The sequence below is a fragment of the Esox lucius genome, chromosome 16 (genome assembly GCF_011004845.1).
Source record: "Esox lucius isolate fEsoLuc1 chromosome 16, fEsoLuc1.pri, whole genome shotgun sequence".
Taxonomy (NCBI): Eukaryota; Metazoa; Chordata; class Actinopteri; order Esociformes; family Esocidae; genus Esox; species Esox lucius.
The window spans coordinates 22,361,437-22,649,794 of record NC_047584.1 but is presented as its reverse complement, the minus strand read 5'-3'; the positions used below and the strand labels follow the sequence as shown (position 1 = coordinate 22,649,794).

The 288,358-nt window shown below is 41.7% G+C and overlaps 4 protein-coding genes across 10 annotated transcripts; 3 read left to right on the top strand and 1 right to left on the bottom strand.

The window, feature by feature from the left end:
* Positions 1 to 61,762: 61,762 nt before the first annotated feature.
* On the bottom strand, positions 61,763 to 96,279 carry ube2e3 (ubiquitin-conjugating enzyme E2E 3 (UBC4/5 homolog, yeast)). Of its 2 annotated transcripts, none has more exons than XM_010880107.5 (6): positions 96,146 to 96,279; positions 94,753 to 94,972; positions 93,308 to 93,358; positions 67,323 to 67,455; positions 62,960 to 63,107; positions 61,763 to 62,628 (listed from the first exon to the last, which is right to left on the bottom strand). In XM_010880107.5, the coding sequence occupies exons 2-6, from the start codon at positions 94,959 to 94,961 to the stop codon at positions 62,531 to 62,533; spliced, it is 639 nt and encodes a 212-aa protein (XP_010878409.1). In that variant the 5' UTR covers positions 94,962 to 94,972; positions 96,146 to 96,279; the 3' UTR covers positions 61,763 to 62,530. The 2 variants fall into 2 exon arrangements, with proteins under 2 accessions (XP_010878409.1, XP_010878410.1); XM_010880108.5 differs by having other exon boundaries at positions 96,110 to 96,269.
* Positions 96,280 to 96,385: 106 nt separating this feature from the next.
* Positions 96,386 to 176,412, top strand: cwc22 (CWC22 spliceosome associated protein homolog). Of its 2 annotated transcripts, none has more exons than XM_020054932.3 (20): positions 96,386 to 96,527; positions 150,863 to 150,959; positions 152,869 to 153,173; positions 153,373 to 153,428; positions 153,957 to 154,043; positions 154,260 to 154,505; positions 157,037 to 157,165; positions 157,327 to 157,495; positions 157,633 to 157,822; positions 157,978 to 158,184; positions 159,077 to 159,139; positions 159,656 to 159,757; positions 160,909 to 160,993; positions 165,140 to 165,200; positions 172,099 to 172,176; positions 172,492 to 172,644; positions 173,144 to 173,271; positions 173,446 to 173,547; positions 173,838 to 174,022; positions 175,212 to 176,412. In XM_020054932.3, exons 2-20 carry the CDS (start codon positions 150,881 to 150,883, stop codon positions 175,898 to 175,900), a joined length of 3,114 nt encoding a protein of 1,037 aa, XP_019910491.3. In that variant the 5' UTR covers positions 96,386 to 96,527; positions 150,863 to 150,880; the 3' UTR covers positions 175,901 to 176,412. The 2 variants fall into 2 exon arrangements, with proteins under 2 accessions (XP_019910491.3, XP_010878412.4); XM_010880110.5 differs by lacking the exon at positions 96,386 to 96,527 and adding an exon at positions 146,124 to 146,258.
* Positions 176,413 to 180,251: 3,839 nt separating this feature from the next.
* znf385b (zinc finger protein 385B) lies at positions 180,252 to 288,065 on the top strand. Of its 5 annotated transcripts, none has more exons than XM_020054560.2 (9): positions 180,252 to 180,469; positions 199,041 to 199,394; positions 256,429 to 256,574; positions 264,673 to 264,783; positions 278,134 to 278,326; positions 281,797 to 282,159; positions 283,522 to 283,706; positions 285,625 to 285,726; positions 286,000 to 288,065. In XM_020054560.2, exons 1-9 carry the CDS (start codon positions 180,394 to 180,396, stop codon positions 286,231 to 286,233), a joined length of 1,764 nt encoding a protein of 587 aa, XP_019910119.1. In that variant the 5' UTR covers positions 180,252 to 180,393; the 3' UTR covers positions 286,234 to 288,065. The 5 variants fall into 5 exon arrangements, with proteins under 5 accessions (XP_019910119.1, XP_019910121.1, XP_019910120.1 ...); XM_020054562.2 differs by having other exon boundaries at positions 180,300 to 180,385; XM_020054561.2 differs by lacking the exon at positions 180,252 to 180,469 and adding an exon at positions 198,626 to 198,880.
* Positions 204,576 to 206,474, top strand: LOC117592837 (soluble scavenger receptor cysteine-rich domain-containing protein SSC5D-like). Its single transcript, XM_034286982.1, has 2 exons — positions 204,576 to 204,744; positions 204,802 to 206,474. The coding sequence occupies exons 1-2, from the start codon at positions 204,708 to 204,710 to the stop codon at positions 206,160 to 206,162; spliced, it is 1,398 nt and encodes a 465-aa protein (XP_034142873.1). The 5' UTR covers positions 204,576 to 204,707; the 3' UTR covers positions 206,163 to 206,474.
* Positions 288,066 to 288,358: the final 293 nt, after the last annotated feature.

Sequence of the window (288,358 nt, the reverse complement as noted above, 5' to 3'; positions counted from 1 at the left end):
TATGAATGACCAACATTGTCTGGCTTTATAATAAGCACAGCAGCATATGATAGAGTGGCAGTGGTTAGAGTAAGTAAAACCGACGTCATCGTAGTTGTTGCTAACAGTTCGCATTGCTCGTGACCGCCCTCCTTGACAACGGTCCAACCGTTTAAGCTATACAAAAGGCTCACATTTTAAGCTAGCTGTGACATGTGTTTACTGTATGCTCTTAACTCTGATACCTTCACCCCTTCTAAATTCATTACACAGCGAGCTACCCCTCCATCACCGGCTGGTTGGCGTCTTAGTCGGCCTGCTGCAGAGGGGAACTGCGTCACAACGTGCGGTCCGCTGAAAGGGTCATCGGTTGCCACCTGCCGTCCACTGAGGTCCCACATAGCTTCAGGGCGAGGAAGCGTGCCGGCAAGATCGTTGCTGACAGTTTAATGGGTGGCACTGAGTGGAGTTACTGCCCATTACACCAGTCTTGTTATACAAGCTGGGAACCATCACGGCATCATGTAATAATATAAGTGTTCCCTTTCAGAGAATGAAAACACACACGCACACAAACAAAACCTGATTACATGCCTTTTAAGACACTCCTAAAAGCACGGATAGGAAAGACATGAAAAGGAGAATGTTTTTCTGTTGTATTTGTGTGACCACCATGTGTAAACCAGTGAGTCATAGCGTCTTACTGATATCCCCGTGTAAACACAACCCTCCGTCAGAAACCTCAGTTTCCCCTTTTCAAAGGAAGCCGTGGCATCCCAGTGTGTGTGTGGATAAAGCCAAGAAAATAGAGACATTGTTCACCAACACGTTCCTCTCTTCTCTCCACATACCCCCCTGAGTGCCATTCACATGACAGGACCTTGTGTATCTCAGAATAGAGACATGTGAGCATACACGCACGCACACACACGCACGCAGCACACATGCACACACACACACACACACGCCCCCTTAGCTCTGTTCACTATGTTGTGAGAGGCCCAAGTATCTCAGGAGAGTAATGATGAGCTACTTGGGAATGGCACCCAGCAGTCAGGACAGACCCCAGCTGAAGCCAAGGCTTGTACTGGTCCCACAGGAACTACAACACATCTGACATGTACTTCAGTTGGCCCAGGGTTGATGTGTGTGTTTGGGGACAAGCAAATAAGAAGAAGAAAAACAATGCTTTTAAACAGACAGACAAACACACACACAATACATTTTCCATATGACTGTCCTTTTGGGGACCCTGAAAAATATCCCTAATCAAAATCATATTTTCCCTAACTGTAAAACACCTTTCCCTAACCCTGAAACCAACACTAAACCTAACACAAAGTCCTAATCTTACACCTAACCCTAAAAACCAACATCTAACCCTAAAACCAACTGTAACATGTAGCCTAAAACTAATATGTAGTGCAAAAATAGCCATTTTCTATTAAGGTCCACAAATGTTCCCACAAGTCCTTGTTTTAATATTGCTGCAGGCCTTTTTGGTGTTCACATGTACTTCATACTAAAATATGTACACAGACACACTGACATTTACGTCCCTCTTGTCAGATGGATCCTGAGATGATAACTGAGATTCCAGATTAGTGCATAGATGCTTCTCGTTGTCAAAACCTGGAAGTCCATAGTAAATGTTTAACCATTCACTGTGGATCACGAGATCAGTCAGACGCTGATGCAGGAGAGCTGTCAAAATAACAAATGAAAGAGAGAGCAGATGTGTACATCCCTGGTAACAGAGTCCCCTCAGGACAAACATAACCCCTAGCAACAGTCCTCACGGGCGTCTTACACCACAGCAGATGGGTGTGCACGTACATGTATGTGTGTATGTGTGCGCAGATGACAGCAACCACAGAGAATCAAAACCACTTCCATGGGAATAGGAAATGGCTATTTTAATCAGATGATGTTTGAGTGTTTGTGGAGGGACTCCGATTTCTCACTTGGGACCAGCATTTGTCATTATTATCCCACCAGAAATAACAGCCAACACAAATGGACCTTTAATGCACTTGCATTTATCTCCATGAGAACATTCTCAGCGCTATGGTGGTGTGTAATTTGCTGTCTCCACCTCTTATCATTAACCTCACACGAAAATAATGATGTCTTTCTCCACGCATTTCACCCTTCACTTCACCGTCTCTTTCTTTCAGCCCTCTGCCTCTCTATCGGTCTCTTGATCTTTTTCACGTTCTCTCCCTCTCCCAGCCCTGACCCTCTAAGATGTGCTCTGATGTGACCCTAACAGAGGTACCCAGCCAGCCAGGGCTAGCTCACAAAAAAAACATCTAGCTGAATATAATCATCAATTCTTTCCATTATCCGTCTGAAATGATCCACATCTCATTTCCACAACAACCAGGACATTTGGCACTGAGAGCAGGCTGGGCAAAGCCCTATCCTTGACATCTTCATGGGGACCCAGGCAGGCAGCATGCCCTTTCTGCAATTTAACACTGCTGGGTGTGTGTGTGTATACAGGTTTTACTATACTTGTGACTTCCAAAAATCCCTGCAAGGAAAGTAAAACAAGGAACATTTGACATTGTGGAGTTATTTCTCCATTCCCCATGAGCAAACATGCTATTTTTGGCTTAAGGGTTAGGTCTAGGGTAAAAGTAACATTTGGGATTAAGAATTTGAGTTTGGTTAAGGGAAAATAGGATGTTGAATGGGAATCCTCTTTGTTTTTCTAACTTGTGAAGACCATGAGCAAAAAAAATGTCACCACTAGTTACAATTAGGGTTAGGGGTTATTATAAAGGTTAGGTTATTGGGGTTATGGTTAAAATTAGGGTTTGCTTAATGGTTACCATAAATAGGATTTTGAATGCAAGGGTCATGATGAATAGGCTTTTTGAATACTATCCCACAAGCACAGTAAAATATGTTTGTTTCTCTACACTTCTGAGGACCACACATGTAGAGTGAACCACATATAATGTAGACAAGATAGGGATTAGTGTTACAATTAGGCTTAGGTTGAATGCTAGAAGTTATATTAGGGTTAAGTTTGCATGTGTGAGAGGTTTAGGGCTGAAGACTAGTTGGAAATATTTTGAGGAAGAATTCATTTTTTGCTGGTGAAAGGTCCTTGTGGGTGTGTCTATGTGTAAGTTAATGAGCGTGTATGCGTGCGTGATTGGTGGGGATTACCTTTCATTGCCCTTTCAAGGGGACCATACCGCCACCTCAGTCAGACAAAGCCTTCTACGAAAGTAAAAGACACTGAGGGTGTGGAGGGGAGCATATGCAAATGTAAAGCCCTGGCAGCCGGTCGACACCAAGCAGCAGACCAGGCACCACATACCTGCTCCATTCTGCCATTTTAATTGGCATTCAGTGGCTTGATAAATGGATTGGCATACTTGACATATGCAAGGCTCTCCTGAGACAGAGGGATTCATCTTTTTCACTTCACACGTCGTTCGCTCGACATGCTGCAGATACCAACACAGAGAGAGAAGCTCGTCTCGCCACGCTACCAGCTGTGCCCCTGTCACCAAAGTCCCCCCCCCCACCCGCTCTCAACCCCTCTCTACCCCCCCACTCACCACCTTCCCCTGCCCAATCCACACATCAACCAATCAGATCGCTGCCAAGTTCACATCCCAGTGCTTTTTCTCCGTGGGGGTTATAGATTAGACAGGGAGAGCCAAGATGCCACACCACAGAAGAGTAGAGTACTGACGCAGTTTCTCTCTCTCTCTCTTTCTCTCACCGCCCCACCCTGCTCGCACGCACACACACGTACGAACGCACACACACACACACTCAAACACACACACACACTGACATTCCACACTCGTATGTTTATTATTGTTTGGATCGGAGTTCCCAGTATGCTGTTTATCTGGATATATTCCATAATGTGTTTTCATACATCAACTCTAGATAAAATGGGTTGAATGAACAATGAACCACCAGCCTCTGGGGCAGTGAATAACAATAAGCATGGATCAACAAATTTGCATATCCAATATAACTGGTCACATCTGTGAGGGTGATGCATCACGGCACTCTCAGAGGTCGCCATGGTGACAGATGAACGAATTAATGAATGGTTGTCTCTCTTTTCCCACACACGATAAATTAGTCAGTTGATGTTGTATTTATTTTATTTTATGTTTCTCCAAAGCCCAATTAATTAAAACCTGCTCAGAGTCAGTAAATCATGAGTAAACAGGGACCCCAGCAGGTAACTGAAGACATCAGATATCCCCTCTCATGTTGAGGACCACCAGGGATATAATCCTGTTAAAGCTACCCGGGGATGAAGAGCACTGCTGGGGCAGAAAGTTAAGCAGTCACTGATGGAACCTGACCTGTGGGGATCCACAAGTTTACATTTCAAAGCAAGTAATCATGTAGTCAGGGCCAGGTAGGGCTGTGCCATTATACACCCCTCTATCAGCCTTGTAAATCTGCGTAAAGATGGAGACAGAATAAAAATGACAGAAATATATTTAGAGAGAAAGATCTGAAGGAGTCGTCAGAGGAGTTGTCCTGAATAATGTTTGTCTTATCAGGTTACGGCAGTCTTACCAGGTTTCGGCAGTCTTACCAGGTTTCGGCAGTCTTACCAGGTTACGGCAGCCAGTGACTTGCCTTTAGATGGTAAGGAAAAACAACCTGTAAAGAATCATCTATACATAAAAGCAAAATTGTTTGCCTGTGACTGTGAGAGATGGGAGACAGAGGTAAAGAAATGGAGACTGAGGGAACAGGGAGAGAGGATATAATGGGAAAGGGATAGAGAGAGATAGAGGCAACAAGGATGAGAGACTCTAAAGAGTTACAGATTTTAATTAGTGCGTAAAAATAACATATGGAATATTAATTGGGCCAACAAGATATTGCACCTGCTCAATGATCCTCAGTAGATACTGTGTAGAGGTAGTTGTAAAGAAAATGAGTCATATAAATGTATTGGCACTGCGCTCATCAGGTATCCCTCATCAAGCTCAGTTGCTCCATGTGCTTAAATGTATGGTGATCTTCTGACTGGACATTGAGTATTCAGTCGCCATGAACAGTATGACACAATTTTCTAAGATGAACATTCCAACACATTTCGATAAAGGTACTGAATGGCTGGAAATGAAATGTGGGACAACATACAGCTATAGTCAAATTATCCATTTGGATCTGTACTGTGGTAGCTTTCACTCGCTCATCACTAGCTTACTGGCTAGCTTGCAAAATAAAATAATGTACTGTAAATAGGCAGAATTTGGTCTGTATCAATCCTGTTAAAATAACCAAACAATATGGTTAATTAAATCTTTTATGAACATGATATAAATGCTGTAATGTACTGCATGGGTTTTATAGTCTGATGAGACCCAAAAATAGTTTTTGGCCAAAACGCTAAGCCTAACACTACACATCATCCAAAAAACAACCACTCCTTCCCAGAATCACAGTAGTGGCAGCTTCATGTTATGGGGATGATTCTCAGCGGCAGGGACTAGTAGACTGGTCAGGAAATGGGGAAGGATAAACAAACTAAATACGTAAAGGTCCTTGACAAAAAACAGATCCAGAGCGCACAGGATCTCAAACTAGGTTGATGATTCATCTTTCAGCATGACAATGACCTAAAGCACACAGCCAAGACAGTGGGACAAGTCTGTGAATGTTCTTGAGGGGCCCAGTCAAGGTCTGGACCTCAATCTAATTTAGAATATGTGGAAAGACGTGTATATTGCCGTTCACCAAAGGTCCCCATTCAACTTGTTGTGCCCAGTTGTGTTAAGCTAGTAGAGATTTATCCAAACAGACTCATGGCTGTAATTGCTGTCTCAGCCACATACTGATTAAAGGGGATAAATACCTGCAATCAATTATTGTCTGTTTTGTATTTGGAATTAATTTAGAACAATTTGTAGATTTTATTTTTCACTTTGACTTTTTGATTTCATGTTGTAAAACATAAAATGTGACATGCAGCACCTGAAAGCAGCGTTTAGAATTCTCCACCCACATGTTACAAACACTATGTGACAAAGCAGCATCAATCTGATTGGATGTTCCATGTCATGTGAGTTTCTTCATGTTTAAGAAAATAAATTATCCGACAAATCAGGCAAATGCATTGGATTCACAACTGCACACATTGTTACAATCTCACTGAGACTGGTGCACCACTCACATGCTAGTTGTTTTTGTGGTTTTCCTGGAGCGCGGGCCCTCACATCTCCCAGGTATAAAAGCCACGGACGACACACTGCTTACATAGTATTGTGTTTGTCTGTTTGTTTCTCCGTTTCTTTGTGTGAGATTGTGTGATTGAGAATATGCATTAGAAAAAGAAAAAAAGGGAAAAAAGGAGGGTGCAGAAATGATGCTAACAATGACAGTATTCACCCATGACTTGGTTGACATTAATCACAGATCTGCACAATTTTTTTTGCTAGAAATCATGTATTTTGTTGTGTAGTGCCAGCCTAACAACAAACCACTTTGAAAATGTTTCCCAACTTAGACACAAACAGGAAGAGAACATTAGTCAGTTTCTCATATTGCAAATAACAATGGACTCTTATTAGAAAAGGGAAAACCGTATTAATACCATCATCCATCTGTCCATCCACTGCTCAACACAAAATGTAATGTGAAAGAAGGACTGAAGCTACTGTGAAAGTTTAAGAAGTAAAGTGAAAAGGTTAAGTAATGATGTTTCACTTTGAGGATGCCTGGGTTTATTTATTTAGGCACAGGAAAGGGTAATGTGTTATTTTTTCTTGTTTACATTCACCATTTAACAGATTTTACGAAATACCATAATATTTAGTTAGTTTGATTAGTTTAAAATGTGGACATACTATTATTCCTTTACATTCTAAGCACAGCAATGTGCACACAGTCGTACAGCAGGCTACCCATAAATGAACCAAAATTCGACTGATGGGAAAACGGTTTTCTATGCACACTGCACATGCAAAGGGTTTCATGTTCAAACCACAATGTTGACATGCTTGAAGCAGCTGCTTTTTTTGCTGTGCAGCGCAGCAACATTTTGATAACCGGATTAATCCCTATCAATGTAGAATAATCAGACAGGCAAGAGATTCAGCTTGTTCACATTGGTCGGCAAACCGTCAACCATCTGGCTCGTAACCCACAGTTGCATCTACCATGCCTTATTAACATGCTGAAGTGATGAGGTCAATATCCACATCTATCACAGCGTTGCTAGAGACAAAACTGACAGCCTAAACTACATCTCAAGATGTTAAGCAATTAAACCCATTGAACACATAAGTCAGGCCTGGTCCAGATATAGAGACATAATTATATCAGTTCTGAGTCTTCTAGGAAGGAAGTGGTAATCCGCTGGGAACAATGCATACATGTGTTCCCGGGTACTTACATGGGTGTATGTGTGTGTGGGTGTGTTTGCATGCCTATACTCTTTGCGAAGCTCAACCAGGAGGTCCATATATGGGTCTGGTTATTACTTCCTTTGTCACCTTATTAAATCTGCTTGCAAAGGAACATTCCTCATTTTTGATCTTTGACATATTTCTGACCTTTCATCATTATTGTTTGGAATGCTACACTGCTGATAACACGGAATGCAAAGAGGCCACTCAAACTTTGAGAAGTGAAGCGCGGTCATAACCTCTGGGGGGGGGGTGCACAGGAGAGAGGTGTGCCCACCAGGCAGCGACAGCAAGGATGGTTTGTAAATCTAGTGCCTTTGCTGTTCACCTTCTCACCCCTTGGGACAGACCAGACTTATTCACAGGATCAACTGGGCAGATGAGTCTTCTGTTAAGACTTAAAGGTTGAGACTTGAGTTTGTGTCTCTCGTATGGATCAGAACATCATCTTCATGATAGAAAGACTTGCCTCTATAAATTACCATGACATACTGTACTTTAGAGTGATAAATAGGAGCAATTCCATATAATGCATTGCAGGTTAGCAGTAAAAAATTATTCAGCCCTAGCCTGAACAGGAAGTCAGGGTAGAGATGTGTTTATTTTAGTAAAGATTCAAGATCCTTTTTTAGCACAAGTTTAGCTGGAGTCTTATTTGGGTAGCTGGAGGGAATGAGGGAATATATGAGCATATATAGATGAGCATTTTCTGCATAGGTTTTTTTGTCTCCATTAGATTTTTGCAATATTACAGATCTGGAAAATTGTCAGTGCAGCACTTGGTACTGGCCCAGGTAACACCTAGGCCTGAGTCTGGTAACACAACCCCTGTGACGACGACGCTGAAGAAGAGTGCTGCTACTGCCAACGATATGTCTGACCACACCAATACCATCCTGGACTGCCACCTTGCCACTGTGTCCGTTCTCTAAGGAACAGTGAAAATAAAAGTGGTCCCAATTTGGATCCTTGAGGAACACCAAATGTCCCTTTTGTCAGAGGGCAGGTAATCTGCAGAGAAAGTGATATTGTTCTGATAAGATGAAAAGCATCACAAACTTGTCTGCATTGATATATATGGTTTTCCAACCTCTCCAAAGAATTGACACCAACAGCACCAGAAGCTACAGACCAAGGTACAGCAACCCTAAGCTTTAACATACAGTCATTGTCCATGCCTGAGCAGCAACCTATGGGAACGGAGGAGTCACAGTATGTTAGCATTGCAAAGAAAACCTCTCCTGTAATGCTTACCACTTAAAAGATGCAGAATGTCAGTTATATCACACAATAATTCCTCAAGGGTCTAAAAATAAGAGCCACCCACTCCACACTACTAAAAAGAAAGACCCAAGACTACCAAGTCAGTGAATCTGGACGCTCCTTCATCTGAGGAAGAACAGGAGGTCAAGAATGCAGCCTAAGGAGAAACCCACTATGCTACTAAAGTCTATAGGAACATTGGATAGTATCCCAGGTGGACACATGGGTTTTCTGTTCCGTTTTGGGAGTCTGGGAGAACAGACTTTTACTGACCTGAGAGCCATATTACCTAATTTGAGACTTAAGGCCTTCGGCTACAGACCTGAAAGGCTGCTGGTGAGGAAGATTTTGCTGAAGCATCAGCGGAGCATCCATAGATAGCTAACATAGTCCTACAGGTAACTAAACTGCACAGACAGGCTTGTCGGGCATGTAGACAGATGCCACAAATCTCCAGAAATATTCATACATTTTAAGGTAGTACACCTTGGCCCTAAGCCTGGCAGAGCTTGTTACTCCCCCCCCCCTATTTTTTAGCTCCATTAACGACGTTAGAAATACAGTTTAAGGGAAGTGGTATTTATGGCCTAGTTATACAGTAAGTTCGCTATGCAACTGTTCAATTTGGCGAAGCATAAAGAAAACTATTTGAATCTTGTCAAAAGACAATAAAAAATCTGAACATTTCTTTCAGTACCATAAAATTACTTCTACGGAATTAAAGCAAAGCCCATAACTTTAGTTCTGACTATGTAAGTTCCAATCGAATTTGTGTTCTGCATTACAACATCTCTGGCCTGAGGTAGTACACTAAACAGAGTGCCATTTAGAATGCAGATTGTGTCACAGGGGTCAAACTGGGCCTCCTGCTGTGGTTTATTTTCACATGCAGCATATGTCAACTTTTTTCTCCCTAGGTCAGACGAATGTTCTCATTACTGTGGAAGTCATCACGTTCTCTTCTATTCTGTGTCAGAGAGCGTCTCTTGCTGTGGGTATGTGACAGCAGAGCGTTTAATGTTTGATGTCACTTGGTCAGGACCGCATTATTTGGGAAACTATTACAGTTACAGCGGACTCCTCCAGCTTACCACAGTTTTCCCATGCATACTCATAACCCCCGGGCTTTTTAACCCTCGCAAACTAGCAACCACATTCATTACAACCCCTTTAGTGATCCTCTGCTCCTTCTCTCACATTGCATTCACTGTTTCTTTCCTCGACATGTCTCTGTTAGTTGTCTACACATCTGTCCCGGTGTTTTGCCACAGATCCAAGATAGGGTTGTAAAATTAGAGGTACATGTGACAGATGCAGAATGGGAGATGCAGAGATGGTGTCTCTTTCTTACACACTCTCTCTCTCTTGTTTTCTCTCTCTTTTACTGACCTGAGTAAATCCAACTGACTCACGTCTGTGCTTTAATCGAGTCTCTCTGTGACAGCATTCTCACATTGCTGTTCTCAAACACAGGTCAGAGAATAGAACTATCTTCCTCAACAGTGTGCAGCCAATTCTATTCAGAATGCACGTGTTGATATTAGGACTCCCTGCCTCCGACTCCCTGCCTCTCCTGTTTTATTCTTTGTTGTATCTCCTGTTCTTGTTCTTGTACATCAGTCTTATCTCATTCCGATTCTCTCTTTCCACCTCCATATAACGTTTCTCACCTTCACAACTCATGGACCATCACTAGAGGCCTATGTGCTGTAGTTGTAGCGTGTGTCGGTCTGAGACATCTGGCGACCAGCTCTGTTCTGACTCATTAGCTGATGTCTCTGCTGTGGCCAGAGGGCCGTCCAGTGGAGAGCAGAGCTGAATGGAGAGAGGCGGGTAGGTAGTGGGGTTGGTGGGGGGTCGGGATGAGTCAACGGCGGGGGCCAGAGATGTTGGGGGTGAGGGTAGAGGGGGGGGTAAGCACGCGGAGACATGGAGTAATGTGGGAGGTGGGTGTGGTGGAGAGTTCTGAGCCAGATGTTTGTCCTGTGAATACCTCATCCCTTACATATTCTACAGCCAGGATGAGATGAGGACCACAAAGCTTAGTGATCATAAGAACTTATAAGAGCTCTGAGAGAGCCTTTGGCTGGGGAAAATACAGTATCACACCCAAAAACATACCTTCCCACACCACCCACCAATACACACATCAACACACACACACATTTTATGTTTGACTATCCTTGTGGAAACCCCAAACATTATTCACATTCAAAATCCCATTTTACGTAACCCATAAACTTAACTTAAACCCAAAATCTTAACTCTAACACCAGGTTAACTTTAACCCTAAACCTAAATGCTAAGCCAAAATTGCCCTTTTCGTCATTTGGATCAAAATCTTCCTCGTATTACCCTAAGGAATTATGTCAATTCCCATGTTGCCCACATTTGTGTAGACAATACAGTATGGAGATACATTTACTTCCCACTTCACTGACAAATCTACAATGTTGTAATCAAACAATACATCACACGTCGGCATATTCATTTCTTTAAAATGCAGGACATATCCTAACCCACTGTGTCTTTTGTATGTATTTTTTTCTAACAGCACAAATCTGCAAAAGCATTATTCATTCCTGTATTCATTAATTATGCAAATGAGCTGCAATTAACGAATCTCTTCCTAAAACGCCATTTGCATGTTAATAAAGTACATAGCCGCTACACCATTTAATTAGGAAGATAGGTACATTAAATGCACAGTGTGTGTGTGTGTGTGTGTGGTAAACTCAGTGTGTGTGTGTGTGTGTGTGTGTGCGTGATACACTATAAGTTTGTACGCATGTGCACAGTGTGTGATAATAACTAATATAATGTCTGTCAGAAAAGTTGGCAGTCTAGGAGGGAAGGATTTGTGTAATATAATGAAAGGGTCTAGGTGATATCTCAGCAGTGTTGGGGAACGTTACATTTAAAAGTAATTAGTTACAGTTAGTATTTACAGTTCCCATAAAGTTAGTTATGTAAGTTATTTGCTGTAGAAAGTAACATTTTAAGTTTCTTAGTTAATTTAGGATAAGTCCTTTGATTCTATATTCAAGTCTTGGTCACTTATGCCAACAATAAATATCGATTTGAAATTAATGGGAGCTGGGTGCGTGGCTTTGGTGTATCATGATTCATGAACTTTAGTAGGAAGTGATGGTGCTGCCATCTTTGCATCCTTCTTGTTGACACTTGCTACTGGAGAAAATAAATGGTACATAAAGCTACGCTGATTGCACTGAGGGAAATTGAGCAATGTGTTGTGTTTGAAAAATTAACTAGTAATGGATTACTTAAACTAAATAACTAACACGTTACGGAACTCATTAGTGTTAAAATGTACTCTGACTACTGTAAAGCGTTACATTGTAATGCGTTACCCCCAACACTATCTCACTGATATCACCTGACTTCTGTTCTGCGTAAAGAAAACTTGGTTAGACTTTAGAGAGAAGGAAGAAAGCCAGGGACTCCATACATGAGCCTACTCAGCTCATGAGTGTTATCTGATTTGGATTTTATTGCAGTGGGTGAAATCATGATAGATATGGGAACTGAATTCAACATTTTAATCTGGTATTATATATTTGAGTTGCCGTAGAGCTACGTTCCTGAGGCTGAGGACTGAAATACGTTTTTAATTTATAACACAGTAGGAAAATAAATAAACTCTTAAATGACTGTTTGTTCCAAATGTTTGCCTTTCATTCCCATGTTCCACCCCTGTAACTAAGATCCTGTACTGGTTTAATCCTGAGGACAGAATTGCATGCGCGCAGAAGCACACACGCACGCATGCACCCACGCACACACACGCACACACACCGCCTGACCAGCATCTCAACCTGTGTCCACTCTGTGCTCTGTGTTGTATATTTCCCTCTCCACTCTGAGCTCTGGACAGAAAACCTTGGCCTGCTGTGATTTTCTCTGCAAACAGGAATAGGATCTGTTTCCCCCTGGAAGTGAGGGAGGGAACAGGACACAGCTGGGATCGTAGCCTTCAATCATTGGCTCTATTTGACTTCAGTAAGGGGTAGATGTGTCAACGATTCTGTGGTGGATGGTTTTAACCGAAGGTCCAGTGCCTCCCATTGCTTTGTGTGTCCCACTTCCCAAAAAGTAGGGAAATACAACCAGAATGCAATGATGTGCAAATCATTTAATCCCTATATTTAATTGAAAACCGCACGAAGACAACATATCAAACGCTGAACCAGAGAAATGTTATTGTTTATTGAAAAATACATGCCCATGTTGAATTTCATGCCAGCAACACATTTAAAAAAAGTTGGTACAGGGGCTTGTTTATAATTGAGTTGCATCACCTCTTCTTTTAACAGCACTCTGTAAGCATTTGGAAACTGAGGACACCAATTGCAGTAGTTTTGAAAGTGATGTGTTTTTCAATTCATGCTTGATATACAGTATCTCACAAAAATGAATACACCCCTCACATTCTTGTAAGTATTTGATTATATATTGTCATGTGACAACACTGAAGAAATGACACTTTGCTACAATGTAAAGTAGTGAGTGTACAGCTTGTATAACAGTGTACATTTGCTGTCCCCTCAAAATAACACAACACACAGCCATTAATGTCAAAACCACTGTCAACAAAGTACACTCCTAAGTAAAAAAGTGTCAATATTTTGTGTGGCCATCATTATTGTCCAGCACTGCCTTAACCCTCTTGGGCATGAAGTTCACCAGAGCTTCACAGGTTGCCACTGGAGTCCGTTTTCAAACCTCCATGACGACATCACAGAGCTGGTGGATGTTAGAGACCTTGCGCTCCTCCACCTTCCGTTTTTGCAGATGCCCCACAGATGCTCAATAGGGTTTGGGTCTGGAGACATGCTTGGCCAGTCCATCACCTTTACCCTCAGCTTCTTTAGCAAGGCAGTGGTCGTCTTGGAGGTGTGTTTGGGGTCGTCATCATGTTGGAATACTGCCCTGCGGCCTTCAGTATGTCACAGTACATGTTGGCATTCATGGTTCCCTCAATGAACTGTAGCGCCCCAGTACCGGCAGCACTCATGCAGCCCCAGACCATGACTCTCCCACCACCATGCTTGACTGTAGGCAAGACACACTTGTCTTTGTACTCCTCACCTGGTTGCCGCCACACATGCTTGACACCATCTGAACTAAATAAGTTTATCTTGGTCTCATCAGACCACAGGACATGTTTCCATTAATCCATGTCCTTAGTCTGCTTGTCTTCAGCAAACTGTTTGTGGGCTTTTCCTTCTGGGACGACAACCATGTAGACCATTTGATGCAGTGTGCGGCTTGCTAAAGAAGCTGAGGGTAAAGGTGATGGACTGGCCAAGCATGTCTCCAGACCCAAACCCTATTGAGCATCTGTGGGGCATCTGCAAAAACGGAAGGTCTCATCTTGGTCTCATCAGACCACAGGACATGTTTCCATTAATCCATGTCCTTAGTCTGCTTGTCTTCAGCAAACTGTTTGTGGGCTTTCTTGTGCATCATCTTTAGGAGAGGCTTCCTTCTGGGAAGACAACCATGTAGACCATTTGATGCAGTGTGCGGCGTATGGTCTGAGCACTGACAGGCTGACACCCCACCCATTCAACCTCTGCAGCAATGCTGGCAGCACTCATACGTCCCAAAGACAACATCTGGAAATGACGCTGAGCACATGCACTCAACTTCTTTGGTCGACCATGGCGAGGCCTGTTCTGAGTGGAACCTGTCCTGTTAAACTGTTGTATGGTCTTGGCAACCGTGCTGCAGCTCAGTTTCAGGGTCTTGGCAATATTCTAATAGCCATATTTATGTAGAGCAACAATTATTTTTTTCAGATCCTCAGAGAGTTCTTTGCCATGAGGTGCCATGTTTAACTTCCAGTGACCAGTATGAGGGAGTGTGAGCGATAACACCAAATTTAACACACCTGCTCCCCATTCACACCTAAGACCTTGTAACACTAATGAGTCAAATGACACTGGGGAGGGAAAATGGCTAATTGGGCCCAATTTGGACATTTTCACTAAGGGTGTACTCACTTTTGTTGCCAGCGGTTTAGACATTAATGGCTGTATGTTGAGTTATTTTGAGGGGACAATAATTATACTTTTTCACATGAAAAGATATAATCAAATATTTGCAAAAATGTGTGGGCATTTCAGCTGCTCAACAGTTCACCTTTGTTGTATTTTTTGTTTTATAATGCACCAAAATATTTTCAATGGGTGACAGGTCTGGACTGAAGGCAGGCCAGTTTAACAACCATAGTCTTTTACTACAGAGCCATGCTGTTGAAATACATGCAGAATGTGGTTCGACATTGTCTTGCTGAAATAAGCGAGGCCTTCCCTGACAAAGATGTTGTCTAGATGGCATCATATATTGTTCAGCAATATTGGTGCCTTCACAGATGTGCACTAATGCACCCCCATACCATCATGGATATTGGCTTTTGAACTGTGAGCTGATAATCCTGATGGTCCTTTTCCTTTTTAGCCCAGAGGACACAGCGTCTATGATTCCAATTTTTATTTTCAAATTTAGATTGGTCAGACCACAGGACAGTTTTCCACTTAGCCTCAGTCCATCTTAAATGAGCTCGGGCCAAGAGAAACCGGATGCATTTCTCGATCTTAATGTCTGGTTTCGTCTTTGCATGGTAGTCTTTTAATATGCATTTTTGGATGCAGCGATGTACTGTCTTCACAGACAATGGTTTTCAGAAGTGTTCCTGAGCCCACACAGTGATTTCCACCACAGAATTGTTATTCTGAAACTGTTGCACCATTTGCCTGAGCAGTCTTTAACAGAGTGGTGAACCCTTCCCGATCTTTACTTCGGAAAAACACATCCTCTCTGGGATGTTTATTTCATATCCAATCATTTTACTGACCTGTTGCCAATTAACCTAATTAGTTGTGAGAAAACCGTTTTTTTGTTTTTGTTTTACACAACTTTTTCAGTCTTTTATGCCCCTGTCCCAGCTTTTTTGAAACACATTTCTAGCATAAAATTAAAGTGGGCATATATGAATAAAAAAAAAATCTGTTTCAACATTTGGTATGTTGTCTTTGTACTATTTTCTATTGACTATAGGTTTTAGGTGATTTGCAAATCTTTGCATTCTGTTTTTATTTCCATTTTACACAGCGTCCAAACTTTTTGGGATAAAGGGATGTAAAATCAGCCATACAACAGCACAGAAACCCATCAGATTTGTGTTAGAAACATTGTGAATTAACTAATAAATCATTATTCAAAGGTATATAACTCCTTAGGTAGTCCATTGTGCATTGTTAAAAACAGGCTTGGCGAGAAACTGGTCTGTATATTCATATTTTATAGGACGTGATGGTGCATAATTAGCTAAGCCATATGAATTATTATGATTAAAACATTTGCTATGTGGATCATGAATGCTTTGGTTTCAGTGAGAGGAAATGGCTCTGTGACTTCCTGACCTACAAAACCTCCTCTTCTCTCCCCTCTCATCTCCACTCCTCCTGTCCTCTCAGAGGCACCAGAAGGAAGATGTGTAATTGTGTTTCAATTCTCTTCTCCACAAGACGGCCCTGGTATAATTAGCACGCTTCTCACCCCTGAAAGAATAGAGGGGTAATTTGGAAGCCGTCCAAATTGCAACGCGTTAATGAAAAGAAGCTGCCTGCAGTGGTTGAATGGTCGTCTGTCAAAAGACTATAAACTTCTCCAGGGCAAAAATGTATTGCTGTGACTTGGCCATCTTTAAGTAGGATCTGTAAATCCCCTGGGGAGGTAGAGAAAAGGAGAATTTGGGGAGTAGCTGGAGGTGTGGGTGCAGGCAAGGGAAGGGGGTGGGGAATGGGAGGAGAGGTGAGAGGTAGACGTCCTGGGAGAAAGGGAAAAGTTTGACAGAACAATTGAAACTATAAAATATAATTGTTCATGCTTTCTGCTGATGTCACAGCTGTGACCATGCTTTTCGAAGCTCTGAACTACCAGTACACAATTATATTCGTTTTTGAACCAGAATATTTAGCAATCAGTATAAATAACTGTTTACATATTCAGCTCTGAATGAGACGTACTTCATATCCCTAAAAAACTGTGAGCCAAATTTGTTATTGCAGGAAATGAAGTGAGAAGTGCCCGTGGGTGCAGGATCCAATGAGAGGGAATCAGTCAGTGGTAAAGAGAGATGCTAAAGAATTTACATAATTTATCTTTCATTTGAAAGTGGCCCGAGTCCTGCATGGCGATGATGAGTTTGAAGTGTAAAGTTTTCTTTGAACCAAAGACAGTTCAAGCAGAGGGGGACAGATTAAAGACACACACCCGTCTCTGCCCACCATCCCACACACCCACATACACGCACACACACACACACACACCCCTCTATGGTGTCTGAGTGGTGTAGTGCTAATGAAGACACTCTAAACATAGCTTACCCCAGCCTCCAGCTCTATAACACCTTCCAATTAACACTCCCCCAGTATGCAGCCTCCCATTACCTATAAACCGAGCAGGGAAAACACGCAGGCATCGCTCCTCACCTCTCCTGCACTCCTTCTCCATCTGTAATGGAAAATAATGGAGGAATTAAGAGGTTGTGATTACTCAGACAGCAAGGCAACTCGTTGGCGATGAGCAGCCACACATACCCCAGCCAGGCTAATACCTCAGTTCATCTTCACAAAATGCATTTGAACATAATTAAATTGGCTTCCAACTGATGATTATTCATTAACGCTTCATTCCTTTTGTGGAAGATCCTACCCCTCCTCTGTTTTTTCACTCCTTCCCCGGATTTGAACGGCGAACATATATTCGTTGAGAATGAGAGAGAAATTAAAATGCAATTATCATAATAATATTGTGGTTGACACCTCTTTGCGGTTAGCTGATCGACCCAGCGCCTGCAGGAGAGTTGACGCCTCACATCACATTGCTGTTCCAAGGCTTCAGGACGGTAGGAGCGGACGTTAATTTATCTAATGAGAATTTAGCTTAGAGTGGGCCATCACTGAAGTTCAGCATTAGAGTTGGGGTGGCAAAACCTTTTGTTAAATCCAGCGCTCTTCAAAGGTCTCCCGAGGATGCCCAGACATCTCACAAGTTTGTTGAACTGACTCACCTGAACTGACTCACCTGAATCAAGCAGTCAAGGGCTTCATAATTAGTTGATTCAGGTGGAATATAGTGAATGCACGGAATGGTTGTGGGTCCCCAGGAGAGGTTTGAAAACCGCTGGATTAATTAACACGCCTGTAGGCCAGAAACATGAGATGTGAACATTTGATAATTAGAATAGCCATTCATGACATAAGGTTAGCTTGGCCATTACTGAAGATTCATCTTAAAAGTGATATTTAAGTAATAGAATGAATGAATAGTATTTATCTATGATTGTTTATTCAGAGAAGCACCATACCTGACCACTGTTGGTTGCAGGAGAACATCCGGTCATGAAGGACATAGAATTACTACGACATAGAATGCATGTCAAATGATGGCTGGAGAAAATACAACTATTTTGCCAGTAGTGAAGGCTGTGTATTATGGAAACCTGAGAAGTTGATGCCCTAAAAAGGATACTTTAATTTAGCTAACATTTTTTAAAAAGGATCCTACCAAGCGCAGGAAAGGCGCCATGTGCAAAATATTCAATGACAAATAGTGACATGTAAGCAAGTAAGAATGACTGTAAATGATCAATCCCTTAGAGCTGTTGGTCTTCCAAGGTCAGGCCAATCCTAGCTGGGCTGAGTAGCTGACTATCAGATCTAATATTAAATTGGATATTCAGATTTAGATTCAGATTGTTCCTGCTTATTTCCAGAGTTTTGCTCTGGATATCGCTGTTTTTAATAATAAGATCATAATTGTATGTTAAAAATCCTGAAGCAATGCTAAAACCAGGAGACCACTTTTGAGTTCTGGGGAAATACGCTTTAATGCAAGTGGGCAGGCATTAGTGTTTCGATAGCTCATATGAGGTTTGCAAAATATCTGGCCACTGGATGGATGCACCTCTGGAGATGGGATAGGGAAGGCTATGTCACCGTGAAACCAGACCTTTTTTCTTCTCCTGAATAGTCTTTATATTCAGCCTTTAATGGTCAGTGATCAGCTTGTTGTCATCAGATCAAATACACCATTAGGCTAAATATCCCATAGCCTAGTAAGGCAAAGCACTGGGTTTTCTGGGTCCCACATGACCCTAAATGGATTACATTCATTGCATCTGTGCATTAGTCTTGCTTCTGTCTAAAATGAAATGGTGTGAACGTTAAATTATACACGTACTGGCTGAAAACCTTGCCCCCAAGCATGTCCTAAAGCTGTGGCCTTATGCTTGTTTTGTAAGGGGGAAGAGTCCCCATGGCTCAGCCGTAAGTGGGTCAGTGTTGGCCTTCTGTACTGTACTCTCTGTGCATCACTCAGTACACTACAGTCCTCTTATACCGGCAGATAACCTACATACAGTATTCACATTAACTTAACAGCATCATTAGACTTTAGTTTTCTCAAGGTGGACGATTTTTGTGTCCAGAATTTGCATCATAGAGTTTATTTGAATTTTTTTGGTGCAAACAAGTGAAAATAGTAATTGTCACACGCTACCTTCTAGAGATTACATGGTACACAAGTTGGAAAAGATAGTCCCTGCGGCTACTGAAGATGATCGCTCAGTGTGTACTGCAGTGGAATGTTTGGTAACGTTTGAAGTCTGGTCCTGCTCTACATATAAACAGTAAATTGTCATTGGGAAGCGACTAACAACTATGTAAGTTGTACTATCACCAGCAACAGTACTGGTTGGACGGAGAGCAGTATGTTAGATACCAGGTGAACCACAAGGTCAGTGAGTTTATTCGCCTTCCAGGTGAGTAGACTGGTAAATGCCCTGTGTGTGCATGTGTTTCGCATAACTGCGTGGCAACGGGTTCTCCTTGATTCAGCGTGAATTGAAAATCGTATTTATATTTTATGTGAACGTTCTTTCAATTCTATGAGTCCGATTTGCATCACTGCCCTCTGGTTACAATCAAGGGTGTACCCGTTCCCCATCGACAGCTGCATATTCAGTTTTTGCTTGTTATTCCTTCTCTACGTTATTCCCCATGCTCCTGGACACCACGTTCGCACTCATTCTGAGCGTGATCATGTTGTACTCCCGTAACGCATGGGGAACACGACACATCCTCTGCAACAACTGCCTTGACATAGCCTGCCCTGAAGGACATCGGAAGAACAGTGGGTGACCGGGGGTCTGTGATGATCTGTTCAGCATGCCTCCTGACATCAGAGGGCAGGTGGCCCCTGAAAACCTTACTAATAGTAACAATAAGGAAGAGGGGCCAAAACATAGACACAGAGCAGGTGTACTGGAGCCCGCCGAGAGCGAGCAGCCCTCCAACAATGTGTTGGGCAGAGAACATTTTTAACTTTCTCAGAAGAACTCACACTACCAATTGCAACGAATTCTGAAAATAATTATTTTGTTGCTTTATCTTTCTTTCTTCAGAAAGAAGGTACCCTCTGTTACTATCTATGAAATATGTTTCACAGCTATTTATAATCTGAAAAATAGGAAGTAAAAATATCACATGCATGATTCTGCTTCACCGTAACATGAAGGAATGAATGTCATCTGAATAATTATGCTAACACTGTTGGTGACATAAAAACAGGAATCGAGGGATCAAGTACACCTGATTGATTGAAGTTATGTTATGTTAGTGTTGACACAGCAAACTACTAATGCTTTTACTTCGTTTTTCTTATTATTTTGCCTGAGAATATTCCATTAGACGATTAGCATTGCATACAGCCCATAGATTGTGCTGATGTTGCAGTTAATGTTTTGTAAAAAGAAAGAAAACTAAATGAAAAGTCTCCCTTTTAGACAACAACCCAAACCAATTGATGATTTGATTAACCTCTGAAAGGCTAGTTTTGCATGGCTGAAGACAGCACTGCCTTTCTGAAGCCAATTCACACAACACCATGGAGCCGTTGTGGAGCCATGGAGCCAACGAGAGCACTTTCAAAGAAACAAGACTGAAGTGTGCCACACATAAAAGGCCTAGTATTCAGCTGACTTGCTCATTCTAAATAAGGATAACACTGGACTGCTCGTTTTAAGATGCAACAACTCTAACACATTAATTAACACTTTATTGGAGATTTAGGGTGATGGGATGTGTACTGACTGTAGAATAAAACAACGTTTTACTAGAAGGCAGCTTAATTTGTAATGCATGTGCACAATACTATTGTTTTTGCGTCAGTTTCATACATATTCAAAGCACCTAAAGGCCTAAAATAAAATTTCAATAAATGCCATGTTTGATTCAACATCAAAACTTAAATTGTTCCAGCAGAACATCATGCACACGCTAACACAGTTTGTTGAAATCATACTGTATGAATCAAACTAAAGCTTGATAATAGTCCCTTACGGGTTATCCAGGATTCTTATGATGTAGTCAAGGCAGCAGACCCCTGCAACACCCCCCCCCCCCCCACACACACACACACACACACTCCACTAATCACAGACAACTCAAACACTTCAATTACAGGCTACACATCAAAGAGATTCTCCTTTCCTTGAGACAAGCTGTCCACATCTCAAACAGAATCTAAAATCTTGATAGAAAACTACTCAGCAATTATACCCCAAAACATACACACACACACGGACAGTAATTACCCAAATTATCTCTGGTAGCAATCCAAACTGCCTTGACACTCCTTGTAAGGTTAGTTATCAGGGCAAACATTAACTGAGCAGGGCAATGTTTGATTTCTATTGTAAAACTTCAATAAAAAATGTTACACTGAAATACCAAGTACAGTGGGGAGAACAAGTATTTGATACACTGCCGATTTAGCTTGTTTTCCTACTTACAAAGCATGTAGAGGTCTGTCATTTTTATCATAGGTACTCTTCAACTGTGAGTGACGGAATCTAAAACAAAAATCCAGAAAATCACATTGTATGATTTTTAAGTAATTAATTTGCATTTTATTGCATGACATAAGTATTTGATACATCAGAAAAGCAGCACTTAATATTTGGTACAGATTTCTTTCGCTGCTTATAATCAGGGGACACCAGGTGAGTTTAAACAGTAACCAGCCACTAGTAGGAGAGCCCAGTAATAGAAGCATAAGTGAACAATTGGGGAAATTAAAAAAAAGAACTTTACATGTAGGCTAATTTCAGATTAACTTTAAATTTGGGGCTTGCCATGTTTGTCGGTGACATAGATGCTTGATTTGCACTCACGCACGAGAGCAATTAGCACCTTCTCCTGATTAGCTATTTTAACATTCACACTGGTTACCTCTCAGCAACGAGCGCTATGTTGATGATTAACAAATACTCTATTCTTCCTGCTCATCTTTTGCTAGTGATTTCTTCTCCCTTTTTCTGATTGGCTCAGGGCTGGTGTCTAGCGACTAGTGATTCAACACGACGTAACGCTAAGCCCTGGGCGCTAGCTGTGGGTGGTCATCAAAATTAGTGATGTGCAGTTTGCGAATGAATCATTCGTTTTGAACAAATCTTTGTAGTGAATCGGGACTTACAAGTACTTTTTCTAGAGACTCATTCATTTGAACGTTTGCCAGCGGATTACTACAACATGATCACTTACTTCATACCCTGTCCCCCAGCTCAGTTCTCCGATCAACTTCTATGTGCATTCACAGAGAAAAATAGATCAAGACAGGAACATCATAAAGACATGTTTTTAACTGATAATTGAACGCAGATTATAATAATTAATATAGTTAGTTGATTACTGATGTCATGAAATATGAAAACAAGCACGGAACCACTGCCTTTGCCTAAGTAAATAGACTTGTGAACGACTGACTCATCGGTTTTATCATTCAATTGAACGGTTGTTTCATTCAATTGAATGACTGGCAGCGGAGTTCTACCCAACCACAAAATATGCTGTTAGTTTTACGTTCTCAAAGAAAAATAGACCAAGACACAGGTGTGACTGGTCATTAGGGGCAGGTGGGGCACAGCCCCACCTGTTGTCAACAGAAATAACTGCAGCAAAATTGTTATTTTTATTTCTCGAAGATTAAGTCCTATAATTTATTATCTATGAATATAGCATCTTCCTAAATTGCATATCATTTGTGTTAGGATTTTATTTCATGTTCATTGGTCCCTGCCTTGCTGCTTCAGTCTGCGTTCTGCCGATCAATCAATCAATCAATCAAAATGTATTTATAAAGCGCTTTTTACAACAGCAGTTGTCACAAAGTGCTTTACAGAGACACCCGGCCTTAAACCCCAAGGAGCAAACAACAGTAGTGTTGAATTTCAGTGGCTAGGAAAAACTCCCTAAGAAGGTCGAATTTTAGGAAGAAACCTAGAGAGGACCCAGGCTCAGAGGGGTGACCAGTCCTCTTCTGGCTGTGCCGGGTGAGATATTAAGAGTCCAATTGGAATAATAAATAAATTTCTCTTGGCTAAATCCAGAGTATATTTGATTTTAGACTAGGTCAGAAGTATGACCAGGTGGACAAGGACAGGAACAGCAACGGTCCCCCCAAACCAGGTAATCCGCAGGTGTGGACCAGGACCTCATCTCCTTCTAAAATTTAAAATTGGAGGAAACTGAGAAAAGTTAGTAGTACATCCCTCATGTCCCCCAGCACAATAATATAGCAGCGTAACACCTTGGAAACTGAGACGGGGGGGTCCGGTGACACTGTGGCCCTACCCGGGGGAGGCCCCGGACAGGGCCCAACAGGCAGGAAATCAATCCAACCACATTGCCAGGCATCAACCAAAGGGACACCCACCAACCGCAACCCCCCTGAATGAGGGCCGAGTATTGCTAGTAGCGTACAGCCCAACTGCACAAGTGCGCAACAGAGAATCAACAACAAGCCAGTGACTCTTCCCCCGAAGGGCATTGGAGGGAGGGCATCCCAGTGGCGACGAGAGCCCACCTGGCAAGACAGCAAGGGTGGACAGTATCAAGCCTACTGGTCACCTTCACGCCCCCGGGCCAGGCTACACCTAATTATAAACCGTGCTGTAGAGATGAGTTTTTAGTAGACACTTGAAAGTTTGCACTGAGTTTGCATTTCTAACCTTAATTGGCAGATCATTCCACAGGAGTGGAGCTCTATGAGAAAAGGCCCTGCCGCCAATTGTTTGTTTAGAAATTCTAGGTACAATTAAAAGGCCTGCGTCTTGCGATCTAAGGTTACGTGTAGGTATATATGGCTGGATCATTTCAGCAAGGTAAGTAGGAGCAAGTCCATGTATTGATTTATAGGTTAAGAGTAAAACCTTAAAATCAGCCCTAACCCTAACAGGCAGCCAATGTAAGCATGCCAGGACAGGAGTAATGTGTTCAAATTTTTTTGTTCTAGTTAGGATTCTAGCAGCTGTGTGCAGCACTAATTGAAGTTTATTTATTAATTTGTCTGGATAACCAGAGATAAGAGCATTGCAGTAATCTAATCTAGAAGTAACGAAAGCATGGATAAATTTTTCTGCATCAGTTTCGAGTTCACAGTAGTAGGCCATAGGCTAAGCGTGAATGTGGGACTAGCCCCTCTCTCACAATGCAATGTACATTGTACGTGTGAAAATATTAATACCCATGCTCAGAATGTTGTGTGATCAATGTAGATCACACAAATTTGATGCCAAGTGGGGCTGACAGCCGTTAGCCCCACTAAAGCGTCATTTCGTATTTCAGACCTGATTGGCTGTCTATCTGTCTGGCGCCAACATTAGAGCGAGGAAGGTAGATTGTCTTAGCTAGCTTGTTAGCTTCACAAACGCCAGATAATTTGAGAAAATAAATAAAGTGGATTTCATACTCAAGCACCTTAATTTGGAGGAGAAACTTGAAGTAAAGCGACTTGGTGCACATCAGCCATGGGATATTGTCATCACTTGAACTGCTGGTAAAAGTAACCGCAGCGTGGAGTGGTTTTTGAAGAAAAGGTGTCTAATGGTTAGCATACAGAAGAAGGCACTCTTCTGTTTTCCATGTCTGCTATTTTGTGTTGATGGTACTTGGTCGAGGACCTGTTACAAAGATTTGAAACAGGATTGCAAAACATGAGAGCAGCGGGAGTCATCTGGACAATGCTGTGAAACGTCCGATGATGAGTTGAAACGTATGAGGGGTACAGACGCTAATGAAAGATACATACCCACATGCCCAGTTTGTTCACTGCTATGCTCACCAGCTGAACCTGACCTTGCAGCAAGTTTGTTTAGCAAGAATGAGCATCCTGAAAGTGTTTTTTGCAGATGTAACTGCTTTTGACACTTTTTTCTCTGGCACTCCAAAACGAGTTGCGGCGCTTGCTGAGGCAACACAGAGATGCATTCCAAGGCTACCCGCTGTACGATGGAACTTTAAAAGTAGATCTGTTAATGCAGTTTGGGAAAACCGTGCTGCGCTGCTCCTGTGAATGGAGGACATACGCACACAATCAGGATGGGATGAGGCCATCATAAGTGAGGCATATGGCCTGTCAAAAAAACTCAGGGACCGAGCCTGTCTTAGTCAGTAGAAAGAGTTCGAACTTCCCATCACTAATCAAAATACAGCATGAGGGGAGTTAAGGAGGTAAGATGAACATCAAGTGGTTGCAAGGTTGCTGCAGTTCGCAATTGACACAGCCCCCCGTTGCACTGATAAGGAACATCTGATGTACAAGAATCTTATGTTTCTGCTTATAAATTCCAGGTAATGAGATGATTTGCTTTTAGCTCTGATCAAAGAAAGTAAGCAACTGTTAATCCCAAATGTAACTTTATTATTCTGCATGTTGTTTAGTATTTTTGACCAGGGCCAACTCAATTATACTTAATCTGGCAGTGGGTCTCTATCTAATTCTTGAATTATGTTTTACATACAGTAGTTTCATATTGTGTTTGTCTTTGCATATCTGACACTTATATCTCAGTAGCATCACTAGCATCACATTCTGTTTATTTTTTTACACAGGAAACCTTTCAACCGTGGCATATCACAGTTGAAGTTTCCGAGCCCTTGTATCAGAACATAAAAACTCCCTAAACAACTGCTCCTCTGGGGAGATTAAAACTCAATAAAACTCATTTCAAATTCACATACATGTCAAAATAGATTCATGGTTGAGCAAGCAGTATGATAAGAACCAGAACATCATCGGATGTGCTATGGAAGACACACATCTCAATATTAGCCATCCCAAGTTCTATGGGAGTTGCTGCGATGACACAAGACCAAAGACTCTGTAACCCTGACACTGACTAGAAGTGTGTTCCTCAGCTGAGAAGCAACACAAATGCCCTGTCAGCCTTAGTTTTTAGTGTTCTGTGGAGCTGCTGATGGAAGATGGACCTGGAAGAGTAATGGATGCATTTGAGACAGCAGGGAGAAATCAGATGAGATAGTTACCTTGGTCCAGCCTGGAAAGTGTGAACCATGATTTTAAGATGTCAGTCAAAAAACATTCTATGAACTTGAGCGGCTAGGCCTACCCGTGCCTTGTAAACATAGGCTTTTAGTTCATGATGCTCAGCAGACGTTTTTTTTTGTAGACTGTGAAACAAGCTCTGTTGCAACCTAGATATTGATCAAAGTTTATGAAAGCTATAACTGAGTCCATTGTGCATTTCAGCTCACTACTGAGTGTAGTGAAAAGCAGTCTCAGGCATCTGTGGTGAAAGAGCTGATGCTTGATCAGACCGCAGCATCTGTTGCTTTCGGCAGCTGTGATTGGCTGGACATTGTGTAATATTGATTGACAGCACTTGATGGGTGGGATTACAAGAAAACCGATTCTACCATTGGAGAAGATTGAACAAGGGCTCATTTTGACGACAAACATGAATCTTTGCGGGGACTTTTTTGTAGATTATTCTGGATTAATCAAAGGCCAATTCTAAACAGGATTTGGCCTGTGGGCCATCAGTTGAATAGCGCTGGTTCATAACATTACAGGAAGCACCAGGAAAATCGTTGAAAATAATATTGCCTCTGTGCAGAGGGCAAACTGGAGAGAATAGTGTTAACATGAGATCATCATATTATTAGATCAGAGTCTAAGATATTCAATATCACCCAGTCTGCAAACAACTGAGGAGAAATGCTTTATTAACACACTGTGAGGAAACAGACTCAGTGAACCATTAGGAAATATCTATTCACAGAATATTCACAACGTCATTGGCTTCTCTAATGGACATATTGAATTGTTTTTCTCCATATCAGCAGTTCAATGAAGTTTCATAATAGAGAAAAGAGAGTGTGATGAGTGTGCAGTGGTAACTGAGCTCCTGAACCTTATTGTGGTGGCAGAGAAAAGGAAGTTTAGTTGTGTTGTAGCTCACATGCTGTCATGTTTCGCAACAATATGGAAGAAAATGCTCCATGCGCCGTCTCTTCCTCACTTCCTTCCTTATGTATCCTCTTTCCTTCACCCCCTCTCTCCCTGGCCAGAATTCCCCCTTCCCTTTATCCACTGACCTTTCTTTTCCTGCTCACCACTCCCAGTGTGCGTGGATGACTGCATTTGTGTGTGTGTGTGTGTGTGTGACCATGGGTCATATCCCAGCAAGGCACCCCCATACAAATCAATACATTAGTCAGCCATTAGGGAGCAGAGAGCTGCTTCATACACATACTGCTGTGTTGACTTTAACACATGTAAATTATTTAGATACTTTATTAACGGCTCAAAGTCAAGGTCTGTAGGACTGTGAGGGAAGAGAGATGTTTCCATATGTGTGATAAGATAGCTGAGGGTATTCCCCAGTTCACTGTTCCATTTACTGTTGGTGCTGGATGTATTATATATTGTGCACATTCCTCATACAAATAAATCTCATAGAAATGTGACTCGATGTGATTGCAATCTGGATTCTAATCAGACCATGCCCAGGAGTCCTACAAATGTGCACAACACCATTCAAATTAGGGGTGGGATTGAGTCAGAGTTAGGAGAGCACATTGTGGCGGGTTGGGCAAATTGTCTGAAAAGAAACTGAACGTGAAGGACACATGTCCTGATCTTTGAGTCTCCCAAATTATTTACAGCAACAGCTGTGTCTGATATGTGAAGAACTGGCAGTGAGGCCCCAGCTATGGACCTAAAAACAGCGGTGCCCATCAGTGCCCAGGCCCAGCTGTCCTGCCCTACAGGCAAGTGACTGATTGTGGATTGGAGGAGGAAGAAACAACTCTCACAACAAGGAAGAACCGGGTTGGTAGGAGAGAGACGTTTTCTGATATTCTCGTTCATGTGTGTAGAACAGAGAAATAAATGTCCTGCTGATGTCTCTTAAGTGGGTAGGACAGGTAAAGAAACATCTCAGACAGACCCTTGATGACAAGACTTTGGGAAATGTAAACTGAGCTGACAACGAGCTGACTGAGTTCAGAGGTTTCCTATCTGAAATAAATCCATTGTATTTGATGAATGTGCTATACTGTACTGCTCTCTGTGAAATTGAGGAGTAACCAGTGAGCTATCTCTTGACTCCACATCCTCCTCATGATTTGGCCCCACCAAAAGGAAGTTTTACTGACAAGGATCCCAGAACCTGTCTGGACCAGAACACAACAGGCACAATTCAAGTTTCACAGATGTAATGAATGCCTTTGGTTCCTGAACTTGCTTTGCTCCAGATCTTCCTAATTGTTTTAAATTATTAATTTAGTAATGTGATTGGCTCCCTCTGTTCCCCTCCCCTTTATGATTCTTGTTTCATTTGTTTGAGATGTTGCCACCAAGGGAAATGTGAGAGAGCCACCAGGGTTGTTGATATGGACACCCATGTTCTTAAGAGATGCCCATGTTGCTGATATGGACACCAATATTGTAGTGAGACACTCACATTGTTGTGAGACACTCATATTGTAGTGAGACACCGATATTGTAATGAGACACCCATAAAACCTTCCTTTTCAACTATTTTGGAAAGGAAAGAAAAAGGTGCAGTGGTCTCGTAATTTTTTTCCTGTATGTATTTAAGGTGATTAGCTTATAACTCAAGTGATAAATAATGTTAACTTTCACTGTGCTAAAACAAATTTTTCTGTGATTTAACTTTCTTTAGCTTATGTTCATTGTTTTTTCTTTTCATCCCATCTTTCTTACTAAAATGTAATATCACGGAAGCTGAAATGGGGAGAGAAGACAGTGACCCGCCACTGACTTTCATGTTTATTCACTCAACTCCAAATTCAAAGAGTGGGTGTTTTGTTAATGTTATTCCGAGCTCCTTCATGCTCTAGATTTAAGCTAGGATGGTTTATTTGGATCTAAGGTATGGAACAGAGTTTAGTAGCAGCCTCTCTAAGCCATGGTGTTACATATAGATGTCATATATGGTCCCGCATAACCTCTTCCTCCATGATTCTGCTGACCATGATTCCAGAGCCTGACTAACAAAGTTCAGTCTCACTTCCCCTGATCATACTAAAAAGCAAGTGATTGGTTATTGTCATAGTTTGTGAAACAATACATTTAACATATGACCCTGTTTCCAAAAAAGTTGGGATGTTGCGTAAAATGTAAAGAAAAATGATGTTCAAGTTATTTATACCCTATATTCAATATATACAGGTTTTGAAGCAACATTTGCTGCCATCCAGATGATGTGTTTGTCAAGGAATGTCTTGCTTATTTCAGCAAGACAATGCCGAACCCCATTCTGCACGTATTACAGCATGACTCCGGAGTAAAACAGCTAAACTGGCCTACTTGCAGTCCAGACCTGTCACCCATTGAAAACATTTGACGCATTATGAAATGAAAAATACAACAAAGGACTGCTGAGCAGTTGAAATCCTATATCAAGCAAGAATGGGAATACAATTCACTTTCAAAACTACAGCAATTGATCTCCTCACTTACAGTGAATTGGTAAAAGAAGAGGTGATGCAACACAGTGGTAAACATGCCCCTGTCCCAAAGATTTTATAAAACATGTTGCTGGCATCCAATTTAAAGTGGGAATGTATTTTTCCAAAAACAATAACATTTCTCATTTTCAACATTTGATATATTATCTTAGTAATATTTTCAATTAAATAGCTGAATAAATAATTTGCACATCATTGCATTCTGTTTTTATTTGCATTTTATGCAGCTTCACAACTTTTTTGGAAACAGGGATGTACAAATGTGCCTTGCCTCCCACTATCAGCCTTTTTCTAGTCTTCAGTTAGTGACAGCAATAACCTATGGTGGACTGTTTAGCTTTCAGCATTTATTCACTTCATACACTTTACTTGTTATCATTGCCAAGCTAAATAACTTATCTTGCCTTAATGTTGTCACAGCTGGGCCTAAACATTTACCCAGAGGATTGCTTAAAATGCTGTGAGGAAGTACACCTGGAAGGTTTTGTCTGTTTTGACATTTGGACTTCATTTTAACACTGACCAAGAAAGGTAACATAATTCAACAAATTATACAAAATGAAAATTAAACCTTTAGAATATTTAAAAACAGAAATGTAAAGAAATGAAACTAAGTACCCTTTCAAAATTACTATAATATTATAAATATATTATTATATATTATGCTGAATAACTTTATTAGACATTTCTTTCTCTTACGTCAATTGGGAGGGATTTTTAACAAGTCTTTCTTGCAGAATTCCTGCAACTGTGTTGTTGGGCCACAACTGTGTGCATTGCAGCCCAACAACTCTATAATGCCTGTGATTGTGTACATTTCAGCACAACAGACTGTTTGGAGGAAGCAGACAAAGCTTTGTTTATGTAAACTGTTGCTTTTGTTTCATGTTGACCTTTGTGAAGGAAGTTGTCTACTAAAAACACATTCAACGGAGACTGTATATGTGTCGTAAATAACACCCTATTGAAAAAAATCTATTGTTAACTATCTTTAACCAGGCTCCATAGAGCACTACAAAGGTTATGCACCAACAGAAATATCGCAGTTGAGGGTTAAACTAGACAAAATGTCATCACGGCACTGTACATAGCTGCATTTCACAAGTACACCACAACCAAAAGTAGAATATTTGCCAATTGAGGTTAGCTTGCGTCTTTGTAAAGATATATTTTCCGTGACAGTGTGAGAATTTTTTAAATGAGGTAGGTGCCACAAAATAAGCACAAAGAAATACAAATGCAAAAATAAACCCAGTAATCTTAAAAATAGATTTTTGGAAATTGTTCAAATTCACCCACCTTTAAACATGTTCAGTTTAAAGTTCTGCAAAGATACTCGGCTTACCTTTAGATGAACAGACAGGCTTGTGGGCATCGTAGAGCAAACCAAAACCATTCTTGTCATCCAGAGACTCTTAGACCCCTAACCTGTGTATTTTTGAGTCTATAGCTCCAGCCATTGTTGCATTCATTTTTGTGGCAATTTGTTTTTTGTTTCAAATCATTACAGGCTATGGAACCCCAGGTGAACACTTGAAGACCAGTTTGTTCACTGGGTGTTTTGCTTTCAAATTATTTATTGTAATCATTCCTCGCTTAAATGGTTGAAACATTAGAGAATTTGTCTTCGTCAGAACAACAATATCAAATTCAGTTTTACATTCTGTTTCTACTGTCACGAAAAGAGTTGAAACCAGTAAGGTAAGGTGACCAGATTTCCCTGCTTTTGGTGTCCTGTCCTCACCCATATCTGTTACTGGAAATGTTTTAAGAAAAAAGTTACTCTGAAGAAATGTCAGAGGATTTTTTTTAATAATCAGAAGCTATCCTCTTTTCAGGATTTACAATAGATTTTTTGTATTTTATTTTACCAAACTCACCTGAATCTGCTGACTTTCCATTAATTATGCATAGTAGAACCCCTGGATAAACATCCAGGCCTATTACCAGAGATGTTGCATGGCACAATGTTACCAATGCTGCAACTTCGGCTGCCAAACTCAGGTGGATCGGAAATGATTAAGCCTAGGAGAACATTTGCCATACAGTGGGGAGAACAAGTATTTGATACACTGCCGATTTTGCAAGTTTTCCTACTTACAAAGCATGTAGAGCTTTTTGGTGAGGATGGATGGGGCCATGTATCACGAGATCTTGGCCAACAACTTCCCTCAGTAAGAGCATTGAAGATGGGTCATGGCTGGGTCTTCCAGCATGACAACGACCCGAAACACACAGCCAGGGCAACTAAGTGGCTCCGTAAGAAGCATCTCAAGGTCCTGGAGTGGCGTAGCCAGTCTCCAGACCTGAACCCAATAGAAATCTTTGGAGGGAGCTGAAAGTCCGTATTGCCCAGCGACAGCCCCGAAACCTGAAGGATCTGGAGAAGGTCTGTATGGAGGAGTGGGCCAAAATCCCTGCTGCAGTGTGTGCAAACCTGGTCAAGAACTACAGGAAACGTATGATCTCTGTAATTGCAAACAAAGGTTTCTGTACCAAATATTAAGTTCTGCTTTTCTGATGTATCAAATACTTATGTCATACAATAAAATGCAAATTAATTACTTAAATATCATACAATGTGATTTTCTGGATTTTGTTTTAGATTCCGTCACTCACAGTTGAAGTGTACCTATGATAAAAATTACAGACTTCTACATGCTTTGTAAGTGGGAAAACCTGCAAAATCGGCAGTGTATCAAATACTTGTTCTCCCTACTGTATGTAGGCACCCAGAACTGCTGGTAGGCCTGCTGCTGAATTTTCAAGAGCATACTTTATGCTCCTCAAGCCAACTTTGCCAGTCATATCCTAAGTGCACATTTTTAAGGTTTGCCTTCATTTTAAAGATTTTGGTGACCTAACTGTGAGGTGTGAGGGTAAAAGAGAGGTCAAAACAAAAGTAACAAAACAACAGCGACACAAAGAATTACGTTTTCTTTACAGAAAAGCTCATGGCACCACACAGACATAGACACAATAACCTGTGAGGTGCGGGTGAAAATGAACAACCTAAATAGACATCATGTTAACTAACTGAAAACAGGTGTGAGGGTGTGTTGGGTGCGCTGCTGCCATCTGCTCCAGCCGGCGGTTAGTACACCGACGATGTGGAGCGCCGGAGAGGCAGAGAGCACGCAGCGTCACGCGGAGCAGCCGTCACAGTAACACTTAAAATAAGGCCAGGGGGGCTTATTGTACCAATTTTATGAAATGATCCATTCAATAATTTTGTGATGTACAGGGAGAAAATCCCTTCTATTTCTCAACAGATGCATAGAGCCATTAATCTGGTTCCTTTCAGTTCCCTGTAATCTCTGTTTATGGTGCTGTGGTAGTGCACTCACTGTATTTGTGTATTTTTGCTGTGAGGCTGAGCAGTTCAACTTGGAAGCCAACCAACTAACTAATGGAATGATGTAGACCGCTTAAGAGCACATTCTTTATGCACACATGTTTTGTCTTTCATTCGTTGCGTTCGTTGTATCTCCAGATTAAGTTGAGAAATCACACATAAGAAACGTTGAGCTCTTTAGTGCAAAAAAACAGCTTTCTATGGCCACTCTTTACTGTCAATATGAAGGTGTCAAAAATAAATTTTTCGGCTGAACATTTCTGAGCTCACTTCCGCACTGACTAACCACAGTTTTTTAAGAAATGACTTAATGACAGGTCAGTCCCCTTCAGAACACAGGATGTAACTGCATCGTTACAAGATGCTTAAACCACTTCTGGCTCCTGGCAACTTCCCCCGAAGACCCCTATGAACATGGAAAAAGTCCATGATACCCATTCACATTGTGCTTTTTTACACTTTATTTCCAATTTCTACTAAGCTAATACATTCACTTGATTTAAGATGGCCATGGATCTTTTTGCAATGTGCTTTTGAGTTTGAGGGCACAGTATATAGGTATAATTTTTTATGTATTTTTAGGGGTATTTATAAGTTGTGCCAACTATTAGGTCTAAGTGTTTTGTTTTTGTCACAAGATACCTTCAGAAAACAAATGACAGAGACATATCACATTTCTATGTGAAAGTCAGAGTTTTCCCTAGCCACTGAGCATCAACCCATTGTGGTTTTGCTCTTAGGGATTTCAGGCTGGGTATCTGCACTTTGTGACAACTGCTTTTGTAAAAAGGGCTATAAAATAAATGTGATTGACGGATGAGATGTGCAACAAAGATGCACATTGTCCCCAGACTCTCCTTTCAAAATATGTAACTTGTTTGTAGCTCAAACGGATGAGTACCATGTTCGTTTTCATAACTTCTCTTTACTGGAACTATTTACTCTGATCAAACACTGTACTCAAGAAGCCCTACGGAATCCAGGGAGTCAGATACAGTGAAATATAATGGACATGTTTTTTCACGAATACACATATAGCTATTTATAATGAAAGGTGATGACATCACACCGTCTTTAGGAGAGCACATGGCCCAGTACTCCTGCCAACAACCTGTCCTGGATAAACACTCCAAAAGGCCCAGCCTACACCACTGGCCTCTCCGACTTCACCTTGGCAACTGTTAACTCCATTACCGAGCTGAAAAACCTGCGATCTCGAACCCTCTAACTACCAGTCTTGTCAAAGCATGCCTGACCTTCACCACTCAAGCTTACTGACAGAATTAACTCCTCCCTCATTACTTGATCTGTAACCACCATTCTCAGATTGTTGCTGCTACTACCATTCTGAAAGAAGACAAATGCTCTACACCAATATCAACATCCACTCAACTCCAGTAACCTTCACAAACCATCCCAGTCCAGTTTCTGCTCCAGTCACAGCACTGAAACGGCCTTGAGAAACGTTTTCCACTACCTTGACTGTGCAACAGACTCGGGCTTGCAATTTGCCTTTACTCCTCAACAGCCAGCCTTTTCATAAAAATCCCCAATCCATTTCTCATTATTTTTATATGCATGGGATACACAGGAAAAACAATGCGATTGTGATAGGTAGATAAAATGCATAATTTCTTGTTGACACAATGCGCTGTAAGCAATGTTATTTCATTGTTGTTCCACTTTGTAAGAAAATAATGTAATAATATAATATTAATAATATTTGTATTTTATATATTGGATATTATATTATTCAGATGATTGTAAAGTCACATTTTAATAATGTGTGCATATCTCAAGATAATTTAATAGATTGGATATTGGATGTTTTCTACAATGTTTCTTGATAAAGTTACGGTTGAGGAAACACTACGCAGAGTATTTCATTTTATAGCATCTCCCCTTTCAGGGGTAATACACAATGACATGTTTACGTGTAGGTTCCTGCTCGACACGTGGTGAAAGCTAAGTAGACCTTATAGTCTGTCGGAGAGTGGAGGAAGCAGAACGTTTTGGTTTCAAGTATCACTGTAGACAGTTACCAATGTTTTACCGGTTTCCAATTGAAATTCATAGTCACCCAGCACAGTTCTCTCTAATTTCAATTAAAAAACTGTTCTTCATTCTTCCACCTCCGTAACTCTAGGCTTGAGACTATGCGTTTGTCAATTCCTGACTGTGGTACCAGAACTGTACTGGTATTCCCAACCAACTCCATAACAGACTTTAACGGGCCAGAACTACATTCAACAGTTTTTCACCGTCTAGGCATGGAATCACTGTCTTCATTCCACATAAAATTAGATTTTTTTCCTGTACAAAATGTAGCATGAAAGTAAGCACTGTATACAGTTCATTTGACGTAATCTTTCTCTAGCTGTATAAAGAAACAGAAGCAGCATTATCAAAGCCAATAGTAACCAACCGAATAAACACAGAGCTAAAATGATGACAATGGGCCTTGTGCCAGACTGTGAATCTGATTACAGACCACTGATATTTGGCTTGCTGTCATCTCCAAAAACAAACAGTGTCAGTGCCATACAAAGGCCATTCATTATACATTTGACTTGTGTTACTGTACAGTCAGACCTGGGTTCAAGTAGTATTTATAATAATTGAAAATACTACTGGACTCCTTTGAGTTTGCCTAGTACACTGGAGCCATTAGAATATCAGATGAGCCGACATCACCCAGCTGGCACTCCAGGGTGGCAAAAGCAATCAATAAAAGTTTTGGAAGATTTTAAAAAGTATTTGAACCCAGGCCTGGTTGTGGTAGAGTGTATCAGTGGTCTTGAAATAAATAGAAGCTTTAATTGTAGTCCAAATATGCCTTTCCTGTTAGCAAGGTTCCCATGCACAGCTGACAGTAACTATAAGAGATTTTCCCACCAATAGAAGAACGCCTTTGAAGAGCCTTTACTACATAAATAATGCGTGGTCATAAATCAGTGTTGCTATTATTCTGCTGTAATTACCAGAAAATGCATGTTTCTTTACAAAATTTTAATCAAACTAAGTTGAACTTAGGAGTTCTTAACAATGACCTCACATTCCCTAAGGTTGTGCCCTCTGTAAAAAAACATGTAGCTGTGCAGAGCTTTTTTATTTGGAGTGGTTTATAGGGTGTTCTGTTTGATGGTTTCACATTGGGAGGCCGGCCCCAAACTGAGACACAGGTGTTTATTCAAACATAACTATGAATCTGTCTAGAACAGGCTTTCCTCAAAAATAGAGGGCACTATCCAGAAAGCAGCCAAGAGGCCTATGGCAACTGTAAAGACGTTAGTAATACATGGCTGAGCTGGGAGACTGTGAATACTGTAACTATAGGCCGGGTGCTTCACAAAAGTAGCCTTGAAAAACAACTTGAAAAAAATCTTGACTAGATCCCGACGGGAGTCATATAGGAGACTGAGAGCAAGTGTGATAAGACCAAAGAAAATGTTTGGCCTGAATACGAAGTGTTGTTTGGAGAGAGCCTAACACCACACACAATCCTGAGAAACACCATCCCTACCCTGAAGCATGGTGGTTGCAGCATCATGTAATGGGGATGCTTCTCTGTGTCAAGGCTTGAGAAGCCTGAGAAGGGCAAAATAGATGCATCAATTTACAGAGAATTCCTGGAGGAAAGGGTAATGTATCAAGCATGTGGGGAATATCTTATGCATGGAAAATATATCTTACACATGGAAAAGGTGTAATTTATCAAAAAATCATTGTGTTTCTAAAGAAATATCAATATTTTGGGCTTCACATTTTCTCACCTGCAAATTAAGTTAATGGAAGGCAGTCCTATTCACATACTAGTTATGGCATAGTACATGTAATGGAACCAGTGCCTGATATTCATCTGATTACTTTTAGGAACCCATAAATGTTAAAGAAACAAATGAAAACCTCCTGACCAAGGTGTTAAGTGATAGTGTATGAAACATGCAGTATGAAACTATTAGTTTTACAGGCATTTATCGGCTTGCTCATTCTGGGTGAGATTAAGTCCTATTGAAAAGTCCCTGTAGAATTAACCCAAGGATGGATGGCACCTGGATCTAAAATACTTTTCTTTTTAATGCCTAAAACAATGTTTGCTGAGTTACTACAGGTCTCCTTTCTGTGAAAATGCAAAGAAGAAATGCAGCATTTGGCAAATATTCCATCAGAGGATAAACATCCCATTCAATTTCCCATTATCTCAGTCTGTTAAAAGAATACAATTTGGCTTTACTCGTGTCCTTGTGTGTACTTTGCATTATTATTACACTTATTACAAATGAACTGACTCAGTCAAATTTTATGAAGTAGACTTTTTGAGGAATGTTGCATGAATTCACAATAGAAAAACTATGAAATTGAAAAATATTATTTAAAAATTCTTCGAAATGTTTATGAATAAATATATTTTTCACATGAATTAACATACATTTCAGAAGCAGTTACCTTATGCCACCACTTGACATTGTGTTAATGCATGGTTATGGATTTGCCTAAATTTTTTAACATTCTCAAGCAAACATTGTTGGTGAATTCCTGACTTGAGCTAGAAATGATCACACCCCACAGATATATCAAGCTTGCAGAACACACGCTTGATTAATGATGCCCCTCAGACTTGAGGGAAAATGTATAATCTACTCCGACAGTAACCCCAAACATGAAGCCAAAACACAAAAACTCCAAACATTAAAAACAAAAAGGTCAATGTCCTGGAGTAGAAGGAGTTGAAAATTCACCAAAGGTCCCCATTCAACTTGAAAAAATTGCTGTGCCTTGATTTGCAAAGTTGATGGAGACTTATCCAAATACAATCATATCAGGAATTACTACCAAAAAGTGTCTCTACCAAATATTGACAAAAGAGGGGGAATACTTATGCAATTATTTATTGTAATTATTTTATTTTTCACTTTCATTTTGTGTTGATCATGGCAAAACCCTCCAATAAAATCAAATTTGATTTGTTGCTTCAACCTAATAAAATGTGGAATGTTCCAGGGGGCTGAATTCTTCTGAGATATGTTTTATAGCTCAGAAGCTAAAGCATAAGTAATGGCTAAAATTAGCCTCCAGGGCAGTTCATAGGAGTGGCATCATTGGTGTCTTCTGAGTCGGAGCTGCAGCTGTGTAGTTTGCTGCTGATGTTTTTGGCTAATGCGCTCTAGATCAACTTGGTCCTCTGGAGAAGGGAACCCGAGTGGAAAATGCAAAGTGATGCATGTTGCCTCTTTAAGCCACTTTGTCTTCAGCTAGCGGGGCTGTAGCGGGGCTGCCAGGTGGGAGCGTGTCTGTGGCTGGCTGTCTGGGGCTGTCCCTGGGTTTTGGGCTTTGTGTTAGCGAGGGCCACACGGAGAGAGATCCACACTCCATGTCAACCAGCTGGATTTGCCAGTCCTCTTTTGCTTCACTACTCATAAGACCTCACATCACCCCCAGAGACACTCATTAGCAATGTGATACAAGACACAGACAAACAAAACAACATGCCTAATAAGCGGCATTGTCAAACCATGATGCTCCCATTGCTCAAGTCAATAACAAATTAAAGTAACTCTCCACTGTTTACAGATGTTCTTTAGAAAACTGTTTCAAAGATACAATCCAGGATCTGAAGCACAACAAATTTGTATATGTTTGAATATCAAACACCACAACATATTTTGTACACAAAAAACAGGGGCCCTTTTCGACTTGTGAGTGCCTTTATCCCTACAGGCCGAAATGATTTGTAATTTGTATTTGATTCCAAACATATAATATGAATTTGGTCTGTTTAAGAATCCGTGATTCATCCTTAAGTATGTTAATAACTTATGTTTGCATTGGAATGGTCTGGGTGTACCCCAGTGAAATGTTTGGGTGATTACCCATAGTTTTGACTAGTTGCCTCACTTGATAGTCTCCCATTTTTTTTCTCCCAACTCTGGCCACAGATCATCCACAAAAAAAGTATATAAGTATATAAGCATGATCTAACGAAACATTACATTCAAATAGAGATTTTCATTAGGCAGTCACTTGCATAACTATGTAGACACATACTATTTGAATAAGGTCTAAAACCAAAGGGGCACTTTTGGTTTGTTCATGATTGCATTGTTTTCCACTGCCCAAAAAATAAAACAGTTGTATTGTAACTACCACAATGGCCTCCAGTAGGTGTGTCCCCAGTAGGAAAATCAAAAGTTCTATTGGAAGGCAAAAATGTCACTGGAATGTCAGAATCCCTCAGAAATGACTCAAAGGTTTCAGGTGTGGTTTCCTCTCTCCACTTCTTCTTCCTTCGTCATCCAATCCTCAACCCTTCCTTTTTTACTCAGCCCTCTCTCACCATGTTTCTGCCTTCCTCAGCCCTTCCTGTCTTTCCTCCCACTCCTCTCACCTCTCCTCACGGCTCCCTCGTGTGTCTTAACTGAATTCCTGATCAGTCTGGCACCAGGAGCCTCCCTGTTAGGGCCTAATAAGGCAAGTCTGGAAATGAACCCAGCCCACCCCAGACCAGAGTCAGAGGCGGAGAACCAGAGCAGCCCTGCTCTCTGTTCCCACTGCCCACACAGTCAAGTCAATTTTGCATATATTTTGTATATTCTTCCCATGTGTGTTGTCTGCCGCTGAGTATGTACATTTACTCAGAGATGAAAGTACATTACAAGTAAATGTGCACGTACTAAGAATTTTAAACAAGGGTGACAGTTACATACATTGGGTGGTGAGCAGATTAAATAATAGGATTTCTGAGGACAATACAATGAGCTACAGTTTGCCTCTGCAGTAGCCGAGCCCAAACCTGAAACCTGATGGAGACGGAGGAACGAGGATGGATTCTAGGATTGATGTGTTAACATGAGTGCCTGGGATATTCTTTCTCTGCTTGTTTTTTCTGGCTGCCGCAGGCGTTAAATGCACTTGGGTACCTTCTTGGTGATTGGTGGGATTGCCATCACCCATGCTGGGATTGTGGGAGATGATGGTCTCTAGGAATTTGAAGGATTCGGCCAAACGACTAGCAGAGCACTCAATCTCCAGGGTTGAGTTTCTGGATATTTTTATTGCACCAGGCCACAAACCGGTTGACCTCACCACAGCAGATCGGTGTCAGTAATAAAATATCCTGAAGAGGAACTGAGATTGGAAGAGTAGTGGATGACTGGGAGTTATGAGATGGAAGAAGCTTGGTGCTGGGTTAATGAAACATCTTGCTGATTGTGGGGTCATGGTAAGTCCAATATGCAGTTGAACTCCTTTGGATTCTATTTCATAATCAGTCTGCTGCTTTTCCAGACCGACGAGCGGTCACTATTTGAAAATCTACATCCTAATTGAAATTACTTGGTCCTTTCATCCACTCAGTGTTAGGTGTTTTAGCACCCCAACATCTTAAACATGAAGGACTTACCAACGATTGAGTTTAGGAAACCTTTAGACACGCTGTACAGTAGCTTTAGGCATCTTCTAAAGACTCAGAGGAGAAGGCCTTCTTGATGGACATGGCTGAGAAGCTAGCTCAGATAGATATATGGACCTGATTCAAACAACACCTCATCAGAAAACACAGCAACATTAGCTGCAGTCCAACAAACCACACAGTTAGGACAGGATAATGTGTGTAGGGCAGAGTTGACCTTTGTCTTGTACAAACAGCCATGTCCTCCCTCGACCGTACTTTAGTGTGAAAAAACAAATAAAGACCTCTCAAGAGACAGCACTCAATCTCTCAGTATGACAGTAAAAAGAGAAACTCTAAACCCAAACGAGTAAATAGTAGTAATATGCTGAGAACAGGCCAGGGTTCACTGGTAAGATGGATGTTTTGTTGTGACGATATGTACAGAATCTGGTCTTACTTTCATTTATGACTCCTAAAAAGCAGACAAAAAGTCCAGACGAATTACGCAGAACATTTTGAATCATACAACCGTAATTTGGGGAATTTGGGGGAAGCCAACATTTTCCTTCAGCATTCTGAGTACTCCTTTCCATTGCATTCTTTTCTTGGCAGTCGTTACCTGCTTGCTCCTCACCATGAACGTTTTCTTTAGCTATAGCCTGTATGTGAAGTGGGCATCAAATTCGAGCATCAGATATTTAAGCTGGTGTCTACGGTCTGAGCAGGCAGTTTTTTGGTTACGCAGAGGATGCTCTTATAATTCCACATCACGCCTTCTCTGGCACATTCTGACAATACACGGACATTCCGTTTATTGTTGGATGTCAGGGTATTGATGGGCTTGGAAAATCAGAATTTTTGTAAATAAAAAACTTTAACATTAAACAGCTATATACCCTCTTCTTGATTTTCAAAATGGATTATCTTTTAGAAAGAACTAATTAAGCCTTTTATGTATTTCATAAGGTATTACATCAATATTTATTTTAGCCTTTGTTACATGAGCATCACTTTTACAGCTACTAGCTAAAATAAAAACTCCACATTGCATCTTATAGCCTTATGACCTTATGACCTTATGACCTTAACACTTGGACGCAAATTCGCAGGGTGCCAGAATGTCAAATCGAGACAGTCCAGTGAGGCTGAATTCCATTTCCGTGTAGGCTACTATCAGTGTGTTTACTCTACAAAATGCTAATTCAATCCATACCGTCTCTGTGTGCCAGTGACATAGAGCAGGATGTTTCCATTTCTCCTTTGACTCCTCCTCGCCTCCCCCCTCTCGCTTGCTCTCCATCTAATAGGGAGATAACAAAAATAAATGAAGCCTTCGGGGCAATCCAGCACACAACACCACAGTCCCAACGGTCAGTAACAGCTGGGTTAACGAGAGGAGGGCCGGAGGAGGAACGTGTGTAAGTGAGACAGAGGAGAGGGGAGAACCATATGGATACAGCTCCCAACTGCTGTCGCCCATAGCAAGCCTGTGAGCGGAGCAGACACACACACACGCACACACTGTACAGCTGGAGGTTGTTAACCCTCCCACCCTGATATCTGAACAGAGCAGTAGGGTCATACTGTAGGGTCCATACAATGCTCACTCAGCTATCTAGTGTTAAACATATTTGAATTAGAAAAAGTATAATCGCACCGTATTCCCTACAAAAGTGTATTACCTTGAACCAGAGGTGGTCAGTAGTAATTCAATATAAGGGGAACAGAGTGCAGTTTGGGACAAAGCCCATTGATGAGTGTCAAGATGTGTCAATGTAGATGTTTTGCTACTGCTGCCTACCGTCATACATTCTTGGGTTGCTTACTGAATGTTTATTTCATGATTATTTTTTTTTAACATAGATTGAACCGGAGAAACGAAACCCTAAACCTCAGCATACTGCGGTGTTCCTTTGGTCCGCACTCCTAAGTGTGAAATTTACAGTTGTCCAAATGCAACTTGGGAGAACGGTCTCTTTCATTTGTTGCTGTTTCATCTACCAGGAGGACCTTTTGTGAAAGAGTGTTGTCTACACACAGAGATGGATGTGACTCAGAATAAGTGAGAACCTTTAGCTTTAACTAAATGAGGAAATGCAAACCAAGTGTCCCTCCCCAGGGCCTAGCCTTCTTCCCTGTTCTTTGAGCTCCCCACGCAGTGTTCCTGAGAGGTCAGCAGGCCAGACACATATGCTTGCATGCAAGCACACACAAACCCTCCGTGTTCAAGGGTCATCAGCCAGACCAGTGCCAGAGGACAGAGCCTCCAGCGGGGGCTAACATCTGAAGAGCAGAGCCTCCCACGTTCAGCGCTGAATAAACAACACCCACTGTCTGGGACTTCCTGGGTTCTGAGCCATTCAAGTAACAGGTCCACCGGCCCTGACGTCGATTGTCCTGCTCACAAGATGGTGTGACTTCATCATGTCCTGTTAAAAACAGCTCTGCGTTTGTTATGGAGTGACAATCCCAAATAGACCCCCAAATAGCCCAATGCACTTGTGGAGACCTAAGAGGATTTGATTGGTATAAGTTGAATGGTGATTGTTACACCTTTCCTTACTGAGGGCAAGGTAGAGCAATTGTCAAATTGGTTACTCATGTCAACATTCAGATCTTTACCAGTGTGTAGGGACAGAATACACAAAATGTACACAAAATACACAAAACGTTTACATAACATAGCATACAACTGGGTGGTGAGCATACAAGATAATGAGAGTGAATATACTGCATCAAAGCCGTATTTACACTATCATTATAGAATACATGGAAATGTATGGAGATGAGCAATGTTTGTTTAGCGTGGTATAGGTGCAAATATATCTTTGTACATTGTACTATTTTGTATACCTACACCACAACATAGATACTAAAACCAAATAGAGTTATTAAATTATCCAAAATATAGATCGTATTTTTAAAAGAAATTAGGTTAATTTCAGGCATATACATATAAACCGCTGAAAATACAGCTCAAACAGTGACAATGTGGACCATCTTCAGATCACTTTGAAAAGAAATGTCCTTTTTTTAATTTACTTAGAGCTATTTATACCACAGTCTCGTAACTACTTCTGTAGGTCTGGGTGGAGTCAATACTAAAGTGATAGTGCTAAGAGGGTGGCCAGTATAAAGGTGCTGGTCGTAAAATTAGAATATCATCAAAAAGTTGATTTATTTCAGTAATTCCATTCAAAAAGTGAAACTTGTATAATGTATACATTCATTCCACACAGACTGATATATTTCAAGTGTTTAATCCTTTTAATTTCGATGATTATAAATGACAACTAATGAAAACCCCAAATTCAGTATCTCAGAAAATGTGAATATTACTTAAGACCAATACAAAAAAAAAATGTTTTTGAAATGTTGGCCAACTGAAAAGTATGAACATGAAAAGTATGAGCATGACTGTGAAAAAACAGATTGTGGAAACTTTACACTGGACTTCAAGCAACCTGGATTCTGTGCCTCTCCTCTCTTCCTCCAGACTCTGGGACCTTGATTTCCAAAGGAAATGCAAAATGTACTTTCATCAGAGAACATGACTTTGGACCAGTCCAGTCCTTTTTTTCTTTAGCCCAGGCGAAACGCTTCTGACGCTGTGTCTTGTTCAAGAGTGGCTTGACACAAGGAATCTCACAGCTGAAACCCATGTCTTGCATATGTCTGTGCATGGTGGTTCTTGAAGCACTGACTCCAGCTGCAGTCCACTCTTTGTGAATCTCCCCCACATTTTTGAATGGGTTTTGTTTCACATTCCTCTCCAGGGTGTGGTTATCCCTATTGCTTGTACACTTTTTTTACCACATCTTTTCCTTCCCTTCGCCTCTCTATTAATGTGCTTGGACACAGAGCTCTGTGAACAGCCAGCCTCTTTAGCTATGCCCTTTTGTGTCTTGCCCTCCTTGTGCAAGGTGTCAATGGTCGTCTTTTTGACAGCTGTCAAGTCAGCAGTCTTCCCCATGATTGTGTTGCCTACAGAACTAGACTGAGAGACCATTTAAAGGCCTTTGCAGGTGTTTTGAGTTAATTAGCTGATTAGAGTGTGGCACCAGGTGTCTTCAGTATTGAACCTTTTCACAATATTCAAATTTTCTGAGATACTGAATTTGGGGTTTTCATTAGTTCCTATACCACCCAAGCCATAGATTGTCAAAAAAGTATTCTATGGCTTGGGTGGTATAGGAAGTAATCTATGGCTTGGGTGGTATAGGAAGTAATCTATGGCTTGGGTGGTATAGGAAGTAATCTATGGCTTGGGTGGTAAAGGAAGTAGTCTATGGCTTGGGTGGAATAGGAAGTAATCTATGGCTTGGGTGGTATAGGAAGTAATCTATGGCTTGGGTGGTATAGGAAGTAATCTATGGCTTGGGTGGTATAGGAAGTAATCTATGGCTTGGGTGGTATAGGAAGTAATCTATGGCTTGGGTGGTATAGGAAGTAATCTATGGCTTGGGTGGTAAAGGAAGTAATCTATGGCTTGGGTGGTATAGGAAGTAATCTATGGCTTGGGTGGTATAGGAAGTAATCTATGGCTTGGGTGGTAAAGGAAGTAATCTATGGCTTGGGTGGCTCACGTCATTAACTATTTTTAGGTCCTTCCTCTGACACCGCCTGAAGGACGTTGACCCGGGTGATGAACTCAGATTGATCTCTGTTGCACTTTCATGTCCTTTGTTGCAATAGCTTTACTTTGTATAACTTCTTTTTCAGAAGAAGGTCCATTACTTAAATGACCATAGATGGTTATGGTGAACACTAATAAATGTTGGGTATCAGAGTCCAAAATATGCCACTTTCCTACAGACATAAGTTTTAGTAAATTTGCCATTTCTTTACAATATATAATACATGGGACTACTTTAACTACTTTATCTTTAACACAAAATATACATACAGTGTTTGTGTGTTTGTACCATATATATTATTTAGACATGCAAATAACATATGGATGTGATATGTTGAAATAATATACAGTATATATGTTTCTATGACAATTTTACAAAAAAAACATCTGATTGTAATTAAATGTCTCTACCTTTCTATAGAAATGTACATAATGATAACTTAATTGGCACCCTCTCCATTTTTCCTTGTTTAAGACACAAACCGGTTAATGGGTGCAGCTCCTGTTTTTAGTGTCTTGGCTCAAGCACCACCCACTCTGTTGTGTCCCCCTACACTGAGCTGCAACAGCCCAGAATTGCAGAGCGTCTCAATCCCAAACACATCCCTCACACAGTCCACTCTACCAACGCCTTGGAGATCCTCTAACCAACCTTCACATGTAGGTTTGTCTTCTTTGTCCTGCTCCACACAAATAAAAAAGCAACAGGAGACACAGGGCCGTGTGAGGAAAAAGGGAGGAATCTTGAATTTCTAATGTAGGTTTCTCTCCATAAGAACATCTGCTGAACATCATTGAAGATATAGTTCGATCCTCTCTGTAGGCCCTGATACTTTTCAAGTACACACTATTGACCGAGCCTGAGAGGATTTTTTTCTCTGACAGGGCACAGGTATAACCATTTGAATGATTATTTGGATGCAGACCCTTTCATGTGGTTCCAGTTGTTTGGTCTGGCTGTTCTTCTTTAAAGTTAGAATGAATGTCTCTGTGCAGAAAAACTTGCATTTCTTCAAATCAATTCAAGGTGCATTCTGCTTGTGTGGTATAAATCAATCTAAACAAATGCATGTTTAGACATACCTGAATCCTGTTTATGTAATGAATGCACCCAGAGATAGATGGCTGGATCCAAGCACAGAATGCAGTAAGATAATTTAATAATCCAACAATATACAGTATGTAGGAACAGAGAGGGTACGTAGTGGAAGGACTGGCTGAAGGTCAGTAACACAGATATCAAATCAGACAGAAGGCAGAAGTGCCAAAGAGGACAATCCAAAGACATGGTCAAACAGGCAGGCACGGGTCAGGATACCAGAACAATACTTACTAAACTATCTACAGCACAGAATAACTCTAGTCAAACAGGCTTAGTAGGGTTGCAATATCACCAACAATTCCTCACAGGGACATGGTGTGAATGACCAGGCTATATAGTGGCTTCCAGAGGAAGAGGGAGAGCACAGATGAGTGGCATTTAGATAATTAGTATTCAGGGGATTGGGATCTGCTGTGAGGGGTGCTTTCAGGGGTTTGGGATCTGCTGTGAGGGGTGCTTTCAGGGGATTGGGATCTGCTGTGAGGGGTGCGTTCAGGGGATTGGGATCTGCTGTGAGGGGTGCGTTCAGGGGATTGGGATCTGCTGTGAGGGGTGCGTTCAGGGGATTGGGATCTGCTGTGAGGGGTGCTTTCAGGGGATTGGGATCTGCTGTGAGGGGTGCGTTCAGGGGATTGGGATCTGCTGTGAGGGCTGCGCTCAGGGGATTGGGATCTGCTGTGAGGGGTGCTTTCAGGGGTTTGGGATCTGCTGTGAGGGGTGCGTTCAGGGGATTGGGATCTGCTGTGAGGGCTGCGCTCAGGGGATTGGGATCTGCTGTGAGGGGTGCTTTCAGGGGTTTGGGATCTGCTGTGAGGGGTGCGTTCAGGGGATTGGGATCAAAAATCACTTGTTACAATTCACATGCTCACCATTACAAATTGACCTGTTCTGTTGCAGAGCTTCAGTGAGTGCTTGTTAATTCATCACATTGGAAATATCAATAGAAGAAGTTTAAAACATAGTAGTGAAAGGTGTGCACGTGTGGATAACATGATTGGTGAAAGAATAGCCACTGTTAGTTTAACTTCAACAGAGTCAATACAGCCGTTGAAATCATGTTGGTTTATTGCTATAAGATTGTGGCATAGTTACAAGAAAAAGCAGAACGCAGGTGTGTTTATTTCTAGCATAAAATAATAGTGCCAAAAAGCTCTCTGGAGGTTCATGAGGAGTGGATAACATGACCTTTGAGTTCGATTATTGTGTTAGATTCCAGTCTGCTTGGACCATAGAAAGAATGTTCTCTGCTTTGATCTGCTTTTCATCAAATCTAGATTATACGCCACATTTCAGCTACAAACAAGCAGTGCTGTCTTTGGGGTGAAGTGAGCCGTTACTCTTGTGTTCCCTTTGCCATTTGAAAGACCTCACCTCTGCCTCTCTGACTCCCAAATTCCTTCTATAAGAAGGCCAGACGATAAGGACCACAAGAAATCTCCCAGGCCTAAACGTATACAGAAACACACAAACACACCTCTCGTCCCAAATTCCTGCTCCAAGGCCCAGTGAATCCGGTAGGGGCAATAGAAAAGAGTCATGACCCGATGCTTCCCTCAGTAATTTAGTGCGACAGGGAGATTGGCCTGTGAAATACAAGCACGGCTCCTAAAACACAAGCATTAACATCTGATAACATCTGATGGCCAGTCAGCAGAGACATTCAACAGAACAGAAGCTGCTATTACAACGGGAAGAAGGGTGCAGGGTAGGAGAGGCGGGAGAGAGGGAGGGAGGGAGGGAGGTGATTGGGCTCTGTTCCCCAACACAAACAGACCCCACAGAGCCCCAGGAAAGCCACACAGTTAGGCCCAACCACATCATAAAAAAGAAAAAAAATGGACATAAGGGAAAGTCCCAACCAAAGAACTGAGTAAATTGGAATTCTACCTTTCCCTAATCAGAGTACACAGTGGCAGAAAACCTGACCACTGTGACTGACCCAATATCAAGAGAAAACCGTGACTATGTACAGTCAGGCCTTGCTATTGACAGAGGCCACCATTGGCAGACCAGGCCCTCAGGAGAAGACGTGCACACTGCCCACAACATCAAGTGGGAATGATGCTGCATTTCCTAACCTGACGATTTGTGACACATGGTTAGGTGAAATGCCACACTGTGCAACTGAGATGGAGTCTCAACCACTCGAGACTTGAGACTCGACAGCCTCGGTCTGAGTCTCCAGGGTTTGGGTCTTTATCTAGGTCTCCAGGGTTTGGGTCTTGAGCTGGGTCTCTACGATTTGAGTCTTGGTCTGGTTCTCCAGGGTTTGGGTCTGAGTCTCCAGGGTTTGGGTCTGAGTCTCCAAGGTTTGGGTCTGAGTCTCCAGGGTTGTGGTCTTGACTCCATCTCTGTTGTGCAATCACAGCAACAAAATCTATGCCATGTTTTAGAAAAGGGTAGCCAGTGGGGCACAAAATCTTCATCCTTTTATTTTGTGTTTTGTCATATACTATTTATTTTATAACAAACTAAAATATAAACACAACATGCATCAGTTTCAAAGATTTTACTGTGTTTACTGAGTTCCTTAATCCATGAAGAGCACACATCCAGCGTGGCCATCCAAGAAGAAGGTCAATACCATGTTGAGGAAGACCAGCATGCAGGGTAGCTTCCCTGAGACAGTTCTTGATAGTTTTCATTGAGAGAAATCTTTTGTGCTTATGGAACATTTCAGGAATCTTTTATTTGTGCTCATGAAACATGGGACCAACTATTTCCACTGAGTTAGTATTCTGTCCAGTATATCTTTATTATATACAGTAGATAAAGAGAAGGAGAGAGAAAAAATAGGGAAGGGATAAATCCTGTTCTTCTTTCGCTATTGTTACACTTTCCTGTTGTACGTGCACAACATATGACATATGAAAGGCCTTGTGCCAGCATTTGGCTGTGTTCCTCTGTCTCTGGCTGTGGTGACAGACTGACAGGCAGAGCATCAATATAAATAACTTCACTCGTACATTCATTACCACCTCCAACTGGATTTCACCCCTTTGTCTGATCGCAGTCAATTAGTACATCAAACACACAGCTAATGACAACCACAGCTAATGGGAAATCCATTTCAAAGCTTCACCAGGATTGACGGGCACTTCTGACACCTTCCTGTGAAGAGAAGGTGATGAGATCTGGAACCGTGAGTATCACTAGTCCACAAAACTGACGTGTCAAAATGCTCTGAAACGATACGTAGAGGTGACAGGAGGTGTTAGAGCTAGCACCTTTCTTCGATAGACTTGTTGGCATCCATCTGTCATCTTTCCTGACATGGTATAGAATTGGGGAAGAAGAAAATAAAACCACAGAATATTCCGGGATTTACACTCCTATCATCACCTGAGTGGCCATAACATCTCAATATGTATGTACAGCTACAGCTTACAAAGCGTGTACTTTAAGATGATAGAGCTAGCATCTGTCAGATGTTTTTGTAGATTATTAAGAGACATTAATAACGTGGCACATCAATAGAGATGTGTTACCGAGGATAACGTTTAGTAGGGGTTGTGCAGGGAATGTGACAGTCATATACTGAGGGTAGTTAGTGATTGAAGACAAGCAGGTAGAGGGATGAGAGCTGGGCCATAGGAACTGAAGAACCACTGCATATTGAACAACAGTCCAGGTAGAGAGCTTTTATGCCCCAGAATCTTACACTGTTTGTGGGGCTGTTAATAACTCCATTCCACTCTAGTTGTACATTTTTCAGTGCTTCCTGTGACTGTGTACACAACAAACCTGTCTCATCCAACCATGTCCTAACCCTTCTCTCCTCTCTCTCTCCCAGCCATTTCCCAACACTGACTCTCTCCTCCTCTCTCTCTCCCAGCCATGTCCGAACCTTGAATCTCTCTTCCTCTCTCTGTCAGTCATGTCCTGGCCTTGAATCTCTCTCCCAGCCTTGACTCACTCCTCACTCCCAGCCAATATGTCCCAACTGACTCTTTATCTCCAACATTCTTTTGGGCTGGGCCTGGGCCAAACAGGAAGCAACAGAAGTCAGAGTTCATGTCTGGTGACCAACAGTGTCTGACTGTCCGCATCCCACGACCCACCCCCAAGACCCAGCCCCTCCCACCACTAGTCCCCCAACCTCTCCCCTCACCGGCACCATCCGAATTATACCCCCTTCAGTGTGAAGCGCAGAAAAATTGCCCCCGCTAGCCCCCCGCTTCCCCACACCAGAGACACTTTGAAGAGTTAAAACCAACAGGGGTCCTAAGAACCACACCTCACTCACTACAGATTCTCTAGTCATACACCACGATGACGTCTAATAACCTCCCCAAACCAGGCATGAAATAGCCTGGCCTAGTCAAACATAGTGTGCTACACAGAAAGAAGTGTGCCATTTGGGATTCAGAAGTGTAAAAAATACAGAGCTGTTGTGGCCATCCAGACTGTCTTCTGCTTGAAAAGCTGTGCAGCCCCCAGGGATTCATTTGTCCTGGGTGGAGTTTGTAGCCATGGAAAGAGCTGAAAGAAGCACAATGTGTTTAGTGCACACAGTATGAAGCCGTGGAAGTAAAACAGGGCCAATCAGATGTTTATAAAAACTTTAGAACCATGCTGGACATTTATTGAATAGTCAGCTTTACTCCGATATGTGCCTTCAGAAACTCAAATGAACTCAGTTCAAGTTGAGTTACACATGAAGATGTTGTAGCAGTTGTGGAAGCCAAATCTCTGGAAATGTGATGAGTTTTCTGAGGACAACATATCTGTAAAATCAGTGAATCCATTTCTGAATGCATTGTACATCCGTGCACCTCTTTAAAACTGCAGAAACGGGTCACACACACTTACCATGACCTGAGCTAGGTGAGGAACACCTCTGCTGTTATCACAATCTGTACATTTGATGTGCTTTTAGTTAAGTATCCAGCAGGGCCTCTGATTTATTACATGGTTCAATGCTTTAGTGCAACTATGAATAACCTCCCTGAATACCTTGGATCCATGGGTCTTGGTTCCCCCTGCCAGAGGGGCAGAGCAGCTTACCCAGGGATTCCCAGGTTGCGTATTAATAGGCTGGGAGAAAACATTGCTCCAGTAATGGAGGACATCTGTTTTTAAGAACCAAGTGTAACTTCAACTAAATAAGCACCAGAGCAGAGTAAAGGCATGAACAACAGCATTCACTGAGTATTCATTCTCACTCACTGAAAAATAAGAAATGTATTAAGCATGTGAGCAGATTTTTCAATTTGTATTATTTCAATGGTCAAATATTCCAAAATGCATGTTAATAACTGTTTGTTCACCTGTTTTCTTTGACTGCAACGTATTTGATTGAGTTGTTAACCATTCAATTAAATTCAGTGTTCAGAGGTCTTGTGAAAACAAGGTCTGGTATGACACCAGGTGTGTGCTGGTTGTGGGGCTGTGTGCTGGTTGTGGGGTGGTTTGTTTAAATACTATTGGAAACCTTTAAAAAACTTTGAGGGTTTGAGCTAGCCTGCCTACAGATGCACTAATCATGCAGTTCTGTTGGCCTATCAACCCAGACAAAGCTCCAACAAGCACAGATAAAGTTTCTCACTGTCAGAGCTGCTGACGAGGTTTATCATGTTGGACGGATATTTAGCAATGTAACAGGAAGTCAAGAGATAGAATGGCTTACGAAGGGTTCCTTCCTTTTAAAAGGCATGACAATAATATCTCCACAACCTACATGTACTGCTTTCAACCAGGTCCAACACATCGGCTGCAGTGTAAGACACGCTGTCACATCCTGTCATGAATCTCTCTTCCACTTATTGTACTAATGTTTTTGATGCTATGTTGGGGAGATTTAAAAGAATGGGCTACTTATTACTTTGGCTTTGTGCTCATTTCAAGGGGCGGCCCCAGGCCTGTGAGTGTTCCTATAATTTAAACCTGTGGGCTGTGTTTCTCAAGGAGGGGAATATGAAGTACAGTGCTGATATATACACAATGATTTAGAATGGAAGTGGTCTGAGAACTGATGTCCTCTGATGTCGGCTGTGGCTCAAACAGATGACTGTTCAATGTAGATTTACACAAACCCATCTCTCCTTCTCTCTCTTTCCTTCCCTCTCCATCTGTTTTATGTAGGAATGAAAGCAATGCTATAATAGAATATAGATTTGAGAAAAGATGCATAAAAGCTTTATTTTCATGTATTTTTAATTAAGTATACAGCAGAAATGAAACTGTCTTTGAGGCACACACACATTTGAAGAAGTCTAAGAGGACTACTGAATAATTATTTCAATGAGCACATCACATCTCAATGCAAGGTAGGCAGAATGTGGCTGGGAACACAGAACCAGTATGGATTCCGTGCTGTGTTCCAACTAACACATTATTTTCATTTGGCCAGGGCCAATTCACACTATATAGGGAATAGAGCACCTTTTGTGAAGCACATAGTGTTTTGTGATGTACCGGTTTACGACGTACAAGTCCATTGTTTTCAGCCGAGGTACCCCAGCTGTGATTTGTACAGGACCAATTAGTGAAGGCTGATTCGCTCCCCAAGCACCACACAACCCCCTTTCTTCGCCATCCCACCTTCCTCCCTCACGCCACCCACTTATCCCATCCTAGTTGATGAATTACACGCTGTACAAGTCCTTTCCTCGTACCACTCTTTTGAATTAGCAGAGTTGGATGAAACTAACTTTACTGTTTTAGCTTACTCATCTATCTGGCACAGAGACGCTCATTAATAAAGAGGTAGAAGTGTGCCCTCGATGCATGCCCTTGTTCAACTAAATAAACACATCGTACCTGACATCACCCAGCTTGTTCCGTATCGTGGCAAACAGGAGACCAGTGCTGAGTATGACAGCATGAGGAACCTAACGTTTGGGGTCTGGTGTTTGAGCGGAATGATTTATGAGGTTTGGCTACAAACTCTCGCAAGGGTATTGCATATTATATTTGGATTATTGTTCCGTCGGTCAAGTCGACGACGCTCTGAGAGCACTGCAGTTACTATGTGCTCACATTGTTTTGTTCTGTCCCTGCGGTAAAGACCAGACAGTGTAATAAAGTGTTGTTGTCATTACTGCCGGGATCTGCATCTTTCCAGCTTATCGCTGAAACTAAGGGCAGAGGTTTTCAGACCTAATATCCCTCTATAGGGGAATCCTTTGTAACACTGGTTACTGCTGCTTTTCTACACCCTTTAAGTCCTATTTTATTTTTACTATCCGCAATATAAGGCAGTTTGGTCCCCCACCTCTTCTCCCTGGTTTAGTTAATGCAGCATAATCCACCACATTTCAGGTTGCCTTTCCATGTTTGTCATTCCTGGCTGTGCTCATTTGAATGATGTAAATGTTAAGTGAATCTGTCCTGCTGGGGTTGCCTGTGGCCTCATGTGTGGGGAAGGATTATACCCGGCCATGAACGTTCTCCCTGAGCTTGTTTGGATGCCCATTAGATGCAGCCAGTTTATGGACAGAAACATAAAATAGCCCAAGGTTTTCACCAGCTAAAATCCTTAGTTGAAACCATAACAAAGGTGTTAACCCCAACTCTTTAATGAAGCTTGTGATTGTGTACAGAGAATTGGAAGTATTCCAAAATTCATAGACAGAGCTATAGAAGCAATGACTCACCATCCATGGGGTCAACATTATTAATGTAAACATGTTTTAAGACTGGACAATGCTTGTGGATGTGTACATTGTTGAAAAATATTGCAGCAAAACCAGATTATATTTAATCCAATACTATCTGGGACAACTAGAATGGCATGTGCGGATGAGCTTCGGAAGGCACATATCTTGTCATTGTCTGTTCCAAGTCCCCTCTGCAAAACCCTTGCAGGGGTATTATCATATCAACTAGGTGAAGTTGGATAATCCAGCATTTTAGACAAATACCTTTCACGGCGCAATAATATTTGCATCGTCAGAGGTCTAGCTAACTCAGAAAGGGGATAGATATGTTTGTTGAGAAAATGTTGAGGGAAATCTAGGAAATTGAGCCAGATACGTCTCTTGTCAGAGAAGGCCCACACTGAACTGTTACAAAAGAGGAAGGACTACAGTGGGATCAAGAAGGTGTTAACATTGCATACTCACTGTTATTCCCTGCAAAACTGCATGTCAACCATGAGATCAAGATTCATGTTTTTAACTCTGTGCCGGAAGCCAAAACGTTTCTACGTTCCATTGGGATGATGTCGCCTTCCAGACCCGTAGACAGCGCCCAGGTAAATCTGATGGGTATGTGGCAAACTGTTTGGCCTAGAAAGAGTAAGAGAAAGAAGGACTCCAAACAGAAGTAGTTTAAATCTAACACGGGACAGTTTTAAGTACTTTCAGAGGTTCGAAAGTACTGTAAATTGCCTGGATTTCTATTAATAAGCTGGAACATTCTGTCCGGATTGAATTAGGCCTATTTAAACTCATGTGTTTTCTTTTAAGTGTAAGGCCTGTTGAAAACATGAGCCTTGAACTAGCGGTTCAAGGCTCATATTGAGCCTTGAATTATTAGTTAAGACAATGACTTGTTTACATGTATTCTTCAGTGTTTACATGGGGTTACATTTCCTTGGAAAGTATGCTTATAGGCTAACACAGCTTCGGCATGCATATGAATTTTTATGGACAAACATTTAATAGGACATTCTCTCAGGTATAAGCTGCGTGTATAAGGTTTAATACACTGCAGTACTTATTGCATCCCAGAGTCAACTGGGGTTTTGTAGGTACTATTTAAGGAAGCTGCCAGTTGAGGACCTGTGAGGCTATTGTTTCTCAAACTAGACACTCTAATGTATTTGTCCTATTGGTCAGTTGTGCAGCGGGGCCTCCCACATCTATTTCTATTCCAGTTAGAGCTATTTTGTGCTGTTCTGTGACAACACAGCATTGTATCATCAGTTTCTTGGCAATTTCTTGTAATAGCCTTCATTTCTCCGAACAACAATAGACTGATGAGTTTCAGAAGAATGTTCTTTGTTTCTGGTCATTTTGAGCCTGTAATCAAACCCACTGATGCTGAAGATACAGAACTAGTCTTAAGAAAGCCAGTTTTATTGCTTGTTAAATCAGCACAACAGTTTTCAGCAGTGCTAGCATAATCCCAAAAGGGTTTCAGAATGATCAAACACAACGTGCCATTGGAACACAGGACTGATGTTTGATGATAATGAGCCTCTGTACACATATGTAGATATTTCATAAAAAATCTGCTGTCATTTACAACATTAATATTGTGTACACTGTATTTCTGAACAATTTCTGAACAAAAAACTAGCTTTTTTATCGAAAACAAGGACATTTCTAAGTGACCCCAAACTTTTGAACTGTAGTGTATATTTACGTGGATGGTTTTAAACAATATGTTGACTGGCATGTACAATAACCAAGTCCACACTATAGCAGAAATGAAAATGGAGTTTAAGAGGGAATTCATATGGGCGGTTCTGGTGACTGGTTCCCTCATTTCCTTCACTATTGTTCTTGGTTCCGCTCCACTTAACATTCTAATCATTCTCGGTACATGCAAGGTTTTTTCATTGTATATATATATATTTTATGATATAGGAAAGCCCTGGATAAAAATTATGTTAAAATTTTATTTTGTGACACAAATCAACAATAAGTATAAGGCAGAAAGCTTTTGTAAATTGTTTTAAAATTATATTTATTAAGCACATAAGCAAAAATACATACAGGTAGGAACAGATCAGCCTAGGTTACAAAATGTCCAAATCAGGAGGCTATATTGCGAAAATTGTCTTCAGTGTCACCACCGCTGTCAAAACCTAAAGGATGCTTGAATGGAAAATAAATCAAGAGACTAATACATCAAAGTAAAATTTCCTGCATGACAGTTTAAACGTTCCTTTTGAGGAAAATATGCTCTCTTTGAATACTCATAGAATTATAGTCCTCGGTTAGAACAAATCAAATGTTGCTTGGTGAGTTAAAAGTAACATTTCCTTTCATAGTCTTAGAATCCTTTTTCAAACATTAATCTGATTTTCTGTTTTAAGTGATGTTTGTTAAGGGATTCACTCGGTGAGTCAAACGTTTCTCCGGAATAAAAAAAACAACAACTAAACAATACAGTCTATAATGAAATGATCAGTTAAATACTGATCATTTCAATGAACAGTGTCATCTGTAAAAGAAAACATGGTAATAAGACGATTTGTCATGGAAGTTTGTTTCTATTATCTAAGGCTGACTAACGGGAGATGATATCCCAGTTTTACCCAAGGCTGACTAACCGACTAAGCCATCCGTTTTATGTCGTTAAATCCCCTGAGTTTTTATTTATGTGAGAGGATAGCAGAGAATCCATTTGAAATCCCACCACTGTCCCTTTAGTGCACTACAAAGTGAATTGGGTGCCATTTGGGAGGCCAACAGAGAACATTGCCTGCTGCCCAAAGCACATTGTTCTCTTTAGTAGGAAACAGAATGGTCACACATTGTGACCTTATGTGGATGTGTGGGGGCGTTTAGACAAACCCTCTTCCTGTGCTTCCCTGTCTGTGTGAACGAATGAGAGGTCTCAGAGTTTCACACATATCAGGTCTGGTCAGACGCGCACCCAAATGGACACACACATGCAGACACGCCCATTCAGCTGTGGGCTCTACGGAGGCTGATCTGCGTGGTCACAGGGCTGATCTCACTGAGAGTGAATATGACAGACAACTCCCTGGTGACCTGTTCCTGGTAGGCAGCTCTACACGTGGGTTCGGCTTTCCCTCGTGTCGAGTACTCCTGATTAGGAAGAACAAGGGACAAGGGGTCTGTATTCAGTATTCAGCAGATGAGGAGTTGGAATGTAGACTCAGAATAGGAAGTATTCAGTGTGGTAGTAACCTGAGTATCTCTGTTTCAGTTCAAACCTGGTCATGCTAAATGCCTTTGCAACACAGCCTTCATAACACAGCCTTCTGTTCTACTTCAAATCTGAAATTCTTGACCCTGTGTTAGAAAAAAACTTTTTCTTCTGAACATTAATCTCACTGTTCTCTTTAAACTAGAAGACAGTTCCTGGGACAGAAGTTTACAAATAGGACATATTGTGAGAATTCTTGCATATTCTACATGTCTTCCTGCTTATGCCTTCCAGAAACATGCTCCCTGTTTTCTTACCTCATCTTTTAGAAGTGACAGAAAGAGACACTGGATTCAGTCAAGCATCAGACAGGGGGCCTACACTAGAACAGTGTAGGAAACATAATAAACCCTTTTAAAGGTGGAATCTCCAGACAAAAGCACTGACAGTAGTGACTGGCTTTACCCAGAAGAGGCAATGCTAGCAGTCCTAGAAGAGAAGAAAAATCCTACCGTCCTTTTTTAATTTCAACAGTACTATAAACTCTACCAATTACAATGCAAGCGGATTTGATCCAAATCAAACATCAAAATTCAACAATTTGCCATGACCATCTCTGTCTCTAAAACTTCAGTCAATTAATATTTTGGGAGAAATACTTTATTTATTTTTTTACTTTTGATTGATTACCTTGAATTATCAGTAACACATATTTTAAAGATGATTATGTATGAATGAAGGTTTGCCGAAATGCCAGAATTCTGTCCTTCCTTCAACCCTGTGTCTCTTTAATGAATTTAATCCAAATATTTCTACAAGTCTCACTATCATGTTAAAACCCTAGTTATCTTTCAGTTACCCAAACAGGTTGGGGAGACTGTTGAGACCTTTAGCTGTGCTGTATTGGAGCAGAGAGGTCAACTGTATAACATGTGAGTCAGTGCCAAAGCAATGTCACCCAGTGTAATAAACCCTATTCAGCTTTCTAGTCAGAAGTCTCTGGAGCTCTGTGTGTGACACAGAGCTGGTTTGTACAGTACTGAGTAATGCAGAAACACACACGTGTTCTATTTATTACTCCTGCCTTGTTTTGAATGTTATAAAACACACAGTTGGAATATTCAGTATTTTGCACAGTTTAGTGTTTATATTGTTGACGTTTCAGCCCTTCTTGTTCACATTACTTAGGATTGTCATCTTGATTTGGAGGCATGAAAAACAGTTTTCTTAATATGTGTCATGACTATAGCAGGACTTAGTATCACTATGCCAGGAATGAGTTTGACTATGACTAGAATTAGTGCGACTATGACAGGACTTCAAAGTACCTGTGAGCTGGGAGCTTTACTAGTATTTATTTTGTTTTTGTGGAAGAACGACAGGTGTGCTTGCTGGTGGTTTGTTTCTGTGTGTCTCCATCTCACTTGGTGTGTGTGTGTATGTGTATGTGTGTGGTTAATTTAAAGCGAGAAACATTTCCTCTTCTCACAGGGCTCCTCTGTGAATGTTTTTTGACAGTTGGGCTTACAGTACCCTACCATCTGGAGGAATGACCTTTCACCTAGTGGTCTCCAAATGTTTGACACTTCATATAAATATGTCAAATAAATATCCCAAACTGTATCGAATGTATGAAGAAAGATAAGACTGACCGCAGCTAGAAATCATAAATATCAAACCAAAGAATAGTTTTCATCCAGTCCACTATGATCTGCATTTACTCAATTTAACCCAAAATAAAACCTATATAAAAATTAGAAACATAAATTATTAGAGCCCTTGTCAATAAGCTGTGCGCTCACACTGCTTCTTGACTCTTGAGCTACAGCAAGAGGTAAAATCCAAACAGAACTAAGTCCACTATGTCCACTAGCTGTGTCTCCCAGTGACGGGACGCCAGGGGAATGATCCAATGATCCTGGCAGCAGCCGTTGTGCTTGGTGAAGGATGTTGAGGCTGACTGGCTGGCTGTCTGGCTGACTGCTAAGTTGCCATCACAACAGCATCCCAGCGGACGTACTTAGCCACTCATCCCAGCTCCATCATGAAGACAAAGCAAATCCGGTCCTATCTGGCTAAGCAGCTAGAAACTAAAAAGTGTGGCTACATTGCCATCTGTTGGTCAGATACACCCACACACACTCCAGGTTTATTTTCTCTTAAAATCGTTTGCAGAAAGGGACACTCTTGGATTAAAGCCAATCAGTCACCATATCATGGAAACCAAAGGGGGTTTAAGCCAACCAAGAGAGCAACAATCCTAGACACTGTCACTCCACTATCCATCATAGTACACATACTACAGCATGGGCTTAGAATTTGTGTCCTTCAGTGATCCTTTCTACACTAATAATCTTTAGAAAAAAGAATAAAGAACCTCACAGAAAGAGCACATTAGATATTTTCTTTTTATCAAAAAATGCACAGACACACACAAAGGGTAGAGTAACACACAAGCAAGGCCTATTAAACACTAATATCTGACTAATACATGAGGCGGGATCCTCTAACAGTAGACACACCTGCATGCACACACACACACACACACTTGTTTTTCTTTGTGAGGACCAAAAATGTAGTACCCTCAAACAAATCTATTAACATCTAATCCTAAACCTGACCTCTAATATCTAACCTTAACCCTGCTTCTAACAGAAAATGCACTGCAACTTGTAGGCTACTTATTGATAACAAAGAACATGACTCTGCCGATAATTTCAGTGGTTGGTGAAAAAGAGGAAGTAAATAGGATTCTAATTATGAATATGCAAATCTCCAGACCCGTCACCACAATTAACAAAGTAGTTGCAGATGACCTATTAATTTGATTCGGAGCTGGGTGTATTGGCGCACAGACCTTCTCCACGTGTGATTGAGACAGAGGAAGACCAAGATAACAGCAGGTACTTTATAGCTAAACATAATGATTTGACCTTACCAACAGACATCTGGTCACTGATAATGGTCTGGTCAAGTTGCTCTACACCCATAGCTCTCATTTCTAGCCACGACCTTCTTTCCACTGGTTTCCTGGGTACATGCAAATTTGAGTCGAAACGTTATGTAAATGATTCTGTAAAATAAGGCACATTTCTCTTTCGTTTCTCATTTACTCTCTCTGTCATCGTCTAAAAAGGCACTAAAATGAATGCCATGTATAAAACAACTAAGTGAGATTCAGCTCCCCATCATGATCTTATGGACAGTCAGTAATACAACTGTCTGGACTTTTCCACTAGATTGTAACCCATTGTCATCTATCACAGTGGCAGAGATACAGTATTTCCCCCATCTATATTCACTGGATGGAGACATTCTCTGGTAGGGTCCAGATATGGGAAAGGCCTCCCTCTCCACTGAATACAGACATGCATGCATGCACACACACACACACACACAGACACACAGACACACATATACACAGACAGAGGTGTAGGATACCTTAGGCTCCACTGAATTCCTCTCAGCAACAGCATGACGGCTGTCATTAGTCATGGGCCAAGTGGGAGTTGATTCTCTGGGGTGTCTCACTGCTGAACCTTCAGGCATGGCCTCTATGCCACTGTAAACCAGCCATAAGGATTCCCTTAGTCTTTGTCTATATCCCTTATCATCGTGAACCCTTTTATTTTTGCTAATATATGTAATTACTCTCTCCTCAGGCTTCACATTTCTTCTACTCTGTCTCCCTCATGTGGTCCTACCAGTCAAAATTGAAATACACAGCATGATTTACTGTTCCGCACAATGCGGTAATTTGTCCAGATTTGCAACCAGACTTTTTCCCCATAAGCATTACCGTCCCATAGAAAGTTTTAAGGAAACAGGTTTTGCTGAAAAGGCACGAAGACTAGGCGACAAATCAATTATCTACAAAATATAAAAAACATTTGTCATGACTCATGAATGATATAATAAAGAAACCCCGCTGCAAAAAATTATTGACTTTCTTCAAACATTCTATCATAACTATTGATTAAACCAGCAACATCAGTCAACCTATTATCATGAGGCAAAGCTGAATATCAGACAGGACCATAACGTGTGGAAAATGAGCGTCTTCCAGAGATGTGCAGTTCAAGGAGGCAATCACACAAGTATGGTCTAACTATCACACGGGCGAGAAAGGTCTCCATAAACTACCCACATCCTAGTTGGCTTACTCCTTCCTACAGCCCCACTAGGTATCAGGTATTCTTCCTTCCATCTCCAGGTTATCTGTCTGACACATTATGATACAGGCTAGAGGATATCTATTTCTCACTCCATGGTTCAGGCTAGATAGTAGAAAAGAAACGGCAGGAACATTTTGACAGCAGTTACTCTTCAGAGACCAACACCTAAACTGTTCATCAAACAAGTCAGAGATCGAGACAATGCAGAAATATTCCACTTCAATAAACACTGAAAAAAAGACAGCTGCCTAACAGAGATACAACAATACGACTGCAGCTTATATACAAAATCTAACACGGCTGCACCATTTTACTTCAAAAGCATATACCAGCTTCCTTGCATTCTATCTTACCAGCCCTCAATAGGTTTTTGTTCTCCATAGGATTTTGCATCAAAAGAAAGGGAGCTGTGCCAGTTTCCCCCCGATGTGAATCTTGCATTTTCACCTCAAGTCTTGGTCGATCTGACAAATCTTTTCCTCGAGACATCAGTCCTCATAAGGTTAAAAGAGTAAAATGTGTTTGATATTCTACTTCCCTAGAGATAACGGTATGGCACTTTGCATATCAGCAGTACTGAGTGACTATCTCTATGTAAAATAATGTCATTGTCTTGGTGGCTTCCTAGTCTATATGATGTGTCCCAAACAGCACCCTGTCCCCCATGCATTGCTCTTCTTTTGACCAGGGCACATAAGGTTTGGATCAAAAGTTACTCATCCGGTTATAGAATGCCAGCTGCTAATGTCAATCACCCATGAGTTTACACTGTACAACTCTACCCTTGGGGACAAGTTTATTGTGTTTTTGGGGGATGTTACATTGGTGGCTCATCGTTTGCTGAGCTACAAAAAGGTTTAAATGAAATCTCATTTTCATTACAAATCGACAATGGTAAAACAGTCACAACAGTATAATGTAACCACATAACTGGAAATGGGTGTCTGGCTTTCATATAAATGACATCTCTACTAATCTACATCATCTAGTTGTTTTTTCTTCTTTTCTTCTTTAACTTCATACAGATAATGGAGTAGGCTAAAATGCACCATAATATTTGGTTGAGACTTTAGGAATAGTTTCCTTTATTATTACATCACAAAATACATTTTATTTTTTAATATCCCAAAGAAGCAAGACTTGCAAGTAGAGGCATTTAAACATACTGTAACTAAAATCTACAGCTACAAAATTCTACTCCAATATACATTTACCTGTTGTTGGGCATTGTCTTCAGACAGATGACGTCATTCTAACGCTCTGTGTTGCCATGAACAATCATGGCAGACAGAGACGCCGTCACGCTACCTGACATAAGACATTACCTGTTGAGATCTGTCTCTCTCTGTCTCTCTTCAGACCCAGTCCTCGTGACAGGGTAAAAGGTGGAGGAGTAGAATCAGTAATCAGACATATACACAGAAGTCCGTATTGTAAAGGCTATAAAGATTTGTTGCACGATGTGACGTCGCCTCCGGGACCTTCACACTGCAGGCGGGGCTGGGGTGGGGTCAGACAGGATGGGGTCAGAAGTCATGACCTCTATGTGGCGTATCTCTTGGTCCACTGTCGGGCTATCCTGTCATGCTCGGCTCTGTTGGTCAGGTACTGAGTGGCTATGCTTCCAACCAGAGGGTCCGCTGAGGAAGGGGCAGACAACAACAGAGGGAGATGAGCTGCAGATTAACAAGGTTGATTCAGTCTAACACGAATGACGAGGGTCTTTCGCAAGAGTCTTTAGTCAATTGTTATACAGTCATTTGTGAGAGGGCTGCCTTAGATCACCAACTCAATGCAGGCACAGACAGTTGCTTACTACTTGGTTTTAAAATGTGGATAAATGACTTCAGTAAAGTAGAAATAAAAGCAATCATTAAGATGAAAAGTAGGGTTCCTGTTTGATAGCCGTCACAGTTGCTTCTGGGTGACACACAGTAGCATGTCTAAATGATTGACTGACACGTCACTGACCCGGGTTGCAGTCTGTGAGCAGGGAGCAGATGGACAGCAGGACCTTGGAGATGGTGAGGGCGGGGCTCCAGTTGTCCTTCAGGATGTCCAGACAAATCACCCCCTGACTGTTGATGTTACAGTGGTAGATCCTGGTACGGAACGTCACCTAGGAACAAACACAAAGTCGATCTAACATCACCTAGGAAACAACATGATGTAGATCTAGGTCACCTTGGAAACAACACAAAGTAGATCACAATTCAGTTTGGATGTTACAATAGCCTAAAAATCTACAGAAATTAGATATATGTCCCGACTAGAAGGAACACAGACAGAAAGATCAGTATGCCCTGGTTGTTGCTGTTGATATTTTAGATCCTGAATTGGAAAATGGACCTTAGAACAGGAGGGAATTATGACAATGTTTAGGTACAGGTACATGGACACCACTTGCCTGAAAAATAATGACATAAATCACATATCTGAGAGTCGAGTGAACCAAACCACACAGTCACAGACCAATTTTATTTGGCAAAGTAGACCAAACAAGTTTAAGTATATTTGTCATTAGACATTAACAACAGCATTATTGGCAATTTAATGCTTGGTTTCCAAAAACAGCCTCAACAGTGCAGTCATAAGTGATAAAGTAAAATACAATATATGCAGACTTGTGTACAAAGTGTACATTGACATTAGTGGTAAGTTCATGTGGTGAGGTTTAAGAATATTAACTAGACAAATCATATGGTTTCTAAGCAAACAATTTATTTTCTTGTATGATATGCAAATATGTACTCGCTAGCTAGGATTAGCAAGCCTAGTTCTAGCATTTCTAGCCTAGGAAAGGCTTTAACTATGCTAACTAATGCAGTTGTGTTTAGAAGTGCATCCCAGATTTGAAAGGGATGAAATTGAGATGAATATGAATTGCTTATCAATAGCTACTAAGCTACATAATATGCTTGATATTTTTTAGCCAGGACTTGCCCTGGCTGGGATTAAACATGTAAAGCTACAATCCACGTTCAGGGACTGGACTACTTTAAAATTACACGTTCTACATGCTCATTTAAACCTTCACCTCTGACAGAATTTCTCCAAGTTCCTGCAACGATACCGGGCTACTTTGCTTTGGGCATGGCTGCAGACTGCTCTGCCTCAAAATCAGTGGTGAATTGACTCTCAGATGTGCAACGCACGTTAGTGTTCTGCAGGCCTGGTGTGTACGCACAGTCTCTCTCTTTTCAGCCAGCCAGAGAGATAAGCTACAGTGTTAACAGTGGGGTCAATGATGAAGCATGCATGGATTACATTACTGTAATTCACCAGCTAAACATTTCAGCATGTACAGTCGGAGGGAGAAGCATTGCAAAGCTAGAACATTTCCAATTTACATCTAACAGCCTAAAGCACTGTAGTCACCTCAACCTGATATCCTTTCCCTTTCTTAATGTCCAAACATATAGAATAAAATAGCATAAAATAGCATAAAAACACAAAGGATTTTGGTATAGAAATTGTAGCTCAGTCTCATTTAACATCTGTGGTAGGTGGGCCTTGTTCTGTAGCTCAGTCTCATTTAACATCTGTGGTAGGTGGGCCTTGTTCTGTAGCTCAGTCTCATTTAACATCTGTGGTAGGTGGGCCTTGTTCTGTAGCTCAGTCTCATTTAACATCTGTGGTAGGTGGGCCTTGTTCTGTAGCTCAGTCTCATTTAACATCTGTGGTAGGTGGGCCTTGTTCTGTAGCTCAGTCTCATTTAACATCTCTGGTAGGTGGGTCGTGGTCTATAGCTCATTCTGTTCTAACATCTCTGGTAGGTGGGCCTTGTTCTGTAGCACAGTCTCATTTAACATCTGTTCTGTAGCTCAGTCTATTTTTACATCTCTGGTAGGTGGGCTATGTTCTGTAGTTCAGTTTCTTTTAAAATCTCTGGTAGGTGGGCCTTGTTCTGTAGCTCAGTATATTTTAACATCTCTGGTAGGTGTGCCTTGTTCTGTAGCTCAATCTATTTTAACATCTCAGGTAGGTGGGCCTTGTTCTGTAGCTCATTCTATTTCAACATCTCTGGTAGGTGGGCCATGTTCTGCAGCTCAGTCTATTTTAACATATCTGGTAGGTGGGCCATGTTCTGCAGCTCAGTCTATTTTAACATATCTGGCAGGTGGGCCTTGTTCTGTAGCTCAGTCTATTTTAACATCTCTGGTATGTGGGCCTTGTTCTGTAGCTCAGTCTATGTTAACATCTCTGGTAGGTGGGCCTTGTTCTGTAGCTCAGTCTCATTTAACATCTGTTCTGTAGCTCAGTCTATTTTTACATCTCTGGTAGGTGGGCTATGTTCTGTAGTTCAGTTTCTTTTAAAATCTCTGGTAGGTGGGCCTTGTTCTGTAGCTCAGTATATTTTAACATCTCTGGTAGGTGTGCCTTGTTCTGTAGCTCAATCTATTTTAACATCTCAGGTAGGTGGGCCTTGTTCTGTAGCTCATTCTATTTCAACATCTCTGGTAGGTGGGCCATGTTCTGCAGCTCAGTCTATTTTAACATATCTGGTAGGTGGGCCATGTTCTGCAGCTCAGTCTATTTTAACATATCTGGCAGGTGGGCCTTGTTCTGTAGCTCAGTCTATTTTAACATCTCTGGTATGTGGGCCTTGTTCTGTAGCTCAGTCTATGTTAACATCTCTGGTAGGTGGGCCTTTTTCTGTAGCTCAGTCTATTTTGAAATCTTTGGTAGGTGGGCCTTGTTCTGTAGCTCAGTCTATTTTAACATCTCTGGTAGGTGGGCCTTGTTCTGTAGCTCAGTCTATGTTAACATCTCTGGTAGGTGGGCCTTGTTCTGTAGCTCAGTCTATTTTGAAATCTCTGGTAGGTGGGCCTTGTTCTGTAGCTCAAACAATTTTAACATCTTTGGTAGGTGGGCCTTGTTCTGTAGCTCAGACTATTTTAACATCTCTGGTAGGTGGGCCTTGATCTGTGATATCAAGTATATTGCTCAGTCTCTTACCATCCATAGTGGTACTTATTGCAGGGAAAACCAATTAGGACCAGGCACACCCAATGGACTTAATGAAGCTACAGAATGTTTATGGCTTTGACATTAGAGGGATAGAGAGAGACAGAAAAAGAGAGCGAGAGAGATAGAGAGAGAGACAGGGAGACAGGGAGTCAAGCAAGAGACTCGCCACCCCTAAGTAATCAGGAACACAGAAGGGACTACCCTGCCCCTGGGTCTGCTCTTGTACTTTGTTTTCACATTTTTCTCTCACTCTCCCTCCTTAAACTGTTTGTGCCATCTATTTGACATAGTAATAGAAACCAGACGAGCTACATTCAGTCTTCATTACCTTTATTCATAACCAATGAAGGCAAATTTAACAGGACGTTTTCTTAATAACATAACGTCTGGACAGTGCAAACAATGTGACATCCACTCAAAGCCACAGTGGTAAAGCAGTTCTGTGACCGATATGCCCTATTCACATCTGTCTCTTTCTTCATATGCTTCTAACAACAACTATGGTGGCTCCACAGTGGAACCTCTCCACTCCTCTCCATACAGCAGAAAGCTGTATCCAGATGTTGATTTCATGACCTTAATATGACGTTTATTACTGAGAATACAGTAAAAGCTGCTACTTCAGTATGGCTCTGACAGCGCAGCCCCCTGCATTGCTTAACACACTGTACCCTAAACAGAAGCCTATTTCTTCAATAGTGCACTTCATTGAGCAGATTTGTTTGGGACCTGGCTTAAAGTGCACTACCCCTAGATGGTGCATCCTATCCCCTTCGCAGTGCTCTAACCTTTAGCTCGGCTTCTTGGGACACACATAGGGACGTTTCCCTTAACACCCAGAAACACACAGACACATCTGACTGAGACCGAGACCTCCACCGCTGCCTCCCCCCCTCTCTCTCCCCCCTCTCTCTCAATAATAACAGCATTGTGTTAAACGGCTCAGGGTCATTCTGGTTCCCTGGTCCCCTCAGTCATGTGATATCAGAGCCGGATGCTGTAGTCCAACTGCTGCTGAGTACAGTACTGCAGTGGAGCATCAAGGGGGCTGCCGGCCAGGTGGCGCCACTGTCAGTCAGCAACACAAGGGTTTACCAGCCCTGGGGTTTCCACCGATGACCCCGGGAAACTCCTCTCAGACCTGACCTCGTGGGAGCGATACACACACAGGCTGCTTCTGAAACAACACCATTATGACCCTGCTCACAGCGAATAACGTGCCCTTTGGGATGCAGACGGATACGTTCATGTTACTGAGCTGTTAACTGTTAACACCCCCCCCCCCCACAGGCTCTCACACACACACACACAGACACAGACAGACACACCACAAACCTATAAAAATGATTAAAGCGTACAGTACCTTTGGTGGCTTAAAAGGATAGTCAGAGGAGAAGGTGATATCCAGGAAGAAGACCCCCCCCTCATACACAGAACCCGGGGGCCCCAGGATGGTTGATCTCCATTCATAGATGTTGTCCCCCTTGGGGCCCGCACTGCAGACACACAAAAACAACAGCCTGGAGTTAGCCAAGCAATGCCTGCCTTACCTGTTAAGCCCAACAAAGAAGCATAGGTCACAACGTCGCCATGAATAAAACCACAAAAGCAGCTCCGGACACGTCCGTCGTGTAACATCTGATCTGAGTCTACGTAGAGATTGATGAAGGACACCCGTGTCCCCTGAAATTCCTGCCAAACTGCCTTACTTCCAATTCCTCACCTACATGCTCGGAGGAGTCCTCTGACTAGCAACGCGACCAGGAACACCCAGCCTTACTTTTCTTCTACCTGGACCGTGATAACCACACTTGCATTGCCCTATGTAGGACTTCACGGCTGAACCCGCAGAAACCCCGGGTCGCAGACGGGCGTAAAACTGAAAAGCTCTCACAGGGGAGAGACGGTGCCAAGGCTCCGCCTGACTGGGTTTCAGAAGCATATCTTAAGGAGAGCGGTAGATACTGTGTGTTAATGTAGCAGCCAGCAAGCCAGCCTGTCAGACAGCTGAATGAGGGGGTTGGAGGCTGCCTTGAACAGACACTTATCTACACAGTCCTTATTCTTCTCTCTCACCTCTATTACCATGTGAGGAAACACACACACACACACACACACAACCAGCATTACTGTCAGTGGCTTTGAGAAAGAGATAGAGAGAGAGAGAGAGAGAGAGAGAGAGAGAACACCATCTCCAGCCTCTCAATGAAGCACCAGACACAAAGTCAATAGATGTCTGCACCGCCAATACTTTCAAGATGAGCGCAGATCTATAAAACTGTGTACACATGTTCAGGCGAATCACAAGGGGGTCATGGAATTGGCACAGATCATTGCGCCAAATAAAATAAAGGACATCGTGTCAGATAAAAGAAAATAAGTACATTGTAACATTATATCTTTGTTATGAGCTCTCAACTCACCCTAAAACACAATCAAACACAGTTCCACCAAAAAGATCTATACAGTAGCAGCGGGTCGGAGCTGAAGGGGAGCAGGACGGTCATATAACTATATAGCTGTCTGTTATTCACTGAACATATTTGTGATGGTGGAGACAAACAGATCGTTTTAGCGCTTACCTCCACACATCAACCTGACAAGCCTAGAGCGGAGCCACGATAAGCTCTTCGTTAAGCTGCCAGCATGGCTGTCTGAGAGACAGTCCCTTACCCTGTCAAATCATCTCGCTGCTACTATACAGGAAACATTCAATTAGGAAGGCCTGTCCAGCTTCCACCTCCACACGCTGTTCACACATTTCCACAGATCCCCGTCTCAGACCTGAGAGTAGTGACTAATGTCCCTGGTAAGACGCCTCTGTTGAGAGCACTGATGCACTCTGAGCCATGTGACTGCCAGCCAGGCATAGTACCAGTCCTGTCATACCTTATTTAGTCAGACTGCTGGCTTACTACAAGGTGGCAACAGGGTTAACACGTTGGTGCAACATGGTAACCAATGCATTACTACAGGGTTAAAACAGGGATACTACAGACGTGCCACAGGGTAACTACAGGGTTACTGCAGGGTTAACACAGGACTACTACATGGTCACTAAAGGGGTTAAAACAGGGCTATTACAGGGTTACTACAGGATTAACACAAGGCTACTATGCAAAGCAAGGCAAGACAAGTTTAATTGTATAGCAAATTTCACACACAGGGCAATTCAAATTGCTTTACATCAGAAAAAAATATATAAATAATATAAATATATTTAGCATATAACACTAAGCATACAAATAAAAACAATTATTAAAATATTATTAAAAGAAGAAAGGCAGTGTTAACACAAAGTTACTAGAGAGTTAATGCAGGGCTACTACTGTGTTTACATAAGGTCACTACAGAGGGTTTGAATGTTGTCATTGGATAGAACGGGCGTTATCAGTGGTTATCAGCCTCATAGATATGGGTCAGAAGGGGCCTGCTACGCCTACTGGTAGGCTCAGAAGGCTGTTATCATCCATTCACATGGTTAATCACGGATAAATACACAAGAAGACTCCAGATCCAATCCCAGACGAATTCAGGTCGCTGCTACAGGTAAGACCATTAAAATGGGTTAAGGTTAGGGTAAGTCTACAGGTAAGACCATTAAAATGGGTTAGGGTTAGGGTAAGTCTACAGGTAAGACCATTAAAATGGGTTAAGGTTAGGGTAAGTCTACAGGTAAGACCATTAAAATGGGTTAGGGTTAGGGTAAGTCTACAGGTAAGACCATTAAAATGGGTTAAGGTTAGGATTAGGGTAAGTCTACAGGTAAGACCATTAAAATGGGTTAGGGTAAGTCTACAGGTAAGACCATTAAAATGGGTTAAGGTTAGGGTTAGGGTAAGTCTACAGGTAAGACCATTAAAAAGGGTTAAGGTTAGGGTGAGGGTAAGTCTACAGGTAAGACCATTAAAATGAGAGCCTTTAAACTGTGATAATTTTGTCAATACTAAATTATCTAAATACTAAATTAACCATGTGAATGGATGATAACAGCCTTCTGAGCCTACCAGTAGGCGTAGCAGGCCCCTTCTGACCCATATCTATGAGGCTGATAACCACTGATAACGCCCATTCAATCCAATGACAACATCCGAATCGCCTGGTTACTCCTGGGTGACCAGATGATTGCCACAGGGTATGACAGGGTTACCAAATGGTCACCACAGGATTACAACAATTACAAATCCCGTATATCTAAGGGCCATGAAAGACCTCCGGGTGTAGCAGACTGAAAGAAAAAGCATAACTATACTAACCTTCCCTTATCCCAGATCTGTTTGAGCTGTCTTGCCAATTCTGCTCATTATAATGAATGACCATAGGAGCTACATGGCATGTACAGCGTAAGCCCCAAACAGACTTGCCTCGGTAATTCAATGCTGCAAGGCAAACGCAACGTTCCATTTGATATACCCAAAAGCAAAGACGCAGTCACCCTGGCCCAGGTGCCAGCTAAGGATACTGTCCCAAATGGCATCCTAGTCCCTACATAGGGCACGTGGGGTGTAATTTGGGACGCAGAGCTGTGAGAGACAAGCACCAGCATCAGCACTACAGCTGCCTGCAGAGTAATCATGATGTAAGGCCTGTGATTAAGGTAAGCCCTGTACTACTCTCATGGTCCTGCTCAACACTGAGCATAACAGGGAAAGAACTAGCAACAGCAGGCACAATGAAACTGGTTCAATATGAGGTGAATTAAGGGAATACCAATCCATATCAAACCACAAGATTGGACAAACTTTAAAAGGTCAACTACTACAAATGCTTAGTATATCTGTAGTTCTGTCACTGTCCTGTGGGAGCCGGCTATAGAAGGCTGTCCCTTTCTTCTCCCGTCACCAGACTTAGCTCAAGCCTACAACTGTTATTGCTCCCGACTGCTAGTGAACTCACCTAATGTGTGTATTTATGGGTCCAAACTGGTGAACTTTTTCTTCCGGCACATTTTCATTTAATAATGGAAGAGTGGATTTCGTTCTTCAGTGTGACGGGAGCTGGAACAGTTTGATTTTCATGACAGTGCTTATAAAATGTAGGCTGCTCATCAGAAGTCCAGACTTCTAGCAAGGCCTCTGGTCTGACAGACTCCTGTTACATTGGGGCTTGAAGTCATTGAACTAGGCTCAGTACTGAAGGTCTTACATACACTATATATGTGCATCTCTCTGTCAGGCAAGATTCAATATGGATCTTGATATATGGGTTAGAAAAGCATACAGGAATGATAGAAACTTTTAGTTTCAAACCATGTATTTTTCAAGAAGTCATTTGGATGTAGAGAACAACTTAAGGCAGCTTTCCCAACAACATTTGTCAGTTATTGAATTCCCATGTTCATTTTTCATTCGAAAATGAAACAAAATGACTGATGGAATTCAGGAACTGAGACTGAGATGGAACTGTAAGTTTACTTCTCTGAGTCCCTAAATGTGTGTGAGTGTATATGAGTAATAAAAAGAGAGACAGATAGAATGACGTATATGGTGTGTGTGTCTGTGTGTGTCTGTGTGTGTCTGTGTGTGCGCGCATGTCTTTTGGCACCTGAGCATTTTCTGCTGCTATCAAAATAGGGGGACGATACGCTTTTTCTCCCAAACAATTTGTCAGAAATGTCCATTACCAAAAATGTATTTGTAGCTCGTAATAGCTCTGCTATTCATCTGTAGCTCATACAGTAGCTATGACATTAACCGTTTATAGCAAGGGTTTGGATTTCACATCATCATGGTGTTGCACTGACCATGGGTTTAAAGTGCTGGTTGCCAAAGTGATTGATACCCTTGATGTGACATTAGCACTTTACCCCGTGGATGTAAAGATTCCAAAATGCACTGACCAATTCAACCAAAACGCCAAAAGCCATTTCTTTCCTAAATGATGTGCAATATGTTGAATCCACTCATGTAGCCTACACGACTTTGCCGGTCAAATATCATTTTCCTCAGGGCAAATTACCTTGGTTGTCGCCGACCTAATAAAGCCTATGATTTGACAAGTCATTTTACAAGCATTTGCGGTGCAACACAGCTATTCAAACATACAAGATCAGTGGATAGGCTCTCAATATAAACATGTTTCCACGTTAGTCATTTGGCAGACACTTATCCAAAGAAACTCAAAAGAGATAAAGCATTAATCTTAAGATAGCGCATAATAGTAAGTACATTACACAATAATAATAAGTATATCAACTACTTTACATCAAAAACTACATTAGTACATTATTAACTACATTGCTATCAGCTGAGTCTGTACTAAAAATATATTTAAATTGGTAAAACACAAGCAAGTTCCGCTTGTTGAAAATGTCTCTTGTAGTTCCACAGACAAGCACCATGGTCTTTTAGTGGAGGCGAGTTTCAACTGGAGCAGAGCAGCGGCTGACACGGGAGAACTTGGGGAGGTTGAATAAAGGTGAGCTGCAGCATTTAGGATAAGACCCGTGGGTTTGATTGCACAAGTAGACAGCCTAACCAACAGTGAGTCCAGACAGGATATGAGAAATGACTGGATTACAAACTGCTCCGCTTCCTGTGTGAATTAACGTGGTGCAAGGTAATGTTGGAAACACTGACTTAACATGATGTAACGTGAGGGTAGTCATGTGAGGATAGTGCTGAGATAAAGCTGGGAATGAAAAGGTGCTGTTTGTACCAACTCTCTAGCACCAATATTACACTAAAGCTTGATCTTCACTGTATCTTCAGCCAAAGATGTGGCCCAAATGGAAATCTTGATTTATTACTTTGTACACATTCAGTGGGGAGAACAAGTATTTGATACACTGCCAATTTTGCAGGTTTTCCTACTTACAAAGCATGTAGAGGTCTGTCATTTTTATCATAGGTGCACTTCAACTGTGATAGAGGGAATCTAAAACAAAAATCCAGAAAATCACATTGTATGATTTTTTAATAATGAATTTGCATTTTATTGCATGACATAAGTATTTGATCTACCAACCAGTAAGAATTCCGGCTCTCACAGACTATTAGTTTTTCTTTAAGAAGCCCTCATGTTCTCCACTCATTACCTGTATTAACTGCACCTGTTTGAACTTGTTACCTGTACACACTCAATCAAACAGACACCAACCTCTCCACAATGGCCAAGACCAGAGAACTGTGTAAGGACATCAGGGATAAAATTGCAGACCTGCATAAGGCTGGGATGGGCTACAGGACAATAGGCAAGCAGCTTGGTGAGAAGGCAACAACTGTTGGCGCAATTATTAGAAAATGGAAGAAGTTCAAGATGACGGCCAATCTCCCTCGGTCTGGGCTCCATGCAAGATCTCACCTCGTGGGGCATCAATGATCATGAGGAAGGTGAGGGATCAGCCCAGAACTACATGGCAGGACCTGATCAATGACCTGAAGAGAGCTGGGACCACATTCTTAAAGAAAACACTTATGTCATGCAATAAAATGCAAATTAATTACTTAAAAATCTTACAATGTGATTTTCTGGATTACAGACTTGCTTACTACATGCTTTGTAAGTGGGAAAACCTGAAAAATCGGCAGTGTATCAAATTCTTGTTCTCCCCACTGTATTTCATTCTCATACCCACATTTTAACTCTTCGTCCGATTGGAGATTCCATTTGGCCAAGGGGAATTCTTCAAACATAGTAATTTTTGCAAAACATGCAGCAAATACCATGCCTTTGCTTTTGGCCTACCACAAACACCTTACAAAGCTGCCCTACACCCAGATCCTTCCATTCACTAACAAGTTAAATGAGCAGCCCTGTCTAGAGCTATTCTGAAACACACTACAGGAAGTGGTTTCTGAGGTGGCTGTCTTGTTCCTTGCACAGAATGAAAAAGAAGCATTATAGGATGAGTCTCTGTAGGCCTTCTAGTTGTGCTGAGAGCATTATGCCAGATCAGAACAAAAGATATGGCACAATCACAGCACAATGAACTGCATGCATTCCACCATGACCCCAACAGCTAAAGACCCTGAACTTCTGCGCATGTCAGGGTTTCTCTACGCTCCGTATCTGCATTTATCATGGAGAACAATCTTGATTCAGTTAACAAGATCACATCATTAGACTATTTTTCATAACTGAACACAATTTTATTGTATAGAGTTACTGCTAGATTAAAAAATGACTACACTGATTTTAGGAAAATTGCATGTATGATCACATTTTTACCAGTGTGCACCAGAAGGAAAACTGTGTCATTTGACTGAAACCACACTATTTATCTCCAGAGGATCTTAATGCATATCCCCATGACATTAACTGTCTTCTTACACTGTTCACTGTTATACGTTAATAATTATAATTCACAAGGAAGCAATTGTAAATCGTAATCCATGCAGGATTTAAGATCTGTCATACAACCACTATTTAAAGATAAATAAACACACACTCAAGAATCTCACCATAACACCAGAACTTATAACAAAGATGACGCTGAAGATTAGAAACTCAGAGTCTCTATAATTTATGTCCCAGGAGAGTAATGAGAAACGTGGATCTGAGGAGGACCAGACCGAATGAAACATGAAAATCACTGACAATGAACAGTATCAAGCGTGCGTGTGTGTGTGTTTGTGCATGCCTGCTTAAACACGTGTATACATGCTGGGCTACAAAACTGCTCTCTCTCTTTTTCTGTGCTCATACTTGTTGCTAAGGGATCTGCCAATAAATGTAATCGTGGATTATGACAAGGCAGACAGCCATGAAAGAGCAGCCCTATTCCCTTCATCCCTCTGTTACACAGAAAGAGACAGCACTTCAAAACACCATTCTGTTGGAGGCCTGGCATGGATGATCACACAAATGAAATGCTTCTTGTGGTGTCAAGTTTTTCAATTCCTAATTAAAATATGCTTCCAACAAAGAAAGTGGAGGACAGGCACACTCATTTGTATATTTCTCTCCTATCAACTTCTTCAAGGTCATGGACATTTGAGAAGACTAACATTTATTTCAGGAGGAAAATCTCACATGGACACATTCTGGCAAACGCTGTTATTTTTGGACTTGGGTCCCATTCTTCAAACAAAGCAGACAAACAGTTTTTCTTTTTTTCTTTTTTACAAACTAATGGTGTGGACCTGTACAATTGTTCTGTGGGCCCCAGGAACAGTCACGGATAGCATAAAGTGCCATCCATTCTTAACAGGCAAACAGCACAGAGAAAAAAAAAAAGACTATGAATACAAAGAGAGTGGGTGAGCATATCTGAACCAGTGTTGTCAAACAAACAGATAAACAGAGACTTAAGGTTGGGCACAGTGAGAATGTCATACAAGACAAACTACTAGTGATTAAAATGACACCACAACAGCCCCTCCACAACATCCCGGGTCTATTAGCAGGTACACAGCCATGAGACAGACACGGCCCACATGCCTGCTTCCCTGTTGGGGCTTGGTGATTAGATACAGCGAGCGCAGCGTCGCCCGGGGCCAGGGTTAGTCTGGCGAGAATCTGTCACGACTCACACAGAATTCTGTGATTACGAGCAGCCGTTTGCCTGGTTTGGGTTTTTTGTTATTGATTATTTGGACCAGGCAGCTTTGGACAATGCCGAAGGTTTAACGGGGCATGCAGTCGTTTCTGTCCATTGGGGGAAACATTACAGTGTGCCTGCTCTACAGTTGTATTTTCAATAAGCGATGGTGCTGCAGTTCCCATGTAAGGAAACGACTTAGTCAAAGGCTCCTTTCAAGCGCTGGATGCAAGTTTGTGTTTAAACCATCTTAAGACGCTTCTTCCATGTTTACTGTCTTGCTTCAGCTGTTTTGCGCATGTGCCCACACAGATTAAAACTTTGCATCCTTCCTTTTGCACAATAATCACAATTGTTAGCTGTATTCCCCCAGAAATAAAAGAGGAAGTCACAAACTTTCGCGACAGAATTGTACTTCTGGGTAACTGAGATTAGGGACAGAGAAAAGCCCCAGAGTCCTAAATGGCACCCTATTCCCTTTAGTGTACCGCTTTTGAAATAAGCCAAATGAGTCCTGGTTCAAAGTAGTGTGCTACACAGGGAACAGTGTCTCTGTTTGGGACACAAGCAGGGTGGAGGAGAGGAAGAAAAGAGAAATGCTAATGTAGGAAACGGGCATGCTTCGCTGACATCAACAAGTGCCTTCGATGTGGAGAGCCGCTCGTTGACAGGCCACTTTGAAGACAGGATGATGACTCTTTTGTCTGGTTCAAAGGGAGCCAGGCAGTAAAAAAAAAAATGGTTAACCAAATCAGACTGGTGTGTTGTGTAGCTGGTCCCTTTATGTGTGTATTTGTGTGTGTGTGTATGCGTGTGCACGTGTGCGCGTGTGTGTGCAGTAGCAGGGCAGCTGGCCTAAGGGGGATAGGGGCTGGGGTATCTTCAGTTCTGGAGATGTAGTGAGATGAGTCTCCCTTCTAGAATCCTTGGCTTGTTATTGTTACTGCTAAACAGCCTTGTGTTCACAGACTTACAGAAAGAGTAACAGAAGACTAGTGTTGACAAAATAGCTTCCCTATAGTATATAGTATTCAGTACCCCTGCTTCTCTTCCCTATATAGAATACTGCTGTTCCCTATATAGTACATTACTTCTCTTCCCTATATAGAATACAATTGTGCTCAAAAGTTTGCGTACCCTTGGAGAATTGGTAATATATATATACTATTTGTAAAGAAAACATGAGTGAGCAGGCAAAACACGTCTTTTATTTCTTATGGGATTCACATTCACCTGTAGGTCATAATGGCACAATCATAAAACAAAACATGGCAACAAAGAAAAGGATGAACTGACCCCTGTTCAAAAGTCTGCATACCCTTAGTTCTTAATACTGTGTATAGCCCCCTTTAGCATCTATGACAGCGTGCAGTCTTTTGTAATAGTTATCTATGAGGCCCCAAATTCTTGCATATGGTATAGCTGCCCATTCGTCATGCAAAGTCTTTGGTCATCTTGCATGAACTGCACGTTAGAGATCTCCCCAGAGTGGCTTGATGATATTAACATCAGCAGACTGGGATGGCCACTCCAGAACCTTCGCCATTTTCTGCTGTAACCAACTTGGCCTTGCACTTAGGGTCAATGTCGTGCTGGAAAGTCCAAGAGCGTCCAATGCGCAGCTTTCGTGCAGAAGAATGCAAATTGTCTGCCAGTGTTTTCTGATAACATGTAGCATTCATCATTCTATACATTTTCACAAGATTCCCTGTGCCTTCAGAGCTCAAACACCCCCAAACCATCAGTGAGTCACCACCATGCTTCACAGTGGGGATGGTATTCTGTTCACTATAGGCCTTATTGACCCCTCTCCAAACATAGCGCTTTTGGTTATGACCATAAAGCTCTATTTTGGTCTCGTCACTCCAAATTACAGTGTGCCAGAAGCTGTGAGGCATGTCAAGGTGTTATCGGGGATACTGTGACCAGGGTTTTTTGTGGCATTGGCGCAACAAGGCCAAAAATGCAAGGGTATGTAAACTTTTGATCAGGGCCATTTGGGTGATTTCTGTTATCATTATGATTTAAAAAGGAGCCAAACAACTGTATGATAATAAATGGCTTCATATGATCACTATGCTTAATTAAAAATGTTTTGCATGATCAGTCATATTTTCAAAATCAATGCCAAAATTTCACAATTTGTGCCAGGGTATGCAAACTAATGAGCACAACTGTACTAATGTTCCATATATAGCACATTTCTTCTCATCCGTTTATAATACACAGAATCTCTTCCCTGTAGAATATACTACTGCTCCCTATAGAGTACATTACTTCCTTTAACTAATGAGTACACTAACTACTGCTGTTCTCTATAGAGTACACTACTGAATGATATCCTATGTTGCCCGAAAATGATAATGGGCAACAAAATCGGTTTTTCTTGAATATATGTTGCATTAGGATGAATTGAATTACATGTTTGTTACAATATCTAACTACTATTGGTGATAGCTATCATTTCTCACATTCGCAATCCTCCAAAATTAGCAAACATATTACATTTCAAACCTCACACTTCTCTAGGCCACTCATCATCATAATTAATACATTTGCTAAATTATAACTGGTCAATGATGATAATGTTCCATTTATTGTCCAGCTTTATTAGATACTCTAGGTATTATGGAGCAATTTGGCACTCTTTGACAGCCTCATTAGAGAAACAGTCAGGCAGGAGTACCAAGCAGATCTGACCCTGGATCGAGACCTCCCCATCAATATAATTCATTATAATCTAAAAGCCCACACCTATTCTACTCCAAGACACGGTGTTAATATGGACCCTGGTTACAAAAGGAAAGCACTTACAAATACAACTTACAGAATACTATCAAATGCTGTGAGGCCTGTCCTCTAATTCAAGTTGAATAGTATTTCATGGAGGTTAAGTCACCATAAATGCAGCCAAGAGGGAAAAGGAGAGCAAAACATGAATTGAAATGAATCACAAGCCATATCAGGTGGTCCAAAAAACTGTTGGCATTTTGAGGGAGGACTGTGGTTGTTTTCTTTGACGGGTCAATTTAAAACACATTAATATTTTAATACACATGAAGATACACATACAACTGTCGAGGATGTAAATAAAATGAAGTCCAAAGACAAGTTTCTATTGTGGTTCTTTGTAGATGAGGGCAGCAGGACAAAACACAAAAAATATATAATGTGATATACAGTATACTCCAGAATTTCCCTAGGAAAATTTAATCTTAAAGGCAATGAAAATGTATATTGTTATTTATCAACTTGGTCTTACACTGAAAATATTAGAGAATTCAAATCTTTCATTTAGTTAAAATTGTTCAAAGAATAAACTTAAATAAAATAGTTTTTTCTGTCAAAATCTCTGGTTATGTTTGTTTGCCCCCACCCCCTCCCCCAAGCCATGGTTTGATTTGTGAAGTCCAATCACATTTGATCTCATTTCATTTGAGAATTCTCTGGCCGTGTTGATGGATGACCAAGGGAGTTTAAAATGTGTGGCACCACATATTTCTACCCCTGTGAAACAAGATGTCATGGATGACCAATTAAAAGTTGAAGATGTAACATTTTAAATGGTTTATACAATAATTACATTTTATTCACAAGGTTTTTAGGGGGTGTCATTGTTTGTGGCATGCATGTTTTTGAGAAAAACATATTTCAACAATGGGCCTCAGGATTTCGTCACGGTATCTCTGTGCATTCAAAATGCCATCAATAAAATGCACCTATTTTCGCTGTCCATAACACACACCAGCCCATACCATAACCCCACCGCCACCATGGGCCACTCGATCCAGCAAACCGCTCACCCACACAACTCCATACACGCTGTCTGCCATCTGCCCTGTACAGTGAAAACCGGGATTCATCCGTGAAGAGAACACCTCTCCAAAGTGCCAGACGCCATCGAATGTGAGCATTTGCCCACTCAAGTCGGTTACGACAACAAACTGCAGTCAGGTCGAGACCCTGATGAGGACGACGAGCATGCAGATGAGCTTCCCTGAGACGATATCTGACAGTTTGTGCAGAAATTCTTTGGTTAAGCAAACCGGTGCAGCAGCTGTCCGGGTGACTGGTCTCAGACGATCTTGGAGGTAAAGATGCTGGATGTGGAGGTACTGGGCTGGTGTGTTTAAACGTGGTCTGTGGTTGTGAGGCCGGTTGGATATAATGCCAAATTCTCTGAAACACCTTTGGAGAAAGCTTATGGTAGAGAAATGAACATTCAATTCAAGGGCAACAGCTCTGGTGGAAATTCCTGCAGTCAGAATGCCAATTGCTCGCTCCCTCAAAACATGCAACATCTGTGGCATTGTGCTGTGCGATGGAACTGCACATTTTAGAGTGACCTTTTATTGTGGCCAGCCTAAGGCACACCCTTGCAATAATCATGCTGTCTAATCAGCATCTTGATATGCTACACCTGTGAGGTGGATGGATTATCTCGGCAAAGGAGAGGTGCTCACTAACACAGATTTAGACATTTGAGAGAAATAGGCCTTTTGTGTACATAGAGAAAGTCTTAGATCTTTGAGTTCAGCTCATGATAAATGGGGGCAAAAACAAAAGTGTTACGTTTATAATTTTGTTCAGTGTATATATACAGTGGGGAGAACAAGTATTTGATACATTGCCGATTTTGAAGGTTTTCCTACTTACAAAGCATGTAGACGTCTGTCATTTTTATCATAGGTGCACTTCAACTGTGATAGAGGGAAAAAAAATCAGAAAATCACATTGTATGGTTTTTAAATAATTAATTTGCATTTTATTGCATGACATAAGTATTTGATCACCTACCAACCAGTAAGAATTCTGGCCAACAACCTCCTTCCCTCAGTAAGAGCATTGAAGATGGGTCGTGGCTGGGTCTTCCAGCATGACAACGACCCGAAACACACAACCAGGGCAACTAAGGAATGAAGCATCTCAAGGTCCTGGAGTGGCCTAGCCAGTCTCCAGACCTGAACCCAATAGAACATCTTTGGAGGGAGCTGAAAGTCCGTATTGCCCAGTGACAGCCCCGAAACCTGAAGGATCTGGAGAAGGTCTGTATGGAGGAGTGGGCCAAAATCCCTGCTGCAGTGTGTGCAAACCTGGTCAAGAACTACAGGAAACTTATGTTTCTGTACCAAATATGAAGTTCTGCTTTTCTGATGTATCAAATACTTATGTCATACAATAAAATGCAAATTAATTACTTAAAAATCATACAATGTGATTTTCTGGATTTTTGTTTTAGATTCCATCACTCACAGTTGAAGTGTACCTATGATAAAGATTACTGACTTCTACATGCTTTGTAAGTGGGAAAACCTGCAAAATTGGCAGTGTATCAAATACTTGTTCTCCCCACTGTATATTTCTGAAGGTTTGTCAAACACACACACACACAAAAAAAAAAACACTTAGCAATTTATCATTAAATTGCTAATTTCCGCCAATCAAAGCTACAAACAGGAGAGTTTGTAGCTTTGATTGGCGGAATAGGGGTTTTAGAAACAGTGCAGAAAACATTATTCTGACCAGGATATCAGTTAAAAAGTAATTGCTCCCTGAGCACTTATAATTATAGCTCCCCACATCTCACCAATTTCAAAGGGTTGAGTAAAATGCAGAAGCCAAATCTGTGTTGTGTCTTGGGTGCAGACTAAAAAATATCCCTTTACCCTTACATGTACGCATTTATTGTGTGTGTAAGCCTGTGAGTGTCTCAGGGGGGAGTTTGCATTTTGCTAGTTTAGGAAAGCCTCAAGGTAAAGGAGACAACACATACTGTATGTAAAAAGCAGATCATGAATATTCTTATGACGTTATAGTGATCAATGTTTTAAACAATTTAATGTTACCACAATCATCAGAAGCAAGATCTACGTTCTCAAGCTTTAAGCCTTGTTACAAAGAGATGCATGCACATTGCACAATATTTCATCTGTCCCTGATTAAATCCAGTAACTTTTACAAGAGACGAGAGGTTGGCATGCTACACAACTGATGCGCTAAATGAAGCATGCACTTGCACACTCCCTTCAGATCACAGATTTATAAAGCCCTGGACTGTTCTGAGCTTTGGCTAGGTGCTAAAAGGGATGCAACTTGCAGTTGTGTCCAGTCAGTCAGGCCAAGACTACAGGACATTCCTAAGAAGGTCAGACTGTAATCTAAAACACACTCATCCCCTTGTGGGACAAGTGAAGTGTAATTAATTTACAAATGACTGAGTGCATTAATTAGAGGGAAAGCAAGTCCTCTCACAGGTGATACTAATATACTGAATTAATCACTCAGAACGGAGCCTTCAGAAGCATACAACAAAACCCAACGTAATAATAACATAAGAGCGGTTATAAAAAGGGGATGTGCGGGGCTGTTCAGGCATCTCATACTGATAAGGTCAATAGTGGTGGAAGGGCACACTGTGTGTATTTGTGTCTGTGTTATCCGGGTCTAACAATATACAGTATATGGGGACCAGAAACGTCCGCACAAAAGAGAACAAAACCTCACAATTAGGACCCGATTTCCCACAATGCTTTTTTGCCAATCCCCACAAGGAAAATCCTATTTCTGACTCAGTGGTTAGGTTTTGGGGTACAACTGAATAATTGAGGTGTGTGTTAGAAATGGGGTTAGTTTCAGGTTTAGGCGTTAGCGGTTTGGCTAAAAATGATGGTTAGGGTTAGGTTTTGTTCCGGCAGGTTACATTTATTGAATTTAGGGTTTGGGTTAGCATTAGGCAAATTCAGGTTCAGTAGATATCTTTGGTCACCACAAGGACAGAAAAACGTGTGTGTATGCATGCTTTTATGGTGGTGTCCACAGGGAATTACTTTAGCACAACAAACCCCAGTGGGATTTGACTTCTGGCCAGCAGCCAGCCAGAGCAGGCACCGCAAGATACTCTACTGTCATGTCCGGAGCGAATGTGGATTTGAAAGGCCGTTAGCACCGAGAACCAGGTAGAGAAAGAGGGGGGAGTCTGAACTGAGGTGAACAGCAGTGACTGGCGGCACTGACAGATAATAACGAATAAACACCACATGGCACTTCTGCCACTTCTATTCCACCACTTACAGTATAGTGTGTGTGGTCTTCAGTGTTTAAGATCCACAAACCAACTGACAGTTATAGGCGGCCATGACAGGACAAGACGTCCCTATCAACCATCATGTGAAAGGGTGAGCTGGTCGCCGGGGGAGCACAGGGGTGAGTAAAGGGCGGTCATGACGCTGGAGGAGGGGGGAGACCCCTTTGGCTGTGTCTCAATTGTCAGTAATGCGGTGTGTGACGTCCAAGACCCCAACAACAGCTGAGGCAGATCAGGAACTAACTGCATGAAGATTGCCAGCTAACTCTGTCGGGTCAAACCTGAAATGACACATTCCACCGCGCAGCCTTCTTTTAGCTTTCTTTAAACATTTACACAAGGTGGATCAGCCCGGGTAAAAAGGCGAGCAGAGCAATAAGAGCACACTAGCTTTTCATAGTGCGTTCTTCACGCATTGCTTCCTACATGTACAGCAACGGCAAAATGGTACCATGCTTGTCTATGTTAAGGAGTATTTGTGGAGTTTCTTTAGATGGCCATGTTCTACAATACATTTACTGAAACAACTTTCCCTGATTTTCTGAAGTAGATTGCAGAGCACATCAACCACCGAAGAATGAATCGACCATTCACATGAGATTATATGAAAAAATGAAACACGGATATTATAGTACGGACAGCATAACGTTACCATTTCTCAGACTAATTCTTCAATAGTATCCCCCTGGAAAGCAGATGATGAAAAAGATTGATTCTCGCTGTGTTCTAATGAAAAGAGAGCCAGGGACGGACAGCAGGTGAAATCTACCTGGTCATGCAGAATGAACAATCAATATACAATACAAGCAAACAAGAAAAGGGGTATACATTAATTAAACTTTAGCATTTTAACTACATGACTGCATTTCAAACTATATGAAATTATCATCTGTTCTTTATTTAACCAAGGAAGTCAAACTGAAATGTACATCTCTTCTGAACCTTGACAAGATGTAGTTCTGTTGATGGTTAAGTCGGGTTTCTATAATGCTGTCTAGTAAACATGGTGGAGTAACCTATTCACCTCCTTCTACCTGCCAACACGTCTTTATTTCCAACACTGCAATGTTATAACCATCCACCAAAACACAGTCATAAAACGACTACATTCACCCTGGGCTTATTCACTCACTGTTAAGAGGAATCTTCTAACCATGCATAATGAGGTGATTAAATGCTCTCCCTCCACCTCCCCATCTCTCTCTCTCTCTCTCTCTAAATGAATTCTTCAGCCACAATGTCTTCACACTCTCTGGAAAATCCACGGCAATTAACACTTGCTTGGTATAAGCAAGCATAGCACACACTGTAAACCCATCAAGGATTGAATGTCAATGTACATTAAAGCTTACTAGACTACTACACAGGTAATATGCGTCATATTAAAGTGTCCAATCAAAAAGCCATATTTTGACCAACGGGTAAAATTATGATATTTTGCAGGGCATATGATATGTAAAGTTTAACTCTGTAAGCCCAAACTGGAGGATTGTCTTAATATTTCACCATTGGACTGCAAACATCTGCCCTGCCACATGCTGGTTCTTTGGACCCTGCATCATGCAGCTGGCTGGGAACTGAGCATTAGAGCTGTTTGCCCTGCTCCATTGGTGAAGTGAAAATGTCCCACATACACCTTGAGAAATCCCTTTATGGTTAAAATCCCATTATTATACATTGCATGATGCGTATTTGGAGCGAGTTAAGACACTCTTCAACCTCAGACCAATGTCATTCCTGCTCGCAAATGCGTGGAACCCCTCCTGTGCCCCTTTCAATTTAGATAATGTTTTTGATGGTTGGGGAGAACTATAGGGGATCTTTTCCCAGAGGGGGCCTTCGCTTCCTTTAAACAACTTGGGGAAAAGTATGACCTTCCTAGAAACTTCTTCAGATATCTGCAGATAACAGACACCTCCCTGTATTTGAAAATTCAAGGAATTCTAGGTTTGATGGCTGCATTAAACTGTCCCATGCTCCAACAAACCTTATCACATTTATGTGACACATTCCAGCCTGTCAACTCACCCTCCACTGCTCCAATGTTAAGAAGGCAAAATGGAAGGAAGTACTAGGAACCAAAATATTGGTAGCAAAACTGGAGTATAGGTTGGAATACATTCAGCTCAATCAACTTCTCATACAATTTAACATCTCACATCAACTACATTTATCAAAGCGACATAAGATCTTCCCAGAACTTATAATTCTAAAGTATATGCCCCAATTTGCATGACTATTGGTCTGGAAACCTATATTTAGGATTTTCTCAGATGTCTTTGAAAAAGAAAGAGGATCCCTCAACTAAATTATAGCTCAACAAATTGCCAGACACATTGTCAGAATTAAAAAATAATTCAAAACATTTTACAGGCAGTAATTGATTCAGGGCAGTTTAGCAGCTCAGGTGCATCACATTCTTTGGATATACACCATGGTAATGCAGAACATCAATGTTGGGTTCAGGGGAGGTCATTTGGGAAAGTTTTGCGGGTCTTGTTTATTGTTTTGTTTAGTACTTTGTTTTTTGATGTAACTCTTTCATGCCTGTCTTCTTGTATACTTTTTGAAATAGAAAAACTTTGAAATGCATTTTTATTTAATATATATAATATATTAATATATATTTAAATTATTTGTCATTTGGCCACTAATAAAACATTTGTAAAACAATCCTTGTGAAATCCTAACATTGTATGATCATATTTCATTAGCAAGTCAGTTTGGCAACAGAACAAGCTATCACATGAAATAGTGATTTCTATTTCTATGTTTTTAGATCGTTTAAACAACAACAGGGCTGTATTCTAAACAACACAAATGCAAGTGTGTTTGATCTAGTTCCTCAATGGCACAGTTAAAAAGGCTCAACAATCCCCTACAGCTGAATCATTATTAATGAGTTATCAAAGTAGATTCAGATTTGGAAGTGTGCATATTTTGGAGAGGTGTGTGGCTACATTGGAGAGCACATTTAGGGGCTCACAAGTAATGCAGCGGTCTTAGGCATAACTGCAACCACGGTTCTCACGCTGGTCGTGACATACTGCAAATTCTGCAATGTCCCAATCTTTTTTCTTAACATTCCACTGAATCTATCCATACATTTTCAGATTTTATTATGAGCAAACACTGTGAAAAGTACATTAAATCCATTGTTGGATTCAATTCCAAAATATGTATCCATTGTAGAGTATAACAATACATTCTAATAATGATATTAAATGTTACCAGAACTTTCTTTTTTATAAATTATAAATACTAAATGTCACCCCTGTAACAATAAAGCTTCATGGTTGGTGCTTCTCGCTCATGCCTCTCTATAGACTTGGAATTAAACAGAATTTCATCTTTTTTTTGTTGAGTGATCTGAACTTTGGTTCTGATAAAGGTTATTAGTTATTTCAACCGATCTACACCGATCAGCCATAACATTATGACCACTGACAGGTGAAGTGAATAACACAGATAATCTCGTTATCATGGCACCTGTCAGTGGGTGGGATATATTAGGCAACATTCTGTGCTCAAAGTTGATGTGTTAGAAGCAGGAAAAATGGGCAAGCGTAATGATCTGAGTGACTTTGACAAAGGCCAAATGGTGATGGCTTAACGACAGGGTCAGAGCACCTCCAAAACCGAAGTGCTGTGGGGTGTTCCTGGTCTGCAGTGGTCATTACCCATGAAAATGGTCAAAAGAAGGAAAAGCAGTGAACTGGCGACAGGGTCATGGACGCCAAAGCCCAATGATGCACGTGGGGGGCAAAGGCTGGCCCGTGTGGTCCGATCCATTAGGTGAGCTACTACAGCTCAAATTGCTGAAAAAGTTCATGCTAGATAGAAAGGTGTCAGAACACATAGTGCATCGCAGATTGTTGCGTATGTGGCTGCATAGCCGCAGACCAGTCAGGGTGTCCATGCTGACCCCTGTGCACTGTCGAAAGCGCCTACAATGGGTACGTGAGTGTCAGAACTGGACCACGGAGCAATGGAAGAAGGTGGCCTGGTCTGATGAATCACGTTTCCTTTAACATCACGTGGATGGCCGGGTGCGTGAGCGTCGCTTAACTGGAGAAAACATGGCACCAGGATGCACTATGGGATGGATGCAAATCGGCGGAGGAGGTGTGATGCTTTGGGAAATGTTCTGCTGGGAAACCTTGGGTCCTTCCATTCATGTGGATGTTACTTTGACACATACCACCTACCTAAGCATTGTTGCAGACCATGTGCACCCTTTCATGGCAACGGTATTCCCTGATGGCATTGGCCTCTTTCAGCAGGATAATGTGCCCTGCCACAAAGCAAAAGTGGTTCAGGAATGGTTTGAGGAACACAACAACGAGTTCAAGGTGTTGACTTGGCCTCCAAATTCCCCAGATCTCAATCCCATCGAGCATCTGTGGGAGGTGCTGGACAAACAAGTCCGATCCATGGAGGTACCACCTCGCAACTTACTGGAATTAAAGGATCTGCTGCTAACGTCTTGGTGCCAGATACCACAGCACACCTTCAGAGGTCGAGTGGAGTCCTTGCCTCAACGGGTCAGAGCTGTTTTGGCGGCAAAACAGGGACCTACACAATATTAGGCAGGTGGTCATATTGGAATGGCTGATCGGTGTATATTGGGGACAGTTTATAATTTTCAGAACAATATGATTTTGGTATCCGCTGACAATTCTGCATGTGTGACATGCGCCAACATTAAGTCAGCATTGCCTGTTGACAAGTCAGCTATATTTACTTGAGCTATAAACTATTTAGAAAGTAGAGTCTCGAGAACTCAATCATAATCGCAGTTTCAGGCATCACAGCCGGCTTACATAGGAATTTGTTCTGTAACGCCCACATCTTTTTCTGAAATTAGTGGACGTACATATAGGTTATTTAGTGCCAAAATGCATTTGGAGATAAAATAGATGGGGGAAAAAATTTATGATATGTTTTGGATTGAGGAAATGCATTTCAAAACAACATGCTAATGATTTATTTATTGAATATCTGTTTAGCAACGTTAACTTGGTTTGTCAATATAATTCTACGCATTACACCAGTAGTTCCAAACCTGGGGTACTAGGCCTCTCTACAGGGGGTACTTGAGAACACCATATGCTTGAAATTATCATCCGGGGAACTTCAGGGGTACCTCAAGTTGAACAAAATTCTGTTGGTTGTACAGTAACTAAAAAAGGTTGGGAACCACTGCATTACACAACTAAAATACATTTCCATTCTAACAATGTTCAGAAAAAACATTGTATACTCAAAGGTTATAGTCTGCTTTTTACAATTACAATCCACCGGTAACCTCGACAAGTTCCAAACTTGAACATGACAAAAAATTGTTAAATAGCGTATTATTAAGTCTCCTTTGATTCATGATTATCAAAGGTAAGATGACAAATCAATTACAGGTGGCAAAAGGAATTTTGAGTTTTCTTAAACAGGACTGATGAGCGTGACTGTAAAAACAATTCTACTTCAACCATATTGTATATGACTCAGTACAATGTCTATTACATGTTTTTTTGTAGGATTTATATGCCAGTGTAGCACATGGATATGTCTGAGCTTAAAAAGGGTAATCCACCCACAGACACATAAATCACTACATTTGGGGAAAGCCTATGGTCTATTAGTCAGTAAAATAAGTGTCTCACCATGGTTTAGTTTCTATGTGGTCCATCTGACCACATAGTCTGAAAATTGTGCCATAATGCATCATCAAGTTAAATTCCTCGGAATGGAAGTCGGGGATAGCACACATCATATCACATTTCATATTTAATTGCCAGTAGATGGTATAAGCATGATACCATCTAGAACACATACATCCGTCTATAACATCATGACCAAGTACTTATTTAAATAACATTTCCTCTAAGTAAACATTGTGTTTTCTGACAGAGATACTTTTAGGGAGATGGGAAACCTCACTAGAATATAGAACGCAATTAGATTTTGTAGCGTTTCCCTGCATGTAGCTTGTTGCTTGTCTGTGTAGCACATGTCGGTGGTTGCAACTCATCATCAGCTGATAGGTGATTAGTCCCTTTGCGCAATCCCTAAGTGTTACCTTAGCACAGCAATTGTACCAGCTACACAGCAAAATTTAAGCAAGGTCAGAACATCATCTCTACATGTTTGTTTGAAATAGCAGTACAGTCAGCTAGATTTTTAAAGACAACACATTCCGCTTTTGCTAGAAGCTCAATGAAAACGACTCATCCGCTGGTAAAGGAAAATGTAATTTAATTATGATGATGGATTCATGATGACTTTTTGTTTAAAAATGTGTGTATTGCATGTGCATTGATACATTTTACTGTAAACAAAGACATACTTTTATAAAAAGGTGGTGGTTTGCTGAACTAATCCAACCCCTTCGTCCTTTGTGCACCAGTTACTGAGATGTTACTGTTGTTACTATTACTGATGGTTATTCCAGGTTAGATAATTGAAGTAGTCCTGGTAGTCAGTCTTCCCTACCCTGGTAGTCCTTCTGAGAGCAGTTTGTGTGTTCCACTTGTTGAATATCCTAACTGTCTGGATTCTAACAGGATTTGCACATTAATTTGCAAGCCAGCATAATTTGACTTGCAGGCCTGATGTGGTCATTGTGTTAGGATATAACTACACCGTTAATGAGAGGCCTCACGAATGTAAAATAATTTCATTTTAAAGGCGAGCAAGTCTGGGGAAATATTTAAAGAAGGTTATAGGACAAACCTTTAGAACCCTTCATACAGGGTTTCTAGATAGAATAATGTGCAGGGGGTTTGAAGAATCCTATATGGATCTATATAGCACCTTTTTATTCACATTCACTGCGGATGTCTGAAGCCTGAGTTTCCAGCTGTTGGCGATTGTTTATTGACCATCATTGAGGTCAGTACCTTTAGTCTTGAGATTGCCAGTGGAGATACAATTTTAGGAGTTGATTTTAATCTGAGCTAGGAGTTTTCTTTGTCTTTACAAAAGGTTATAACAGGATTCCTAGGATGCTTTGTGGATCCAGGCCCTGGTCTTATATCAGCACTCTGAGAGAGCACAGAGCTGAGTGGAGGATCAGACTACGAAACACCATCAAATCCCTGCATTGTCAATTACCATTATCAACGGTTGTCTCAGAAAATCCCCTAGTTGTGCCGCGGCAAGATATCGATCCCACGTTTCAATTCAGGAGACACAGAGAGGTGGATTGGAGCTCACCAACTACCGCAAAAGGCAGCTGCGGAGGAGCACACATTCACCCACAGACATCAGACCAAGTCATGATCAACGATTACATCCTCACAGAGACTCAGTGATCTGATTGGTATGTCAGTGAAGCCCCTTTAACACATGCATACCTGCAACATCAGCATTTTAGATCAAATAATGTAGGTAGCTTTGCCACCCGAGACGAAATGATTGCATTTGAAAACCACAAATGTGGTGTGAATTGAATTCATGTCGGATGTTATTGGTGTAAAGTAAATCATCTCACCCGGAGTTTCTAAGAAAAGGGCTTTCAGAGTCAGTGGGCACGGTGAGGTTTGTTTAACAGGAAATCATTAATGGAAGAAGCCCAATGAAGAAGTGAAGGGGCTAGCCTGGAGAATGTATAAACCCTGCTTAAAGCCACAGATCTAGAGAACCAAACAAAGACCATATGTCATAGTGCTACTTTATGTAGAAATCCTACAAGGACATTCATGTGCCAGGGTCAAAGTAATTACAGATAGTAGACTTAGGCTAATGAATATGGTCCAATATAACTCAAAGTCAATCTATTTCAAATATTTTTGTCCCTGTTGAAGATGTTGTAACATTTTAAATGCAGTACAAAAAAGAAAGATTCTAATTCAATTGCTGATATCGGTGTAACAGTGGTTTGGATACAGAACATTTGCACACCCAGCAAGCAAAGTATTGTCACACACAAAAAGACAATCAAGAATCTATGAAAAGAAAAATGTTCCTCTATCCACAAAATTATTTGAAAAGTTAAAAAACAAATCACTGCATGACTTAGCTGTTTAGCATACATTGAACTATTAAACCTAATTTCACTGAATGGAGTTTAAGAACACAGACCTGTAACTACTGACATGTTAACTGACATAACCAACAGTGCCTTAATAAGGTGTAGGACCACGGTCCAAAGCTATGGCAGCTTTAATGCACCTCGGCGTATATTCTAAACTTGTCTGGATTTCTATTATAGCAACAACGATTCTTCCACAGCAAATCCCATAACCTTCTGTTTTATTAATGGTGATGGAAAACAGGCATCACCCCAAAATCTGCCGTAAGTATATAAATGGGTTCAATTGCTCCCTCTGTTCCTACTGAGGCATCAGCAGTTTAAGCAGTCTTGGCCACTGAAGCAAGTTGCAAATGTGCCCCACAATCACCTCTCAAAGTCCCGAAAATGTGTTCTTCAAGCCATCGTAGCCAAAATAAAGAGCAATTGGTCATGCATTTTATTTCAAGCCCCTAAGCATGATGGATGCTAATTGCTCAGTAAAGTAAGGAACCACACCTGTGTGAAAGCACCTCTTTACAGTGGATTCCTACAAATCTATGTCTACCGCAGTAAACAAACATATACACATATACATACCACTGCACCTTTGTCATGCCTTTCCAAAAGAGTTTAAAAGGAAAGTTTTGAGTGAGGAACAGAAGGGTTCAATTTGCAGTGGTCTCTTAATTTTAACACTTCTGTTCCTCACTCAAAACCTTCAATTTAAATATATATGTGAGATGCTATATATATAGCCTCTCACAAAAAAGAAAGCATCTCACAAAAGTGAGTACACCCCTCACATTTTTGTAAATATCTGATTATACATTTTCTTGTGACAACACTAAAGAAATGACACTTTTCTACAATGTAAAGTAGTGAGTGTACAGCTTGTATAACAGTGTAAATTTGCTGTCCCCTCAAAATAACTGTCCCCTGGCAACAAAAGTGAGTACACGCCTAAGTGAAAATGTCAGAATTTGGCATTTTCCAGCACTGCTCATGGAGTTCACCAGAGCTTCACAGGTTGCCACGGGAGTCCTCTTCCAATCCTCCATGACAACAACACAGAGCTGGTGGATGTTAGAGACCTTGCGCTCCTCCACCTTCTGTTTGAGGATGCCCCACAGATGCTTAATAGGGTTCAGTGTCTTTAGCAAAGCAGTGGTCGTCTTGGAGGTGTTTGGGGTCGTTATCATGTTGGAATACTGCCCTACCCAGTCTCCGAAGGGAGGGGATCACGCTCTGCTTCAGTATGTCACAGTACATGTTAGCATTCATGGTTCCCTCAATGAACTGTAGCTCCCCAGTGCCAGCAACACTCATGCAGCCCCAGACCATGACACTCCCACCACCATGCTTGACTGTAGGCAAGACACACTTGTCTTTGTACTCCTCACCTGGTTGCCGCCACACACGCTTGACACCATCTGAACCAAATAGGTTCATCTTGGTCTCATCAGACCGCAGGACATGGTTCCCGTAATCCATGTCTTTGTCCTCTTGTCTTCAGCAAACTGTTTGTGGGCTTTCTTGTGCATCATCTTTAAAAGAGGCTTCCTTCTGGGACGACAGCCATAATGGACCAATTTGATGCAGTGTGCGGCGTATGGTCTGAGCACTGACAGGCTGACCCCCCACCCCTTCAACCTCTGCAGCAATGCTGGCAGCACTCATATGTCAATTTCCCAAAGACATCATCAGGATATGACCCTGAGCACATGCACTCAACTTTTTTGGTCGACCATGGCGAGGCCTGTTCTGAGTGGAACCTGTCCTGTTAAACCGCGATATGGTCATGGCCACCGTGCTGCAGCTCAGTTTCAGGGTCTTGGCAATCTTCTTATAGCCTAGGCCATCTTTATGTAGAGCAACAATTCTTTTTTTCGGATCCTCAGAGAGTTCTTTGCAAGGAGGTGCCATGTTGAACTTCCAGTGACCAGTATGAGGGAGTGTGAGAGCGATGATACCAAATTTAACCTGCTCCCCATTCACACCTGACACCAGGGAGGGAAAATGGCTAATTGGGCCCAATTTGGACATTTTCACTTAGGGGTGTACTCACTTTTGTTGCCAGCGGTTTACACATTAATGGCTGTGTGTTGAGTTATTTTGAGGGGACAGCAAATTTACACTGTTATACAAGCTGTACACTCACTACTTTACATTGTAGCAAAGTGTCATTTCTTCAGTGTTAAGATATAATCAAATATTGACAAAAATGTTAGGGTTGTACTCACTTTGGTGAGATACTGTATATTATATATATATATATATATATATATATATATATATATATATATATATATATATATATATATATATATACACACACACACACATACACACATATCTATGGTAACTGCCCCATGACTTACATTTTAGGGGGGGTATGTTTAATGTCACACCCCTAGTTGTAAACACAGATATAAATCAACTCTTGTATAAACACATATCAATGTTGAACTCCTGTTATAAAAACATATCTGTGTCAACTCTTTTAATACAAATACAATCTAAACGGACAGAGTTCAATAGCATGTAAGGTGAAATCAAAGACATCTACATAAATGCAGCATCTGTTGTATTATTAAAAACATGACAGTGCAAAGTCCACAGCTCAACATCAATAATTAAACACATCAAAAACATCCCACCAGACCTTCTATTCGTCTCCACTTTGAAGACAGCCATTGAAATAATATGAATATCCTATTAAAACGGTATAACAGGGCCAGCAACACAACACATTAAAATAAATCCTGCCCATACCTGCAGTTAGGTGGTGGATCTAGGGTGATCTCAGCTAACTCTTTCTGGATTCTGTGGAAGAGACATTAGAATTAAGTTGCAGATCTGAAAAGTGAACTGGAAAAGAAGCAACTCTACATGACTCGACTAGACAAGCAAAAAACTACATTACACACTTATAAGAACAATGTGGATAAAAACAACATAAAGTCCACAGACTTCTTTCCATTGTGGTCCTTGCTGTCAGAAATAGAACGCACAAAAGAAATGGGACATGAGGAGAAAGAGGAGATTTTATAGCACTCGACTAGAGTATTCATGTATACTATGGATTTACACTGCCCTCTACCAGCGCTGCTTTAACTGCACAGTCCTCTCTCTCTCACTCTCTCCTCAGCACAGCTAACATGGCTGCTTCCTCTTTGTTCTCCCAGGCAGAACCCGAAGCCCAGCACAGGAAAACTTTCTCTCCTTCGTTACCCTCCGTCCCTTCACTCCAAGGCAACACTCTCACACATGGCACAAAGCTCGCCCTTCACCTCCTATCCTTCTGCACATCCAACCATTCCAGTCACTTTTAGTACAAAATATTTCCCTTTAAAGCTTATATGCAAATGAGGCAGAGTGGGAGAGGGAGGGAGTGAGGGAGGGAGGCAGGGAGGGGGGAGGCAACCTGGGGTATATTTGACAAGGGCTTTAAACCAGAGGGAGCTACACTGGATGTTGTTAGTAAAGCTTTATTAACAGTGTGGAAGGGAGAGAAGAGGGGGAGGATTTTGACATATTTGTCCGTAAATACGCTGTCATATTTTCTCCTGTTAATATTTCAAAATGCACTGTGTATTACTACTATTGTATAGGTCATTTTATTTATTTATTAAGTTGAAATTATGATAAGGTTGATAAAAACTGCTAAGCACTTCTGTTTAAAGAAACTTCTCACACACATCCCAACATTTCTTGGCATATGTAGGAGGAAAAGTTGTTTTAGTAATAATTACTAAAACATTTTCAATCCTCACCCAAAGCTTAATAAATATTTGTATTTCAATTTCACAATCCCCTAACAATAAAATAATATATTTAAAAATTACTGAACCTAAAACATTATACTAATGAAAATACAGAAAATAAGCATTTTCATATAGGATAAATCATATGTAATAGTAACTCATTCCCCGCTGCTATAAGATGCCAGTGATCAATATTTCACCAAACCTTGATCATACAGCTTAATAATAAAGCCAATACTACATAATGCACTACAATGTCTGTAGTTTTTAATAATCTTATTTGGCACATGAATAATAGATGAAAAGAAGTCTCCTATCATAATAGGATTTGTGTCTCAAAGGATTAAAGCATTATAAATGAACAGTTCTTTCATTATGGTACTCAGTTTAGCAGAAGGATGTAGGCTACTGTATCCCTAATTGGAAGAAGACATGATAATAATAAAACATTACCTTTTAGCACTAGTGGACAACTTGGCGGTGGTCTTGCTGGATAATTTGGTGGGTTTCTTCTGTTGCTGAGGAGGTGTGGCGGGCAGCTGTTTCCTCTCCTCAGCCTCCTCAGGCTCTGGTACTGGTGGGTCTCTCTGGTCCGCATCAGAACTACCACTGCTGGTGCTCGGACTCTCGTCATCTGACCGCCCCTGTCTTTCACTGGACATTTTGATTCCCCCTAGAAGGAAGGAAGAAAGTTATTAACTGGTTCAATAACAGATGTTCATACTCTGTGGATAATAAGAAAGGTAAAACAAGCCAACTGCTCATCATAACTAGACAGAATGTATGCATTACATGTTGATAAAGTTGCAATGCAATTAGCAGATAGACAGCATCTGTTAATCAGACAGGTTGGTTGCCTTAACTTTAGCATACATAACCTACTGGATTGGAAGAGCCCTTTGTGGGTTGGTCTGTGCTTTGAAGCCTACAGTAGGATATGATTAGACTAGTCATTAGCTTACAATACTTGAAGTCTGTGTCCTGTCTGACGATTTGAATGGTTGGATTTTGAACATTGCTAATTATTTATCAAAAGTTGTCTACGCTATTTACAAATAATAACCATCATATTACTTTGTTTAAATCGTGTCATTTTGAAGGACAAACGATGTGCATGATGTTGTTTCCATAGCTAATGGTCACACGCCTACAGCAAGCTAGATGGTTAGACAAGGCACCAAATTATTCCATTAGCTCGATCCAATTGTCTAATCCCTCATAGAACCATAACACGCGTGCAAATATCGTTACATTATCGCATGATCATTAGTAGCCTTGACGGTAATAAAAGCAGGCTCGGATTCAATCCTTCAACTACTGATTACTGCCGTCGTTTTGGGTTGAGTTTCCCGAACCTTTTAGCTGCCAAAAGCCAAGCAAAAGAGAGGAAATAATACATAACACTCATACACAGCATAGCCACCAGCGCACACATTTTGGTTGGGAGAACGAGAATGAAGAGCTGAATGGAAAGCATAATTGCACCTATTTGCAACAAGGGGGGCTCGCAAAACAGGCAAGCGAGCTAAATAAAACCTGTTTCTCACACTTTAGGAGAGCGTTATTATGCCTAGGCCTATTCCGGACGAATAAGAAATTGGCTACTAGTAATTTGACGCATTCTAAGGAAGGGTAATTGGTTCGAATCCGATATTAGAGTCCTTTGTAGAACGTAGAGGTTTGTTATGGTAGGAGGCACTCCAGTATCAGCATGGTGTACCAACTGATGCATGAAGTCAGTTCCGAGCAAGCTCCCTCTAACACGACAGCGCCTAAAACACCAAGAAAGGACGATCTTTCTCTGCCTAACCTAGACTCTCCCGGATCCTTGAAGCTTCTTCTTTACCTTTAGCGTGGTCTCGTCTGGATCTGGGCCGGGTATGAGTGTTAAAAATCCGGTGGAAATGTAGCCGGGAAGACAACGAGCTCCGGCCAAGCTGTGAACATTGGAGAATCGGAAGGAGAGGAGGCGCTGCAGTACTTGCTTAACAGTGACAGGGGGCGCTGGATAGCGAGTGAGCAAGTCGTTGCTTTGGGTCTATTGCACTGAGGTCCATTGAGTCAAGGGTTTCTTTTTACTCTCACTTTTAACATGGAGCAAGCTTCGCGAAATCAACGGTCACTATTTCAAATCTTTTGATAGTCGCTGAAGTGAAAGAGAAGGTGTTGGACTATTATTTTTTAGTTTTTAAGTCTTCTAAACGGCGGAGGCGAAATACAGTAAACAGGTTTGAACAAAGCTTATACAGTTGGATACTATGTTCCCTTGTGGAAGTTTGCTGTGATAATTGCCTTCACACTGTAACTTCGAACGGAAAAATAACAGATGCATTGTATAGGCTACAGGCTATAATGCATTTCGAAGAAAGTTAACAGATTCCAAATAGCCTTCTTCTCAATTAATAATACCATCTATTTGGTTTCTATCATGGAACATATCTGTTTTACATTTAATGTATGTTAATAATTGCCTGTACTAATATAATAGAATACATTTTAAATGTATATCATAAATATAAATTGCATTTGGATAGGCTATAGTAAGTGTGGTTCTGTCAAGTGCTTAATTCACTCATTGCTACTTTTATGTGTTCATTAATCCTTATGTGATATAATGTGATAAATTAACTATTGCTGGATCAATTTGTGTGAACTGTCTTCAAGGCTAGGTGTGTGAGGTTTTCGATATTTACATATAGGCTGGCCCTTACTGAACTATTTTTTAATGCTGTGCAGCTGTGTGGATTAAACCATATCATGTAGTTCAAACATTCCTCAGGTGATATGAACACAGCTCAGAATTAGTGCCCATATCAAACGTACCCTGGAAGCCAGCAGGTATTGTTACAAAACAAATCTAAATGGCTGTCACATGTCAACTACTTGACAATAAAAAACATTCTCCTGTCAAAAATCCTTTGGAATTTGGAACCATCCTATTAGATTCTCATTGGAGAGTACATTACATTTGTTTTATACCATTTTTATAGGCTCAGAATTAATATTCGCAAGGTCAACAAGGTCATGTGGACAGGGTCACTAGAATCAAAACACATTTTGCCATTAATTATTCCATTTTAAATGTCACGTTATATGTTACAGCAATAGTATTCTGCCTTGTAGAATCTATTCATTCTTTCCCCAGAAATCATGTTAATTATTTTCTAAATCATGCTTAATGTCAGAAGGCTACAGTAGGCAATTTCAAAACTGGAAGGAGTGTCTGAGAAGTTTGTGAGTGAAGAGGAGAGTATTTTGCATGGACTCATTGTTGCACGGGAGAGGTGGGGGGTCACATTGCCCATACTCTTGAAATAACGGTCCAGCTCCAGAATACAAAAGATTCTTGGTTCTATTTCTGTTCCTTGACAAATGTTGTCCTTACCCAGTTTTTTGTTCTCCTCTTTGACCCAGTTCAAACCTCTGGTGAAACTGCATCAAATACACTCAAAAAAATTAAGGGAACACTTAAATCACACATTGGGTCTCAATGAACAAGATATATTAAAGATCAAAGTCTTTACTGTACATTGTGTAATTTGTTGAGAACAATATGACGTAACAGTCAACAGAAACCAAAATCACCAAGCGATTGAGGGCTGGATTCAAACTTGCATCAAAAATCCAAGTAAACAAATTGAAATCACAGGCTGTTCCAACTTGCGTGAATTTCATCCTGGCAAATAATGTGACTCAGTAGTGTGTATGGCCCCCAAGTGCCTGTATGCACTCCTGACAACGTCTGGGCATGCTCCTGATGAGATGGCGGATGGTGTCCAGGGGAATCTCCTCCCAGACCTGGATCAGGGCATCAGTATGCTCCTGGACAGTCTGTGGTTACTTGGCGGCATCAGATGCACTGATACATAACGTCCCAGAGGTTCTCAAATTGATTCACATCTGGGGAACGAGAGGGCCAGTCAATGGCATCAATGCCTTTGTCATCCAGGAACTGCCTACATACTCTGGCCACATGAGACTGGGCATTGTCCTGCACCAGGAGGAACCCAGGGACCACTGCACCAGCGTAAGGTCTGACGATTGGTCTGAGGGTTTCATCCCATTACCTAACAGCAGTCAGGGCACAGTTGCCTAGCACGTGAAGGTCTGTGCGTCCCTCCAAGGATATGCCTCCCCAGAACATTACTGACCCACTGCGAAACCGGTCATGCTTGAGGATGTTGTAGGCAGCATAACGTTCACCATGGGGTCTCCAGACTCTTTCATGTCTGTCACATGTGCTCAGTGTGAACCTGCTCTCATCTGTGACGAGAACGGGGTGCCAATGGCGTACTTGTCTGTGGCCACCACCTGCAAAACCATTCCCTTTTTGGGGGTTGTCTTGCTGTTGTCTCTCCAGTGTATCTGTTATCGCTTTCATTTGCATCAAAACAGGTGAAATTGATTCACAATCCCTTATGCTTCCTAACTGGACAGATTGATATCACTGAAGTTTAATTGACTTGTTTTATACTGTGATGATTATGTGTTCCCTTAATTTTTTTGAGCAGTGTAAATTCCTTGAAATGTCAACTTATGCTAACTTATACTTTTATTACAAACATTCAACTATAACTATCATAGCATTTGGGTTCTAGCGGCGTTCAATAGTTTAACTTACCTCAGAAGTTATCATAAATGGTATTATTCCATGTGTGCATATAATTCTCTTAAATCCAAATCATAAATCAAAGTTCTGGTTAGGCAGGTTATTTCATGTAGTGACATATCATTGTTGAAGTGTAGTCCACTACACACAAACACACAAGCTTATGTATTAAGTACAGTATGGCAACATGAATTCAATAGTAATATCACATTTCCAAAACCTGATTCAGTCATGCCATTCCATTCCACAACTGTTTCATTACTTTTCGACTGTAAGGCCCTAGCTAGACTATTAGAGGTTGAGATTAGAAACATGAAAGAATTGCCTGGAAAAGTGTGAATTCTTCCCCACATTACACACATTCAAAGCAATGCTACCTAACTGAACAAAACAAAAATGTGTGTTCAAGATGTCAACATGAATAACACAGGAGGCAAAGCAAAGTCATAAACTGTCTTGGCACATTTGAATGTGCTGTTGTCAGCCACTCACTCACAGAAAAGAGGTAAAAAAAAAAAAAGAAGAAAAAGAACAAAGAAACTAGAAACCTGCTGTGTGGTTTCAACTGCTCATGATTCATACAATCGGAATAGCTTTAGATAACCTGGCATATAACCAGACAGTTGTTTGCTAGAGGGCCAAAACCTTATCATTAAATAATTTGTTAAGTTTATGTTTGTTTATTTATGCCATTGTAATAACAAGATAGTAGACAAAATGTCACCATTGCTTATTGTAGGGTGCAGATGCTACAGGTTTTCAAGTTTTTTTGTAAGGATCGGGAGGTGAAATCGGTATGGAAAGATAATTTAGTTTGACTGTGTAGATAGAGCTGGCTAGAGCTCCTCATTCATCTCTCCACTGAGAAAGCAGGGCAGTATGAGTGTCTGATGTCTGGGCTTTATCGCCTGTGACAGCACACTGACAGCAGGACAAGGAAAGGAAAACAGAGCTTCATCAGGAGTCCTGCTTTCCCCTGGACGTGATAAATGTAAAATACAAGGCTGATATTATCAACCAAATGTACAATAAGGAGAGAATTAATAGAGCTCTGATAGGCCACATATCAACTGAATAAATGATGGATTGGGTAGAATTTGGAGTATATTCATTATTGTTATGTATGACATAAAGGGAGCAGTGTAGCACATCTTTGGTTTATTTCTATCGGTAAAGTTTTAAAAGGGACCTGTCTGTAATATTTAGGAGGGTTATGACACCCCTGCTCACCCCTCGAATCTCATCTTCCTGTTAAATGAAAGTATTTGTATTTACCCGGGAATCCCCTCAAAGTAAATCCTGTATTTCAATTAATCGGAAACTGATAGTTATCTGCACAGTTGCCACTTGGGTAATTGTGTGTCTGCGTCCATCATACAGTAGATTTCACGCTTTTAGTGAAATTAGACACCATTTAAGCCCCCTTTTCAAACATGCGCACGGTAGTGGAAGAATACTCTATGCACCTGCAATTAACTAAAAGCGGCAGGATATCCTTCATATCTCAGCCATGATGAGTATCAGTGTTGTGCTGACAAAAAAAAGCTCTTACAACAACAAAGATAAACCAATGCACTGATAATAATCAGCAAAGTGTATTTGTCTAACCATAAAATACTATACTCAAGAGTTCCAATGCCTTTACTGTGAGCAATAAGTATGTAGACATAACAAGCTCTTTACTTCAATGAGAGCTACTCTGAACTAAACCACAACTAAATTGAGAGCTGCTCCAAGACAATAGGCTTGTATTTACAAGAGAGCCAAAGTTATTACTGTGTTACAAAATCACTAAATGAAAGTTTTCTAAATTGTGATGTATCACTTTTAAAGTTTACATGAGAGTGAACTTAAGAATTCTGGGAACCCTAAAATGATTGTCCTGCTTTATTATTAATGAGTGCTTAATTAGACTATGAGCACACAGAAAGGAGAGGAAATGCACATTAATGTTTAATTACAAAAATGTCTCTCATTCTGTCTGTCTATCTGAGATTCACAACAGAGATTCACAACAAGCCCTTTTCAAGGACAGACAGACAATGTGTCTAGACTGGAACAACTCCACTTTCATTTCCTGGACTGTATTTGGTTTGTAGCGTTTTTTACAAAGTATTGTAGAACCTAAGTTTTATTGGTTTTATATTCCATATATTTACCAAGTCTTTGTTTTAGATGAAGTTACTTATGCCTTTCTCCTCTCTTTTACCTTTAACATTGCTATAGATGGGGAAGTCAAGCATGAACTGCCACTGTGTGGATAAAATGATTTAGCATGGTCAGCTACCCAGTAAAGAAGAAGCTTCTATCTTTTCCTTTTGTAAAGGTGCCCTCTGTCTAGCATTGAGCGTATAGCCACAAATGAGTACACGGAGTCTATAGGAAGGCTCGCAGCGTCCATATCAAGTACTAGGCCTGGGCTGAAGCTCCTTTTAGGCCACTCTGTGTAATATTCTGTAATATTCTCTATGGGTTATTTCTTTCTGTATCTCGTAATTGTCCTACCTTAAAACAAATTAAAAGGCATTAGATATCTGCTGTGCTTTTTCTAAAGAAGAGATGCCTCCGTCGGCCTGCAGTCGTCTCATGCTTGGTTAACAACAGGTGTAGACTGACAGTGAAATGGCTTACTTTTCTTACTCACGAGGCTGGAACAGCGCGTTGGAACTTCCGCACTCCCAGAAAGACTGCTGTGCTCATTGACACTGAGTCACAGGCACCGCACAGCCAAAGACAACACCCCCAGAAGAACATTGTGTAATCCGACAGGATTTTCCCTCTGGTGTGGGATAAATGTTTTCCATACACAAGTATTTAAGTCCAGTTGAGACATGGAAGACACCCCTCCACTAAAATAGTTGTCTCTTCCTCGGTATCTACACATGATAGATACAATGGCATTATGTTTCCTATACTGCACTGCGATGTTAAAAAGGAGTATACTAAATAGACCATTTTGTTCAAAGGTACAATTTGTTAAGCAGCCGAAGAAAGCACTACAAAAGGATAGCTCAGGGTATTCTTATATTGACTTTTATTGAGTGCTGTTGAGCTATCTGTAGATTCCCTGTGCCTAAGATTTCAACAGGTAGTGTCTATGGAAAAGAACAGGTGGTAAACCGGAAATTATTGTATTGCCTTAAGAGCATGGTGCAATTATTCCATGTTGTGGTGTGATATTGAATCTCTGGTCATGGATGTGGATAGTTGTCCTAAAATCCAGTGTTGTCAATGAACAGGCTTGCTGTGTATTTTCACAATCCGTCCATTTAAGAGCTGATTTGATTCGTTTTAATACAACGTGACTGTAGTGATTTCTGTGATTCGGTCCATGAGAGGAAATTTCATTTCAGATTTGATCACAAACTTTCTGAAAGGCCACTTGACGGAGGCATGCGGACGATGCCCCGCACGCGGTAGCCTGGCTGAACCCAGATCAGTCTGTGCTCGCACCGAATTCTGTGGTAGTGATTATGCAAAAAAACACAGGAATCGGATAACAAACAGATATGGGACCAGGCCACGTTCACAGCACTCCTGGTCCGGTCATGCCTTGACTGCTTCTGATTTATTAAAACGGGATTTAGTTTCTTCACCCGAACGGCTCTCCGCTGACCTGGAATAATCTACAGTATATGAATACTTATGAATTGAGCCCCTCTCAAGACTCCTCTCTTGCTCTCTGTGTTTTTGCTTCTGTCAATCGTTTCATCTCTTTCCCCATCAGTCTCCCTCCTCTCTCGGCCTTCTGCTACCTTTCCCCTCCAACCTGCCCCCCATGCGACCCTTGGTCTCCTGCTGGTATTACTAGTGTAGTTTCCAGAGTTTGCTTTGAAGGGCTTATCTTATATCAATACGATGAGAAAGGATTTTATTAAATGTTAGATCTTCATGGCAGCAATGGGCTTTCATATCAGTGTTTACCAGTTTCTACACCGCAGTGGTCCTCATGCAGCATCCATCATTTTTCTCGGGACAACACCCTTAAAAAATATTAACTGTTTGTATACACATCTTTTGCAGATTTTGTTACTCTGACAAAACACCGGCAAACGGGGCATTCTGTGTGATGCAATACGTAAATGCCTTTCACTATATGGGGTCAGTAGCCTAGTGTTCGACAACAGCAGGCTAGTAAACGAAAACTGTAAACTGACACAGTAAAATTTTTAAATCAAAAAGTTGCTAGCACAAACACAAAGGTAGCTGTGGACAACAGAATGGGATGATGTCCAGCCATCTTGCCCACGAGACAGCTGACATTTTCCTTTAATTATTGCCAGCGAAAATAATTATTCCAGTCAGCCTCTCTGTTGCTCATTGTTTCTTTCCATGTGGCTCAGGCGGTATAGCAGATCTTATAATGCCTATCTATATTTACACTAGTTAACGTAAGCAGAATTTGTTCCTGTGTGAAAACAATCCAAAACAAAATGCTGTAATGAAATATATTTGCCACTTGACATTTTGTCACAGCCATACCGAAAATGTGCAATCAAATGTAAAGTGACTGTGGCAGTTTAGATTGAGATTGTTTCTGATGTCTTGAGCAGAGCAGAGGTTTAAAGACACTCTTCAAGGCCGCACGGACGAAGGCTGCTACAGAGGCACTCTACTCAGTGTGGGCACCCAAACGCATATTTGCACACACACACACACACACAAGTTTGTATGGCTATCATCATGGCGACCAGAAAATAGAAATCGCATGCTCCCTTGCCCTAATCTTAACCCTAATCCTAACCCTTACCGTAAGCTTAACCTAATCCTAATCTAACCATAACCCTAACCTTAACCTCAATAAAGTAACATTTATGCCTAACCTTAGCCATAAACCTAACCAACAATGCCGAGACCTTAAAGAAACCACAATTCTAACTCTAAAATGAATTGTAAATTTGACCCTAAACTTAAACCCTGAGCCGGAAATTGACTCTTGGGGAAAAACGTCCCCATGAGTCAAATCTTTTCTTTTTTTACTATACTCATTGGGACATTTGGTCCCCATGAATATAGTTAGACCTAAAACAGAGTTCGGGTGAGGGCTGATCAAACTAGATGAAATTTCAACCAGAATTTCAACCAGATTACAATCAACGAGATGACAGTTCAGTTTCCAAACTGGTTGTGATATACAGTAGGATACTAAAAGAGCTGTACTATATGTCTCACATATTACAATCTCTTGCATGGCATTATTTGATTAGAGTAATCAAGGTCAATGAGGAGTTTCCTCTGAGGGAGTCATAGGTATCAATGCGACTATGCCTGCTTGCATTGTCTTCTGTTCTGGAGATATGTTTCTGAATTAAGTGTGTTTTATTGTAATCCTTAGCTGTAGACTCTGTTAAAATAAGATTAGAACAAGCCGACAATAAACATTTCATTTCTACCCATTGATGCCACTCAATTTAATTATGTGAATACCAGTTCTCGTCAATCACCAGGTTTTGTGAAAAATGTGCCACCATTGCCAAATAAGTCAGGTGTCCATCAGTGGGAGGTGCAGTTGCCACCAGGATCCGGGTTTAGTGGTTTGTAATCAAATATGTTTGCCTCGCCTCATTTCCGCTCTAGTGACTTCTTGTGGCGGCTTGGGTACCTGTGATCTCAATCAAGGAAGCAGGCTGGAGAGGATTCAAGTCTAGACGTCCTGGTTGAGCAGGCAGCACGATAAGATTAGAACAGCATAGAATGTTCTTTGAATGACAGATATCTCGACATCAACTATCCCGAGTTCGCTGGGTATTGCTGTGATAAAGCAGGGCCTTCATCATAAATTGGATATGATGAAATTGGGGACAAAAACGGGGTAAAGGGAAACATTGTGCCAGTGGTGTCAGAGATAAATCCTTCACCCAACATCACCCAAATGTCGCCCAAAAGTCGAACCAGTGGGAGATCTCTAACGGCACAGCTTTTTAAGTCACTGCCTCAGAGTACAGCTGCCTCACTGTGGCCAATAGTTCTGTTTCTGCTTGTGGTATTCTGTCCGTGCCCTTGATTTCTTGTTGGTCGGATGTTCACACCAACTCAGTTGTCGTTATAGCCCGGTGACAATACAATATTTCGTGGTCGCATGTGTAGCACGACAAGAAGCAGAATGGCTTGACTAGATGTAGAGGAGGTGGACAATAACGGAAACAGGACGGTTTCTCTGAAGCAACTAAATCACAATTTAAAACGCAGCTGCAGGAATCACATTAGGTTGATCTTCAATTAGCAGTACATATGTGTTAAGAAGTCTGACAATGAAACCTTGAGTATTTATTGAGTTCTCAAAGCAACATGCAGCAACTAACAAGGTTCCAAAGAGGCCAAATAATCTGTGCCTGAATTACAGGTACAATTAATCCCGAAACCTACAAAATACTCAATGTGTCAACTGGAACTCAAAAATCATAAAAGCATATGCCAAACATGGACAAACTGCATTGGCCGAGAGAAACAGTGGTCTAAGCTGACCGGCGGATAGACACACCCAGCAGGATGGTTCCTTGATGCCCCAAAAGGCAAGTCTCAAAAATGACCACTGAACTGAATCAGCGCCTCTGTGACCCAGTCTCAACAAAAACTGTACTTAGTGATGTGGAATTTATGATAGGGCTGCGATTCGGAAACCACTTGTATCCAAGGCCAGTGCACAGGCGCATAATTGGTGTAGACACAGTTCAAGACTTGGATGACAGCATTCCCACAAGGATTGGAAAGCAAGAGGTGGTCGTAACCCTTATTAGGTTCTTGATATTAATGTAATGTTGGGTGTTTCCGTTATTTAGTCCCTCCACTTTACTTGAGACTATAACAGAGGGGAAAAAAGAATGAGGGAGAGACGCATACAGACAGAGAAACATAGTGACAGAGAAGAGACAGAGATATTCAGAAAAAAGAAATAAATACCTTGATCACAGATTTACACACATTATTCTCTGTCTTTTGGGGATGTTCAAACATACTACATTGCATTACATCTGCTCTCTGGAACAATTGTTCCTGAGATGATTATCCCAGTAATAACCATATTTTTCTCTTCTCATTTGTGTCACAATGGGATCGGCGTATCAGGAGTAATATATAAAGGGGAGAATGAAAAGGAGGGAAAGTGGATGAGAAGGGCAGGCTCCCTCTCTCTCTTTTTCTTTGTTGTCTTTTGAGTGTCTAGGGATATTACTTCCAGTTTGCAGTGTTGCAGCCTGGGGCAAAGAGAGAGGATTACAGAACATACAAAGACTGCATCTCAAATAGCACCCTATTTACTTTATACAGTATGTTTCACCGGTTATGGGCAGGGCCCACAGGACTCTGGGAAAGAATAGTTCAGGGAATAGGGTGCCATTTGGGAAACAGACATAGACACACTTCAACGGATGTTATGTTACATTGCTGTTCATTTGGATTATTTTGCCCTCTTTTGAGTAGAGGGTGTTTCTGTACAGGCTAAATTAGTATACAATAATGCCTTTTTGTTCAAAAAAATGAAATTGCAATAGTCAAAACAACAAACTGTCGGCTGGATGAATACAGTACTGGCTGGATGGATAATGATAGTTTTCCATATTTTTGTTTCTCTATTATTTCTATCAATCTACACATCTTCAAAAGTAGTTATTATGGTTACCCATCAGCGGGGGGACGGGGGTGGGGGGTTCATCTCAATTTAAAAACAGACTGATTTGAATGTCTGTTGGATTAAGTTGCACGCTGATGACATGGCGTGATGTGGGGACCCCCTGCCAGTAGACTCACCCACCAAACGTTGGCCCACTCGGCAGAGATGAGCCATTTACAAAGCATGAGTAGGGACCAGAAAGGAAGGCCAACAAGAAAAGAATTGCTACCTTTGCTGGTGACATCCACCCATTGAGCTATAAAACCAATATGTTTCGTCATGCTCTCACAGTCCATCAGACGGCGTGTCATTATGCCCTTTACTCAGGAGTAGCTTCTTTCTAAACATTCTAACATGAAGGCCTGATTTCTAACAAATAAGACAATGGCCATTCAAGTAAATCAAGATAGCCCAGTAGCTTTTGTTTCCAGTGGATAGCTTGTGAAGCCTAATTGACAGAACAGGGTTATTGGTGGCAACTTGCCCCCTGGGGAAAATATTAAATTTAAACAATGAATAAATGTATTTAACATTAGGGTGCTTTAAGATACAATGCTTCTTGGAAGTATTTGAACCCTGTAGGGATGGTCATTCTTTTTGTATAAAGTATTAACATAAATTAATAAAATCCTTGTCTAAACCCCAAATTGTAATAACATTAAAGGACACAAACAAAAACATAGGGCATATTTTCATTTTTTATTTGAGAAAAGTGGTTAATTTAACTAAAATTGATTTTAAATGTGCAAAAATATGTGAGCCTCTTCATTCAATAGTTTGTGGCACTTCCATTTGCTGTGATAACTTGGATTAAATGTTTTCTATAGCCACTACTCAGTTTCTTGACATCTTTTTTTGAGGGATTTTTGCTCAGTCCTTACAGAGGTTTGAGGGGTGTCTGTCTTGTACTGTTCACTTCACACTGCACCAAGCTTGACTGCTCGTATAAGGTTCTTTTGAGGGTAGTTTGTGTTGGGGTTTTACCAAACATCTTTTTTTTATTGTGACCCAAAAGGTCAATGTTGTACTCATCTGTCAAGAGAACGGACTTCCAGAAACCTTCCTGTGGGTCAAAGTTAAGATGGCGGTTTGGTTCTTGTTTGACAACAGAGGCTTCTTCCTAGCGACTCCCCCCATTAATGCCATTTCGATTTACTGTTATTTTTATTGTTGAATCATGCACCGTAACCCGAAATGCAGCGATGAAGGTCTGTAAATCTCCAGATGTTATGTGTGGGTTGACATTTACCTGATCTCTTTATTTGATTTTGGCTCTTGGTGTTATTTTGGAAGGGTTTCCACTTTTAGCCCAAGTTGCTGTCATATTAAATAATCCATGTTAAATTCTCCATGTTAAATGTAAATTACTTTTACTTACAGTGGAAGGAGCTCAAATCTTTTTGTTTGGTTGTATATCCTTCCCCAGACTGATGTGCTGTCACTACACTTTTCCTGATGTCCTCAGAGATCTTCTTTCCTTTCACATGGTGTGTTTTGAATTCACCTGTAGAGGGTAACAGCAAACTGACAAGGTTTCTTGTCTCTATTTATTACAGTCGCGTCAAAACTCTTTCATAAAGTCCTTTGATTGGTCCATTTAGAACCCAATTATTTACCCACCTGATTCTACTTCTGTACCGTACTTAACCAAAGCAACTCCGGGCTCCCTTAATTTTTTGCATCTAAATGACAATTCGTTTTTAAGTTTCCTCTAAACCAACATGTGGAATTGGTAACTATAAACCTGTTATGTCAGATAAAAATTAATAAATAAGGATTTAATCGTGAACACTAAAGTTTTGAATGAAGCAGTAACATTTACGCTGGATGTGGATGCAGCTTTTCTTGGCTTTTTACTTCTCCAGACTACAATTCCAGATGGTTCTGTGCATGTGAAAACTGTTGGTACTGTGACATAGCTGCTGTAGTTACTGCACCTTTCGGTAGACATCTCGGACCCTGCAGTGGAAATAGTTTTTTTCCTCCAGTGCAGCCAAGTCTAGGAATCTGTGCATTACGACATTTTGGAAAACAAACATATTTTTAACTAAATAGTTGACTTTGCAAATAGTTCTTGTTTCATCTTTATTGCAAACATTGGCTTATTGAGACAGATTGGGGCATCATTGTAAAACTAACTCGCCAGCTTTCAACTTATGGTTACCAGAGGCTATGGATTGGCTGTCCAGATGGGGAATGTCATCACAAATTCAGCTACATGAGATCTTGAGCAAGAGAAATACATATTCTCCCAAGTTCAGAGGAAAGTCAGATCCAAGACCATTGCGTAAAATTAAACATTTTAACTGCCCCCCAATTACTTTTTTTTGGATGATTTAGACATTATCCCTTATTGTAAGATGAAGCCACTCTTTACTCTACTCTTCATAGTTTTTGTCTCACCATAACCATCATCCACAAGGTTTCCTAGGCCATTCATGTTCCTTCATTCAAATTTCATTTGGACCATTTGCAACAAGTGTAAGAGGTTAAGCACTGTCGGCAGACCATAGTTATCCATCATACCATCTGTTTTCTGCTTTAGACTTGGAGGAACTGTACTAGTTTCTTAATCTTCCAAGGCAGTTTCAATCAATGTCTTACATGTATATGTACAGTAGATCACCACTCTGACACAACCAGCATCAAATACTCCTCAAGGAATCTCTCTTTACATCTCCTTCTTCCTCTTCTTCTTCTTCCTCTTCTAGCCTCTTGCTCACTCTCCTCATTCCTCTCTGCACAGCTGTCATTCTCATGCTGGTCTCTTCATCCTCCCCACAGCTGTCATCCTCATGCTGGTCTCTTCATCCTCCCCACAGCTGTCATCCTCATGCTGGTCTCTACTTCCTCCCCACAACTGTCATCCTCCCATTGGTCTCTTCATCCTCCGTTCATGATGTCATCCTCCCATTGATCTCTTCATCCTCCGTTCCTGCTGACATCCTCATGCTGGTCTCTTCATCCTCCCCACAGCTGTCATCCTCATACTGGTCTCTTCTTCCTCCCCACAACTGTCGTCCTCCCATTGGTCTCTTCATCCTCCGTTCATGCCGTCATCCTCCCATTGGTCTCTTCATCCTCCGTTCATGCTGTCATCCTCCCATTGGTCTCTTCATCCTCCGTTCCTGCTGACATCCTCATGCTGGTCTCTTCATCCTCCCCACAGCTGTCATCCTCATACTGGTCTCTTCATCCTCCCCACAGCTGTCATCCTCATGCTGGTCTCTTCATCCTCCCCACAGCTGTCATCCTCATGCTGGTCTCTTCATCCTCCCCACAGCTGTCATCCTCATGCTGGTCTCTTCATCCTCCCCACAGCTGTCATCCTCATGCTGGTCTCTTCATCCTCCCCACAGCTGTCATTCTCATGCTGGTCTCTTCATCCTCCCCACAATTGTCATCCTCCCACTGGTCTCTTCATCCACCGTTCATGCTGTCATCCTCCCATTGGTCTCTTCATCCTCCGTTCCTGCTGACATCCTCATGCTGGTCTCTTCATCTTCCCCACAGCTGTCATCCTCATGCTGGTCTCTTCATCCTCCCCACAGCTGTCATTCTCATGCTGGTCTCTTCATCCTCCCCACAACTGTCATCCTCCCACTGGTCTCTTCATCCACCGTTCATGCTGTCATCCTCCCATTGGTCTCTTCATCCTCCGTTCCTCCTGACATCCTCATGCTGGTCTCTTCATCCTCCCCACAACTGTCATCCTCCCACTGGTCTCTTCATCCACCGTTCATGCTGTCATCCTCCCATTGGTCTCTTCATCCTCCGTTCCTGCTGACATCCTCATGCTGGTCTCTTCATCCTCCCCACAACTGTCATCCTCCCACTGGTCTCTTCATCCTCCGTTCATGCTGTCATCCTCCCACTGGTCTCTTCATCCTCCGTTCATGCTGACACCCTCGCGCTGGTCTCTTGGCATTTTCACAAGGCATCATATCTTTGTTGTTGACGCCTGCAATTCTAAAACTGTACATCTTCTTTACACGGCCCGTGTCCTGAATTACACCCTGTTACTAACATAGTGCGCATCTTTTGACCGGTGTAGTACACTGCATGGGGAATGATGTGGTGTGCAGACACATTCAGGAGGGTGGTTGGCAGGGAATTACTGATTAGACGTTCTAGCGTGAGAACAGCGCTTATAGGCACAGGGGAGAATGCTGCTACCATGAAATGAACCAACTGATCCTCTGTGAGCACTTCTTTTGAATATAATTCAATATCACTGCATAAATCTAAGTAAACATCCATACAAATAGTAGCATGTGACGTCTCCTTATGATGAGGCCCGTGCAGTATAACCACGGTACCTACAAATATCCCAGAATAAGGTATTTGCATGTATAATTTAGAAAATAAAATCATATTATGTTTGTCTACGATATAGGACTTATATTGATTTGGGTGTGTATAAATCAATACAGTCATGGCATATTACTCATATACACACTGCATTCTCTGTTGAGTCTGGTAGGAATCGCGTTCAAGGGCTTTACATCTCAGGTACAGTGGATATACAGTAATTCAGTTCAATCTTAGCAGCCATTTGTTCCAGTAAGTTTGGAGCTGACCTTGGGTCCTCATAAATACCTGATTGATATTGCCCCTGTGGTGCTGGCTGTGTTTTGTACGATAAAGACATAAAAAGATGATGGTTGCACTGGAATTCCCGTAGCAAATAGCCTCACAGGTCAGGCGGGGGTCTGTCTGTTGACTGTAAAAAATTAAATAAATGTACAAAAACGTGTAATAAAAACATTACAGCAAAGATAGTGTTATATTAAATTACGGACGTTTAACTACCCTGCTTTGAGGGTATCCAATCAAGTGAACAACCCATTCTTAGGGTGTGTTCCAAATGGCATCCTTTTTCCAGCACATTGCACTGCTTTTGACCAGTGTTCTTTGGGCAGTAATGGAAGTGATCAAAACCTGTGGTGAAAATCAATGATTTCTGAATGCCCCAGTCACCCATTATATTACTTATTATAGTCTTCAACAAACATCCAATTGAGAGAGACAGAGAGAACAGCTTCATAATATTCCAGGTAATGTTCATCATTTATGAGCAGGTGGACACTCCAGGCTAGGATCCACACACACACACACACACACACATTGTTGTGAAGAGAATAGATTACTTGTTTTATTGACAGCAGGATGAGCGATGACACTCTGCTTTCAATCTCACTTCACTATACTGCCATCCTCTCGGGGCTATTGACTGTGTGATGTGATGGGTGTCAATGGGTCGTTCATCTCACATTGTGACGTACAATAGGCTGCGTCCAGAATAACACCCCTCTCCCTTCATAGTACACTACTGTATGTTTGATCAGGGGCTCTGGGGTCCTAAGTATGGAACTCCATTTGTGATAAACCAAAATTGGTTCTTTAAGTATCTATTTAAAACTTCTGAATTACACTTTTTTCGACAAACGGAACAGTGCTTTTATTTGAATAGATATGGATATTTTACTTTATAGCTCAGCTGATTTTTATCTACATGTACACCGATCAGCCATTACATTATGACCACCTGCCTAATTTTGTGTAGGTCCCCCCTTTTGCCGCCAAAACAGCCCTGACCCGTCGAGGCATGGACTCCACTAGATCTCTGAAGGTGTGTATCTGGCACCAAGACGTTAGCAGCAGATCCTTTAATTCCAGTAAGTTGCGAGGTGGGACCTCCATGGTTCGGACCTGTTTGTCCAGCACCTCCCACAGATGCTCGATTGGGTTGAGATCTGGGGAATTTGGAGGCCAAGTCAACACCTTGAACACGTTGTGTTTCTCAAACCATTCCTGAACTATTTTTGCTTTGTGGCAGGGCACATTATCCTGCTGAATGAGGTCAATGCCATCAGGGAATACCGTTTCCATGAAAGGGTGCACATGGTCTGCAACAATGCTTAGGTAGGTGGTACGTGTCAAAGTAACATCCACATGAATGGAAAGACCCAAGGTTTCCCAGCAGAACATCACACTGCCTCTGCCGGCTCGCGTCCTTCCCATAGTGCATCCTGGTGCCATGTGTTCTCCAGGTAAGCGACCCACACGCACTCAGCCATCCACGTAATGTAAAAGAAAACGTGATTCATCAGACCAGGCCATCTTCTTCCATTCCTCCGTGGTCCAGTTCTGATGCTCACGTACCCATTGTAGGCGCTTTCGGCAGTCGACAGGGGTCAGCATGGGCACCCTGACTGGTCTGTGGGTACACAGCCCCATACACAACAAACTGCGATGCATTGTGTGATCTGCCACCTTTCTATCAGTACCATAATTAACTTTTTTAGCAGTTTGAGCTACAGTAGCTAGTCTGTTGGATCGGACTATACGGGCCAGCCTTCGCCCCCCACGTTCATCAATGAGCCTTGGCCACCCTTGACCCTGTCGCCGGTTCACCACTTTTCCTTCCTTGGACCACTTTTAATAGGTGCTGACCACTGCAGACCGGGAACACCCCACAAGGGCTGCAGTTTTGGACATGCTCTGACCCAGTCGTCTAGCCATCACAATTTGGCCCTTGTCAAAGTCACTCAGATCCTTTGCTTGTCCATTTTTTTCTGCAATATCAACTTTGAGGACAGAATGTTCCACTGCTGCCTTATGTATCCCATCCACTGACAGGTGCCATGATAATGAGATTATCTGTGTTTTTCACTTCACCTGTCAGTGGTCATAATGTTATGGCTGATCGGTGTATGTCTCTCTGTGTAGGAATTATATATTGTCTGGAAATCCACCTGCAGGTAAAAAGAAGTACAATACAAGTACAATGTATAGATGGATGTGGCTGCTATTTGGGACGTGTACTTCTAGTCAGCTGTAGGGCAGCTGGGAAATTTTGATTTAAATGTGTGGCTGTTGATCTGACATAAAGAATTGTTTTAGAAACAGTATGATTTAGCTGCCAGGGTTTTGAAAAGAGGCTGCTGCAGAGCTATCTGTGGAAAGTGACACAAAAGAGGGCAGAAAATGATTTTTGTGTATGGTTGTGTGTGTGTGTGTGTGTGTGTGTGTGAAGGATGGTTGTTTTCTGCTCCTACAGCTCTCAGTGCATGATTGAGCCGACAGACCTAAATGCACTCTAAAAATACACACTGCTGAAAAAGATGACAGCGCAGGGTCACAGGAGGGGTCTTCTCCGATTGCACTCTGACTAGGACAACTCCCGTCCTGTCTAGGTCCTCAGGGGGTGACCTGGCTCACCCTTCTGATGACCTAAAGAGAGAATGAGAGAGAGCCACTCACCAGATCCCATGATCCACTTACTCTGTTCCTGTCTCTGGTGATTATGGAAAGATCCTCACCACTTGAGTTGCGCTGCTGGATCCTGAAGGACCACCACTGGTTATTGCTCAAACCCATTGAAAGAACGAAGTTTTCAGTTAGAAGACTGGATTGTTTTGAACAATGTTTTATTTAATAATCAAATAGTTGACTTTTGTCTTGATTTGAGTTGGTAGGCTAGTTCACTGGGAGCTCCTAATGAAGCCAGACACATGTATTTGCTGTGGAATATGTAGACATGCAGGATACCTTTGTGTGATCATACTTTTATTGTGAGGGAAGTGTTGTATTTTTGAGAGTACTGTATAGTGTATTCAGTACCTTCTGAGAAAGTCAGATTTGATTACAGTGTGATGTTATGACAATGTGACTATACTTTTGGCTGTTGCACGTGACATATGATGTCAAACCTTTTGGGTCGTATGTCTCAGGAGTCTCAGGGTAGGAGCTCAGATTTAGGAACAGACACTATGTCATATATTAAATTAACTGCCCATACCAGTGATACATACGTATGGCCCCTGATCAAAAAGACACAATGACCTAAATCGTCTGGATATTATTACTCACAAACAAGAGTTAGAGCCTTCAGCCCACAGGCCAGAGACAGAGTCAAAGAGAGAAAGGAGAGAAAGTGTGAGAGAGAGAGAGAGAGAGAGAGAGAGAGAGAGAGAAAGAGAGAGGACTATGTTACAGATTAAGTGATCTGTCTATGGGAGCTCTGCTCTACTCAGCTCTGCTGTCTGACATGGTGCTGTAATAATGATGTCAGACTGACTGGCTCTTCAGTCTGCATTTGATTTCACACAGCTGTTACAAATGACTGCACCCCCAGTCCCTAGCATCTCACACAAACCCGCCCACACACAAAGACATGGGCGCGTGCATGAACTCACCCCCCAACACACACACACACACTCACAATCACACACACCCTCCTCCACCACCCGCGTGTGCGCGCAAACATATATATATACACACAGGTCTGCCTGCTCAGTGGCTTTACCAGTGATTATGAAAGACTAACTCACACTGGTACAATGTGCCCGCCACAGCACTCCAGTATTAGATTGTGTTGGAAAAAATCTCTTCTGCAGGGCCGGGTAATAATAAACAAGACCCATGCAATTGATGGAGACGTTTCCTTGAGCAAGATAATAGAGACGCATGAATTGAATTATTTATTATCAAGGACGGATAGTTTTCTTTTTTTTGCATGAAATAACCGTTTCACCTAGGCAGCGGTATGGTGGTGTGCCCTGTTTGGTGTACCATTACCAGGGCCCCCTATTCAATACTTGCACCAGGAATAGGCTACCATTTGGGTAATTGCAGGGTAGATTGACGATTTCCCAATACACAGGATGTTTTCCCCTCATCTGAAGAAAGGACAATTCCCTGTGTTTAATGATACAATAATCCTGTTTTTCTTCTTCTGGCTTTATACTCCAAACATTTGGATTTTAAATCAAACCATTGCTCTGAGTATAGATTCTCAGCTTTTTATAGTGTGTTTGTGTACATTTTGGTTTCATGGTTAAGAAATGAAAACAGTTATATATGTACTAGCTCTCCTATTTCAAGTCAGTAAAATAGTTGGGACAGATTAATATAATGTCTAAATTAAGCACTTATTTTTAGTATGTGGTCACGTGTCAACTTCAAGTCTGCAACCAACGTACCCCACCAGACACTGGGTTTCTTCTCTGGTGATGCTCTGTATGGACTGTGCTACAGCAATCTTCAAATGTTTATTATGAGGTTGTTTTGTCTTAAATTCTCCAGAAAATGAAAGGCATGTTCGATAGGTTTTCAGTCTGGAGATCGCCTTGGTCAGTCAAGACTCTTTCACTATTTGGCCCTGGGGGGGGGAAAAACTTCGGTGTCATTACGTTTGGTATCATTTTCCAGTAGGATGTCCGATGAAGTGCCACCGAATGAGTCTTAAGGGACCAGACAAGCCATTTCCACACACTTTAGAATACATTTTTCAGGTGGCATCAACAATTACATCATCAATGAAGATAAGTGAGCCAGTTCCAGTTGTAGACATATATGTCCCTCCACCATATTTCACAGGTCAGATGCTATGCTCAGTTCTTGTCATTCTTCATTTTCATTGCAACCCTCCTGGACTTGTTTTCTCTGTCCCTTCAACCCATGTGGATTTTATGTTCTCTGTCAGTGTTTTGAAGTGTCAGTCTGAGCCATGGAATAGCCAAGAAAGCACTGCCACTCTAGCTGGTCTTTTCATCTGGCAATAGTTTCTGTTAGTCCAAGAATGTCTTGTTGTGGTGGTGGATACACAGGGCTATTCATTTCTCCATTGAGAAGACATTCTCTCTTGCCCATTGCTCTGTTTGTCCTCTTTTGAATTCCATGCTGTTAATGTTACTTGTTCATACCGGCTTACATTGCTATCATCTTTCATCCACCAGATGCCTTTGGAGACTTTCTCAATGACCTTGACACGTTAGAAAGCTCATTTCCTGACAATAGCTTACCACTCACTACTAGGTGAATTCAGTCTCTCCACATGTGCTTTTGATGGCATTTTACTCCTTTATTCACTCATTTGACTTCACCCTGGCGCAGTCCCCTTCCTCTCACAGAGAATGGGCTTTGATTTAATCTTTACTAGATGTTGTCAACTTAACTTATTACATCCCACCCCCCACGGTCTCTGTTTGCTACTTTGTCCTTAGGTTTACATTCCCCCTAATAATCTACATTTCAAAAGCTTCATGACTCCTAACACTCTTGTGTTTATAGCATAGTTACCCTAAACACTATTTATTTACTTTTGTATTTTGTTTAGTTATTGAACAAAATGTATTGTCACATTTTGCTGAATGCATATAAGCAATATGAAAATGTGTCTGAACATCTTATTAAAAGGACCAAAAAAACTCAAAACCAAAAATAGTTTTTTATCATAATTTCATAATGTCTCTGCACTCAACTTCTGATTATTTCCCCCCACTATGCCGTGACCCAGTATTTGAATGATGCATTTTAAGACAGTAAATAAAATAAAAAATCAGAGTGGGGGAACAAATCATGGTGGTTTATTTACAAGAGGAAGTGCGCCATTTGAAAATGGATCAACGCTCAATTTTCCTTAGCAGAAAACAGAAAAAAAAAAAGATACTTACCAACGTCTATTTCGTTACCGCGTCTATGACACATGATAGGGCAATGCAAGACAAGTGTGTGTGTGTGTGTGTGCGCGTGTGTTTAGTCACTGTTTATCGGTGCTGTGATTGTAATGTGAATGGCTGCCACTGTGGTGTGTGGGATATAAATGTGCAGTGAGGATGATAAGGGAAGTGTGAGGCGCCCTGTGAAGAGGCATATAACTGCTCTGTATTCATCTGAGATCCTCTCAGGAGAAGACACAGGTGCTCTCTCACCAGGATGATAGCAGCTTGACACCCCTGCAGATTCGTTCCCAACTACAAACTACCCCACAGCCTACTGATTACTCCACACAGCCTACTAACCTGCCAGTTCCTCATATCCAGACTAAGGCTGGTACAGTAAGCAGCCGGTGGCTTGATGTACTAGAGAATGTTTAGTCCTGGGTTATTAATCACAGAGATTCCCCCTCCCCCCATAACCCTCCCTCCTCCATGCCTCAGCACGTACTGCAGGACCTGACCCAGTCTCACAGTAAGTGGAAGACCCCCCCCCCCCCCCCCCTTGCCACTTTGTACCGACTGCATTGCACAGACGTCTTTTGCTCGTTCCTGTCCACCAGGCAGTGGACTAGATACAGCTTTGTGTTGTGCCAACACGAGGACATGCCTTGGCGCAAAACGATACAAGCGATCGCGTCAGTACCAACTCGCTGGGATAAGTGTGTCGGTATTAACAACATGACTGACATTCATTCATTGGCTCATTCGTGTTTCACTTATCATTCCCTCATTCCCTAATCGTCACACACCGGCCCTCACCTCTCCATCTCATAGCTGATGTGGTGGCGTCGCTGAGATGAGTGCCATACGTTGGTGGTAGACTAGATGAGCGTTCCCACTTACCATGTAAAGCACTTTCCGTGTCTATGAAAGGGCTTTATAACTCCAATCAATTAATATTACTGTTAGTATTCATTCATGCAGAGGTAGATGCTGACATTTAGCAGTGTATCTTGTTTTGGCAGTGGCCTTTGATAGTGCACATTGCAGAAAATGAAACTGTATTCCATGGATTAGACATATTCCCATTATGAGGGGTTATATTTTTATGGCTGAAGTGTTTTCTGAGGCTTTCTTTGATCCATGCACTCTAAGAAAAAAAAAGTTCCATAAGGGTTATTCAGCTGTTCCTAGAGGTAGGGCCTGGAATGAAAAGGATTCAACCTGAAACCAAAGTGGTTAAACCTGGTACACCAAAAGGGTATTTAAAGGGCCCTCCCTCAGGGATAACCAAATATCCCTTCAGGAACTCTTTTTGACTGATATTTTGTGAGCAGCTGTGGAAGCTATTGTATCTATTCAACCCAGAAGCCTTCTAATGTCAGAGAAAAAACACATACACACACCCACACATAGAGCATTGACCGGAGGAATGAATGAGGTTGACAGCAAAATGTGGACCATGTTTTAGTGTGTGTGTGTTTGTATAATGTGTAGGACCTACCCATTTTAACCCATAAAGGCTTTATGGAATCCATCTGTGGTAGGCAAATGAATGTAAAGCATTTTGTTTTTCTTCACATGCCCCAATTACTCTGCATCCTGCCACAGTGAGTGCCCATAAAACCCACCCTGACATTTTGCACAAACCAAATTTGGCTGCTATGTTCAGGGTATCACAATCATATTGGGCCTTCAATAGACTAACCTTAAACATTTATGGGTGAGGTTTGATATCATCCCTTAATGTATTCCTTCATCAATGTATTCCTTCATCAATGGACTTCATCAGCACTGTAGACAGAACACCAACTGTATAATATCCAATCACCTCCTGAACATCCATGCCCATGTTACCAGGAGAAGCCTGTCCTCCAATGTAACTCAAAGGATCTTCATCATATTCTGTAATATGCAACATGAAAGACGCAATTAACCCCACTGAGCCGACTTTGACCATGGTGCGTGTACACACTCTCTGTCTCTCTCAGACATCCACATACAAACCTATTGCAATATCTTTGGGAAAAGAATGAGGTCCCATTAACTAAATATGGGTTCAGCAGGTTGGCAAACATCCTCCATTTAGAGAGAATTTAATATATGCTGAACAACAATCAAACTATCTGGCAGGCCCCCGTGTCCTATTTAGAACATTCTGCACTGTAATAATGTCCCGTTCTGGATTACGCCTGTGATGCACTCTTCTCCGTGCATGTGGTTTGTTGTCTTGTCAGCCTGCCCTTTTGCCTGAGCAGTAGAAGAGGAGGGAATGGGAGACAGGGTACAATGTATCTGGGGAGGTCAACATATGTCTTGAGGGGGGCGAACAGAGTTGTTCCTTTTCTATTGAAATCCATTAAAAACTTGTGGTCTGAATTGAGGAGGGCAGTCCAAAAGCGCAAACCTAAGAGTACAAAGGATCTTGAAATGTGCTGCGTGGAGGAGTGGTCCAAGATCCTTCCAAAAGTGTGCGTCAAACTTGTCAGACTTTACAGGAAGAGGTTCAGTCCTGTCATCCACTACAGGGGAGGCTTCATGAAATATTTACTGTGCCAATACTTTAGAAACTTGTGTTTTACCCCAAAAAAATGGCATACAACTCAATAAAAAGTTGTTTGAGAAATGATTGTGTTGAAAAATAAATGGTTCCCCATCATGTCTGAGCCCAAAACATGACTCATTGTTTGTGTTGTTCATTTTAAATGTCCTACGTAAATTCCTGCATTTCTCCTAACTTTATTTTGCACGCTACCGCCACAACGCGTTCACTGACCATTGCGCGCGGCTGTCGGCGCACGTCCGTTTGTCTGTGCCTGCCTGCATAATGTTTCTGCGTGTCTGTATGGTTCCTCTGCCTCCACATGTGTGCCTCAGTGAGTGATCAAGACTGATGCAGGCCTGATAATGTGGGCCTGCCGAGAGAGACAGGGGAGGGGGGAAGTGGGAGGAGCGGGGGAACACGCGTTCCCTCTGGGTAATCATCGGAGGAGGGAGGCGACTGTACAGCACAGGCCCAACGGCGACAGCTGCATACTAAACAATGTGCTCACGATGTGGGGCAGGACCGGGTAGGTGGGGGTAGCTGCTGGGAGCACTGTTCAGAAGTAGTAGCACTAAACAGGCAATAGGGTGCCATTTGGGACACAGGCTGACTTTCACATTATGGTTCCTACGCACAACATGAGAGATTACAACGGCAAAGGGGCTGGTTGTTGTAGTCAACGATCTGATTTTCAGGCAGTGGATGACTTTAGGGTGGGGAACGTAGCAGGTTAAACAGGAGTATTGCTTAGCCGTGGCTGTCTGGTTCATAAAAATCATAACAACATCCATCCAATAGGTTGTCGAGTGAGGTCACACGGTTACGGGGGTGTTTATTTTTCTCATGTTGCTCAGACGCAAGCTGTGAACTTTACATGTCAGTTCAAATAACAACATGGTCTCAGTGGCTCGGTGAATAAACATTTAGTGCAGAGACAATATGCAGTATAAGAATCATTTTGATGTAATATGAGTTGTTTTGGAGCATTTTATAACTTTCTGTAAAATAACAAAGGGGCCATGTTTATGTGACATTCAATTTGTCCTGTACCAGTATGTGATAAAAAGGGATGCACCGATAACGATACCAGTATCGGTAGTACTACAGAAAAATGCCTATACCACGAACCGATACCACCTCATGGAAACATTAAGTGAAACTCGATGTTTGTGTCACCTCTGACTGCAGAAGCATAGAATATAGAACTCAGATTGGTAGAGAGGAAAGACAGAGATTAGAGTATAGTACAAACTCTGCTCCTATAAACTGTTGAGTAGGAAAAGAAAAATACTAATTTAACACAAGCAATTTGATAAAATATCATTAGACACAAATAGCTAGAACGGATTAGCGTCATGCAGGCAACAATACTCTATTAATGTGGCCTTTGGTTTTCGTATTATGCTTTCAAAATAAAGGTCTGCGATGGGTTGTGTGTATTGTTTATATTTTCAACAAAAAGAAATTCAGGTAAAATACAAATTAAACAAATTGCTATTTAAATAATACATTACATAAGGTCAATAATATTATAAGGTGGAGCACATTGAGAAATGGTTAGAGCTTAAAGTAAGTTTACGTAGAAAACGGGACAAAACTTTAGTTTTTTTACTGAAAGAATCCTACATAGTGCAGCTTTGGTATCGGTACTCGGTATCAGTAAGTACCCAAATATAAGTACTTGTACTTGTACTCGGCCTGAAAAAAAGTGGTATTGGTGCATCCCTAGTAATAATACTCACCATCAGATGTGAATAGATTTGTTATAGGCTTTACACTGGCAGCCTAATTCAGAAATGTTTTCTGTAATTGGTCTTTTGTCAAATCAGCTCTGAAAATGCTGTGGTGTGATCTGTCTGAAGACCAAGTACTTGAAAAATGATAAAAAGCACACTGCCTGTGTAAATACAACCATACAGTGCCTCTAAAAAGTATTCACCCACCTTTTCCACATTTTATTGTTTCATAACACCAAATGAAAATGTATTGAATTAGGTGTTTTTGCCATTGTATCAACACAAAGGTCCATAACTTCAAAGTGAGAAATAAAACCTGCAATTTCTTCTAAATGATTTACAAATATAAAACACAAAACAATTAACTGTATAAGTATTCACCTCCTTTGCTATGACACACCTGAATGAGGTCCGGTGCAATCACTTGTCTTTAGAAGTCACATAATTAGTTAAATAGAGTCCACCTGGGTGCAATCAAGATATAAAGCTTGATTTCTGGATAAATATAACGGCCTCTGAGAGCTCCCACAGTTAGTGAGTCCAATTCCTGACAAAAACCTAATCATGAGGATGAAAGAACATTCAAAGCAAATCCAGAAGAAGAGTCTTCAAAAGCACCAATCAGCAATGGAATTAAAGAACACATTACCGACTATCCCCCAGAGCACAGTAAAGTCCATTATTAAGAAATAGAAAGAATATGGCACAACTGTGAATCTGTCTAGAACAGGGCGTCCTCAAAAACTGAATATACGGCCGAGAAAGGCCACTAGTCAGGGAGGCCACCAAGAAGCCATTGGCAAGTTTAAAGGAGTTATAGTGTTCCGCGTCTGAGCTAAGAGACACTGTGACTACTGCAACAATTGCCTGGGTGCTTCACAAAAGTGGCATTCATGGGAGAGTAAAACATGACTGATGAGACAAAAATACAGCTTTTAGGCTTCAATGCTAAGCAATATGTTCTGCACAAGCCTAACATCGCGCCTCATCTGTTGGCAGCAGCAAGGGCCGGGACACAGGTCAGGACTGTGGGAAGGATGAACGGAGCAAGATGACAGAGAGGTCCTTGAAGAAAACCTGATTCCCAGCGCACAGGACCTCAGGCTGGGGTAAAGATGAATCATTCAGCATGACAATGATCCAAAGCATACAGCCAACACAATGGCGGAGTGGCTTTGAGACAAGTCTGTGTCCTTGAATGGCCTAGTCAAAGCTTGGAGCTCAATCCAATTGAGAATATGTGGAAAGAGTGGAAAATTGCTGTTCACCAAAGGTCCCCATGCAATTTGAAGGAGCTTAAGGAATAGGCAAAATTAGTTGTTTCCATATGTCCAAAGCTGGTCGAGACTCTTGGCTGTAATTGCTGCCAAAGATGTTTATACAAATATTGACTAAAGGCGTGAATACTTTATGCAGTCAATTATTTTCTGCTTTATACATTGATCAGTGATAAAATGTATGAATTAAATCCATTTTCATTTCATGTTGTAACATAATACATCTCGGAGAAGTCCAAGGGGGGTGAATACTTTTGACAGGCACCGCATCGACTTCGATCTGATGTCACATGGCCGACAGCCAACGAAACCATACAAAGGAGAACGATAGCAATGAGCAGCTGCAGCAGCATCGAACCACGGAGGCCACCGCCAAGCCCACCAGCGATGATGCTGCCGAGCTCCAGCTAGCTCCACATGTGCTCTCTACCCCCTCAGAATTTCTCCACAAGTCCCCCAACGTCTGACTTTTCCCCGACGGTCTTAGAACATGGGAACAGCCCAGGTCTGCCTAGAATCCCCTCCCAGTCGTAGGTTTTCTGTCCAAAAACGTCAATTTAACAGTAACTGGTTCAGAGCACTGCTACTGATCTGCTATTGATTAAATCGCTGCTATTGTTTAATTGATTACGTAGGTCGAATTTGATCCACGGAAGTGTATCGTGCCGTATCACAGCTTGCTGCTGAACTCTGAGTGGCATGATTTTCCGTGTTTGAAGTGGGTCCTGGAGGCCTGTGTATTGAAGACAGCTGTTCTGGGCTGCATCTCACTGAAGTTGGCCATTATGTGATGGATATCTGGATCTGTTGTCATTCATTCCTCAGCTTCTACACTGTTGAATTTATGAGCATTTAGTTAGTTTTTTGGCTAAGACAGCTGCATTTACATTGTTTGTAATAGGTGACTGACCCTACCAACCTATCTAGCCAAATCAACATAACAGCTTTATTATTTTGTTTTCTTTCAATGGTGTAGCTGAGATGGGGATGTACATTCCCAGCAACCTGTCACCTAAACATAATTTAATGGACTCAGCATTTGAACTTTGGTAGGGTGACAATGAACAGAAGCCAATTTAGTCAAAGTGCTAGAACTTAAGAAAAATGTATTGATTTAAACTGCCCAGTCACTCTCTTCATCCTGCAGCAGGACATGAGGACGATAACATTGAATGTTGGCTTGAATTTGGCATTTCTCTCAAAAATATAAAGTAAAGTTCTTGAAATTTGAAGTTGACTTGCCAATATATCCCAAAGAAACATTATAAAGGCATGTACAGGGGGTTCTCAAGCCACAGGCTCGGTACATTTTGGGGTCCACTACATGAAAAAGAGAAACCTACTCTAAGGAAAGCGGAGGGGCTTGGACTGAGCGGTGTGGCCCCACGGCAGCTGGTTGCAGCCAGGGACAGAGGAGGTTTGGTGGCAGGGCCTGAGCCCGGCTCCATCTGCAGCATCTGGCTCACACACCCGGCCCAGTCAGCCTATTCCACCAGGGGACTGGCGGGCGACTGGCGGCACTCTGTTCCACTCTTTCATTCCAGGCTTGGTGGAGGAAAAACAAGCTCTGTCTGTCTCCGTCCTGCTGGGGAGTGAGGAGAAGCCAGGAGCCAGGAGGAGAGTTGAATGGTCTCTAGTGATCTCCCTCTCTCTCCCTCGGTTTTACTGTGTAGTTCCATGCTAGCTGTCCAGCAGAATTGTCTGTTGCACATCAGTCTTTCTCTACCCTCTTTCTCTCTAGTCTCCACAGAACCTGCATTCAGAAGGGGTGTTACATTCAAAGACAGCGAAAGTCAAAGGCGTTCTCTCTCCTTGTTCTCCCTCCTCGTTCTCCCTTACTCCTCTCTGTAATCTCTGTTCAAGAGCTGTTTCTACTATACCTCTAGTCTTTGAAAGTAGCACGTTGCCAATCACAGGCGGCTTCTTTAAAATCTCTCTTTAGCCTATTTCTCTAAAGACCAGACTTGGTATTTCAGACAAGTAAAGCCAGTGCTGCATGGTGGAAATCAGGTTTCCTATATACTCTTCCATATGAAATAGGCATTAGGAATTGCATCATTGCTCCTGGTCAGTTTCACCCATCCTTCTCAACTCTTACCTCTCCCTTGGTGAACTCGCTATCATTCTTACCCCGCCCTGAGTCAAGTATCAAATCTACGCTAGTAAAACCCTACCCCTGCTCCTCACCCCTCTCCTTGTGAAGTATCAACACTGCACCTAGCCACAACATACCCAACTCACTAAGTGCACTGTCTTTTTAAAAAAGAGTTCCCAAACATGTAGGCAGTGGGAGAACCAATACACTGCTGTCTGAGTTAATGTGAAGAAATACATTGTCTATTGCATTGTGCTGTGCAGTGGTATCTACTTGAATTCATGTTGGAATACTTGAAAATATTTCCAGCTTGTTACGGTTGTTAATTGTATTGTTCTTAGGTGTATTGTCTTTGTGAAATGTGGCCTAGCATACTAAAGGAACAGCACAATTTAAGCCCAGCAGTTAACTCCTAGAAATAAGGAGTTGGCATCTTAATGTTAGCAGCCGTGGGGTGTTGCCTTAGGACACCACCTAGGTGATAATGAACCGTAGCTATTTAATATTAATACTTCAAATATCAGCCTCTTTCTTGGGGGGTAGAGCAGGGTACAAAGTATCCAGAAGGAGGGACAGGCTGAAGCACAGCACTCCAATACATTTATAAAGTTCTCACATAATCTATTTTATTAAGAATGTAATATAAAACCATATCCCTTTAAATTGTACATAAAATCAAACAGGCTTTTGCAAAAGGTAACTCACACTTTGCTGGGGAAGGTATGTCCAACCTACTGGCCCAGAGTGTGTTTGGCCTGGGTACTTTCTGGAGGGATTTCCGACCGCTGCAATGATCTGGTGTTTGTCATCATCTACAGTGCACCACGGTTTTGGTCGTGCTCTTTGTCACTTTTCCTATTTTCCCTTCCTTCCAACTCCATGCTTCAGTGCTTCCACATTTATCTGAACTTGAACAGCCCCTGCCCTATTCCCATAGGTCCTTATAGGCCCCGTCCTTAGTTCACATTGGCCAGAGGCTGGTTCCTTCGGCCCAATCATCCAACGGGAAGTGATAGAACGGAAAATTATACCAAAGCATACAAAAACATGGATTAACTCAAACATCACACAAAAGCATGTTTGTATTCCTGCTGTAAAATGTATGGTAACACAGCAAACCAATGCTAATTTAATAAAGTAAACGTTAATGTGAAATCATGCATAATAAACTAACAATCAATTGTAATTGAAGGAACAAAGGAATATACCATGATATATACAGGACGATTACCATTCAAAATTCAAAATACATCCTGATATAATTTTTAGGCCATACTGTCCAGACCTAATCTGTGTCGTTTATGATGCAGAGACATGAAAGCTGTAGCTTAGTAGTTAATGTGTGTGCGTGTATACCTCTATGACCTGACAACAGCTAAAATAGGTTCCCCTGAATGACTGGATTATGTCCTGTCCAGCTTAGGTATATGCCACTATGAAGGTATTACACAGACAGACATGCACATAATTGATAACTCAGCTGTATCTCTCTATGAGAATGCGACATGACGTGTCCCCATGAACAAATAACAATATTAATATAAGTTGATTCCATGTGAGGCTATGTATTTATCAGATGTATTCTTTTCTCTTTTCTACTGTCCTGGTTGTTTTCATTCTAGCCCCATGTATAACGTTCAATAACTGAATGTATAACCCTCATTCAGTTATTAACTGTATACTTATTACCACAGTGTTTCCAAAAAAAAGTTGGGACGCTGTGTAATGTGTAAATAAAAACAGAATGCAATGATGTGAAAATCATAGAAATAAAAATAGTATTAAGACAACATATCAAATGTTGAAATGCCCATTTTGAATTGGATGCCAGCAACACGTTTCAAAAAAGTTGGGACAAGGTCATGTATACAACTGTATAGCATCACTCTTCTTTTGACAATACTCTGTAAGCATTTGGGAACTGATGAGATCAATTGCAGTATTTCTGAAAGTGATTTTTTCCCCCATTTTTGCTTGATATAGGATTTAAGGTGCTCAACAGTTCGAGGTCTCCTTTGTCGTATTTCTTGTTTCATAATGCCCCAAATGTTTTCAATAGGTGACAGGTCTGGATTGCAGGCAGGCTAGTTTAGCACCCGGATTCTCTAACTACGGAGCCATGCTGTTGTAATATGTACAGAATGTGGTTTAGCATGGACTTGCTAAAATAAGCAAGGCCTTCCCTGAAAAAGACCTGGATGGCAGGATATGTTGCTCCAGAATCTGTATATATTGTTCAGCATAAATGGTGCTTTCACACATGCACAAGTCACCAATGCCATGTGCACTAATACACCCCCAGAATTATGTCTGTTTTTAATGTAGTGCCGCTTGAGGGCCCGACGATCAAGGCCATCCAATATTGGTTTTCAGTCTTTTCCCTTGCATACAGACATTTCTCTTGATTTTCTGAATCTTATAATGATATTATGTACCATGGATGATGAGATCCCCAAACACTTTCTAATTTTACAATGAGAAAAGTTATTCCTAAGTTGCAATTCCTTTCAAATTACAGAGTGATGAACCCCTCCCCATCCTCACTTCTGACAGACCCATCCTCTATGTAATGATCTTTTAATACCCAATCATGTTACTGACCTGTTGTCAATTGACCTAATTAATATCTAATTAGATATTCCACACCTTTAGTTTTTTAGCATTACACAACTTTTCCAGTCTTTTGTTGCTTCTGTCCAAACCTTTTTTGAAACGTGTTACTTGCATCAAATTCAAAGTGGGTATACATTTTTCAAGAAACAATAAAATGTCTGTTTCAACATATGACATGTTGAAAAAAACTTCTGTTGAATATAAGGTTTAAATGATTTTCACATCATTCTATTCTGTTTTTGCTTACATTTTACGCGGTGCCCTAACGTTTTTTGGAAACGTGGTTGCAGAATCAGGTATGTTACATTGGGGTTAAAGAGAAAACCACCAGGACAGTAGCTCTCCATGAGCAGGCTTGGAGACCCCGTAAGGGGAGACCCCACAGCAGTTAAATGAACCCAGCGGTGATTCACTGGTGCAGGGGAGAAAGAAGGCACTACTAGGGACGCACAGGCAAAGTTTGAGATGAGCATTGTTATTAATTTCCTAAGAGATTGTGAGGGCTTAGAGGAGGAGTCCTCTTTGGGGGGTGGGGTCTGAAGCCGGGGTGGGGTCTGAAGCCGGGGTGGGGTCTGAAGCCGGGGTGGGGTCTGAAGCCGGGGTGAGGTCTGAAGCCGGGGTGGGGTCTGAAGCCGGGGTGTGGTCTGAAGCCGGGGTGTGGTCTGAAGCCGGGGTGGGGTCTGAAGCCGGGGTGTGGTCTGAAGCCGGGGTGGGGTCTGAAGCCGGGGTGTGGTCTGAAGCCGGGGTGGGGTCTGAAGCCGGGGTGGGGTCTGAAGCCGGGGTGTGGTCTGAAGCCGGGGTGGGGTCTGAAGCCGGGGTGGGGTCTGAAGCCTGTTGCCTCACTAAGGTAGGGGGAGGGTTGAGAAGGAGGGTGAGTATTTAACTTTAGGCGAGGGGTGAGTGCTTAAAAGAACAACTGATTCCTAATTCCTAATATGTATTTTATACTCTCCAGCAGTGTTCAAATCTCTCTCGTTCTGTCCTCTCCACATCTCACTGTCTGTGTTTCTGTAAAATACGGCACTCATGCTGTCTCTTGAGTCATGACAATATTTAATGTGGTGTCCTATGGGAATTGAACGACAACCTTGGCATTGAAACCACACAACCTCGACATAGAAACCATTTATCACTTACAAACTTATCCCCACAAACCGATGTCTGCACCAAACCATCCTTCCATCTCGCCAATCTCATCTGCTCTGAAGGTAAACAGATGATGATGTAGTTATATTCAGACTAAGCCTTCATAAAATCTTTTACACCCATGATTTAGCACCTTAGGGGCATTGCCGTGTTGGGGAATTCATATCTGTCATAATCACTGAGGGAAATATAGATGGGGTTGTACAGCTTTCTACTTTTATCAAACATGGTCCTGGAGACTTCCCAAATGGCATTCTCATCCATAACCTTCGACCTAGTCCATAAGGACTGACTCCAATTATAAGTGGATGGATTCTGCATCACTTGGCATACTGAAATGTGATTCAAGTGGCTGTTTTAAGATTGTGCTGATGACATGTTAATTACCCACCTGTGTAAATGGTCTGATTAATGCTTAAACAGATCATGGCTTTAATTGCTTAATTATTAATTAGCCCTACAGACTAAGCTGCTAGCATGACATTACCAAGTTTAATGGTAAAGATTTATAGACAGTTTACCTAAGCTATTTACAGTTTCACATCTGCATTATGCCAATATGTGAACCTATACTGTACGTGTTATTGTGATCAAGCTTTTTTGACAAGGCTTTCACCACAGAGATATATCGTCTTCCATGAAATAGCTTTAGTAAGTGACAGCCTTAAAATACATGGGGAGTGGTGGGCGGGAGGCACTTGGCCACAGATTCCCTGACAAGAATGTGAGTCTGAGCCAAGCCAGAACACCGTGGGGACACCGCAGCTGATTACACAATTCTATTCAAATTGTATTCAAATCTCCCTTTCTGCTTTCAGCAATTGACTCAAATCTCTCAGCACCCCTCCTTCTCCTACCGGTACATTTTCCATCTCTTCAAAGAAAATCAGGGGAAAATATACAACGCCGAGTTTCACAGAGTTGTTTTCACAGTGCACAACGTGATACCAAAATACAACATGACTTCAGGGAGGTATGTGAAATCCTCTTCATAACTAATAGCCCTAGGTGTTTCCAAGCAATACAAAAAGAAACCCTTTCATTACAACCAGGCTATCTATATTGTACAGCACAGTTTTCCCCATCAGTCAGGTAAACAGGAAACCCCAGCTGTGAATAATATGGTACAAAGATGACCAAAAATATCTATTTCGCATGTGTAGTACTTCTACATTTAAAATTTATTTTCATTAAATGATGATACTTTATAATTATTCATCTCATATTACTGAACTCTGATACTGATAACAGCCTTTGTTGTGTATTGTGAGCCATATGTGCTTGACACATCAGGGTGTTTAGGCCCATGGGCATGGAGACAGAAGGGGATAAAGACAAGTATCTGCAGAGTTTTCGGAACTGTAAGCATTTCTGCCAGGCAGTAAATCTGAGGTGATGTGATACACAAATGAAGCAGCCTGTGATCCCATTGAATCCTTTGCCTGCGTCCCAAACGGCACACCAAATGTAGTGCACTATTTCTGACTAACTTCCAGATCCTAGGCTCTGATCAGAGGTAGTGCACTATATAGTGGATGGTGTGCCATTTCAGACACAGGCAGTGTGTCTCCTCAGCCTAACTTCCCCCTTGACCTGGCCCTTCCCAAGATGCCGAGGAGGAGAAATAATGCTGGGGCAGCAAAGCTGAAAGACAAGCTCACTCTCTTTTTCTCTCTCTCGGTCTATCTCTCTCTCTCCCTCTCTCTCTCTCTTTCTCTCTCTCTCTCTAATCAAACATTATCAGTAGCTCAGGCCAGATTTCTACAACTGAAATACGTTGTCGCTGTTGTCCCACTCAACCGACCGATAAGTTTGAGGCTCTGGAGTAGGTATGTCATGTTGCCCTTGTCAACATGCTTCGCTACACACGATTTAGCTAAGGAAAATATGATTAGGTTATGGCAACACAAGACTAGCTGTGCACAGTCATAGTAGAGGTGATATGAAAATTAGTTCCAAAGGGGAAAACGGGAAGTACGCACAGCTGGACCTGAACACGATTGTGCTCAAAATAGTAGAAATAACCAAGTGTGTTCATATTGACATGTGATTAAAGATCACAAAGACACGAGACAGTTGTGGAGTTTCTTGCGGGATGTTTTGTTTTGTTGCGCATGCAAGTGAAAATCTGGATGATGCTACAACAGTTAAATTAGTTGGAACATTTAAATAGGCCTTATCACTCCCGAGCAGAGGGATGTCAACAAGGACAGGGGTTATATTATATAGGACAGTCTCATTGAGGTGGTTGTGAGGGAGAGACTAAGGTGGATGGCAGGCCAGGGAATGCTTCCTGTCAATGGAAGCATGCTTTCTGATTTTCATTTCACACGGTGATGAATGACAAATTGCTTGTTTTCATTGAACACCAAATAACATTGATGGAATCACATTACCTATTATTACTTTTTATGAGCTGTTCTGGACGGTTCTGCCCAGAGGGAATAATGACAGACAAGACCTGTACTTTGGGGTTTCTTCCTTTTCCTTTCTCCTGGACTCTCTCGCTCTTTTTCATTGCTTCTCTCGCTTTCCCCTTCTTCCTGTCCTCCCCTTGCCCACCCCTGTCTCTCCACTCGCTCTGACCATGCTGTGATATATTTAGAAATTAGACTAGGCTGATGAATCACAATAAACTTTCAAGGTGATAAGTAGAAATGTAAAAAAAAATCTGATTATCATGTCTCTCCACAGACTCGCTGAGGACACAGCAAATTAGATAACATAATTTGACTGCAGTTTATGTAAGCATTAATGCAGAGGGAGGTGTGTGGTATATGGCCAATATACCAAAGGTAAAGGGCTGTTCTCAGCCACACATGCATGGCTGTGGAGAGATGTTTTGATGGGGGGTTGCATGGTTGGTTGATCATGTGGTGGAACGGAACACATAACGGCTATAGTAGCTCGAGTCTCACCGATCGTCAAATGGAATCGCTGTGCGCATCGATGCCAGAGTGTATTTCAGAAGTCCGCTCATTTACCACCAACCCCAAGGTGTCTTATGGCTATTGCAACGCAATTAGCCATGCCCATGATATACATTCTCATGGACAACGGCTTTCATCCAATGAGAATTCAGTATTCAAACCACCTGGTTTATAATTGTATGTAGAGTGCACAGTATTTGCCTACTATATTTTTTCCCCACAGTTTAGAACCTCACAAACCGCCTCTTAAATCTGTCTGAGCAGTGTCATCCTCGTAGCTCTCTCTGTTACCCCACTGTCCTATTCTGTCTTCTGGGATCTCATCTCTCATCAGCCAGTGTTTGAGGTTAGACAGCTCTTTGTCAGATACACCATTACCATCTCCTGACCTTAGCTGCTACTGGAGGTTGTTTAAGAGAGCTGTCCATGACATCTTGCCAATAGTCATTTTAATGTGAAACAAACAAGCAGATCTGGGACCATGGTCTTTCTGCACCGCTAGCTATGCCAAACAATCCACCAGGCGGTGCTTTAGAGATTCTTGTTGCCCGGTCCAATATGTGCAGTCATTTTCGTTCAATAGCAGCATCAACTTTTGTCAAGACAGCACAAACTGATCTGGAACCAGAATAGGAATCCAAGGCCCAGCAGGGTTCCTAGATGAAGAGGACATGACCAGGGCTGTGCTGCTACTAACCTGTTCCCACTCTGGCCGAGCCACTCAGTCTAATGTGAGCAGACAGTACTGATGGTCTGATGGGATTCATCTAATTTGGTTGGCCTGTTTATTAATAAACAAATGGTTTTTTTTGTGTCGGCTGCAAAGATGAAGTTGATGATACTGACCCGCGATCTTCGCAGAATGCGCCGGAGAATGTCAAACTACATAATTTTTTGCAAGTGGTAGATCTTGGTTTACATTTGGGACTTGGGATGTGATCTTAGGCTTGAAAAGGTTGGTGACCACTGGTTTATTGCATACAGTGGGGAGAACAAGTATTTGATACACTGCCGATTTTGCAGGTTTTACTACTTACAAAGCATGTAGAGGTCTGTTATTAGGTCTGTAATTGGTAATAGGTCTGTAATAAAAGGTACACTTCAACTGTGAGAGAGGGAATCTAAAACAAAAATTCAGAAAATCACATTATATGATTTTTAAATAATTAATTAGCATTTTATTGCATGACTTAAGTATTTGATCACCTACCAACCAGTAAGAATTCCGGCTCTCACAGACCTGTTCGTTTTTCTTTAAGAAGCCCTCCTGTTCTCCACTCATTACATGTATTAACTGCACCTGTTTGAACTTGTTATCTGTATAAAAGACACCTGTCCACACACTCAATCAAACAGACTCCAACCTCTTCACAATGGCCAAGACCAGAGAGCTGTGAAAGGACATCCGGGATAAAATTGTAGACCTGCACAAGGCTGGGATGGGCTACAGGACAATAGGCAAGCAGCTTGGTGAGAAGGCAACAACTGTTGGCGCAATTATTCGAAAATGGAAGAAGTTCAACATGACGGTCAGTCTCCCTCGGTCTGGGGCTCCATGCAAGATCTCACCTCGTGGGGCATCAATGATCATGAGGAAGGTGAGGGATCAGCCCAGAACTACATGGCAGGACCTGGTCAATGACCTGAAGAGAGCTGGGACCACAGTCTCAAAGAAAACCATTAGTAACACACTACGCCGTCATGGATTAAAATCCTGCAGTGCACGCAAGGTCCCCCTGCTCAAGCCATCGTATGTCCAGGCCCATCTGAAGTATGCCAATGACCATCTGGATGATCCAGAGGAGGAATGGGAGAAGGTCATGTGGTCTGATGTGACAAAAATAGAGCTTTTTGGTCTAAACTCCACTCGCCGTGTTTGGAGGAAGAAGAAGGATGAGCACAACTCCAAGAACACCATCCCAACCGTGAAGCATGGAGGTGGAAACATCATTCTTTGGGGATGCTTTTCTGCAAAGGGGACAGGACGACAGGCCTAGCCAGTCTCCAGACCTGAACCCAATAGAAAATCTTTGGACGGAGCTGAAAATCCGTATTGCCCAGCGACAGCCCCGAAACCTGAAGGATCTGGAGAAGGTCTGTATGGAGGAGTGGGCCAAAATCCCTGCTGCAGTGTCTGCAAACCTGGTCAAGAAGTACAGGAAACATATGATCTCTGTAATTGCAAACAAAGGTTTCTGTACCAAATATTAAGTTCTGCTTTTCTGATGTATCAAATATTTATGTCATGCAATAAAATGCAAATTAATTACTTAAAAATCATACAATGTGATTTTCTGGATTTTTTTGATCCCGTCACTCACAGTTGAAGAGTACCTATGATAAAAATTACAGACTTCTACATGCTTTGTAAGTGGGAAAACCTGCAAAATCGGCAGTGTATAAAATACTTGTTCTCCCCACTGTAATATAGTATTTCCAAACAGACAATTTACTGAGACTATTCACAAAGCATTGGTATGCTGTTCAGGTACATACTCCCTGCGGTACATGACATTGTAGTAATTTAGCAAACCATATCCTGTCCTGGCATCAAGAAAAAGCTGGATCCAGCACCGGTTTGCCATGACAGAAAAGCTTTGACTGGGCTGAGTAGGAACCGCCCTCACATAGGGGTGGGACTGCCAATTGACCGGTGGTGGCCAAGATGAGAGGTGGGGTTGGAATGTTGGGTTTGAGCCCTGAAATGCCAAGAGACTAAGATACGATGGTTCACAGTGTCAAAGGAAGCACACAGACCTAGCAAGATGAGAACAGAGGAGAGAGAGTCAGTTGGAAGAGACAAAAGCAGTCTAAGTTGAGTGAACTGTCTTGAAGCCTGACTGGTTAGGGTCCAGAAGATCATTCTGAATGAATGATTCTGAGTTGGTTCAACTCACCATTCTCAAGTGCTTTGAAAGAAAAGACAGAAGAGATCAGAGGAGTTGAGTGTTGGTTTCATCCAGAGGGGAGTGACCCTCTTCAAGTCAGAGGGGATGCAGGGATTGATGGGGGAAACAGTAAGGAATGGAGACAGTCTGGAGAAGGTAAAAGGGGATAGGATGGAGCGGACAGGTTGTCGGGCAGCTAGACATTATTGGTGTCAGTGTTTCTTCAGGAAATAGAGTGAAGAAAGAGGTCACTGTGAAGGTAGTTATGTGTGAGTGGCACCAACGAACTCGGTTGGCCTAGTCAATGAGGAGCGGCTGGCACCTCTTTCAGAGTCATTTGCAGAGAGGGTGGAGGGAGGAGGAAGAGTGACAGTTTCCTGAGGGTGGAGGCAGAGCCTATGAATTTAATACAAAGTAGATTTAACAGCAGATACTGAAGGTAGAGGTCCTTCAGAAGATACAGGAGGTAGATGTTAGGCCCTTGGGACGTTTAGTTCATCTCCATCAATTCGCTCAGATGCCAGCAGCCTTGAGGACACTATGATTCACTCAGGCACAAAGCAGGACTGCAAGTGTGGCTTTAGCTGACTGGGAGGAAAAGGAACCGAGGGAGTCAAAGGAGGCAGAAAGGAAATAGAGTAGGGTCAAAGAGGAGAATAGGCTCAAAGAGGAGAGTGGGGTCAAAGAGGAGAGTGGGGTCAAAGAGGCATCATTGGTTGGCAGGAAGGTGTAGGATTTACCAGAAGGGAGAGATGATAGGACGGAGAGTGAGATCGAAGATTGTGATGGCGCGTTATCATGTGGGTGGGGCTAAGAGGGAAGGAGAAGAGAGAGGGGAAGACAAAGTAGTGACCTGGGTGAGCACACAGCTTCCAGGAAACATGCGTGCGTTACCTGTGGGAGTGGGATCGCAAGAAACTGGAAGAAAGGGGAAGGTTAAAAGAGGAATGCAGGGGAATGAAGCATATGCAAAGAAATTACTGAATGTCAGGCAATAGGAGTTTGAACTCGCCCAGTATGATAAATGGTGGGCCATTGTCAGAAACAAGCTCATCAAAGTCTTCAGCTCATTGTGGACTTCTCCACAAACACATGCTGAGCGGTATGTGACTACCATCTTTGGGCACTTAGTGGTTAGAGCATTCGGACAGTAATTGAAAGGTCACTAGCTCCAATCCCCAAGCAGACAATGTGATTATGTCATTATGCAAGGCACACCTGTACGTTCTTTTATTATTATTACATCTTTATTAAAACCAGGAACACAGACTGAGACCAAGGTCTCTTATACAGCCGGGCCAGGCGTATACATGTTTACACATACAGTTTAGGTTGAATGATTAAAAATAAATGGGGGAAAAAACACAGACAAAAACAAAACAATGACAACAGACAAACAAGACGCTCAAACACAAGACAAAGTACTTTGCTTTAAACACTGGTTTTTAGTAGCTATTGGGTCAGGCAAGTTTTTGTCAGTGCACAGAAAAACAGGAATCAAAATCAGTTAAAATGATCACTAACAGGTAACACAAAAATAGAAATCTGTTTCAGAAAAAATCTGTTTAGGTAAAACACAAAAATAATAATCAGTTAAAGTAAAACGATCAGAGTTAACACAACGATAGCAGCATATTGTTACATTTACACAGAGGTTATTCCCCTGACAGCACAGAACATGCATTACCCAAAGCAGTTACATGTAACACAGATACAAAAATCCTCCAATAAATCTTTAAAATGGGCAAGGGGGACAAGTGTCCCACGTTTAAGTTTGGTCTACAGACTATTTCATAAACAAGAAGCATAACAGGAAAATGCAGTCATACACAATTCTATGGAGATTGCAGGGGCCTCAATGTAATCCTGGCTTGAGATCTGGTTTTATGAGTTATATTTCTAGTGTTGATAAGCGATGATGAATAAGAAGTTTTTAGAAGTGCTTTATAGACAAACACAAGAGCGTGTTGTTCTTGTCTTAAGGACAACAAAGTCCAGCCCACACTTTGATACAAACTACAGTGGTGAGTTCTGTAGCTAGCACCCGTAATTAACAAAAGAGCACAATGGTAAGTAGCATCCAGCGGTTTAAGTGTGGATGCCGTAGCATAAAAGTAGCTTGCACAATTTGTTTTCTATTTGTGTAGGACAATGTTCTGTTTCTATAGAGGAAGCCTAGCTTGATCTGTAGCCTTTTACAGAGTTCACCAACATGTATTTTAAAAGACAGTCAAAATCCTTAAGTATTTATATGCAGAGACATGATTAATTTGACTGGATGCCATCTACTCTAACAGTCTGACTTCTGTCCTTAAGATAGTCATCAAACCCAATAGGCATCGAATCACAGTCCAACAACTGCTTGCTCAAATGTGCTGCGTGATCTACAGTGTCACAAGCTTTAGACAAATCTACACAGTGGCACAGCACTAGCTATTGTTTAAGGCATTAGCAATTAGCATTTACAACACATACTGTGGCTTTTGTGGTACTGTGTTTTGGTCTGAAACCAGATTGAATGCAGGCAAGAGTATTGTTAATCGTTAAAAATGATTGTCAGCCAGGATAAGAGTGTCTGATAGTGTAATGTTAAGCTTCAGTGGAAAGCTGACAGTGACAGCACGGCATTCAAGTGAAAGCTGAGAGAGGGAAAAGATCTCCACTGAGACGACATGAGTAGCCCGGTGCCACCAATATGATGACCAGATGCTCTTAGACTGAGACAACCATAGATGATGAGAGAAAATCTAGAGGTGCTCTTGGTAATCCAGGTCTTTATCAGAGCTAAAAAGCATAGAGACTGAAGGGGCCTCTGTCCTGACTCCAGATCGGCAGTTCCGAGAGAACTCCGGAAAGGTAATCCACAGGGAATGTCCAAGCAGGTTACACTCACATACAATTGAAGATATTCAAAAAGGTTACCATGGCTGGGAAATGGTCAAATCGCATGTTTCTCAAAAAAAGAATTCCAATGCAAATCATTTAACAGCTCCAATGCGACTAGTCCCAAATATGCAATCCAATCTACTGCCTCTCTTCACTGGCCTTCAACTATGCGCGTGCGCGCAGGCACACACACACACACACACACATACACACAAACACATACACACACAAAGCAAGCTATATAAACAAGGAACCATTTTTAAGACAGGTCACAGTCAACACCTCCTCATGCATTCAATTTAGATTGAAATGCTTCTCTTTTCTACAGCAAACAGAAGAACAGAAACACCTCTCACTCTATTAGATCTGCTGGTCTCAGAGGAATAGTCTGCCCTGATAAAACCCACAGTCATATTGTGTATTAAACCATTTGTTTACTTTGCAGGGCTCACCTCCTGTGGGCTTGTAGTCTATTGATCCACACACTCACACACACACACACACGCACACACGCACACACGCACACACGCACACACACGTACAGTATACACAGCTGTGTATCTAATGAAGCTGTCCAAGTGTAAGTCAATAAAGACACCATGCTACAACAATAAAAACTCCACTCTCGCCTTTTGCAGTCATACCCTGACTCTGGTTCTCCTATTAGCACAGTGAATTCTCTCTGCAAGAAATGGGTGTGTGTCCCAAATGGCCCCCTATTTCTAGCTTATTGCATTACTTTTGACCAAGGCCAACAGGGTGCAGGTCAAGAGTAGTACACTATATAAACAATAGGGTGCCATTTGGGACAAAGGCATGGAACCTAACGGCCAGCAGCGAACAGTGGTGGAATAAACATGTTGGATCATGTTGTATAATCAAAGCAGCCCTCTGAGACTGACACTATAAAATCTAAACCACATAGAGAGTGATAGTGTCTGCGGGGCTCAGACCAGTGGCAGTTGAAACCTATTAGCCATATTTAATGAATGTGGGAGGAAGGTTAAAACAATCCAGCAGAGGTGTTTATTCGCACTTACATAGTGCTGAGTTCAAATAGTCCTAGATCATTTAACGTACTTCAATTACCATAACAGGTGTTGGTTTGATCTCTCTCCATTGTTTTATTCTAGGATTCAACCAGTGATTTTGCATGGGAACATAACCTTATTAAAGGAGTCACTGTGAAATAAAAAAAAAATGTATGTGAGTCACGGTGTGAGTCAAGGATGAAATGAAGCAGCGCTTCATATAATAAGTACATCTCTTAATTAACCATTAGACCAGATCTGAGCCCTGTGCTGTCTATCAAGCTGGAGATGGCCACTCATCAGCTCCCTGAGACACTCAAGACAACAAGACATGCTCCGGATGCTATTGTAATACCTTGGTGTAGACAGTAATACGCTATAGATTAGTATCTTTGGGTCAGTATTAGCATATCCAGTAATCCATTGTCTCTGGGTCTCTTTATTACTCACACACACAGAACATCGATTTTTCTCTTCTATGTGCATCGTAATGGTGAATATTGACAATACTGCACAGAAGTGGAATATAAAATCTGCCAGATCAGATTCTTACTTAAAGCACGCAGTTCACTTTCTAAGACAAACATTCAGTCACAGAAAAGTTTACATATAGTATGATGTCATTACCAATAATGATAAACCAAGCAGGACCAATGAAAGAGTTATTAGGACTTGATTTATGTAAGAGATAATGTCAGTATTTATTATGACCAGTAGATGGCGGTGCTGTATCTTTAATGGCTAATACTTCAAGCCAAATTACTAGAATATGCTAAGATAGGCTTAGTTACACATATTGTACTTTGTAGGTAATATATATTTTTTATGGAATAAAGGTTCTCTACACATCCCTAATGCCAATCTTAGCACTTAGAATTATTCAGTAGTAATGGAGTATGATCTATTCCATCAGCATACATGTTTACTTTTGGGTTTTATTATATCATCAGTGAAGACGTGAGCCGGTTTTAGCAGCAGCCATACATGCCCAAAACATAACACCCCCTCCACATTTTGTTCCCACATTTGTTCCCTCTTGCCATCCCTCTGATACATGTCAATCTTTGTCTCATCTATCCACAGTACCTTCTCTAGAACTCTGCAGGCCATTTTAGTCCAGCCTCTGTAGTTCAAATGGTTGTAGCCGACCCATCCACGTATACCTTCTATAGACTCTTGCTGATATGTTGGACTGGTTTATTTGGGAATTCTTTGTATATCCACTATAGAGGTCTTCCGTGATCTACTAGGTGGTTTGCCATTGCTGAACTCACCAGTGCTTCATTTCTTCTTATTGTAGCAAACACACCTAATGGATGATCTAACTCTAACACTTTTGGCTATTTGATCCACTTATTCTCATTCATCTGGCTCATGAAGGCCAATTTACGTTGACCTAGCACTGATTTATTTTTCGTCCTCATGTTGTCAGACACCAGGAACAGACTCCAAATGCAAATTTGACCTGATTCATGAAAATATGTCCAATAACTAAATTACATTAGTAGAGACAGCATTAGTTAAGTTAAAATAAGAATTAGGAATGTTTGGGCTCAGAACGGACAGTACCAGTCAAAAGATGGGACACACCTACTCATTCAAATGTATATGTTTTCCAATAGCATTGATTTCCCTAATATGCAGAGCACTTTTTTGCTGCTTTTCCTGCACTCTACGGTCCAGCTATTTCAATTGGGTTGGCTGATTGTGGACTTCAGGCTATCTGATGTAGCATTCCATCACTCGATTTCTTAGTCTATAGCACTTACACAGCCTGGAGGTGTGTTTTGGGTCATTGTCCTTTTGAAAAAAATATTGTCCCACTAATAATTTGTTTGGCACAAACTGATGACCTTGACCCAAACAGATGGGATGACGCATCACTGCAGAATGCTGTGGTAGCCATGCTGGTTGAGGGTGCTATCAATAGTGTTATCAGCAAAGCACCCACACACCATCACACCTCCTCCATGCTTCATGGTGGGAACCACACCTGCAGTGATAATCCGTTCACCCACTCTGCATCTCACAAAGAAAAGGCAGTTGAAACTTGAACTCTGTGAAGCATCTGTTTGGGCTGCAATCGAATGTGCAGTTAATTGACGATTTCGGGAATGGTAATTTTAATGAACTTATCCTTTGCATTAGAGTTAACTCTGAATTTGTTGTGGTGGTCCTCATGAAAGCCAGTATCATTATAGCAGTTCATGATTTTTGCGATTGCAGTTGAAGAAATGTTCAAAGTTGAAATGGACATTTATCGGATTGGATGATCTTTATGACTTAAAGTAATGAACTGTATTTTTCTCTTTTCCATTATATGGACAACTACAGTAAAGACATAATGATAGGGTTGGTATACAGAAGACTATGTGGTCACAAAACAACCAATGCTCAAATGCAGAATCCAGAAACTGGCCCTGGCATTTCTAAAACACCAGCACATTTATGTCCTTGAAGCTACATTACCAGCCAAGATTACACCTTGAGGACCAATTCCAACAGGTAACTAATTATCATTTGGTGTAACAAAAAGTGTTTAGACTGACCAGTAGGCTGAAATGGACAATCTTTTTGGCATTGCCAGAAAGGCCAGATGGCAATACCCCACTGGCTACCTCTATGTATTGTCTGTGGAATGTTCATTGGAAGGCTTAGCAACTGAATGCGGAGAAGCACTTGGTTCGCCCTAAGCTGCGATATATATTTCACATCCCTTGACATTCACGCAATTGCGAGCTAACTGCCTTGTGGAAAAAGTCAAGGGAGAGAGTAACAATAACAAAAATGTGACACAGGTCACTTCACAATGATCTGCTTGCAGAGCAAACTGCCACAGAGGACAGGAGAGAGGTGGCCTTGGAGGCATTGTTCTTTCACTCAGACCAGGGAAAATGCCAGAGACATCTATGAGCTAACAGACACAGCAGTAATTCCAGAAAGAGCTATAATGTGCTGACATTCACGACTGCAGAATCACAAAATGTTTTATTACAAGATACACTACCTATTAGTTAACTTTGAGCTATTGCAAAAATGTAAAAGAGCAAAATAACTGAAATGTACACTCACCTAAAGGATTATTAGGAACACCTGTTCAATTTCTCATTAATGCAATTATCTAATCAACCAATCACATGGCAGTTGCTTCAATGCATTTAGGGGTGTGGTCCTGGTCAAGACAATCTCCTGAACTCCAAACTGAATGTCAGAATGGGAAAGAAAGGTGATTTAAGCAATTTAGAGCGTGGCATGGTTGTTGGTGCCAGACGGGCCGGTCTGAGTATTTCACAATCTGCTCAGTTACTGGGATTTTCACGCACAACCATTTCTAGGGTTTACAAAGAATGGTGTGAAAAGGGAAAAACATTTGTCCTGTGGGCAAAAATGCCTTGTTGATGCTGGAGGTCAGAGGAGAATGGGCCGACTGATTCAAGCTGATAGAAGAGCAACTTTGACTGAAATAACCACTCGTTACAACCGAGGTATGCAGCAAAGCATTTGTGAAGCCACAACATGCACAACCTTGAGGCAGATGGGCTACAATAGCAGAAGACCCCACCGGGTACCACTCATCTCCACTACAAATAGGAAAAAGAGGCTACAATTTGCACGAGCTCACCAAAATTGGACAGTTGAAGACTGGAAGAATGTTGCCTGGTCTGATGAGTCTCGATTTCTGTTGAGACATTCAGATGGTAGAGTCAGAATTTGGCGTAAACAGAATGAGAACATGGATCCATCATGCCTTGTTACCACTGTGCAGGCTGGTGGTGGTGGTGTAATAGTGTGGGGGATGTTTTCTTGGCACACTTTAGGCCCCTTAGTGCCAATTGGGCATCGTTTAAATGCCACGGCCTACCTGAGCATTGTTTCTGACCATGTCCATCCCTTTATGACCACCATGTACCCATCCTCTGATGGCTACTTCCAGCAGGATAATGCACAAAGCTCGAATCATTTCAAATTGGTTTCTTGAACATGACAATGAGTTCACTGTACTGAAATGGCCCCCACAGTCACCAGATCTCAACCCAATAGAGCATCTTTGGGATGTGATGGAACAGGAGCTTCGTGCCCTGGATGTGCATCCCACAAATCTCCATCAACTGCAAGATGCTATCCTATCAATATGGGCCAACATTTCTAAAGAATGCTTTCAGCACCTTGTTGACTCAATGCCACGTAGAATTAAGGCAGTTCTGAAGGCGAAAGGGGGTCAAACACAGTATTAGTATGGTGTTCCTAATAATCCTTTAGGTGAGTGTATAGCCTTTACTTTTTATAGCCACAGCATAAGTTGATATCTTTATCCAGCAGGGGTGCCCCAGGGATGCATTACAATGTCTACTCAGTCTATTCACATTTCCAAGATTAAGCCATGAAACAAATGCGTTTATCTGATAAAAATAAACAAGGAAACATTAATTTCAGTATTTTGTTTTGGTGAGAATAGTGACTCAAACTTTAAACCCAGTCTGTGTGATTAGAAGTTATTTCCTGTTGGTAATCATTCACATAAAAGATGAAGAGGGTACAAGAACAGGAAAGAACAGTAAGTATCAAAGACCTCAGTAGATCATAGTGTCTGCCCTTCATTGAGATCAGAGCTAGACTGGAGTTGTCTGTGAGTTAAAGACTTCAGTAGATCAGAGTGTCAGCTCTTCATTGAGGTCAGAGTAGGAATTAAGTGGTCTGTGGCCTCAGGGACCTCGGTAGATCATAGCGTCTGCTCCACATTGAGGACAGAGCAGGACTGGAGGTGTCTGTGGTCTCATGGACCTCATTAAATCACAGTGACTGCTCTTCTTTGAGGTCAGAGCTAGAATGGAGGGGTCTGTAACCTCAAGGAACTCAGTAGACCAATAGTGTCTGCCCTTCAATGAGGTCAGAGCAGGACTGGAGCTGTCTATGGCCTCAGGAACCTCATTAAAACAATAAAGTCTGCTATTCACTGAGGTTAGAGCAGCAATGGACATTTCTGTGGCATCTGGAATCTCAGTAGATCATTGTGTCTTATCTTTATTGAGGCCTGAGCAGGACTAGAGCAGTCTATTAGGCCTCACAGACCTCTCATATTATTCTAAAATGGCTCCCTTTTTCCCTTTACTTTCCCACTACTAATGGGCTTAAGATTAACTGCACTACTTCCCCTGAAGGAAGAGTAGCTCTGTCTTGTCAAGGTTGAGCTTGAAGTAGTGGGGTGACATCTAAGCAGAGATGTCTACCGGGCAAGCAGAAATCTGTGTTGCCAACAAGAGGTCAAAACTGGCAAAGGAGCTATGTAGTTGAGAGTTATTCTCATACGTATGATAGGAGATAAACGCAAATGTATTTATCTTTCTCCTCTTTTGTATTTTCATATACAGTAGATATAAAAAGTCTGCACACCCCTGTGACAATGCCAGATTATTGTGATGTAAAAGAATGAGACAAAGATAAATCATGTCAGAACTTTTTCCACCTTTAATTTGACCTATAATGTGAACAATTCAATTGAAAAACATACTGAAATCTTCAAGGGGGAAAATGAAAAATAAAAACCTTACAATAACCTAGTTGCATAAGTGAGTACACTTTCTTATAACTGGGGATGTGGCTGTGTTCAGAATTAACCAGTCACATTCAAACTCATGTTAAATAAAAGTCATTACACACCTGCCATCATTTAAAGAGACTCTGATTAATCAGAAATAAAGTTCAGCTGGATTTTCCTGACATTTTCTTAGTTGCATCTCAGAGCAAAAGCTATGGTCCGCAGAGAGCTTCCAAAGCATCAGAGGGATCTCATTGTTGAAAGATATCAGTCAGGAAAAGAGTACAAAAGAATGTCCAAAGCATTAGATGTACTATGGAATACAGTGAAGAATGTCATCATCAAGTGGGGAAAATATGGCCCAACAGAGACATTACCTAGAACTGGATGTCCCTCCAAAATTGTTGAAAAGACAAGACGATAACTGGTCAGGGAGGCTTCCAAGAGGCCTACAGCAACATTAAAGGAACTGCAGGAATTTCTGGCAAGTACTGGGTGTGTGCTACATGTGACAACAATCTCCCGTATTCTTCATATGAATAGGCTATGGGGTAGTGTGGCAAGACGGAAGCCTTTTCTTACAAAGAAAAACATCCAAGCCCGGCTGAAGTTTGCAAAAACAAACATCAAGTCCCCCAAAAGCATGTGGGAAAATGTGTTATGGTCTGATGAAACCAAGGTTGAACGTTTTGGCCATAATTCCAAAAGGTATGTTTGGTGCAAAAACAACACTGCACATCACCCAAAGAACACCATACGCACATGAAGCATGGTGGTGGCAGCATCATGCTTTGGGGATGTTTTTCTTCAGCTGGAACCGGGGCCTTAGTCAGGGTGGAAGGAATTAAGAACAGTTCCAAATACCAGGCAATTTTGGCACAAAACCTTCAGGTGTCCGTTAGAAATCTGAAGCTGAAGAGGAAGTTCACCTTACAGCACAACAATGACCCAAAGCACACATCCAAATCCACAAAAGCATGGCTTCACCAGAAGAAGATTAACGTTTTGGAATGGCCTAGCCAGAGCCCAGACCTGAATCCAATTGAACATCTGTGGGGTGATCTGAAGAGGGCTGTGCAAAGGAGATGTCCTCACAATCTGACAGATTTGGAGCACTTTTGCAAAGAACAGTGGGAAAATATTGCCACGTCAAGATGAGTCATACTAATAGACTCCTACCCAAAAGACTGAGTGCTGTAATGAAATCAAAAGGTGCTTCACCAAAGCATTAGTTCAAGGGTGTGCACACTTATGCAACCATGGTTATTGTGAGTTTTTTATTTTTCTGCTTGCATGTTCAAAATAAATTGGGTCAAGATAGGATAGAGGATAAAGGGTGTACGAGATATGACAGACTGATTTGGTGTGCAACCTCTTTTGACTTCCTCACATATTGTTCAATAAGAAATTGGGATAGGAATTGTTTTAATTGTCCTTTTCGTAATTGATCTATCCTAAATATTATATATTTTTATATAAAATGTACAACTAAAATTGTTGTACAGGCATTATCCCCCTTTATTTAGGCAACCATAAATTACTTCACAAGTCAAATTTGGCATAACTATTCACCAAATATGTTACATGGATGCACTGTATGAAATAATAGGGTTTTGCATTCATTTTAAATATTCTACCCCTTCCTGTGTCCACTATAAAAACAGCAAGTTAACGTTAGGTCCTTCAGTCACGTGTTTATTTCTGGCACAGATTCAATCAAATATTACATTCTCATTAATAAGGGCAATGATTGTTTACAATGATGCAGTGGATAATGTATTAAATTACACAGTCCTACTGACTTGAGCTGCAGGGCAGGAAAGAAACTACTCCGGGTCTTGGATGGTGACTTAATCTATTTTTACGAATATGACAACATTTGAAAATGTACCCACGCCTCTCCGATTGGCATCTAGGACAATCCCATGCCTGACACCAATGTAGCGTTTGGCAGGCAGTTTCTTAAACCCCAGACCTTTGGCACGGACCCGGCGCTAGAACCAACGTGTTGGACTGGCATTTGATTTTCATGATGGGCGGGCACATTCATCCTGCTTACCAATGTAGAATAGTAACTTCAGCACGAGGGACGGAAAGCAAATAATTTTAGCATGCATGATATGCTACATTTCCTATAGTAATTAGTTAGTATTGGGAAGCATCTTAACCAACCAATTTTTGGGGGGCAAAGCACTGTCGGTGCTTTGCCCCCCCAAGCAGTGCCTTTACCAAGGTCTCTACATTATATGATCTCTGGAGCCGAGATCCTCTACTAATCAAAGCACTTTTTTTTCAAATATATTAAAAAATATATATATATATATTATTATTATTATTTTTATATATATTTTGTGGATTGCTGACAGAAAGATATCACAATTAAATAAATGTAAGTCAAACTATGTAGCCTATTGAAGTTTATGGGGGTGAACACGTTTACACAAATCTTATTAATAAAAAGCCAGAGTGCATGTTCGTTCTTTTTGTCCCTTGCTACTGGTTGTAGCAAAACTTGCGGAAGAGTATAGGGGGAATATCTCAGTGGAGAAAATGGCTACAGAGACAAACGAGAATGATTTGCCAGTGGAGCTAAGTCCTAATTCGAAAGAAGAGGTAGGAAGTTTGTACCTATATCATTCCACAAAAGAAAAAAGGTCTCATATAAATTATTACTTATGCCTCCCTGTCTTATATAATAGCTAAAACTTAGTGGGCCTTTTGAAGTGTCAGGTAGCTAGCTATTTAGCTTCTCAGCTAACGTTACCGCGCGTCTCACATTAAAGACATTGGCCCACATGGCTAGCCTTGTAGCGAATTTGCTAGTTAGTTCGCTAACTAGGTATCGTTAGCTATTTAGCAGTGGGTTGGCTACTAATCTCTTTTCGATTATACTACATCTACATGGGTACATTGCTACCTAGACGATCAAGCAGTTCATGTCAGTGGAGTTACCAGTTAGCTACAATAAAAGCATCGGATCAAATAAAATCGTTTACCGCAATTAGAGTCAAATCCACACGATATAGCTCGATTGATGTTAGCTAGCTACAGATGACAACAGAAACATGGATCGAGGTGAAACACAGAGTCGCGCGTCGCACTTGGCACGCCTGGGTTGTGGGTTATATTCCAGTGGGACAGGACGATAAGTATGAAAACGTATTGTATGCACTTAGAATACTGTACTGTCATTCTGGATAAGAGCCTCTGCTAATTTTCTGAACTAAAGTCTACTGACTAAATGGATGGCACGCTGAAATGCAACAGGCTAGCACAATAGTATAGTCCATTTCAATTCACATCCCTTGATATATGTGGTCAATGCTCATTGTTAGTGTATTGCTTGCAGTTACTTTCAGTGATTTACAGAACAAAATGGCAGTGGCTACATGTAGTTACTGTATCAGCTGACTGGTATATTCTCCATGTAACATTTTTATTTGATTCCCATCAGCATGCGTATTTGTCGGGGAAGTTAGAAGGAAAAGCGAAGTGTAATATTATAACATTGTTTTTATGCAGAGGAAATCATCAACCCACACAATCTAGGCTTTCTGCTATCAGGGTTGGCCTTTTCTGTCCACCTTGTTATCCATTGCCATCAGGGATAAGTTTAGCCCTCTGAGACTTGCCTCAAAATTTCTCACATGCTTTTGTAAACAACCGCTGTAGACTAACAGTGATAGTTAATATTAGTTAATATTAACTGATAATAATAGCTCTAGACAGTGCCAATAAAGGCAGTACACTGTGTGCAAAATTATTAGGCATGTGAGTATTCTGATCATATTATTATTTCTATGCACAAAATGAATGGAGAAGAAAAGACGCAAATTAACTGTAAAAGACTCTCTAAGAATTAAACGTGATGCTACCAGGAACACATTATCCTCCAGTGCCACCATATTCCAGAACTGCAACCTACCTGGAGTGTCCAGAAGTACAAGGTGTCAAGTGCTCAGAGACATGGCCAAGGTCAAGAAGGCTGAAAGAAGACCACAACTGAATAAGAGTCACATGTGGAAGCGTATAGATAGGGCAAAGAAATACCTGAAAACAGATTTTTCTGAGTGACTCTTGATGGACCAGATGGATGGGCCTGTGGCTGGATCACTAATGGACACAGGGCACCACTTCGAGTCAGGTGCCAGCCAGATGGAGGATGGGTACTGGTATGGGCTGCTATAACTAAGGCTGGGGTGGTTGGACCTTTTCGGTTTGAAGATGGACTGAAACTCCACTCCCATACCTGCTGCCAATTTCTGGAAGATACTTACTTCAAGCAGTGGTACAGGAAGAAGTCCTCAGCATTCAGCAAGGCCATGTTCTTTTATGCAGGACAGTGCTCCATCACATCCATGCAAGTACTCCACTGCTTGGCTTGCAAACAAGGGCCTCAAAGATGCCGGAATAATGACCTGACCCCCTTCCTTACCTGACTTCAATCCTATTGAGAACTTGTGGACCCTTCTCAAATGTGAGATTTGCAGTCAGGGAAGACAATACACCTCTTTGAACAGCATTTTTGAGGCTGTGGTTGCTGCTTCATCGAAAATGTATTGTGAATAGATCTAGACAGTCTGCATGGATAGAAGGCTCATGGCAGTTATTGAAAAGAAGGGTGGCTATATCGGTCACTGAATATTTTTGAAAGGCCAGAAATTTTATTTAATTTTTATTTTGTGTTACTTATTTGTTGCACTTACTCTAAAAATTGAGAATAAACAAGTGAGTTATTTTTTAAATTTAGTTGCCTAAAAATTCTGCACACCAATTGTTGCCTAATAATTCTGCACATTTATGTATTCCCCTGAGAAAGATCAAAACACATGTTTCCTTAAATATTCAGGTTTGAGGTTAAAAGTTTTTTTGCATTGACTGAGAGCATTGATTGTTCAGCAATAAAATAAATCTTGAGGGATATGATTTGCTGAATAATTGTGCATGCGGTGTATATGTAAAAATGGTAAAACAATAGATATTTACACAATAAATAACAGCAGACAATAACTGGTCATATAAGGTAGTAGCGTGTGTGGTGGGCTTAACAGATTGTGCGCAGTGTCCCTTTGGGGTCCAGCATATGTACATAAAGTAATTGCTACAGGGGTTGTGTGAAAAGGATACCATGTAGTTAACTGAGTAATCATTTTGCTGTCTTGTTTAAGTCTTATGGCTTGCAGGTTGAAGTGGTATATGGTCCTTTTGATTCTATACATCAGGCACTTGTTCTTTTTGCTGTCATAAGGAAGTGAGAACAGTCTATGACTTGGGTGGTGGGGGTCATTGACTATTTTCTTGTGACGCCACTTTGTATAGATGTTCTGGGTGTCAGGGCGCTTGGCCCAGTGATTATCTCTGCTGTTCTACTATTCTCTTAAGCACCGTGCAATTAGGGGCAGTAAGTTTCAGCATGTCAATATTGAGATTCACCTTGAAATCTTAGTATTGACTAGGGATGTGCATGACCATGATTTTCACTCGATAATTTATCTGCTTTTGTCGTCGAATTGTCGACTCCATCAACTCGTGCCAAAAAGAGAGGTATTAAAGGAAAAATGAATGTAAATTGTAAAATGTTATGCAATAAATTCAAAGTTTTTGAATGACTTTGCTTATATTAGCTAACTTCTTGTTGTTTTCTTTCCATAACAACAAAATTCTACATGTTTTAGGCCATCTAGCCAGCTAAGTTTTATGTTACAGTCTGCAAACAAACCTACCGATACATTCAAGTTCCAGTGAACGAAAAAATATCCTAGGAAAGAAGCTTAATAGGAATAAATTATATTAAATGAATGAACAAAAACCTAACAATCTCGATCTTAACAAAAATATAAAGAATCATTAGGCAATGTCCATATTATTATGCAAATGTATTCTTGTTTAGAAAAATTAGGATGTCCACATGCTCCGGGAGTAGATGACTAGGCTTATGCAGTCTGTTGACTATCAGGCCCGCAGCTGAGAGAACCCATTCAGCCAGTACAGATTTTGCCAGGATACGCAGGTATGCTTTCGCTAGCTGTCATAATTTCCAGCCCTTGGCCGTTGGCCAGATTTGTTTAGTCAATAAGGGATAACCCTTCATGACTGTCACCAAGTGACTCAATCGTCGTACAGATTTCTTTTGGTGACTTTCAAAAATTTGATTAACTTGTCGATAAATGCCTTCCTTGTCGAAATGTCAACAATTTAACTTTGTTCTCACCCCTAATATTGGCATGAGAAATATTCAAATTTCAGTTGCATACCATATTTTGAATAAATCTGTCCTGCGTAATTTAATCTTTCTTACAAAGCCCTGCCCCGGGTCACTTAAGAAATGGGTCACTTCCTCTTTGCTGTAATGTTGTCAATCTTTGTGCCCTGTTCTATTAAGTTGATGTTTCCAAAGAATGACACTGCCACTTTTCCTTTTAACAGGCCATTCTATGTATATGGCTCTTACAGCTGAACCTTAGTTTTTAATTAAAAATTATAGTTTTCTAATATTTTGTTGCTTAAAATATAGCTTATCAACTGTTTATTTTACGCCTCCTTTTTTGTTCATCTTTTGCCATGGTGCCGATCATTTGATGTGACCATAGAAATAGATTACCGTAACAAATTCCCATGTGTTAATGAACTAACAATGGCTGTAAAGACATTGGATTATGTTGCTTTTTTTAAAATGTCAGTCCCCTTTTCCTAATACATGTGTGTATGTACTGATATACAGGGTATTTTTGGAAATTGGTGTGAAACCAGTGAGAATAGTGCATATTGCTGCATTAATGGAACCCCCTCCTCCCCCCTCAAACGTTCAGGGCCTGTCCAACCATAACAATACCTAATCCCAGCGATCATTTTTGTCAAATGTTTCTTGAAAATTCCCCATACTGGTTCTTAATGTGCTTAATTCTGATCAACCACAAAGTATAATTTGTCTTCTTCCCGCTTTGTTCTAACCTGTGTGTTTTGCCACCTCTGCACTGCCTGTGCTTTCCTTTCATCAGCTCTGTCAACGGAGTGCACCGTGATTTCAGTAATTCCATCAGGTCACCCGCTGTTGGGTATCTAATGTTTGGTCTTTACGATGAGTTTGTTGTTCAGTAAAGCACAAAGCAGCACGGATTGCCATTTGTTTGTTTTTATGCAGGGTAACCTTCAGCTTTAGTTTAGACGTCCGTTGCCCATGTAGTGTAAATCAGCTGTGTCCTCTGTTCCTGATACAGCCTGCCAGGAGCAGTGGCATGGAGCAGCCCTGGGGGACTAGGAGCAGGAGCCCATCAGAGGAGAGAACAGAACACCTGGCACAGCAGAAGAGCAATGGTAAGTGGAAATATATGTATCCTTACATTACTCAAAGATTAATTCTTTCCATACAGATGTATATAATAGACATTGAGAAAGTTGAAATCTTAGCACATTAAAAGTGAACCCTTTCTGGCCTTATAAAATGCCAAACTAGGCTATCAATGATTAGGTTCTTTCTAGATGATACCGTATCTTTTTCACCAGCCTTGTTTGGCCTTGGATTTTTCCCAGTGACCTCTATCATCACATCTAATCATATCCACCCTCTGTTGTTTATCTGATCGAATGCTCAGGGTCTCCATGGTTTCTCATCCTCATCATTGACAGACATTCCAGCCTTGCAGCTCTCTGAGTCAATCCGTGTTATTGTCCAGATAATGCTTTCAATCATCTCTTGTGCTGAGCTGTTGCGAATCCTTCCTCTGAGCCCAGTGAGTTAGGCAAGGGCAACAGAAACCTCCCATCACCCCCCTCAAGGGCATTTCAAATGCTCAAGCGCAGGATGTGCTGTCTGTTGGTGACAGTCTTTTTGCGAGATCCCCTGTAACGGCCAGGGGTTGAGTCCCAAATGGCCCCCTATTCCCTATCCATGCTGTACTTCTGACGGGGCTTATATCATGGGGCTCTAGTCGAACTAGTGCCCTATAAGATATCGTTTGGGACAGAAGCCAGGGTCTTAATCGTTTTGGGGGGGGTGAGGTGGGGGGGGGGGGCTGCATGCAATGCTAGCATCTCCACGGTCAAACGAGATACAGCTAATGTCCCACCAGATGGATCTTTTTACCTTCACTCCTTTTCGTTTGCTGTCTGTTAACATTGCCCCGCTTCTGCTGCTACAGTATCCTTAGTTAATACAGACAGGTTTTTGGATAATTCGAGTCATTAACTGTGAAAGGTGGGTGAGTTCAGTCAACAGCAGCTGCATAAGAACAGTGACAGGAGAGATGATGAGCGCTTAAATATCAGGAAAAGGCTTCAGGATCTTGGGGTTCTATAGATATGTTTAATTATAAGGTCCAGCAATAGCCGTGTTTAAAATGGGTATTTAAATTACACCGTGCCAATTCCCAACAAAGCGTTAACCTCCTCTGTGTGTGTGGCAAATTGCTGTGGTAGCACCTAGAAGTGGATAGTGCTGTCAGAGCCGTTTTGGCTCAGTTTTAGCATTGATTGCAGTTGCCTACCAGGCACCCCTCAGTGATTTGAGGTTGTAGCTTTGAATTTAATAGACTCTAAAATTATCCCTCAAGGCGTTTTGTAATTGTCGTAGACTACACTTGAAGTATCGCTCGCCACTGCATTTTAGCTGTTAACTGCGTTTTTTGCTACACTGTTGTTTCTCTCAGAAGAATGCCATAGCCACAGTCCACTCAGCAATCCGTCCGTGAACCTGATGACGCCAGCTGAGGTCTGGGCAGGGGATGAGTCATTGACCAACCAGGGATCTCAGCAGGCCGCTACAATGACCTTCATCAATTATTTCATATAGCCTTGCCCGCTGTTCAGTCAGGCCCCTCAGAGCATTAGCTGAATGTCAGTTGAATTTTCATTCTTGTTTTCTGGCTGGTTATTGTCGGTATTGTAAGAGGCAAGGCGAGCGCATTGAACATTTTCAACTTAGTGAAGTATGATGAAGCTAACGGCTCTTTGGTAAAAGGCACTGAGGGGACGCTTCTATACTGTCTTCGTTGTTGCATCATCATGTTCTTGCGCATGATTAAATTCTGTAAATACAAGAAAAATGGTTTTCCAGGATAGCGGGTAGAACATCCGTGTTTCTCCTGCTGGCGACGTGACCCATGTAGAAGGTCTTAGACACATGAGTCTTTCCTTTTGGACCCCTACAGCTACAGACTGTACTACAATGTCATATAGTACCGCATTGTGAAATTAACTTGTTGACCTAACCTTGTTTTATCTCCAGAGGGGGCACCGGAGGGGGCACCAGAGGGGGCACCGGAGGGGGCGGATGGCGCAGCAACCAGTCCCAGAGCCAAAGCCCACGGCGCATCAAGCCCTGCATCGGATGAACCTGTCGTTCTTGGCAATCCTGGAGTTGCCAGTCCCGGGGTAGCCAGCTCTAGAGCCACCAGGGGTAGCAGGGCCCCTTCCAGTGCCAGTCTCAGCCAGGAGGAAGAGGATTCTAGTGGCTCTGATGGTGACACCAGTGATGAAGACAGTGATGAGGGAGTGGTGCGCAGGATGAAAAGCAGCGTGGCTCAGATCGTGGTGGGTGACTGACCGATGCATTCTGGGCTGTTTCCTAGAGGCTGATTGGGAAGTCTTGTCCTTGACTAAGAAGTAGATGTCCCACTACTTTCAATAAGAGAATTCAGTTTGAGTGTGTGGTTTCTATGGTTATATCAGTGTTTTCTGTAAGACCAGTTTTCTAGGGTCCTGCAGAATTTGACTTGTGTTTCTGTTCCAGCGTGGACCAGATGACCAGAGTGTTGAAAGAGGCAGGAGCCCCAGCCCCGATGACAGGTGATTGATTAACTGGGTTGGGCAGATTACCTGAAAAATCTAATTATAGTTCCATAAAAATAGAAAATAAGCAGTAGCTTCAACTGGCACTATGATTTATATTTTCTACAGCAGTAGCAGTGGAGGTTTTAGAGACAGTGTTTTTACCCAGGATTGTATTTTTATATTGCTGTATAATAACAAAGCATTTTCCCTCTCCTCTGAGTACAAATGAGATCTGTCTGTACACTGCTACAGATTATTGACTGGATAGAATCCAGGTGACTGTCTGATTAACCACTGGGTCAGGTGTAAATGTCCAGTAATGGCAAAACCTCTACTGTTTCTGAGATTGCCAAATTCCCAAGAATTTCCCTATTCCAAAGTTCAGTAGGTTTTCCCAAAGTCAATGTTGGCAAATTGTCAGTTGGATGTGTCCTTAATAACTTAGTCCCTGAATTCTGTGTTCCTTTGAGAATTTATAAACATTCTGAGAACATTGGGAAACTGCATAGAAGCCTTCATCCTTACGTTTGTTTCCAATTCCAGGGACGATGACCGCAGGAGGTCCCGCTCCAGGTCTCGGTCCAGAAGTCAGGAGAGGGACCGCCGTTATGGTAGAGGAGGTTACGACAGGTATGGGATCAAACTGCACCGTCTGCTTGAGGTTTCTTCAGTTTTTCCTTTGCCTCTGTGCTCTGCTGCAGCGTCTGTTTCCTGCTTGACGTGTGCCTGGGTTACTGTGACATTAAATGGGTTTTCTAGCTGTGGTTTGTCTGTGTTGTGTTTCAAGACTAGAGTGGACCTCATTCATATATTATTCTAAAAACGCTTCCCTTGCATCACCTACAGGTCAAGGGACGATGATCGTGACCGAAACTATGACCGTTACGAGCGCCGGTCAAGCCGGGACAAAGAGACTGAGTTAAGAAGGAGGGGGCGGTCGTTGTCCCCATCCCAGAAGAACCCTTCTGCAGAAGAGCCACCTGTGAAGAAGAAGAAGGAGGAACTGGACCCCATCCTGACCAGGACTGGTGGAGCCTACATCCCCCCTGCCAAGCTACGCATGATGCAGGCTCAGATCACTGACAAGAGCAGGTGAACAGCTGATATGACATGAGAGGATGTGGAGTGAACATTCCCATTGAGATTGCTGTGGTCTAAGAGGGGTCTATCCACCCTGTCATCACGCGGGTAAATAGTTCTGAATGGTGGGGATTTATTAAAGGCCACAAAGAAAAGCGTAACATGATCGTAAATCATGTACTGAGGTCACTAGATGTTATGGCGGGTAGAGAGCTGGGGTAAAATGTAGGCAAACCGTTTCTATGTCCAGGCCATCAAACTGTCTGACCACAGACACAACCACGGACCACTATATGCAAGTGCAGTGTAAATGTCTCACACACACACAAACTAATCCCATAAACAGGACCGGTACCTAGGAAACTGTGAGTCAATTATGCAATGTCAGTCCCGAATATGCATGATGTGCTCATCATCGGTAACTAAAACAGAGAATGTGGCATGTGTAGTAGGAGATACAGCAGGATGTCAGGAATACACCATGAGTAAGAATAGTGTTTCAACACTTTATAAATGAACCACTTTTCAGCATCTATCTTGTCTGTGGGGCTGCAGTCTCTGAGGTGCGGTATAATGGCCTGCTAATAGGAGTTGTTTGTCAGTCTTCTGATGCATGTGTGTGCGTCTCAGTCTACCAGGTCGCAGAAGGAATGGGCTGCGGCTCGGTTGGCTGAGGTTTTGGGTCGTCTTTTTGGCCTTGCTTTGACACATTGTGCTGTAACTGTTCTGGAGGTCAGGCAGAGTGGCTCTGGTAATACATTGAGCTGATTTCGCCACCCTCTGGAGAGCAATGCAGTTGAGCAAGGAAGTAGCCATATCAGGTTGGTTCACGGCCCTACAGAATGCTCTGTTCTGCAGCTGTAGAGGTTTGTGCCGGTCTTAGGGGCACCACTTAAACTGTCTGTCGGTGACTCTGACTTCTGTGCTGTCCACGGTCCCCTGCTCATACTCTACATAGGTAGTCTCATGTAACTGACTGTCCTCTGTCCAATCGGCTGGTTTCATTTCAACGTGAAGTTCAACCCATAGAGCTTCTGTTGACATTGTGTGGGCTTTGATAGGTAGATTTAAGTTGTGCATTGATAGATTTTCTGATGACTTTTACCTGGCTATAAATTTAGAATCACTGAACTGTATTTGCTGTTTGTTTAGGTTATAGTTCATAGGGGTAGATGTATTAATCTCATTTTAACTACCCTCCCTCTGCTTCCTAGATTAATAGCCACACATCCCTAATTTTCCACTTGGCCAACCCTGAGACCATGCCAGCAATTTAAGCTCAAGGAAGTCGTTACTTCATAGGCATTTAGTGTAATGGTGTTTGCCCAAAGGATCCCATTTAATGCAGACATAAAACTACACCTTACAGCCTCAAACATCCGTTATCCACATGAGTTATTATATGATTATATTATGAATTAGGCTTGTTTTGAAGTAGTGTTGTGGACCTACTGACCTCATAGAAAGTATTGCCTGGGAAAACAATTAGAAATATGTTCTGCTTCACTGAAGTTGTGCTGTAGAAACACACTGTTAGCATGTTTTATTTTTATTTTATTTTTTTATTTGATTCAAATTAATTGTCATTGAACAGAAAGTATAGTAAAACAGAATGCAGTTAGCATCTAACCAGAAGTGCAAATAGAGGAGGGCAAGTATTAAGTATATGGATATTATCAGTGGAATGTGTAGATGAGCCATACTAAATGTGTAATAAGGCAAATAAAGGAGGGCAGAAATTTTACAAGTATTAGGTATAGTGTATGTTACAACTGGGATAATAGTTGTTTGGGTAAAAATGTCAATTTCAAAATGACATTCAAGATGTGCAAACGTGGCAAATCAAGGTGTGATGTATTAAGGTAGCACCCGAGATGCAGAGATGGCAGCAATGAGGTCCCGAGGTAAACATGTTTAGCAACTGTAAAAATGCAGGCACAATAGCAATTCATAATGTGCAAAGAGGCTAAATGAATATACAAGGTGTATGTGCAACTGAAATGCAGGGATAGCAGCGGTGAGGTTGCTGAGGTAGACCTTGTATATTTAACAACTGAAAACATCCATTATCAGGCATAGCCAGGCAGTATCAGAGTACTGTATGACACCAGTATATGACAATGTGTTGTTACTCAATTGCACACATCCCAGCTGCCGTCAGAGAATTATTTGAGTCGACTGCATGTGGCTGTAAGGTTAGCTTACCATACCGCCACTTTTTGGGAATGGCTGAGGTAAAAATGTATGTAGGAGTCAATTTTATTGGTTGTGTTGAGTTATATCAATGTATGCTTGTTTATGTTCAGATAACCGTTTATCCGTACACAGGAAGTCACGTTCATTTAAAGCGCTACAGTAAATAGCCAATGGGCTTATGTGTATTCTTTTTGGGATGTCTATAAAGGTGAGGACAACCCAAAGTATCTTTGAGATTGAGTGAGACCATCATGAACAATAGACTATCTAATGCTGCAATAAATAATTGAATTACTCTCTCCCTTGACGACCGGGTACTGATTTCTAACTGTCTTCCCTGTTTCCAGTCTGGCTTATCAACGTATGAGCTGGGAGGCCCTGAAGAAATCCATCAACGGTCTAATCAACAAGGTGAACGTGTCCAACATTGCCATGATCATTCAGGAACTGCTGCAGGAGAACATTGTCAGGGGCAGGTAATGGCTCTAGCGTAGTTATTTTGTTCACATTTATTTACAACATTCTGACTCTAGGTCAGTTAATGGTATTGATTTGGGTCCTGTCAGTGATAATTTTTTTTGAAGTGCAGATAAGAAGTTTGTCTGTTTTGCCTCATCCACGCCTGTCCCTTCTCCAGAGGTCTCCTGGCCAGGTCTACTCTGCAGGCCCAGAGTGCCTCAGCCACCTTCACTCACGTCTACGCAGCGGTGGTAGCCATCATCAACTCAAAGTTCCCCCAGATAGGAGAACTCATCCTCAAAAGACTCATCCTCAACTTCCGCAAGGGCTACCGGAGGAATGACAAGGTAAATGCCCCGCTGCGTCGTCCCGCCAGGCTTTCTTGTCCTCACGTTTGCCCGCTCAACCAGGAAGTGAAACTTAGAGGAAGCATTCAGAGGAGCAACATATCGTTCAACTCTTCCTTTGTGTTCTTGTCTTTCAGGCGCTTTGTCTCACTGCGTCTAAGTTTGTAGCTCACCTGGTCAATCAGAATGTGGCCCATGAGGTGTTGTGTCTGGAGATGTTGACTCTGCTCTTAGAGAGACCTACGGACGACAGCGTTGAGGTGTCCATCAGCTTCCTGAAGGAGTGTGGTCTGAAACTCACCGAGGTTTCCCCTCGGGGCATCAACGGTACATGGCTGCACACCGCCGTCGCACTCATGTTCTACAGCATCGTTTTAGCATTCTGTTACAGCTTGTTAATGAAGCTATTCCTTTATATTGCTCTTTATTTCTAGTGCTCTTGTGTTCTGTCATTTTTGAAACGCCGTCTCTTCTGTTTTCAGCCATTTTCGAGCGGCTGCGCAACATCCTTCATGAGTCTGAGATTGACAAGCGTGTGCAGTACATGATAGAAGTGATGTTTGCCATCAGGAAAGACGGATTCAAGGACCACCCCATTATACCAGACGGTCTGGACTTGGTGGAGGAGGAAGATCAGTTCACACACATGCTGCCGCTAGAAGATGACTACAACCAAGAGGATATCCTCAGTAAGAAACTATTGAAAATGTCATGTATAATACACAGTGGAGCAGGAAGGTCCGTTTCCAACTCAAGCTGCCCTGTAGAGGATGATCACAACGAGGAAGATTTAAGCCTCATGCTTTCACGTAAATGCCATGAAAAGGCTTTTTGTTTTCTATGGCATTGGTCCTGACCCTGGATCACTGTGATGGTCTGAGAGAACTGACCATTTGAAAGCCAGTCAATGATAATAATCAAGTCGGTGAAAATGGAGGTGATGAGACAACATATTTTTAAGTAATGGAGGTTGAGCATTTACATAATTGTTAATTGCCAGTGGAGAGAGAAATCTCCAATCCCATTATTCAGTCCATTCACCTGCTGTTCTTTATTTCCCTAAGGGTTTCATGCCTAATTGTACATTGAACTGGGAGTTTCCTCTAACAGTCTACATAACTATACAGATAGAGCTGGGACTTCTCTATCAATCTAAAGATTCTGTCTGTCTGCTGCTCTCCCTCTCTTTTTGTTTGTTTGTGTGTCAGTCTTCCTATCTGTCTGTCATTCTGTCGATCTATCCTGAAAGTTTTCTGCCTCTGACACTAAGATTAGTGTACTTTTAATTATTCGTGCTTGTGCAACTCAACAGAACGTAAGCGTCTTTTCTGTGTCTTCAGCATGGACAGACTTGTCCTAATTGAAAATCTATACAAACTCCCCCTCCGGGTGCAATAGATGGGAGAAAAGCCATTATCACATTGTCCCTGTTATGAATAACATCCAAATACAGTCAGTTTGTTTTTATGGGTAATTACTTCTGATTCCACCTCATTTGCAATGACTGTAATTGCCCTGAAATGTATTCATTGGAAATGAATGGTTGCTATTAAAATCAACAATGTTCTGTCTATCTTGCAGATGTCTTTAAGATGGATCCAGACTTTTTGGTAAATGAAGAGAAGTACAAAGCAATAAAAAAGGGTGAGTTGATAGCTTGATGGATCACAGCTGATTACATGCATTTCGCTCCAAATGCTTTGTCTGCCTTTGGTTCAGTGCAGTGTGTTTTAGGGGCCACCTGCCAGTGGGCATCTGTGTCATTTTCCTGCTATTGCCGAATGTGTTTTTGCTCAGTTTCCAAATTAGGGCTGGTGCTCTATTTGGTGACGCTAAGTATTCTGGGGTGGGAAAAGCTACTGATGTGTGTGTGCTTTAAGGCAAACCATTAAGGACTGTTGTGGCCTTTTAAAATGAACACTGTGAAATGTAACTAATAATTGATTTTAGAACCTTGCTGTTACCTAACTAATGTTGTGGTGACCATAGAATAATTATTCTATATTACCAATTCTAAATGATTGAAAATGCGTAGATGAACACATAGTTAATGTTCACATATTGGAAGCCTTTTCAAGTCTTTGTTGTAAAAGACTCATTTAGCTAATTAATGTGGAGGAAAGTGGGTTTCAACACCATTTGGCTGTCCTTTCCCCGCAGAGATTTTGGATGAGGGCAGCAGTGACTCTGGGGAAGATGCGGGTGGAAGTGATGATGATGGAGACGAAGACGAAGAAAAGGAAGAGGAAGGTGGCGGAGATGGTACTTAAAAATGTTCTAGAGTCCACATTACTTTTTATGTTGGTAGTGATTGATTGACTTTATTATTTATTATTATTATAATTATTAATTGAAATGACTGAATATATTAACTTAGCCTTTTCTTGAAGCGCAAATTCTTTCCACAGTGTGCAAGTAACAATCACAACAACAAATTGTTAGAAAGCCATATAACACCTAATCAAATCTGTAAATGTGTTATTTGGAGAAAAATGATTCAAAGAATTGACTTTTTATTGAAAATGTATATAGCCTTTATGGATATTAACCAATTGATATCTAATACGCTAACTAGCTAACGACAGACATTTAATGTAAATCTGCTATTGCCAACAAACATCGTGTGCCTGTATGAAGTAAAATCAGCCATTCAAATTATTGGAGTATTTTTCAACATAAAAGTAACCTATTGTAAGTTATGTGCATGCATTTAATAGTTTTGAAAAGAGTAATTTATACAACAAATTTTACTTTCTTTGTGAATGGACTGTAGCAAAAAAGACCATCCTAACCAAGTGAGATCCCCCTTGATTTGTAACTTGTTGTCAAGGCTGGGTTCACAGCTCTTCTTATGGCTGTTGCAGTAGGTATCGTGTCCTCATTGGTTCTGGAGGTTATCTGTCCTAGAAATGTCATCATCCCCGGAGGCTCAGGATATATGCCACATGCCAAGACCATTAGTATGAAAGAGAGCTCAGAATCTCTGTCACAAATGGTCAGTCAGGCTGAGAAGTCAGTGTCTGACGGCTCTGCTCCCATTTTAAACTATTTGCCTAAAAACATCTGCTCTAGATCCATGCAGTTCTCCTTTTTTATCTACATGAATGACATCACAGTTTCGATGAAGTATAATAATATGCTACTTAGCCTACACTTCAAAGGGATTTTCAGTTTTTTTCTATGTCTGTTACACCTGTGGGAATAGAACCCACAACCTTGGCATAGCTAGAACCATTGTCACACAGGACCACATTGTTTATTTGCTTCATTCTTTCAACCATTTAAGAGTTCAAATAATTCTCTCTAAATAGCCAGCGACCTCTGTTTGGAGTCTGATAGGGTGACCCCTGACAATGTATTCGATAATCTGACCTCTGTCACTCTGCTGACTATTGATTGTTTTCCATTCATAGAAGCAGAGAAAGTCACTATCTTTGACCAGACGGAAGTCAACCTGGTTGCATTTCGCCGCACCATCTATCTTGCCATCCAGTCAAGGTGGGTAGTTGTGTGTCTGTGTGTTTCTTTCTGTTGAGAAATCTGGACTGTAGTTTCCAGTTGGAACAGCCTGCAATCTAGGGATGTTTTCAGCAGAAACACGTATAGTTTTCCTCTGGGCTCCAATAAAACTCCAAGCAGTTGGCTGAAAGTCACTCTATGTCAGTAGCAGATAGCCTTGGAGAATGCAGCTGATTTAGAGCTGCATTTAAAATGTACCATACCATACCATCTTCTTCCGCTTCATCCGGGGCCGGGTCGCATTTAAAATGTTTTTTCCTCTAATCAAAATATTTGTTTGCTCACCGTTAATTTGCATGAAACGTAATGGGTGATGCATCTCCATTGTAAAATGAAATTGTGGATACATTTTTTTATTTGTGCAATTCTGAAGTTTGTGCAAATTGTTGTGGTCTAAGTCAAGGGTTTGGACACTTTCTAAACATGAAATCTCATTTCATTAAAACAATGAAATGAGATTTCATGTTTTAATGAGATTTCATGTTTCATTTTTTTGTTAATCTCATTTCAACAAAAAAATTTCAATAAAACAAAAGGCCTTTTCTGAATCGGTAGTATTTAAATTATTATTTTTTATAGTGAGAACAGTAAAATAACTTATCATTTGATATGTAATTATTGATTATTATGACAATGTTTTCTGAGATGTTATTAATGAGGACAGTGGGACATTTATCAGTCATCAGAATGACCAAGTTTAGGTCAGACCATGCTCGCTTAGCTTGCATCAACAGCTTACACAACGCCCCGCACCCGAGCTTGCAGGCTTATTTGGCGCCAAAGCTATGCCGGCTACTGCAAGTCATATAAATACGCTGCAGAGAAATCCCATTCCCAGATACTTGCGCAAAAATGTGCTGTGCCAATAACAAGTGGATGAGGTCAACAAGTAGAGAAGTTTATTGGGGAACATAAAACTGGGGTGAGACAAATTCATGGAGCCATGCACGTTGGCGACCCTGTTTTAATCTCCGGATACGCTCCTCTGAGACTGACAATCACTGCTCTGAGTTTCTGCTGCTGGTGCACGTGTAATGCGCCGCATGGGTAAGCATCCGTCCCCCTGACACTCCTTTGCCCAAAATGTGCAGTGGCTAGGTAGTGTAATGGTAGTCAATGAAAGTCTTTGATACCGCCTGGCATGCCTGCTCTTCCTCTAAACGTTCGGAGGCAATGACTTGCTCAACCACTTCTTATTTCTTCGTACTAGGCACACACAGATGACAACGGAAATCCACATGTTGATCCGACTCTCAGGAAGTTGTCAAAAATCAAGTACTCACTGTCCTGGACAAAATATTTGGATACTGCTAGGCATGGCACTGGAATGTTAATTCTGCTTTTTGATAATGTAAATACATACAGTACTTGTCCATTTGGTCCAGTCTGGCCTGCATCAGCCACTCATTTAATATAACATGTTTTCAGGGATGTCATGCTATTTGGGGAGAAATGTAGTGAAAGATGGAGGTGAGAACTTTTGCTGAACGATCCCAAGGTGGGATTCAAACCCAAGCTGAGCCGATGCAGTGTATATGCAGATGAGGCAGCAGATTAGACTGCCTGACTACAGTAGGAAATGTCACTTCATGTTATAAGAAGCTAACCAGTTAATAGCCTCACACTTAAATGCCATGTTCCTTCAATTAACTAGCTACTGTAGTAACATTATCTCAAGAACAGGTTTTAATGAAGCCTTGTTCTGACCTGAGTCCATGCCGAGACAGTTCTGTTTCGCTGTACACTCAGCTGTCCTGCCACGTAGCGACTGGTGCTTGGGTGAATGCTTGGGCACGGCCGTTCTGGAAGCTGTGACTGGGAAAGTGTTCATTAATACGCAGCTGTCGTTTAATTCTAGTTTAAGAATGCACCACTCTTTAGTTACAACATCCTTTTGGGAGGTGTTCTGGTTTTGATCTTTTAGAACACCGAAACACAAACATTTGCCCTGCCTTCTATTTGCTGCCTAATGAATGAACTTCAGGCCATAGATGTCAAGGAGAGCCAGCCGCTCTGGGTTATACTTAGATTCCCTTTTGCGCTGAGCTGATCTTTTTCCAGCGGACGTAGGGAGGCGAGCACAGAGCAGATAACCTTTCAGTCTCGGACAATGTAGGTGGAAGGATGGTACTACAAAGCAATCCACTTACTATTAGCCACCCAGCGATGCTTAGGAGAGCAAAGTGCAGAGGCATTCACTGTCAGACATGCTGCCTCAGGGCCCGTCAGTGACCAGTCACATGTTAATGATGCTGAAAGCTTCTTTCCTTTTCTGAGGTTATGCATGTTTGAGGCATCTATTTTGAACTGTATTCTGACTGAACATCTTCAGGCCATGAATAGGCGGGCTGTGATTTGGGCATTAGCTTGTGTTCAGGGTTCGGAAATGCAGCAAATTTGGTCACTCTAGTATCCAGCTCTTCCAGCCATAATAACGGCTAGAGGCGAAATGTGCAGAATTGTCTGACTTATTTGCGGCATTACTATAGGTCAAAGGACTTGTTTCCCAATTTATTTCTCCTATTACAAATTGGGTGACCCTAATAATGCATTTAGTGTTAAGAACATACCGCATTCAACTCAGTAAACATTGTGTTGCCTGCTCAAATGAATTCATCAGGTAGCGTGGCTTTGGCAACACTTAGTAAACACATGCAGGGTTGCAAAGTTCATCTACCAATTTGGAGGACAATGAGCATTCAAAGGCCTCCAACAGGGCCTGAAAATCTAGCCCATTTTGCTTGAATACAATTTCACAGATGGACCACTTGGAAGTTTAATCATGGTGAATTTTTTTTTTACCCATTAACTGATGCATTAAACAAATTGATAGGAACATCATGAATTGAATTAAAGGCATCCATTAGTGGCAGCAGTTCTTCCAATATTTGTTTTTATTTCACAATTATTGGTATTACATGTTTGGGCACTGCATAGCATTAGCATTTTGGGATTTTTTTTAGGTAAAATATAGATATTTGGCGTATACATTAGTCATAGTAGATTAGTGGATTGTCATAGCCTGGTTTGTCACATTTTCCATTATTCTCTAAGCAGGCGATAATCAATTGTCCTTTTCCATTGACCATCCATCTGTCTCAGTGTGTTAGTCTGTAATGGGAAGACTAAATGGACCCCGGGGAGATATAAAATAACCACACTATACTCACTATGAAGGGCTGTGAGGACCTGTGGTCGTAGTTCTCTTTTAACCCTTTTCACATACTGTGCTGACCTAAATCGTACTGGGCTGGCATAATTATTATATTTATGCATGTTTGTTTTTATTATTGGCAATCTTTAGCATGGTTACAGCAGCTGGGGTCAGACATGGAGCATGGCTGGTTTAGCTGGGTTTGGCCTGTGTAGTGTGAAACTGTAATCCATTTGGCTGAGCTCCATTTCTGGATGTGTTTGAGCAACCGGAAGACCAGCAGAAGCACCAACAGAGGAAATGGTCTGAGCTCTACTGTGACCACACAAGAAATTAGATTAGCTCTTGCTCTCATTCGTTATACCTGTACAGAAGCAATAATTTAGCTGGTGTGATGCCTAACCTTTTTCAAATTAAACACGCATCAGAATTGGCTTAACTTCCTCTGGGATTATCAACCTCTTTACTTTAATACCAGCCCATCAGAATTCCTCTCTGTAGTCTTGGTCAAATAAATGGTCAAGACCGTGGTAGAGTTGTGCGTGTTTTGGTTCAGACGTCGTGGCTTGATTATTTTGGCTCTGCAGTGTCTGTTCGTGTTTGTCAGCAGTTTCAGTAGGGTAGAGATGTAGAATGCTGGAGAAAATGTCTGTACAAAATGAGGTCTGTTGTGTTTACTGTTTCACACCATATTTGTAGTGCTGCCTACTTTCTAAAAGTACTTTCAAAAATGATCCCCCAAAAATGTCTTTCTGCCCCAGGTTTGTTTGTGGATATATGGACTCCACTAAATGTTCTAGATGTGCTTATTAAAATACATTTTTGGAAACATCCATCTGACACGTCCGTAGGCTACACTGTCCTATTTCACATTTCTTTATAAAGCTGTTTTGGCTGATTATGCATACTCAAGTGTTAGTCACATTATTCTTGTTTTAATTTATAGACCCATGTTTCTCTTCTTTCTACAGTTTGGACTTCGAAGAGTGTGCACACAAGTTGATCAAGATGGATTTTCCTGACAGCCAAACGGTAGGCTGTAGTCATTTTCTTCCCAGTCTACTGTTGTGCTTTCTGCCCACCTTCCATGTCTTGGCCATCTAATCTATATTTCCATTTCTCCAGCTGTTTATCCAAACCCTCAACCTCTTCTAAATATTTGTTTCTGGTCTCCTGGGTTGTGGGATTCTTCACTCAGGAAGCATTTGAAGTTTTAATTTTCTTGTTTTGCTCATTTGCCACACCCCAAAAACGCTCATTTAGGAACTGGGTGTTTCCCACAGTAATTTAACTTATCAAATATTTAAGTGGCCCAGTTTCCACTTGTGCAGATGTAGACATTGTAGAAACTGTCTGCTATATTTCTAATAATTTCAGTTGAAATGCAGTAGTCTGCAGAAGAATTTCAGAGACATCCTATACATTGTTAGATCAAGGGCAGCTCTCATGTTCTGTATTTGGAAGCGAGTTCTCCCTGTTTAAGCACCTACTACACATTTTATGTAACAGAAAAACTATGAACAGTCCATCTCCTTGAAATAGATGTGCCGTTGGTTATGTTATTTCTGTCCGCCTTCGTACGCTACACATTCGTGGGTTGACATGCTATTATTTGATAGCTCTCATATAGCTGTTTGGCAATGGTATTTCTCACAATATGATGTTAAGTTACTTCCACAAGAAAGCAAAATATTGGAAATGAGGATATATTTCAGTGAGTAGTGTTAGAAAATATACCCTTAATTCTTTCACACATTGACCAGTCACTGCTGTCTATCATTTGTACAATGCAATATATAGTTGCATGTTTAGTGGTTATAGAACATCATGCCCAGAGTCTGCTTTTGTCAGCTTAATGTCAGATCACTTTTAACATCCATGGAATTCCTCAGCTTGTGCCGGTCTTCTTTTTGTGTCAAGAGAGAAGTTGCTTGAGGCTGCGTAGCTGGTGGTGGGTTTGTCATATAGCTTTACATAGATATTCATGGTCTCATGTCCTTTTGTGCACCTGCAAAGGATTGTACATGATAGACTGTTAGTTATTATCCCATCTGGATGGCTGCATATTGCCACGGTGTCAAACCAAGGAGAGAATCTAGCTAGTTCTAATTATTAATAAACCCTTAAGACTGAATAACAACCTACCTGCTTATGTTTGATGGCTGTAGCATGTCCACTTAACCTTTTTAACCTTAATCTACTCGTTGCTTAGCCCCAGAGGGTGTGTGGCTGAATGACTTCAGTGTCACTGTGAAGACTTGGTATCAGCTATCATCACGCTACAAGCACCACTTGAAGTGATGTAACACATTGTCTCTGCACCGGTCTGATTCTGGTTGCTGCATCTATTTCTTGGTACAAAAACACACAGTTCTTAGTTATTTTCAAGATCTTAATCTGTACCCATCACAAATACAGTATTTGCCAGCCCCGCTGAAGCCCTTTATTTACATCCCCAGAGTCAAGTGGTAAACTTGCAGATTCCATTTTTGTCTCTTGGTTCGGTTTGTAGCAAGTTGCCTACTAACTTTAATGCAGTTGATAATCAGCAGTGCGAAAGAACAGGACTTCACAAAGGGGTGTGAGAGCGAAGAATTATTCTGTTTGTGGGTTCCACAGCTGGGAGTGATAGCATACAGGCCTCACCGTGCTAAATCAGTCTGCTACAAAAATAAAGATGAATACATTGAATAGGGGGGAAAAATTGCTGAATAATTATTTGGCTACTTGGCTCTACCTGCACTCAGTATATTTCCTTCACAGCTTGTTCTCCAGCTTTTTAAGTAGTATTGTCAATCGACTGAAGAGGTTCAGGCCCTCTCCGGATTCTAATTTGCCACATTAAAACAAAGCACCCTACGCATTACCAAATGTAATGTGGATATAATGCAGAAACTACAGATTGAGTTATGCAATAGTTGTCGGCCCTTTTTTTTTTCAAGCAAATTTCCTCATATACAGTGGGGAGACCAAGTATTTGATACAATGCCGATTTTGCAAGTTTTCCTTCTTACAAAGCATGTAGAGGTCTGTAATTTTTTTAAAACAAAAATTCAGAAAATCACATTGTATGATTTTTAAATAATTAATTAGCATTTTATTGCATGACATAAGTATTTGATCACCTACCAACCAGTAAGAATTCCGGCTCTCACAGACCTGTTAGTTTTTCTTTAAGAAGCCCTCCTGTTCTCCACTCATTATCTGTATTAACTGCACCTGTTTGAACTTGTTAACTGTACTGAGTTCACACACTCAATCAAACAGACTCCAACCTCTCCACAATGGCCAAGACCAGAGAGCTGTGTACGGACATCAGGGATACAATTGTAGACCTGCACAAGGCTGGGATGGACAATAGGCAAGCTGCTTGGTGAGAAGGCAACAACTGTTGGCGCAATTATTAGAAAATGGAAGAAGTTCAACATGACGGTCAATCTCCCTCGGTCTGGGGCTCCATGCCATATCTCACGTTGTGGGGCATCAATGATCATGAGGAAGGTGAGGGATCAGCCCAGAACTACATGGCCGGACCTGGTCAATGACCTGAAGAGAGCAGGACCACAGTCTCAAAGAAAACCATTTATAACGCACTACACCGTGATGGGTTAAAATCCTGCAGCGGACGCGTCTGAAGTTTGCCAATGACCATCTGTATGATCCAGAGGAGGAATGCTTTTCTGCAAAGGGGCCAGGGCTACTGCACTGTATTGAGGGGAGGATGGATGGGGCCATGTATCGCTTGATCTTGGCAAACAACCTCCTTCCCTCAGTAAGAGCATTGAAAATGGGTCGTGGCTGGTTCTTCCAGAATGACAACGACCAGAAACACACAGCCAGGGCAACTAAGGAGTGGTTCTGTAAGAAGCATCTCAAGGTCCTGGAGTGGCCTAGCCAGTCTCCAGACCTGAATCCAATAGAAAATCTTTGGAGGGAGCTGAAAGTCCGTATTGCCCAGCGACAGCCCCTAAACCTGAAGGATCTGGAGAAGGTCTGTATGGAGGAGTGGGCCAGAATCCCTGCTGCAGTGTGTGCAAACCTGGTCAAGAACTACAGGAAACGTATGATCTCTGTAATTGCAAACAAAGGTTTCTGTACCAAATATTAAGTTCTGCTTTTCTGATGCATAAAATACTTATGTCATGCAATAAAGTGCAAATTAATTACTTAAAAATCATACAATGTGATTTTCTGGGTTTTTGTTTTAGATTCCACCACTACCAGTTGAAGAGTACCTACGATAAAAAATTACAGACTTCTACATGCTTTGAAAGTGGGAAAACCTGCAAAATCGGCAGTGTATCAAATACTTCCTTTAAGTGGGGGGTGGGTAGCCTGAATCAGTTTATAGTCGTGTCCTCAGTGTGCACGCCGCATGTCTCCCATGGTGTTGGAGAGGCTTTTGCACAACACCGGTCCTGGAGGGGGACGGGCCGTGCCTGTCATTACATTTCTATATTGCTTAGAGCATCCAGAGGACAGCCTGTCAGTTTGCCGGCTATTAGGGTTCTACTTAAGGTTGCATGACTGTCCGTGACTCTGTGTGTGTGTTGAAGTTGCCCTGGGCGTTTCAAATCACGTGTCGTGTCTGAGACGGGTCTGAGATCACTCTTTATTACATTAAGCCTTCTCCTTTAGTCCGTGAGTAGTGAGTGAGCTGGTAGTTTGGTTGTATCATGGCTTACAATCCTTCACCCTTCAGCATAGGTTAGGCCTCAGTGTGTTACGTCAAGTCATGGAGTCAAAGGTTAGATTTGGGCTCCTCTCATTCCCAGGAGATGGAACGTAGATGCTGTAACGTTGCCCTGCCTGCATGTACAGCCCCTGGGGCCTTTTCCCACTGCAGACTGGAGCTGTTTTGTTCAGGCACCTTGAGTGTAAAATGGGCTTATTTTGTGGTTTTTCTTCCGATTGGTTTTAAGACCACAGCAGGGTATACAGTTTCATTTATCTGCCTCCCTGATGCTTGCTGGTTAAAGATATTTAGGCTTTTATAATTAATACTAATTTAATGGCAAAGTATTTTGGCCATATGTTGTTGACTCACCTCTGTTTGGTACCGGTCCGAATCCTGGCATTTGGGAAACCCTAATCCACAGAACCACAGAAACCTCGAGGCTTTCTGAGGAGTGTGAGAACGGAGCTGCTGGGTAACATGTAAACATCACACTTCCTTTATGGCCCCACCCATAGTAATATCAGGGTAACATACCCAGCCGCCTGCGCCAAGGGTCACTTCGCTGATTTATGGTAAGAAGTTAAAGTAAACCAACCCAAAGCCTCCATTGCTGCCTTTGCCCGCAGACTGCTTCAACGCCAAGGAATCTTGTGTAATTATAAGTTAAATCTGTAATGCCTCTGGAAAGCATGCATGTAATCATAGATGTATACATAATCCTCTCTTAACCATGTTTGGCATAGCAGAATCATACCGACCTAATACCCAGCCAGCTGCAAGGCCTTGGGAGCCTGCGTGACTGAGGTTTCTGCATTCATAACCAGGTGGACACATCCTGTCAGTCAATCATGCTGATCTATGGTTCATGTCGGTCTGTGGATCTACAGGTGCCCCCGGTCCACAGCCAGTTGAATAGAACAAGGCCTGGTGAGGTGTCCTTACCTGCCTGTTAGGAATAGTCTCTTTGTGATATTTTTTGCTGTGGTGGATAAACTCATCAGGGAAGCTGACTACTGAATCGGTGACTGTTGACTGATTCGCAGACATAGCAGAGCAAAGCTCTTTTCTCCACACACACGAGCGCGCACAAAGTGTTTCTGTTGGTCATGTTTATTGCCTAGCTTTTTCTGGGCCCTGGCTCAGCTGTTGTGACATCCCCAATTGAATCCTATTGCAGAAGATCTCCCGCCAGCAATTCCTTTCATATTTCAACAGCTGCCTACCTACTAGTGATATTTCTAAGCCTATTGCCCCCTATTTGAAGATGCAACAGTTAGCTTTTCCTTTCGACAGGCGCGGTCATTTGCCTCATGTTGATGCCAGGTCAGGCAGAGTTTCATACCTCGGGTGTGACTCAAACGTGCTTTGACCGGCACACTTTCCAGTATCTGTATCACCGAACCCAGTGCCGTCATCTGCTGTCTGCTTCCTCTTTTGTCATATAGACCCGCGTCTCAGGAGCAAACCATACAGCTTCTCGCCTTGTGCCAGTCATGTTTGTTGTTAGAACTGCTGAGGTGATTAAGTATTGATGTCTGTCCGCTAGGCTACATGTTCAGAACCTCCTTACGCTTTTACTTTCAAAACAAATTTCACTGTGTTTAGTTTTCTTGTTTTCTGACTTCTATTCTTTTCTTATCAGATGTTCTATGAATCAATCTTAAACAATGAGGGAATCTAATATTTGTTTGTATTAATTTCCCTTTTTCCACGTCAGTAATGTATTCCACTTTATTAACATTTATCCTTGTATTCCTCATCATTACATGTTCTTTGGTTCCAGTCCTGGCTAGGTCATGCTCTGTCTGGAACCAAGCTGGGGTTTTTAAATTTTGGAATTAGTCTATATCATTCCTTTCATGTGCACCTGCACTTAATGTTCAGGCTTCTGGTAGTCTCTTTTTTTTTTTTATTCTCTAAAATTGCTGGACTGTTACCACTTCTGTGTACTGAATGTGCATCATGTCCGGAGCTCTGCGAGAACAAGGCAAGCCAGTAGGACATGGGTGGGGCCAAGACAATTTGTACCACCCTCTGTGACCCCGGTGTTTTTTGTTTGTTGCAGTCAGGATCTTCACTCCTGGCCACCATGATGCAGCTGTGTTGATGAGCCGTTACTTAGAGAGAACCTTTCTCCGAACAGGTTTCCCAGCTATTGAAGAGCAAGCAATTACCAAGTACCTCTAACAGTCTGTAGCCTACAATTCTTACTTAGGCTGCCTTCTGCCGACGTCGTCGTTAGCTTGGAAAGGCCATTTGCCTGTGATTTGAGTGGTGTGTGGGTGTCATGGGCAGGTCTTTTGGGGTCTGAGCCAGGGGTGCCACTCCATTCAAGTACTACTCTTAATACTTCTTCAAGGTTGGAAGTCTGAAAATAAGAGATGTACATTATTTTTTAATGACTACCCCTTCCACTGTCCCCCATACATATATCTGTAAAGCCCATAAGTCAAGTCCTCAGTTTTAAACACAGATCAAACTACAAAGGCCAGGGAGCTTTTTTCAAAGCCTCATAAAGCAGAGTAGTAAATCAAACAACATTTATCTTTAAGCCCAGTCTAGTGAATGAAAAAATGCTGTGGGTGATGTTATAAACCACCCAGACATTAAACTGAGATGAAGGACAGGAAGGAAACTGCTTAGGGATGTCACTGTGAGACTGTTGGAAAATTTACAGAGTTGAATTGCAGTGATTGAAGAGCCGAGTCATTGTAGTGACTCCACAATAATGACCGTAAAGGAAAGAATTAAAGAAATAAAAGTATACTCAATAACTGTATTCCAAATCAGTGGTTCTGTAAATCACCAAGGCACTAGAGTTGTCCAACCGCAGAACTGGGTTTGGGCCTGGCAGTGTGACTCCAGAGTTACTGTCCTAACAAAAATCTCTTTCAAATTCTGACAACACATGCAAATGACTCCCTAGCCATGATATTTTTTTTGAGATTGTTGACAAATCAATCATTTACTTTCCCTCGAAGTTTATGTTGATTCAAGGCTGCACTGTTCTGTGTACTGTATACCATTTTGGACCAGGCCCCATTGGTGCGATAAGAGTCCCTTTTTGGACTAAGCCGATGCTGGCTGCAGGAGGATGTAACATATGGCTCTCCACTCCAGGACAGCACAATGTTTTTATTTTTTTTTAAATCCCCATAGTTACAGTCCTCTCTGGTTTAGCCAGACCTCAGCTTCCCCTCTGTGTCTGTGTTCCTGGGATTAAGGATATTTTTGGTTGTCTTCTCTCAACAGAAAGAGCTGTGCAACATGATTCTGGACTGCTGTGCTCAACAGAGGACCTACGAGAAGTTCTTTGGTCTTTTAGCGGGGGTAAGACAAAAAATATTTGTATTTATATAACCAGGTCAAGTCACTTGAGAACATATATTTTCAAATTCAATGGTGACCTGGCCAGAGACATCCAATTGCAATGTGTTTTATGCCTACAACGTAGTTGAAATCTGTTTGTTGCTTAAAGGAAATGGGAATTCTGTCACCCTTGAAATTGCATTTGCTTTCAGTACAGTAGTACAACTCATTAATTTGGCCTATTTCCAGAATTTTCTCACATTCAACAGGGCTGAGTTATTGACAGTATTCGATGAGCCGCTAACTGTCTGAGGGATATCTTTGTAATTTTCTCAGAGGTTTTGTCTGCTGAAGAAGGATTACATGGAGAGTTTTGAAGCCATCTTCGTGGAACAGTATGAAACCATCCATCGCCTGGAGACTAATAAACTTCGAAACGTTGCCAGGATGTTTGCCCATCTCCTGTACACAGACTCTGTGCCCTGGAGTGTAAGTTCTGTTGTTCTCTGTGGCATTTTATTCCCACTTTCTGTGGTCCATGGTCAAAGATACAATACATGGGGAATATGGGATAATTTTCTTCGTGTGAAACTCAACAGCTCTGTCCTGATTGTTGGTCCAGAGTGCTTGAAGTACTTAAAGGACCTGTTTGGAGCATTGAAACTAAGTGGTGGGATATTTTGGGAAATATATCAACCTTTTAAGGCTCGTCCTCCCATTTCTTTTTTCTATTAATAGATTTTAAATGGCATGTAATGTTTTTAGATGAAATCTACCGTTGCAGTTGGCCTGTTCTGTTGCGTCAGCGAGACCATTTCCAATTAATAGACTGCTCTGACAAACGTTAGAGTCTGGTGCCTTTATTATGCCCTTACATTGTTCAGTTGAGTTGTAGAATGTGTTACCGCATCGAGGGTAACTTTAGGTGTTAAGCCAGCGCAAATCCTTCAGCGTCTATTAATGAAGTTGCATTTTGTGTCCACATCAGGTGCTGGAATGTATTAAAGTCAGTGAGGACACCACTACGTCATCCAGTCGAATCTTCGTCAAGATCTTGTTCCAGGAGCTATGTGCCTACATGGGCCTTCCCAGGCTAAACGAAAGACTCAAGGATGTGTACGTGAACGTGTTCTCTTCCGCTGCACACCTATCACCTGACCACCTTCATATTTCTTCTCTTGCTATGCCACTCCTGACTGCCCCTGAGTGTGAATTAGGTTACGTTGAATTGCATTGGAGTCAATTGAATTGAGTGCTCACGATGTTTCAATGCGTTGTGTTGTCGTTCAGGACGCTGCAGCCCTTCTTTGAGGGCCTCTTTCCTCGGGACAACCCCAGAAACACCAGATTTGCCATTAATTTCTTCACCTCCATTGGCCTGGGAGGACTTACGTAAGTGCTGCCATTTTAGTAATTTAACTATAATATGCGCCACTTATTAGATGGTTTCTTACAAAGCAACAGCGCAATGAGTTACTGTGTTTTGTGTGTTTGTGATCTCTGAGGGATTTGAACGCACCACATTGAGATCGCTAGTATCATGTTTATATCAACTGAACTACACCGCAACATATTTTAATAACGCTTCCTTATATAAGCTGCACCGTCAAACATTCTAATGGGACATAATCGCAATCTCCTATCTCTCTCGCTGTGTCTGTCTCTCCTTGTCATTCCTGCAGCGATGAGCTTCGTGAGCATCTGAAGAATGCCCCTAAGATCATCATGACTCAGAACCAGGAAGTGGAGTCATCGGACACAGATTCGTCCTCGTCCTCTTCTGACTCCTCATCCGACAGTGACAGCAGTGACAGTGACAGCTCTGATTCGTCCAGTGACTCTGACTCCACATCCAGCAGTAGCTCAGGTACGGAGGCTCTTCATCTCCACAGTTGTTTTTTGTAGATTGGTCTCAGACTGGTTTCTTACCTGGTCCGTGGTCACTAATGTCTGGGGCTATGGTGGAGTCCATAGTATTTGTCTTTCCGTTTCTGGTCCCTGCAGTGATGGTGGCCCAGCTTGGTGGGTGATGATTGAGTGCCTCACATTGAGGAATGTGTCAAATATTTATTTAAATATTATCATTTTCAGTGAGAAAGATTGCAAAGTAATTTGACTGAACACAATTCGGGTTAATTGCCTTGCTGAGATCGGCAGATCTTTTTGACATTAACCATAGGTGGTTTGATGCACTTCACTGCTTTCCTAGATTACGAGTGGCCTGTTATGACATAATAAGAACATTTTATTTGGAAAGTGTTTTAATCCGAAGCAATGTCCTGAAGTGTGTTAATGTAAAGGCTACAGCATGTTTGATGGAAGCACCAGGCAAGCGACATTAAGACAGCTGTTTGTGTCAGTCCCTTATTGATGACATGCAACCATGGCCAACCAAGGACAAGTCTGTGTTAACCTGTTTCAGAACAACGTCATGTGTCAGAGCCAGTCTCTAGAGGAGAACAGCGATTGTCCTGGAGAAACAAATGTTCTCCACACAATTACCACTTTTACTTCAAATCCATAGCAATGAAATGACCTCAGTGCTATGAAATATCCAACAGCACAAAACATGTCAGAACGTATTATTAAATGTCGGCTGAGCCTTATAAAATGTTTTTTTCCACTCACTAAACTGTCCTGAGCTTTAACACCAGCCTTGTGTGTGGTCCCCGGGGGGGGTTCCCTGTCTGGTGTTGACATTCTGTGTGTTCATTGAAGGCACACATGCTAAGACAGCCATCCGCTGCTCAGGCAGTCTGGTGACTGTTGGACTGGTGTGGTGTCGGGCTTGACTGGTATGTTAATGGCAGTAGGTACTCCAGGCACTGGCCAAAGGCAGTCTGTCATCACCATACACAGGCTGTGTTCATAGGGAGCTAGTTGTAAGCCATGCTGATGTTCACTCCGCCATTTCAAATGGGTCATTGGGTGACATACTGTTTGCTAGTTCCGCAATTCACACCTTTCATCAAATATTTGTTATAGCTATTGTTGAATGAATTAGAAATGGATAATAGAATGATATAAAGGTAGTATAAATATCTCCTGTTTTACAGACTCTGATTCGAGGCATAAGAAGAGCAAGGGCAGAAAGAAGGTTGAAAAAGGCAACAAGAAGGACAAGGCATCTTCCAGAAAGACCTCCTCCAAGCAGAAATCCCCTCTGGAGGAACGGCCCAATAAGAGTCTGAGGCATGAGAACCGTCGTCGTGACGACAGCAGCAGCGACGAGGACGAGGCGCATCGCGGTAGGCGGAGACCTGGGCCTGAGGACCGTCACAAAGCCTCTCACCACCCACCCACGCGCCAGAGACCGGACCGCGCCGGGCACAAAGACAAGGACCCGCCTCATGGCCGACCCGACAGAGAGACCGACTACCAGGACCGGGACAGACAGCCTGAGCCCCGGGCTCACAGCAAGGATGACGGGAAACACAAAGCCCCTCCGGTGGACCGAACCGACCGCGATCGAGTCAGACACCGGAGCCCTGAGAAGGAGAAGGCGCCAGAGAGTCGAAGCGGCAGGGACAGAGACCGAGGGGCAAGGTCAAAGTCACCGGAGAGAAGCAGCCGCAAAGAGAAGGACATGGAGTCCTCCAGGGACTCATACCGGAACGGAGTGGAGCGGCAGGCAGAACGGGCCGACAAGGAGAACAGGGAGAACCGACATCACTCCGACAGATACAGAGAACCCAGGAGAAATGAGGAACGAAGCAGGGATAGCTCCCCGCGTAGACGGAGATAGCCGGACAGATGTTAAACATATGAGTAAAGCTGTATATTTTCTTCCAGTGTCCATACTAGCACACCGTATTACTTAGAATGCCGCATAGCCGTCACAGGACCTGATTCTAAGTGGTATGCTAGTGTAGGCATTGAAACCGCCTCAGTGGTCTTGGTAGTCATGCTGTTGAAATGTCAGCTTTGAATTGGAATAGTCCATCTGAACTTCAAGTCATTGTGTCAGTTTCCCCTCATTGTATGCATCTCATGTCATTGTTTTTATATTGCCCAATGAAATGTCTTTCTTAGGGATGCTTCCACCATTGTATCGGGATAACAACAACACAGGACTGCTTGGAGACGTAGTGTATATACAAACATTTCTGTGGGTTTTATCAATGCAAGACTGGTAATGTCTAGAAAGATTGTAAAACGTTTGTATTTGATGCAACAATCTATTTTGTATTGGTGCGACCTATTTTTGTGTAAAAAAAAAAACAACAAGAAAAAAACATTAAAAATCCTTCAACTGTTCAATTGTACTTGGTGTGTTACTGAATGTTATGTAGTACACAAAAAGCCTTTTATTGATACAGAGTGGAAGTGCACTCAAAGTCTGCAGATGTCGTCTGGCCCGATTGCTTCTAATTACAGTTCATACTGAAAATAACTGTTTTAATTAACCATTTATTCAAAAATACATATAAGGTATGGGGCTTGTACCATACTGTTAGATGCTTGAAACGCCTCTGCGGGTGGGGTCGTGGGGGGCTTGCAAAATCAGACGTGCATGGCACTTGACACAATACAAAAAACACTTCATTAGCAAAACACCAGTGATGAGATGTGTGGGAAAATGGACCATTTTAGTAGGTTGCTGTGTGAGGTAATTTGATGCCATCACCTGCTTCCGGATGCACACTGGGTTTTTAACTGGTTTACATTATACCGTTCCTGCCAATTTAAATTCATGAAATTATTGAATCGTTGCCATTCTTTCACAAACTAGTAGGTAATTGGTAGTGTACAGATCCATCTAGAAATGATCCGTTTTGATCTAATCTTACATTATTCATGTTGAAGCTCCTGCCAGAATTTATTCAGGGCCATGTTATAACAATGTGTGAATACATGCTTATTTAGTTTACATAGATTTTAACATAGATCCTATCTTCTCTGACTTTCAATGTTTTATATATATATATGTACCATATTAAAACGCACTGAACTGAAAAATGTATAGTCTTATGTGCTGTGGCTAAAAGAATGGAAGATTTTCATTGGGACACGAAATAGAAATTTGCCAAATCTATTAACATCTGTCAGTTGGAATGCTGTTTAGTGGGAGAGGTGGGAGCGCAGATTGAAGCTTTGATTTACTGGGGGGTTGAGAAACAGTGAAAATAATCACATTTGCATAGGCTATGTGGGCCAACTCGGCACTGTCATTAATTTTATTGAGTCATTGGTTTGTTCTGTGTTAGTAAAGGAGGACAAAATTGAACTGACACACTGTTGAAGAAATTACTTTTTTTTTTCCCAAGAGAAGAATAGAGTATTTCAACTGTCTTAAGATGATTTCCTATGGGGGAGAATTAATAATGCAGGATAAAATGACAGATTTTATTCGGAACACCGTTAACAATTGTAACAGCAACATGTCTTCCTGGGGTCCACACATAATACATGACAGTACAACAATTACACACAAAGGACAGGTCGAGGATGGAGCTACATCTTTTCTTCTCAGATTCATTTGAATGCATTTTCTGCTTTATTGATGGCGGAGGGTTAGAAGGGTAAAGGACCGAGTGTCCTTAAATAACTTCTGGCAAAGATGGTCAGTGGTGGGTCGTCTTGAAGGTGTCTCTGACTGGCCGTTTATCTCTGCTCCATTCCTTGAATGTATCCCTTTTGCCTCCTCTTCAGAATGAATCGGATAAGAGTGTCCGATAGGAGGATCAGGCAAGGTTTTAAAGGAAGCAATGAGATTGGACTTGAGGAAAGGTGAAAGCAATTAGAATTGAGTTAAAAAACGTTTTCGTGATCGGTTGCACTGGGATGAGGACTCAGAGAATCAGATCTGTGTTGAATGGAACTACTGGTACCAATATAATGGGTGGTTATTTTACATCCACACGCTCTGTCCTTTGTCTCTTCAGTGCTGTGCTGAGGATAAGATTATAGTAGGAGATGTGACCAAAGTAGGTTACATTGGATGTATATGTTAAGATGTCAGTTTTGCAATGTACACTTTATTATATTAAAAGCAGTAATGTTTCTAAGACAACATTAACGTCCGACCCAGTAAACCATTTACGCTGTGTCCTAGGATATTTGATAATCACCAAGTTATATTTTTCATCACTCTGTATATCTATGTTTTATTGCTATAGTCTCAGGGAGTAGGTGTAGAGTGAATGAGCGAAGGGAATGCAGCTGTCAATTTGGAATGGTTTTCTACCCGCAAAGAGTTTATTCAGAGGATACATTAGAGAGAGAGAGGGGGGGGGGTGCCACATCCATCAGGCTGATGACTCCTGCGTCGGGGGAATTTCAGTCCCACATCCAAAGGGTATAGGCTGTCATTTGGGAAACATCCCCTGACTCGTGGGAGTCTTTGGAGCTCCTTCACAGGCTCTACTTTCACTCCAGACGAAAGCAGGGAGCCGGGTAACCCATACGCTGATAATGGGACTATACATCAAGCACACTATTAGCGTGATGTGGATGGCCCCTGGGCTATATGCAGTGTGGATTTACATTCCCTGCGTGTCCTATGCTGAAGAGGTGTCCCACTGAAGAATGCCTCTACTGTAGGCTAGGTAGGACAGGGTGCATCCTCATTAGACAATGTGCTGGGGCAGTCTGCAATTTCATGAGCAGCACTTTGCTACTGTCCCGCTGAAGAATTATTCTCATTGCACAATAGAAAGGGATGGATGAATGTAACGATCATTCTGGAAAAGTTAGTTAGTGAGACGTTTCACATTCAGATCAAATGTGATTTTTCCATTGCAAAGCACGCCAGGTCGGTGTTGTTGCGTTTAAGATGGTCTCTAATTGAACATGAATCAGATGGTTCGAGCCCTGAATGCTGATGGACTGAGAGCAGTGGTTTATCAGGAATTATTCATCAGTTTGTTAGAATCCTGAATGCTGACTGCCTGAAATCCGTTTTACTTGAGTCTGTATGGGTTGGTGGTATACTGCCAAACCACCACTGCAATGCGTTGTGCCTAGGAACATCTCTTAGCCATGTGCCACATGGGCCATATTGTTAAATTATAAATGGGTTAATCTTGTAATTACATTGGTATGACGTTCATAATTGTAATTAGGTACCTCAGGGTTTGTGGTCAATATAGCATGGCTAAAGTTGTTTCCAGACCCTCTGCCTTGTATCTTGCAAAAGAAGAGCCCTTAACTTGGCATATATTACCACATCTCCTCATGCCTTTGTTCTTTATTCGGACATACATTTATTAGATTCAGAATTCATTAGGATCCTTTGATCCATACAGCATTATAAACTGGCTGGTTCAAACCTTGAATGCTGAGTGTTTGAAAGCCATCATATATTACACTATGCCACAGGTATGACAAACAATATCATTTTTGTTGTTCTGTTTTGTTGGTAACAGGCTGTCAAGTTGTTAAGAACTGCCCTAAACTGTAATATATTGGTCATATTCCACAGCTCTTGTGCTTTAAGGTAGTAGCACACTAAGAATGCATTTGTGGATGTAGGCCAAGCTTAGTCTTACTATTCTAATCAAACAGTTAAGAAGTGTGTGCATTTTCATGTGGTTTTACCCCTGAATCCTTTTTTAATCCAGATGGGATGTAATGGGTGTAATCTCAACTACAGGACATTTGTGAAAAAAGAGGATCTCAGTGCGTGGGGTGCAGTTCTGAAGCTAGCATTTAACTTCTAGACTAGTCTATTTACAGTACGACTTACAGGGTTGGAGTCAATATCAATAACATGTTAGTCAATCAATTGAGATGAACTAAGATTTCATCAATTTGAATTGGGTTTAGATTTTTAATTGAAATGTAGTTGAGAAACTACAATTTGTTTTAATCCTGTGTGTAACATGAGTATTTACTTTAGGCTATACACGTATAGCAAACCCCAGCAATTAATTTCTAAGTTTTATGTTTATTTGTATTTTTTGGGGGGGGAATGAAAAGCTTGTTTTTCTTCAGAAGAGCATGACTCAAGCAATACTGTGAAAGTAAATGTAGGAGGTTGCAATCGGCATAGCCTACTGCGTGCGCCTACTGCGTGCTCCGGTTCAGGTAGATCTGCTACTTATGCCCCTTAAGGCCCCGGGATGAGCATGCGTGGATGTTTTCTGGGCTAGTGCGAACGCATGCAGTTCAGGTCATCGCTTTCAAACGCTACGTACGCTGGTCAGATACAGTATAGGAGAAAACCCGACTAGGGGCAAGAACAAACGGAGACTGTTTTACTTTCCTGACACCCACTGGCAATCCACAGGTAAGGCAATGCAATACGTGAGTTATAATGAAATGGATTTCAGCGGATTTCCTGCTCATCATTTTACATCGAACCATTTGCAAGGTAAATTGATGGAGTCAACGGGACGTTCCCACTACTTTTAATTTTCAGTATAATTACATAGACCGACGGGATTTTGCTTTGATTTAGATCATTTACGCGACGTTTCGGGGGGATTGTACTAAGTTATCTGGAAGTTTTAGATTTCAAAACAATTGTTTTTATGTTATGTCTTTATGAATTTGAAAGCGCACTTGTCTGCTGAGTAGGCTGTGGCATGTTTTATCAGCCGAGCATCGACGTGCCAGGCTACTGTTTATTCTGTTATTTTGCTTATAGGTTATTCACGTCTTGTTTGTGCATCAGCGTTTATCCTTACATTTGTCATGGTTCTTGTGCACACAATCCACCTGTTATAAATGAATAGCTTCGTTGTATGTTATATGATGCCCTTGTTGGTAATGCATTTATTTTAAAAGAAAGGAAGAGAATGAACAGTAACTCTCCATGTGTCCATCCAAGTCATTATGAGGTTTTAGGTTATATTTCATAGTCCGCAAAAGTAGTTGTATTCAGACTGATCAGTCCACCTTGACTGTAGGCAAAGCGTGGGATAGAAGACGGGGATATAATAAATCAAGAGGAAAAGACTTATAGTGTAAATGTTTTGCTTTGTCTAGCCTCTTGATAAGGCTGCCAATGTGGTACAAGTCTTTGTTGTAATGAAGTTAATCCTTTACAAATCCATTATTCCGACATAAGGTCTTTTGTTGTCTGCTGTGTTTTGTTTCAATGGGAGAACTCCTTTGCCTACAATGCCCAGAATGCCGGTTGATCACTTTAAAATAAATGGATGATGCTGCAGTAATTGGCATCTACCAATGACTGTATTCACTTTTTCAATCAATCAATCAATCAATCAATCAATCAATCAAAATTTATTTATAAAGCGCTTTTTACAACAGCAGTTGTCACAAAGTGCTTTACAGAGACACCCGGCCTTAAACCCCAAGGAGCAAACAACAGTAGTGTTGAATTTCAGTGGCTAGGAAAAACTCCCTAAGAAGGTCGAATTTTAGGAAGAAACCTAGAGAGGACCCAGGCTCAGAGGGGTGACCAGTCCTCTTCTGGCTGTGCCGGGTGAGATATTAAGAGTCCAATTGGAATAATAAATAAATTTCTCTTGGCTAAATCCAGAGTATATTTGATTTTAGACTAGGTCAGAAGTATGACCAGGTGGACAAGGACAGGAACAGCAACGGTCCCCCCAAACCAGGTAATCCGCAGGTGTGGACCAGGACCTCATCTCCTTCTAAAATTTTAAATTGGAGGAAACTGAGAAAAGTTAGTAGTACATCCCTCATGTCCCCCAGCACAATAATATAGCAGCGTAACACCTTGGAAACTGAGACGGGGGGGTCCGGTGACACTGTGGCCCTACCCGGGGGAGGCCCCGGACAGGGCCCAACAGGCAGGAAATCAATCCAACCACATTGCCAGGCATCAACCAAAGGGACACCCACCAACCGCAACCCCCCTGAATGAGGGCCGAGTATTGCTAGAGGGCCGAGTATTGCTAGTTTTTGACCTGGTTTGACATTGACATTGATTGACATTGATTGTTTTTCTATCCACGTTTTCTTGAGGGGTAAAGCAATGGTGAATACCTCTTAGTATCTTTGTGTGAGCCTCTGTGTGTGGTGTTTTATGCATTTAAAGACTGATTGAGGACCTGAGCTATTCGGCCTCACAGCCTTGCATGTTCAAAGTGTATTTTTTTGACACCTGCCCATCTGCCAGGAATTTCTCTTGCCAGGCAGGTGTTTTGTCAAGGCAGCTTTACAACACCTATGGTGTACAGATTTTATTGTGTGGGAGGAGTGAGGACTGGTGTTAATGCCTGTGTCTGAGACACACACACACACACACACAGAGAGAAAGAAAGAGGTTGTAGTTGTATTGCTCTTAATGAAATCGTGGTACAGTGGGAGTGATTTGTAGAGATGTGAAACCCTGAAGAGGTGCAATAATATGTTAAAGCAAAATGGCTAGGAAAAACTCCCAAGAAAGGCTGAAACCTGGGAAGAAACCAAGAGAGGACCCGTGCTTTGGAGGGTAGCCAGTACTCTTCTGGCTGAAATTATGATATGGCCTTTTATGGCCAGAATGTTCACCAAGATAATTAAACGTTGACTTGACCAGCGGGACAAAAATACCTAAATGTAAATGTCTGTTGGCTTTTCATAACCAAGCATTATACAGTAATCAGTGGTTGTAGAGTGAGGAAAAAGAGAGAATCGAGAGTAGAGGGAGGAATTAGTTGGAGCATACCTAAGATCTAACACCAGAGAAGACTGGAGAAATGACAACAGGACAGACTGCTTCTAGTCCCCCTGCCCATGGACTCTTGCCGCATAGATTCTGTGGATTGAGACCGAACGGATGTTACAGTGGTCCTGTTGCTCCGTCCAAAGATATTCCAGGACAGGGCCAGCCAGGCAGGAAATAGGCCCACCCATTTTGCCAAGCATAGCACCCGACCACCAAAGGAGCATCACAAGACCTCTAACCTGAGAAATGGCTGAGTATAGCCCGTAGCCATGGCTGAGTATAGTTCTCTCCCAGCGCACTCGTCCAAAAGGACACAAAACTGTACAGAAAGATCTTGTCAGTGACTCAACCCACTCATGTCAAGTATAGCAAAAAGCCTGGCATGACGTGATAGACCCTCTTAGGGACAATGGGACAGCACGAGTAAGCCAATGACTCAGCCCCCATAATAGGGTCAGCGTATGTTCCCCAGGCCCCTTCACCAAAACCAAATGACGAGGGCTGTCACTGGGCCAAAATAACACATGTAGGATTAACTCTATAATCACAATCTAGAACCCACACAGTAAGTCATCCTCTTTTAGCCTATCACTGTAATATTTGCTCCTGTGTAAAAAAAAATGTGGATAGGCCTGTGGTCTCCTGTCTCGGTCCATGTGATTCTAGTTTGTTGCTGTCCATTAAGATTACTTTGCAGCTGAGTTTTCTTTAGCCTGCCTGGGGTGTGAAATGGGGGTTAAATTTTTTTTTACTCTTAATATTATTATTTTTAAATATTATTTTATTAATGGTCTGCAAGTTCTGAGATGGTTGTTTAAGTGACTTTTTGTGTCCCAAATTCATTCAATCAATCAATTTGATATGTCTATTAAGCCCTTTTTACATCAGCAGTTGTCACAAAGTGCTTTTACACCCAGCCTGAAACTCCAAGGAGCAAGCAACAACAGTGTTGAAAACTGCTGACCTGGAAGGCGTAATTATCAGACAGGAGTATCTGTCTGAAAAGTTTCCCATGTTACATCAGAAGTTGAGATGCGACAATCAACATTTTCACCAGCATACGCTTTAAATAATGCATCTCTGTCTCAAATCTGGCATCAGGTCTTGTTCATCTAAATAAAACTATTGTAGTGTAGAAACTCTCTTTGCCAATGTTTCCTAACCGACGATACCAGGACTCCTGGGGGGTACTTGACCTGTCTACAGGGAGTACTTAAGAAGACTCATGAGACCATAGGCTTACTGGTAAAATATACACAAGGGGTACATCAGAGACTACATTTCGGCAGGCATGCTGCCTGTTGCCGACACGGTTGGATAGGGTGCCTTTTGGGACGCAGGAAATGTATCAGTCCTCCACCAGTTCCTGTATCTGTGGTGCTAATTATTCTGTGTTTAATGAAAGCCGGTTAATTGGGGAATCCGTGACAACGGCATTGACAGGGATGCTGTATATAGAGCCTTGCACCACACCACTTCTGTTTCACATCCGTAGACTGACATCAATCATACATTACAGCTATTATAGGGATGATTGATGCTGACTGTAATCAGTTGTTCATTAGCCTTCATGTGTTATCAGTCAATCCAGTCAATGCATTTGATAAATGATTAGAAGAGAACCTTACTTGTGTGAACTCTCTGTAAGATGTTTTCTGGTCAAGTTCACACTTATACAAACAGCTTGCAAAGTATAATTAGCAAAACAATTATGTTTTTAACGGATGGCTGGTTTGACAATGAATTATGCCAACATGCACACACATAGACACACACAAACACACACAGACACATTTTGCATCTCTCTTTCTCTCGCTCCATCACTCTCTCTTTCTCTCTAAAAATGCAGTAAATGTATTCACAATTCACATTTCGTCCGAGGCAAATATTGCTCCTGATAAGACCTGAGCCCAGGGGCTGCCTCTGCTGAATTGGGCAGAAATGGGGCAGACATTTATAAATTGCCTCCACATTTCTCCTTGTCTCTACGAAACTGACCATACCATGCCCGCAAGACCAGGTCTCTGTCCAAATGGTACACTACACCCTAATATAGGTTAGTAAATGCAGCCTAGGATAGAGAGATGGAGGGAAGGCCAGATCGTGTCTGTCTGTAATTAGCTGAATGGACGAGGCTTGAATCTTTTTTTCGCGGGGGTGATGAATCACATTGTGTGGTTCCTCACAGGCCTAGGACTAGGGTGTTAGGTACTATTTCAGGAAAAGAGAATGAGAAAAGTAACACTGTCTGGGAACAACCAATAGAGATGGTATGTGTGATGTCAATGCCACATATTTTTTTTGTTTGGCGTTTAGCTGATGCCTTTATCCAAAGCAATTTACAGTACTTTCAGTACATCCATTCATTTATATGATATGGACTGACTATCTAAAGTATTCACCCCTCATTTAAATAAATAAACTGTAATTCATTTAGAATAATAGAAAAATAAAACAATTATTTCATGCTGTAATACATTAAATTGTGGAGAACTCCAAGGGTGTGAATCTTTTCAGTACTGTATAATATTTCTAGGCCATCTGGGGAAATTACTTGAAGACAGTAAACACAAAGTAAACAAAAAATGAAAACTTACAAAAACTTCTTGTGTGTTTAAAACAAGTCTGCATTTTATGAGACCTTCCTTAGAATGCAAAATGTAAGAAATGGCTTTAGTTGACTTTTTCAAGTAGTTGGAAGAATTCTAAATTCTTTCAAGCTTCTTGCAGGATTTACCACTCTTCTTTTTATTTTGGCTTCAAAAAAAATATTTCCCTCAACGAAGTGACCTTTATGTACTGTTCATCAAACTAAGTAGCTTTTGTGTCTGTCCCTGGGTTTTCTGTTGTCACCTTGACCAGTTTCTTCCAATTTCTTTATGTTGTTTCTTCTAGCCATCACACAAGAGATCAGTTGCCTTTTTACTGATTTTATTATGCTCCAGCCCCCACCAACCCCGCGTCGACCAGAAAATGCCCAGGGCTGAATCTAGATACCAACCGCTCAATACCTCACACATGGTCACGTTACCAGTAAATTGAACGCATAGTAAAAACTGAACAACAGGTGTTAGAACAATCCAGGACCCATACAGACCTGGGTTTACATACATAAGCTGGGCATGACTGATCTTGTTGGCACATTGAAATCAGTAGAATATTGAAAAAGCTGAAATCCCACCCAGCAGGCACTCTAAAGTGGAGAGAACCAGATAAACCCAGACAGGATGTCATGAAACATCTTATTTCCTGAACCATCATGTAGCTGTAGGTTAAGGAGAAGCCTGCAAGTAAAACACAGGGGGGTCTGTTTGGAAAATATGGTGAAAACTTTTGATGTACAGATTAGTAATTTTCTGAATATTTAAGAAATGTACCGGTCATCCATATGCCTTGGGTGCATAACTCACAAGGGTTTCCACCCACGGTTCTCAGAGTTGCAAAAATCGAATTGATATTATGGTAATTTATCTTAACAGACTAGAAATTAGCATGTCAAGCTGTAATAAAACAAAGTAGAACAATTTTCTTACCCCATCTGCAGAGGATTACATTGTTGTGTGGGAGAGAGAATGGTGATGAAGTTTGGCTGGCTACATATGATTTTATTTACAATTTCATTTTATTTACAATTGTATCGTCCAAGAGCCGTCCCTTACCGGCTAAAGGAAGCTTAAAAGGAAAAAAATATATTTGGCTTTTCATTATCGAGCTGTGATAAATAATCACAGAAGTTATAGAGGGTGCAAAAAGTCAGATCTTTCTAAAATGTACAGAACATGTCAGTTGGCTTTTTAAAAATGAATGTTAGGAGGTCCAGACAAATATGGTGTTGCCACCAGGTTGTTTGTGGACTGGGACATTTAGAGGCAGAATGTAGATCAGCAATACAACCAGACAGACTTAGGAAAGGGACAGATAGGAGTTCTCTGGACAACTAATCCAAAGACATGATCCTAGGGTCTTCCTACTGGATGGCAGTGAGTGAGTGAGTGAGTGAGTGAGAGAAATAGAGGGAGAGAGAAAGAAAGAGACCCAGGATAATTAGAGGGAGAATACTTAAGATCCAACAGGAAACCAGATAATTACACCAGACAGGACAGACTGAGCCTAGCCCCACGGCACTTGCTGAATTTCAGTACAAATACTGGGCACTGAGACAGTGGGTGGGGGACACTAACACTCTCCAAAGATACCCGTGAACAGGACCAACCAGGAAGGAAATTGACCCGCCCACTTTACCACCACAGGGCCCTAAGCAGTCCACTAACTAACTACCTTAAGACAACGCTGAGTATAGCTAACAAAGTTCTCTTCCACCAGAAATGGTTGTAAAATGGACAGACCCCCCCGTCTTACTGACGGGACTCAGTAAGACAGCATTTCAATAGTCATTTATCTCTGTAAATAAAGTGACGGGACTCAGACCCCCCCCCCCCCCCCCCCCCCCCCCGTTTAGGATGGTGAAAAGCCTGACAGACTCAATACCCTCTTAAGGAAGGAGTAGGAGAACGTGGGACAACCATTGACACAGAGCCAGTAATACAGTCAGATACAGGTTATCCCAGTGGAGAGAGGGGAGTCAAAAAGGCAGAGAAAGCAAGAGTATTTCATCAGTCCAGTGCCTTGTCATTCACCTTCACACCCTTGGGCAAGATGTGCACTCAATCACACGATCTACTGAAGAGATCGGGCTTGTGAAGAGACTTAAAGGTTGAGACTCTCTCTTGGGAACTGGAACTAGCACCTCTGTTTTGTTTTGAAATAAAAACATATTTGCCATCTGCTTCCTCAAGTTTGCAGCACAGGTTATCCAGTTTCTGAGACGATGTCTTACTCAATGTGTATTGGAGTGGAATGAGCTGTGATGTAGGAAATCTTGTTCTGTAGGTCCTAACAGCTCCATAAACAGAGTCAGAAAAACAACTATGTTTTGTCATGGGGAAGCAACTACAAAAATCTTACACTTGCACCAAAACAAATCTTTGACGGAGAGTGCCATGTTAGTTACCAGGTACACAGTACAACATCATCAGTAGGTTTATATGCCTTCCACGTCAGTCGTCTGGCACAAACTAAGCAAAAGCACTTAACACGTCAAATTTAGCAAAGCGAAAATCTATATTGCTATTAAATGCAATAAAGTACAGAAATTAATGATTAATATTTTTTTTTAACTCATTGACAGCCCTTATTAAATGTATGTGGTTAAAAATGAATTGTATATATCAGTGTTTCTGTAACATTATCGGTAGAATCTTATCAATGACAACTTTATCCTTTCATATGGATTTTAGAAAGATTGACTGTGTCATCTTATCAGTTACAAAAAGTGAATCATTGCAATAAGTCACAGAAAGCTGGTGGATGCAGTTTGCATTTCTGTCTATTAAAACTATGAAAGAGAAGGAAATGAAAATCAGCAAGCATCAACATTCAAAGGATTTAAAAGAGTTTTCTGCCAAAGCAGGCATTAAGTTATGTGTTGAATCATTTGTATTGGGTATGTAATGTAAGTAGTGTAAAAACTGCAAGGCAGCGCAGCCACCAGAGTGAAGATGGGATGTGTAGACAGAGGGTCGTTGGCTCAGTGACACCTGGGAAACATTACAGCACCTTTAATCCTTTCAACACTGACACCACACACACACCATTGACAACATGGAGTGATTCAGGTTATTGGAAATGCACACCAGAAGCATTGAGAGGATGTGCAGCAGTCGGGAGAGATTCACACACACACACACACACACAGACATAAAAATGTTTTGAACACACTCACTCTCTCTCTCTCTCTCTCTCACACACACGCACACACAGACTCTTACAGACTTATACAATCAGTGCCAATAGACTGTGTCTTGGTCAGCTTCTATCTCACAGTCCTTAACATCTGCACTGCTTTTAATCAGGGTCAATGGAAAAATATTTTTTTATAGAAACATTAAACAGAGTGTAACCTTCTCCCATATAGCAAGGGTACCATAGAGCGTTCATTAGAGTCTTCCATAAGTTTTGTCCTAAATGGAACCCTGCCCTATGTCCCCTGTGGAGGACCCAGGTCAAAAGTAGTGCGCTAAATAGGGAATAGGGTACCATTTGGGATGGATCTATTGTCCCGTATCGTATGGCAAGTCTGCCACAGAGGGTAGCATGTGGCTTGAGTCATCGTTCTACTTCTCCTAGCTAGCCCTCCTTCCTCTGCCTCAGATAGGTGTTTCTTTCTGGGAGTAACATTAGAGGCGTCCCGGCCTGTACCATTAACTGAATTGCATTGCTGCTGAATTTTTTATGCCACCACTAGATGAGATGGAATTGTTGTAATTGTGACACAGCACCTTCCTGTTTGCATTCTTTATCATCCCCGTTGGGCCTGGTGGAAATCACTGCTGCCAATATCTAACAAGAATTCACGTTTATGTCATATGTGACTAGTCTGATACTTTGTTTCACTTTTTTTTACTCTGGATATTATTATGGTGGTTTAATATTTTAAGTGGCGTTCTTTTCCCTTTTTCACCCAAATTGTCTCCTTTATGTGACTGCAGGGCAGTCACATATGTTGTTATTAGTGGCCTGTAGACCTCACCCTGACAGGACATCACGCACCTTTCCACCAATCACTCTAGACACACCGTTCTGCCATACTACGAAGGTCTCACTGAACAACACTGTAACTTGGCTGGGTCTTACAGTGATAATCTCTCAAGTGAGTGAGGATGCAAATCAGTTAGATTAGACCTAATCTGATTGCAGGCAGGTTCAAATTATAGCACAAAGGACCTAGCATGTAGGGTAACCGTCGGGCTTTGTAAAGACTATCTGTGAGTTGATTGGTCCACGTCAGATTAGGATTACTAACTCAGAGATAATTGTGAGGTTAAATAATCCTAATCCTGAATGCGCAACAGCTGTACCGATCAACATGTCCCTTTTAATGCAGCGTTATGATATTAAGAACGAGTTCCACCCATACACCCCCTTCATTCCGTGGTTCCGGCCATTTCGCGTTGTAGTGAAGATGCTGCTAGCATGACATTAAATGGCCTGTGAACTGTGATCATCTGTAAACCATTAGGTCTGTTTAGGGCCCAGAATATGAAGCGTATGGTAGGCAATTACATGACGTCACACACTGAGTGTTTGGTTGCCCCTGTCGTCTTAGAGAACAGAGCATGCCCTAGGATAGCCAGGACTGACAGAGCTGGTGCCAGCCACACCAAATACCACGTTATGAGTTGGGGTAGGCTAGAAAAATACTTTTCAAATTGGGCGACATTTAAACATCTACCATGACATCTACTACGTGTTGTGAATTCATGAAGCCCTTTTTTTTGCCAGTCTAGGTGGCCTGCTGCCCCTCATACTTAAAACGGCGTAGTTATTCTGTAACCCCGCAGGTCATACTGTGTTTCTCCTGTTCATTTATCTCTGTAAATAAAGTGACAGACTCAGTAAGACAGCATTTCAATAGTAATTTATCTCTGTAAATAAAGTGACGGGACTCAATAAGACAGCATTTCAATAGTCATTTATCTCTATAAATAAAGTGACGGGACTCAGTAAGACAACACTTCAATAGTCATTTATCTCTGTAAATAAAGTGACAGGACTCAGTAAGACAGCACTTCAATAGTCATTTATCTCTGTAAATAAAGTGACGGGACTCAGTAAGACGACACTTCAATAGTCATTTATCTCTGTAAATAAAGTGACGGGACTCAGTAAGACAACACTTCAATAGTCATTTATCTCTATAAATAAAGTAACGGGACTCAGTAAGACAACACTTCAATAGTCATTTACCTCTGTAAATAAAGTGACAGGACTCAGTAAGACAGCACTTCAATAGTCTTCTTAGTATTCTATCCATTAGCTGTGCTGTCATTTTTTTAACACCTCTTGAGTTCTCTTTAAGTTGGCTTTCCCTGCTTCCTTACACCTGCACTGTTGCAGTAGGCTACACACACACACACACACATGTTTTTGGGGTCTGGTTTGTGATTATGGTCTTGTCTCTTTACAGTTCTGGCTCTTATCACAGTGCACTCTCGACCAGGAAGAATTGAGTACATAACACGCTTGTAGTAGATTACTCCTACGAATAAAATACTGTTGCGCTTTTGGGTGCTTGGGAGTCCTACCCAGACAGATTGGGCACCTATAAACTCTATTGTTGCAGGTACACCTACGGACCTGGTTTGCAATGAGATGCAGGGCCTCAAACCCCAGCGCCACTCTGAAGCCTCAGAGACTTTTCTGTGGTATCAGAAAGTGAGATTGACACCATCCTGCCACCATTAAGAATGTGTTCCATATTGATCAAAGCATCTTACGGGATACAGTGTACTGTGACGTTAACTCACGTTGGCTGACTTTGTTCTGTCCTAGTCACTAGCTCTTTTAGCTCGGTTGCGACTCTGACAGACAGGCAGAACTGCTCAGACAATTACTGTGCTGACTGTGGGCACTATGACTTTGAGATATTCTCTAGGGGAGGAAAATAATTAACAGAAAAATGTCCACCCTTTCAGTAGACGAATGGAAATGCTTTGCCCTCTTTGTTGGGTTAGTCGGCTGTGTGGCTGAACTGTCTTCGTTTTTCAGGAATGTAAAAAAATAAGTACAAAAATGTGTTGTTTCTTATTTTTTCAGTCTTGACCAAAGAAACCTCTCTCTGAAATGCTTGTTCCTCTTCACCGTCCTTAGTAATGAGGTCACGGTCGACTTCTGTCTAGGGTGGGTTATGGTTATGTGCCTCTCATGTCAATAAGCTGACCCTTAACCTCTGTGGCTTTATTGCCCAGCACCAAGCCATCTGGTCCTCACAGCTTATAGACAGGCTTTTCATTCTCTCTCTCTCCTTCTCTCTCGCTCTCTCTCGCTCTCTCTCTCTCCCTCTCTCTCGCTCTCTCTCTCTCCCTCTCTCTCGCTTTCTCTCACTCTCTCTCTCTCTCTCTCGTATGTCACTGTAGCTAGTACACCAAATTAGGCACTATAGTGTGACATCATGGTTCTGCAAAACTGGACGGATGCCTTTGTTCAAGGTGAATGCCTGTCTATGAAATGGAACTCATTAGAATTCATTGTAAAGTCGCTGTGGAAAGCCAAGCGCTACTGTTAGTTATGGAAAGCTAGCACCATTCGTTTGTATGCCTACTGTGGGTTGAAACAATAAAACACTTAGCACCAGAGAGGGCTTCTGCAGGACTCACTCTCTCACAAACACACACACACCCTTTCAGGCTGAGACGCTCTGTTCACATGGCGTTAACCTCTGATTCTGAGAGGGACAAGCATTTTAACCGCAATACTTGTTATCAAATGCCTCCTTACACAAAAAATTCAGTCTCGAGGGAAATCGGAGCAGGGGTTCGGGAATGCCTGACTCCTCCATGAATAGATAAGATAATAACTTTGTCCGAAACAATGCTGTAGTATTTCCATAAATCCTCAACGACATTCCCCTACACCCTGAAATATCACTGGCTGGGTGGGCGTAAGTCAGTTATGTCTGCTGTGCTTGTTGACTTGCACTGAGGCTAATGTGTCATGTTTTTCCAGTAAGGCTGCCCACATTGAAATCACCCCTCAAATAAAGCTGCTGTTTCTGTCAAACCTACCACCGTAAAACCTGGGAGGAACTGACTTAATTGTGGATTTTAGAAAGTCATGGATCTTCTCCCAGAGATAATGCATAAGATAAAATGTTCTTGGGCCAAGGCTCATAGGTGGAAACATGCATGTCTTTGTCTTGAGGCCAAATAGTGGGTAAAATCTCAACTTGGATAAGCGGCATGAGTCACAATAGTTCTTTGTTCTTTCGGTTCTTTAGTAAGAAACTAGACAAAATCAAACAGGCAAATCAAAAGCTTATAAGGTTAGCCATAGGGATTTAAAAGGGATATGGAACAGCCTTGCAGAAACAATAAAGTTTACTGGCTACATGCTAAAACAACATTGAAGCCATGATGACATTGTATACACATCTTTAGATTGTATTGGAAAGCAGCACTCAAAGTAAATGAATATGTGATTGCTTTGAAATACTCTCTTTATATCTAGTACCGTGCCTTGTTTTGGAGCTTTTCATCTACATCTCTAAGCTGACAGGATTGCTTTGTAAGACCTGCAGTGTGTGTGTATGTGTGTGTTTGCGGCCCTCTGAAAACCTGCCGTGTGTCCCTGCCTCTGATCTTTTTTTGAAGGGTACATCTGGCAACAGCTTTGACTAGACTAGAGAGGCTAGAGAGTTTCCCTCAAAGATTCTGGGGCTTCTGCTGGATCTCCAGGGTAAATAGGAAAACTGTCCGGATTTGTGGGGATCTAAGTTATTGACACATCCCGGCCTGCATTTAGGAGAAAAATAGATTATCCATAGTTTCCTGGTGTTTAGTCTGGAGTCATCAGGCTGTGGGATCCTACATTTAAACCTCACACCTCTGGTTATTATTGCGGTGTTATTGGTCTGTTGTGTTTAGTACATGTCCTTCTTTACCACTGCTGAGTAGGCCAATGACCTTTAGGGTTATCTTCAGTATGGTTTTACTGAGAAACACACACCTGCACTTAAATGCTTCGAAGGGGCCTTGAATAATGTTTTGACATTATTCCAGTGTTTTGACGTTATTCCAGTGTTTTGACATTATTCCAAGACCAAGTATGGAAACATCTACAGTAACGTTACATATGCATGTAGCACACTGCTGGTGTGCCATAGATAGTTATGAATTGCTTTTGGAATACACACGTTTGGCAACGTTGTGCTCCATAATGTCCCCTGACTCTGTACTCTAATTCTGTCCCCTGACTCTGTACTCTAATTCTGTCCCCTGACTCTGTACTCTAACTCTGTCCTCGACTCTGTTCTTTAATTCTGTCCCTTGACTCTGTACTCTTATTCTGTCCCCTGACTCTGTACTCTAATTCTGTCCCCTGACTCTGTACTCTAACTCTGTCCCCTGACTATGTACTCTAATTCTGTCCCCTGACTATGTACTCTTATTCTGTCCCCTGACTCTGTACTCTAATTCTGTCCCCTGACTATGTACTCTAATTCTGTCCCCTGACTATGTACTCTAACTCTGTCCCCTGACTCTTGATGAACAGCAGACAGGGCAGATGTCATCATGTCACACCTCAGACAGACAGATGGACAGAGAGGGAGGGAGGGAGAGAAGAGGAAGAGGAAGGAGGGAGTGAGGCAGAAACTCCTTATGGTAATGCATGTGGGAGGCAAATTAGGGGTTCATTTGAATTTCAAAATCAAAACGTGATCATTTCACCACGTCCCCTCACTTGTGAGGTTTCTATGTATTGCTATGCAGGCAGCACTGATACAGGCTGAGCAGTGATACAGGCTGAGCAATGATGCAGGCAGTGGTTTGAGAAGGTTTCTGTTTATGAGAGTTGCTGTAGGTTCTACAGTACATGGGGTCATGTCTTGTCAGGGGTTATTATCAGATATTCCTCCGTCACCGGTCCTGGCAGGTGCCATTCTCTTGTCACTGGATTGTGTGGCAGGCTACTCATTTTCAGTTACAGGAGTATTGTGCTTTGATTAATGCTGAATTATTCTCCTAGTTCCATCCCCTTCAGCTTAACATGCTCCCCTGTTCTTCCATTCAGTCAGGATAAGAATCACACCACATCATCCACTCCCACGCACAAAACACTCCCACATCTGTTGTTCTATGCTTGTGAGAACCTGAGACGTAACACTGTCCCATAGTTCAGTCCATTTTCCCTATTCCCTAGCTATAAACCCAACTCTAACCCTAACCTTAACCTCAATAGCCTAACTTTTATGTGTAAACTCAAGCTAGCCCTAACGCTAAACCATAAACCAATCCAGTAACATCTGATCTTTAAAACAACCCAAATTTGGTTCTAACGCTATGCCCGGTTGTGCGTTTTTCCCTAAAACTAACCCCACAGAAATCACATTTTCCCTAGTGGGAACCTGACGAAATCCCTTGTGGGGATTGTTTATGTACTGTATCTGCTTACTTAAGATGTTTGTTCTGGTTTATTTAAGTCATACTGTCCCAGTGTCTACCACAGCCTGCTCCTCGTTTCTCTGCCTGCTACTGGATTTGGATGATTCTGGGAATAGAAACCATACATCCTGAAGTTCTGAATTTAGGACAACTTTTGGCAAAAAGGCTAAAATAATCTGCTGTTTCTAACTGAGCTCTACAGCTTCCATTCCATAAACTATTCTGTGACATACCAATCCTGAAGGAGTGACAGCAGGCAGCGTCTTCCTATTTTGGAGAACTAGCCGTTGTTAAAGGGAGTAATTTATTGATATCATCAATGAACCCCCTAAGGTTTGTTTGTTTCAAATTGAAGTGGAGTTGACTGCTTTTCCTGCCCCAAGTGTAAGGTCTCTTTCTCTTTCTAACCAACTCCGACTAATGCAAACCTCCTAAAGGTCATCAAGGGAGACGTGAACTTTTCATTACCTGGTTTGCTCGTGATGTGCTGTTGTAGTAATATTACTGAATATAGGAACAGTGGAAAATTCTGGTCACAAATGATGTCGTGGTTAAATAGATTAATTCACTGGGTCATTGTGTGACTGGGCTCTTAATATTATTTTCTAGTCTGATGTTATTCCCGTTCTTTGAAAGAGACTCCATACCCATTACATGTCAGTGGAATGTCAAAGAGGCTTATGTATTCCAGTGAAACAGATGAGTAAAGTGCTCTTGGTGTGGGGACAGTGCAGACCAGGCCACTTCCCTGGGGCAGGACTTCCACCACTGACTGGCTCTGGGAATGTCCAGGTTCACTCACTTGTCTGTTTCCATTTACATTAGGTCATTAGAGTGAACACTGCAAGTGCTTTTGTCTGTGCTGCAGAAAACAGCAAAGGGACCTAAACAGTGCATTAGGCATTCGGTGCATTCACAGTGGATTAAGCCAACACAGGGAAAGGGTTTCCCTCTGACTGGCTGGAGGAAATTAGTACCACGAACTCTATCATCTTCAGAGGTGGTTAGTACCGTGTACTCATAACCTTCAGAGGAAGTTAGTACCGAGTACTCATCAACTTCAGAGGAAGTTAGCTCCATGTACTCATCACCTTCAGAGGAAGTTAGTACCTAGTACTCATCACCTTTATAGGAAGTTAGCTCCATGTACTCATCACCTTCAGAGGAAGTTAGTACCTAGTACTCATCACCTTTATAGGAAGTTAGTTCCATGTACTCATCACCTTCAGAGGAAGTTAGTACTGTGTACTCATCACCTTCAGAGGAAGTTAGTTTCATGTACTCATCCCCTTTAGAGGAAGTTAGTTTCATGTACTCATCACCTTCAGAGGAAGTTAGTTCCATATAATCATCACCTTCAGAGGAAGTTAGTACTGTGTACTCATCACCTTCAGAGGAAGTTAGTTCCATATAATCATCACCTTCAGAGGAAGTTAGTACTGTGTACTCATCACCTTCAGAGGAAGTTAGTTCCATATAATCATCACCTTCAGAGGAAGTTAGTACTGTGTACTCATCACCTTCAGAGGAAGTTAGTACTGTGTACTCATCACCTTCAGAGGAAGTTAGTTTCATGTACTCATCCCCTTTAGAGGAAGTTAGTTTCATGTACTCCATCACTTTCAGAGGAACTTAGTACCATGTACTGTATCGCCTTCTGAGGAACTTAGTATCATATTATGTAACACCTTCAGAGGAAGTTAGTACCATGTCTTTGCTGAATTATTATTTTTGATGCTGTGCGAAACTTGTCCAATGCAGATTGTGCAGAGAATCAGTTCATTATACATAACCCCATAGGGCTCTGGGTAAAGTCATTGCACAATGTAGGAGATTAGGTGTCCATTTGAGATCTAGACTAGGCCTCTCTTAATGCTAACCAGAATGTTGTGTATATGAATTATTGACTGGTGCTCCGTCTGTCTCAGATAGATAGTCCTCTGTGTACTACATTATTTGTAACCTGCTGTATGATGATTCATCACAGCTGACATTTTGTTACACCATGTATCACATTTCCTGAAGCCCCAAGGTCTTAACACTGTGGCTTGTTTTGAGATTAACATATCTCTTTCAAGCAAGAAGAAAGATTATGAAGTAAGCAGGAAGATGATAACATGGTCCTTTTGTCGTTAAGTGTTGTCATACCACCCCAGTAGAATTGCATTTAGTGGTCTTCAGGAATGGGAGGACCATTCAGTTGTAGTAGTATAGGAACACCTTGTTGCTGGAGGATAGTGGCATGTTGTGTGTAGATGTGGACTGGGAGAGAGGCCACACTGCCTGGCCTCCTGCCCCCCTCTGGTTCCCTGTATCCCTGACCTCATAGACCCCTGGCTCCCTGTCGGATGGAATGACCATGTAGTCAGATATGTCCCTGTGTCCCACCCTGCAGCAAGGAGCGCACGAGTGAGCAGAGCCACACACACACACACACACACAGGCTCCTTCAGACAGCGACTACATCCCTAACAAAGCAATTCAGCATTCATTCTCTCAGTGTTTCCCTGACTTCTAACTAGGCCAAGCCACATTTACAGCAGCTAGGAAAGTTGAGGATATTCACATAGACGTTTTAAACGTTTTAATGGCATTTGTACTGTGCTGGCCATGCTTACATGACAGCTGTGTGAAATGTAAAGGAGTGCTGAGGGAAAGGCTTGTGTGGAAATGGAACCGAATGGCCACAGAGATGTGCCTAGAGGAAGTTTGTAAAGGAAGTTTATCTGTCAGGATTAGAGGCCTGCGGCTGCCCTTAGAGATTAACCAGCATGTCTGTGTCAGAGGGATTGTGTGTGTGTGTGTGTTTTAGAAGGATTATTTTACTGTCCAGTGCGAGCCACACTGCACTATGGCTTCACCGTCATATACTACATGTATAATAAAGCCTCACTATTCATTACAGCCTCACAAATACCAGTTGAATCCCCAATGGCACCCTATTACCTATATAGTGCACTACTTTTTACCAGGGCCTATGGGGAAAAGGATGCAGACACACAGTAACACACATTAAGCTACTGCAAGGGGCTGATTTAGTAATTCTATGGCCAATCAAACGCTTTCTTTGCATCCCGATATTATTCAAATAGCAAACAGAAATCTGTGGTGCCTGGCCAGATACAATTTGAGAAGGACAGAATGTTTTGATTTGCAAATATTTGCAGAGATTTGCTGCTGCAAACCTAGTAGAAATGTGAACTTAATTTTACAGCAATTTATTTAATTCAGATTTTTTATTACAACCTAATTGTATTTTATATTTCAGGGCTTTGGTGTTTCTGAACAGATGTGATGTTCAAAGTTGCAAATCAGTGATCGTTACAACTGTTTTGTTTTGTGTGGATAACTTTCACTTCACCTTAACGAGACATGTTAGCTTTGATTGGAGATAGCTGATAGATATAATCTGTGTTAATGTGTGTGTCTCAGTCTGTGTCAGTTGGATGGGGGAGAATTCACCCATTTTAAATGTTTAGCTACAAATTTGGATATAAGCTGTTTTGTCATGTCTGGGGATCCAGAGACCGCCCGCCCTGTCGTATGCCACTTCCCGTGTCTGCGTTACGTTTGAGGGTTGCGTAACACACACACACACACACACAGTGCGAGGGCAACAGATGGGCACAGGAGGTCACTCAGTCAGCAGCAACCCTTGATGCACATCGTATTTAAACATCTCATAATACCTCTTTGAGCCTGCCCGAGCAGTGCCAGACAGTGACTGCACTGTTTTGGACTATTCGATCAGTCCCCGCTGTGGCGGTCAAGTGCCATCAAGCGCAGGTGAAGGAATGAAACAACCTTGAGTACTGTTTGAACCCAGGTCTGGTCAGCAGCCTCCTCCTTCCCCCTGGCTCCATCCTGGCTCCACAACTGAAGGCTGAATGATGCTGTGGCACCAAGCTGTCAGACAGTGGAACTACACTGTCAGAGGTGGAGCTGAGCCTGGCTGTACCGCAGAAAGGTGGGATCACACCGGGTCGGTGTCAGTGGTCCACTCGCAGCCTTACACTCTCTCAGGAACCCGTCGCTTTCTCATGAGAGGCTGCTCTTTGTTCAGCACTGTTTTACTCTTAGTAGAATGTAGCCTAAACATCACATTTATTTATGTTTCTTTGGAGAGGGATGTATCTCGGAGGATGTGAGTATTTGCTGTGGCTCTGTGTGTGTGTGTGCTCTCTGTGTGTCTGTGTGGAAAGGAAGCGCACACTCGGACGCACACTCGCAACGCACGCACGCGCGCTTCCTTTCCAATAGGAAACTTTGTAGGTCTGATTCACTCTTGTGGTTGTCTCCTGCAGGTATGAAGACGCCACTGAGTCAGGCCCATTTCGTGGAGCCTGGCCGGATGGCCTTCCCATTCGGAGGCTGTCTGGAGCTGAACCAGCTGATGAGGATCGAGCCCAACCCGGACAGTCAGATGAACACTGACCTTCAGCTGCAGCAGCAGGATCACAAGCTGTTTTTCTCCATGTGTGACGTGTGTAACATCCAGCTGAACTCCCAGGCTCAAGCCCAGGTCCACTACAATGGCAGGTCCCACCTGAAAAGGGTCAAACAGATGAACACTGGGGAGGTGGGTCTGGCTGTAACGCCAGCGAGCGGATCTCTGCAAACCTCCACCCTGTCCCTCAGTGCCAGCACCAACAGCAGCCGTAAGTGTCTCCAAACCTGGCTCGTTGCTCTTCACCCACACAATTTACGGCCACGAAAACGTAGGTGGCCAAGAGGGATTTGTAACCTTCATTTTGCTAGGAAGTCCCATTGAGGTCACTCAAGAGACCTCCCAAAGGGTAGGCTGGGCCGAGAGGTTTGCATTGACTATAGCTGGTTATCTCTAGGCTGTGCAACCAACTCAGTAGAAAAGACAAGGCCTGGACGGTAGACTGATAGACTCTAGAGGCGTCAACACACTGGAGGTGGTGATGATGATGCATGCTGAGTTAGTTTGCAGCATTTGACTCAGAACCATGGTTGCATCCCAAATGTCTCCCTACACCCTATTTGCTCTAGCTCTGCTCTGCAGTATGGCACAGGGAGCAGCGTGACATTTGGGACGCACACATGACTTGGTCATCGCTTTCAGACATTTTGTTTGTTTTCTTTCGCGGCTCAGTTAAACAAACTCTGCTCTGAGGTCTAATTAAATTATTGGTGGGGGAAACTGATGTTAAAGTTAACCCTTCCATTTGTCTACAGTGCCTGAGCAGAAGGCCACGGCTGTCTGTTTGCTGGGGCTTCGGGCGTATATCATAGAACCATTGTCCTTCTAAAATATACGATTTAACCCTTTTCATGACAGTGCTTAGTATTTTGTTTTATAATATTGAAATACATTCATCGGGACTGTTTATTGTGCTTGGCTGGCCCAAAATATGACTTTACAATGTTTTGATCCATTCAGACTAGAGATAAATGCTCCATAGGCACTGGATAAAGATAGCCGTTCCAGGCTGGCTTCAAGATGGTGTAATCAGATAAATTGCGTCATTTGAAACAACAAGGCTTGAACAACCAAACGAATGGGTGAACAAGTCGGATGTTCAGCAGAGTTTACGTAACGACGGTGACATTTTCATGAGTAACACAGGTTTATGTGATATGGCTCGGATAGCTGGTGTTCAGTAATGTCACCTGCTGTAGGTGGAGGGTTTCCAGCGCAGTGTGGTTGAGTCCTCACAGAGGTACAAGCTGACAGGACAGAAAGACACATACACGGTCCCACACTGAGCCACTCCAAACCAAGTCACTGCTTAGTGACTATCAGAGAAGCTTATCTTATTATGAGAGAGTGTGTGTGTATGTGTGTGTGTCTCTGACAAAGTCTGTGGCCTGTCCAGCTGCTGGCCCTGAAGGGTCATGTGTGTGTGTGTGTGGGGGGGGGGGGGTTAGGCATCACATGACCCCCGTCAATCCTGCTGTAACAACCCCCTCCTCTGGCGACTCTACACACATGCAAACACACTCATACACACACAGTCGCATACACACCACAGCACCAACATTAGCAACATCAGCCCTCTGTGCCGGTACCTCTCACACCCACAATAAACAGCAATTAGAGTGAAAAGGGCTCCGGGCCTCGGAAGCAGCTCATGCGAGCTTTTCATGCCACCCCAGTTAAGAGCTTTTCATGCTACAGTACAGCTGCCAGTTAATGTAGTGAACACCGGTCACAATGATGTCTCTGTATGTGTGTGTGTGTGTGTGTGTGTGTGTGTCGTGGATGGTCATTGAATATAACATCATTGAATGTTATGGGCCCTAGTGGATTTCAGGTCACAGATTCATGGACATTAGGGGAATGAGTACACAATGTGGTTGGTGTATTTGACATCTGTCCCGTGTATTTTAAGAAAACCTTGGTCTCTGAAACCTGGTGAAAGCAGAGTTTGTGTGAAGCGTTGTGGAATGCACTGTTTGTCTGTGTCATCAGGCAACAGACAACTGTCCCTTTCAGGTTTTATTTGAACGTACCTTTTACCTTTCACCATTGCCCCTGTCTGTCGCTCTTCACTTTGTCGTTGGTTTGGATGAAATGGATGGGGTTGATTTGGACGATCGCATTGCAGTTAGGCGCTAGATGAGCCGCAGCTACATTTTTAAACACAGCAGGGGTGTCTGTTGCCATAAAACTTTAAAGAGCCCTGGTATTATTTGGGTAGTCTGAGACGAACATATGTAATTACAGCTGATGGACTGGAAACAGACTCTGGTGTTGGTGTGGATGGACTTATGGCCCAAACAATCATACGCAAACACGGACACGCACAAACACACACACACACACATAGTGCTGTGGACAAAATGCTGATCTCTTCCAGTTTCTCGCTGCATCTCAGTGTCACCTACAGTAACCAGGTCAACTCAGCAACATCCAGGCTGGACACTGAGAAGTCTCTTCTCACTCATCACGACACCACACTGTGATTACCTAATGAGAGCATGTAGAAGAGTTGGCCTCTAGTTTAGTCATCTTCACCAGGATACACTGCAGTGTCCTAACCCTTCAAACCAATCCCTAGTCATTATTGCCAAGGGGCTTTGTGTAGGTTTGCCAGGATTATAGGTGTAAAACAATATGTTTGTTGCTCCAACTTGCCCTCTGATAAACCAGATTGGACGTGGTCAAGGGCTTAGTTTGGGATTCAGGGGTCCGTGTGAACCAAACCGTTAAAATATTCCACTAGATGGCAGTATTAACGTAAAAAAAATATATTTCCCTGGTGGTGTCATGCAATACTAGACACTCCAGTCCAAGTACCTAAAGTCTATTAACTTCTGTGCAGTTAGTCAAAATGATTCCAGATCTGTTTATTTTTTATGTTTTGGGGACAAAGTTTGTCATTTACTCAGAGGGAGTAATATGTTTTGTTTTGAAGGGGCCCACATATCCTTTAATGTACTGCCAGGTCGGTCTTGTTAGTTGGATTTAAGTAATCAAGGCATCTTTGGCAGGCTGTCCTCTTAACACCACAGCTGTAGGTGATGTCATTTAGTTGTATTAATTATACATTGGCAGCTAAAAGCTGAATTGCAGCATAAAACAAGAACACAAACACAACTAAAACTGTATCGAAACTGTTTCAGTTCGTCCATTTAAAATGACATGCACACTAGGTGGTTTTTTAAAAGGTAAAATTGGGTCTAATTGCCACAAAGTAAAATGCTAAGTGATGATTCAGTTTCCACAACTTAGCAATTTGCAAAGCTGTTTAAGTCTCCTAAATGAAGATTTAATGGCATCTGTTGAACGTTAAGGATGAACAACCAGACAGACTGTACGTTTGTACTGTCACTTGACTTCAGCTCTGAGAGAGTGAGACAGAAAGGTCGGGGGGGGGAGGAGAGAGAGTGTGTGTGCCTGCATCTCTCCAAACAGATGGTGACACCAAAAACACCCATCATATCGTTCAATTCTGTCCGCAGCATTTAAAAAAAAAACAAAAAAAAAAACTTTTCACTCTCATAGTGTTTGAGCAACATAAATTATGCAAATGCTGAGATGCAATTTTCCATATGAGTGCAGCTCGTCAAGGGCGATTTGGTATTCAAACGCAGTCAAAATGTGTCTGTCCCTCAACTCGCCAGCACTGCGGCTGGGCCTTGGAAATGAAACAGCCTTTATGTTATGCTCCCTGGCCATCCAATAGTACACCTCCCCGCAAATGTCTTCTAGAATGAAAATGGATTCATTCAGGATTTCTTCCCTCTATTTACCACCACATACACAACACATTGAAGTTTCAAAATATAGTTTTATTTTAAACAAAAGGTGATTAAACTTTAAACTATAAAGTGTTAAAAACCTGGTAGAACCACATTCAGCAGCAATCAGAGCTGCAATTCTTCTTGAATCCTCTCAAACACATTTGCAAATCCTGTTTCTTTGCCCATTCTTAACGGTGAAGTTGATTAAGCTCTCTCAGTTTGGATGGTCATCGAAACAACAGTCTTGCCAATTGATTGAGGTCAGGTCTTTTGTTTCACCATTGTTTTACCAGGCAAGCCAACTGAGAATCAGCCTTGATCTGCAATGATGATTGCAAATTCCAGGAGAGCACAGTTACACACAAGAAATACAATCAAAACCAATCAAGCAGTCTTTGACTGGGCCCTTTGAGTTGCTTGCTGCCACCATCTTGGTTTATGTTTGGACTGTGTTTTCAGGGAGATGAGCAGTGCTGGCTTTGAGCCACACATTGTGTTTAGCACTTAGTCCAAAAAGTTACACTTTTGTCCCATCCGACCAGAGAGTCTTTTTCCACATCTTTGCTGTGTCTTCCAAATGCCTTGTGGCAAAATTCAAATTGCACTTGATGTGACAGATTTTCAGCGACAGCTTTTTCCACAGCGCTCTTCCATATAGCCCAGCTTTGTGGAGCTCCATGGTTAAAGTTGACAAATGGACAATTTTTTCTCATCTTGACCATGGAACTCTGTAAGAACCCCAGGGTTAACATTTTCCTTCCTTCCCCGTCGGCCTGCTCTATGGAGAGTTTTGGTTGTGTCATACTGTTAAGATTTTGTATGGATTGAATGGATTTCACAAGACTCTAGTGAATGTTCAACGTTTGGGATATTTCTTTTTAGCCCAGCACTGACTGATGCTTTTCCAGAACTTTCTCCCGGACTTGGTGGGAACGTTCCTTGGTCTTTATAATTTGGTTGTTTTGATATACTCTCTGCTATACTCTGGGGCCATTCAGAAACAGGTGGATTTAATCTTAGATGTTGTGACACTTTAATTTTACACAGTTGGACTCTATTCAACTAATTATGTGACTTCTGAAGGCAGTTGGCTGCACCACAGCTGTGTGTCATAGCAATACTTAAGCAATCAAGACTTGATTTTTCACATTGACAACACTGCCAAGGTTATGTGTTCAATTCCCTGCAGGAATTAGTTATGTAAGTTGCTCTTGTGGCATATGTGTCATGTCTGTCTCCATTACTCTCCATATCTCTCCTTCTCTTCATCCAGCAGGCTATCATGATCCAGGTGAAGCAGGACATCCTTCAGGGCCCCATCTATCTAGCAGGGTTGGGGTCAATTCCGTTTGAATAATGAGAAATATACATTTTTAATTGAGGTCGACTTTTGGAACTGGCTGAAATTGAAATGGCTCCAACCTTGGATACTAGACCAAAACCTTGCCCTGTTTTTCCACACAGTTGCTAGGATGATCTTAAGTGCCCTTGCCCAGTCCCACAAATACACCCATGTTCATCAAGTGCCCAAGTCGTGATCTGAGAAGACAGCAGCAGTCAGCCTATAACCAGATAGAACCAGATTAGACTGCTGGCCATTTAGGAGAGCAGTCTGCTGGCAGCCTGGACATACACACTAAGGACAAGACCGGGTCAGTGAAAGGCCAGGGCGTGGTGTGGTTGGGCTGACTGAGGTAAGGCAGTGCTGTTAGGGGCAGGGCAGTTATGGGTCCACAACTCTAACATTGAAGCAACGGATGCTGGCATCTACACACACAAGCCAGTCCACATCAGGTCAGATGAACCACACCACGCCCTGGCCTTTCACTGACCCGGTCTGGTCCACGTCAGGTCAGATGAACCACACCACGCCCTGGCCTTTCACTGACCCGGTCTGGTCCACGTCAGGTCAGATGAACCACACCACGCCCTGGCCTTTCACTGACCCGGTCTGGTCCAAGTCAGGTCAGATGAACCACACCACGCCCTGGCCTTTCACTGACCCGGTCTGGTCCACGTCAGGTCAGATGAACCACACCACGCCCTGGCCTTTCACTGACCCGGTCTGGTCCACGTCAGGTCAGATGAACCACACCACGCCCTGGCCTTTCACTGACCCGGTCTGGTCCACGTCAGGTCAGATGAACCACACCACGCCCTGGCCTTTCACTGACCCGGTCTGGTCCACGTCAGGTCAGATGAACCACACCACGCCCTGGCCTTTCACTGACCCGGTCTGGTCCACGTCAGGTCAGATGAACCACACCACGCCCTGGCCTTTCACTGACCCGGTCTGGTCCACGTCAGGTCAGATGAACCACACCACGCCCTGGCCTTTCACTGACCCGGTCTGGTCCACGTCAGGTCAGATGAACCACACCACGCCCTGGCCTTTCACTGACCCGGTCTGGTCCACGTCAGGTCAGATGAACCACACCACGCCCTGGCCTTTCACTGACCCGGTCTGGTCCACGTCAGGTCAGATGAACCACACCACGCCCTGGCCTTTCACTGACCCGGTCTGGTCCACGTCAGGTCAGATGAACCACACCACGCCCTGGCCTTTCACTGACCCGGTCTGGTCCACGTCAGGTCAGATGAACCACACCACGCCCTGGCCTTTCACTGACCCGGTCTGGTCCACGTCAGGTCAGATGAACCACACCACGCCCTGGCCTTTCACTGACCCGGTCTGGTCCACGTCAGGTCAGATGAACCACACCACGCCCTGGCCTTTCACTGACCCGGTCTGGTCCACGTCAGGTCAGATGAACCACACCACGCCCTGGCCTTTCACTGACCCGGTCTGGTCCACGTCAGGTCAGATGAACCACACCACGCCCTGGCCTTTCACTGACCCGGTCTGGTCCACGTCAGGTCAGATGAACCACACCACGCCCTGGCCTTTCACTGACCCGGTCTGGTCCACGTCAGGTCAGATGAACCACACCACGCCCTGGCCTTTCACTGACCCGGTCTGGTCCACGTCAGGTCAGATGAACCACACCACGCCCTGGCCTTTCACTGACCCGGTCTGGTCCACGTCAGGTCAGATGAACCACACCACGCCCTGGCCTTTCACTGACCCGGTCTGGTCCACGTCAGGTCACGCTGGCCAGCGCAGAGAAACTGTTCCTGTTACTGGCCCACCTCTAACCTCTAGACACCCTCTGGTCAGGTTAGAGAAGGGCTACCTTTTAGTTACTGTTTAGGATAGGGGGGAGATTTGACTTTTTTTTCCAGGACGCTGAGGTTAGCACCCTAGTCTTCCGGTCAGTGACCTCAGAGATTCAGGACGGACACAGGTTTTCCATCCCATTCCAAAGACGCCACCCTACACAGGTCATGGTCACTCATCAATAACCTGGGGCGTTGGGATCTCCTTAAACCACAGAAAAGGCCCTCTGTTAGCCCTTCCACACCACTTCGAGCCACATCCAGTCTCCCATGCCGCGACCAACCCTACCTAACCTCCTGCAGTGGGATTGGTCGCCAGCAGTGAGATTCAGGCTACATGGCTAACATAGTAGGGACATCTGACTTGCGTATTGAAAGGGTGGCCTTATATTTGTTTTAAAGGCAGCTAGTTCACCTAACCCATTGGTTTGCCTCAGCACAGTGGCATTTCCAACTGTTTACAATGTCATGCGATTTTGTGGACGCACCAAACTAGTTGAGTATTCCTTGGAATTCAAGTTTAATCTGTTTGGATTAAATAAACATTTGAATATCAGCTTTTCCCTTTGAGTTTTTTTTATATGGTGAAAAACAATAATTGCTGTATGTCTCTTGCCATTGTAAACAAAAGCTTATGTGTTTATGTGTGCGTAATGTATACTCATTACTGCTCAAGCCCCAGGCCCCCTCCCAAAGTCTTCACATTATGCACAGTTCACACAAGACATGTTCACTCAGTATGACAATTACTTTGTAGTAGCATATTACCATTACACACGTTTCTGTAGTAGGATATTAACATTACACACAGAGAGGGGAAAGGCAACGTTTTGTCGATTAACTAATACCTTGGCATTGAAAAGCCTTACTCATTAAGCTGCTTAGGTTTTACTTGGCCTCCGCTGTACTGCCTTGCCTGCTGTTGCCACTTTCTCTCTGGACCCTGGGCAGCCAACGGGGCTCTCAGAATTACTGGCTCACAGGCTGTCTGGCTGACTGTTTGTCTACTAGGGCACAGAGGCTGGCTGGTTGTCTGGATGTTTCTTTCTGCTGGATTTTGTTGGCTCTTGGTGGAGCCTAAGTAGTTGATTTATTGACCCTTGCCAGCGGCAATGCCAAGACACACGGACAACCCTAGACAGACTGTGGCTGTGCCCCCTGGTTCCTTGAATTCTGACCTTGTTTGTGAAAGTAGATTTCACACAGTGTTGACTGTCGCCTCATGGTGCAATATATAGGAATGTCGTTTGCATAGCCCATTGAAATTATAGCTTTTCACACAAAAGAAATGCAGCCTATTGATTACAGAAAGATATGACTGGGTTGGACACTCATGAATAGTCAGCCATGTTATCATCCAGTTCACCAGCAACAAAAGCTGTTTGTTCAGTGGCTGGAACAAAGATTTAGAATTTCCTTATCCTCAAAAGATAACAATCCTTCAAAGAAATGTTGAAAGCTTCACGCCTCCCTGGTTCTTTGACACTTATGACCATACTTCGTTTTCTTTCAACTCATCTGCTCTTCCTTTATTTTAAAAGCGCATCACATTACTGACATTTATTAACTGATTTATTTAAAGCTTTTATTTGCAAGTGTGGTATTTTGCACACAAACATTATCAAACTGTATCTGACGACAGCTTGTTCAATTAATACTTCTGAAAGACCACTCTTAAATGCCAGGGAAAATAAATCCTCTAAGAGCAGGTGCCTGACACACCTTAACACACACACACATTTTTCTTTATATCCTTGTGGGGACCAGAACCGATAAATGTTCCCTAACCGATAAATTCTTGCCAAGAGTTGTGGCAGCGTTTTTGAAACTAATGAAAAATGTGTGCTTACACATATAACCAGGGTTATGTAAGTGCTATGAAACACGGTAATTATTTGCACATAAGACTTGTGTCTTATTTTTCCTTCAGACCTCCTTAGAACTCATTTTGTAAATCAGACTAGATATTAATAAAGGTAATGCATGGCTGCAGACAGTGACCATAAGGTTGCATTTTAATTTTGAGAAGTTCACTTGGCTTTTCAAGTCATTACCTACAAATCAAACGAGTGAAGTCCTGATATATGACAAATATTTAATGTTTCACAAGATGTGTATATATAAGTGTGCGTGAGCCTTTACTTAGCTCTTCTCCTCTAATTGCCACAACAGCATCCTGCAAAAAATGACCCTTTGCCCTGCACAATAAATGTATGATTGATTTTAAAATCAAACAAACTATGAAATTAGGATCCTTCTCTGCCCATTACATGAGCAGACCAATCAGCAGATTAACCAGAACACTTACAGTACTGTGCAACATTTTGGACAGACAGAGACAGATATATATATATATATATATATATATATATATATATATATATATATATATATACATACAGTATCTCACAAAAGTGAGTACACCCCTCACATTTTTGTAAATATTTGGTTATATCTGTTCATATAACAACACTGAAGAAATGACACTTTGCTACAATGTAAAGTAGTGAGTGTACAGCTTGTATAGTAATGTACATTTGCTGTCCCCTCAAAATAACACAACACACAGCCATTAATGTTTAAACCGCTGGTAACACATGACAAGATATCATCAAATATTTGGAAAAATGTTAGGGGTGTACTCACTTTTGTGAGTTGAGCCCAAAAGTATTCATACCAATGCCACATTTTGAGCCATAGTGAATGCTTTTTTGACCATTAGGTTTCTTCTGGCTGGAAATGACAGAAACAACTAACAAAACACGGTAAGACATTGTGCTGGAGATACAAATGTATAGCCATGACTTGCAGTCGACAAGTAACTGACTAAAGAAACAACTGCTATTCAGCTGTTCTCAATTTATTGGTGATAAGAATGCTCTCATGGTGGACATTACAAGACCATTTGGAATAGAAACTTGCATTTTCTCAATATTTTCACAATTTCAAGGGTTATGAATAATGTTGGACATGACATCTTTCGTAAAATTTTTTTAAGAGACTGATATAGTTACGTTATTCATTTGTATCTCCAGCACAATGTCTTACTGTGTTTTGTCACTTATGTTATTTCCAGCCAGAGGAAACCTATTGGTGAAATAAAAATTCACTATGGCTCAAAATCTGGCGACCAGAACTGGCGATTGGTTGAGTACCAGAAGATGACAAATGAAATACATTATGCCTTTTGTAAGCATGTGGTACAAAAGCAGTGGGTATTTTAAAGATTATGACTGCGTCAGACAGCATGAGACCCTAAAACTGTACAACAACAGTGTCAGACATTGGCTCTGCTGGGATAAGTGTAAGATCTGAGACACTGCCCGCTCGCTGGGGTGCTTTCAAAGGCAGGAGAGAGCAAATCGAGCGTACGTGGAAGCCAAGCTGATACCCAAATATAACATGGTCTGTAATATCACCAAAGAGACTGTCCTATTAAAAAGCAAGCTCCCTCTGTATACTAATAGAAAGAGCTTGTGTCCAGTTTAATGATGTCATAGAAGGCATTCAAAATAAATATACATTTGATCAAGTTGCCTTGTCCCCTTACGTATCAATCATGCATCTTGATGAAGGAATGTAACAAAGTGGGCGAAGATCCTTACCTGTCAATATCGTAATGGGCCACTTTGAAGTTTAGCATACCAATGTGAAAGGCATTTACCATAGTGTAAGATTGTTTTAGCCATGTTTGCAAAAAATCGTAAGGGCTGTCACGATTATGACATTTTAGTTGAAGATTAATTATTCATACTGTAAATTGTATGTCACTATTATAGTTTAAGCCTAATAAGACTGTAGGCCTAAACATACATGTGATGGATCTTGAAATTTGTGGTGTTTGTGCTTTTGAGCACCACCTTTCTGGTGCATATCCAGCAAATTCGACTCCTCAATATTATTGGACCCACCTCTTTCATTTAGCTTAAAACCAAAATGCATGGTATTTGTGTAGACATTCAGTTTGGAAACCTGATTTTGGAATTAAAATATTGTGCAAAAAAATCATTGTCGTAAAAATAATTGCGATATTGCTCAAATAATCGCGATCAGACAATGATGTAATAGTTGCGACAGCCCTGGATAGGTCTTAATGCTGATCTTAGTAGCCTAATCATAGGAATAAGGAAAGCAGTGTGAACAGATGAAATTACTGGATTCATATTTATGTACAAATAACCTAATTGGTCTTAGTTAATGTACGTATAATTAATGTATAAGATGCAAGGCCGTAATTACAATATATATTGGGGGGACACAGCTCAAAATGCCCTTCCCCCGAATATATTGATATATAAATGATGAATAAAATAAAAATGCGCTACGACAGGCATGCGCCGCCGTCCAAAAATAATCATTTGCAAATGTAAACATAATCATAACTAAACTTTTGCCATTTTTATTACTACCGGTTCTAGTTTTGCGGTTTACTGCAGTTCTGTGTGTGGTTTTTCCACATGTTGTTGCGGTACCGCAGCAGAAGCCGTCGGTCGATTGCAGGTGTTAGGTACGATCTACAACGAACACTATACTCTCTTATTACTTTCAAATGTATTATAAAGTGGAAAACTGAAATGGAATATGAGTGTTATGTATATCTTCCTATCGATTGTGATAGTTTTAACATCAACACGTCATTTTGCGCTGGAACAGTAATTTTGGAAATAAATAATAGCAAAAAGCGTCAGTAATTGCATATAGCAAACAAAAATAATTGGTGAAAATGGGCCGGAGTGCGAGTGCTAATCAATTCAACTAACGTTAATGTCTTACGTTAATGATTTTGTTAGAAATGTTAGAAAGCCCATGTGAAGTCTGAGTAGTGTCAATCATTTATGTTGAGCTACATGTGTTATTTGTGCAGACAGTAGTCGTTTTCATTGATTGCATATGCGTATAGTATACTGTATAGTTGTATTTGCTTATGATAAATAGCATTATTAGTGTTTGTCTGATTAAAGTGCAAGCAGTTTTATTAGTCAGCTTTCATTCACAGTGAGTGTCATCATGAACAAGTGGAATGTTTTTTTTGGGGCAGCCTCAGAAAAGAAAAGTTGAGAGCAGTGAGAAAATAAGCACCAGCCATATGATAGAAGTATGCAGTAGCACAAGGGGAGAGTCAATGTTTATTTATATAATAATCATTGCCATTCAGATCAGAAATGGTTAATAATCCATTCCTGAATATCATGGCTAGAAACATGTTGACTGATATTTCTTTCACATTCACTCTGGTCCGTTTAGAATAAAGAAAGAGAGGGAGAGAGAGGGTATGAGGATGCCAACAGGGCAGGGAGAGTAGTTGACATGGAGGTGAGTGAGAAAAGGAGCAAATATTGCTGACTGATCTGATATTGCCATGTTGGTGTTGTTCCCAACAACATCATAATTAATGTTGGCACAGGTACCACTAAGGTTCCTTTAGGCACAGGTGTTTCTGAGGTTAGGGTTAGGTCAAAGTGTTGGGGGCAAGGGAATGTTGTTTCTTTGGACTGGGGTAACCAACTAACTACAGGTCAGTTGATGGTCCTGGAGAAACATTAATTATGATGTTTTAGGAACAATACCAACACTGTGATATCAGATTGTGTGAATATTGATGGTTAAGAATCTAATAAATATTTAAAACATTTTGGAATGTTCTTCTTGGGGAACCCCAGACCCCTGGCTAAATTTTACCCCCCCCCCCCCCCCCCCCCCCCCCCCCCCCCCCCCCCCCCAATGTTGACTCCATCGCTAAGGCCTTGATAAGATGTTATTTTTACCAAATTTGAACTGAATGACTTTTCCACTAGATGAAAATGTTAGCCCGAGCCCCGGAATGTTCCATTCTACACAGAAGATCATTTAAAGCTTCACAGTTGTTCCACTGATGCGGATGTACTGTGAGGCAGTGACTTGGACCCCTTATCTGTTCAATCTTCTGTGTTATTTGACAGTTAATAGAACTTATTTTTTTATTCACTATTCTAAGTGTATTACCTGCCATACCAACATTCGTTGGTGCATTGTGTAGAATCCTGGCTCTAACGTTTACAAGACTGAAAATTAAACAACGACGATGTCTTCTGTTATTTTATGCTGCTATTTAATCTAGTAGTACAGTAAAAATACACATGACTTTCCTCAAGTAATTCTATTTAAAGGGGTCAAGAGGTTTAAAAATGGCAGCAATATTTAAATGACTCACTCCACCTTTCTACAGTAGGGCTGCAAAACTCGCCCCTAGTTGTAATGAGTTATGCACACAATGCATAAAGATGAACAGTACATTTCTCCAATGTCTGTAAATTAAAATGTTGCCGGGCAAGATCAAATATCTGGCGCCACATTTTCCTAATGGAAAACCTGACATCCACACACGCACACACACACACACACACACACATACACACTCATTGTATGTACTTTATTGGAATCCATAAGTCAGTACAGTCAAAAGGCTTCAGTTTAAAGTTAATGGATATCTAGGCTCTTCTGGGTACATACAAGTTGCACCTCCTCCTCCATTTGGCCCGGCTGCCAATGACCTCTCACATCGAGCAGTACGGTTAACTCCCTTGTTGCCTTGCTCTTGTTTTTGGCAAGTCTGCAATCTGAAGGCCACGCACTCTCAGACGGTGAGCGTGGCAGAGCCCACCAAATACCAGGACTGTGTGTAGTGTGCAGCGAAACCCTGGGCTGTTCAGGCGTGAAACAAGGGGATGGTATTTTAGGACCTTGTCAGCAAAGGTCCACTCCATGTGGCGGTCGAATGGGCAGCCCACTTCCAAGATGAGACACCACCATACATACACACACAGTCATGATGCGGTGATCAGCTGCAGTATATCTCTTTGTCATGTGTCACTTTCTAAGCCACTTCTCTGTTCGTTTTCTCACCCCTTTCGGCAGACAGCCAGTAGCTCCATCCAGCCTGTCAGTGATTCACTACAGCTTCAAGCATAACTAGTAACAAGGATCCTCTATTTTGGTTTCAGTCTGTGTTTCCTTTGTGTGCAATTTCATTTTGTGCGGCTCATCCATTTAGCCTGGTCTCACCTGTTTACAGCTGAAATGGAAAGCATTATTCTCAGCGGCTGGCGGCCGATGTGACAGTGCTGTGTTGTGTGTAAATTCCAATTCACCGTGCCGGGAGGAAAATCCACTGAGCCATTTATCAAAATACTTTCGGCTGGTTTGGTTTAACTGGTCTGTGGGCGAGAAAGATAAGAATGAGGAATAGAGAGAGAGAGAGAGTGTGAGGAAAGTGAAAATCAACAAGAGAAAGCTATCCAGAGAGAGTGAGAGAACAAACTATTCAATGAAAATGAGTCAAAACAAGAGGTACTAGAGGATTTGTTCACCCTTGTTTTATCTCAGTTCCTCCAACCCTGTGGCTGCTTCATTGCACATCAACAACTGCAGGAGAAATCACCCTCTCGTGCTCGCCAGATTTTCTTTCTCCTCCTCCTCCTCCTTTTTCTCCTGCTGCTTGCGTCCGCCTGTCTGCTGCTCTAGCTTGAATGCTGCCGAAGTGTCAGAGCTTTCCATTCCTGTGAAGGTGCTGCAAGTCTATTGTCACATAGAGGATAAGAGGCAGACACTGAGACAACCTGCAGTAGTACCCTGCTCCCGCAGAGCTCCAGGCTGCGTCTCATACGCTCATCTCTCCGGGATTCTCCCTCCCTGCCCTTTCCTTTTAATTCTCTCCATCAAAGAAATCTGGCAACAAAGAGAAGCTAGTGAAAATGTGGACCAGCTTCCTCAGCAGAGGTATGTGATTTTACAGCACAGTACCTGTGGAGTTCTGCAATGTTAGTGTTTTAGATTTTGTCGATGCTTTTGTTGTACTTTTTTTTCTCCTGCTGTCCTGTTACCATCTCCAAACCACCTCATTTGATTCTAGTTCATGTGTTGTCGTTGAAAAACATAATCCAACCTGGAATGATGTGTCGATCTTCAACAGAATGTTGAACCCGAAGATTTACCAAGACCGAGTCCACGTTTATGCTTTTTTATTTTTATTTTTATAAAAAGTTGCTGTAGAAGACTAACGAGGATTTAACGTTGCATCCATTCCTATCCTACTGTGCTCTTTTGAATCATTAGATTAACGATGCCTTACAGTTTAGCCTGGCAGGGACATGGAGGAGATTTGACATTACTGCGTTGAAGGTTCTGGCTTGTGATGGCCTGTCTCCGCGATGACAGGCAACCTCTTCCATACGTAAACGTGACACTTCACCCCTGTCCCCCGGATTTTGCCTCAGAAAAGTATAAATAGTCTTATTGGGATTGAATGTAAATAGGAGCGTCTGCTGAATGGCTGAAATGAAACAGCTGGCTTAATGAAGAGCGAGGAGGGATCCAACCTGTCTGTGACTGCAGGCGTCGTAGATTAAACCCGCCGTTAGGGAGTGTGTGTATGCATGTGTGTGTGTGCGTGTGTGCGTGTGTGCGTGTGTGCGTGTGTGCGTGTGTGCGTGTGTGTGTGTGTGCGCGTGTGTGTGTGCGTGTGTGTGTGCGTGTGTGTGTGTGTGTGTGTGCGTGTGTGTGTGCGTGTGTGTGCGTGTGTGTGCGTGTGTGTGTGTGTGCGTGTGTGTGTGCGTGTGTGTGTGTGTGCGTGCGTGTGTGTGTGCGTGTGTGTGTGTGCGTGTGTGTGTGTGCGTGTGTGTGACGGTGGGGGGCACAGCAGACCGCTATGTGTTAGGGGCTGAGAAATGTGATGCGCACCGAGTTCTCAATGTCTCTACCCCCCCTCACCCCCCCCCCAACACACTCACACACACACACACACACACACACCAATGATGCCCTCTGGAGCTAAACACTTATACGCTCTTCTGGACAGGAAGCCAATGGCCATGGAAGAAGGGGGCTTGGGTTGGTATTGAGGGGTAACATTTTTGGATCTGTGCCATTGCCAGAAATCTGAGTTTGTTTTCAACGACTTTAACGACTGGAGACACCCAGGGGTGGAATGATTGAGTTAATTCACTGTTGGGATTTGGATTCCCATCTTCAGAGCAAACCATCGCTTCTCTTATCATAAGGAATGCATTGGTGGCGGAGGCCATGTTTATGCTGCTCATTATACACTCTGAATAGTTGAATGGAATAATACTTTCAATGTAGGCTAGTGTTACGTTCTGTGTGTGTTGTATGCAAAATATTCAGGTCTTGTGGATTTATTTCCGGAAATTGCTGTTTAGCTGTAGCATTTTAGTCCCTTTCTCTGTTAAGACTAAAGACCTGAAGGTGTGTATGAGTGAGGACAGTATTTCTTGCAAGCAAACACACAAACACACACACACACACACACTAACCAGTCCCACACCATTGCCCCCGGCTCTGTGCCTTAAGGCACCACGCCAGGTTATGTGACCACATGCTCGCTCTCATTCGCCATCGTCACTCACATTGGAAGGTTATGGGAGCTTTCTGTCAGTGGTCCAGTCCCAAAAGGCACCCTAGTCCCTGTGAAGTACACTACTGTACATGTGGAATACGGTGGCTTTTGGGACCCAGCTACTGAGGCTGATGCAGCACGGGGCCAGTCAAGGTGTCCCTTTGAGATAAAACTGTGTAATGAGGGCCCAGAGAGAAGTCCTGCCCGCTGAACTGGAACACCAAGGGCATTCCTGCGCTACTGCACTGGGACCGCTCTCAGTGATGGGAAAAGATCTCCATTTATTTCTTATACCTAATTCCATATAATGGCTCTCTCTCTATGCAGGTTGTTGATGGGGAACAGTGTGTGTGGTCAGAGTAGGTGGAGATATTGTGTGTGTGCGTGTGTGTGTGTGATTTCGTCTTTTGTGATGATGCTTTTGGAGTTTTGAACTAAGTCAATTAAAATCAAAAGTTAATTGTCACATTCTTTGTTATCAACGTTTGTGAACCAGCAGAGAAATAATATCTTACCATAAATGGTTACTGTGAATAAATTAAACATGTGAATATATGAAATATTAACACAAGGAATATATACCGGTGACAATGACAGAAAAATAACATGCCTACACATGGAGTGTCTGTACCAAAACAACATGCGGGGGACTCAATTCAGTGTTTTGTCCTTGAGCAAGGCAGTGAATGCTAAATGCTCCTTTAAGTTGCTCTGGATGATAGTGTTTTGTAAATTACTAAAATGTAAAATCTAGAGGTCCTGGAGGGCAGGGACAAGCACCTGCAATCAAGGGATGTGTTTTTGCCATACCAAGTAGTGATGCATTCTGTCAGATGCTATTAATGGAGCAGCTCCAGAGCTTTTCAGCCTCCGAAGGGGAAAGAGGCGCTGACATGCTGTCTTCACAACTGTCTGGCCGTGTGGAACATGCTACTGTAGTTTGCTGGTGACGTGGACACAAAGGGACTTGATGCTCTACGCCTGTTCCACTTCAGCCCGTCAGTGTGGACAGGCTCACGCCCCTCCCTTTCCCGAAGTACGCTATCACCTCCGTAGCCTGGCTGATGTTGACAGTGAGATTGTTGTCCCGATGCAGCCTGGCACAGGGCGGTAAATACGGCCAAGGGAGTCATTTTAGTCCTGCCAGCCTCCCTCCTTGGCTTTTCCTAAATAACACCATTGAACGCAGTTGTTTTTAAGTTAAGAGGATGTCTTATCCGGGATGTCGAAAAGGGTTTTTGTCAAATCCTCGTCAGTGCCACAATCTGGTAATGTTTTTAAGTTAAGAGGATGTCTTATCCGGGATGTCGAAAAGGGTTTTTGTCAAATCCTCGTCAGTGCCACAATCTGGTAATACTTTTGGATGTATATAGTTTTAGAAACAGTAGATTCCATTACCAAATAACTCTGTAATTTTAGTCACAACCCAATGATTTTTCTTCCCCAAAAGAACATTTTAATAGATGTGTTATGCTGTGAGAAGATTTGAGTCCAACAAGGCCTTTCTATTGTTAACTACCCTGTGACATTGATACAGACCCCCCAGTAGAGGTGTATGTTACGTTGAGAATGAATCCCAGTACCACACAGTGCACTATTTCTGAATTGGGCCATTTGGAGAATAGGGAGCCACTGCCGTGTGTCACACAGTTTTAGATTGGCAGCTCCAGCCTCTCGTACTGCTCTCCAGTGGATATTTAGTTTGCCTTCAATCATATCAACATGTCAGCAATCTCCCATCCCTGTGCCTGGTAACTTTACAGCATGCCGTGTCCTCTCGCTTGGCCGTAATGCTGTCTCTAGGTGGCGAATAAATGCGTCTTTCAAGGTGAAATACACCAATCTACCGCTGATAAAAGATCAGATATGAAACTCTCTGTTCATTTGACTTTATTTTACAGCGTTTAATGGCTTTGAATCACATTTCTAATCCGTGCACACTCCTTCTGCATTCCTTTTTGTAGAAAAAGATGCTGAATCCTGTAGCTATGAAATCCTGTCCTCAGATGGCTTTGGAAAAGTGATGTGACAAGGGTCCTCTGGGCTGCAGCTTTATAGTGTGAGGATTTCAGTTTTCTCCTTTTTATCATACACCACCTCTGTGCAGGTTTCTAGTTATACTCCCTGTGGATTTGAACACACGCTCACACACACAGGCAGAAACATACACACAGTGTGGATTTACTTTGATTTGTTCCCTGGTTCAGGAGAGCTTCATTGATGTTGTCACCTCTGGCAGACAACACTATCAAAGCAGGGGAAATAGTGAAATGATATTGATTCATACTGAGGCCACTGCTGTCATTTAAAAAGAATAAGTGTTGATATAAATTCAATTTTCACTGACAGGAATGACAGACAGTAGATTGGAATGCAGCTCGGCTGCACTGGAGGTCACCCTGCTTTCGCTGCAGTTTGTTGTAGGATCTTTGCACTTGCTTACGGTATTTAAAATTAAAAAGATGCTTGGACACCTACATCTACAGTGTCTTGTTGCAGGTAAACATAAAATGTAAGAACTTGCCCACTGGTCTAGTTTGTATTATATATTTTTATTTAAAGCTTACATTACAGCCTATTTGCAGCTGTCAAAGAGTGTGGAACAGAATGTAGAAGTACATAAAAAAAAAGCACCAAGCAGACAACCAAGGTCTGTGACCTGGGAAGCCTATGGATGTTGCATACGGGCCAGAATAGCCCAGTGAGCGGGGAGCAATCGCCAGCAGAGATTTCTTGGTCTCATTGTGTTCTATCAAAGTCCTCTAGTAACACACTGTAGCAGGTAAAGCTGATTGAGGTCACCAGGTTAGTGAACGTGCCCTCACACATGTTGACCCACATTATTTCCTAGTTGGAATAGCAGTGTGTGGGGAAAAAAGCAGACTGGCCGTAAAGGAAAGCGTGCCGCGATCTTTGCCTCCCAAATCCATTGTTGTTACAGTGAGAGTGCCATACCTTCAATGGATATAGTGGCTCTTTTCCACACGTTATTATGTAAAAAAACACAAAATCATGATTTGGCAAACATTTATTTTTTATCTAATTCAGTTAGAACATTTAATATAAAAAAATAAATTCACTTTGTGTGATTTTTTGGGGGGAGATTCCAATTCCTGTCATTATAACGATCATGCCATCATTAAACACTGAGCAAAAACCAGGTGGCTACTGTGGGAGTTCACACCCCCCTGACGAAGTGCTGTTCCACGGAAAAAGGTGTAACTGTTGGTCTTGCTGCCAGAACGGTAACTTTTCCGACACACCAGTTTGGACCCTAATCTCATCCATGTGTAACACTGATTGAGAAGACAAATAGTCAGATACATTTGGACCCGATATATGGAAAAGTGCTTCTGTGCTGTTGAAACCTCCAATACCTCCAATAGCTGTACAGGGGACAGGCTAGACTGGATTAGCACTGGAGGTTTTCACCATGAGATCATTATTAATAACATTAACAACAGCTTTTGGAAAATGTATTCCAGATTAACGCTCATACAATATTGCCAAGGAAAACCACAACAGTTGAGTGTTCAAGACCTGTTATTATTTCAAATAATAAAAGGAATCAAATGATAAATGGTTTCTATAGCTCTCAGAACTCTTCAAATACTAGGAATATTGTAAACATTATGCCACCAGGACAATAGGCTGTATTTTTCTTACATTCCACTCCCTATACTCATTGTCACATGCCAAGCTTTCGGGCCTTTCGTCAGTCTTCAAATATAAACATTCTTTCATTAATGAGCTTGTGAAGAAGAGAGGACTTGATCCTGATTGAATAACCCTGACAGCTATCGTCCAATCACAATGATTATGGAAATATTGGAACGCTATAATTCTCTCGCCACAGACCAGTATCCAGAAGAGTTTGTGTTTTCCGTGAAGTCCGTGATGCAGCTGCTTTTCCCTTTACAATCAGTTAACAGTCCCTGACACATTCTTCTCCTGTCCAACTCATTACGTTTGCCTTTGGTTGGACCTTTTGCCTCTTTGCTTTGTAAAAGTTATAACTGACTGGTTTGTTCTCAGCCATGTAATTTGCTGTAGTTGTTTTCTGTATAGTACATACATTCAGTTTTGGATGAATGCTTCCATTTACCCACAAGTTGCTGATTTGTATTTGTTTTAATGGTCCATGTACAGAAGGGACAACATTCTCAATAAATGTTTTGATAAACCTGATGACAGATTTTGGGATGGCAGTTAGAATCTATTGTTCGGTTCCTGACCGTTAACCAGGTTTCCTTGTAAACGTGCTCTGTCACCTTATTAACCGGCAAAATAAGGAGAAATTAAAGTCTGTTCTGTCAGCTGATGGAAACATTAACAGTAGCGTGGATTCCAACTGCTGAGACCAACAGTTTTTGCTTGTCGGCAGGTAATAGCGGAATGTAGGTGCGGCCTGACATGATTAAAGGGAGACAAAGAATGGACCTGCAGCAGTTTGGAAAAGGGGGTGTAGTGGTGATTGGGGTGTCTGTCCCAAAGAAGACGTGTTGGAAAGTACATTCCTTAAATTCGCTTTGATAAAACAATAGTGTTGTCAGGGAGCTTGGTCTCTAGTGTAGTTCAGTGAACCAGGATGGCTACTCACTGGCTTCTCAGAGACACTATGGACTGATATTCCCTTTGATAAAGTCTCCATCCAAAACAATAGTGTTGTCAGGGAGCTTGGTCTCTAGTGTAGTTCAGTGAACCAGGATGGCTACTCACTGGCTTCTCAGAGACACTATGGACTGATATTCCCTTTGATAAAGTCTCCATCCAAAACAATAGTGTTGTCAGGGAGCTTGGTCTCTAATTTAGTTCAGTGAACCAGGATGGCTACTCACTGGCTTCTCAGAGACACTATGGACTGATATTCCCTTTGATGGACATTGTCTGACATTGTTCTGCTTTTTTAAAGAACGTACACATGCCTTAATGCACACACATCCACACACACACCCACACACACACCTCGGTTTACAGAAACAAGGCGAAAGGGAGTGAATGAGGTATTTACACTGTGTCTACTCCAGATTAAACATGTATGAGTTTTGATTGCTGTTCTAGGTCTTGGTGCATAATAGTCTTCCTGGGGTTTTCTGACAGCAAATTACTTAGATATCGTCTACTGAGACCCAATGCATATTGCTGGCTGTGGCTTTTTTCAGTTGCTATATTTGTGTGTAAGGACAGCATATGACAGGGCATTCCTGACAGCGAATAAGGGTCTGTTTTCAACAGTCTCAACATGTTACTACAACACATTCAGGGTTTGTATAACAGTGATACATTTGTCCTTATGCTCCCAAACCAGGACACAGTCTCTCAGCCAAATGCAGAATAACACAAAGTACTCCAGAAGTACCATCAACAGACCTGACCCAGAAGAGGAAAGGCTTTTGTTTTTTTTAAGTAAAAAACTCAGGAAGTAATTGATCCCTTTGCACAATAACACAATGAGGCAGGACATGTATTGACACCTATGTTGACAAGGATTGTTGTCAGTGGTACGAGAATAATTACTGTAAATAATCTAAGTTGACTCTAATGTTATATCTTATCTTTGTGAGAGTTTGTGAGTGTCTACATTGTGAACAGCTCAGACCAACTCACAGCCTATTACGATATCACCAGAATACAGTACGGGCCATTAATCTACCTTTAAAATAAAGCCTTTCATATATGATCCGGTGATTTTCTTTTATTGAATCATCTGGAGATGTTAGAGGAACATGTCTGTGTTTCACAAGGTTATCTGAGTGCTTTTCCTGGTTTAGATCATTGATGCTTTTGCCAACATTTTAGCCAAGCATTTTACATTAGTGAACAATTTTCTGGGCTACTTTGAGAAGTGTTTATCACACATTCATTACAGTTTTTTTAATGCATTGTAGGTAATCACAACCGTGTCAATTAATTTCTAAACCAACACAAAAGAAGCACTCAAATCTCAAGGCAGAAAAAAATGGAAAACAACTCTCCATGTGCTTCAGTTACTTATGAGAAGTAGAAACAACCCAGTATTCAAATACCAGTAACCACATTAGGCACAGTGATTGGGGAAAGGGGTGAAGCACATACATTAACATAAGTCTATAAAGATGTGGATTATGCTTTGTGCATTCTGAAAATAGGTCAATGCATACTGATCAAGAGCCCATCTCTATAGTAGGAAATACTGTATACAAGTGACCAACACTATCCTTACTACTGTTTTAATTACGTGGATTAGAACACATTTATTGTAGCCTTTCTTCAGTCAAGCCGTATAAACTCACTATATTAAGTTGAAGACTTTTACTTCACTGCAGAGAAAATAATTGTATTTTCTGATACAACGGAGAGTGCACACAAGTTATTTCTTCAGTTTTTTTCAGAATTTCAGGCATTTTACTTTCTTCTGTGGGTTGTTCTGTTCCTCAACTAAGGAAATAGGTGAGTAGTATTGTAACGGAGAGAGACAGTGCCAGAAGAACTGTAAAAACCTGCAGGGCACCGTACAACATCCCCACACTTCTCCCCTCTCTCTCTCTTCTACTTTCTGCTGCCCCGAGCTGCTTTCCTGGTGCTCTTTCTGACTTGCATGCACCCTCTGACAAGGCCTGATTAGGGGCAGGTGTTCTTCCTTAAAGACTGCCAACTGAGCTGTGTTCAACCATAGCAGCTAGGCTGCGTTCAAGGTCCTGAAAGGTCCGTCTTTGACTTTGACTAGCAAACAGCAACTTATTGCAAAGGTAAAAAGCGGGAACTCAGATTTCCCCCTTCAGAGCACTAACAGTTGAAGCTGTGTGGGATCATTGGACAGGGAAATTAAGAAATGACAGCCAAAGAAGAGTTATGGCAAATTCTGCAAAAAGCTTGGTAGAATTTACCATGGGATTATTTGTCTTCCAAAATACAAAATACTAACTTGTTTTAAAAGCACAAAAGGTTTTTGATACATTTCATCAAATTAATGTTGCTTTTTGTTAACTTCATTGTTTTTGAGCAAATAAACGCTGCTCACATAAATATATCAATATTTTACCTCCAAATTTGACATATTTTACCTCCAAATTTGACATAATTTGTTGTAGTATAGTAGAAGAAAACCATTAAAGGATATACTTTACATAAATATTGAACAGAAAATAAAAAGAATTCCGCAATGTTCTTTTTTTTCTGTTTTATGGAGTATTGAAAAGAAACCTTAATTAATTTGTCCAGCAGTATTGTACTCGTTTGTTTCCACACATAAATTGTTTCTTTATTTCTTCATGCCCAGACTGCTGACTACAGTACACATGATTCTGACTGTAAACAGATTTTCTGCTGCGGTTGACCTAATATGACTGGACTGAAGGTCTTTGTCAAGCTTGGAAGGAAGGATGGATGGATTAATTAATTACGTTAACAGTTTGGGATACTGTGTTGTTCAAGGACAGAATGATAGATTTTTCACATTACCAGCGTAGGATTCGTTCTAGACATCTTTCTGTTACGGGTCAGATGCTGGACCCAGCCTCCCAGCCTGGCATCCCCCTGTAGTTCATTAGGATTCATGGCACGCGAGCATGGTAGGATATAGGGACCACCCATATCAGGTTGACATAGAGCCATCACAGTTTTAATGGAGGGTGAATGGAGACAGTTCAGGAAATAATGTGTGCCCTGTCCCCTTAACACTGTAGATGAGTGAGACTGCTCCCTGCCTTATGTGGACATTTACTATGGGTGGATGAAGAATGATCAGGACAGGATGTCTTCGTTCCTCACTGTCCAGTTGGAGCCCTTGGTCCTCTACATTATAGGTGGGTAACGTCAGCTCAGCCTGTGATTGTTTTGGGGTTTACTGGGAAATGGGTTTGGCAGGGGGTGTGAAGAGGAGGGAGTGGGGCTCCCTCTCAATGGAGGACAACTGGCAGTGTGTGGCAGCAGGACAGCAGGAGGGAGCTGGAGGCCGCAGATGGGAAGTGATGGCTTGGTTTGTCAGCCTGAACTAAGGGCAGATTAATGTTGGACGGAAAAACAACAACTTTACCAATCGCTTAATCAGCGTTGTTCTCTATGTTCGATGGACCTTAGACAAGAAATGTACTGTAGGTAATGTAATGTTTGCAGTATGTCCAAATGTTACAATCCACAACTGCAGCTGGTTGCTTTACAATTGTACATTGAAAAGAAAGCAGAAAAACTCTGCTCTGGGTGAGATCAAGTTGAACCCGCTTTTGAAACTAAAATGACAAATGTATGTGTACTCGAATTCATTGAAAATCACAACTATCATTACAGGTTCATTTTCAGGTTAGATTTTCGTCTATTCTAAAAATGTATACAGTTTTTTCAATACTTGTTCTATTGCATGTTTAAGTACATTGGTTAATTAATGATGATTATCTTTTGCTCTTGTTGCTGTGATGGCTGTTATATTATTTATAATACGTAGTTTTATCTCTCAAAAATCATCCCAGGCAGTCCAGTCATTCTGTTATAAAGCCAGTATGTTTGTTACAGTTTAGCTCCACACGATGCCCATGCAGACTACCTGTATATGTAGGGAAGGTTCCAGAGGATTAACTGTGGCATGTCAGGGCTGCCAACTAAACTTGGTTTATAGAAGTTGGGATATTTTCTCCAAGACGTCTTGATCCCAAGTCTGTATTTGGAGAGTGTTATGGGGGGGAGGGGGGGGGGGGGGCCCTGTCCGTCATCAATTGTCACCAGTGATAATCTCTTCTGATTGGGTTTCAGGACAGAGCCACACCCTGTCCATCTGAGAGTTGCAACAGTGTAGAACTACAGCCAAAATCCTCATCAGATCAGAGAGATGTTACTGTAACCTCCACCCCCCCCCCCCCCTCCAGGCCCCAAGCAGTCTTCGTGCTGTTGCAGTTCAAAGGTCGTGGTGGGTGGGACTTGTCATTTTGTAATATTGTGTTACAAGTCAGGCCAGAGGCTGCAGGAAATCGCAGAAGGATTAAGCAGCTGTGCCTCCCCCGACACGGGTGATCGCCCCAATCGACAGCAGGCGACAGGCTCAGATAGCCACCATGATGACACATGCCAATACTGTAACCCTCCGGTAATATGAGCACATCCAGCCCAGCAGGGAAAACATCTCTCACTCTCATATACACACAGTCATGGGGCATTCACTGAGCCCAAACTGAGATGAGAAGATTGTTGCCCAATGGGCAACTGAACCCCATCAGATTCAAAGGACAAGAAGTGTCAGGTTGAGAGCAAGCTGAGGGAGAGACAAGTTAATGTAAGCTAGATGAAGGAGGTTGACCGAGGCAGCGACAGGAGGGAGAGAAGGACTGTGAAAAGACAGAGGAGACGAGTTAGAGTACGATAGCAGACAGATGTGAAGAGACAGAGGAAGAGCACGAGTGTGTAGAGGCAAGGCCTGCTTAAACAAGATTAAGCTGAGAGCATGCAGACAAAGAGACAGTCTGCAGTACATTCCTCTGTGTTTTGCGAACTAGCTTTGTTTCCTGACTAACGTGTGGAAGAAGCCTGTGAGGGTGAATTGTTGAGAAGAGGCTGGGTCTGGGGCGCCTCTGTCTTCCCCAGGTATGGAGATGGAACACAGAGATCAATGGTGCAGTTTTATTATGTAAAACCTTTTGATCCCGATTTTACAGTTATCATTTTAACTTTAGTCATTTGAAAATATATTTTGTTCATTTCCAGCTTCTAAACATATATCTACAAATGTAATCGAGCTAATTATAAAAGTCAAATACCATGAAATGAAAAGCCGGATAATGCTCTGTTGTGTAACCCTTCTCTGCTGACTGATATATACATTATAGATAAAGGTAAAACTGGTGCATATTTTACACTTCCTACTGATGAACAGACATTTAAAAGATTTGTGTAAAGTACATACAGAAGTACTATAACCTTGGGATATTGGCGCTGTAGATCCTGGTAAACTGTAGTGCACTATAAAGATTATAGGATGCCATTTGGAATACAGAGCACTCACACTGTATTACAAAGTGTTACATAGTCACACAGTGATGTTTAGCCTTTATTAGGCTACTGTTGACTCTTGGGGCATGTGTTGTTTTTCCTCCCTTCAGTTTAATCTTCTATTTATGTCATTTCAGGATCTTGCTCCAGCTTTCTTTTAATCAGTACCAAACTGCCTCTTAAATGTGTCCTGTGCGACACTGCTACTGCCCTTTTTGTTTTAGAAGTGTTTGAAAAAATAATGATTGTAATTGTAGCCTGTTCTGATGTTTCCGTCATGATTATTCTTAAAAAAAAAACGTTATTACATACTCCTTTGAAGGAGTAAGCGGGAGAAATGCTGTCTAGACGATCCTATCTGCTAATCAAATATATGGAAATATAAAAGAATATCTATCAACATGCACACAGAATCAGATAATGGCAATAGGAGTCTAAATGTAGAATAATTATATATTTGTAGTTATTTTCATGAAATTAACACACAGGGATTTATTATAGATACAGTTGTGATTAAAACATTTAATTATAAAGACTGCATGGGGCTTTAAACCTAATTAATCAGATTATCTAATTATGTGTATGATTGAATCCGAGCAGTATTATAAAGTACACAAAACACTAAATAAAGCTCTGCAATTTTATCCTGCTGGCAGGAAATATTTAATGTTTTTATGACACTTCCCACATGTCATATATACTGCATCTTATGGCTCTTAAGAGAAAGTTTACTTAAGAGAAAATCCCATTCTATGATTTTTTTATAAATAATTTGCATTTGATTGCATGACATAAATATTTGATCACCTACCAACCAGTAAGAATTCTGGCTCTTTAAGTTTTTCTTTAAGAAGCCTTCCTGTTCTCCACTCATTACCTGTATTAACTGCACCTGTTTGAACTCGTTACCTGTATAAAAGACATGTACACACACTCAATCAAGAAGACTCCAACCTCTCCACAATGGCCAAGACCAGAGAGCTGTGTAAGGACATCAGTGATAAAAGTGTAGACCTGCACAAGGCTGGGATGGGCTACAGGACAATAGGCAAGCAGCTTGGTGAGAAGGCAACAACTGTTGGTGCAATTATTCGAAAATGGAAGAAGTTCAACATGACGGTCAGTCTCCCTCGGTCTGGGGCTCCATGCAAGATCTCATCTCGTGGGGCATTAATGATCATGAGGAAGGTGAGGGATCAGCCCAGAACTACACGGCAGGACCTGGTCAATGACCTGAAGAGAGCTGGGACCACAGTCTTAAAGAAAACCATTAGTAACACACTACGCCGTCATTGATTAAAATCCTGCAGGTCCCCCTGCTCAAGCCATCGCATGTCCAGGCCCGTCTGAAGTTTGCCAATGACCATCTGGATGATCCAGAGGAGGAATGGGAGAAGGTCATTTGGTCTGATGAGACAAGAACACCATCCCAACCGTGAAGCATGGAGGTGGAAACATCATTCTTTGGGGATGCTTTTCTGGAAAGGGGACAGGAACACTGCACCGTATTGAGGGGAGGATGGATGGGGCCATGTATCGCGAGATCTTGGTCAACAACCTCCTTCCCTCAGTAAGAGCATTGAAGATGGGTCGTGGCTGGGTCTTCCAGCATGACAACGACCCGAAACACACAGCCAGGGCAACTAAGGAGTGGCTCCGTAAGAAGCATCTCAAGGTCCTGGAGTGGCCTAGCCAGTCTCCAGACCTGAACCCAATAGAACATCTTTGGAGGGAGTTGAAAGTCTGTATTGCCCAGCAACAGCCCCGAAACCTGAAGGATCTGGAGAAGGTCTGTATGAAGGAGTGGGCCAAAATCCCTGCTGCAGTGTGTGCAAACCTGGTCAAGAACTACAGGAAACGTATGATCTCTGTAATTGCAAACAAGGGTTTCTGTACCAAATATTAAGTTCTGCTTTTCTGATTAATCTAATACTTATTTCATGCAATAAAATGCAAATTAATTACTTAAAAATCATACAATGTGATTTACTGGATTTTTGTTTAAGATTCCGTCACTCACAGTTGAAGAGTACCTATGATAAAAATTCCAGACTTCTACATGCTTTGTTAGTGGTAAAACCTGCAAAATCACCAGTGTATCAAATACTTATTCTCCCCACTGTATCTATCACATCCATATCAATTATGTGAGCAGAAAAGCGAAATACCATAATTATGAATTTAAAGTGAAAAGTCAACGTTTTTTTTCTATTTTAGATATGAAGATTCTCAAATGAGTTTTTACAATATATTATAGGATCATGAAAAATATACTTCAGCATATGAAATGACTCTTTTAGTGCACTGAGTGCATGTCTTACATTGGATCGGATATCGTGTCCAGCATTGCAGGGATAGAGAATTATATAATTTAACGCCATATTTATTTTTGCCTCGCTGGCATTTTATTTATTGTTGACACGTTTTTTCCATTTCCCTTTCTGTCTTTAGTCTGAAAATATGTGTGCCTCCTAAATGATTCCCTGTACCCTATCTTATTTTGGACCAGGCACTTGGGAATGGCTTGCAATTGGGGGTGTATAACCTAATAAATCCATCTCAGTGGTAATAACAATGCCACCTGAAATTTGAAATGGATATTGCGTTTGTTGGCAGTTATAGTTTGCCTGTTTTATCTTAATTACATCTGGCCCACGGACTCATGGGTAATTCACTGTGTCCTATTAGTCAAGAGGGAGACCCACGGCCACATGCAGGCTGTCCTCTACCCTGTTCTCCCTAACCTTGCCTGTCTGGATTGTGTCCCAAGTGGCACCCTATTCCGTATCTAGTGCATTAATTTTGGGCTCTGGACAAAATTGGTGCACTATACACGTAGGGAATAGGGTGACATTTGGGGCTCATGTTGTGACTGTGGGCAGTTGTCCCGGAGCTCTAGAATAAAGAACAGTTATATATGAATCCTCTCATGGCCTCTGGGGTGGAACAGTTGCTTATAGTTCCCAGCAGTTATTAATCAGGTCCAACACACGAAATTCGATCTTTGGCAGAGTGCTAAGTTGACATATGAATTTTGCATATATCATTTTGTATTTTGCTGTAGTGCATACATGCAGATTCTACATAATGTACCAAGTTTCCATAAAATGTGGACAAAACTATTTCATTTTATTCTTTTCTTTGCCAGTCTTGGTTCCTAAACATGGGGGGAAAGTATTCTTTTTTAAGTTATTATATTGTTTTTGTTATGTTTTAGCTCCAATTTATTTGTAAGTGCCCCCGATGAGAGTGATTTTCCACTGACTCCTTCGCTTAGCTTTTGGTGGAGAGCATCTTACGGCAAAACTGAACACATCCACGTGTTCTAGAGAGTCTCCTAATTCGAACAGAGTTAATTCTGAGTTTGTAGCACCAGCCATTTGGTCACGGCAATAGCCTATGTGACAAGACAACCGCCAATGATGACCAAGTCACGGTGTGTCTGAGCAGTAAATGGCGGTTCCCTTTGCGATTCATGTGCATTTAAAGTCGGAATTTTACAAACACGTAGGTTGTCATTAAAACTAGTTTTTCAACCACTCCACAGATTTCATGTTAACAAACTATAGTTTTGGCAAGTCGTTTAAGATATCTACTTTGTGCAAGACACAAATAATTTATCCAACAATTGTTTACAGACAGATTATTTCACTTATAATTCACTATATTACAATTCCAGTGGGTCAGAAGTTTATATACATTAAGTTGACTGTGCTGTTTAACAGCTCGGAAAATTCCTGAAAATTATGTCATGGCTTTAGAAGCTTCTGATAGGCTAATTGACATAATTTGAGTCAATTTGAGGTGTACCTGTGGATGTATTTCAAGGCTTACCTTCAGACTCAGTGCCACTTTGCTTGACATCATGGGAAATCAAAAGAAATCAGGTTCATCCTTGGGAGCAATTTCCAAATGCCTGGAGGTACCTCTTTTATCTGTACCAACAATAGTACGCAAGTATAAATACCACGGGCCATCATAACACTCAAGAACGAGACGTGTTCTGTCTCCTAGAGATTAACCTACTTTGGTGTCTGAAAAGTGCAAATCAATCCCAGAACAACAGCAAAGGACCTTTTGAAGATGCTGGAGGAAACACCTACAAATGTATCTATAGCCACAGTAAAATGAGTTATATATTAAAATAACCTGAAAGGCTGCTCAGCAATGAAGAAGCCACTGCTCCAACACTGCAATAGAAAAGCCAGACTACAGGTTGCAATTGCACATGGGGACAAAGATCATACTTTTTGGAGAAATGTCCTCTGGTCTGATGAATCAAATATTTGAACTGTTTAGCTGTAATGTAATGTTTGGAGGAAAAATGGGGAGGCTTGCAAGCCGAACAACACCATCCCAACCATGAAGCACCATCATCTTGAAGGAAGCTTGAATATATTGAAGCAACATCTCAAGGCATCAATCAGGAAGTTACCACAGTCCTATAGAACATTTGTGGGCAGAACTGAAAAAGTGTGTGCAAGCCAGGAGGCCTAGAAACCTGACTCAGTTACACCAGTTATGTCAGGAGGAGTGGGCCAAAATTTACCCAGCTTCTTGCAGGAAGCTTGTGGAAGGCTACCAGGAATGTTTGACCCAAATTAATCAATGTAAAGACAATGCTACCAAATACTAATTGAGTGAATGTAAACTTCTGACCCACTGGGAATGTGATGAAAGACATAAAAGCTGGAATCAGTCATTCTCTCTACTATTATTCTGGCATTTCACATTCTTAATATAAAGTGGTGATCCTAACTGACTTAAGACAGAGAATGTTTTACTAGGATTAAATGTCAGGAATTGTGAATAGCTGAGTGATTTGGCTAAAGTGTATGTAAACTTCCCACTTCAGCTGTATGCCAGGCGTTTGTGTCACAATCATTTAGATATTGACAGATGTCTTAGTGTCGTCTGTTTCATTCGGGCACCCCACCTCCGCAAAAAGACAGCAAATAACGCAATCAGGTAATACATTTAATGTAATGGCTAATATCTCTTGGTTCACATGACTTTGCTGTACACAGTAAAAAAGAAATGGTGCATCTAGCAAAAAGACTAAGGGATGACATAATGACATGCAATGAGAGACTTGTATGGATTAACTGTGATTCCTCTGTGGTTGCACAAAGCCAAATTACAACAGTGAAAAGCAACAATACACATTTTTGTGTTAAATTAACTTTTGTAACATGAACAACAAAAATGACTGTAACATCATTGACTAGAGTAATGTCAACAATTACATATTACATTATCAACTGCTACCGTAACATCAACAACTGATACAGTAAATTGAATATCATCTACAACTATTACATTAACATCAGTAACAACTACAATAACATCTACAACTACTACAGCAACATTAAAAACTACTTAATCAACAACTACTGGAGTAATATCAACAACTACAACAACCTCTATGTAAAGTAACAGTAAACAATGTGAAACTAAGAGATGTGACATGCGGGTGTAGTTTTTCAGTTTTTAAGTGTTATGGTGTAGAGTTTATATATTGCGCTTGGAATTCAAGATTTGATCCTGAGAAACGTGAGAAGTCGTGTCGGACAGTGTGGGAATGTGAAGAAGCATACATTTTATAGTCAGATGGAAGGCATGCTGAGATATATTTATAGTTCCATGCTTAGCTTTGCATCTTGTTGTAAATTGAGAAAGGTTAAATCAATTTTCAAAGTTGGTGTGTGTAGTAACCTAGTGTTCGTGTGTTTGTTTGTTTGTGTGTGTGTGTGTGTGTGTGTGTGTGTGTGTGAGAGAGAGAGAGTTTGTGTGTGTGTGTGTGTGAGAGAGTTTGTGTGGGTGTGTGTGTATGTGATGCTACTGTCCAGCCAACTGTAACAAGAGAAGGGACAAGTCTGGCTTGACGAGTTGCAGCATACCAGCAACACTGTCCCCAGAACATCAATCATGTCAGCTGGCTATGGGATTAGCACAGATAACCCATTATAACCTTTACTAAAACACTGGCTACACACCAGGCTGAACACACCTGGGTTCAAATACTAATAAACATCATTTAAATTCTAGATTTCTTCTTGTTTTAACTTGCCTAGCTTAACAGATCAAATGGAATTGTCTGAAATGTGCAATAGTTTGACCATCTGGCACTCAAGTCAAGTCACAGTAAACCCTCAAAGTATTTAAAAGATATCAAATTGTGTTTAAAACCAAGTATGTAGGCTGGCTATGAGCAAATGTTTTTGATTGATCAAGAGTCTTGTACTTAAGTAGCAGGAAATTAGTGAATTACCTCTCTGGGGAAATATGGTTAGTGATCAGAAAGAAATTGACCACATTGTTTTTGGCAAGGTGGCTACTTCCTTTCAGGAATCCTTGGCCAGTAAAGGGTATTCCACATGGCACACCACTTTTTTCAGTCAGGGAATCATATCTATCAAGTCTTCAGTTAGTCAAAAAATGTTTAATCACTCTGTTGCCCGTTAGAGTGTATTTGAATATGTTTTTCTTTGTACTTTAGTGTTCTTGTGTTTTTTTGTGTACAGTATTTTCCTGTTTCTCCTCCGCCAGATCCTTGTAGTGTTCTAATGTTTGCTGTCTGATTGTCAGACTGAGGCCAGTCCTGACTCTTGGAAACCAATCGCTTTCTTGTTCCTCATTCTAGCCATTACCCTCCGTGTGCTGCTTTTGTGTTCTTAACTTTTGTGAGTCTTGCATTTCTATGAACCAAGAGTGTTTTGTCAGGTAATGCAATCTTAGCTGTAGTTACATTTTTGGAAAACCAGCACAGCTGTGAGTACAGAAAAACCTGCACCAATGTGTAATCTGTCTTTACCCACACCATCTCCCAGTCTCCTCTTCTCCTGTCTCCCTCCCCACTTTCATCTCTGCCTACTACGACTCATCTTGTGATTTTAGGTAATGCGGGTGTTCACTCTGTAAGTCGTCCCCTGAGATACAATATAATGAAGAAACCACAGTGTAGTTTTTTTTTTGCGGGGGGCCTGATTTAACTGCAGGTGCTGTTTTATTGAGAGCTAGCTGATAACCTATTGGAAGGTTTGCCTAACACATCAACAACTGATGACACTGTATCTTGTAGAACTTTCCGTTGTCTCCTCATTTACATTGGGCCCCATTAATCACTGGGGTTGATTTACAACAGTTAGATTCTTCCTGCCTGAATCCTGTACTGCAGCCAGCAGCAAGGCAGGCCTTGTAAAACGGATTGATTCAGAGCGACTGGACTGAGGGATGCCTCCCCGGTGAGCATGAAGAGGATTCCTCCAGTCCATTCATGTTGGAGGTTGTTGGTAGTTTCCACATCCAGAATGAATGGCAGGTAGCCTGACCCAGATATTTGAATGTGTGGGAGCGTGCTACTGCTTAGATTGCAGCTGCCTGGCGACATGAGAGGGAAAACCTCCCTCATTGTTTTGGTGTCAGTTTCTCTTTTTTTCCCCCTCTCTTCTGCTTTCTATGGGCACCACTTGGCTTCTTCCAGGCGGAGATATCTCTCTCCTTTCGTGCTTCCCACACCACTTCCCTCCCTCCTCCTTTCTCTTCTTTTATCCCTTGCTTTGTCTGTCAGCTGCCAGTCTGCTGTCAGTCAATCAGCAGCAGATCAGATCACAGAGGACAGGTCAACTCAGAGTGTTTTCTATACTGAGGGATTTTCTCTCCAGGAGATAGACTGTACATACTCTATGATCAGTTATGCCTCTGGGTAAGTAATAGCGGCTTTGGCTTTATGGCGTGGCTTGATTCTTTTCACCTCATGCAACCTGCTCAAACTGCTTATATGACTTCTGCTTTACACCAGTGCTCTGAGCCATTTAGGGTTTGGTAACCCTTTTTACAGCCTGCTATAAAGATAGAACTTGTTAAGCCTGTATGAGGGTTGACTTGACGTTGAGGACGGCCAAGGTTGTTGGTGTACATCTGCTACTCCTGATTTCTTTCGGGAAGATGTTGTGACAAGCTTGAAACTTGAATATATTTGGAATGCATTTTGTGTGACCGGATCCATGAGTTTAATATACACCCAGCGGCCAGTTTATTGGGTACACCCATCTAGTACCGGGTCATACTCCTTAGCCTCCAGAAAAGCCTGAATTCTTTGGGGCATGGATAATACAAAGAGTCAGAAACGTTCGACGGGGATGTTTGTCCATACTGATTTACACAAGGGCACACTGATGTGGCCAACTGCTCTCGTCCCAAGGATGAGGACTATACAGGCCAGGGAAGTCAGTCAGGCCTGTGTTTTTTCCACTCCGTGGTTGTCCAGCTACAGTGATCACATGTCCACTGGAGCTGCATCTAAGCGGTTTCTTAGCTGACCGGACTGGAACCTGGTGTGGTCATCCACAGCAATAGCTCATCCGTGAGCAGGACAGACAAGCTGCTGATTTGATATGTTTTGTTTGTTGATGAAGTTTGTTGCACAGTTTCCAGTTCAACTTAGACACCCTAGCCGAAAGCCTAGCAGGGCTGCCGTTTCTGAGAGGAATTTACGGTCCTGGCATTGCTGATCATACTACATTTGAAGTCTGAATCGATCGGTCACTAGTGTTATTTATTTTAACATATAATCTAACAGTAACTGAATGCAATGAAACTGAATGCTTTGATGATTGTCTACCTGTGATATATAGCTTGCCATAGCCATGCTACTCAATGTCTGTAATGAGAAGTTACAAATATCAATTTTTCCATATCAAACGTTTATTTTGGATGACAAAATACATACTTTTGTAATTTATTTAGTTTTTGTTCAAGTCAAAAGAAAATCCTCAAAATGCTCAATTTCTCGTGATTAGATAAGAAACATTGCTGCTGCACAAACCAATTCAGGGGACATCCTTCTCTCCTCAGAATGTCATCAAGAGCAATATATATGGTCTTTTTCTCATAGTCAAGTCCCGCCTTGAGGTGGCATTCTCCCCTTTGACATACAGCCTTAATCTGTGTCATTGCTGTTTCCACAAAGGGTATTTAACAAAGAACTTCCACTGTGTTCCAAATTTGGATGTGGGTGAGTTGTGCAACATTGTATTAAACAGGTCACATTACAGCCTGGAGCCATGCTGATAAAAGGCATAATGGCATTTAAGAGGGCCATTGATCACTGGATGATGTGACATTTCAGACGTAAAGCCACTGTGGCTCGTTGGCTGTGAAGTAGTGTGTAGAGCAAGCTGCTTTCTCTAAACCCCCTATTGATGCGATTATGCTAATACCCCATCCTGGAAACCCACTCTCGGTGGAGTTAAAACGTATATAATGAAATGATAATTTTGCCGCGTATCTGAAATAGAGGCTGAACTTGGGGGGGAGAAGCACATTTAGAGTGAAAATGAGGAGCTGGCTTAATGTTCCATCAGGCTTCTCCTGAGACCTGTTTCCCTCAGCTCAGCTGTGCTCTGCTGCTGTATGTCCGTAACTGTCCGTATGTGGCTGTCTGTCCGTAGCCTTCAGGGAGCCTCTCAGTCTTTCGGGGACACCCTTGGTGTAAGATCCATCTCCATATTTAGGTTCTTAAACGGTTCTTAAACTAACACTGAAATATAGCTGATACTCCTGATGAAGTAGCCAACTAGCCATGCAGATTTGTGGATGGGGTTTTTCAATGGGAACGAGAGGACCACATCCCAACACGAGTTAGACATGTCAGCTATGAGAGGATTGCTGTTCTAAGTCATTGTTTTAAAGAGTTGGTAATATTCAGTTGGAGCTTCCTGTAACGTGGGTGGGGTCCCAGAGGTACGCTAAATAAACATCTGAATTCATGTTTTATACCGCCTCTCTCTCTTTCCCTCTCTTTCTGTCCTTCTCCCACAGATACACACAAACATTCTTTATCTCCCTCTCGCTGTCCTCACTTTCTTTCTGTCTTTCTCTCTATCTCTCAGAGACACACACAAACATTCTTTATTTCCCTCTCTCTGTCTCAATGTTCTCATTTTCCATCTCTCTCTCTCTCTCTCACACTCACTCACACACACCCATACACACACACACACACCCACACAAACTCTTGTCATTCTGAATATACATCATAAAAGTTTAAAGGGACACCCTGGCTGTTCCATCATTATTCAAGTGGCCGGGTAATGGCTTTTCATAGACGGATAATTTGCATAATCACGTTTTATAACTTCCAGTGTATATCTCATCAAATATTGACTAGCCCTGGATGAACATCTCATATACTGCATGGAAAGGAAATAAATTATTACGGATGGATGGGGACTTTCTATCTCCATTCTCTTTCTCTAATTAAAATCTGAAAATACAGTTAGATGAACTGGGCTAGCGCTCTTCAACAGTAAAAAGAGACATGTAGGCCTTGTATATCTGCCAGTGAATGCTCTTTTTTGGAAAGGGGCTTTTTGGGAATATTTAAAACTTTGACTTATGTGCTTGATTGTAAAAAAGTTGAATAATGAAAGTTTCTCCCGCAAACATGTCTGTGATCGATTACAACTCAGCCGCTCTGTGTAGAATGGATTATGGTTTGTTTAACTGTACATTTCAAACGGTTGCATACGGCTGCGTGTTTGTTTGCGGTTGCGATGGGGAATCACAAAGCTCAGCAGCACCGGCCACTGCCTTACCTCCCCTTCCCCAAATCTTTAGCACTGATCTGTTAAGTGTAATGATACTGTACTGCAGCCTTGACAAACAGCTCCTCTACTCTGACTGGAATTACATAGTCATTACAAGGGATTAAAATGACAACGATTCTGTCAACAGTAACCATGATAATCTGCAGGGCTCTCTACTTCTGGCTTTACAATGGTTTTTGCATTACATCTGTGTCCCAAATGCATTTTGTTCCCTATATAGTCCACTATCCTTAACCAGTGCCCACAGGCCTCTGGTTATAAGTAGTGTATAAGTAGTGTATATGTATATGTGTATATGTGTATAAGTAGTGTATATGATATATATATTTGGATGGTGTTATAGTTCTATGCCAACTCCTCACAGAAGCTCAGACAAGATCAACCCCCATCTGAATAACATAACAGTTTAAATTATTCTACATCTTTGTGCCCATTTTTTTCTGCTGTGAATCAAATATGTGAGATATCGCCGAAAGTCATGCAGATATTTTGAGAATAGTTTTACATCCAGTATGCAGTGTTTCACCAGCGGGATGACTTATAATGTCCATTAGCATTTATAAAGTAATAGCAGCAGTAAGTACATTTGGACGGGAGTACGTTCAGGCAGTGCCATCTAATGCATAAAGACACCCATGCGTAGGGAGAGGAAAATCATGTTTCTTGGTGTGTGTTCCAAATGGCAGCCCTATTCCCTATATGGTAAACTACTTTTAACCAAAGCCTTAAAAACTCCACATTGGGACCGTACCTCAAATCCTCCAACGCCTCTGAATAGCATCTTGTTAATTAAAAATCTGCTGCTGATTAGCGCAGCGCTTTTCTGGGAGCTTGAGGGGTTCCGAACATGCCAGTGCCAGGGGGAATGTTTCAGCAAACATTAGTCTTTCTTTGACAAACAAGACTAGGGCTTTAACATGGGGCTATCGGGAGGCTAGTGGAACAGTTTTTCTGTGCTTTGGAGATCACTACAGAGGGATGCTCTACAGTAGCTGTGTTTCAGTTAGACAATAGTCTTTTTTATTTTAGATAGCAGCGTGGGAGGGGATGTGTGTGTCTGTGTGTGTGTGTGTGTAGGGGGGTTCCTGAGTCTCCATGGAAACAACAATAATTTGCACAATGAGTAAAAACATATTATGCTAAGAATTTATTGATCGCAGCAAACGCTCAAGAGTGTGTGCGCTGAGACAGAATAATTTAACAACCCCAACACACACACACTGTAAATGATGATGTGTTCTCGGTCAACTTACCTGGTAAGGGATAATATATGTTGATTATACAAGCCATTTTGCAATTCATTATTACAACCCCTCTCAGAGAATTGATGAGTTACTGTCCAAGCTATCAAACTTTTCTTTTTTTTTTCAGAACACATGAAGTAGATGCTATAGAGTATTACGCAACCCCATGTTAAGTGTTACTGTAGTACAGAGTACCAGGCCGTATAAGGTAGCATACACTGAACCAAATCATAAACGCAACACTTTTGTTTTTGCTCCCATTTGTCATGAGCTGAACTCAAAGATCTAAGACTTTCTCTATGTACATAAATATTCTTCACAAATCTGTCTAAATCTGTGTTAGTGAGAACTTCTCCTTTGCCAAGATAATCCATCCACCTCACAGGTGTGGCAAAACAAGATGCTGATTAGACATCATGATTATTGCACAGGTGTGCCTTAGGCTGGCCACAATAAGAGGCCAGTCTAAAATGTGCAGTTTGTATATTCATGTGTCTTTTCATTTTGGTGTACTGACTTCTTTTGTTACTGTAATCATGGTTTTTGGTTGTGTAATGTACTGAACAGTAACACACAGCTTGACACAGACCTTTGATCTTGTTTGACCCCAGATATATATTTTTTAAGTAGTAATTTTTTATTTAACCCTACGGAAGTCGTTTTTGTAAGATATCTTTTCAGGCATGTTAATGGTTTATTTGACAGGGAAGTGGGGAATAAGTGGGGAGCATTTTGGCAGATTAAAACCGACCCTGCATCAGATTAGACCACTGGACCATTGCTGGCTACAAGTACATGGTTTTCAGCTCAGAGGGCTAGACCAGTCTTAAAACCCACTGACAACCGTGCAGTAACATGAGAGTATGTGTTATTCAGTGAAGAGGATCTGATCGTTCAGATATTACATGCCCTTTTCCAGTCATTTTCACACAAGAGATTTGGTGGAACATGATTAGAGTAAGAGTAGTGGTATTTTTATATTCCTGTCACTTTTGTGGTTTGCAACAACAACCCATGCCAGTCTGACATATTGCTAGTCTCTTCAGAAAACCTCCCCACTCCACAGGAACCCATAGCAATGCGTTGTGTTATTTACTGGGGGGGATTCCCATCCCAATAGTGATCTGTAGCCTCGCAGCTGCTACTGGTTGCTCACCCCCTTAGCACTTGTAGAGTTTACAGGTACAGAGAAAACCATGTATTACTGAAAGGCTCTGGGTGCTGGTGTTACGGTCATTACGTTTCTGATTAAATTGTCTCTAGTATGGTTTTTAAACATATAAACCTTTGTGTCTGACCTCAGGTACGTTACACCCTAGAGTGGAGTACTGTACTACCTCCACGCCTTATTTGTTATTCGGGTCCTCCTCCTTCCCTCCACCATCTCTTCCTTTTCCTCCTCTTCCTTCACTTCTTTACCCGATGCAGCAGAGTTGAGTCACAGACCTTATGAGTCACTCTACACTCACAGATTGGCCACCCACTCAGATAGTGTGGTATAAACACAACTGGTTGTGCAATATGTGCTCAGTTCCCCCTACTGTCCATAGAAATGGTCTGCATTCCAAACAGCACCATATCTCCTATGCATCCCTATGTGCCCTCATCAAAAGGAGTACAGTATGTAGGAAATAGGGTGTCATTTGTCACATGGCCATCGATCCACTCAATTAATAGAAGCAGGAGTCCTCAGTCCACCTCAGAAAATAATACACTGCTCTACTTAGTATGTTAGTACAGGGCAGGTATTTAAAAAGGAATTCGGCCTGTGACTCGATTTTATTAAAAATATATATTTTTTAAAAAGCCAGTGCATAAAGAAATGTGTAATCAACGGTAATGCTTCATTTTTAAGTCGTTTTCGACTGATTTTAATCTTGAGTTATGGTTTGAAACAAGGTACTGGGACGGTCAGACAAACATAAAGGAAGATCATAAGGCAATAATAGTGTGGTTGTAATTCAGTCAGCGACTTTCTTGTTCCTATGAAGTCTATTCAGATGAACTGGTTAATCTTTAAAGCAGTTTGTGGTTTACATGTGGTTGACATTAAGGACAGACCTCTCCAATTCCTCCATAGCGTTCACCACAGCTGTTTCAACTACAGATAAAGCCAGCCTAACTTTTTAATTGCATCCTGTACTATGGCAGAGAAACATACACACTCCTTTCATATAGCACTATAAATATATTATATATATATATCCACAACCATGTTTCCAAATGTTGGGATGCATTTTGGAAACAAAACCTATATTTAATAGTTCACCAACAAGCCTCAAGAATAGAAAGGCCAGATTAGACTTTGCCAAAAAACATAAAAAAAAGCCATTCTTTGGACAGATGACACTAAGATCAACCTGTATTTGAATGATGGGAAGAAAAAGTTATGGAGAAGGCTTGGAATGGCTCATGATCCTAAGCATACCACATCATCTGTAAAACACGGTTGAGGCGGTGTGATGGCATGGGCATGCATGGCTTCCAATGGAACTGGGTCACTAGTGTTTATTGATGATGTGACAGGAGATAGAAGCAGTCGGGTGAAAGTGTATAGGGATATATTGTGAAAATAATAAATTATGAAAATTATTTTATACAAATATTTCTGGACCTATCTGTATGTCCATTTTGCATTAGATGCCAGCACCATGTTTCAAAAGAGTAGGGACAGGGGTAACAAAAGACTGGAAAAATTGTGTAAAACAAAAAAAACAACCTGGTAGAACATCTCACGTATTAGGTTAATTGGCAACAGGTCAGTAACATGATAGGGTATAAAAAGAGCATCCCAAAGAGGATAAGTCTTTCAGAAGTAAATATTGGGACCACCCTGTGAAAGACTGTGCAGGCAAGTAATGCACAATTTTATAATGTTTCTCAATGTGAAATTGCAAAGAGTTTGGAGATCTCATCATCTACGGTACATAATATCATTATGTATGTATAATGTATGTATGTATGTATAATCTGGAGAAATCTCTGTATGCAAGGGACAAGGCTGAAAACCAATATTGGATGGCCATGGTCTTCAGGACCTCAGGCGGCACTGAATTAAAAACAGACAGTATCACTTTATTGGCTCAGAATCACTTTGTCTGTGAACACAGTATGTCGCTGCATCCCCAAATTTAAGTTAAAACTCTACCATACAAAGAAGAAACCATATATGAACAACATCCAGAAATGCCGGTACGTTGCCATCCAGACAACGTCTTTTTCAGGGAGAGCCGTGCTTGTTTCAGCAAGACAATGCCAAACCACATTCTGCGCGTATTACAAAAGCATGGCTCCATAGTAAAAGACTCTTGGTGCTAAACTGGCCTGCCTGCAGTCCAGACCTGTAACCTATTGAAAACATTTGGTGCATTATGAAACAAAAAATGCAATTAAGGAGACCCTGAACTGTTGAGCGGCTGAAATCCAGGAGTAAGCAAGAATGGGAATACATTTAACTTTCAAAACTACAGCAATTAATCTCCTCAATTCCCAAACTCTTATGGAGTATTGTTAAAAGAAGAGGTGATACAACACAGTGGTAAACATGCCCCTTTCCCAACTTTTTTGAAAACATGTTGCCTGGCATCAAATTCAGAGTTGTCCAAAATCAATTTCTCAGTTTCAACATTTGATATGTTGTCTTTGAACAATTTTCAGTTAAATACAGGATTAGATTATTCACACATCATTGCATTCTCTTATTATATGCATTTTACATAGCGTCCCAACTTTTTTGAAAACGCATTTTTTTACCCTATCTTGGACACTCGGGTGAAGAGAGGGGCGGAGCTGTCAACTGATCACCACCTGGTGGTGAGTTGGATCCGATGGTGGGGGAGGAAGCTGGACAGACTCGGCAGGCCCAAGCGTACTGTAAGGGTCTGCTGGGAACGTCTGGCCGAGTCTCCTGTCAGAGAGATCTTTAACTCCCACCTCCGACAGAGCTTCGACTGGATCCCGAGGGAGGCTGGAGATATTGAGTCCGAGTGGACCATGTTCTCCACCGCCATTGTCGAAGCGGCCGTTCGGAGCTGTGGACGTAAGGTCTCCGGTGCCTGTCGAGGCGGCAATCCCCGAACCCGGTGGTGGACACCGGAAGTAAGGGATGCCGTCAAGCTGAAGAAGGAGTCCTATCAGGCCTGGTTGGCTTGTGGGACTCCTGAGGCAGCTGACGGGTACCGACTGGCCAAGCGGACTGCAGCCCGGGTGGTTGTGGAGGCAAAAACTCGGGCCTGGGAGGAGTTCGGTGAGGCCATGGAGAAGGACTATCGGCTGGCCTCGAAGAGATTCTGGCAAACCGTCCGGCGCCTCAGGAGAGGGAAACAGTGCCCTACCAACGCTGTTTACAGTAGAGGTGGGCAGCTGTTGACCTCAACTGGGGATGTCGTCGGGCGGTGGAAGGAGTACTTCGAGGATCTCCTCAATCCCGCCGTCACATCTTCCATTGAGGAAGCAGAGGATGAGGGCTCAGAGGTGGACTCGTCCATCACCCGGGCTGAAGTCACCGAGGTGGTCAAGAAACTCCTCGGTGGCAAGGCACCGGGGGTGGATGAGATCCGCCCTGAGTATCTCAAGTCTCTGGATGTTGTGGGGCTGTCTTGGTTGACACGCCTGTGCAACATCGCGTGGCGGTCGGGGACAGTGCCTTTGGGATGGCAGACCGGGGTAGTGGTCCCTCTTTTTAAGAAGGGGGACCGGAGGGTGTGTTCCAACTACAGGGGGATCACACTTCTCAGCCTCCCCGGGAAAGTCTATGCCAGGGTTCTGGAGAGGAGAATACGGCCGATAGTAGAACCTCGGATTCAGGAGGAACAGTCTGGTTTTCGTCCGGGCCGTGGAACACTGGACCAGCTCTATACCCTCTACGGGGTGTTGGAGGGTTCATGGGAGTTTGCCCAACCAATCCACATGTGTTTTGTGGATTTGGAGAAGGCATTCGACTGTGTCCCTCGCGGCATCCTGTGGAGAGTGCTTCGGGAATATGGGGTCCTGGGTCCTTTGCTAAGGGCTGTCAGGTCCCTGTACGACCGAAGCAGGAGCTTGGTCCGCATTGCCGGCAGTAAGTCAGACTTGTTCCCAGTGCATGTTGGACTCCGGCAGGGCTGCCCTTTGTCACCGGTTCTGTTCATAATTTTTATGGACAGAATTTCTAGGCGCAGCCAGGGGCCGGAGGGTGTCAGGTTCGGGGACCACACGATTTCGTCTCTGCTCTTTGCGGATGATGTTGTCGTGTTGGCTTCTTCAAACCAGGACCTTCAGCATGCGCTGGGACGGTTTGCAGCCGAGTGTGAAGCGGTGGGGATGAGAATCAGTACCTCCATATCCGAGGCCATGGTCCTCAGTCGGAAAAGGGTGGCCTGCTCACTTCAGGTTGGTGGAGAGTGCCTGCCTCAAGTGGAGGAGTTTAAGTATCTAGGGGTCTTGTTCACGAGTGAGGGAAGGATGGAACGGGAGATTGACAGACGGATCGGTGCAGCTTCTGCAGTAATGCGGTCGATGTATCGGTCTGTCGTGGTGAAGAAAGAGCTGAGCCGCAAGGCGAAGCTCTCGATTTACCGGTCAATCTACGTTCCTACTCTCACCTATGGTCATGAGCTTTGGGTCATGACCGAAAGGACAAGATCCCGGATACAGGCGGCCGAAATGAGCTTTCTCCGCAGGGTGGCTGGGCGTTCCCTTAGAGATAGGGTGAGAAGCTCGGTCACCCGGGAGGAGCTCAGAGTAGAGCCGCTGCTCCTCCACATCGAGAGGGGTCAGCTGAGGTGGCTTGGGCATCTGTTTCGGATGCCTCCGGAACGCCTTCCTGGGAAGGTGTTCCGGTCCCGTCCCACCGGGAGGAGACCCCGGGGAAGACCTAGGACACGCTGGAGGGACTATGTCTCCCGGCTGGCCTGGGAACGCCTCGGTGTCCCCCCGGAAGAGCTAGAGGAAGTGTCTGGGGAGAGGGAAGTCTGGGCATCCCTGCTTAGACTGCTGCCCCCGCGACCCGGCCCCGGATGAAGCGGAAGAAGATGTATGTATGTATGTATGTATGTATTTTGGGGAATCAAATTTGTGATTAAGGCCCGGTTTCATTGCAGCAGTTCCCAGCAGACTCGGGAAAGTTGATATTGAGATAAGTGTTTTCCCTGAAACATGCCTTTATGCTGCTCCCTCAACTAGGCAGTCTGGACCAGATGCACCAGAAGGAATGCATTCTCTGATCCTCTGCTTAAATTGAGCTCACAGGCCCAAACCACCATAAGGACATGCAACTAGGTATGGCAACCAGACAGTGCTGGCCACTTGAGCTAATTGCAATGATGCAGATAATTCAGTGAGTTGCTTCGCAACTCAGTGGCCCCATGAAGCACCATATTTAAACAATAGGGTGCAAAGAGGTGTGATTTATGACCATTTTATGAATGCATATCCCGCAAACCTGTGGTGTATTATTGCCATTAACCTGTCACATATGAATTTTGAACAATGAAACAGTTAACATAACCGTGGCACACAGTCAGCATTCAACGTTTGAATCACCATGTTTATAGATAGGCTGTATTTTAAATTTCAATTTTCATTGGGTGATTTTCTTCAGTCGAAAAACTACATTTGCCAAAAACCTGAGTTCAAAAGCACAAAGCTCCAACGTCAAATTCTGTCTACCTCAAACCCCAAGGTATATAATCGACACTGACTGACCCATCCAAATCTGCATTTAAATGAATTTGGTCTGTTATTAGATTTTCTTCCTTAAATGTTTGGTGCATGGCTGGATGTGTCCAAAACTGCATGCTAGTTCTGCTAGAGTTACTACAATTGACCAGGGTCCAAGGAATAGAGGGCCATTTGGGACACATGAATGAAAACTCATCCCAGACATCTTAATAACTTCACTGTCGGTCCTCTAGTCTATCAGGATAATTAGTTGGAACGTTTCATTGCCTTAATAATAATCCCAGAGGTGGCTAAATAGGGGTGTCTAATATCTTGTTTGCCAGTGAGGGGGCAAGAATGGACAGCTGCCGTCTCAGTCCCAAATTGGCACCATATAGGAAATAGGGGAAGCATGGTGCCATTGTGGACACAGACAATGTATTTACTTTACAGAACCAGACAGCTTGAGAATGTGGCTTGCATTATGCTCTTTGTTGATGTGGATTAACTGAACTGTATTACAGTATAAACTCTGATAATCATCTAGCTATTGAGTCCAGCATCCAAATTCACTCACACCATTTGATCATAGTCATTATTTTCTGTAGATCAACTGCATCATTTTCAAATAATCACCGATCACTGTTTTAATAGAATATTTCATCCAACTTTTTCAGCAATTAAAGAAGATCCCCTGTGTAAGTGTGAATTGTGTCATTTTCCATGGAAATTAAAGATGTGCTGGGAATAGCATTCAATTAACTATTTATACATTTGACTCTAAACGGGACCTAACAAATTTGACAAACTACCTATTCCAAGATATAATATGAATGATAAAGATGAGAATGCAAAAATATGTGGAAGACATCTCCTTACTACAGTGGATATAAAAAGTCTACACATCCCTGTAAAAATGCCAGGTTCTTGTGATGTAAAAGAATGAGACAAAGATAAATCATGTCAGAACTTTTTCCACCTTTAATGTGACCTATAACATGAAGAATTCAATTGAAAAACAAACTGAAATCGTTGAGGAAAAAATACAATAATAATCACAATAACCTGGTTGCATAAGTGTGCACACCCTTAAACTAATACTTTGTTCAGCCGGGCTTGGATGTTTTTCTATGTAAGAAAAGGCTTCCATCTTGCCACCCTACCCCATAGCCCATTCATATGAAGAATACAGGAGATTATTGTCACATGTAGCACACAGCCAGTACTTGCCAGAAATTCCTGCAGTTCCTTTAATGTTGCTGTGGGCCTCTTGGAAGCCTACTTGACCAGTTTTCTTCTCGTCTTTTCATAAATTTGGAGGGACGTCTAGTTCTTGGTAATGTCTCTGTTGTGCCATACTTTCTCCACTTGATGATGACTGTCTTCACTGTATTCCATGGTATATCTAATGCTTTTGGAAATTCTCCTGACTGTTATCTTTCAACAATGAGTTCCCTCTGATGCTTTGGAAGCTTTCTGCGGACCATGGCTTTTGCTCTGAGATGCAACTAAGAAAATGTTAGGAAAATCCAACAAGAACAGCTGAACTGTATTTGTGATTAATCAGAGTCACTTTAAATGATGGCAGGTGTGTAATGACTTCTATTTAACATGAGTTTGAATGTGATTGGTTAATTCTGAACACAGCCACATCCCCAGTTATAAGAGGGTGTGCACACTAATGCAACCAGGTTATTGTAAGGTTTTTATTTAAAATGTTTCCCCCTCGAAAGATTTCAGTTTGTTTTTCAATTGAATTGTTTACATTCTAGGTCACTTTAAAGGTGGAAAAGGTTCTGACATTATTTATCTTTGTCTCATTCTTTTACATCTTAAAAACCTTCTATTTTAAAAGGGGTGTGTAGACTTTTTATATCCACTGTATGTCTTTGGATGCCGTTAGGGTTTCGTACACTAGCAAACCTCTTGTTAATTATGGTGGGTCAAACAACTCAATATAAAAAAAATTTATACATGGGTTAAACAAGGCTTTTACTGTATAGCCCTCAGTTGGGCTGTCATCTGTACGCAATCTGTTGTGCCAGTAATTCACATTAATCTAATACCCCCTGTGTCTTTTAATTTCAAAAGGAAGCCTTTATCTCACCCCTGGAGCACAGATGTCAATAGATTTGGCCAATGGTGTCTCTTTGTCCAGGCAGTATTTGCTTCACCCTGAGTGTTTTTCAGGCAGAAATTTGGTCAGCCCCAAGTGTTTTGCACAGCTGGAATTGTTGGTTGTTAATTGTGTGTTGCCAAAACCGGCAGGCACTTCGTTTTAGTTGCGCTGGTTAGTTTAAAAAGAAACAGTAGCAAATTCAACAGATGTTTTTAATCTTTGTCCTGGTAAGCCATCCTGCATTGAGCTGTGGTGTTGTCAGCGGCAGAATATTTTGCTTGGTGTTGTACACCACTAGTCCAGTAAACCATAAGCTAGCATTCATACATTGTGGAGATAGGTTAACATGTTTTTCCCAGAAGATTAGCACACCACTAGTTCTTAAATTCATGACTTTTGATTGCTGATCGGTGGGACCAGTGACAACAATTGAGAATACCCAGCTACATTGATTGACGTACCGCCTGTGAGTCCTCAAATAAATATGTCAGATGTGAAAAATTGCATGAAGAAATGAAGCATTTCTCTTTGCAGGTTATATGCACATGGTGGATGTTCAGTTCGTGACAGGGTGTTTTTTATGTATACGAACAAATAGATTGGGGAGTCATCTGTTCTTTTTATCTGGAGTCATATTCTGTAATCTTTTAGAGGCCCGATTCAACCTCTCCTCTGGATTTATCGAAATGCCAAGCATGGCTGCCATACACGGTAGTATTTGCCTTTTTTGGCTTGAAGTATGAAAGATGATTTAAACTCCTCTGGCTATATTAACATATACAGCTCTGGAAAAAAGTTGAGTAGGAAAGTTTTGAGTGAGGAACAGAAGTATTCAATTTGCAGTGGTCTTTTAATTTTAACCCTTCTGTTCCTCACTCAAAACCTTCCTTTTCAACATTTTTGGAAAGGAAAGAAAAAGGTGCAGTGGTCTCTTAATTCTTTCCGGAGCTGTGTGTCATGTTGGTCACAGCCATCACGTTCAACAATATGCTTCATATAAGAAACTTTTGACATTAAAAATATTTTTCTAAGCTTTTATTTTATTCAGCAGGGAAAAACTGAGAAATATTAAATATAATAAAATATAATAGAACAGATGTTTTCATCTATTTCCTAGTGTTTAATAACTGGACTGCTGGTTAGTTAAATGGATGGCTGCAGGATAAATGGTTGGTTAATCAGATAGATCTTCTGGATTTAGGGTGGGCACACTTGGCAGCAACTGCCAGTCCCCTGGACTGTTCTGGGGACATCCGCTTTTCTGCACTGAACACAGTGAAAAACAGGATGGGTAGCTGTGAGGTTGTGGGCTGGATGCGGTTGAAGTTGCATCGTGGCTTACCTGGGGACAGAGTTGAGCAACGGAACATTGAGCTTGGAGGTTGAAAGAAAGACAACTTAATATGCAACTCAGGTAGAATGCTGATCCCCTCAACTGGAGTTTTGGTTCTACCAGGAGGACCTGACATTGGAGATCTGGTTGTTTTTCTGCTCTTCCACATTGACAACAGTCAGAAGCGGGATGGGCAGCTGTGCGGTCGTGAGCATCCTATTGGTCAAGTCAAAATAAACAGACATCGGTTTGACACAATTATTCCACACGCAATAGTACACAAAAACCAATCCATGTATTCATGCTAGATCTGAGGGCTGTACTAGAAACAAAGTTCTACCTTCTCAGATTTATCTTAAGGGTTATCAAGTAAAGTCAGGTTGAAAACTCTGATCCACTTCTTTTCTTAGCTCTCTAGGTAGAACATTGCCTCCAGTTAATCAGAACTATTCCTAGGGATTTTTTGTGTTTTGTTAACATAATGTAAAACATTTAACCCGTTTCCCAATTTTTTCCATTTGCTGATTTAATTCCAGACATCCAGCAGCTACAATTTTGAGTCTCTGAAATAGAACTGCTCAGTACTTAACTTGTGGATGTTAATTGTTTTCAACTTGCCTCTAGCATCAATATTTGCTCTGATCCCAATCCAAGATGTGTCATCACTTAGTGTTTATGGAGGTGGTGGAACTCATATAGATTAGCCTTGAAATTACACCTGAGCCTGGTACAACAAAGCGTTTGCCTTTCACCATACACACACACACACACACACACACACACACACACACACAAGGGGGGCAGGTGCTTTCTCGGCCCTTCTCTCTAAAAGAACACTCAATGGTACAGATAAAAAAAAAGACGTGCTCCCCCACCACTTTCTTTCACCTGTCGGTACTGCCCTCACACACACCTGACCCTTAGGTTGTAATTCTAAGATGTTATTAAGTACTCCCAATAGATTAACACATCCTTATGACTTGTCCCTCAACCTCTGGCCCAAAACATCTTCTTGTATGTCACATCTGAAAAGTGGTCTCTGGGCCTTTGAGAATCACCTAACTCACAGGAAAAAAAACATGACACAAGTAACAGATCCCTGGACCTACCTCTGCCCATAATGTGTGTTCTGTGTTGACCAGTTTTAGGTCAGTGTTCTTTTTCCTCTGTACTTGTTAACTCTGTGATTTGGGGAGGGCAATCAGATCCTAGATCATTCCCCAGAGGAACCTTTACTCTGAGCTGTACTAGTCATGAACCTTTGCTAACATTATAAGACACAAGCACCATAATCCCATCATATTATTTTCCCTGTCTGGTGATTTCACTGGCCATGCAAAACACTCAATATGTCTATGATACACCTAATATCTTGCTCCCACAAATTTAAATTGTCCTACTCATAATATGATTATATTCTTATTTTTGGTCTGCTTGTTTTTTAAGTTTTTAAGTTTCTACTGAAAACTTGTAGAGGGTCTCATTGTTGAAAGTCTAACTGAATGACTACAGCTTGCCTAATGCGCAAAGATAAGTAACCATGAATGTTCCTGTTTTGTCTTTTATGTGAGTCAGCGCAAGAGAGATAATGCAAGAGAGATAATGCACTCCCAGGTTTTAGAAGGTGGGTACAGAGAACATGGTGTTAGGTAACCTTTGGTGAGCAATTTCACACCCCGCTCCATTTGATTTGGTATTGTCAACTATCATCAGAGTGGAGAGCTGACAGGGAGGATATAAGGGAGATATAGAATGAGGTGTGCTGAAAACAAGGAATCCCATAATGCACCACAGGAGAATGAAACAGATAATGTAATTTCTCGCAAACCTCAAGTAACACAGCATAAACACATTCTTAAATGACAAGCTCAAACAGCTGACCACAAACATTTTTGTACTTGGAAGCTTTATCAAGCTCTTAATAGAAACAGTGAAGGAGAAACTAATTAGAATTAATTCAACTGAATCATATACAAACTTGTCCAGAAAACTCCAGCAAAGGAGTTATGAGTTTCCAAACACAGGGGGTTTATGTGGCAAATTGTCACCATTTTCCATGAAGTAGGCAGGAGCACAGTCAATTTCTATCTTGATTAAGGAAGCGTGGTAAGAAATACAATCTTGAAGCTCGCAGACTCACAGCCTTGAACACATTGACAATGGCCGACAAAGACAAGGCAGAATTGTGGTTTTGCATTTCAGTTAATGTACTAGCAAGACTCACTCCCAGGCTCCAGACTGGATGATGAAACACACACAGAAGAGAAGCTGGAGTTTAAATATCAAACCACTGGCTAAGGTCAGCCCAACAAACAGTTGGAAAAACATACAATATCAAAGTTAAACCTGCTTAGGGAAATTAGTTATAATTTCAGAATAAACATGTACCCAGACTCTTTTTTTGAGGACTAGACTTTTGCCTATTCAAACTTGTAAAACGTAGACAAAAATCTAATTGGTGTCTGATTGGTCGTAACTTTTAATCGATCTCAGTGGACCAGTATCATTTTGACATATGACAAGTATTTGGCAGCCGTTAGTTGTGTATCTTTGTTTTTAGACATACACTTTTTATAGCGTAGAACCCCCTGTTATCGGCATATCCAACAGCATTTTTAAACTATATCTTCTTGTATTGAATAATTATTTGATCAAGTCATCAATGTTTTGTGATTATTAGTGACATAAAAATGTTAGCTGGCATGTCATTAATTATCATTTCTGAACTTTCTGAGGAAATATAATTATTTTCAGGTAGTTGGTTAGCAATGTGGCTGACCAAAATATATTAGACTCCCGATTATCGACCAACTTACTATTTCATTTAATTACATTATAATTCCTTTTTATTTGTATTACAAATGACTGATCATAGTTTTCTCTGAAGTGTCTAATAGAAAGTTTTAGCTACCTTTCATGACTTCCAGTAAAGAAAAAAAAAGACTGATCACTTTGATATCACATCATTACTGGTCTGTCGAATTTCACGATTTGCAACTTGTCTAATACAATTTCCATATATTATTATTTTTTTTATCCAAAATTATAATTTTTACCTCTGTACTTTTCTATAAAAATAGTGACGGGCAAGCTGAAGGGGTATTATTTTTGCCAAAACGTACCTTTGTCGCCGGGCCACATAAGCGGAGCCGGCAAAGAAGAGTGAATGTCTCTTACAGAGTGACTGAGTGACTGAGTGACTACCCTTTCTTAAATAGCGTAGTGGTTAGTGACACAGTCTCTCACGCAGGGGACTAGTGTTCGAGCCTCAAGGCCATCAAAACAAATAATGATTTAGGATTTGTTCAGGATAGACAAAGACTTTGCTAGCCAGAACCTATGTTATAGTAAGCCTAAAATAAAATTGTTGATGTTTTATTCAGGATATATAAACACCTCGCAGGCCACAACCTTCAGAAGCTACTTTATAGAAATCCTAAAATAAAATAGTTTACAGATATTCCTATTATTTCTGTTGGATTTTTGAAGTTGATTAGTTTTTGTGCCATGAAATGAAATAGCACAAAACAAATTATGCGTTAGGATAGGTTCAGGATAGACAGAAACTTCACTGGATACTACAATCAGTAGCTACGTTATAGTAAGCCTAAAATAAAACTGTTTACGGTTATATTGCAACTATTTCTGGCGGATTTCTGAAGTACGTGTCCGTGCATGCTTTTTGGGGTAATACAGCCTAGATTTCAAAAGTCAGTTATTGTCACCTATTCTGATAGTTATTATATCAATGTCTTTCCCGAATGAAAAAAATACGAGCATTGTTGTGCCATGAAATGAAATAGCTTTGGCAGTGTAAAGTTCATCTTCAGTCTCGCTAGCAATTGCTCAACTCTCATGAGTATTCCAAGTAGTAAGTTAGTAGATACTAGTAAGCTAGTCAGATATCCTGAGAAATTGAAGATTTCGGCAGTGGAGCTAAGATGCTGATGTATTTCCATAGAGAATCATAACATTGCTGGCATGGGATGGATCCTTCTTACAGATTTCTTTACATAAACATATTTCAATATTTAGCATGCAACCCAAACAGCATACTATTCCCCATGTAGTGCACATATTTTGACCAGATAGCTTTGTTGAAAGGTAGTGCACCAAATAGGGAAATAGGGTGCCATTTGAAACCCAGTCCAGGTAAATTGACACATTTTCTGGAGGTTGTTTAGAAAGATGTTTTGTGTTGGGGAGTTTTTTATTTTTTTATTTCATAACCTATGGCCCCTTCTCATCACAACAACTCTCAATGGATTTAGGATAGTTGATCTTGGCATGATCTTTGCATGCTTTCTTCATAGTGATCCATATCTAGTGGTTCTGCTTTATTTCCACACTGCTTTTCCAACCAGGAAGTCACATGGGTCAAGGCATTTGACAACAGACATACCTGACAACCTCAGTTAATGTGTAAAGAACCTGAGTTGTCCGAGGGAGTTGCTAGAGCATGATGAGACCAGGCCATCCCTACTTATTCCTTTCCCTGCACCCTGGGTGATGCTGCTCAATCTGAATTGCCCGTGGGCTTCGCAGGCACTCATCAGCTAGTGGCTTGGTTAAGGCTTGTAGAAAGACTGTGGTGGTCAGCTTGGTGCCAGGAAAGAGTGCCTCAGACTGCCGGGCCTCCTCATTCAACAGGCTTCAAATTACATCCTTAATTTAATCCCCACAAATTATTTTAAGCATCTGACAGCTTTTAGACCAGTGTCTGCTCAGCGTTCTTAGTCAGTACAGTCACAGCAGCCAGGCATTGGTTATTCTTCTAGCCTTGTGGTTGTTGGCTATGTGTGTCTATCTGTTATCATTCCTTGCAAATGACTTCCCCCCAGAAATGTAGAATTGAATAGGAAAAACATGTATACCATTAGATTTTCACAAAATGGGGCTAAGGGTAAGGAATAAACAAACCAAAACCAACATGAAATCAAGATACCTAGATATAAAAACAACAAAAAGAAACGACAAAAAGAAAAACATTTATTACACACATCATTTCTATGTATTTTCAAAAGCTGTTGCAGTAAAGTAATATTACCATCTAGCAGTACAACACATTTACTATTCTAAACATTGTGAATTTACTGGTACTGATCATTGACTATACAGTTTCCCAGGTAACAGGAGTAATTTATTTCTCTGAATACTGATTAGTTGTTTTGAAGAGATATGAGAGGTAAAGCAAATGTCGTCTATGTTGAGTTAATTATGTTCCATTGAATAGAACTACAGAATAAGGAGGAAAAGAGAATGATGTAAACAGGGTATTTATTGTAAAAAGTTTGGAATCAACCAAAACAAAAACAAGCGGGCTGATTAAATAAAATAAGACCAATAAGGAAATTATTTAATTATTGTCTTCATAGAGTGAGTAAGTCCAGTTTAAAATACAAATATTTTTGGTAGAATAACTGAACAAAGAAAAACATTAGACAAAGGCCAACACAAATAGCAATTCCAGTAAGAAAGGTAATTATACTTAAGTTAGTCCATGGAATAAGGGAAAAGAGAATATGTCCGGGTATGAAGGTATCCACAAGTCTGCAACAGAGACTGTTAGGACTCTAGGAAGTTAAATAGCGTCAATGCTAGGGAATACATAGAGAAGTAAGCAATACGACTCAGTTATCCCCACAACCTCTAAGAGAGCGGCTATTGTGCACCTCACAGTATACCTTGTACTGAGGTGGCCAGTGGCTTCTTCACACTAGTTACACACAGTCTGACTATAACTCTAGTTCAGCTTGTAACACAGAGAAGCGTATGTGACTCCGGAAGGATTCCTTAGTTCCTTCCTGTTGTTTCATCGGACAACTTCCTGCCTGAGGCTGACCGGCTTGTTTTCACCACCCGGATCATCCAAGCTGGCCTTGCTTTAACAGCAGAGACATGTGTGCGGTTAGCAGCAACAGGTGTGTGCAATTGTTCCCTGGCCGGGGTCGACAGCAAGGCAAGGCTTCTCCACAGGGTCCTTAGAGAACCTCACTCCCCACCTCAGACATGAATCATGCTGACTTCATTACAGATGCTCCTACTAAATCCGTTATTCTATCTGGTTTTAATGACATTAATTATCTCTGGCCTGCGCAGAGGCAGCTGATGAGCGTTGTAGTATGACAGGCGGCCGGCAAGGCACGCAGTGAGAGATTGAAGTTGACTGGCCTCCTGACTCAAGCGTCCTGCTACTTAGCAGAGTAGCCTCTGTTTTTTATTCCATCTGCAGGTCTGGAAGACAACCCTGTAATGTTGCTCCTCAAACAGTCTCGTCTGCCCCAGGACAAACCAGTAAGTGGTCTAGACCACGGGTGTCCAACTCATTCCATGTAGGGCATTGGTTTTCGCTCCTGCCTAATGAAGATGAGTAATTAGTGAGGAACACCCTACTTCAGTGGTTGTCAGTGTCTTCATTCAAATGGCACCAGGCCCTCAATTGAATGTGTTTGATCCGACTAAGTTCATGCATGTAGGTTTCTGTTGGTCTTTTAAATGTACATGTGTTTTACAATCTATATAAGGTTTCATGACAACAGTGTTTAGCTTTTTTTTCATCACAAAAATCAATCAAGTGTCCACCTTACTGGTACTTCTATTGTTCTTGCTACAGTAAAGTACTGTAAATGTTAGCTACAGAGACAGTAAATCACTGTTATTAACTGGGATTCCAGTTTCCAAAGGTTAATTGGTTCTTGTATGTTTCTCATCTTGGACTTTATTACTAGTTAACTGGATAACCCATTTTGAGTATGCAGCTGCCATTCCTTTGCAAAGATATGTATTAAAAGGTATATGTATTCGCTTTGATTGATGCAGTAATGATGTGTGTACTGTACAATGAGTGATGAAACAAATAGATTATTTATTTCTACATTTAGGAAAACAGACTTGTGTTGTTTATCGTTTCATGGTGTCCGTGTGCTGTAGTGTGGAATGCCATACCAAAGAATCAGAAGCCAAAAGCATGAAGTTGAGTAATAGTCTGGACAAAATGCCTTGAGGTGATTTATGAGGCTTTTATATCACGCGAGACTTGACTTACTGATTGGCTAATGCCATTGTTTATGGGTTTCCTTGTCTTGGATTGATATGACCGCTAATGTTGAAGTTGGAGATTGGTTGCCATCTGTTTTCGTGCTCGTGCGGTTGACAATGAATTGACAGCAGACATGTCTTGTCGATGTTTTCATAGGATGTATGAAATCACAACCTTTATTAAACATTGGTTTCATGCCAGTGATCCCCTGCACAGCATTATTAAATCAAAAGGTCTCTGTATGTATAATTCCTGGGATTTTAGCTGGACGTTTTTCTGCTGTGTCAGTTACATTCACAGATGCTTTAGAGATGGTTTACCTTCTCATGGCGTTGTACACATGATTTAGTACAAAGAGACATTCATTCTACCACCGTCCCCCCAAAAAAGGCATGTTGTTCTTTGTTGTGGTCTCGGATCCATTCATCATCTGCTTTTGAATTTGTATATAGTATAATATACCGTATAGGCTATAGAAACCTTAAGTAATCCAGCGAAAACATTACATCCCTTTGAAATATAAAGTAGACACACAGAAATGCCTATTGTCAAGCATGATGTGTTTGTGGTCATGACAGGTTTACAGATCAGAGGATCATTGTGTATAACACTATCATCATTGTAACACGCAGAGACACAATACACACACATGCAGACAGACAGAGATGCAAATCGACACGCACACATTCAGAGAACCACAGAGATGCAGGGACACCGAGAGCAGTAAAGAAAAAGCCTATTCTTTTCTCCCCTCTTGGGTGTATAATGTAGGTTATTTTAGGTGTATTGTAAGGTTAACTGAGAGCTCTGGGTGGAGCAGAAAATAAATATCCAGCTGTGTGTTTTATCAGGTAAGCAGCACAGTTTAGTGGGGCAGGATGCTATGATAAACACTCTGAATGCCGGCTTACATCTTCCTGGAAGAATTCCCTGTGGAATCGTCTCTCACTGAGCGCATGATAGTGTAGGTATGGCAGTTCTGTCAGTTCTTCAGCCCTGTTCACTTCTTCCATCCCCAATCCCCAGCCTCTGTCCCCAACCTCACCCCCATCCCCAGCCTCTGTCCCCAACCTCACCCCCATCCCCAACCTGTGTCCTGATCCTCACCCCAATCCCCAGCCTGTGTTCTGATCCTCACCCCAATCCCGAGCTTCTGTCCCCAACCTCACCCCCATCCCCAGCCTGTGTCCCCAACCTCACCCCCATCCCCAGCCTCTGTCCCCAACCTCACCCCCATCCCCAGTTTCTGTCCCCAACCTCACCCCAATCCCCAGCCTCTGTCCCCAACCTCACCCCAATCCCCAGCCTCTGTCCCCAACCTCACCCCTGTCGTAGGCACTCTCCCCAACCTCACCCCAATCCCCAGCCTCTTTCCCCAACCCCACCCCAATCCCCAGCCTCTTTCCCCAACCCCACCCCAATCCCCAGCCTCTTTCCCCAACCTCAACCCCATCCCCAGTCTGGGTCCCCAGCCCACTCCTCAAGTCATATTCCAGTTCTCATCCTACAGTATTACTCAGACCATCTCCAAAGCTCAAGCCCCAGAATTTGACTTCGAGATATTTCCCTCTTCCTCAACATACTACCTCCAGCCAGCCGGAATAACTGGCTCCACCCATGTACACCTACACCTACTCCCCCACCACCTACCCACATACACACATACACAATTTATTTAAGTCATAATGAGTTACTATCCACTCTCCTGTGCCACTCTTTTCTCTGCCTGTTACTCGATCATTGTGTATGCTATATGGTCCTGGTGCCAGGAATAGAAACCCTGTTTTCATTTTTCTATTTATCTGTTCTTTCTTCTCCACTCCTGTTTCCTTCTCCCTCTGTTTTTCTTTCTCTCCTTTCTCCCTCTCTTTCCATCTTTATTTTCATCTCCATCTCTCTGTCAACACTCTTTTCGTCTTGTTCTCTTCCTCCCTTGCTCTATCGCTCTCTCTCTTTCTCCCCATCTCCACAGGAAGTTCATGCCATAGCAACACGTTGCCTGGGTTGGTACGGACTCCATCGCTGATGATGCAGCCCACTCTGGATATGAAACCCTTTATGCCCTTTCATCAAGTAGACACATCCTCTGCTGTGGGTCTCTTCCCTAATTTTAATACGGTAAGAAATTGCTGCTTTCATCTCTTGTAAGTAATGCTTGCCTAAGCCAAATGTCCCCATAGAGCAGGAGTCTACCTATTTTTTTGGGAGTGTGAAGCAGATTAAAGTAGACATCCTGGAAAGGAAATGTGTTTCATTCTGTGTAAATTTAGTTCATTCTCAGGGTTGTTGTGCTTGGTTTTTTATTTCATTGACATAATCCTATGCTTAGAATTATCGGTGACTCAAAGAATCCTATAGATTCAAAAGGAACCCCTGTAGTTCCTTAAAGAATCACTGATAATAAACAGTTCATATTTGCTTATTCAATTAGTTGAGGAGTTCCTGGTAGATTATTTAATGGTTCATTGTAACCGCAGTTTCCCAGAGGATCTCTGGAGTGGAGTCGTGACATGGCATCTCACGAGGAAAACACATGTAACAATGACTGGGGATGTTGCAGGTAGAAATAGAATCGGACCTGAAAAATGGTAGCCAGGCTGTCTACTCCGAGTACAATTAGCTAGAGCCTTGCCTTGGGTCACAGCATCCTTTCAGGAACACTCTGCCTCACAGCACTGGCCTCCAGCTTAGACCTGGATTCAGACAGTACTCAAAATATTCAAGTACTCTATATGTGCTTATTTGAGTGTGGATTTTCCACCTATCCCTTAAGGATATCTTAAATGTCCAAACCCTGTCCACCTGGCACCCCTGACATGGCCAGAGCAAATGCTCAGTAGTATTTTAATGATGTTTAATCGTATTGGAATCCAGGTCTGGTCCAGCTTAGCTCAGCTAAGTCCAGGGTGTTTTTCTCAGGCTGAAGTTACGTCTTCTCCTGACGAAGTGGCTCCATTGCTGTCGCTGACCATTAAGTGTTAGGGCACTTTATGGCTTGATGTAGGTGGGAGGGATGTTGACTTTACATACTGTGACTGTAATGATGACACTTGTACATTCCTATGAGGTTCACAGTTTCTGGATGTAAACACCCTGAAATGAAAGCTGACAGTCTGCACATTAACCTTTTAGACTTTGTTTCAATGTACCGGAGTACACGGCAAAAACATGAAGAAAATGGTGTCACTGTCCAAATGTTTATAGACTTTATGTTCTATTAGTATGTAAAAGTATGTTAACCACCATGATTTAACATCTAAGAGGTCCTTCCATGAAATCTGATAATTGAGTAGTATATTCTTGCAAGCTTATATATTCTGGTAGCTGGAGATGGGGGATAACACAGTATCACATTTCATAATACATCAACAATAACCTGCACTCCAGATTGACTACTACAATGTTAATGTAACATTGAAATACAACAAATCCGAACATGTCTGCCATGAATATTCATTCTTTAACAATGTACAGTATATCATAGAAATGTATTGTTTTGGGTGGATTACCCATTTAATGTAGCTGGAATATTGAAACATATCACTCTTAGATGTTTTGAAACATCTGAAAAATGTGTGTTGTATTGCCAACTAATCAAATGTTGGGAGTGATATTCCTCCTTTGGTGTTGATTTGTTTTGCTACAGGCCATTTATTTAACAATATTATTGCATTTCAAATTCTGTCTTGTCCAGAACAAAATATATATATATATTTTTTTTTAAGATATTTCACTGCGATTCCCCAGTTATTGCAATTCCCCAATTATTCCCCAATCATTGCAAGTATTTCATAGGACGTTTTGCATATTACAGTACAAGTCTCTAAAGTGAGTATGAGGAGACTACAAATGAATGCATACTGATAGACGAACCAAAGTTTCAATGAAGAATATCTCTGACACTTGGAAACATTTTGTAGAAAATAAAAAAATGAAACATTAAATTAAGTACAGATGTCAATAAAATGATTTCATATGGCCGCACGTTTGAGTTCCTTTCACCAGTGCTGGTGGGTTTGTTAAGTATAGTGCTCCTTCCAGCAGCAGTAACTAGAGATTTTACAGCACACATTGTAGGTTACTTCTTTTGCCTCCCCCACTGAAGAGTTTGGAAATTGATCATGTCCTCAGTAAATGCCATTGTTTGGATGTTCATTATCAATTACGACTCCTGGCAAACCTGCCAACATATTTTAACACAAATATGCAAATGAATATAGACATGAACATTGTACAATACTCCTACAATATGAATATATCGAATAACCCACAGTCCGCTGACAACAGAGTTTTGTTGCAATGCAGGTAGTGCAAGAAGATTCCTCCCACATTTAAAATCCGATAAATCACAAAATACTTTGGCTATTATCATAAAACATACATTGTGAGCCACCTATTACATTAGATTTATTCTTACAAAATGACAGCTAAATATACTATAGGTACTAAAAGTCTGCAGTCAATAATGTAAGTCACTCTGGATTAGAGCGTTAGCACAAATGTGAATGTAAAAACTTTGGTAACGTTAAAAAAGTTATGGAAATGACTTGCATTAACATTTATTAAATATGTTTTCTTTTTTGGTTTTGTCAATTTCTCTTTTTGAGTCGGGAATTGGATACCAGTCATCAATCCTCTTATCCTCCAGTCTGTCATCTGCTTTCTTGAGGCCAAGTTTTGTTCCCTTTTACTGACAGCTTCTATATTAAGCCAAAGCTCTTTATGACGCCCATGTGGTGTTATCCTACTGTGTTGGCTTTTTGACTAGGTAAGCATGATATCTCAGGTAGATGACAAAGCGTTTCAACATTTCCCACAGTGTATTGACTAATGCCCAATGCGCTGTGACAAAACAGAGTTTGCTTATTGAGTGTTCATCTGAGGTTCTACCTTTAGTTTGTTTGTAAACAACCGGCAGACACCAGAAAACACCTGTGACCACGGTATGCTTCAAAGCCTCACTGTGACAACGTCAAGCCAAGCTCAATGCAGAGCTTTTGCCTATTCTGTCTTTTAGAAGTGTGACTAATGCCCTCAAGGTCCCCTCTTGGAGGTGTAACGGCACTAGCCTGGTGCCCCATTTGTTTCCGGTGTCTTGCCAACCACTGTAGTCATTGACACACTAAATGCAGGCTTAGCCATTGGTACTAAACTGCTGAGTGATCTGGGACCAGGCTTTGTCTGTACAGGCATCTAAGAGTTGCAAACTAAATGATACCCCAATCCTTGTATAGTTTAGTGTTGTTGACCAGGGCTAAATGAACCCTCGTCTAAAGGAGTGCACCAGGGAACAGTGTGCCATTTGATAAAGAAAATCATGTTTGGAGGGGTATTTTTCACAGAGCAAATGTGATCTTATTTATAATTCATGCACTGTATGCATCCATCAACTCAGCGTGAACAGTAACTAGGCTTCACACGCAAACACACACACAGACACACATGTTTGTTTTTCCATCCTTGTGGGGTTAAGGAATGTCCCTATTCCCTAACCCAAACTGTTGCCATAATCAGAAAATATGAACCTAACCTCAATAACCTAAACCTTTAACCTAAAATCAAACCAGCCCGACGCATAATCCTAATCTATTATCCCCTAAGCCAGAAATCGTATTTTCCCTTGCGAGAACCTGCTGAAGAACCTCGTGGAGACTGATTTGTCATGTTTTCTTTTTCTTTTCAGGTCTCCGTATGTTCACGTACTGTAGACCTGGATCACGCAGTGAATTAGCTCTGTAACTCAATACAGACAGTCTGTTCTTGGCGCCACGGGTATATTGATTCCATGCTAGTTAAAGTTTAAATAGAGGAACTGTATCAAGTGCTGCGTGCAGTTGTCTGATCCTACATCTGTTTGCAGTTGTCTGATCTGGACTGTCCTGACGACACCTTAAACATAGCAGTGACCATAAGGAGGTTGACAGGACAGTGGAAACGTATTTGTAACCATGCAGGTTTAGTGTGCCTACCACTTGCTGGATATTCAGATGAAGCCAGATGATCCTAGTTTGAGGAAAGGAGCTATAAAGTGTATACAAAATGAAAAATCAAAGCAATTAGCTGCTCCCGGGAGCATTTTTCACTCAGTTGTTAAATGAGGTGAATTTTAATGCCGTGAAACTTCAGGTGAGGGGGGAAGTTTTGCAATATAGCATCTTATTTCTGCATTGTCACAGTAGCAGAGTTCTGTAGTCACTGACTGTACTACTGTGTAATGCGAACGTACATCTGAGAATACAAGACGCTACCTGATGTCAGAAATCCACTGTGTGTCCTGGAATGCAGCACCTACTAATCTTGAATCCACAGTTACATGTAAGCAGCTCCTCATAATATAAAAGCCATGAAACACAATGTAAGCTACTGTATACAGGCTACTAAGAAGGACTCGTGAAAAAAATCACACAGAGTAATGTAAAAGAGACATATTTTATGACTTTTAATTTGCAAAGCTCTGTCTAACCTCCGAATTTCAATGGTTCGTGTGCACATGGAGAGAGACTTGTCAGCCGCAATGGAATTGTGTTTTTTGCTTTCCATTCATCATATTGTCAGATGCGTGTTGTAATAGGAAAAGTGGGCTGGTGAGTTCTGACACTAAGCCTGTCAACATGTTATTAATGTGTCACTGGTCCTGCTAGGGAATTGACGGCATTGTTAAGAGAGACAAGGAAGGATGGGGGTGAGTGAGGGAGTCTTCCCTTCATTTCTCCTGTACATCATCCTCCGTCTTCATTAACTAATGGATGGTAGCCAGGCAGTTAGTCAGGCATGTGAAACTGACCCCCTGAGTCCCTAGATGAGAAGCTAAATTGATTGATTTTTAACACACTGTATCTGCTTGTGTTTTGAACAGTTCCTATCTCAGTAAGTATAACCTTATAAAAGGTTATTTAATATTCTCCTCTGTAGTAAAATATTGAGGTCTTGACACACTATATGTTGCAGTTTATCTACCAAAAGTTAAGTAATTTTTTTTTATTGAGGACATAAATAAGTGACGACAAGGTATCATTTAAATTAACTGGAAAGGGACTGCCAATCTCACCCTGTCTGCCTGTCTGTAGCCCCATAGCGCTCTGCTTATCACTGAAATGTAATTAACAGTCACTGAAGTACAGCTTAAGTCGTGTCTCTATGCTTGTGCTGTTGTGGTGTTGAGTTGTGTTATGGTCTGGCACAATACAATTTTTTTGTATGTCTGTTTTTGAGAGAGTGGGAGAGAAATAGTCATTACATATTACAATATGGCACCATACTGTGTAAGCACCGTGCTTAATTAAATATATACTATTTTGCATTCTATCATATATGCATATACTATAATGGTATAGCGCCATTCGCAACAAAACAAATGGCATTATACATAATAAAAATATAGCACCACACAATAAGTACCACAGTAAACATACATAATTACCATACACAATATTGTTAGTAGTGTCTGTAAAACAACCATATGTCCAGTGTGGTTGTCGCCTATTTGATTCTTCTTCTTCCCTTTGTCTTTGACTTCCTTGACCAGAACCAAAAGTGTAATCACTAAGTCCTCTGCATTTGGGCCCTGTTTAAGTTTGTCTGGTCTGGAGGTTTAAGTGGTTGTCTGGTGTTGCTGATGCTTACTGTAATAGAATTAGGTCTGGATGGTGTGGGTGGGCCACCAGCCATGGCACTTATCCTGAAATGAAAAGCCTTCTTATTAGGTGAAGGAAAGAGAAGTGGCTGGTCTCTTACTGGCTATTATCCATCTGGCCTGGCTGTCACCCTTTAAAGGTTTGTTACAAATGGCACCCTATTCCCTAAAACAATACAAAGTGCACTTCTTTCCACCTTTATGCAGACCAGTAAAGTATTAAAGGATTGGGTTGCTGGGTGGTTCCTGCGGTTGTGTGACACAACGTCTGTTTAGAATGCTCATCAGCCATTCATGACTGTCTAATAAAAGGCGATATCCATGGGGAGTCATGCCACATATAGGCCTGGAAGAGAGGTGTGTAGAAGAGAGAGATGGGAAGAAATGAATGAGATAAAGAAGGGACGGATTGGTGAAATAAAAATGGAGAGACCAGGGTCGACTGTCCCAAGTATTAGTATTTTTTTCTCAAAATTCTGGAGCTGCAGAGAATGAAGGTTACTTTGAAGTGACCTTTTGTTACTCCTAAATCATCACTAACAATGTGACCTTCGATTATGCAGCTTTGCTGTTGTGTGGGTTTAGGTCTATACATTCGTTTCAGTTGTGCTCCTCCACTGAATTGGACTTTCCTTATTTCTGTTCAGGATTGTGTTTCTGTTTGCCAATGGGAGAGTCCACACAATTTAGCACACCGGCGTATTGAATACGTGGAATTAATTAATACTGTAAAACATATCTCCAGTAGGAAGTATTTGATACACTGCCGATTTTTCTCTTCAACTGTGAGTGACGGAATCTAAAACAAAAATCCAGAAAATCACATTGTATGATTTAAGTAATTAAATTGCATTTTATTCCATGACGTAAGTATTTGATACCTCAGAAAAGGAGAACGTAATATTTAGTACAGAAACCTTTGTTTGCAATTACAGAGATCATACGTTTCCTGTAGTTCTTGACCAGGTTTGCACACACTGCAGTAGGGATTTTGGCCAACTCCTTCATACAGACCTTCTCCAGATCCTTCGGGTTTTGGGGCTGTCGCTGGGCAATACAGACTTTCGGCTCCCTCCAAAAATGTTCTATTGGGTTCAGGTCTGTAGACTGGCTAGGCCACTGCAGGACCTTGAGATGCTTCTTACAGAGCCACTTCTTAGTTGCCCTGGCTGTGTGTTTCAGGTCGTTGTCTTGCTGGAAGACCCAGCCACAACCCATCTTCAATGCTCTTACTGAGGGAAGGAGGTTGTTGGCCAAGATCTTGCGATACATGGCCCCATCCATCCTCCCCTCAATACGGTGCAGTCATCCTGTCCCCTATGCAGAAAAGCATCCCCAAAGAATGATGTTTCCACCTCCATGCTTCACGGTTGGAATGGTGTTCTTGGGGTTGTACTCATCCTTCTTCCTCCAAACACAGCGAGTGGAGTTTAGACCAAAAAGCTCTATTTTTGTCTCATCAGACCAAATGACCTTCTCCCATTCCTCCTCTGGATCATCCAGATGGTCATTGGCAAACTTCAGACGGGCCTGGACATGCGCTGGCTAGAACAGGGGGACCTTGCGTGCGCTGCAGGATTTTAATCCATAACAGCGTAGTGTGTTACAAATGGTTTTCTTTGAGACTGTGGTCCCAGCTCTCTTCAGGTCATTGACCAGGTCCTGCCGTGTAGTTCTGGGCTAATCCCTCACCTTCCTCATGATCATCTATGCCCCACGAGGTGAGATCTTGAATGGAGCAAGGGAGATTGACGGTTATCTTGAACTTCTTCCATTTTCTAAAAATTGCGCCAACAGTTGTTGCCTTCTCACCAAGCTGCTTGCCTATTGTCCTGTAGCCCATCCCAGCCTTGTGCAGGTCTACAATTTTATCCCTGAGGTCCTTACACAGCTCTCTGGTCTTGGCCATTGTGGAGAGGTTGGAGTCTGTTTGATTTAGTGTGTGGACAGGTGTCTTTTATACAGGTAACAAGTTCAAACAGGTGCAGTTAATACAGGTAATGAGTGGAGAACAGGAGGGCTTCTTAAAGAAAAACGTACAGGTCTGTGAGAGCCGGAATTCTTACTGGTTGGTAGGTGATCAAATACTTATGTCATGCAATAAAATGCTAATTAATTATTTAAAAATCATACAATGTGATTTTCTGAATTTTTGTTTTAGATTCCGCGTCTCACAGTTAAAGTGTACCTATGATAAAAATGACAGACCTCTACATGCTTTGTAAGTAGGAAAACCTGCAAAATCGGCAGTGTATCAAATACTTGTTCTCCCCATTGTACATACTGTATATATGTCTTTACAGTTTATTCATTCAGCCTAATCAATTATACCTGCAGACCTTTAGTTAAGACCTTTGTCATTTTACCAGTCTGAGTATCTGGTGTCTTTTCAGGAGATACGTGTCACTACCATCTGTCCTCCTTCAAGGGGTTCAATGTCTATCCGTTCTCCTCTCCACTGTCTTGCACACACCCTGGACGTGGAAACCAGTTCACGTGTTACTTCATTGTAATGTAGCTCCCCCCCCCATCTCTCCACTGTCGGTCGACGTTTAAACGTTGCTGTCCTCTCTTGCCTTCCAGATGGACCCCGTGCAGAAAGCTGTAATAAACCACACGTTTGGAGTGTCCATCCCTCTGAAGAAAAAACAAGTCATTTCTTGTAACATCTGTCAACTCCGCTTTAACTCAGATGTAAGTACAGTATGAGAAACCCTCTGGAGAAGAGACAGTGTGGTAACCTGTAGATGTGTACCGCATTTCTTTGGTTGTATGTGTATGTATGTGCCATTATACCACACTATGATATACTTCTGGTAGACTGCTTACGTCACGAGAAACCTCAGAGAACAGAAAATGTAAAGATAATTCAGATTAAGGTATATCCTCATACAAACCATATCTAAAAAATCTTTGAGATTTGGAATAATACAGAATTCATAATGGATTATTTAGTGGATGTGTTTTGTTTTCTTTGGATCAAGCTGAGACAACATTTTAGTAAAAGTTGTTTTAATGGCCATTGGCTGTTGTAGTATAACAGATGTGCCTCAAATGAGCCTATATCCAAATTAAACCAGGCAATGGCCACCCTACAATGGGCTGAAACATAGCTGTCAATGTGCTGCATGTGCAACGGTTTCTTATTGTTTTCTAGTGCAGTCCAAACTATTACAGGACAGATGGGAGCTTTACACAGGTAAACCACAGTTCTGTTCTTCTGTACATTTCCTTTAGACACAACCATAATTTGGCTACTTTGTAGTAGTTTGTAACAGATGAGACACTAGAATCCTGTCCAAAACACAAGAGTTGTGGTTCTGGGTGGTGAGATAACCAACTGTTTGGCCAGTCTGTAGTGGTCTCTCCCATGGGTAAGTGGTAATAACCTGGGATGGCAGATGTCCCAGGCTGATACAGGGGTCTTACTGTGAGAAGTATTCAAAAGGTGGTCTGTTGCAGGATAATTGAAAAATGTCTGGTTTAGAGCTTTGATGGGTCTTAATGCTTAATTAATTAATTATTATATAAACACACTCTACTCCATCAGACCAAAAAGTGACGAGCAAAACCTACCTATTTAACCAGGTAAACCAACTGAAAACCAGTTCTCATTTATATTGATGTCGTGGCCAAATGTATTACAACTGCAAGAAGAAACATACAGTTACATGAATATAATAAAAAAAACTTGAAAACAAACAGAAGTAAGTCAATATTTTACACTGAATTAGGTGATACATAATTTACTGATGGAATAGGTGCATAGATTACCATATGAGCTAATACTTTTAATTACAAAAGTATTGAGATTACATAAATACAGTTTGGTAAGGTGTTTAGCAGGTAAACCAATCAGATAGTAGCTAAGAGACTTTAAATTACTGGCTCTGACTTTTGCAATTCATTCCGATCACTGGCCAGAGAAACTTGGAAAGAGTGACAGTCAAAGAAGGTGCTGAGAGATGACCAATGTTAGTTATCTACCATTCTGCAGCCTGCTGTTAGGTAGGCCGATATAAAGGAGCGAACTGAGGTAAAGAGGGGATTTGCATTAGATGGAATTGTAGAAAAGCTGTGGGTCTATATGTGGCTAATAATTACATTAACTGCCATCCAGAGCTATAGAGTTTCTGAGAGTAATTTCTGATCATCTACACACAGAAAGCCACTCGAGTTTTATATCCATTGCAATTGCAAATTATATCTTTCTAATTGCTTTACAACAGTCCTATATTAGCTTTACAATACCTTAATGAAAATGCTTCTAATCACTTATCTCCAATGAAATGATTAAAGTATAGGCTACCTGAACAATCCCCCCATGCCCATGTATCTGTCCAGGGCTTAATGTCGTGACAATTAGCCAGTTCATTATGCTGAGCTCTGACCAGACAAGGATAGGCATACAGAAAAGACAGAGGATGTCTGAAATAACTTGACCTGAAAAAACTGCAAAGTGTAGCAGGTGTGAATTATAGGATATCATTAGGATATTTGTATCTCATCATTTTGGATTTAGTTGGTATTTAAACATTATGACACTGATATGTTGTTAAAGTAAATTCAATGATCTTTCTGAACAAGATGGCAACAGTCACATGCATAATATAATTGATATAAAAACAGTTATTTAAAGAATGGCCACCTGTGGCAATTCTTAACTTTGAATGCCTCTGATAGAGCGATTCAGGATAATTGTAGTGAGAGATGGAACAGGCATGTGACAGGGACTGCAAGGACAAAGGCTGATAGGATCCAGATCGTCCAGCCCAGTAGATCTGTATGTTTCTAAATGTTGGAGCTCCTTCCAGACCTCATTAACCTGAACTGGATCAAATGAGGAATGGAGGTGATCCAGGGGAAAGCTCTACATGGAATAGGAGAGTTAGTGCAGGAATAGGCATCGCAGATTTGAATGTGTGGCCGGCCTGAGCAAAACAATTATTTAGGGCCGTAATTATTTAAACTTTAACAGTGTTTTGGACATTCAGTGTTGTAGGATGGATTTTCCATTACATTTTAGTGTGCCAGAAAGTTTTGGTGTTAGATCCACAGGCTGCATATTGTACTTTGTAAAAACCTGCCTTTGCTTTCCTAATTCCTCCATTATTTACAGCAAGTAATTGTTTGAAACCATACCTTGCTTCAAAGTAGCCTAACCAGTTTCCACTATCAATTGCTATTTATAAAACTAGAGTGTTCTCTGAGTTTTTAATAAACGTTCTAAAAGCAATCTAAAGGCATACAGTGGTGCTTAAAAGTTAGTGAACCCTTTAGAATGTTCTATATTTCTGCATAAATATAAAACATCATCAGATTTTTTAGAAGTAATCAGATTCTTTGAATATTAGACTTGGTCATTTATTTATTGGGGAAAATAATCCAATATTACATATCTGTGAGTGGCATAAGTATATGAACCTTTGCTTTCAGTATCTGGTGTGACCCCTTTGTGCAGCAATAACTGCAACTAAATGTTTCCTGTAACTGTTGATAAGTCCTGCATGTTGGCTTGGAACAGCTTCAACTCTGGGATGTTGGTGGGTTTCCTCACATGAACTGCTCGCTTCAGGTCCTTCCTGAACATTTGAATTGGATTATGGTCAGGACTTTTCCAAAACATTAACTTTAATCATTCTTTGGTAGAACAACTTGTGTGCTTAGGGTCGTTGTCTGCCTGCATGACCCACGTTCTCTGGAGATTCAGTTCACATACAGATGTCCTCAGATTTTCCTTTAGCATTCGGTGGTATAACTCAGAGTTCATTGTTCCATCAATGATGGCAGGCCGTCCTGGCCCAGATGCAGCCAAACAGGCCTGAACCATGATACTACCACCACCATGGTTCTACCACCACAATGATACTACCACCACCATGATACTACCACCAGCATGATACTACACTACCACAACCATGATACTACCACCACCATGATACTACCACCACCATGATACTACCACCACCATGGTTCTACCACCACCATGATACTACACTACCACCACCATGATACTACACTACCACCACCATGATACTACCACCACCATGATACTACACTACCACCACCATGATACTACCACCACCATGATACTACACTACCATGTTTTACAGATGGAATACATTTTAATGCTGGAATGCAGTGTTTTCCTTTTGCCAAACGTAATGCTTTTCATTTAAACAAAAAGTTCTATTTTGGTCTCAGCTGTTCACAAAAGTTTTTCCAATTACATTCTGGATTGTCCACTTGATCTTGAGTAAACTGCAGACAGGGAGCAAAGTTATTTTTGGAGAGGGGGTGACTTTCTTCTTGCAGCCCTGCCATGCACACCATCGGTGTTCAGTATTCTCCTGATAGTATACTCAGGAACATTGACATTAGCCAATGCAAGAGAGGCCTTTTGTTGCATAAAAGTTACCCTGGGTTCCTTGGTGGCCATGCAGATGATTACACGCCTCACTCTTGGAGTGATCTTTGCCGTACTTTTGCCATTCACAGATATGTAATATCAAATCATTTATATTATCAAGTATAATAAATAAATGAAGAGAGGGGTGGAGCTGTCAACTGATCACCACCTGGTGGTGAGTTGGATCTGATGGCGGGGGAGGAAGCTGGACAGACTCGGCAGACGTCTGGCCGAGTCTCCTGTCAGAGAGATCTTAAACTCACACCTCCGGCAGAGCTTCGACTGGATCCTGAGGGAGGCTGGAGATATTAAGTCCGAGTGGACCATGTTCTCCACCTCCATTGTCGAAGCGGCCGCTCGGAGCTGTGGCCGTAAGGTCTCCGGTGCCTGTCAAGGTGGCAATCCCCGAACCCGGTGGTGGACACCGGAAGTAAGTGATGCCGTCAAGCTGAAGAAGGAGTACAATCGGGCCTTGGGGGAATCTCGGTGAGGCCATGGAGAAGGACTATCGGCTGGCCTTGAAGAGATTCTGGCAAACCGTCCGGCGTCTCAGGAGAGGGAAACAGTGCCCTACCAACGCTGTTTACAGTGGAGGTGGGCAGCTGTTGACCTCAACTGGGGATGTCGTCAGGCGGTTGAAGGAGTACTTTAGGGATCTCCTCAATCCCGCCGTCACGTCTTCCATTGAGGAAGCAGAGGCTGAGGGCTCAGAGGTGGACTCGTCCATCACCTGGGCTGAAGTCACTGAGGTAGTCAAGAAACTCCTCGGTGGCAAGGCACCGGGGGTGGATGAGATCCGCCCTGAGTACCTCAAGTCTCTGGATGTTGTGGGGCTGTCTTGGTTGACACGCCTCTGCAGCATCGCGTGTGCCTCTGGGATGGCAGACCGGGGTGGTGGTCCCTCTTTTTTCAGGAGGAACAGTGTGGTTTTCGTCCGGGCCGTGGAACACTGGACCGGCTCTATACCCTCTACAGGGTGCTGGAGGGTTCATGGGAGTTAGCTCAACCAATCCACATGTGTTTTGTGGATTTGGAGAAGGCATTCGACTGTGTCCCTCGCGGCATCCTGTGGAGGGTGCTTCAGGAGTATGGGGTCCTGGGTCTTTTGCTAAGGGCTGTCAGGTCACTCTACGACAGAAGCAGGAGCTTGGTTCGCATTGCCTGCAGTAAGTCAGACTTGTTCCCAGTGCATGTTGGACTCCGGCAGGGCTGCCCTTTGTCGCCGGTTCTGTTCGTAATTTTTATGGACAGAATTTCTAGGCGCAGCCAGGGGTCGGAGGATGTCAGGTTTGGGGACCACACAATTTCGTCTTTGCTCTTTGTGGATGATGTTGTCGTGTTGGCCACTTCAAACCTGGACCTTCAGCATGCACTGGGACGGTTTGCAACCGAGTGTGAAGCGGTTGGGATGAAAATCAGTACCTCCAAATCCGAGGCCATGGTCCTCAGTCGGAAAAGGGTGGCTTGCCCACTTCAGGTTGGTGGAGAGTTCCTGCCTCAAGTGGTGGAGTTTAAGTATCTAGCGGTCTTGTTCACGAGTGAGGGAAGGAATGGAACGGGAGATTGACAGATGGATCGGTGCAGCTTCTGCAGTAATGCGGTTCGATGTATCGGTCTGTCGTGGTGAAGAAAGAGCTGAGCCGAAAGGCGAATCTCTCAATTTACTGGTCAATCTACGTCCCTACTCTCACTATTGGTCATGAGCTTTGGGTCATGACCGAAAGGACAAGATCCTGGATACAGGCGGCCGAAATGAGCTTTCTCCGCAGTGTGGCTGGGCGATCCCTTAGAGATAGGGTGAGAAGCTCGGTCACCCGGGAGGAGCTCAGAGTAGAGCCGCTGCTCCTCCACATCGAGAGGGGTCAGCTGAGGTGGCTTGGGCATCTGTTCCGGATGCCTCCTGGACGCCTTCCCGGGGAACACCTAGGACACGCTGGACTACGTCTCCCGGCTGGCCTGGGAACGCCTCTGTGTCCTCCCGTAAGAGCTAGAGGAAGTGTCTAGGGAGAGGGAGGTCTGGGCATCTCTGCTTAGACTGCTGCCCCCGCAACCCGGCCCCGGATAAGCGTAAGAAGATGGATGGATGGATGGATGAATAAATGATCGAGTATAATATTTCTGGTCTCATTTGTTTAATTTGGTTCTCTTTATCTACATGTAGGTTCCTATAATCTGATGTTATAGGTACATATTTACGCAGAAATATAGAAAATTCACAAAGGGTTCGCAAAGTTTCAAGCACCACTGCACATTTTTACCCTAATTTTCATAGTGGGTAATGTACTAACCAAAGGGGAAACACTGCAAGAAGTATAACTGGATGAATCATGGGGCTTGGTTATGTTCATTTCATTTGCTTACCATTTAATAATTGAGGAAATGTTAAACTGGCACCTGTCATCATTCCTCACACTCAGTGACCATCTTGACATGCACTCAACAGGCTCCAATTTTAATTCCCATAGACATGACTCTTCTTCAACATACTTAACTCCTCCAACTAGGTTTGAGTCTTTTAATGATGTCGCATGTAATGAAATATAATTTTAGTAAAGACTAGAATTGGTTTGGAATGGTGTTGTCTACTTTATAAAGTAATGTACTTCTGTGTCTCCCCCAAGGAGATTAATGGTGTCTGCTGTCTACCTGATCTTGCATGATTGATGTTACTTTGTTTACTGTCCTACTCCTCTAAGTAACAAGGTGTATTATGTTGTTTTGACGTGACTGGTAGTTGCTTTGTGTCAATAATGTGTTCTCAATTAAAGTAAATTTATAGCATACATAATAATGACTGACATTCATTTAAACATGAATGTATTTATGGTACTAGCTTTTCCAAGTGATTACGCCTAACTGTGGTATTCTACATTTTATGGAGGATTCCTAAAAATTGTTTTGCCCAGAAACCCAGCTCTGCTTGTGCTGAGAACACATGCAACAAAGAGTGGATCTGTTAACAGTTACTCCTTTGATACTTCTTGCTTCACCCACTGTGAACTGAAAATCAAGAGATAGGGAGATCCTTTACTTCTTTTGAAAGCATTCTGCAACACTTATAGTGAATATGACTCTTTAAATTGTCATGACGAATGAAGAGTATATTGGAATGCATATTGCAATGCATATTGGAATGCATAATTGGAAAGCAGATGGGAATGGACAGCATATTTCAGCACTGGCATGCACCTAGAATCCAAAAGGCACAGAGCGGAAGAGGCGCGCTGTTTAGACAGGGTATAATTTTGGAAGCAGCCTTTCAATGTAGAGTTTGTTAACGTGATGTGATATTAGCAATCCACAATGTGTCTCCCAAAGTTCACTTTATTCCTAATAATGAATTCAAATTATTTGTTGCCAAAAGTAATCACACTTATGTAGCACGTTAAGCACCCGCATAAGGTTAGACTTAATATCACCCACTGAGAAGAGTGTTTCGAAGGTTAGCATAGGACAGGCATACATTCTGAAGTCCTTTAATTGGACTGTGTTCATAAAGTCGTATGTCCACTTGGTGCTGCCACTCAGCTTCTTCTCTGCCTTGTAGTCTATGCGGTTCTGGCAAGACATATGTCTCAAGCAGGCTCATTAAAGCACCAATACCTCCCCTTCTCCATCCTGCTGCTGTTGCGAGTTTAAACCTGAAGAGTGTAATTTAAGACCTCTTATTGTGAGCACTGTAGCTGTAGCTGGTGTAGCGTCGGCTATGTCATCCAATCTTGCAGCCAGAGGGGACAAGTGGAGAACGGTTTGAGCAGACACCGGTGGGTCTAAGCACCTCCTTGATGAGATTCTATAATGTCTCATAGTCCAACATGGCTCCCTACTGCCTGCCTACTGTGCTACTTGTGCATAATAATGATTAAAGTCGGCAAGTCAGGTCGTCTCACTTCCTAGTCACGTTCCCTAAATCATCTAATTTGTAAGAAATGCGCTCATTTAAAAATGCAGTCCATGTTTTCTGGCCACTGGCTGTTGAAGTGTGTTCTCGAGCGTCCTGACATATTGGGTTCTATGTCATGTAAGGGCCGATGTCATCAGAACCACTTGCTTTGAAACTTGAAATGTCTTGGTTAGCTTAAGAATGGTAGTGATTTTACTTACATATCACGCGCATACAAACATCATATTAAACACCCAGCCCATAATATTAGTCCCAGACTACAGATATACAGTTTTTATACAATTACTGTCCCACTTAGAGCCGATATATAGCAGTCATTCTCTACTATAGACTCACACTGAAGACCCAGATATACTTTAGACTCAGACATAATGTTGATGCAGACTGGAAACCAGTCTCATCCTATAGACTCATACTGTAGACCCAGATATACTATAATGTAGATGCAGACTGGAAACCAGTCTCATCCTATAGACTCATACTGTAGACTCGTACTATAGACACATATTTTAGACTCCTGATGTAGACTCTGACGTACTGCTGTAGACTGAAGAAATGTTTTGAAATGTTACTATAAAGAGTAAACTGCACCAACGGGTTTGTATTGCTTGAATGGAATTCTGTTTAGAATTGCAAATGTTTTAAACCCAAGTTATTGAAGATGCACTTTTGACTTTGTGATGAGAGAAATTGCTTTATTTTAACAGTGTTTTAGCTATCTCAGTTGTTACGGTTTTTAGTGGAATGTCAAAGAGCAATACCATTTAAGCTGGGGTTTTTTTTTTACATGGAGTGCACACTAGAAATTGCTTTTATCACATTTCCATGTTGATCCCATATAACACGGCCCTTAGCCATTATATCATAACTGAAAGAGCATTCAAGTATAAATGTCTGTGGAATTCTATTCCATATGCACTATGTTTGACCATGACTGTATGTAGGGAATAGAGTGTCTTTTGGCTATGGCACTATGTAGGGTGCCATTTGGGACAGCCTATAGAAATTAATCATATTAGTAAGAGCCTGCTGATTCATGTGACTAGCAGTGGTTTATATTCCTATAAAATAAATGAATTTGGTTTATTACTTCATAAATTGTATAATTCAGTAATTATGCTTGGGGCTGATACCACAGGCAAACTGACAGGTCAATAAAATGTGTTCATTGTGAGTTTACTCCTACTTTGTTGACCTCCTCTTGATGCACCAAGGATTACAAACTAAAATAACTGATCTCTGAGAATCTACTGACGTACGACCTAATTTACCAACATCATGATTCACAACCCACGGTAGTTTCTGCTAGGTTACCGGTCTGGCAGTGGAACAACATCCACACCACAGCAAGGGATGGAATATGAAGTATAAGTCTGAACAATACAGCTCCGGAAAAAATGAAGAGACCACTGCACCTTTTTCTTTCCTCTCCAAAAAAGTTGAAAAGGAATATTTTTAGTGAGGAACAGAAGCGTTCAATTTGCAGTGGTCTCTTAATTTTAACCCTTCTGTTCCTCACTCAAAACCTTCCTTTTCGACGTTTTCGGAAGAAACGTGGTCAGTGGTCTGTACATTTTTTCTGGAGCTGTGTTTCAATGCATTGAGGTCAGCTTTTAAAGAACAAAGAGAAGTGATGGTCAGTACCCCGTTATAGTCCACCCTGTCTGTCCTCAACCTCTTTGTTCTGAATTCTGTATTTTTAAACCATATGAAAGCAGTACAGCCACTGATGAAATGACAGTTACCCTGCAGCCATGTCACTGATGTTTCCTCATCTCCAGCTAGCTATCGTGTCCCCTCTCAGTGTGGGTGTGTATGTGTATGTGTATGTAGGTGGGTGTCTGCATCTATCATTCGTCCAGATAAGCTAAGTGCCCTAACTCGGAGGGCGCTCCATGTGAAATGTACCTGAGATGGTAGATAGGATTCAAACACAATCTGCTATGCTCATTAAAACATAATGATATTGTTGAATGAGAAATGTAGATAAGAGGGATAAGGCATGATATGTGACAGGTCCTTATTGCCTTCATTAAAATTGACCTGTAATACACCCCTAAAATGAATTAGTTCTACTAATATTTGCCAAACCCTTTAAGATACTTTTTGCTTGACTGATTGAGCTTCTCTGGTTCATCCAGCACCCATAAGGAATTTGTTAAAAGCTGACTATACAATTAAATTGATAATTTTCCTGGTTAAAAACGGATTTATCTATACCACTATACTATACACTTATTTTTTCTTGACTATTATTGAGACTATCTGGTTACATTAGAATACATTCTCAACCAGTAACAGGTAATGAATTTCCAATACATTTAGATTAAGATGCGGTTTTCCAGGGCAAAAAATATATAAATATTACAATGTCTACCAATGTTTTTAGAGAAGCAGCTAGAGCCCCAAGGCAAAGTGGCATGCATGGATAGTTCAGAGACTGTGACTGTGGTGAAAAGTGAAAGAACGATACTAGTTGTGACAGCTGGCGTGAAATCCCAGAATATTCATATAGCATAATTGGCTGATTCATCTTGCATAGTCAGTGATTTAGTCTGGAGTCACACAAACACGCTCAAACACACACACACACACACAGACACACAGACACACACAACACACAAGTGAAAGCATACTACCGTAGAAGTATGGGTCATAAGCATGCAGGGGAAGCATCAGTTCATACAGGACAGTCATGGGCTGGCTGTCTCTGACAGACCTGTTTAGCCGTGTACACCAATCATTATGACCACTGACAGGTGACGTGAATAACACTGATAATCTCGTTATCATGGCACCTGTCAGTGGGTGAGATATATTTGGCAGCAGGTGAACATTCTGTCCTCAAAGTTGATGTGTTAGAAGCAGGAAAAATGGGCAACCGTAAGGATCTGAGCGACTTTGACAAGGACCAAATTGCGATGGCTAGACAACTGGGTCAGAGCATCTCCAAAACTGCAGCCCTTGTGGGGTGTTCCCGGTCAGTAGTGGTCAGTACCTATCAAAAGTTGTCCAAGGAAGGAAAAGCGGTGAACCGGCGACAGGGTCATGGGCTGCCAAGGCTCACTGATGCACATGGGGATCGAAGGCTGGCCCGTGGATTCTGATCCAACAGACGAGCTACTATAGCTCAAATTGTTGAAAATGTTTATGCTGGTACTTATAGAAAGGTGTCAGAACACACAGTGCATCAGAGTTTTTTGCGTATGGGGCTGCGTAGCCACAGACCAGTCAGGGTGCCCATGCTGACCCGGTCCACTGTCGAAAGGGCCTACAATGGGCATATGAGCGTCAGAACTGGACCACGGAGCAATGGAAGAAGGTGGCCTGGTCTGATGAATCACGTTTCCTTTTACATCACGTAGATGGCCAGGAGCGTGTGTGTCGCTTACCTAGAAAACACACAGCACCAGGATGCACTATGGGAAGAAGGCAATGTTCTGCTGGGAAACCTTGGGTCCTGCCATTCATGTGGATGTTACTTTGACACATAACACTTACCTAAGCATTGTTGCAGACCATGTGCACCCATTTATGGCAACGGTATTCCCTGATGGCATTGGCCTCTTTCAGTAGGATAATGTGCTCTGCCATAAAGCAAAGATGGTTGAGGAATGGTTTGAGGAACACAACAACGAGTTCAAGGTTTTTACTTGGCCTCCAAATTCCCCAGATCTCAATCCAGTCAAGGATCTGTGGGATGTGCAGGACAAACAAGTCTGATCCGTGGAAGCCCCACCTTGCCACTTACAGGACTTGAAGGATCTGCTGCTAACATCTTGGTGCCAGATACCACAGCACACCTTCAGAGGTTTAGTGGAGTCCATGCCTCAATGGGTCAGAGCTGTTTCAGCGGCAATAGTGGGACCTACACAAGATTAGGCAGGTGGTCATAATGTTATGGCTGATCGGTGTGGAAGGGACATGCAATGTACATATATATATAATATAGACCCATCATGCAACCAGCTGTATTAAATTTAATGTACAATCCTATTATACATTAAATCAACCTGTTAAATCAACCAATGCTGGTTTGCAAAGTAATGAATAATTCCTACTTGAATTTAACTGGAGATCCAGTTTATTACTTAGTACTGTAGTTAGTTATGAATTCCTCCTGGCAATGCTCATCTGTTGTACAAATAGAGCTGTCAAAATGTGAAATGCACCTGCATTTTTCATGTTCTCTACTGTTTTTCATCTGACTGGTTGTCAGCATGGTAGTTGTTCCAAATGGAGCCCAAATCACATTTTCTATTGGAATATATATTCTCTAAGACAAGAAAACCCACTCAGTGACAACAATAATGACAACAATACAAAATGGGCTTGACACATAACAGCAATACAAGCCCCACCAGACACATGGATGGGTGTGGAAGTGAAAGCACCAGACACCACCAGGATCAGTTAGCAGCTCAGAACTAAACGAAATACAAAAAAGAACACAACCTTGTTTCAATAAATAGTTGTATGAGATTGAGAAAAACTGTAAAACACAGAATCAGTCAAAAGTGTGAGTACACCTGGGAAAATTATTGAACGCTATTTATCTGTGCAGGAAGTGTTTCCTTTACTTGGATTTAAAAAATGTATTTGACATTAAATAGAAAACAAATAAACCATAACCCAATAAAATGTACTTTTACTTTTAAAATGTTTTCTTAGGTGTGGAATTAAAATCTTGCTTAGGGACGTGTATAAGAATATCAGTGTGCCATGGCCGTCTATAAAACACCAAATTATGCAATTTCTCCTGGAAGATTGTCAGTGGTGTTTCATCCCTTCAGTGAAGTTCATGTCCGGGTGCATAGAGGTTGTCGTGGTGACTCGTGGGGGCACATCGCCTAATTAAGATGCTACGTTGGATCTATATTTTGGCAGATTTTCAATCTCTTTTTGGAAAGGCAAATCATGGTATCAGTACAGTTACATTGCCCGAATCTTTAACTGATGTAAAATTTATTTAAAATAATAAATGTGAAATAAATATGTTTCTTAAAAACACGTGTGCCAGAATTATTCTGGCACCCCTAGATATTCTTATCAGTAAAATCTAACTGAATTTTATCCCCATTCATATTTTACCTTTTTAAGTAAACCTGAGTGATTTGGAAGACTTAATTGGTATGCCATTAATTCCTGTTGCACTGGGGTGTAAATATGAGGTGACATGCAGGCCAAATCGCCCTTAGTCAATCATCATTATAGGAAAAGCCCAGGAATACTGAAATATGATGTGTGACAAAAGGTTGTTGAGCTGCATGGGTTTTGCCATGGCCCTCCCAGTACCCTGACCTAAACCCCATAGAAAACCTGTGGGATAAGCTGAAGAGGAGCGTCTACAAGTATTCTCCTCAGAATCTGGAGAGATTCTATGTGGAGGAATGATCTTACACATTTTGTCATATTACCTCTGGCCTAAATTAAAGTCATATGTAAGATTTTTTTTTTTTACTTCAATTAAAGGGTAGATTTTTGTGAATATTTTGAATTAAAGATCAAGAAGATAAACCATAAAAGGTTTTTTCACCACGTGTTTTGCTCATATTTACCAATATTAGTGGAGGGCACTGTATATCTCGTTCAACAGAAAGATTAATTCACTGTGCTTTCCCTGTCTTACCCATGACTGTGGAAGATGTAATTGCAATCCATGATGTGAAACTTCAACCTGCTGTGTGAGAAACAAGCCTGACAATTTGCCTTTTTTGCTCTCCCTTCTTAGAGCCAAGCCGAGGCACACTACAAAGGCAGTAAACATGCCAAGAAGCTCAAAGCACAAGATAACACCAAGAAGAAACCACCAAAGAGTTCCCCTCCTCCTCTTGTTCCTTCCCTGGACAGAGCAGTAACAGTAACTACCACCACTTCTACCCACTTGACTAGCCCTCTCACAGGCAGCAACTCTGACCAAGCAGGTATATGGAAATGTCTGTTGTGTGTGTAAATCTTTTTTCTCATAAAATCATGAAGACTGAGGAATGCCTTAACCAACTGGATAACTCATTAACAGGCATTAGTGTGACAAGTGCCATGCTCGTTATTGAGTTTAGATGGGCCATTACAGCATACAATTACAATTTTTACAAACAATGGAGTAAAAGAAAGAGCTCTGATGGAGTTTGACAGTTGAACTAAGCCTATGAGGCGTTAATGATGTCTGTGTAAGTAATAATCCAAAAAGGGGAGTATAATATGTAAACTGCATACCATGGCTAAGAGCTGTTCTTAGGAATGACAAATCGTGGAGTGGAAATACACCTCAAACCCCCAAGATGCCTTATTGCTATTTTAAACCAGTTATGTAATAAGAACCGTACAATGTTATGCGATGTCATTCCCCTGGTATACATAAGAACCAGTGCTGTCAAGTCAACCCATTTACCTGACTCTATTCACAATACAACATGGATTTGCATGCCTTTAGTCTTTTATTAAATATTGACAACATATTAAAATAAATGTATGCCTTATTGTTCGTTCAAATGTGGTTGCCCTGCTGGCTGGCATACATTTTTGGTGCTTCCTAGCATGCTCGGCAACTTGACCTAACTCAGTCACTTCAAAACTAGCAACTAGAATAATATTGACCAGCTGCATTTTAGTTTGTTCTAGTTTTTTTAGTGGAATTTAGTTGGCTAAATCCGTGAAGGTGATAATTATGTTGATTCTCAGGAAAGCTGATTGTCTTGCACTGTGGCTGCACTGTTCACACCATTCCCTCATGATTGGCTACAAGCAGGGGATTTGGCATTTCAGAAGGAAAACGAATCTTCCCAGTTCAGATGTGCATACAGTTAGGCTTAAATGTACCCTGCCGTACTAAATGCTAAGCTAACAACAATGTGAAATAACATGCATGTGGATAAATAAGGGATGTAATGTGAACACTAGGAAACTCTTATGGAGTGATTGTTTTTAGATGGAACAGTTGGAAGGCATGCAATTGTTGTGTCTGTGATGGCCACTACAACACGGCTTGGAACGCTGCTTGGCATCCACAATCCAGAAAAAAAGTTTTAGACGGTCTCATATAGTGCAGCTTTAAGTTAATCGGCATTCAAGATACAAACCACCCCATTTATAATCTTCAAGAATCAGTGTGTATATATGGTGTGATTTATTTACATACACATTTTTGTTATATACTGTTTTATAAAGCGTCATAAAGGAGCAAACATTAAGGTGAAAAATCGAATGCTTACACTGTGCTCTGCAGGAAAATCATGAACAGCAGATAAAATAAAAGAACTGCTTTACAATGCAGGGAGATATAGTCGGAATAGACCACGTATGGTAATCATGTATTACTCACTGAGGCCCAAAATGAAGCTTCAATGCAGTGTTTTGTCAAATGTTAATTTGCAATCATATCTTTTGGATCTTGATATTTAAAGTCACACTGTCCGACTGTGATGGCAATTTTATCGATCAGAACTCTTTAAGAAGGAAGTACATAGACGAAATACTCTTGGCACCAATTAACAGTTTATTAAATCATTTGCAAATGAGAGAGATGCGTCAAACGCTAACAGACATAATCATCCGAGGAGTCTCTAACTCCATACATGAACAATCCGTATTTATTACATAGAAAAGGGGTGTGTTAAGATGCTGCCATCTGTTTACCCCAAAGGGCGGGCTGTCCCCCCACCTTATCCTTCTCAACTCCTGAGGAGACACAATGTCTGGATAGTCAACAGAGACACTAAAGGGTTATACAGATTTACGAGTACCCCTCTAATCCACCCGTGCCGGTCAAGGATGTCTCCTATTCAAACACCAGACCCCTCTCGGCATCTTTAACTAGTAACTCATTCATACATGTATAGGACGACAAAGAATACATCCTTCTTCTAGGCTGGAGGACATGGACTAAATACCTAATAATCCTCTGATATTATACAGACGTGTGTCACAATCAAAGTACAGATTTACATATCAGCCAATGGAAAGACAGACATTTCTCAAATGCACCTTAGTTCAAAATTTCCATAACACGACCCAGCGGGAAGTTAGAGAGTTTCAGTATTTGCATTCCAAATGATCTCTGGTCAACACTATACAGGGAATATGGTGCTATTTGTTATGCTATGTCCGGGAATGATGTTGATCTTTACTGGGTTTCTGGCAAACAGTTTAGAACTAAATCATAACAATTTCTAGCTTCAGCAGTTTACATAAGAGGCCCTCTTTTATGTAATGTCTTGAAACGAAAGAACACAGTATGCTAGATTATCTTGGTAATGGTGAGCTCTACAGATCAGCTCTGACCCTTTTCCTGTTCCAAGTACTGCAGATGTGTATTAAAGGTTTGAGTCTGACTGGGTGAAATTATGGCGTCTCTGGGAAGTAGTTGTTCCTTTAATGTTTTGTAGTCTAGATTCAGTTCAAAGGAAACACACTGATCCAAACATGCACCAATATTTGTTCATATTTCTTTGATGTCTTTCCTTCCATGTCTTATCTGCAAATGAATAGCCTATGTTGCTTTGAGATGCTAATGCAGTATAACTAACCATTTTCTAGCTCCAGCTGGGGAGACATAGTTAGGATATGTGACATTAAGTTCACTAACTGGCTTCAAATAGTAGAAGATACAGTGAAAATCAGTTTGAGTGAAAACAAGATGTAGACCCAAGATGGTAACATGTTGATTGTAGATGTCATAATTTGAAAATCAGTCCATGGAGAACACACACCTTTTTAAGAGGATAACAAATGCTAGGTTACATCAGTATAAAAGTTACAGTGTATTTTTAACTATAGAGCATCTCACCTGTAACCGAAAGGTTGCAGGGCAAATCTCTGAGATGGAGAAGTTGAAATATCATTAGTTCTGTCTTTGAGCAGACAGTTAAACCATTTGTTTGGTTAGAAGCAGAAGTAAAATTTCAGTTGGACTCAGTTGTGTTTATTGGATGACTGTATTAATAGAACGCAGGGCAGTGAAGCATGGCTTTGGAGGGTGGGCGTGATGTGAAACAAGGGGTGGAGGGGTGAAGGGGTGAGACAGTGTGGGAGGGTGGGTGTTCAGAAAGCGTGGGTGGAGAGTAAGGTCTTCTCAGTTTCAGAGTAGAGGGTGCAAGAGTTTAACAGCTATGCTCTGGGACACATGGACGCACACATAAAACACACTAACACACAAACTGGAAACACAGGCCCTCAGTCTGGCTGTTACTGCGAATGAGCTGTTGTAATGTGAAGAGGAACTCGCCCTCCCCCAAAGATCTTACACTTGCACAACATCTATGCCCACACCCACATAAAATATAACAATATATATCGCCAGAAGATGTGATAATCTTAGCTCCCGGACTAACTGCCAGATGTTGTGTTTGTCTCTCTACACCCCCCCCATCCCTTCCTCTCTGTTCCTTGATCTCAGAGGATATCTTTGTGGCTATCAATGCAATGGATAAAACCTTGGCTTCTCCAAGCGCTTTTGTCCCCATTATCTCCAACTCCTCTTCCACGGATGCATCCGCAGCCTTGCCCGTCCCCAGCCTCTGTAGTCCCATCCTGTGTGGCCCCACGCCCGACAGCCCTCCTTCGTCAGTACAACCACAGGGGCTTGTCATGAAGAGCAACAGCAGCGCCAAGGCTGGGCTCACATCACCGACCACTGCGACTTCAACAGGGACTCAGCCCACTCCAGAATCAGAGGAGGAAAAAGCCAAAAAGCTCCTCTACTGTTCGCTGTGCAAAGTGGCAGTTAACTCTCTGTCACAGCTGGAGGCCCACAACACAGGTAGGTTCCCACGCCTGCTTCTATTTGCACATTGTTGTGGTAATGTTACTCCCCTGAAGTCCCCACAAAGATAGTTTAACCTGAAAAAAACTGTCCCCCACAAGTTTTTTTTTTCCTACCAGGAAAAGGTTGATTTCTGTAAAAGGGGTTAGGTTAGGTTTAGGAAAAAAGTTTGGGCAAATTGGGCAAAGTGTTAGGTTTAGGGTTAGGTTATAGGGCTCAGTTAAGTTTTGTTGAATACACCAAATTGAGGAATGCAGGTTTGTGTCATTAATGATGTGAAGACTATTACCTTAGCAAAACACTGCAAAGGTTAAAGAAAGCTTCAGAATGTTTTATGAAGCTCAACCTAAAATGTTCGGTCCATATTTCACAATCAACCAGTCTAGCTCAAGACAAAAGTCAATAATTTCTTTCTGTTTATGAGGACAAATGATGTTCGCCCCACCAGGGTGGTATGATTTGTATAAATAGCCTACAGTGTTACAAAATAATCTAGATAATTTCCGTTGGAATTCAAAATCCTGACTTATTCAAATGATAATACGTTTTGTTTAACTGTGCGCAGTGGAATGTAAGAAAAATGTCAAAGAAAAAATAGAATTAATTTGCAGGTGAGACCACCATCTGTGAAACCCTAAGCGGTAATCTTCCATTGGAAAGAATACAGTGGGCAACCCTGCTGACTGCGGAAAATGGCAGTTTCTTAAAAAATGTAATAAATGAAGAAAATCTTTAGCCATTTACTTTTCTTGAAACAGTAGTTTATTGCCCTTAAACATGGACATGTCCACATATAGTTTTGTTCCAAATGCTTTTTTATAGATTTTAGGGTGGGCATCTTGCCCATGTTACATACAGGGCAGCCAATTACATGGATCTTTCATGCAGTAGAGCACACAACACTAGTGCACATATAGTTTCACCACCTTGGCTTTATAGCTTAAAAACAAGGTGTTAAATGAAATGGATTTTTTTAAATTGGACTTATTTGCATGCACTCCAAAAGTCTGACATCAATTTGGCTATCGGAAGAATACCCTATTGCATGAAAATATATTTTAAGCCATGTAATGCGGCACTAAAATGGATGCATTTCAATGAGAGCTTCTCTTCTCTTTACTCTTTGTGGAACCGAAAACACTTGCTAGGGATGTGACATTAGAACGTTTGAACCTGTCTCACTAGGTGGCCAGCTATCTAACAGTTCTATCCCCAAGAACTGTTGGAACGAAAACCAATTATTATTTTGAACACTTATTCTAAGTCGTTACATTTCATTGTGTTTTAGTTTTGTCTATTATTGTTCTCAGAGTACAATGTACTAATTCATGTTTATGCCCTTTCTTTTGCCCATTGAAGGTTCCAAGCACAAAACTATGCTTGAGGCAAGGAACGGAGCAGGTCCAATTAAGGCCTATCCCAGACCTGGCTCCAAGCTCAAAGTCCAGGCAACCACGGTGCTTAAAGGCTCTGGCCTACAGAACAAGACTTTCCATTGTGAGATCTGTGACGTCCATGTCAATTCGGAAATACAGCTCAAACAGGTACTATGTTACAGCCTTTACATGTCTGTTTTCTGAAAATTCTTAAAACCAAGACCTTATACCACTTTTAATTGTCTTGTGTGTCCATGCAATCTAACTATATGTATTGTGTAATGTGTACTGTATATACAGTGGATATAAAAAGTCTACACACCCCTGTTAAAATGCCATGTTTTGTGATATAAAAGATAAATCATGTCAGAACTTTTCCCACTTTTAATGTGACCTATAATGTGAACAATTCAACTGAAGAAAAAAATCTTCAAGGGGGAAAAATGAAAAATAAAAACCTTACAATAAGGTTGTATGGCACAACAGAGACATTACCAAGAACTGGACGTCCCTCCAAAATTGATGAAAAGACGAGAAGAAAACTGAGTCAGTGAGGCTTCCAAGAGGCCTACAGCAACATTAAAGGAACTGCAGGAATTTCTGGCAAGTACTGGCTGTGTGCTACATGTGACAACAATCTCCCGTATTCTTCATATGAATGGGCTATGGGGTAGAGTGTCAAGATGGAAGCCTTTTCTTACAAAGAAAAACATCCAAGCCCGGCTGAAGTTTGCAAAAACAAACATCAAGTCCCCCAAAAGCATGTGGGAAAATGTGTTATGGTCTGATGAAACCAAGGTTGAACTTTTGGCCATAATTTCAAAAGGTATGTTTGGTGCAAAAACAACACTGCACATAACCCAAAGAACACCATACCCACAGTAAAGAATGGTGGTGGCATCATCATGCTTTGGGGCTGTTTTTCTTCAACTAGAACCGGGGCCTTAGTCAGGGTGGAGGGAATTATGAACAGTTCCAAATACCAGGCAATTTTGGCACAAAACCTTCAGGCATCTGTTAGAAAGCTGAAGATGAAGAAATTCACCTTTCAGCACAACAACAACTCAAACCACACATCCAGATCCACAAAAGGATGGCTTCACCAGAAGAAGATGAATGTTTTGGAAGGGCCCAGCCAGAGCCCAGACCTGAATTCAATTGAACATCTGTGGGTTGATCTGAAAAGGGCTGTGCCCAGGAGATGTCCCCGCAATCTGGCAGATTTGGAACGCTTTTGCAAAGAACAGTGGGCAAATATTGTCACGTCAAGATGTGCCAAGCTAATAGACTCATACCCAAAAAGACTGAGTGCTGAAATAAAATCAAAAGGTGTTTCAACAAAGTATTAGTTTAAGGGTGTGCACACTTATGCAACCAGGTTATTGCATTTTAACAGGGGTGTGAAGACTTTTTATATCCACTGTATTTGGATAGGTCTCTACCACTTTTTGCCCATTCTTTGTAAAATTTCTCAATCTCTGTCAAGTTGCTTGGGAACATTTGGTGAACAGCAATTTTCAACTCTACATTTTTCCCCCTCAAAGAATTGTTCACGTTATAGGTCACATTAAAGGTGGAAAAAGTTCTGACATGATTTATCTTTGTCTCATTCTTTTGCATCACAAGAACCTGGCATTTTAACAGGGATGTGTAGACTTTTTATACACAACAGTCTACAGTATATCTACACACTATATAGACTACCGTACAATGTTTGGGGTCACTTAGAAATGTCCTTGTATTTGAAAGAAAAGAAAATGTTTTGTCCATTAAAATGCGATTTCAGCTTAGGTATTACGTTTAAAATAACATTTATATTTGGGGCAAAGTGTTAGAATTGGGGTTACTTTTAGGTATAGGCTTTACTGGTTAGGTTTAAGGTAAGGTCTATGAATAACATTTTGGTTGTTGAGTTCAAGGTTAGGGCTAGGCATATATGTTAGTTTGTTGTATTTTTTTGTAGATTAGGTAAGTTACAATATAGTATAGTTAATATAATTTCAAAAAACATTCGGGGAAGTCATTTAAAATTCAGCGAATAGGGTGCTATTTGGGACCCATCCTTTTTGTTGTATTTTTTTTTCAGCACATCTCCAGCCGAAGACACAAGGATCGAGTGGCAGGGAAACCCATGAAGCCCAAATACAGCCCTTACAATAAACAGCAGCGCAGCTCCACAGCCATGGCTGTATGTATCGTCTATGTTTTCATTGAAGCCTTCCTGGAGCACTTGCTCAGACTTCAAGGAATAATAGTTAATACATTGCCTGGCAGTTACTCGAATCAGTGTTTAAACATACTGATGCATCAATTGCTCTAAAACAAGCCTCATGCATCTATTGCTTACACTGGCTCTCCTCATGGAAAATAAGGGCTTGTTATTTTTGAAGCAATTTAATGAGAATTACTGTTTTATCAGTTAATTTACTCTTATGAACCCTTGTTTTTTCCTTTCCTCCAGGCCAAGCTGGCTCTTCAGAAGGACCTGGTGAAGCCTATCTCCCCTGGTGCTTTCCTCTCAAACCCCTTCTGTCCCACAACCGTCCCCTCCATCTCCCTGCACCCGCGGCCCAACACCTCCATTTTTCAGACTGCTGGCCTGCCGGGCTCTATGGGCTCCATCCCCTCCTTCCTCCGGGCTGCTCCAGGCCCCATCAGGCCCAACTCCAGCTCCATCCTCTTTGCCCCGTATTGATTCATTGGTCATGACACAGTGGACAGAGAATGGGAGAAAATGGGCGGTAACAGAGTGAAGCTCTGGGGGCTTGGAGGGGCTGGTACTGATCTGCAAGTTAGTCCAGTAACAAATACTGGTCTTGTCTCCCATCGCGAAATGTTTCACTCCTCAGTGATTCGGCAAAGAGGGAGACAGAGGCAGCACAGAGGGAAACTGACATGATCACAGAAACATGGGACCTCTAACTGCGTGGAGCAGTAAGTGCACTGCCTATTGGATGATGTCCTGCTGCAGACAGTACCTCCCCCGGCACACTCAACTGAGATGACTACTGCACTGCCAAGCTTGAATAAACAAGAGTGTATTTATTTGATTGAACTTGTTTACCTTTGCCTGTCTGCCTGTGTTTCCCTGAGACATGGATTGCAGAGGTACAGTGCAGTGGGCCCTGTTAGACTACTGTGGGTCCACGTATTGGATTCTTGTGGAATATTAATGAGCATCAAACAGCTTCCTGAATGACTTGAATTAGCATAGTCTTCCTGTGTGATTAAATGAATGGACAGTTCCAGCTAAATGTGTATGACCATACCGCACACGGCAATTTTTCAGTTGTCGCTTGATGTCATGAGTCAGGGACTGAGCGTCAACACGTTTTGGCCTCTGTTCTCTCTGTGCTGTGTTAATCAAATAGTTTGAGTTTCACAACATCATCAAATATTCTGGATTTTTGCTTCACTTTTGAGACTGCAATTTACAGTAGATAGGCATTGTAATACATTTCTTAGTAATATCATTCCCATTATCTCAACTCTCTTGGTTTCTTAGTGAGGGACACATTTTTAGATTTTACCCTTACAATCTTACAGTACATTGTTTCTGCAGTATATTATGTAATCATGAGTCATTATTTTCTTCGAGAAAATGCAGAATATATTTGTTTTAATCATGTTTATCTAGGTTTGGGATCATTTCCATTTCAAATCAGTGAATTGAGGTAAAAATTCATTAATTTCAGATCTCTTTCGGAATTTACAATAATGAAATAGTTTTGACCCGAAACCTGTTTGTATCACCCTGTTGGGTAACCATGAGCCTTTCATTTATATCTTCATGTAATATCGTTCATTTGAAATGACAACAATATGTTGTGGCTTTCTGATGCAATAATGTACAGTATTGAATTTGTAAATCCTCCATAATGTTTATTTTATTGTTTACCTTCCATGTTGCTATACTCATTGTTTGTTACAGTGGGACCGAATGACAGAGGTAGAGTATTTGTATTTTTAAAGTTAAAAAAATTAACAATCCACACCTAGAATGACTTTTTAAAGATGGTAGGATTTTTTTAATGGAATACATTTAGTACATAAATACAGTACTGAACCAAAGTCTTAGGCAACTTAAAGACGAACTAAGGCCATTTATTTGGATAGTAAGTGTTTATATGAAAGAAAAAAAATATTTATACAGTTAAGCCCAAAATTATACAAACCTATGCCAGATTTTGAGCCATTGGGAATTTTTATTTGACCATTAGGTTTCTTCTGACTGGAAATTACATAAACTAGTGAGAAAACACAGTAAGACATTGTGCTGGGGATACAAATGAATAATGTAACTAATTCAGTTTTTTAATTTTTTTTATGAAAAATGCCATATCCAACATTATTCATACCCTTTGAAATTTCTATACCATATAAAATGTTCTTGTAATTTCCACCATGAGAGAGCATTCTAATTACCTATACATTGAAAACTAGCTGAACAGCAGTAGTTCTCTAGTCTGTTACTAGTCAACTGCAAGTCATGGCTAAAAACAGAAATAGTTACGTTATTCATTTGTATCTCCAGCACAGTGTCTTACCGTGTTTTGTCACTTGTTTATATAATTTCCTGCCAGAAGAAACCTATTGGTCAAATAAAAATTCACTATGGCTCAAAAGTTGGCATGGGTATGAATACTTTTGGGCTTAACTGTATATACATACATATATATACATTTTTTATTAATACACTAACCACCCAAATAAATGGCCTTAGTTCGTCTTTCAGGTGTCTAAGACTTTTGCACAGTATTGTGTATATGTATATATATCAGTAACAGTCAAAAGATTGGACACTGTCTAAACTTTTTGAC

What these genes read in the sequence shown, in the direction of transcription:
- ube2e3 (XM_010880107.5), bottom strand. Translation starts at nt 94,961, where the DNA reads ATGTCCAGTGAAAGACAGGGGCGGTCAGATGACGAGAGTCCGAGCACC. An exon ending in TTGTCCACTAGTGCTAAAAG is followed by an intron (nt 93,359 to 94,752) that starts GTAATGTTTTAT and finishes TCTCTTCCACAG; the next exon opens with AATCCAGAAAGAGTTAGCTG. An exon ending in GCTCACAGACTGCAACCCGG is followed by an intron (nt 62,629 to 62,959) that starts GTCAGTGACGTG and finishes CCCCTTCCTCAG; the next exon opens with CGGACCCTCTGGTTGGAAGC.
- cwc22 (XM_010880110.5), top strand. Translation starts at nt 146,196, where the DNA reads ATGGCTACAGAGACAAACGAGAATGATTTGCCAGTGGAGCTAAGTCCT. An exon ending in GGCACAGCAGAAGAGCAATG is followed by an intron (nt 150,960 to 152,868) that starts GTAAGTGGAAAT and finishes TTTTATCTCCAG; the next exon opens with AGGGGGCACCGGAGGGGGCA. An exon ending in ATTGGCCTGGGAGGACTTAC is followed by an intron (nt 173,548 to 173,837) that starts GTAAGTGCTGCC and finishes TCATTCCTGCAG; the next exon opens with CGATGAGCTTCGTGAGCATC.
- znf385b (XM_020054560.2), top strand. Translation starts at nt 180,394, where the DNA reads ATGCAATACGTGAGTTATAATGAAATGGATTTCAGCGGATTTCCTGCT. An exon ending in TGCCAGCACCAACAGCAGCC is followed by an intron (nt 199,395 to 256,428) that starts GTAAGTGTCTCC and finishes CCATCTCCACAG; the next exon opens with GAAGTTCATGCCATAGCAAC. An exon ending in AACTCCGCTTTAACTCAGAT is followed by an intron (nt 264,784 to 278,133) that starts GTAAGTACAGTA and finishes CTCCCTTCTTAG; the next exon opens with AGCCAAGCCGAGGCACACTA.
- LOC117592837 (XM_034286982.1), top strand. Translation starts at nt 204,708, where the DNA reads ATGCTGGCATCTACACACACAAGCCAGTCCACATCAG. An exon ending in CACAAGCCAGTCCACATCAG is followed by an intron (nt 204,745 to 204,801) that starts GTCAGATGAACC and finishes GGTCCACGTCAG; the next exon opens with GTCAGATGAACCACACCACG.